The sequence below is a fragment of the Balaenoptera musculus genome, chromosome 2 (genome assembly GCF_009873245.2).
Source record: "Balaenoptera musculus isolate JJ_BM4_2016_0621 chromosome 2, mBalMus1.pri.v3, whole genome shotgun sequence".
Taxonomy (NCBI): domain Eukaryota; kingdom Metazoa; phylum Chordata; class Mammalia; order Artiodactyla; family Balaenopteridae; genus Balaenoptera; species Balaenoptera musculus.
In genome coordinates this window covers 42,202,741-42,491,098 of record NC_045786.1, presented here as the reverse complement: position 1 = coordinate 42,491,098, position 288,358 = coordinate 42,202,741, and the positions used below count along the sequence as shown (strand labels likewise).

General features: G+C 41.2%; 1 protein-coding gene and 1 non-coding gene across 6 annotated transcripts; both read right to left on the bottom strand.

Annotated features, from left to right (window-relative positions):
* Positions 1-54,905: 54,905 nt before the first annotated feature.
* On the bottom strand, positions 54,906-288,101 carry SV2B (synaptic vesicle glycoprotein 2B). Of its 5 annotated transcripts, XM_036844350.1 has the most exons (14): positions 288,011-288,101; positions 260,295-260,449; positions 132,491-133,310; positions 104,401-104,581; positions 103,911-104,062; positions 90,451-90,584; positions 88,927-89,016; positions 82,699-82,809; positions 81,798-81,886; positions 75,626-75,790; positions 68,135-68,268; positions 65,482-65,682; positions 61,248-61,407; positions 55,027-57,954 (listed from the first exon to the last, which is right to left on the bottom strand). In XM_036844350.1, exons 3-14 carry the CDS (start codon positions 132,939-132,941, stop codon positions 57,771-57,773), a joined length of 2,052 nt encoding a protein of 683 aa, XP_036700245.1. In that variant the 5' UTR covers positions 132,942-133,310; positions 260,295-260,449; positions 288,011-288,101; the 3' UTR covers positions 55,027-57,770. The 5 variants fall into 5 exon arrangements, with proteins under 5 accessions (XP_036700248.1, XP_036700245.1, XP_036700244.1 ...); XM_036844353.1 differs by lacking the exons at positions 260,295-260,449; positions 288,011-288,101 and adding an exon at positions 251,833-252,019 and having other exon boundaries at positions 54,906-57,954; XM_036844349.1 differs by lacking the exons at positions 260,295-260,449; positions 288,011-288,101 and adding an exon at positions 252,555-252,743.
* On the bottom strand, positions 121,873-121,945 carry TRNAW-CCA. Its single transcript has one exon. It is a non-coding gene; the product is annotated as a tRNA-Trp (tRNA).
* Positions 288,102-288,358: the final 257 nt, after the last annotated feature.

The following is a 288,358-nucleotide window of genomic DNA, read 5'->3' as shown; positions in this document are numbered from 1 at the left end:
GGCCACACGTTCACTGAAGTTCAAATACTTGGATCGTTGTGGTTTAAAATCATATTTGCTTTTATGTCTCTTGGCCTAGACATAACAATAATTGCTGTAATAATTACACCTGCTGGTAGTAGGTAGCAAGAGAGATGGAGAAGAGAAACAGGGCAGGGAGGAAGGCAGAGGCAGTCAGTGAATAAAAGTAGACTGAGAAAGCTGATCTCTCCTTAGGGACTGAACAAATACACCCCTGTCGTGCTTCGTTTGGAAGAAGGCAGTCTCCTGGTTGCTCCGTTCACCCTTCCTTGTCTCCTTATGCCTCCCTCACCCCCGTTCAAAATGAACTAAATAAAAGACCAGGTGGGAAGGGAGAAAGATAATGGCATTTGGTACCAAATCATCTGGGTGTGAGTCCCAACTTCTGCCATTGATTAGCTGTGCAATTATAAATGGAAATAGGTATCTCTTTTGACTTTGCTTCTTCTCACGTGTGAAACAAGGTTATGAGTATCGTCAATGAGATAAAGCAAGTGCTCAGTACATTTCTGTGAATACTTATTAACATTAAAGGACAAAAAGAAACAGGAATGAAGATTTTAACATAAGACCTAAAACTGTAAAACTCCTAGAAGAAAACATAGGAGGAAAGCTTTATGACATTGGGCTTGGCAATGACTTCTTGGATATGACACCAAAAGCACAAACAACAAAAGCAAAATTAGACAAATGGGACTACATTAAACTGAAAATCTTCTGTGCAGCAAAGGAATCAATCAACAAAGTGAAAAGCCAACCTATGGAATGGAAGAAAATATTTTCAATGCATATATCTGATAAAGAAATACTATCCAAAATATACCATATAAGGAACTCCAACAGCTCGGTAGTATAAAAACAAATAATCTGATTTAAATGTGGGGCAAAGAACTTGAATAGACATTTCTCCAGAAAAAGATTTGACTTTAAATTGTTCAACTAAATGCATCAGATTCACATCTTCCCTTTCACCCAGCTCTTCCATTACCACCCAACAAGCACATGCTTGTCTTTCTTCTGAGCCAAGTGATTCTACCCATTGACCTGACTGTAGTCACAAGCCCAACCAGCCTGGGATGGCTAGTGCAGAGGCATGTGAAAAAGTCTGAGTCAGGAACTCAGGGAGGCCCCCACCTGCCCACAGAATCACAGTGGCCTGTTGGAAGGATGGTCTGAGTAGGCATGCACTCCTCTCCTTGCTCATGCTCAAGTTTAACTATTTTTGAGTGTTTTAACTCCAAATAGGACCTGGAGAAGACTTCTATGAAACAGAAAGTTGCTTGGTGAAGTTTGCATTTACTACGTCTGGTGTGGGTGTATTTGCTAAGACCACTCAAGTAAATACGGCAATGGAATTTCAATAAACTACACAGGGGTGAGCAGACTATGGTCCATGGGTGAAATGATTCCCATTGCCAGTTTCTGGAAGGCCTGTGAACAAAGAATAGATTTTACATTTCAAATGGTTGAAAAAATGCAAAAGAATAGCATTTCGTGATACGTGAAAATTATATGAAACCATGTGAAAATTATATAAAAAGAAAATTTATCACCCGTAAGTAAAGTTTTATTGGAACACATCCATGTGCAATCATTTTCATATTGCCAATGGCTGCTTTCCTACTACAACAGCAGAGTTGAGTATCTGCAACAGAGACCATATGTCCAGCAAAGCCTAAAATATTTATGCTCTAGCCCTTTATAGAAAAAGTTTGACCCCTGAGCTATGGCACATTACTGCTTATAGGCTACAAATCCATTTATCACCACATTGCAGGTCACCACTAAACTCCCTTTCATTCCAGCATGACCGGTTTCATCAGCTATGAACTTATTGCCTTCATTCTTGCCCTTTTTAAAATATATATTTCATAACCTTCTTCATGCCATCTCCCTGTTCAAAAGCCATCTATATACTTTTACAATCAGGAGAAAGAATCTTCCACTATGCCAATTGTTCTCTATCATTTATAGAACAAATTCCAAAATAGTTGTGATGCACATATAAAGCCATTTAAATCTAACCTCGGTCTCCCCATCACTTCTGGAATAAGCATCCTGCTGCCAAGATTCCCTCTCTGCAGCAATGCCTTTCACCTTCATCTACCTAACAGCTCCCTTACTGCCGTCAAAGTCCAGCCCAAAGTACCACTCCCCTTTCTTCATATCCTCAATCAGAAAACTATATTTTATTCATCAATTGTTCCCCCAAAGCACACACTTTTTTTTTGAACTTTATTTTATTTTTTATACAGCAGGTTCTTATTAGTTATCTATTTTATACATATTAGTGTATACATGTCAATCCCAGTCTCCCAATTCATCCTACCACCACCTCCCCCCAGCTTATCCCCTTGGTGTCCATACGTGCATTCTCTACATCTGTGTCTCTATTTCTGCCGTGCAAGATGGTTCATCTGTACCATTTTTCTAGATTCCACATATATGAGCTAATATACAATATTTGTTTTTCTCTTTCTGACTTACTTCACTCTGTGTGACAGTCTCTAGGTCCATCCATGTCTCTACAAATGACCCAATTGCATTCCCTTTTATGGCTGAGTAATATTCCATTGCATATATGTACCACATCTTCTTTATCCATTCGTCTGTTGATAGGCATTTAGTTTGCCTTCATGACCTGGCTATTGTAAATAGACCTGCAATGAACACTGGGGTGCATGTGTCTTTTTGAATTATGGTTTTCCCTGGGTATATACCTAGGAGTGGGATTGCTGGGTCATATGGTAATTCTATTTTTAGTTTTTTAAGGAACCTCCATACTGTTCTCCATGGTGGCTATATCAATTTACATTCCCACCAACAGTGCAAGAGGGTTCCCTTTTCTCCACACCCTCTCCAGCATTTGTTGTTTGTAGATTTTCTGATGATGCCCATTCTAACTGGTGTGAGGTGATACCTCATTGTAGTTTTGATTTGCATTTCTCTCATATTGAGCAGCTTTTCATGTGCTTCTTGGCCATCTTTATGTCTTCTTTGGAGAAATGTCTATTTAGGTCTTCTGCCCATTTTTGGATTGGGTTGTTTGTTTTTTTAATATTGAGCTGCATGAGTTGTTTATATATGTTGGAGATTAATCCTTTGTCTGTTGATTCATTTAAAAATATTTTCTCCCATTCTGAGGGTTTTCTTTTCTTCTTGATTGTAGTTTCCTTTGCTTTGCAAAAGCCTTTAAGTTTCATTAGGTCCCATTTGTTTATTTTTGTTTTTATTTCCATTACTCTAGGAGGTGGATCAAAAAAGATCTTGCTGTGATTTATGTCAAAGAGTGTTCTTCCTATGTTTTCCTCTAAGAGTTTTATAGTGTCTCATCTTACATTTAGGTCTCTAATCCATTTTGAGTTTATTTTTGTCTATGGTGTTAGGGAGTGTTCTAATTTCATTCTTTTACATGTAGCTGTCCAGTTTTCCCAGCACCACTTATTGAAGAGGCTGTCTTTTCTCCATTGTATATCCTTGCTTCCTTTGTCATAGATTAGTGGACCATATGTGCGTGGGTCTATCTCTGGGCTTTCTATCCTGTTCCATTGATCTAAATTTCTGTTTTTGTGCCAGTACCATACTGTCTTGATTACTGTAGCTTTGTAGTATAGTCTGAAGTCAGGGAGTCTGATTCCTCCAGCTCTGTTTTTTCCCTCAAGACTGCTTTGGCTATTCGGGGTCTTTTGTGTCTCCATACAAATTTTAAGATCTTTTGTTCTATTTCTGTAAAAAATGTCACTGGTAATTTTATATGATTGCATTGAATCTGTAGATTTCTTTGGGTAGGATAGTCATTTTCACAATATTGATTCTTCCAATCCAAGAACATGGTATATGTCTCCATTTGTCTGTGTCATCTTTGATTTCTTTCATCAGTGTCTTATAGTATTCTGAGTACAGGTCTTTTACCTCCTTAGGTAGGTTTATTCGTAAGTATTTTATCCTTTTTGTTGCAATGGTGAATGGGATTGTTTCCTTAATTTCTCTTTCTGATCTTTCATTGTTAGTGTACAGGAATACAAGAGATTTCTGTGCTTTAATTTTGTATCCTGCAACTTCACCAAAATCATTCATTAGCTCTAGTAGTTTTCTGGTGGCATCTTTAGGATTCTCTATGTATAGTATCATGTCATCTGCAAACAGTGACGTTTTTACTTCTTCTTTTCCAATTTGTATTCCTTTTATTTCTTTTTCTTCTCTGATTGCTGTGGCTAGGACTTCCAAAGCTATGCTGAATAATAGTGGTGAGAGTGGACATCCTTGTCTCCTTCCTGATCTTAGAGGAAATGCTTTCAGTTTTTCACCATTGAGAATGATGTTTGCTGTAGGTTTGTCATATATGGCCTTTATTATGTTGCGGTAAGTTCCCTCTATGCCCACTTTCTGGAGAGTTTTTATCATAAGTTGGTGTTGAATATTGTCAAAAGTTTTTCTGCATCTATTGAGATGATCATATGGTTTTTTTCTTCAATTTGTTAATATGGTATATCACATTGATTGATTTGTGTATGTTGAAGAATCCTTGCATCCCTGGGATAAATCCCACTTGATCGTGGTGTATGAGCCTTTCAATGTGTTGTTCAATTTTGTCTGCTGGTATTTTTTTGAGAAGTTTTGCATCTATATTCATCAGTGATACTGGTCTGTAATTTTCTTTTTTTGTAGTATCTTTGTCTTGTTTTGGTATCAGGGTGATGGTGGCCTTGTAGAATGAGTTTGGGTGTGTTCCTTCCTCCACAATTTTCTGGAAGAGTTTGAGAAGGATGAGTGTTAGTTCTTCTCTACATATTTGATATAATTCACCTGTAAAACCATCTGGTCCTGGGCTTTTGTTTATTGGAAGATTTTTAATCACAGTTTCAATTGCAGTGCTTGCGATTTGTCGGTTCATATTTTCTATTTCTTCCTGGTTCAGTCTTGGAAGGTTGTGCATTTCTAAGAATTTGTCCATTTCTTCCAGGTTGTCCATTTTATTGGCATAGAGTTGCTTGTAGTAGTCTCTTAGGATGCTTTGTATTTCTGCACTGTCCGTTGTAACTTCTCCTTTTTCATTTCTAATTTTATTGATTTGAGTCCTCTCCCTCTTTTTCTTGATGAGTCTGGCTAAAGGTTTATCAATTTTGTTTGTCTTCTCAAAGAACCAGCTTTTAGTTTTATTGATCTTTGGTATTGTTTTCTTTGTTTTTATTTCATTTATTTCTGCTCTGATCTTTATGATTTCTTTTCTTCTATTAACTTTGGGTTTTGTTTGTTCTCCTTTCTCTAGTTCCTTTAGGTGTAAGGTTAGATTGTTTATTTGACATTTTTCTTGTTTTTTGAAATAGGATTGTATCGCTATAAACTTCTCTCTTGGAACTGCTTTTGCTGCATCCCATAGTTTTTGGATCATTGTGTTTTTGGTGTCATTTGTCTCTAGGTATTTTTTGATTTCCTCTTTGTTTTCTTCAGTGATCTCTTGGTTATTTAGTAAAATATTGTTTAGCCTCCATGTGTTTGTGTGTTTTACGGTTTTTTCCCTGTAATTTATTTCTAATCTCATAACGTTGTGGTCGAAAAAGATGCTTGATATGATTTCAGTTTTCTTAAATTTACTGAGGCTTGATTTGTGACCCAAGATGTGATCTATCCTGGAAAATGATCCATGTGCACTTGAGAAGAAAGAGTAATCTGCTGTTTTCAGATGCAATGTCCTAAAAATATCAGTTAAATCTATCTGGTCTATTGTGTAATATAAAGCTTTTGTTTCCTCATTAATTTTATGTCTGGATTATCTGTCCATTGGTGTAAATGAGGTGTTAAAGTCCCCCGCTATTATTATGTTACTGTTGATTTCCTCTTTTATAGCTGTTAGCAGTTGGCTTATGTATTGAGGTGCTCCTATGTTGGGTGCATATATATTTATAATTGTTCTATCTTCTTCTTGGATTGATCCCTTGATCATTATGTAGTGTGCTTCCTTATCTCCTGTAATATTCTTTATTTTAAAGTCTATTTTATCCAATACGAGTATTGCTTCTCCAGCTTTCTTTTGATTTCCATTTGCATGGAGTATCTTTTTCCATCCCCTCACTTTCAGTCTGTATGTGTCCCTAGGTCTGAAGTGGGTCTCTTGTAGACAGCATATATATGGGTCTTGTTTTTGTATCCATTCAGCGAGCCTGTGTCTTTTGGTTGGAGCATTTAATCCATTGACATTTAGGGTAATTATCAATATGTGTGTTCCTATTACCATTTTTGTAATTGTTTTGGGTTTGTTTCTGTAGGTCCTTTTTTTCTCCTGTGTTTCCCAGTAAGAGAAGTTTCTTTAGCATTTGTTGTAGAGGGCTGGTTTGGTGGTGCTGAATTCTCTTAACTTTTGCTTGTCTGTAAAGCTTTGGATTTCTCCATTGACTCTGAATGAGATCCTTGCCGGGTAGAGTAATCTTGGTTGTAGGTTCTTCCCTTTCATCACTTTAAATATGTCCTGCCACTGCCTTCTGGTTTGTAGAGTTTCTGCTGAGAAATCAGCTGTTAACTTTATGGAAGTTCCCCTGTGTGTTATTTGTCCTTTTTCCCTTGTCGCTTTTAATAATTTTTCTTTATCTTTAATATTTGTCAGTTTGATCACTATGTGTCTCAGCATGTTTCTCCTTGGGTTTATCCTGCCTGGGACTCTCTGTGCTTCCTGGACTTGGGTGGCAATTTCCTTTCCCATCTTTTCAAATATTTTCTCGGGTCCTTTCTCTCTCTCTTCTCCTTCTGGGACCCCTATAATGTGAATGTTGTTGCATTTAATGTTGTCCCAGAGGTCTCTTAGGCTGTCTTCGTTTCTTTTCATTCTTTTCTCTTTATTCTATTCTGTGGCAGTGAATTCCACCATTCTGTCTTCCAGGTCATTTATCCGTTTTTCTGCCTCAGTTATTCTGCTATTGATTTCTTCTAGTGTAGTTTTCATTTTAGTTATTGTATTGTTCATCTCTGTTTGTTTGTTCTTTACTTCTTCTAGGTGTTTGTACTTTAATTCTTCTAGGTCTTTGTTAATCATTTCTTGCATCTTCTTTGTCTTTGCCTCCATTCTTTTTCCGAGGTCCTGGATCAACTTCACTGTCATTATTCTGAATTCTTTTGCTGGAAGGTTGCCTATTTCCACTTAATTTAGTTGTTTTTCTGGGGTTTTATCTTGTTCCTTAATCTGGTTCATAGTCCTCTGCCTTTTCATTATGTCTAACTTTCTGTGAATGTGGTCTTCGTTCCACAGACTGCAGGATTGTAGTTCTTCTTGCTTCTGCTGTCTGCCCTCTGGTGGATGAGGCTGTCTAAGAGGCTTGTGCAAGTTTCCTGATGGGAGGGACTGGTGGTGGGTAGAGCTGGCTGTTGCTCTGGTGGGCAGAGCTCAGTAAAACTTTAATCCACTTCTCTGCTGATAGGTGGGGCTGGGTTCCCTCCCTGTTGATTGTTTGGCCTGAGGTGACCCAGCCCTGGAGGCTACAGGCTCTTTGCTGGGGCTAATGGTGGACTCCGGAAAGGCTCATGCCAAGGAGCACTTCCCAGACCTCTGCTGCCAGTGTCCCTGTCCCTGCAATGAGCCACAGCCACTCCCTGCCTCTGCAGGAGACCCTTCAACACCAACAGACAGGCCCAGTTTGGTCTCCTATGGGTTCACTGCTCTTTCCCCTTGGGTCCTGATGTGCACACTACTTTGTGTGTGCCCTCCAAGAGTGGAGTCTCTGTTTCCCCCAGTCCTGTCGAAGTCTTGTGATCAAATCCCACTAGCCTTCAAAGTCTGATTCTCTGGGAATTCCTCCTCCCATTGCCGGACCCCCGGGTTGGAAGACCGACGTGGGGCCCAGAACCCCCACACCAGTGGGTGGACTCCATGGTATAACTGCCCTCTAGCCCATGAGTCACCTACCCAGCAGTTATGGGGCTTGATTTTATTGTGATTGCACTCCTCCTAGCGTCTCATTGTGGCTTATCCTTTTCCTTTGTCTTTGTCTTCTCCTTTGTCTTTGTCTCCCCTGCCGAGTTCCAGTGTCTTCCTGTCGATGATTTTTCAGCAGTTAGTTGTGACTCCGGTGCTCTCACAGGAGGGAGTGAGCACTCATCCTTCTACTCCACCATCTTGAACCAATCTGATCAGCACATACCTTTTATAAACTTCTGTGGCGAAACATACCATAGTACCTTGAAATGACTTATGTGTGTCTGTCTGTCTGTATGTATGTATTTCTAGCCTGACCCACCATATCCAGCAACCAGTGAGCCACAAACCACATTTTCTTCATCTTTATGACTACAGCACTTGACATGAAGAAAGAACATATTATGTGTTTATAGAATTTAATAATAATAATAGTTATGATTCCTTTTATTGTCTTCTTTTATTTCAGTAGTTTAGAACATGATTCTTATAAATAAAAGTGGCCATAGACATAAGAGGTCTCTACAGGTTTATCCTAAATAGCTCTGTGACATGAGATAAGCCACTTAACTTTTCTGAGATGCAAATTTCTCACGTGATAGAAGATGAGGATGAGACCTAACTGGTTGACTTTATCTACCTCATGGGAGAGGATGATAATCAATCATAAAAATAACAGCCAGCATGAATTCACATTTATAAACACTGCTAGTTCAAAATATACTCTCATAAATGAGATATTTTATACTGGCAAAAAAAAAAAAAATGAAGCCCAAATAACATAATGTCAGTAAAAGCTCTTTATAAATTGTAAAGTACACATGTGAAATAATATGGATTTTAGTTTCTATGATAATAACCACCTGGCACAGCTCAAAAGATCACAACGTAGCCTGGCAGATAGAAGAGGCTGTTTGGAGGGCTCATCATACATTGCAGAGGAGCAGGTAATTTTATTTTGCATGGTAACAATATGTCTTCTGGCTTCCTCCACTTCAGCTTCCTCATGAGGAAATTAAAACACCTTACAAGTGTAAGGAAGTTCGATTTACAAGAAACTTGACATCCATTATCACTTTGCAAATCAGAAATCCATTCTTCAGAGCTGGAAGTGACTTGCCTTAGACCTTCCAGCAAATGAGAGGGAGTTGGAATTCAAACCAGGGTCCTCAGATAGTGAGTCTCTGATTTTTCTATCATACCAAGAGCCTAGAGCATTAGAACACTTGAGATCATCTATGCTAACAACTTTAGAGATTAAGAAACTGAGACTAAGAGATTACAAAAATTGTCTGTCTAAGATCATATAATTAAGGAGAAAGTTAGGAATCTAGCCAGGATTCTCCCCCCATCTCTGGTCCCTAAATAGTTATATTTTATCTTCTGTAGTAACCAGCCTCAATGATGACCTCCAATGATCCCTATCCCCTGGTAATCACACTCTTGTATCATCTCCTCCCAAACTGAAGAGGGCTGACTTATATAACCAGTAAGATATTGTGAAAATGATAATGTGTGACTTTTGAGACTTGGTCGTAAAAGACATCATGGCTTCTGTCTTACTCTCATGTATCATTTGCTCTGAAGGAAGCCAGCCATTATGTTGGAAGGATGCTCAAGGACTCTTTGGAGAGGTCCACATGACAAGGAACAGAAACAGCCAGCCTATGTGCATGAGTCTTTTTAGAAATGGATCCTACAGCCCCGTTCAAGCCTTTAAATGACTGCAGCCCCTGCCAATATCTTGACTATAGCCTCACGAAAGACCCAGAGTCAGAACCACCTGGCCCAATGGCTCCTGAATTCCTGTCATACAGAAACTGTGTGAATAATAAATGTTTATTACTATTTAAATCACTTAGCTTTAAGGCAATTTGTTATTCAGCAATAAATAACGAATATACTTCCCATTGTGAGCAGTAATTTCTCCAAGGTTTGTGCACATTCACTTTTCTCCTCCTGAATTCCAAGCTTCTCTTCCTAAAGTGTAGTCATAAATCCACTTTTTCAGTAGTTCCCTAAACTCACTTTCAGAGACATTAATCAAATGAGAAAAGTTACTTCAATAATCTGATTTCCCCATGGCCTTCACCCAGCTGCCCCAGAGGTTTTCCATCTGGTCCACAGCAATTTCCTCACCATATACTCATGTCTAAAGTCTGAGATAAGGTTGACTAGGCAGTGTGAATGTCACATACTCTATATCTCATTTGTCCTCTGAGGAACGCATAATAAGATCTGAGATGCATCTTGTTGAAAATTGGATGCTGAAATGATAGGATCATGGTACTTAAATATATTCTTGTTTATTTGGTCCAGATCCCATGTTTCTCTCTTCTTTAAATACTTCTACCATCCTCCTGTCCTTATGATTTATCATCCTTATTACTGAGAAACCAAAACCATAGAAACTGGTTGTTAACAATGCTCATCCTTTTAAAAAATGTATTTATAAGTCAGAGCCCCTTCTTTCTCCAAAGCAAATAAATTGTGAAACCTCTAGTCCCCCAGAGACTTGACTATTTATGCAACTCCCTTGAGAAAAGGAAATAAGAAGTGAAGATCCTGAACTCATCTCATCTCTGCCCTAGGAAACCTAAGATACTTGTCAAGATGAAGGGAACAAGATGCTGGCCTATCAAGGGATTGATTGTTCCTCATCCTAGCTGTATGGCCAGGAGCAAATGTCATCAAGTCCTTACAGTGGGGGTGAGAGTGAAGCAGAGCCAGCAACACCTTCCAGAAGTATTCAAAATTATAATGAGGAATAAATTAGTTAACTGCAAGTGCTTCCCAAACTTTCAAGAGTATACAAATTACCTAGGAATTTTGGTAAAATGCAGATTCTAATTCATAATGCTGGAGGGTGGCCTGAGATTCGACGTTTCAGCAAGCTTCCCGGAGATGCTGATGCTGGTGCTCCAAGGACCACCTTCTGAGTAATGAGGATATAAAAGAATTGTAGCTCTTAGCAATTATTATTGGTGTTGTTCATATGATCTCCAGAGCAAGAGTAGTAATGCTGGTAAGTGGCAGAGTTGAGATTTAAATCCAAGACTAACTCTCCCTCCCAACTCTTATGTTGCGTCTGAAAAGGAGCAAGATATGCTTAGAGCAGGGCTGGGTGACAGCTTCACAGAGTCATTATGCCAGTGGTCTACCATGCCAGCAGCTTTCCTCATGACAATTCGGCCCTAATATCTTAAAGGCTCCAGAAAGTAATTCCAGCAGAGGAGTGAGGAATTCATTAGAGCCTCCATCACATTATCACATGCTGAGGACTTCCCAGGTTGCCCAGAAAGCATCTCTCAGCAAAGTTAGATTCTATCAAAAATGAAAATTGAGGCTTAATTCAGCCTGGAGAGGAAACTGATTAACCAGAAGATGGGAGATTAATCCCCTGGGCCACATCTCAGGGGTGAGAAGAGGCTGACTGTTCTATGTGCATTAGAATCAATTAAGAACTGTCCACCCCAGGCATCACAGGGAGGAAACTCTCTCCCAGGACTGAATAAGTCCGGAGACAGAGGCACGGACCTTCACTCTTATGGCTTCTCAGGGGAGGGCTGGGCCTGAATAAGCAGACTTTTGTCTTTATAGGGGGTGAGACAAGGCTGCTGAGACAAGCCTGGCATTATCTTACACTTACAGCGCTTTTGAGGCAGGAGTGCTTGGCATTTTTATATTATTTTGTCTTAAATATGCCAGTAGTCGTGGGGAAAGGAAGCAGAAATAAACTCTGAGAAAGGAAGAAGTGGGCCATCCTCACATTCTAATACATTGGCGTCAGACCCTGGGAGTTGGCTACAGATGCATCAGCAACTAGTTGTGGAAGGTTAAGGACTAGTGACGTACTTGCAATCACAGCGAGTTTAAAATTTGACTAATAAGACTTATGACTAATAATAGCTACTCTTCTGTCTCAGGTGCTGCGTTAGCATGATAAATGCATCATCACAGTTAATCTTTCCTGTAGTGTTACGGAGGATGGATCTGTGACCCCTACTTTACCAAGAACTGGAGTGAAGTTGCTGGCCGGCTTCCAAAGGCAGAGGCGATGCTACAGACAAATTTGCCTTTTATAGCAGTTGAATATTTTGGCAGAGACAAGAGATTGAGCATGAATCAGAACACAAGATTTGTGAAAGCACACAAGGGAAAAGAGAATGGAAGGGTCTTGTCATTATTGACGAAGATATAAGCATGATCATCCAATCTTTCCTAGCTATACAAAGCATTCAGTAGAATATTTGTGAGTTTTATTTGTGGGCAGTGTGTTGGAGGTTCAGACTTGTTCTAGATGTGGCTATAGTTTCTTAAGAATGCTTCTCCCTCGCCTCCACTTACAGCCACATTCATTTAAAGAAGGCGGTGATGATCTGAATTAATTTTCACTAGGCTTGGCATCACAAAGCCTACATTTATTTTCACCCAGGTCACTGGTGTGCCCTGGAAACTGAGGAATAGCAACTAACCTTTCTGATCCTGTATCCTCATCTATAAAATGGGACTAACCCTACTTACTCTACAGGACAGTTGAGATGAGCTAACAAAATAATACTTGTGAAAATTACTTGAGCGTGCTGCACAAGTGTTAGGTGTGGAACATGTGGAGGGAGACCACTCTCCTTTCTTCCCCAGTGAAGTGCCCAGCCTCAAGCAGGTGTATTCCTATTTTCTAGTTCTCTCTCAAAGAGAATGGCAAAGGATGCATGAATCAGCAGAGCATACAGCACTGTCTTTTCTTTTCTCAGGGTCATTTTTCCTTTTTCTTCTCTTTCTACTGGCAACATGGCCTTTTGAAGATTGACAGTGACGCTGATTGGTTGGGTCACTTCTTTATGACCAAACAGAAGTTCTCTTTAGGAAACGGAAACATGCCTCCTTCCAACATCCACACTGAGAGAGGGAAGTCGGCATGAAGATAATCAAAAAAATCACAGGCAAACTGGCCAATCCAGTTATATCTGACCTTAGGTCATAGACCTACCCTCCAAAATCTCAGGAGCAAACACAGCACACATTCCTGAGCACATGCACACAAGCTATGCATCCTCAGTATGAAGGGAAACCCCCTGTCCCATCTCACACCCCATGTCAAAGCAGGGTCTCCACCAACTGTCAGTGTCAGCCAGGAGGACCAAAGCTGGAACAGAAGTCAGGGTGGGGCCATTAACTAATGGTCATGGAACCAAAACCTCATTGACAGAGCAAAAATAAGGTTAGGAATGGGCTGAAGTCTTCTCAATATAAGAGCAGAACTTCCTAAACTCTGTGATGCTCCCTCAGGGCTAAAGTGGTCTTGTCTCTGAGAGTATTCACTCAAGATCAGCATTCCTGGACATGTTCAGGCAAAATCTGCAGAGTCATTCCAATTTGGACGTTTCCAGAGAGGAAGGGAAGCTCCACTTCCTGAATAACTTCTCCAGTACTTTCCAACATTTGTATCATTCCCACAGAAGAAAACTTGGGAAGGAGGAACATGAAACTTGCTTCTACACCTGGTTTTTGTTCTCTTCTAAGTTTGTAATTATTTTCACTTCTTGCTTTTTCCTGAATTTTTTCTTTCTGTTCATTTCAATTCTCACACTTTGGGGGGTAAAATTGATTTGTGCTAATAATTTGAAAAAAGAAGTCCAATATTTTGAAAAACATTAGAGGCACAGAGTTTTGTTTTTTAATTTTTTTTAACATCTTTATTGGGGTATAATTGCTTTACAATGGTGTGTTAGTTTCTGCTGTATAACAAAGTGAATCAGCTATACATATACATATAACCCCATGTCCCCTCCCTCTTGCGTCTGCCTCTCGCCCTCCCTATTCCACCCCTCTAGGTGGTCACAAAGCACAGAGCTGATCTCCCTATGCTATGCGGCTGCTTCCCACTACCTATCTGTTTTACATTTGATAGTGTATATATGTCCCTGCCACTCTCTCACTTCATCCCAGCTTACACTTCCCCATCCCCATGTCCTCAAGTCCATTCTCTACGTTTGCATCTTTATTCCTGTCCTGCCCCTAGGTTCTTCAGAACCTTTTTTTTTTTTTTAGATTCCATATATATGTGTTAACATACAGTAATTGTTTTTCTCTTTCTGACTTACTTCACTCTGTATGACAGACTCTAGGTCCATCGACCTCACTACAAATAACTCAATTTCATTTCTCTTTATAGCTGAGTAATATTCCATTGTATATATGTGCCACATCTTCTTTATCCATTCATCTATCGATGGACACTTAGGTTGCTTCCATGTCCTGGCTATTGTAAATAGAGCTGCAATGAACATTGGGGTGCATGTGTCTTTTTGAATTATGGTTTTTTCTGGGTATATGCCCGGTAGTGGGATTGCTGGGTAGTATGGTAGTTCTATTTTTAGTTTTTTAAAGAACCTCCATACTGTTCTCCATAGTGGTTATATCAATTTACATTCCCACCAACAGTGCAAGAGTGTTCCCTTTTCTCCACATCCCCTCCAGCATTTATTGTTTGTACATATTTTATGATGGCCATTCTGACTGGTGTGAGGTGATACCTCATTGTAGTTCTGATTTGCATTTTAGAGGCACAGAGTTTTAAATCCTAAATTCTTATCCCAGGAGCTTCTTTGAAGAAAATGCCAAACCTCTTGTCTTCCTCTTCTGCCATTAATTTTGATTTGAAGTCATATATTAACCTATCATCCATTTCCTTGCCAAGGAATTATGAGGGTGTCTTGAATATATTAACCTTACATATCCTAGGATTCTGTCATGGATTGGACAGCCTTTAGCTCCACAACTTCTAAAAGCACGATATTCAAAGGGAAACTTGCAGCTTGACTATTCTCAAATTTTGTCAGAGATTTTAAAAAGCCCAGCTGCCCTATTTCGTCTACCACCATGTTGAAATACAAGGATCAACACTAGGGCTTAGAATATATGGAGATAATTAGGAATTCCCTGGGGAAAAAAAGGAAGTAAAGGATTAACCAAGGAGAGCTATTAAATAAAGGATTAATTCTTTCTTCTCAGTTATCACACATAGAGTCTTCCTCCCCACTCCAAGCTCCTCCCCAAACCATCCTCAATCAAAGCAGGAGCCTATCAGAGGGAGAAGAATGTCTCTTTTTTTTAATCCCTTAAATTAGAATTCTCTACCTGAAATTGTGAATGCTAGTTAATGATAAGCAAGGCCCTGGGGCCTTGAAAGGACCTATGAAGCAGAGTTTGAAATACAGAGCGACAGAATGGATTTGCCAGTTGCTTTGGTCATGCATCCAGCATAATTTTTAAACACAATAATATCTATCAACTGGTTAGCACCTTACATGTGTCTAATTTGGGATTCCCATAAACAGAGACTGAGTAAGGAGTTCAGAAGGTGATGTCTGAATACACAAGCGAGGGAATGGAGACAGTGAGGCAGAGAGCAGGAAAGGCCAGAATAGGGTGCATTTTCAAAGTTACTGTGCAAAGCAGCAGGGCTGTGCTCTGCAGGGAGCTCTGAGGAGTGTACAGAACACAGCACAACTGAGCACTGGGGCACTGACCCACTGCCTCCCCTTCTCCCTTGGATAGGGCTGCCCTAAGGGGTGTTAACTGCTCCCAGCCCCACTTCCTGTTGCTACTGTGCACTGGCTGAGCCAGCTCCAGATGCCTGTGGCAAAAAGTGGAAAGAGGCTCTGTGCATTGGAGGAGGGATGGAATCACCGCCAATGGAAGTGGGTGCACAACTGCCCAGCTGAGCCACAGCTGAAATCAGAGGTTGATGGCCAGGATGTGACAAGCAACACAAAAGGGTCAGCTACACATAGACACACATCATAACCCCTGTCTGCTCCTTCCACCTCATGACTTTTGTGCAACCTCTATGGAGAGCAATTTAGTCATATCTTTTCAAATAAAAAATATACATACCACTTGATCAAGAAGCTCAGATTCTAGGGATTTGCCCCATGAATATTCTTGTTCATGTGTGAAATGTCGTATGTACAATGATGTTTACTGAAGCATTATTTGTAATGGCAAACAATTAGGAGGAAAAATCTCAGTGTCAATCAATATGGAACCCAGCAAATAAATAATGATATATCCACAGAACAATGGAATTAGGGTGATAATTAACTATATTCAATAAGTTGCATGAAACTGTCACTAACAAATCAGAATGGACACTCAATAGACAAGAAGTGCAGCCAACTGGCATGTCCATAATGATGCATAGAATGTCAGTCATGAATGGCAAACCTTGTAGCAGTTAAAAAATGAAACTTCCCTATAATCACAGTTATACTTCTCCTTTAGATTGTCGTTCTGTTAAGAAACTCAAGCTGAAAGTTCAAGCATCGTGCCCTCAATTCCCTTGGCTAAATTCTTCTGCCTTCGATGCTTATTTGAAGGGTGAATGGAAGGGTATATTTAATATATTAGGCTTATTATGCAGTTATTAGTAGAGTTGGTTTTTCTCCTGTCCAAATCTCCATTTTATTCTAGATGTCTAAGTACTTGATTGAATTAAAAGCAGGACTCCTGTGTGTGAACAGCCAGACCTCGCAGAGTTAAACTAATTCCACAGCAGGATCACTTCATCAAGCAAACTGATAAATCACACTCAGTGGTGTTTTCCTTCTTCCTGATAGCTTTCTTCTCAACTTTAGTATGCAAACAAAATTGTATTAGCCTTAAGAAAAAGTGTCCAGAATCTGGAATCCTACTTGGTCTTCCCCATAGAAACCAAGATCCTGGAGAGGTATGTCCAGACCCATGTGAAACAAACATGCCCATCCAGCCTCCTGCATTCTCTATCTTTAAAGGCAGAGAAAACTCACCAACCCAAACCACACCATGCTTTTTAAATCTCAAAAGGGGCTCACCTAGGATCCCATGCTTAGAATCATGGCTTAAATTCAAAGTGAAAAAAAGCAATTCCTGGATTGGAGCTTCCTGGGGAGTTGGTTATCCCTATAGGGTTTCTCCTGAACCTACTCAAGCAGTCATCCCCTCCTCTGGCCTCAATATGTCTTCAGCCAAGTGTAGGATATAAACACAGTAGAATACACCCAAAGCAACCATCATAATTTAGACTGTCAAGGAAGCAAAAAGCAGTCCCTACCCAGAGTTCTGTCTGGCATTTTGCTTTCTTTGCCAGTAGGGAGATATCCCTGGGGATAAAAGGAAAACCTCCTATATCAGGGTTAATTCCAAGAGTGGTAAGGATTCAGCACAGTGTAGGAGTTAAGTCTCTGTTCATTAAAACCATCGTTCTTCGACTGGATGTTTTATGAAGGACTGTGAACAATCCCATAAAACAAAAGCACTAGCCCCTCTCTTTTCCGACCTTGGAGATTACAGTTTGGATCCACAGTAGCTTAAAACAAAGCACATGGTGAGAAGGCTAGTTCATCACAATGACAAGGACTGCAGTAAAATTTCAAGGAGTTGAGTGCCATTCAGCTCTGTTCACAGGCTGAATATGATGATAAAACTTGTTGATTCCCTAGTCTTCACTAGGGATTGTGGAGCCAAAGGGCCATGGGGAGTTCTGGGGCTTAAGGGGGAAGCAAAGGGGCTTGTGGGGAAGTGAGTGCTCACAGCAAACAGGACAGGTGTGTGTGCTGGCATCTCTTTGGAGCATCGGTTTCCAGACAGGCTTGTTCTATTTCCCTGTCTTGTCACTGAACCTTGCCCATAACTGAAACAGGGATGCTAAGTTCACTTCATGAACTCTGGAAAGTCCAAAGTGTAGAAACACAGGTTAGTAATTTCCTGTCTAGATTTTGTAGTTAATGGAAGGGGAAACATGAGACAAGGGTTTTTTTAATTTTCTTTTATAAATAAAATACTATTTAAATTAGTAGCATCAAATTTCTCTTCTATTAGGACCCTTATTTCCCATTTGTCGTTAAAAAAAAAAATTTCAGATAAATAAAACACCCCTATCCCCACTCATTTCATTCCCTTCCCTTTCCACATGCCCCATGACAATTACTCAAGTTTGGTATTTATTTTTCTCACATATGTCTCTATAATTGTATATGTATATACTACTGAACAATAACTAGTATTACTTTGCATGCTTTTTACTTTTAAAAAGTATATGTATTTCATTCTGCGTTTGGTTTACCCATATTGGTATGACTGCTCCAGTTTAATCTGGCACCATTTAATAATGCATTATATGAATCTACCACAATTATTTATCCCTTCTCCTGCTGGTGTGTAGTTAAGTTGTTTCCAACTTTTCACTATTACAATACTGCTACAATAAACATCAATGAACATCTTTGTACTTGTCTCTTTGGCACATGTGAAATGGTTGTGGCATGTTTTAAATAAAACCATACATCTTGGAGATTTTTTGTGCCTGTGCATGTTGTTATAACTCATCTTTTCAGTGCTTAAACAGCATCCTAGCAAATGAAATCACTAAAATATATTTAAATGTGGATTGCTGGACATTTAGATTGCCCCTCCCTTTACTTTGAGATATTAACAACAATGCTACATGTCTCTATGAGCTCATGTGACACTTTCTCTATTGTATGGACCTATAATTGCGATTGCTTGGTCAAGAAATGTGTGTGTGCTTTCAATTTTGCCACCTACTGCCAAATTGCTCTCCAAAATAGCTTTACTGATTTGCACAACCACCAGCAGTGCATGAGGATATCCACTGCTCTACTACCTCACCGTCTCTTAGTACCATCATTCCTACAGGTTTTTGCAAGTTGATGGATTTGAAGTGACATCTCAAAATGTTTATTTTCATTTATATGATTACTTGTAAAGTTGAGCATCTTCTCATGTATTTCATCATCTGCTGATTATGGGTCCATATCCTTTGTTCCCTTTTCTTCTGGGGTGACCATTATAAAAGTCTGTTTCCAATCATCCCTATAGTCTAATTACTTTAGGAGAGGATAGTCCATTGAAAACTTAATTGAGAAAAGTCTAAGTGAATAACAAATAAAATGCCTAACAAGTAAAATAATTCTAAAATCTAGTAAGTAAATGAAATTAATGCATATCTGCTTCTCAGAGCTTTGGAAACTCGACAAAGATGGCTGTTCTATAAGTGAGAGATATCTGCTCAGAAGCATGTAAGTCTCTGCTAGCAGTGGAAACCCAACACTGCTTCATGCCCCCTTTGCATGAATAGGGGAATAGGGAAGGAACTAACATTGTCAAATATTGACTCTGTACCCAGAGCTTAACAGATACCATCTCATTTAATCCTCACAAAAAAACTGTGAAAGAAGTATTATTTCCCCCCTTTGAGGATGAGGAAATAGAGACTCAGAGAGAATTAAATGTTTACCCTGAGGTCATGAAGCTTGTAATCAGCAGAGCCAGCATTCGAACCCAGGTTTGTCTGCCTCCAAACCACATGCACTTTCCACTGTACCAGAGATTCATAATCCTTATGGATACTGTAGTTTGAAGAGAAGGATGGCACTTGGAATGGTAGCCATCCTTCCAGAAATAATTATTTAGGGAGCTAAATAATGCCCAAATTTTTCTGAATCTAACCATCAGGGACCTTCAGAGGCACACTTTCCACACCACACTTTCCCTAAAAGGAAACAGTAGCCATCATATTATTGTTCAAATATTGTACCCTCTGTGGGGAATTGATATGCATTCTCTTCTGCTTCCCTTACACTACTTGTCCTCCTGCTAGGAAAGGAGTGGTTAGTTTTTCCGGAAGCAATATTACCTGCTTCCTCAGGGGGTTGATGACTTGACAAGGCATGCTAAGGAGGAGAGAAGAATCAGGTTTGAAAGAATATAAAACAAGTATTTTTTCAGTGAGCACTAGAATTTATCCTAAAAATTTTTTAATTAAACACATACCCAGGGGCTTCCCTGGTGGCGCAGTGGTTGAGAGTCTGCCTGTCAATGCAGGGGACACGGGTTCGAGCCCTGGTCTGGGAAGATCCCACATGCCACGGAGCAACTAGGCCCGTGAGCCACAATTGGTGAGCCTGCGCGTCTGGAGCCTGTGCTCCGCAACGAGAGAGGCCGCGATAGTGAGAGGCCCGCGCACCGCGATGAAGAGTGGCCCCCACTTGCCGCAACTAGAGAAAGCCCTCGCACAGAAACGAAGACCCAACACAGCCATAAATAAATAAATAAATAAATAAATAAATAAATAAATAAATAAATAAAAATTTAAAAAAAACCTCACATGGCAATAAAGTATATCAACATTAAAAAAAAAAAAAAAACATACCCATAGAATATATTACACATTTTTTAAACTAGTGGTTTATTTCCCAACTACAACTGTTGGGTGATTACAGAAGGAAGACAAATTGAGCCCTGACAGTATGCAATTATGGGAACCTTACAGGAATTTGTGAAGTCGTTTTCATAGCTCTTAAAATGTCTTGAACTCTGGCAGACTTCCCAGGAGTTTTAGGGCAAAGCATTTTTTAAACTCCCAGTGGGGAGATGGTCAAGGCCCTCTGCGTTGTACATCATCACCTGGATGTGATTTCAGCCAAAGCTCTGCTGGACAGTTCCCACTGCATCCTCCCACTTCCCACGAGCACTTTTCCACTTTCTGCCTTCAGATTCTTTTGAAGTCAGGGAAGCTTGTTCAGTCTTTGTACAGAGCCAGAAATCAAGAGAGTTAAGGCCTCTGGAGGCATTAACTCCAGAGGAGTTAATGGAGATTAACTCTCCCAATAGGAGATAAAATCAGTAAGTAAATGTCCCATCTCTGGCCCTACAAAATGAAATTCTAAAGCGTATTCTACATGCCATTTACCCATAGTGGTAGTCGATTCAATAATGAATGCACTCTTTCTTGGATTTCCTTCCTTCCCTCTCTCATTCTCCCTACTGTCCCCATCCCCCCTCCCCGGAGCACCTCCCAAATAAACTACTTACACTCAAGTCCTTTTCTCAGGTTCTGCTTTTGAGGGTACCTAAAACAAGACCCCCAAATTCTCACATATATCTATGTATCATTTTAGATATAACCTCCTCCTCTAAGAAGCCTTCCCTGATTTCTTCTAAGTATTAAAAAAAAAAGCATAGCTAAACTTCCCTTTTATCACACCATATTTTAATTAGCTATTTATTTTTCCATATCCCTCACTAGACAGTGAGCTTCTTGCAGATAGAGACTGTATACAATTGCATGTCTAATCCCTAGCACAATATCTGGCACATAGTAAGCACTCAGTAAATATCTGATGGATAAATAGAGACAATAATGTATAGGTACTGGGCAAAGTACTAGACAGTCATATACCAAGATTAACAATATTCAACATTCCCTTTGGTCAAGAGGATTCAGTGCACTGGAAGTGACAGATGTGTATACAGATAAATTGCAAAGCAACATGTTTTGCTCTCCAGTGGAGACATGAAATAAGCATTGTTTAAGCTCTACCTTGAAAGGCAGGGAAAGGCTCTCAGAAAGATATTTGAGCAAAGACTTGGAGAAACTTGGTGTGTCTTTATTAAATTAATAAAGACAATTAAAATAAAATGACTCACATGTGTTGAGCCTTTATTTGGTACCTGCTACTCATACAAAGGGCTTTTCTGGTAGTATCTCATTTAACCTCCAGAGATAGATATTGAACAGTTCCATTTCCCAATTAAAGAGACTGGGGTTTGTGAGGTTAAGAATTTGTCTCAATTTGCACAAATAGCAAAAGGTAAAGCCAGGATTCTGGTTTATTTAATGTCCAACATTTATTATAACAAAACTTGCTACTCTGGGGTTACAATTCACAATGGTGCTATAAAAGGATCCTGAATTCACCTCCTTCCATAAACACACTGAGTCTATAGCTTCATATGAAACAACTTTCTCTGGAGAAAAAAACAAACAAACAAACAAAAAAACTAAAAACTGACTGAGTAACTCCTACACCTCAGGTGAATGAGAGAAGACCCACATTGAAGCAGGTAGAAGAGGCTGGGACACAATCTTGTCATAAACCCCAACCCCAGTGCTTCTACCTACAGTTGGGAGGGAACCCAAAACCTGGAGCTTCTCCCTGAGCAGCAGAGTTTGAACCTCACATAGGGCACCACAAACATTTAAGACCTGCACCTTAGAGATGAGCCCCCAAAACGTCTAGCTTTGAAAACCAACAGGGCTTGCATCCATGAGACCCACATGGCTACAGTGATCCGAGAAACAGCTCTTAAAGGACTCAAATGCTCAGACTCACCCACCTCAGGGCCTATTGCAGAAGTGGTTGATACAGGGCACCCAAATTTCTGTGGGAGAGGCTCACTGGCTTGTCTTAGAGCTCTGCCTAGGGGGCAGGCATCTGATTGGACACACATTTGGGGGCATGCTCTTCAGACAGAAACTGACAGGTGCCATCTCTATGCTGTCTCTCTGCCTTGCTCCCGCTGGAGAGAATCATCTTCTATTTTTTAACTCGAAGACTTTTTTCTCTCTTGCTCTTTCTTTTTTTACCCGTAGCAAGCACCATTTATATTCCTGTCCTCCCTCCGCCTTGCTCCAGCCAGTGGATGCCATTTCTTTTTCATCTTTTAAATTCTAGACATCTTTTTTTTCTTTATTTCTTTCTTCCTTTCTTTTTCCTTTCTTCTGTCCCAGTGGGAGCCATTTCTACACTCTCCCTCTACCTCACACTCCCTCTGTCATTCTCCAGACTACAAGTATCTCTAGGAAAGGAGCTTTTACACACATCTGGTTCCCTGGTTTTACATCTGGTGACTGGGTTTTTGTGGCTGATGCCAGGGGACACTTTTACATCACCTGGCTCTGGTAGACAGTAGGGCTTATACTCATGGGCTCCACAAGACTGTAATCAATGGAGAAAGAGTTCTTAAATGGCTACCACCCCCAGGGCACAGCAAGAGGCAACAGACCTAGGAGTTTGGTCTTTCTATGAAAAAATCTTATTAGCTAATCATCATAGCTGCAGGCTGAGGGGCAGGCTTCTAATTAAACACACATCTAAAGGCTTACTGTAATCCCTTCCAGAGACTTTGGATGGTGGGCATTATCTTTACGCTCTCCCTCTGCCATGCTCCAGAGCACCAGAATCTCTCAAAGTGAGGTTTTACATGCATCTGGTGCCCCAGTTTTTACTCTTTTTTTGCCCCGGTCTTTGAGGCTGCTGCTCAGGGGATGCTCCTTGATCATATGGCTCTGGTGGCCAGGGGGACTTGTGTTCCTGGGTCCTACAGGACTGCAGCAATCAGAGAGATAGTTCTTGGCAGGCCATCACCTCCAGGGCACTGCACAGAGAGCAGACTGAAACACCCCCCGTCTTTCTGTGAAGGAAGACTATATGCTTGTCCTGGAGCTTCAGTCTAAGGGACAGCCTTCAGATTTGGCAGACATCTAGGGGCTAGAGACGTGCTCTCAAAGAACACAGGCTGGGAATGCCATCTTTGGGCTCTACCAGAATGTTGCTTATACAGTCATCTGGAGCCCCAACTTTTGCTACTGCTACCCAGGGGTTACCTCAAGATCACTTGGCTCTGGTGGGCAGTGGAGCTTATGCTTGTAGTTCCACAAGACTGTATATATTGCATACTTTGAAAGCTGCTACCTAAGGCTCTGGCTTCCAGGCAGCATGAATCTAGGTGTTGACTGAGCTCCTACCCTTTGGGACACTGCCAGGTCTTGGCACACCCTCAACTACTCTGAGCCATTAAAAATGAAATAAGCTGCTTAGATAATCACAAAGGTTTGAGAGACAACCAAGAGCTAGTGTGGAGTTGAATGATGTTTCATCTCCTACATGAGGCCACTCTTTCAAGAGTGGGAGAAGTGGCTGTCTTATCTGATGTATAGAAATCAATACAGAGAGTCAAGCAAAATGAAGGCATGAAGGATTATGTTCCAAAAGAAAAAGCAAGATAAAACCTCAGAAAAAAAACTTTAATGAAACAGAAATTAGTAATTTATCCGATAAAGAGTTCAAAATAATGGTCATAAAGATGCTCACTGAATTTGGTAGAAGAATGGTGAACACAGTGAATGGTGAACATCTTCAAAAGAGATGGAAAATATAAGAAAGTTTCAAATAGAAGTTACAGAGCTGAATAATACAATAATTGAACTGAAAACTAAACTAAAAGGATTCAAGAGCAGGTTAGAGGAAGCAGAAGAAAGGATCAGTGAACTTGAAGACAGAACAGTGGACCTCACCCAATAAAACTTGCTACTCTAGTGGGATAAAAGTCAAAAGATGGGTTATTCCCTATGTGCCAAGGACTTTCATGTGAATCCAGGCATGGGAAAAAACAAACAAACAAACAAAGCCTCAGGGGAAAGGGGCATGATGTCATTTTTGAAGAATGACAAACACTACCACATACCCCCACATAGCCTCAGGCACATGCTCACTCCACACCAAAGCTCACATTTATCCTTCTGCAGTTGAAGAGTTACAGGTTCTGCCTCCCTATCTAGTTAGAATGGTGTGTACCAGCCTCTTTCCTCTCCCTCCTTTGATTCAACTTTTCTTGAAAAAAAATATGTATATATATATACACACACACACACACACACACACACACACACACATATATATATATATATATATATATATATGATTCTACTTGGAATCACTTGTTATTTCTTCAAGCACTTCTCAATCGTTTTAAATCAATCCTCAGAACCTCCCAAAAGGTGCATCTGTGCACATTTCTCTCTCTCTCTCTCTTTCTCTCTCTCTCTCTCTCTCTCTGACACACACACACATGTGCCAAGGAAAGATCACCAACAATCACCTGAATTATATACATAAGGGTGATTTGGGGATATTACTCAGTAATTAGGAGATAATGCAAAATATTTTAAGGCTAAACTCTCAAGACTTCAAATTTCCTCTCAAAATGTGATCAACTCTGCTGTAGAAACAAATTATTTCAGCGCTTTCATTCTCAGTAGAGTCATAGTACTATTTTGGCAACTTCTTACAGGTGAAATATGCTTAACATGATCTATTATAGAAGTCATTTCATAAAGGTGGGAAAGAGAGAAAGAGAAGAAGAAAGAAAGAAAGAAAGAAAGAAAGAAAGAAAGAAAGAAAGAAAGAAAGAAAGAAAGAGAGGGGGAGCGAGGGAGGGAGGGAGGGAGGAAAGGAAGGAAGAAAAGAAAGAAAGAAGAAGAAAGAAAGAGAAAAGAGAGAAAGGAAGGAAGGAAGGAGGGAAAGAGAAAGGGAAGAAGGGAGAGAGGGACAGAAATGGAAAGAAGGAGGAAAGGGGGAAAGGGAAGGGGAAGGAGAGGAGAGGAAGCTACTATTCTTCTAATGGGGAGAAGTGTAGCTGCTGAATAAAGAAAAATAAATGGTCGGGAAATAAAATCCACTTTCCAGGTTTCTTTTCCATTAAAAGAAAACAGGAAGCTTCTTCCATTGCCTCTGTTCTGCAGTAAACCAGGCAGGAGGGGAAATTCTGGAGGAGAAAAAATATCTTTGCTCTTATTTGAAATGCAGCATGGATAGATGAAGAAATTGAGACCTTCTAATGGCTCAGAAATAGCATAACTGATTAAGCAAGGATCCTGGGATGAAATGAGTAACTCCACTTTATATTATTTAAAGGAACTGACTCAGAAGGAGGGAGAGAGACTAATCACAGAGTGATGGGCAGTTATCGGTACCATATCAAAGGTCTACTAATGGGATCTTGGAATGAGAATTGGGCTGTGAGTTGGTTTAGCTGAAGACCGTTAAGAACCTCTTCCAGTAAGACTCTAATCCCCACAGGATTGAAGAAAGTGACTGCACTGCATAAAACATGACCACAGTTTATGGCACACTTTCTTGCAAAGATCTCAAGCAGCCTCTGAGGAATTGACAAAGCTGTGATTCCACGTTAATTGATACAAAAGGCACTGCTTTCCAGATGACCTCACACCTAATTGAATAAGGCAGACACACTTACCACATGTGATCATGTTTACTGCATGCATTATCATCATTTAGCATTTATCACCCTTTACCAGTAGTCTGTAACAGTTAAGAGGGCTGATTCTAAGATCTGATAGACACAACCCCTATCACAAAATTAGCTCTGTGAGTTTAATCATCTTTAAAATAGTGACCAAAAACACCAATACCTTCCTCAAAAGGTTGTTGTGGGTGAGGGAGACTAATGTATGAAAAATATAGTATCTGGCATACAGTGAACATTTGTAAATATCATTATTATTTGCATTTTTTGAAAGCAGTGTGGGTGGGTTTATTAGCTAGACTCTGCTCCTTGGGCAAAATCAACTAATAATTTTCAAGCACCTATTTTGTACACAATACTTTCATATATGTTTTTTATTCCTCATAGCACTTCAGTGAGGTATGCATTATTATTCCTACTTAAAAGCTAAGAAAATCAATGCTCAGGTAAGATAAAATAATGTGTTCTTCATCACTTGACTATAAAAGTGTTTGATTTGAGCTCAGGTCTTCTGACTCCACAGCATGGACACTTATACTATATTATACATTACAGTGTTATGACTTTTTACATACATGAATTTTTATAGCCCATATCCATTCGTGTTTTGATAAGCCAGTTCTCCCAAAACCAAGCCCTGCTTTTATCACATTTGCCAATTTCTGTGGTGTAAATTCTCCCACTATGGCCAATGTCAACAACAAGCTTGGAAAAATCTTCTATACTTAACAATCTGCTCTTACTAGCCATTATAAGCCAGCTCTAGCCCAAAATTGACCTTATTCTTTTATATAAAACTCATAGAAACAGAGAGTTGGAAAAGCGGTTTACAGGGGCTGGGGGGAGGGGAGTAGACAGGAATAGGGAGAGGTTGGTAAAAGGGTACAAACTTTCAGTTATAAGACAAATAAGGTACAAACTTTCAGTTATAAGACAAATAAGGTCTGAGGAGTTAACATATAATATGGTAACTATAATTGTTAACACTGTGTTGTATAATTGAAATTTGCTAAGAGAGTAGGATTTAAATATTCCCACCAAAAAAAGGGGGGGGCGGTAAATATGTGAAGTGCTGAATGTGTTAATTAACTTGATGGAGGGAATCCTCTTGCAATGTATACATATATCAAATCATCACGATGTACACTTTAAATATCTTACAATTTTAATTGTCATCTATACTTCATAAGGACCTACCATATAGCACAGGGAACTCTACTCAATACTCTGTAATGACCTATGTAGGAGTCAAAAAAGAGTGGACATACATATCACTGATTCACTTTGCTGTACACCTGAAACTAACACAACATTGTAAATCAACTATACTCCAATAAAAATTTTTTAAAACTGTACCTCAATAAAGCTAAAAAAAGTGGGGTAATACTTAAATATTATTAAATTTATGTGTGTGTATATATCCATATCCAGTTAGCACTAAAATAAAACTTCAGACTAGTGGTTCTCATCCTTGACTCTACATTGTAGTCACCTGGCAAGCTTTTTCAAAGTCTTGATTGCCTAGGCTGTACCCTGGCCTAGTTCTATCAAAATCTCTGGAGATAGGACAAAGTGCCCACAACCGAGGGAAGTTAAAGCTTGATCCTATGCCTCTTTCTGCCTATTGCTGGCTGTATTCTTTGCTCTCAGGCTCCTGACTTTCTCAGACCTTGTGGGTGCAACCTTGGAGCCTACCTTGGAGAGGCAGAGTGTGTTAGAGGGGCCAAGCCCAGACCAGGGCAGAGCCAGACTGTAAATCAGAGCCAGCAAACAGCAGGGAACAAGGCAGTATAACACAAGCAATGACTCGGAAACAAGACTGGCAGCCGAGAGCAAAGGAGAAGTCCAATTCCAGACCAAGAAGAGGACCTAAGGAACTGAAGGGACACAGAAGCTAAGTAACAGACGATCAAATGGGAGTTGCCAAGGCTCAGGGTGGGAATCACACCAATTGGTTCTACCTTCTGCCCAGCGACTACTCACAGTGTACCTGTGGGCAGCTCATTTAAATTCTCTTTGCCTCAGTCTCCTCTCCTATGAATGGAAGCGATGGTATCTTCATATAACAGAAGCTAACTCTGCCTCAACCAGAAAAGACTTTAAATTTTACTTTATCCTATTTTTCGAGCTCAGGTACACAGATTTGATCACCCACTTAAATACATGGCACACTTTTATCATCAGTCCATCTGTGGGTCTCTTTTTAATTTGTTTTTCACTTTATTTCTTGTTCTAATCCCATTCTCTTACCCTCATAAACACCTTCCCTCCAGTATTTAGTATACATACTTCTAATCTACACCTATGTTTATTGTGTTCCCTTTCATCTATGGAAATTATAGCTTATGAGTGAACCCTTTAAATTTACATAAGTAGTATCTAATAGTTTACTTGGGCTGCCGTAACAAAATACCACAGATGCGGCGGCTTAAACAACAGACATTTCTCCCAGTTCTGGAGGCTAGAAGTCCAAGATCAAGGTATCAGCAGGGCTGGTTTTTTTGGAGGTCTCTCTCCTTGACCTACAAATAGCTGCCTCTCACTGTGTCCTCACATGGTCTTTCTTCTGTGTGAGTACATATCTGGTATCTAAATTTCCTCTTCATAAAAGGACAACAGTCAGATTATATTGGGGGCTAACCTAAAAACCTCATTTTAACTTACCTCTTTTAAGACCTTGTCTTTAAATATGGTTACGTTCTGAGATCCTGGAGGTTAGGGCTTCAACATATGAATTTGGGAGAACAAACAAATTCAGTTTGTTAACAGTCCATAACAATTATTGCTTTATTACAGTAGATTTTTGCAGTCCTGGCACCCAATGAGCCACACACCTCCTTGGAACCATGCTTTCATGTACCCTCTTGGTCACTGACTCCAGACTTGGCACATAACTTACTCTGGCTAATGAGACATTAGCCAACATGATCAAACAAAGGCTTGATAACTGTTTATGCATTAGGGCTTGCCCTTCTCTTGCTGCTGGCAAGTCCTCTGCTACCATGTGAGAAAGCCCAAGCCAGGCCGCAAGTTGTTGCTGACATGAGGCCCTCCCAGACATAAGGAGCCAACACCGGTGGCTAGATGAGCAGGTGAAGCCCTCGCAGACAACCTAGTAACAATTCTTCCAATCGCCAACCAACTGCAGGGGAATGAGTGAGCCCAGAAGAGACCAGCAAAACTGCCCTGCTCATCTCAACCCCAAATGTTGACTCACAGCTTCCTGAGCTAATAAATAGTGGTTATAAGCCAGTAAGTTTGAGATGGTTTATTAAGCATCAACAGATCTCATAGCAGCTGTGGATCTCATTCTATTTCTTACTTTTTTTCATTTAACATTATGTATTTGAGATGTTGCTATTTGTAGATCTGTTTCACTGCCTTCTGGCTGCTATGTGGCATTCTGTCATATGCACATGTCATATTTTACATATCCATTCTTCTAGGGAAGAACAGTTGAGCTGCCTCCAATTTTTTTTTTTTTTAATTTACTTATTTATTTATTTAATTTTGGCTGTGTTGGGTCTTCGTTTCTGTGTGAGGGCTTTCTCTAGTTGTGGTGAGCAGGGGCCACTCTTCATCGCGGTGCGCGGGCCTCTCACTATCGTGGCCTCTCTTGTTGGGAGCACAGGCTCCAGACGCGCAGGCTCAGCAGTTGTGGCTCATGGGCCTAGTTGCTCCGCGGCATGTGGGATCTTCCCAGACCAGGGCTCGAACCCATGTCCGCTGCATTGGCAGGCAGACTCTCAACCACTGCACCACCAGGGAAGCCCGCTGCCTCCAGTTTTTTACTCCACACACATTCTTGGAGACATCTCATTATCTGCCTGTGTGAGAGTTTCTGTGGACACACTACTCAGAAGTGAAATTTCTGTGTTGCAAGGCATATGAATACTTAATTGCACTAAATATTGTTGCATTGGTCTTCAGAATAGCTTTAGCAATTTACATTCCTTCCAGAAGTGAAGGAGGGTCAGCCAGGGGACTTTTATGTTTCATATTGGAGCAAGAATCATTCCCTGATGGCAGCTAGCTTTCAGCCTGCAAGAGAAAGTAAGTATAAGTCCTGAGCTGGCACAGAAAAGAATGGTCTAGAAACCAAAGCCCAGCTTCTGCCATAGGCAGATCTTAACACTCTTCATATAATTTATAAAGTCTGTAAACTATAGATTTTAGTTAATAATAATGTTTCAATATTTGTTTATTCATTGTAATGGATGTTACAATTAATGTATAGTTTAGGGATACATGTAAAATTGTAAAACTCTACAGACAAGCTAAAAATATATAGTGATTATTTAAAGGGAAAATTAGAAGTTGTGATCACAAGGGCCATGTAGGTATTTTCTGGGATGCCTATAATGCTGTTATTTCCTGACCTGAATAAGGGGTAAGTGTGCATTAAAAGAGATGTTTGGTTTAGTAATATTCATTAAACTTTATTACTACATATACATGTACATTTTATGTACGTTTATCACCATAAAAATATTTTTAAAGTGGAATGAAATACAATGCAATAACAAAGGAGATTTTCTCTGCCTGGTGAGATTATGGATATTTTTTCTTTTTCCTACATTTTAAAATATTTTCTAATTTTTTTTGCAATGCACATGAATGCTATTCATTATGTGAGAAGAGTAAACTCTACTTGTTAAAGAAGGAAAGAAAGGTAGACTGTTAAAGAGCATCTGGCCAGAAATAGCCTTTTTCTTTCCATTTACAGCTTTATGTTGTGCTAAAAGTTGACTAGAAATATACCAGTTAAGGTCATCTAATTGCATGCCAAATGGAAACGTAAGGTAGAGTATAATGCACAAAAAATCTAGAACTGCTATAATATAGTTTTCCATAAGTCATTCTAATGATTTAAAAGATCATTTTCATAATTCCCAGTTTGGAAACAGGCTCACAAATAACAAAAATACGATGACTTTGGAGAAAACACAATGACCCACAGAAAAGATGCCAAAAAATTTCTTACCGTTTCACAGCTTCCATTTAGAAGCAATTAAGCATCTGGCCTGGTGCTTTCATTTGTGATGTCAAATACCACAGGGGAAATTATATGTGAAATAGACAACAGCCTAAGCTTGATTTTGGCAGGCCTTTCAAGGGAGCCACTCACAAGATGTTTATCCTTAGATAAGTCCAACATATGATTGTATGTGAACTTATGCAAGTCATATAAGCCTCCCTGGACCTCAGTGTCCTCATCTGTAAAATGAAGGCTTGGAAGAAATGACCTCTAAGGACCTGCTAGTATTAAAATGTTATGACTGAGTCTATCCAACATGCAGGAGGACAGGTCTTATGATAAAATCAATGCTGAAGATAATAGCATTGAATATTCTATAACATTTTAATCTATAACAATACTTTTCAATCTATGTTCATTTTATCCTCAACAACTTCTCTTTTAAGTAGAAATAGATATATCATTACACCTATCTTGGAAATGAGAAAATTGAAACAAATATTGACATAATGCAATAGACAGCAAAAAATTTCAGTGTCTTCTGAAAATGTAGGATCTGGCATTATACAGCTGTGGACTCTTGAGCATTCTGGTTCTCAAGGTTTGGGGGTTTTGTTTCTTTTTTATTCTCATCTGTAAAATGAGAGGTTGAACCAGACTAGATGATATCTATGATTCTTTTATTTTATGACTACAACAAATTCACAGTCTAGTAAGTAGACAAGGTCCTGATTATGAAAATAGCCTTTCCCCAATCAATGGTCACCTTATATAGCTCAGAAAACTTCAATGTGTGTGGAAATGGCCTAGAAGTCACTTACTTGGATACTCTTCATGGCCCCTAACAACCAATGTAGTGCACACCAGTCTCTTCTCTGTCACTGAATTGAGTCAACAGAGACCCACGTTCTGATTCCAACTCATGATCGCTGAACCTCAGTTTTGTAATCTATAAACTTAAGGGCTTTAAAAACACCACATAGAGCATAGACGTCTCTCTTGACAGTATTGTTATGCCCTCCTAATGTTGTATAAGGCAATACAACCAGGCACGTGTCATTCTTGGTACAGTACACAGCTCAGGGTGAGCGCCAGAAAGTTTCCCACATTTACATTAACTAGATTTCACCCCTCCTCTCAGGCATTTGAATTTGTATCCCTGCCTTAATTAACTTTCAACAAATTGTGATTCTGGCAGTTTTTGATTCTGTGGCCTGGCCTTCATGACAGTGGGTCTCAAACTTCAAGGGGCATCAGAACCACATGTAGGGCTTGTTAAAACAGAGGGCTGGACGGCAACCCCAGAGTTTCTGATTCAACACACCTGGGATGGGGCCCTAGAATTTGTATTTCTAACAAGTTCCCAGGTGACGTTGATGCTGTTGGCCCAGGGACCACGTTTTGGGATGCTCATTGCTCTGAAAGAGATACAGCTCCAAGAGTAGGTGGACATAATAGTCAGCAAGTTTTTCATACTAAACGCTCCCTTTACTTTTCATCCATTGAAGAAGGCTGCCCTTCTTCCACATGACTGTGCTTCAAATATTTGGAGATGATTTTCTTGCCCAGCTCCACCCTCTTATGGTCGTTTTCAAGCAGGCCATCATAAAAAGTTGTCTGGTAAAATTTAAACTATTTTCTCTAGCTTGGTGGAGCAGTAGTGATTGACCATGTCAGCAATAGCAATGCTTTTAAAAAATAAAATAAACACAAAGTAGTGAGGCTGGTTCATGTTGTTCTTAAATTTCTTCAAATTCTAGGACATATGTTCAAAAAATAGTCAATATGCCACATTCTGCATTGCATTATTAGCTGTTAATTTGAATATATCTTTTTTCTCCAGTTTGATTATGTAGGTTGGATTCCAAGCTCCACCACTAATTATCTCTTGACCCTGGGCAAATTTTTTAAATTCCCTGTGCCTCAGTTTCCTCATAAGGTTGTTTTGAGGACCAGAATGAGTGTGCATGTGCACGCACGTGCACACACACACACACACACACACACACAAACATAGAACAGTGCCTGTGCAGAGTAAGCCATATATGTATTTCCTCTTATTGTAAGTTGCTTAAGGAAAAGGACAATGTAAATAGATATGTTTAAATAAATGGTTGTCTTATAAAGGAATTGATTTCTCTAAGTAACTAAATTCATTAATAATAGAGGCTAATAACTCATAGACTTAAAAATCTACAACTGCTCACTTCCTAGGAAAATGGATTGACTTAACTTAGCAGAACTAATGAATTCAGTGTTTGCTCATAAATACATTGACAAGTTGCTGATTTTCATGCTTATTTTTCATTTTGCCAACACCCTTGCCCTTCTTCTGATACCACCTACCACATCTGATCACTCCATCCACACGGCTACCAGGTAAGCCCTCACAGTCAGGCTTACCTCTCCCAAGGTAAGTCAACCAGAGTGATGGCATGGAAATCTTGAAACTAGAATGGAGAAAGAAAGTCAGTCCTTGAGTGGTTTACTATAGGATGGGAAGCTCAGGCTGGATTTATATTCTATTTTCCTATGACATAGACAGGAGAAATGAAGGAAACATTTGTACATAAAAAGGAGGAAGAAAGAAATTGGTACATAGAGAGAATTGTATGTAAAAGAAATAGAAAGTCAATGCTAAGAGCATCTGTGTTTCTGATCCCAGGTTTTCCTGAGAACTGATAACATTTGTATTCTCAGGTTCTGTGAGACACCCCAGTATCTTTAAAAGAAATCCCATTTCTGCTTGATTCAGCTGGTGTGATTTTCTTCCACTTGCACTTAAATGATCCTAAACAATAATATGTCCTCCCAAGGTGACCTCTGAAGGTCACCATTCAGTTAGATGTAATTGAGGCTACACCCAGAACTCTCCAGTAAACTTGGGTTTTTAAATGACAGTAAAAACTACAGGCATAAAAGAATTGCTCTACGAGGTAATACCCAGGATGCTCAGTTCTCAAAAACGAAAAAAAAAAAAAAGATTTAGTGAAATTGCAGGAGGTCAAAGTCTGAATCTTACATAAGGTCACAGTCAGTAGAAGAAGAATTCATGAAAAAAACAGGTTTAACCCAGGCATAACTAGGTTCATACTCCAGTTCAGCCCTGAGATTCTGGCTTCAGGATATAAAAAAAATAAAAATCTCAGCCTTCAATGAGTTCTGCAAATTCAAGGCCTAACTTATCACATGAAGGAGCCAGACTGTAATAGACAACCTTGATCTGAGAGAGAGAGAAAAAAACTCTAAGATTAAAAAAAAAAGAATATAAAAGATAAAGCTTCTTTTTGGATCTTCTTGAAAAGTCTTAAGCCACATTTCTACTCTCTCGACAAAGCAATCAGAAGACAAGCTTCCAGGGTTAAACAGTGATGGATGAGAAAGATCTGCTGGTCAGTCTTGGAGCTGCTCCCAAGAATGGCAGTGTGTCATCATTTTACAGGCCCAAGGTTGTGGTACTTTCCTCATTGTCTAGAATAGTGTTAGAAGCTGCCCTAACACGCACTTCCTAGAACTGACAAACTGTAATCTGGGTTTAATGGTTTCTTTCTTATCTCCAAAGAAAATTTACCAAAAATAATCAGGAAGGCTTACCATGCAAGTCATACTATAATTGATATTATGGCTGGAGCTAATATGGCTTTAGACTCCAATTTTCAAAGGGAAAAGAGGGCCACCCATCTGCTCTCACTGATATGTTCTATCTCACTGCCCCGGCTGATTGAAAACCTGAACCCCAGAAGAGGCTGAAGAGGAAAAATTTCAAGAAAACACAAGAGTGTGAAGCTTTTGCCTAATCAAGGCCTCCTAGGTTGGGAACTTGCTGTCAGTCCCGAGGCCTATAAATGAGTATTTAGGCAATATTAACCTTTCAGCTTCCATTATGATTAATATACTTTGTTCACTTACTCCCTCTTTGTTGGATCTCTGCCTTCACAAGTTGGACTTTAATTGATCCTTTTAATTGGCCTCTGTAGGATGTGAAAGTGCAAAATTTCCCACAGATTAAGAGAGAGAGTAGTCTGTCCCAGGAAAGCATTCTAACGGAGAGGGAAAGACAGGGATCATGACAGGGCTGTAGTTGGAGCTTTCCTTTAATTTTAAGACCCCCAGAAAATATACTGTCTTATATCAGTTAGTTTAAAAAAAAACATCATCACAGTGTGACCCTCTTGATATAACTGCTGAAGTGGTAGAATATCAGGTGGTTTGTAAACCCTAAGATGCATATCGTTAGGAGGTCATAGCTACTCTTTTCCTAAGAGTTCTCTTACTGACCTAATCAATTATGCCTTAAAAGTGATGCTCCTTCAGGGAAGAGACTGGGGAAGAAGTCTATGAAAACTTAACTCTTAACCCTGCTTCCTAAACTCAAGGCTGAAGCCACGGCTCTACCAGCAACCACTTATATGACCTTGAACAAGTCACCAAATCTCTCTAAGCTTTACTATCTCATTTAAAAACACAAAACAGAAAAACAAGAAAGAACCAATGCCTACCTGCAAGATGAGCTGCTACGTACTCATCCATTCATTCCTTCAACCAGCAATTGTAATTCAAGGTGATAACTGCAATAGATGGGTTTGTATAAAATCCTGGGGCACAAAGAAGAAGAAGCAATCGATTGCATCCAGAGGAGTTGGGACAGTGCTCAGGGAAGGCAAGTTGGAACTTGGAAGATTCATCATGTCAACCATGCCTAGGGATCCATGTGAGAAAAGGTGGGAAGACAAAAGAACTTTGCGGGTTGAGAAAATAAGTCCGGGGCTCCGTGAATGGATCCTCCCATGGCGGGGGAACTGTGGGAACAGAGGCTGGAAAGGGAGGCTGGGGCCAGATTATGCAGCCTTAAAATCAAATGGCAAACTGCATTGGGAAACACTTTCTAAATGGCAAAATGAACATCAACGTCTGCTATTATGATTACTTCTTTTCCTCTTTCCTTCCCTAATCTCCTTAAGTACTGCAGAGAATGCCAAATTCTCCCAACAGTGTTTCACAGAGAGAAGCTTTGAAACCTTCAGACTTGAGCTTGAAACTGGGCTCTGCATACATGCTGCAGTAAACCTCAATTTCCCCATCTTTAAGCTGGGGTTGATGACGCCTACTCTGCAAAAATGTTATGGACGGTAGAAATCATTTATATAAAATGCCTGGCACATTCTAATTGGTCAATAAATGGTAGCCATTAGCATATTTTTATTGGCAATAATGTATCTGAAGTACCAAGATCAATGCTTGGCACAGAGGAGGTGTTAATAAATCCCCTTCATTACTCTTGGAGGTGGGAAGGGCAGTTTCTTGATTAGCCTTATTTGAAACGGGGTCAGAATTCCACTTCCTCCAACAATTCTCATCTGAAAATTTCCACCCTCAATCATTCAATGGATCATGGAAAAACTTCTCCAAAGTGTGTTTTTCAGGCAAAGTAGTTCTATGGTCTGAATCTGTATTAGAAACACACACACACACACACACACACACACACACACACACATGCACAAACACAGCCTTTCCCAAACTTCTGTGACCACAGAACACGTGTCTCTGTAGAGCCGAACTCCGCTGGAGAAAAGACAGGTTAGAGATTGATAACATGCAGATATCTTAACCAAGAGGAGATAAAACCTGAACAACTTACAGTAGTAGTAGTGATAATATCCATAATTCAGTGTCTTCTATATGCTTAGAATGTTACATGCATTATCTCATTTAATTAACGTTCATTAAAGTCTTAATAGTAGCCACACTTATACAACACTATGTGCCAGGAACTCCAAGCATTTTAATAATTGTTCAATTCTTGAAATAACCCTATGAGGAAAGCATCATTAGTATCTCCATTTTACAGGTGAGAAAATTAATGTGCAGAGAGATTACATGATTTGCCCAAGGTGACAACTTCTGAGGAGTTGAACCAGGAATCAAACCCAGGCAATCTGGCTCCAGAGTCCATGCTCTTAACCACTGCATCATGTATCCATCAATTCAGGGATCCATTGCTGGACGTGTAAACTGAGGCACAGAAATAGAAGAGACACTTCTAGGGAAATCAGAAGATGCTCATGAGAACCATGATGGATGCTCAGATCATTCTCTGAAGTTCCTGGGCAAAGCTAAGAGGAGATGTAATTATTTCTGGAGAGTTGGTTATGATGCAGTAGAGAGTTTGGGACACACAAGGAGCCAGTCTCACCTCCACTGGACCCCGGGTAATTCACAAAAAAAGTGTTTATCAAACAACCCTCAACAAAAGAAGTCCCTTTTCCTGCCTGAACCAAACCCCTAGTTTGACTTGAATCTTCTGGAGTCTAGTCATGGTACTAGTCTCAGCAACATGGCTTGATGCATGGGTCCCAAAGAGACCAGTGGCTTGTGGCCCAAAACTTCCCTTCTTGGACAAAACCTGCTCAGGTAGCGGGGTCCACCTGCTTCTCCCTGCTGTGGTTTAGCCACATCCTCGTTAAATCAATTCTAGTTCCGCTTCACTTACCGCTTTTCAATTTAACAGATGAGCCGATATGGCTCCTCCGTTGAATTTACAAAGCCGCAGATTCAGTCCTATGTCTGGCTAAAATACTTAAGACCACACAATCAACTCGGTGGGACTGGAGCTGGGTACCCTGTGCCATTGTCATTGACAGCACCTGCAGATGGTTTTGTTTTCCTCCCCCAGGCACAGTCACACTAATAGAACATCGAGGACTTTATTACTTTTCCAGCACACTTGCTTGTCTTCTAAGGGAAGAGAGGATTTATGGGAGATCCGGGACCCCCCAGGCCCTGAGATCCACCCCACCATCACTCAGCAGGTGCCAGTGCTCTGAAACCAACAGGACAGCAGCCCAGGTGACTGATGCTCAGGCTGGAGGCTTCAAAACCTCTCCATGAAATAATTTACCTCCTATGGTTCAGTCAAATGATAAACTATCACACAGCCACACACAGACACACAAACACATACACACACAAAGATTACTAGAAAAACAATGTAGAAGTATGGTTATATGCTCTGGATCCAACTGTGCAGAAGTGTTTATGCAAGTGGTATGTAATAGGCTACATGAAAGCCATTCTTGTATTCAAGTGTTGGAAAAAGCATTTTTTTAAATTATTGCATACGCTTTTTTTATTTGATCAATTTGACCAACGCTGTGTAAGATTTTGAACATAAAAGAATCACATATTCCACAAGAGCTTTTGTAAAGCAAGGAAGTTAATAGCCATTGATTATGTACTGCCTGCCAAGGGATTACATACAATATTGCAATTAACCCTTGCGACAAAATTACAAAGTTGGGAGTATTATCTCCTTCTTTCAGATAGCACAAAGTAACTTGCTGGTAAATGACAATAACAGACAGAATTATGGTTCCAAATCTTTACTCCATCTCCAGCAATAGGATCATACATGCATATCCTTGGCCATGTAAACTTTCATCGCCCCTTGGACTCTGAGTTCAGCCTACGTGACTTGTTTGGGCTGATGACATCTTAGCCCACAGGATGCACACAGAGACTTTGAAAGCGCTTTTGCATTTGGACATGTTCTCTTCCACCTCTGCCATCACAAGCCAAGACTTCTGGTTCCAAGAAGACACAAGAAGCAGAGCTACCCCAACTGAAACAAGCCCAAATCAGTCTACCCCTTACCCACCCAACTCCCACACTGTCCCACAGACACACGAGCTAAATGAATCCTTATTTTTGTATGCTACTGAGATTTTGCGATTGGTTGTTACTTAGCATTATTGTGGCCATGGTTAAATGAATCTGTGACTAAGTCAGAATTCAAACTCAGACCTCTCACTCCAAATCCACAGTCTTTTTGGTGCCATATTACCACATAGTCTAAAACTTATAATAAAACCACACTTAATATATGGGAAATCGGGCTGAACCAAATGAGATTTAAACAAGTTCATCTTTGTCATCCTTTCTCTTTTCCCACTATGACCTCTCACACCTAATATCCCAATCGGGCTGGTGCACATCCTACAAATGACAATGAATTCTATCAAGCCTATTCCAATGCAAGTATTGCCCTGAAATTCTAAACCTGGGCTAGACTTGTTTGCAAAGAAATGTTACATAGTAATGTCTGCTATTAGGTAAACAGAATCATAGCAGAGAAACGGTTGAATTGAGAAATAGCTAAATAAATTGTGGTACATCCAAACGATGGATTATTATCCCTCTGTCTTATATATTAAAAAGCTAAATATGTATATGTGTATTTGCTCATTTTTGCATGAGCATAGATAAAAATATGGAAAGATACATACCAAACTGTTACATTGGTTACCTCAGGGTGGGTGGGGAGCACAGGTGTGAGTGAAAGATTATCAGCATTTAGTTTACACATCTTTATATTGCTTTGCTTGTTACAACAATCTTACATAACTTTCAAGCCATTATTTCTTTGAAAATATTTTCTCCTCTTTTCCCTCCTCTCCTGGTACTCCCATTATGCATATGATGCTGTGCCTGATGGTCTCCCACATTTCTTGGGGGGGGGGGATTTTTATTCATTCTTTTTTCTCTCTATTCTTCATCTTGCAGAGTATCTATTGATCTATCTTCAAGTTCATTAATTCTTTTTTCTGCTACTTCAAATCAACTCTTGAGCCCCTGTAGGAAAAATTTTTATTTCAGCTATGTATTTTTCAACTCCAGAATTGTCACTTGATACTGAGTTATAACTTCTATTTCTTTATTAATATTCTCTATTTGATGCCTTCCTTTACTTCTTAACTCATGGTTTCCTTTAGTTCTGGGATCATATTTATAATGGCTATTTTGACATTGGTTGCTGTTAAGGCTGACATCTGGTCACTCTCACAAGCAGTTTCTATTTGGTTTTTTTTTTTTTTCCGTGTGTATGGGTCATAGTTTCCTATTTCTTTATATCCCTCATAATTTTTTGTTGGCAATTAGACATTTCAGATTATATATTGTAGCAACTCTGGGTACTGGTATCCCCCTACAAGTCTTGTTTTCATTATTTGTTCGTGTGAAATAAATTCATATTTTATGGCAAGACAAGAAGAATTTAAACATAAAAATTTTTCTTTGCCCTTTGACCTCCTCTCTCCCTTCACTGTGCATTCTGTATCTGCATTATGCATCCACCAAACCTCCCTCATCAGCAGAAATACCTGCTCAGCCATAAAGAGTAACATTCTCCTAGCATCAACAAGACAACTCCTTAAAAGATAACATTCCGTCTTGATCTCTCAAGGGGCAGCTTAGATCTGGATTGTGTAAACTGTCAATACATGATTTAATGTACAGCCCTCTGTCTCAAAAACCTTATATAATTGTGCCTTTACTTCTAACGGTTCTCAGAGCTTTGGGAGATGCTCTTCCTGGGTTATAATTTTTCTGAGATGCTCTTTCTGGGTTATAATTCTCAAATTTGGCTCAAATAAAATTTTCCATTTCTTTCTTAGATTGACTGATGAAATTTTCATCGACTCTGCATATTTTAGTGACTGATTAGATTTTAGTGAAGTCCATCTCCCCCACAAACACAGTGTTAAGGCTTTGGTGTTGTTCTCAGGGAGGTGCAGTTTTGGGGATGCCCACAGCACCCTAAGATGACAATGGTGTTGGCAGGGCTCACTTATCTTTCCCTGACCTCACCCAGCTGTTAAACTCTACTAATTGCCTACTGATTGCTCTATTGTTTTCAACAATGCCCTGGGGCATAAATTGCTCTATGAACTAATCCAATCACACTGTGACTCCTCTGGAGGAACAGTTTCTGATATACATGTTTGATATTTGTTCTGACCGCAGGAAGGCTCCTACCAGCTATCTTATTCCCCAGTTCTCTCCTGCAAAGTAGCCTGCCTATAACCTAAACTTCATTAAAACCATGAATCTCCACCCAATTTCCTTTTACCACAACCTTCACTATTCTTTTTTTTTAATATAAACAAATAGAAATATAGATTTATTTTCTTATATGTTTACATAAAGAACATAAAGTTACTTGCCTTTCTTTTATTTATTTATTTATGGCTGTGTTGGGTCTTCGTTTCTGTGCGAGGGCTTTCTCTAGTTGCGGCAAGCAGGGGCCACTCTTCATCGCGGTGCGCGGGCCTCACTATCGCGGCCTCTCGTTGCGGAGCACAGGCTCCAGACGCGCAGGCTCAGTAATTGTGGCTCACGGGCCCAGTTGCTCCGCGGCATGTGGGATCTTCCCAGACCAGGGCTCGAACCCGTATCCCCTGCATTGGCAGGCAGATTCTCAACCACTGCGCCACCAGGGAAGCCCACCTTCACTATTCTTGAGAGTGTCCTTAGGTTTGAACTTCTCCACACTCCATTGCAATTGAAGTCAGTTCTTTGGGGAAGAGATTAGGAGCTATCTGTTTTACGGCTTACTTCTCTCCCAGGCGAAATCTTAGAGCCACCTCTCTTCAGCTGGAGGTGAGGAAAATAGCAGAGCAAAGCTTTATTCTGAGTGATAAGCTGCTCTATTTGCTGACCACCTGGTTGGAGGTTGAGAGGGAGCTATGCCCTAAAGTCCTCTCGGCTTGCCTCTCCTGGTATGGGACCACCACCTCACAAACCCTGGCAAGGGCAACAAAGCCCCAGTACTCACAGCATAGCACGCCAAAGCTAGGACATGGTCCCACAAGTGGGGAATGGCACTTAGCCTTAGCATCAGGTAGTTGGGAAGCAAGATGTGGAATATAGAAGACCTTCTCTTCCTGGGAAGAAAGCCCTCCAACTGGAAGCAGGGGGAAAGGAAGCCTGTGTTCCCGGCTGCAGCATCTGGAGTGGAGTCTCCATTTGGCTGAGCAGGAGTCATGAGAAAGGGAGTGGTCTTGGTTCAAATACTACGAACTCCCTTTTTAAATCAAATTTTCATAGATTTTCTTGTAATGCTGTTTTTTTTTTCGCTTATTGTTTGCTCATAGGACCATTTCCAGAGGTTTTACATGGTTGGGGTTTTTTAAGTAATTTTCACCAGTTTCACGGGTGAGTGCATCAGTGGAGCCCCTTGTGCTGTTGTGTCAAAAGTCTCTGTCCAATCGATGGACCTTAGATAACATTTGTAATTAATGAAGATGTAAAGTGAAAAGCAAAAGATCTGGAAGATGTTTTACTCCAAGCCTGACCATTTATTGACATAGAAACTGAGGCCCAAAGTCAGTGGTTCATCCTGCTCATCCTTCCTTTCATTATCTCTCCCCACAGCCGGGATGAGCTTGGGAGCCCAGGCAGACCCACAAGAGATGTGGCAGGTGCAGTCCTGGAGACAGATTAAAGGAGGATGATGGGAATCTTCATGATGTCCAGCTCATCCTCTCTAGTTCAACAAGGTGGCTCTCATGAAAGGGAGATTTGATTCACATGACACAGAGACCCCAACGAGTCCAGCCAGGTCACACATCACTGTACAGCCAATTCCCAGGTTTCCTTAGAATTATTACATTCAGTCTTTGCTCCTTTAATCTTATGTTACTAAGATAATTCTGCTTTGTTTGACAAAAATGCATCTGGATTACAGAATCTTAAAAGAGGATATGCCCAGATGGTAGCAGTATTTAAGGAAATATAGTTTTCCAATTTGAGAATTCGTAACCCCCTCTGATTTTATTTGTATGATTTTCCAAACCCCCCTTTTTTCCCATATACTGTTCAAGTTGCCAGGGGAGTTTTCTGGTGTAGTCATGGTAACCGTGAAGCCTCATTATGCTACCCACCCTCTACACACACGCACACACTTCACACACTTTGCCCATCAACCATAACTTGCTCAAACTCCAAAAATCATTTATAGCCCGAAAATGAGTTTAAAATAACAAATCCCAAAGTTGTATGAACCACCACATGTTGTGTTTTTGTCACTCTGTCTAATTACTATTCACACCATAGGTAAAAAATATAAATGGGATTCAGGAGCAGATTGCTTGCAGCTGAGGACTTCCTCCTTAATAGAGAGGAGAATGGGGGAGTTGTACATTCCCTGCTCTAAGAGGAAAGCTGAAATTGAAGATGACTTTAAGACATGCTCCTTCCTTATTGTTTTCACTTTCCTTGCAGTAATAATTATTCTTGGCTAATAATGTTGGTTTTTAAAGCAGGTAGTTAGTGCTTCCAACACTGTAATTGAATTTCCTGAAAGCAAAGGCCTGCATTCTACAATCCAGGACCCAATTATTTGACCAAGAATTGAATCTTAGTGACAAGAGGCAAGAATTCCCCTGCATTTGCTTTAGTCAGGCCACACTTGGTGGGATGTCCAGAGCTCAGGAGATCGGCTTCAGGAGAACACTTATGAATAGGTCTGTATTCAGGGGCAGGAGACCGAGTCAGTGAGCAAATCTGTCAACCATGACTTAAAATTAAGCCCTGGAGAAACAGAGTCTTTGGTCTAGAGAAATGTGTGGGATTTGAAATCCCGAAGTCTGTGTTTTAGGTAAAATCATCTCTAAAGAGCAGAGGAACTGCTCCTGAAAAAGGAATATCATTAACCGGAGAGATACAAGCCCCATGCATTTGCCACCTCTCCAAAGCAAAACATGGGGGAAGTGTCCTCACTATTTGTGCTGGGGCCCCCTCCTGCCCCTGCTCCCTATGGTGATGTGTTATGTGCAAGAAGCACAATCCAGGGCAGTGATTCCCATCTCCTTCTCACTCTCAGTCTGTTATTTCCCTAGCCCGGGTTACCCCACCGTAGAGACTGAGATAAAGGTGTATGTGAGAGTAGTTTATTTAGGAGGGTGATTCCAGGGAGCAAGACTGAAGGACAGGAAGAGTGAAAAGGAAATAAAGAAGGAAAACCAATGCAAAGATGCACTTGTGTTGTCTAACTGGTCCTTGCTCTTGAGACCCTTACTGGCATAGGGTCACCTGAGGAAACATGGAATGTGTCTCCAAGACATCTGGGTAAGAAGGGGGAAGACATTTACCCTGCTCTCCTTTCCCATTGGGTCCACAGGGTATGAACTCCCTCCACGTCAGAGCTGAGCATTTGTGGGTCCTGGGGAGTTCTTCGGGTGTGCCCTGCTGTGGAGTCAAAAAAAAACACCCTGAAGCAGCAAGTGAGGGCTGAGGAAAGCTTGTTAAAGCCTGTGTGGATTGACTGCGCAGCAGCCATGATGGAAATAGGAGGCCAGGCCAAGAGGATTCGAGGTGATGCCTCGAGGTATTCAACCCACCCTTCAGAAGGGTAACAGTCAGGGCGGAGGGCAGGTGGACGAGATCCCGGACTCCTCAGTCACTCACTGGGTGTGAAGTGGTAAAGACTTGACTGTCCATTTCTGACCCAGGGATGCAGTTTCCCATTTCCTTCTCGAGCATCTTCTCCAACAAGACAGAGAGAAGAATATACCATGCTTGATTTACATCCATCTGAAACTGCCTGTGTCCTCAGACAGGAATCCTGTCTCCCTCTGACCAATTGGAATGCACGGAGCTGACCCAAGCCTATAATCTATGATTCTGCTAAGGAAAAAAAAAGCGTTGCATGTTTCATCTATTCAGTACAAATAACTCTCCCTGAAGCCAAATGAACAGAGAGGATACCACCAAGTATAGTAGGGTACATTAAGTCTGGCCTGAAGGAACCATGCTTTTCCAGAACGGTCTCCACCTAAAGATGAATCTACAATTTGGCACCTTTTCAGTTTCCCCCGTTGGAGGACTCAGGATCTCTGAACACACTCTCCCTCTGTATTACTAGGACTTCTCATGATGACCTCTTTCTTGCTTCTGTAGGCACCACCTGCTGTCCCCTTGTGACCTGGCCCCGTTCCACATCCTGGCCTCCTCCTCACCTTCTGTGCTCCTCCGTTCCCATCATCTGATGCGTTCTCTCTCTCTCTCTCCTCTTCATCCTCTTTTATTCAGGCTAGGTTTCCCCAGAGAAGATCTTATATACAGTGTAAATTACATTTGAGAGCTCGATGCAAATGCAACAGCTATTTTCTTAAGCAAGATTATGTAAATTGTGGGTAGTCTATTAGTTTGCTTGCTGAAATTTAAAATTATGAAGTTGAAGTTCTTTAATATGACTCAGGCCAAAAAAAGTAAACACATAATGATCAAATCATGAAAACGTGACACTGAAGCAGTCTGTTGGTATCACAGACATAGCATCCTGACTCAAGGAAACCCTAACAAACACCAGAATTTTGGAAGAGACATAATTCTGCTGAACTTCACCCAGTCCTTTTACATCTCTTTTCCATGTAAGAATCCTGAAACTCCCTCAACCATTCTTTCTAGGGTGCATGGCCTACATCAAGCTTCTTGAAAACTGGGTCTCATTTACAGTAACCACCCATTTTTCTTAGGATTTTCTTCAGGCTTTTAATATAGGATTTCCAAACACATAAAGAGTTTCTCTTGGAAAACTATAATTCAAAAAGATACATGAACAGCACTACTTACAATAGTCAATACGTGGAAACAACCTAAATGTCCATTAACAGATGAATGGATAAAGAAGGTTTGGTATATATATATATATATACATATATATATATGTATATACATATATATACACATATATATATGTATATATGTATACATATATATATGTATATACATATATATACACATATATATATGTATATATGTATACATATATATATACATATATATATGTATATATATATATTCCAAATGGAAAAATGAAATATATATTCACATATAATAAAATATATGTGTGTATGTGTATATATATATATATATATATATACAATGGAATTTACTCAGCCATAAAAAAGAATGAAATAATGCCATTTGCAGCTACATGGATGGACCTAGAGATTATCATACTAAGCGAAGTAAGTCAGAAAGAGAAAGACAAATACCATATGATATCACTTATAGGTGGAATCTAAAATATGACACAAATGAACTTATTTACAAAACAGAGACAGACTCACAGACATAGAGAAAAGACTTGTGGTTGCCAAGTGGGGGGAGGGATGGATTGGGAATTTGGGGTTAGCAGATGCAAGCTATTATATACAGAATGGATAAACAAGGTCCTACTGTATAGCACAGGAAACTATATTCAATATCCTGTAATAAACCGTAATAGAAAAGAAAAAAAAAAGAATTTTTCCTGATTATTTCAAGAAACTCACAAGGGGTGCCACACATTTGCATATGTGTTTTCCTCGTGTTCTTCTGCCTGTTCTGGTTCCCCCATTTGATGTTTAGCGCCCCCCAACAAAGCCTTTCCCCAGTGTCGCCACCACCGAGGCTGCTGTGCACAGTCTGTCCTGCAGCCTCCTCTCCCGTGGGGCTCCCATGCAAGTCCAGGGAGATGACCAGTGACTGATCTCTGAGATGACATTGTCTTCCTGCCCTTCTTTCCCCTGGGCCCAGTGTACACATCTGATCTCTCCTCCTCTCCAGGCAAAAAGAATTCTGCAATGCATGCCAATGCAAGAAAGGTCCGTTTCATGAAACACACCAGGCCTCATACTCAGATACACTTCCGCATCCTTCACCCATCTGTCTTTTCTGGGGAACATTCTGGAAAAGCACAGTTCCTTCAGGCCAGACTTAATGTACCCTGATTTTCCTACTATACTTGCTGGTACCCTTTCTATCCATTTGGCTTCAGGGAGAGTTATTTGTACTGAATAGATGAAACATGCAACACATTTTTTTCCTTAGAACTGCAGATTCAAGTACAGTAAAGGCAAAGAGAGCGAGGCAACTAACATTTACAGACATCAGGTGAGAAAAAGGAGGCACAGAGAAGGCCCCCACTTGCCCATGCTTACCCATCTAATAAATGATAGAACCAGGATTTGCTTCCATCAATATCTCTTTCCCTCTCTGTCTCCTCTCTCTTCCCCTGATGACTTTCTTTCATAGTTTTCATAGACGTGACTGAATGAAGTTTCCTGTCACCACTTTGTGTGTATCTTAGTTGAGATCTGACTATAAAACTAGATTCCATTTTCTCTGTGGCTACTTCTTTTTTCTTTTTTCTTTAAGTTAGCCCTGAGCCCAGATTTCCCTCCATATTATGTTTACAGATCATCTGCCACTTTTTCCTTCAGCGGAAGCCACCAGTAAGGAATAAGCAAAGTCCATCCTGTCAAGTGTCTCCAAATGATGCGTATCTAATCTTGCAAGCATTCTCTTCCTTGCATCCTACCAAGATTCAGATGCAGAAGATTCTATTTCTGTGTTTTGCTTTGTGAGCCTTCCCTGGTGGACATTGTTCGCATTGTAGAATATTACAACTTGAAGGGACCTTACAGCTATTTGTCCACCTCTTCTATCTTAAAGATGAAGAAATTGGGGTTAAGCAACCAGCCCAAGACCTCCCAGCCCTTTCCTAGATCACGCAAGTTCGGAGTGGAGTCAAGAAACTCTGGGCTCCCAAATTGAGCTTCTCCTAGGATATCCAACTGCCTTTATAGGGATCAGACATGCTGAAAAGATTTGCTCCCATGAGCTCAGCTAGGACAGTGGCTACATGTGTTTAAATGTGGTTAATGTCAGGAGCGGCCTCCCATACTTGGAAGATTTCAATTTTTAAAGAGACACATTATAAATATACAAACACCACTCCTGCATTCTCATTTATAACACTTAATCTTCACAAATTCCCAGGCACCCCCAGAGGTTTCGCCTGTATGAAACTACCCAGCAACAGTAAATGGTGCAGGACTGCTTAAATAAGCATGGAGTAAATGTCAGTCGTCTGCTAGAATGATGCTAGGTGTTTCCACATGAACATTTAATAAATGTTTGCTCAATCTGAATCTAGACAATTGCCCCCAACGATTAAGCAAGTCCTATTTCAGGCCTGAGCATATTACAAATGATTGAAGAACACCCTGGGCCCTTGAGAAACTATTCTGGAATCATCTCCATATTCAGGTACATCCTGAAGAACAGAGGGAAATGTTCATTGTTTTGCAAAATCTGTCTCAGTCCACTTGACAGAGCAGAACCAAAGGCTAACCACCCTTGGAGTACAAACCTGTTTTACATCTTCAAGGTAGCTACTGCCCTCTAGTGTTCTGGGAGTACAGCAAAAAGTATACCTGGTAGAATCTAAGCCAACCTCACAAAGTTTTTCAGTTAATGATATGTCTCAGTCACCAGTCACCTTAGTAGGTCCTTAGAAAAGAAGGATGCTGCATTAGGATTGACCAGGTGTGGCTCCCAAGGTTTCTATTCAGCCAATTCACAGTGGTACTTCCATGCTTGTTAAAATACTGAAATGCTTCCGTACCACTAGGCAGAAAGCCAATATCCTAAACCCCCTAAGCACCCACACCGTCGCTCCAGAACCAGAACCTTCCCCTGCACTCCCCAGGGTTCTCCACCATCCAATAACTAAAGCTTTAATGCTTGGCCAAGCAAGTACCTCCAAGACCCTGATCCAGAGACACGGCTGCAGTGTTAGGTCAGCATTAGAATCAATCCAGTGATGAAACATTTTGAATGTGACACTTAATTGCTCCTCTTCATTCAACTAGCATGTTCATTCATCCATCCATTCATCATTTATCGACACCTACTATGTCCCAGACACCATGTTAATCACAATGCATGGGGGGAAAAGGAAGATTCTATTAGATTGCAGTCCTGTGGAATTCTCTGAACTTAAAAAAGATATCTAATTTGGTTAATATTGTCCTAGTGGCCTGGAAACCTCTGCAGCCAATTACTAATCTACATCCAGGCTTCTTTGGATGATTACACTATAGTATATGCCAGGTGATGAGGGGCCAGACTTCGGCTCCACCTCTTAATAGCTCTTTATCTTTCTAGATTTCAGGTTCCCCATCTCTAAAGGGAAGAAAACAACACTTAGATCACCAGATTATTGTAAGTATTAAGGGAGATAGTATTTAACACGGCTTGTGTCATAGAGTAAGCTTTCCATATGTGTTTGCTAATATTTGGATCACAAAATATTAACGGTTAAAAATTTATTAGCCAAATCAAATGTTTCTACTACTTTAATACACTAAAGAACAAAAAAGCTTAGGTCATCAGAGCAATTCTACTTTCCAGGGACAGTGAGATGGAAAAACACTTAAAGGGAAAGGGAAACTAGAGCATGAAAAATATGAAGAGAAAACAAAACTGACTTTGGTCATTTCACATTCACTGCATCGGTTTAATCATTCAGTAGGTGCATTCATTATATATGGTATTATTTACAGACTTATCCAGACAGCTCTCAGGGGACATACAGCAAAGCTTTATCCAGCCAGCTGTCAAGTCATTGTAAACCAGGCAATGAGTCCCTTTGCCCATCATCTGCAGAATTCCTTTTCATAGCTCATGGTATGTGGCTCTGTGTCCTCCTTGTGGCCATGGGACCAAGGACTGGTCAGTGTAATTCACAACCGTGAAACAAACTGACTTTTCGTCATCTCCACTTGCAGGTGCTTCCAAAGAAAGATGGCAGGCTTCTGAAGAAACAGCTCCTTCCTCCACAGGCTGTCTATCAGCACATTTTATCAATTGCAATAGTACTGCTTCCTATGTATGTATTAGTATAGCTTTATGCAATAGTACTGTTTTCCATGTATGTATTATTATCGCTTTATGCAATAGTGCTGCTTTCCATGTATGTATTAGTATAGCTTTATGCAATAGTGCTGCTTTCCATGTATGTATTAGTATAGCTTTATGCAATAGTGCTGCCTTCTATGTATGTATTAGTATAGCTTTATGCAATAGTGCTGCCTTCTATGTATGTATTAGTATAGCTTTATGCAATAGTGCTGCTTTCTATGTATGTATTAGTACAGCTTTATGCAATAGTGCTGCTTTCTATGTATGTATTAGTATAGCTTTATGCAATAGTGCTGCTTTCCATGTATGTATTAGTAGAGCTTTATGCAATAGTGCTGCTTTCCATGTATGTATTAGTAGAGCTTTATGCAATAGTGCTGCTTTCCATGTATGTATTAGTAGAGCTTTATGCAATAGTGCTGCTTTCCATGTATGTATTAGTAGAGCTTTATGCAATAGTGCTGCCTTCTATGTATGTATTAGTATAGCTTTATGCAATAGTGCTGCCTTCTATGTATGTATTAGTATAGCTTTATGCAATAGTGCTGCTTTCTATGTATGTATTAGTACAGCTTTATGCAATAGTGCTGCTTTCTATGTATGTATTAGTATAGCTTTATGCAATAGTGCTGCTTTCCATGTATGTATTAGTAGAGCTTTATGCAATAGTGCTGCTTTCCATGTATGTATTAGTAGAGCTTTATGCAATAGTGCTGCTTTCCATGTATGTATTAGTATAGCTTTATGCAATAGTGCTGCTTTCCATGTATGTATTAGTAGAGCTTTATGCAATAGTGCTGCTTTCCATGTATGTATTAGTAGAGCTTTATGCAATAGTGCTGCTTTCCATGTATGTATTAGTAGAGCTTTATGCAATAGTGCTGCTTTCCATGTATGTATTAGTAGAGCTTTATGCAATAGTACGGCTTTCCATGTATGTATTAGTATAGCTTTATGCAATAGTACTGCTTTCTATATATGTATTAGTATAGCTTTATGCAATAGTACTGCTTTCCATGTATGTATTAGTATAGCTTTATGCAATAGTGCTGCTTTCCATGTATGTATTAGTATAGCTTTATGCAATAGTGCTGCTTCTTATGTATGTATTAGTATAGCTTTATGCAATAGTACTGCTTTCTATGTATGTATTAGTATAGCTTTATGCAATAGTGCTGCTTTCTATGTATGTATTAGTATAGCTTTATGCAATAGTGCTGCTTTCCATGTATGTATTAGTATAGCTTTATGCAATAGTACTGCTTTCCATGTATGTATTAGTATAGCTTTATGCAATAGTGCTGCTTTCCATGTATGTATTAGTATAGCTTTATGCAATAGTGCTGCTTCCTATGTATGTATTAGTATAGCTTTATGCAATAGTATTGCTTCCTATGTATGTATTAGTATTGCTTTATGCAATAGTACTGCTTTCTACATATGCCTTTCTATAAATTCCTTCTATACCTACAAAGAATTCTTTACAAATCTTAGAGCACTTCACAGGCCCACAACAGAGACTTGGCAAGATTGTCTTTATTAACTTTGTTCCCAGACACCCACTCAGGAGCAAATGCCATAGTGGATATTACTACGCAGCTTCTCACATCTGAAAAGCTAGAAGTGCCCCAACCAATCAAAGGACTGAGATAGCCATGTCTGTAGCAGTGACTATAAAAAATGTTCAAAACTACTGGTCAGATATTCAAGGAAGACTGTGAGTATTCGCTCACATCTGGATACTTTTGACCTCCCCCTCCCAAAATGGCCCCTCATTAGCCCCCCTCCTACCAGAGGGAATAAAATCTCTTAATCCCCCAGCACTTCTTATTGGAGCCCAGAGGCTTAGTTTGGACTTTCTAAATTTAACCTACTACTTTGGAATTTTTTTTAAAAGATTCATAAGCATAAGTCAGTATGGAAAGATGGACCAAAAAACTTGAAGTTCTGTTCCTAACAACTCAACCTGCTTTATATACTTAACCTATCATGTCAAGAAAAGAGAACTAATAACAAAAGGTATACTCTCTTAGTCTGTTAGGGCTGGAGACCTCTAGGAGTCAGACAGACCAAAAAGTTGGGACCAAATGGAAATGCACAGATCAGCTGTTCTAACGTTTGCCCTATTCAAAATGCAGCAGAATTGACAAATCTGTGTTTAACTACATAATATTTCACACTTTTAAATTTCAAAATATCTTTTGGGTTTTATCACATAAAGTAAAAATAGCCTGAATCAAAACTGACTAATTCATGGTGTGTGTATCAAACAATAAAATCGTTTTACTATCTATATATTGTATTTTTTTATGTATATAATAAAACTTGAGCTACCTTTCAAAATCATCAATTTAAGTTACTAGATACGCATATGTCTATTCAGGACTACCAATAAAATGCTCTTCTCCTGCCTCACTTGTTACAGCCTAGGTTCTAACATACATCTCAGCAATGTACCACCTATATTCTGATAGCAAATCTTCAACCTATTATTTGAAATTTCAACTGTAAAATATGTAGAATACAGGTTTCTGAAATTATCCTTATTAAAAATCATTAGTACAAATACTAGCAAATTAGCTATTTGCAATCCACTCCAAACACTTGCTGAGTTTTCTTGACTCATCCAGACAAACTTCAAATTGGAAAGAAAAGCCGTTATTATAAAACACACTTTAAATAAGTAGAGTTTTGTCACTTCCAAAGATTTTTGAGGTTGAAAAAATTTGCTTTGTGATTCTTTGGGAGAAACACTTTTATAAATGAGTCATTTATAATTTTGTTCATCAATTGCTTACCAATTTTTTTCTGAGCTTTTTTAAAGTAATCCTTTGTGAGATAGTTCAAGGTCTAATTTTCCTGGAAAGCCATTTTTGTTGGCCTTTTGTTCCCACCCTATTGAAGTCACACGTGCTGATTTAGAGAAATTTGAATTACGGAGATTATATATTGTAGGTGAGACGTAAACAAGACAGTTGGTTTTGGGTAGTTTGCTCTCCTGGGCAACAGTCACTGGGATTAAACAGATCTCCCTACCTAGGGAAAGGACCAAATGTGGAGACCACATTAACTTGGGGTAGGGGACAGCTCCTGAAAGACCTTTGCTTTCTAGAGGAATATGTATTTATGGTCTCTGAAATTTGAACACATTTGAAGCCAGCAGGACCAGAAGTGAATGGACAGCTAAAGCATGTGTTGTCAGGTGACATGACAAGTACTCCTTATTCCTCAGCTCATGGCTTGAACCTTCTGGAGGGTGTAGTATGGTCCTGCTAAGCAGATCCCCTGTTCTTCCTGTAATTAGCAACAACTATATAGCAACTTTTATTTCTCCATTTACCTTTATGCATAGCTCTTGTCTCTGTTTCAGTTCATCATTAATCTTTTTGGAAATCAAAACTTTTGTCAGTGCTGTCACAAGAGCCATGCATATAAATCTCCCCACTATGCTTCTGCAAATTAAATAAAATGTGCTTTAAGCTTGCCTCAAATGCAAAGGCTCCGTGTGATTTATTTCCACACTGTTTTTAGGGCTGAGCCGAAGCATGACTCAGCTACCCACAAAAGCCCAAACTTTGAACAGGGGGACAATCACTTAGAGGTGGGGACCTTGTACAGCATGGGACACAAGTAGCCATTCTGTAAATACGTATTGAATGAGATCTAAGTGGAGGAATTTTTGTACTCCGCCTTTCTCTTTTCAAAGGAAAAAATCTTTTCACCCTTTTCAAAAGACATTTCCATGCCAAGTTCAAGTTGCCTGTCAGCAGATCAGATTCACACCTAGCCATATCTTCATTGACACTCTTTAGTTACTGATGCACTGCCCCTAGTTGATTGTCTCTGAACTTGAGGAAGATGGTGATTGTTTTTCATGGACTGCTCTTTTTTGTGAGTTTCTTTCTGACTGGGCAAGTTTGAAATTATCCAGGCAACAGAACTTCTCCAACAAGCCAAATTGGCAGATTGTTGGTGCTGCTCAAAATATGACCCAGGAACTGACACCATCACACCACCCGGGAGCTTGTTAAAAATGCAGATTCTCAGATCCCACCCCAGATGGGATGCGGCCCAGCAGTGTGGGTTTTAACACCCCCTCTCAGGTGATTCTGACCCACGCTAAGGTTTAAGAAGCATGGTCCACCTCTCTTTTCTCCCTTTCTCCATTAGCGCCAAGATCCTCAATTTGGAGGAAGGCTGGCAATGCTCCCAGGTAATCCCAGCCTCCGCAGCAACAAAGGGAGGTCGATGATATACATGTGGAAGCAACCAGAAGGGGCATCCAAGAGAGCAGTTTCAAGGGAGGCTGGCTAAGCTGGGAGTTGCAGCCTCTTTGCCTCTTGCCCTTCCTTCTGCTTCCTGCTGAACTGTGGATGTGAGGACTGGTGCTCCAACAGCCATCTCAGTCCATGAGGCAGCCTTGACCATGGAAACAGCACTAAAAACTGAGGAGCCAAAAGGCAGGATTCTATTCCCAATAATCAGATGACAAAGCAGCCACACTGGCCATGGCTTTCTTTCCTCCACATTCCCTTCATATGAGAGAGAAATAAACCTTAACTTACTATAAACGTATTCTAAACCTGCTTGTTTGAATTTTCAGTTATACGTCACCCAACCTAATCCTAACTAAATCCCAAATATTGAGAGAGTGTTACTCAGCTGCCCCCTAGAAAAGCCAAACGTGGAGGTAGAAATGCCTTTCCCAGGACTGCTGGGAGCCTTGTCCCACTAACAAATGTCCTGGTTGAATTCCTTGCCCCCATTCCTCTTCCATCTAAAACGTTCTTGCAAGTCGATTAAGTCAAAACTGATTAAGTTCTATAGAAAATGAGCAAGTGTGCCTTTTCCCTTACCTGGTTTATAAAGAGAAGAGATTGGCACATTCCTTGAGGAAAAGAGAAGGTGTACAGGGCAACACTTGACTGGTAAAGAAGAATCGTCTTACAAACAAAAGGTGTATTTTACCGATTGTAAGATCATTGCACTTTGGATTTGTTATTTTGGAGGGGGGTTTGTTTTTGCCAATTTAATATCCATCTTGCCCACTCGCTGTAAGCAGAACAAAGCAGGAGGCAGGAACTTTTTTCACCTCTGTATCCCCAGAACTGAGTGTGGAGACTGGAACACAATCGGGGCCCAGTAAGGATTTGTTGAATAAACAAATGAATGGCTGACTGAATGGATGCATACATACTAATCCTTCCGTGTTTATACTGGACCTTCAACTTACTCTATGTAAAACAATCATGTGCGCTTTCAATGAATGGTCACAGGTAAGTGTTGGTCACATTTTCCCTTTCCTCACAGACTATGGGAGACCTTGTAGTAACATATCAGTGACTGAGAGATTAGTCCAGAACTAGACAGACAGCATCATCGTAGGACTTGTAACCCACTCCAAGAACTACATGTCACCTTGGTCACATCATTTAACCTCCCAAGATCCCCCTATGCAAAATAAGGAAGTTGAAGGAAATGATTGTCAGCATTCCTCCCAGCTGATCCAATCAATCCAAGAATCCAGAAGAGACTGTAGCATCTGGAAATAATCTCTAGTCTCAGTTCTTTAAGGTTTGCTTACAATTATTTTTATTATTATCTTTAATGAACTAATACAAGGTGCCAGGGAACCCTGGGAATGGGGTTATTTATTACATGACCTCTGGGTTGTGTGCTATAAACGTCACAAATAGGCACACCCCTTTCACTATTTATTTCCAGTAAAACAAAAGATCAAAAAATCAGCATCAAGGGATGACACAATACAGCTGAGACCATTAAAAGTAACTACTCCCAAACTGGGCATCATAAAATACATCATGAACTGCAAACAGATTTAGTCAATGAGGGAGAGCCTCATCCCTTTAATTCTCCACGGATGCCATTGGGAGTTTCTCAGGGTAGAACATGAAATGAAAAAGAAGCGCCTGGCCAGGAATGCTGTACATTATCCCCCAATGACCTGCCACAGAGACTATTTTTAAAGAAGCATTTATCTCAGCAAGAGTGACAGCATTTAAGACGTGGCCAGGTCCCAGTGCCAGACAATCCTTCGTGGGAAAAAACTGCAAGCATGGCTGTACCTTTACAAAGGCCTGAATGATTGATGGGATGGGAATTGCCCTTGGTTGGTTAGGTTGTTGGTATAAAGGAGCCATAAAGATAATGCAGAAGTTAGAATTTAGGAATCAAATGGAGTTTACCCAAATCGTTGCAGCCATTCCAATGCTCAAAAATTAAACAGGTTTTAGATTTACAAGATCCATCATAACTAGAAATGCAGACCCTCACTGCCTTGTAAATTTCTTAAGCAGTAATGGCTCACAGAACTGTATTATCCCATTGAAGAATAATGTTATAAGGGATGTGGTAATCCCGGTTTACACAATTCTGTTTTATGAACCTAGCCAGTGTATTTCGTAGCACAAGCAAGTATATTACAGCTATATTACATTGGCTCTCTCATTACTGATGTAGCACTGATGTTAGGTAACTCCTGTAAAACACTGAGAGAAACACTAACACACAATGGTATATTTATATATTTGGGGGAATCAGGATGTCAGATCAGAGTTGATATGTCTTCCTTCCCTGCACAGAAAAAAAATGGCCGGTAAAGAGGTGGGGAACATGAGAAGCAGAGAAAACTTTTAACCGTAAAAATTGATCTCAAATCCAGGGTAGAAATGTGTTATAGAATATACTCTTTCCTCCTGTCTACCTTCTTCTACTCCAGAGAATAACCAAAAGATGGCCTGAAGTTATCACGGGACTTGGTGTTTCTCCAAAACAGAAAATACACTCAATGCAGCCATCATTTTCTTTAAATTTTTGAGGTTTCTGGTAGAGAAAGTGTGGCACTTTACAGAATTGAGAGCATCGCAAATCACTTCAAAGAACTAGTTCTTGGTGACTGGTGTTCACCTGGCCTCAGCAAGTTCACCTCTGGTGGCAGGGGTTTATAACTCACTGTCCCTTCCATGCAGGACAGTTCTGATGGGTGAAACATTGTTCTTTTTCTATGGAGTCAAGACTTCAGTCTATTACTGACCTTTGCCAAACAGTTTGTCCTGGGTTCCTCACCCCACCCCCACCCCTACCCCCATTCATGTTTCAAACTGGATCTCAGGAAAGTGTTGTCTTGGAACACTGAAGGTAAACACATGTGACATCCACTACACTCCCTAAATCCCGTGCCAATGACTGCTTCAAAAACCCTGAACCGAGACATATCAGGTAGATTTTTCATTGGACCTGACCATTATAACAAATACGGATTGTGTTTTACTGCTAAATTTACACTTTGAAGATCTGTGGCTACACTTCCCCATCCCACCCTCAATCCCCCATGTGGTCCACCGTGTTTTATTCTTGCCTACAAAGAGGGTGCCAGAGGTCACGGAAGACTTCCCGTGTTTCTTCTGGGTGAGAAGCAACGTCAAATGCCAGGATGGAAGATGGTGAGCTTGCGTTTCACCAGTGATCTGTGTAAGAGAGGAAAGTAACTCCTCCTCCCACACGAAGAAAAGCGCCTGGATGAAAGGAACTGTACAACGTGAGTTTGCTAAGTGCATCCTCTCGACAGCAAGTTAAACGGCTGTAAGAAGTTGTGCTTGCACTTCATTCCATCAGCCCCAATTTCCTGGAAACTCAAACACCAAGTCCTCTCAAAATACGGCTAAATGCTGGCAAATATTTGCAGATATCATTTCTGCAAATGAAACCCAAAGACAGTTATGTGCAAAGTTAGTTAACAGAATACCTGTCCCATTAAGTTTCTTTGACAAGATCAAAATAGGAATAAATATTATTCTTAAATTCACCACCTAATCATCATGGAAAACTTAGGACCCTTGGAGGGGGTAAAGTAGATTTCTACAGATATTGCTCAAATATTTGGTTTTCTATATCAGAGTATCTTCAACGCTATTGTGCCAATTTTCAAAGGGAAACTATGATAAGTAATACTTTAAATGCAAAAATATATGTATCCTGTACTTCAGTATTCATATGATGACTCAACTTCCCCGCCAAGTCAATTTGTCAGGTCCTTGGGCTCCGAGGAACTTTATGCAGGACATTGAGTGTTTCTCAAATTCATTTTGAAATGAATGAAAAAACTCCTTGCACCTCACTTGCGTGAATACCCCTTACTTAGTTTGGAGGGCATGATCCCTCCTCCCTCGCCTTGGGCTGGGGACACCATTAGCCAAGCACACAGTTCTGGGACTCTAAGGGAGGACAGCTCAGGACACCCTCAAATCAGTCACCTGAGTTACAAACATACAGACAGCTGAAATGGGTGCTAGACTAGGGGTCACAAATTCAACTTCTCCTCCTGTGCTATCCAGGTGTCCTCTGGACAGTGACGGACAGGAAGTGTAGGTGCAGTTAAGGTTCCTGGATGAGGTTCTTCCAACATTTCCTTTCCCCATAGGTTGTTCACATCAGGACCTGTTCTCGAGTCTCAGGCAGTCGAAGAGCAATCAGGCCACCCCCAACAAGAGAAGTAGCAGCCAGAAGGATGGGGACCACTTTGGTGATCCCAACAAAAGAAGCAAAGATGGTGTTTCCCAAGATGGCGCCAAATTTGCATAATCCATTGAGGATGCCAAAGGCTGTTGCCCTGTAAAAGAAGAAGAAAGTAAATCATTCTGGGAGATGCAAACTAGACCTCCTTAGACATGTAGGACTGGGTTCTTTCTTTCCCTTGTTAAAGAAGTATGGTGAAGGTGTGGGAGGGAATTTTTTTTCCTAAATATAAAAGTAACACATTCTTATTTTAGAAATTTGGAAATATAGAATAACATAAAGATGCAAGAATATATAACTTCACCACTGAAAGTAATCACCATTATTAACATTTTGGAGTATCTCCTTCCCCAACTTGAAAGAATGAAGAAGGATGAAGCAGAAAGTGTAAGTGTTCCCCATTAATAACACTTTGACCCTCTTGTGGCAGAGACTGTTAGTTCTCCCTAAATAGCATTTCTCCAAATGTAAGACTACATTTCCCAGATTCCCTTGTTTCTGAGTCTGGCCATGTGACTAAGTTTAGGCCAATGGGATGTAAGTACTCCCAGCAGCTCCTGAGAAACTCCCTTAAGAGATGTCAAGAGTGGTCCTTTTGCTCTCTTCTTTTATCCTTTTTCCTCCCATCCTGCTTCTTGGAATATAAATGGTCTCATCTTGGATCATGGCTGAGGTCATGAAAGAGGAAGAAGAAGATAAAAAGAGTCTTTACTGCCTATCTTCCTAAGTGTGCAGTTATTTGGGGTCTGTGTCACCCATGGCAGAACCTAATCTTAATTGTTATTAATCACACTTCCCAGTGATAACTACTGTTAACCATCAATCCTTTTCTGACTCTATCTACATACAGAGACAATATTCCCAGCACTAGTCCTCTTCAGATTAAGCAAAATATCTCTATTTCATACCACTAGTTTATGAAGAATATGGCTATATTTTTGTACTTTAAATTCTTTTTACATTTTTTCTATAACTATACTACACTATACCTTTATCCATTTTCACCAGCCCCAATCCCAATCCTTTTGTTTTCTGAATTTTCTTAGATATTTTCACATGTGTATTTTTCCAAATAAACTTTAGAGTAATCTTTTCAAGTTCCCAGAGTGTGGAAAAGTCTCATGGAGTTTTGAATGGACTCTTTAAAAACTAAAGAATACTTGACATTTTTGTAAGATTAAACCTTCTTAGAATTCAGTAAGAATATCTTGACATATAGTTGAGTCTTCTTTTATATCTCTCAGTAAAGCTTTATGGTTTTCTTCACATAGGTGTTTCATCTTTCTCATCAAATTGATTCCTATGTATTTTATGATTTCTTCTATTATTAAATGGATTTCAATTTTAATTTTTTGATGTATTTTAAAATCTATAAATTATTAAGTTAGTTTTATTATTGCCCACCTTACCAAATTATTTTATTGTTTCTGGTAGTCTCTTTGTTTAATTCTCTTAGGTTTTCTGTATTTAAAATCACATACCATTGAAATAATGATAACTTTTCCTCCTCTTATTTTTTGTAAAACTTAGAAGTTCTTTGATTCACAGAAGAGGCTCCAAATTCACTATTCTGTGCTTTTCCATAGCTACCTCTATCCCAATACCTCTGTCATCAATCTTGGGAATATCATTAAGATTTGATGCAGAATTGCATTTACCTGCCTTCCACACCACTTCACATTCCTTTCTGGCCAAAGAGCCACTTACCTGTTGTCCTGAAAATTCCCCCTCCAAGAGGAGAAATAACTGCTAAGCAATGGCCTTGACCCTATGCCTTTAAACCAGGCCTCTTCCCATAGGGCATGCACAAAATAAAAGGAAACCCTGGGCATCCCTGCCCCATTCTCCACAAATACCCTAGACCTTCATGCCTCATACCCACCTTTATTTCTGCCCCACCCTTTGTTTGTCTAGTTCTGCACCTTTTCACTTCATTTCCCATTGGCAGGCCTGTTCTCACCTCCCTTTGGATTGCACAATACATATGGTTTAGCCCTAGTTCTTATCTCCTGGACAAGGTTTGCCCTTATCCTTTGCATCTTGCCATCCACCCCACCCTATCCAGCCTTAGCCTTCCCACTCGCGGCCTATGCCAGCCCCCAGACAGGAGAAACTCAACAACCTAAAAGACATTTGATCCATGGAACACCAAGACCAGGATGTGGCCATCATCAAAAAATCTACAAACAATAAATGCTGGAGAGGGTGTGGAGAAAAGGGAACCCTCTTGCACTGTTGCTGGGAATGTAAATTGATACAGCCACTATGGAGAACAGTATGGAGGTTCCTTAAAAAAATAAAAATAGAACTACCATACGACCCAGCAATCCCACTACTGGGCATATACCCAGAGAAAACCATAATTTAAAAAGAGTCATTTACCACAATGTTCATTGCAGCTCTACTTACAATAGCCAGGACATGGAAGCAAACTAAGTGTCTATCGACAGATGAATGGATAAATAAGATGTGGCACATATATACAATGGAATATTCCTCAGCCATGAAAAGAAATGAAATTGAGTTATTTGTAGTGAGGTGGATGGACCTAGAGTCTGTCATACAGAGTGAAGTAAGTCAGAAAGAGAAAAACAAATACCGTATGCTAACACATATATATGGAATCTAAAAAAAAAATAGTTCTGATGCACCTAAGGGCAGGACAGGGGTAAAGACACAGATGTAGAGAAGGGACTTGAGGACACGGGGAGGGGGAATGGTAAGCTGGGATGAAGTGAGAGAGTGGCATGGACATATGTACACTGCAAAATGTAAAATAGCTAGTGGGAAGCAGTCGCATAGCACAGGGAGATCAGCTCGGTGCTTTGCGACCACCTAGAGGGGTGGGATAAGGAGGATGGAAGGGGGACGCAAGAGGGAGGGGATATGGGGATATACCTATGCATATAGCTGATTCACTTTGTTATACAGCAGAAACTAACACAACATTGTAAAGCAATTATACTCCAATAAAGATGTTAAAAAAAAAACAAAAAAACACCCTAAATGCAATGTGGTATATTGGGTTGGATCCTGAAACAGAAAAAAAAAGGACATTAGTGGAAGAACTGGTGAAAACCAAATAAAGTCAGAGTCTAATAATGTACCAATGTTAATCTCTTAGTTTTGACAAATGTACCATAGTTATGTAAGATGTTAACATTAGGGGAAGCTAGGTGAAGTGTATGCAGAAACATTCTGTACTATCTTTGGAACCTTTCTGTAAACTTAAAATTATTCCAAAATAAAATGTTTACTTAAAAAAATGGAAGAAAAAAAAAAGAAGAAGAAGACCAAGATGGCTGTGGTGGAGGATCTTGGGGCAGGTAGACTTCTGGCCAAAGAAGTCCAAGAAAGTCCCAGAGCGAAGCCCAGAGAGGAACTGACCTCTGGTTGGTGGGATACAGCTCCACCGTGATCACATCCAGAGCATTCCAGGCAGCAATGCTTGTCCCACAGAACAGGCACTGCCAGCCAATCATCGCCGACTCACTGTTGCCAAAAAATAGGAAGAAGCAGCAGACAGCCGAGATGAGCATGGAGCCACCTGCAGAGGGAGATCAGGGCAGAAAGAAACATGAAGCCCGTGGCAGACAACACCTGAAAAACCAGATTCATCTCTACACAAAGAGAGATGTGGACCCCGTATATTGCACCCCAGCCATGGGATTGGAGACTTCTATGTGGGTGACATCACCAGAATTAGCCTCCAGGAAGGATTTCAAAAACCTCACCCTGTGGTGCTGTCCAGTCCAGAATAACTGAGAACAAGGCAGAGGGTGTGGGTATTAGTAGAGAATTTATTATGCTCCAGACATTGTTCTAAGGTGCCTGAGATACATCAGTATCAAAAGACTCTACTCTCATGGAGCTCACGTTCCACTGAGAACACAGCTGCAAACGGGCAACAGAAGAACACCTGATCAAGGGCCATGCTGCTTATTTTCATGTGTGCCCATCTCCACCCCAGATATCTGAGCTGCCCTTCTCAGCTCTGCTCTGTGCCCCGGGAAGCTAACCCCCATGGACTGCATACCTAGGGGTTCCTTGTCAGTTGTGAGGAGAAAGGGCTTGGAATACTTCTTCCTAATTCCCATCCTGCTTTATAAGCCCTTTATTGGCAAATGCTGCTTCCCCCCAGGACGACAGTTCCTCCTGGACACCTCCTGCTCCTTGGTTCCAGCTCTCCCTGGGCTCGGTTACTGCTGTTTTCTCCCTTTGTCCCTGCAGCCCTGGAGGTAGAGCCTGCTGCCCACTTTTGCTAGTATCTGGGTGTCTCACCTGCCTCATTTGTTCCCATAACCCTGCCCACACCTCTAAAACCTGCCCCATCATACAGTCTCTTCCCTAGAACTCTCTGGGGTAAATTCCTTTTCCCACCAGGACCCTGGGTGATACAGCTAATGATAAGAGATCCCATTGAAAGAAGGTTATGTCAAATCCTACTGAAATCCAATACGTCCAGCCCAGAAGAGCTTGGGAAGCCTGGAGTGAGTGCAAGGCACAGATCAAGAGTATGTCTGGAAATGCGGTGGGACTAGTTAGCAGAAAGGAAGGAAGAAAGCAGGTCCCAAACAACCAGCTAGGAAACAGGGCAAGAGTCCCACCCAGGCATCAGAACCCTGGAGGAGGGAGGGCTTCAGGTTGCCAAGAAACCAGAAGGCTGGTCTGGCCTCACCCACAAGTGCCTCCCTGGGGGGCCTCTACCTGGAATCTCACCCTCAGACCTGGAGCTGCCGAGACTGGTGCCAAACCCTGGCATATGAAGACCTGGGGAATGGTAGCTGTCTGCTTTATTTCTATTGATTCTGAGAAGGGCTAGGGCTGTGACTGGGTAGCCTGGTAGCCTCTTTCCAACAGCAAGGAGAGAACTAGAATGGGAGGAGACTGGCATCTACTGGACCACAGGTGCCCCGAGAACTGTATCATCGACATGCACGCATCCCTCAAAGTGGCCAGCCATGGGGCTTGGCGTACAATGTTTGTTGAATACAAAATATTATCATCAAATAAATTCAGTGATAGGGAACTGACCCCTCAACTATGTTAGGTCTTCCCACTCTAGGTCCCTCTGGTGCCCAGTTCTTCCACTCTCATCATTAGTTCTTATTCCCCTTGTGATGGAGAAGCCTGAGGTCAAATCCCAGCTCCCCCTGTGTGACCTTGAGTGAGTCACTTAACCTCCCTGGGCTGTCTCACTTTCCCCATCACAGGGTTATGGTGAAGGTTAAATATGCTAATATTTACAAAACGCTTGGAAAAACACCTGACCTATAATAAGCACTTCCCAAGTGTTAGTTAAATGAAATTTCTAGTTTACATCTGTCTCTCCCAATAGATCATTTTTTCCTTCAGCACAAGGATGCTGTCTGTCTCAATTATTGCTGTATTCCCATTGCCAACCATACAGCCCGGCAGAGAATTGTGCTGCATAAATTAATGTTTATTGAATGAATAAATGAAGAGTGATCGGCTCATCAGGAAAACTTTCTTCTCTACTGTTAACAAGGCACAACTTCTGCCCAGGAAAGGGCACAGCAGTAGAGAAAGCAGGATAAACGATTCTCCAGCAGACGCGATAGGGGATTTGTCTAAGGGTCATGGGAGAGGCAGTTTCAAAACAGGTCACCCACATCCCATCGTGACATTTATTGAGCACCTAGTATTTACTGGGCCCTGAGAATATCGCAGTTGATGCACTGTGTGCCAGACCTTTTACTAAAGATACAAAGGGGGCACTGTCCGAGCTTTTAACAATCTGGCTCAGAAACAAAATACAGGCATTAATAAAAAAAGCAAGATATAAAGAATAATAAATATTAGTTCCAGATATCCAGTTTGGGGGGGATGGCTCTATTTAGCATTAGAGAAATCAATTTTTATCTGGGATACATTCATGATGACAAGAAGGGCTTCAATGGCAAAGAAGACGATGTCCACTCTCCCCCTGCCCTGCCTGCTCCCTGCGCCCAGCCCTCCCTCTGTCCCTGGTCTACGGGGGCCATCCATTCTTCTTCACAGATGCACCCACCCCACCCTTCATCGACCCTCACCTCCCAAGAACTTACTCAGCTACTCCAGGACCTGACCACAGAACTCACTGTTCAACCCTGGGACTTAAAAGACCAGAGACAGAAATTTACTTTCTGGTATGAAGATTGCTCTTTTCTCCTCCAAAATTGTTGTGTTTCTTTTCCCATAAAAACAGGCTTGTCAGAGCTGCTGTAAGTGATTTAGTTCAAGTGCCAAGTAAAAATGTTTGGGTTCGGTCACCTGCTTTTCTTCTCTACGTTGATTAGACAGGTTGGAGAGACTGCTCCAAACACACTATTTGTCTAGCTCATTACATATTAATATTTCCAAAGTAAAAAAAAAAAAAAGGCCAGTGACAGAATGGCAGAAGTGTCACACATCTACTCTCACGCTCTTTGTCTCACTGGAGCAAACGGAGGTATTATTTTAACCATCATGCTTCCAACTTATCTAGGAAAGAGGTCATCTTCGCTGGCTCAGGTCAGTCCCACAGCATTACTAAGTGGCAACTCAGTGGCAGGCACCGTGCTGGGCACAAGTGTCACAGAAGTTAACAAGCCACCGTCTTCCGTCATCAGGTTTCAGGTCTAACCAGGGCATTGCCGCTAACAGGGGACACAGCTCAATCTGCCATGCCTGAGAGGTGACCGTCCTCACCACAAGATTAAAAAGCAGAAATCACAGGCATGTCTTGGGCTCACCATTCTAAATATTCATGCTACTACTTATTGACAAAATGATTATGTGATTTATCTTGTTTCCTTTGAGCTTTGCTGCTAGGATCTTGGAATTAATTTTTACTGATCAGCTATATCCCTGGGGCAGAACTCATGGCATGTTTATTAGCATACTGTCTGCTTCCCCTTTCTTGGCCTTGACTCATATTCTAGTGGGTGTACATTTTCCCTGGCCCTGGGTGTATATATTTTGTTTCTTGTTCACTATGCCTGGCATGCGTTTCAGTAAAAAACTGCTGAATGAAGCAAGGCAGACATGAGAACCTGCAATGCACCAAGCGCTATGAGATGCTTTGGGTACATTATGCTCAATCTTCACAAACCCCTACCAGCTCATTATAGGTCTCCTTATCTATAAGATAAGTCCCAGAGACGTAAAGGAACGTGTCCCAAGTCAAACAGCCTTTAGGTGATAGGATTCCAACGTGAGCCTATCCAACTCCAAAGCCCAAAATGTTATCACTATTAAATAATAATAAGTAATAGGATTTATTTTAAATCATCAAATGAAACCAATGCTCATTTAAGAGCATTTTACAGAGTAGGTACAGTGGATGTATTTAATATCCTATTGAAATGCTAATAAAATAAGTAACTGTCACAGAATTGCTGAGTCAGGAAATGAAGATGGTCCCTGGCATGGACCAGACCTCCACGGGGCCCTGGGGTTTTGCAGATGTGCCTCCTCGGTTCTACATCAGCAGATTTCATCTTACCTGTGTGGTTTCCTGTGTGAGATTTCTTTAAGAAAAATTCCACTGCTTTCATACACTTTAAGCCACTGCCTTCATACACTTTAAGCCACTGCCTTAGCCCCTTAGAGCATGAATGCGGCATCCCTAACAACTCACCAATCATCTTGAGCCTTCCGACTCTATCCATGAGAAGGGCAGATATGATGTTCCCCGGCAAGACAGACAGACTGCCAAGGAAGCTGACGAGGTAAATCAAGAAGTCGTTGTCTTGCTCTAAGTCCATGTGGCAGCCCTCCTTCTGCTCCAGAAAGGTGACGTTGATAAAATGACAGTTGATGAACTTATGCTGGTAGAGGTCTGCAGAGAGAAGGAAACGTTTGGTTCACATGAAATGGAGGGAGGCTGGGGAGATTTGGGGCAGAAGCAGGGATAAAGTTATGTCCCTTCCTTGGGCAGGTGGCACCGCCCCCTGGCAATCAGACAGTCTCAATGTCCAGGTGACGCATGGCCAAGTATGGAGGAAGTGGGAAACCTTTAAAAATGTAACGACCTGTTCAAGTTCTTATAAGCAAGGGGAAATGAACATTCACTGAGGGACATGTTTCAGTACAGCATCTTTCAAGCCAGATAATAGTTCTGTTTGTATCAACAAGATGACATTGAAGGCCACCGTACCTGGGCTACTCCTCTGAGGCTACCCGGCTTATACGAGGGAAATGACCAGAGAATCGGGTCCAGATTGAGCCAATCACTCCAAAGCCCATGCAGAAACCTGAACATGCTTCAGAATAAAAACCATTTGCTCCTTGGTTGTGGAGGAGGGAAAGAGATGACTAAGTAGAGTACAGTGGATTTTTAGAGAAATGCAAATCAAAACTACAATGAGGTATCACCTCACACCAGTCAGAATGGCCATCATCAAAAAATCTACAAACAATAAATGCTGGAGAGGGTGTGGAGAAAAGGGAACCCTTTTGCACGGTTGGTGGGAATGTAAATTGATACAACCACTATGGAGAACAGTATGGAGGTTCCTTAAAAAACTAAAAATAGAATTACCATATGATCCAGCAATCCCACTACTGGGCATATACCCAGAGAAAACCATAATTCAAAAAGAGTCATGTACCACAATGTTCATTGCAGCTCTGTTTACAATAGCCAGGACATGGAAGCAACCTAAGTGTCCATCGACAGACGAATGGATAAAGAAGATGTGGCAGATATATACAATGGAATATTACTCAGTCATAAAAAGGAACGAAATTGGGTCATTTGTAGAGATGTGGATGGACCTAGAGTCTGTCATACAGAGTGAAGTAAGTCAGAAAGAGAAAAACAAATATCGTATGTTAACACATATATGTGGAATCTAAAAATTGGTGCAGATGAACTTATTTGTAGGGCAGGAATAGAGACGTAGATGTAGAGGACAGACATGTGGACACAGGGGGGAAGGGGAGGGTGGGACGAATTGGGAGATTGGGTTTGACATAAATACACTACCATGTGTAAAATGGATAGCTAGTGGGAACCTGCTGTATGGCACAGGGAGCTCAGCTCAGTGCTCTGTGATGACCTAGATGGGGGGAAAGGTAGGGAGGGAGGTCCAAGAGGGAGGGGATATAGGTATGCATATAGCTGATTCACTTCATTGTACAGTAGAAACTAACACAACATTGTAAAGCAATTTTACTCAAATAAAATAAAATAAAATAAAAAGTGTATGCAAGCAAAGAGGCATCAATGAAACTTGAAAGAAGAAAATAAAAGATATGCCAAAGAGTAAATGTATAGATCTCACTAATATTTTTTTAAAAGTTCAGGCTAAACATAAATTAGGAAGATAAATCCCATAATTGACTATTTAAAGACCAAGGGATATTTAGAGACCAAATATTGAATCTTTTGAGGCTGACATCATGCAGGAAAAAGATGTTCTTGCATAAACTGTGCCTTGGTGCCAATGCCAGGGAGAAAGCATTGATCTGGACATAATGCAAGTATCTCAGTGGAAAACTCACAGACTTCAGAGCTAAACAAATTAAGAGATGAATCAAAGTTCCTCCAACTTGCTAGCTGTGGCCTTGGACAAGTTGCTTAAGCCCCTGTTTCCTTAGTTGTAAGATGGGGATGATAGTGCATTTCCTACTTGAGGCAATATTGGTGAAGTCTCTGGTAAAACTCAATTAGTTTCCTTATAACCCAACTCCGCTTGGTATTAATTTATAATGAGAGCAGTAAAAATAATGAGGAGTGAGAGAGTGGTGGAATTTTGTGATATTTTTTAATCATGGAAATCTGAAATGGTGTAATTTTAAAATATTCTTATCATCTCACTTCACGCACGAAGCTTGAAAAGATGCAGTTTTCCCTTTTCATTTATTATTGTGAGAACATATGTCTTGAATTTGGTTTCAAATTATGCCAGGTCTTCAAGAATGCACTCCAGGTATAAAATGCAGCCCTCCTGGAATGCTGTTTTTTCCTTTTTTTTTTTTAAATCTGGGTCATACTTTGTTCCTACCAAAGATCCTTAGCATATAGCATCGGTCTCGTTGAGATCAGAACACTTGTCCAGTACTTTTGTTTCCATTTTACATGTGATCAAACTGAGACACAGATAAACTAAATGCCTTGGTAAAGGCTGTGCAACTTCTTTTGCACAAAGAAGCCCCAACGTGGGGCTGGAACCCATTTCTCCACATGAAGACTCAGCATGCATATTTGTGAATACTTTACTACTCCTAAAGCTTATGACTGAGCAGTTTGATTCTAGACAACAAGCCCACCCTGTTCGTGCCCTTACCTGTGTTATAAAAGATGGTCGATTCAATGGTGCAGTTTTTGAAATAGGTATCAGTCGATGTAACGTCTTCAAAATAGCACTCGTCAAATAAAGTGTCCTCAAAGAGTACATGTTTAAAGTACATCTTTGTGAACCTGTGGGAAAAAATTAGCCCCTGAATGATTCATCCAGCAAAAAAAAAAAAAAAGGGAGACTCAGATGGAAAACACAGAAAGGCAGAAAACAGGAGAACTGCAAACCCAAAGGTGCTGGAATGTTATTTTCAACCCAGACTAGTTCCCCATTTCTTCACTGTGTGTTTATAAATGGGGAGGGGCCTCAGGACAGTGGAAGCTGATGTCTAGTACAGGTACACAGACTGTGGTTCCCATATGCAGGTTCATGGACCTCCTATATCAGAATCACAGAAATGTGAAATAGCGTGAAATGAAAATGTTAATAACATCTCACTTTAGGAGTTTTAAAAACATGAATGTACCTCAGATGGTCTTAGAAGGTTTAAAGGCAGTAGATGTGTGGGGGCCTCAGAATGTTTGTTTTTAAAATTGAACCAAAAAATGTGGGGAAATGGGCACTTTCATCCACATTGCTGGTAGAACATAGTTGGTGCAGCCTCTTTGGAGAGCAGTTTTGCAAAATTTAAAATGTACAATCCCTTTGACCTAGGAATACCACCTCTAAAAATTCATTGTACACATACTTGCTTATGCATTCAAAGAGACACATTCACTGATCTTCATTGCAACATTGCTGTTAACAGCAATGGATTACTAGATAGATAGATAACAGATAGATAGATAGATAGATAGATAGATAGATAGATAGATAGATGATAGATAGATAGATACCATACAATGGAATACCACATAGCCATTATAATTTTTAGGTAGATCTATATGTCTTAATATGGAACCATCTTCAAGATATATTGTTAACTGAAAAAATTAAATACAATATGGTGTTTATTGCATGTGACCATTCACGTAAGAAAGGATATGGCACATATGCCTGTAAATGCATAGCATATACCTGGAGAGTGGCGCAAGACACTGGCAGATGTGGTTGGCCCTGAGGAGGTACAATGGGGGTTGGGCATGAGATAAACGTAATTTTTTCTTTATATCAAGTGTACATAATACTTTTTTACTTAAAAATAAAACAGTCAATAAGAGGTAAAACCCCTAGATGATTATGAGGTGCAGCCACATTTAGGAGCTGCTGCAAGACTCCAACTCCCACATAAACTTAAAAGAAAAGAACAATATTACATTTTAAAACATATACTGACATATATTAACATCATCCTCTATTGGTTATATTTACCAAGCTTGGTTAAACTTTTAAGCAAGAAACCTTCGGCTATGTCTTCATTTGTGAAGAATTACAACCCGTTCATTCATCTGTCTATTCCTTTATTTAGATATTCAGTCTTCAGCAAGTACTTACATAGCTTTAGGTGTTATGAGTACAGAGAGGAAAGACATGGTCCCTGCCCTCAAATCTAATGGGAAAAAAATAAGCAAACAGACGACTACAATTCAGTGGGAATCACAGTGACAAAGGTAGCACAGGGCGCTGAGGGTCATTGTTCCTCTTTACAGCCAACAGATCATTCAATCCATGACCACATGCAATGGGCAGTGACCCTTACCCTTTATGCTCTATTGTGTTCTGCTGAGAACCCTAACCTAGAGCCACCTCTCATTAGCTTCTGCAAAAAGACCTCCCACCCAATAAGAAAGCCTGGGCCAGTGCTTCTCAAAGAGAAGTCCCCAGACCCCTTGCATCAGAATAAAATGGGAGGTTATTGTGAAAGATACAGTTTTCTACATTCCATCCTGGACCTCTTGAGCTATGATCACCAGAGGAAGATGCCAGATTATTATACTTTAGAAAATGTGAGAGTCACTGATCTAGGAAGCCAAATTGTTTTCAACAATTTTTCTTAGGGTTAAATTTGCTGCAGACTCTTAAACAGCAGCCTCCAAAAGTTATCACTGGACTCTTCATACTTCCATGGAAAAACTAATCAGTAAGCCTTTGTTACCGGAAGATGGCTCTGATGTCAAAATTAATGTAATTTGTATGCTGAATGTATTTATTCAGGAAAGCTATTCCTGGAGACTGTCTCAGGTCTTTGCCCTTCTTAATATATCCTTCTCTTTAATACAGTAATAGGCTGGTGATGTGGCCTTCGGTGGTATTTTAATGTTCTACCAAAAGTGGGTGAGAAAGCAGAGCCATAAATCATAATAGGTCTGACACAGACAGACCTTAAAATATATCTCCGAGTAAGTTATAAAAAGCCAAAATTATAAAAGAAGAGATAAAAGGAGAAAGGGCCAAGGCATATTTTATGAGTCTTTTATATAAATCATCTCCTCCAATCTCTAATTTATATACTAATCTGGTCCAAGATTCTTCATTCAGGAGATTTCAAAGGCTGAAAGAAAAGTTAACAAAAGTATCTTGTGGAACTTTTCCTTTAAGGAAGCAGAAGCTATTGGTGAAAGAAATAAAAGAGTGGACTTAGGACATGGTCATCTTATATCTCCAAACGGTTTAAATATTATTTCATGGAGAAGCAGATTTATAAGATGGGAAATACTGGTGCTAATGTCAACCAAACAGACTCTCTAAGAACATATGTTCTTGTGCCTCAGAATATAAGATTGATACCAAAGTTGAATGAGAACAGTATAAGGGAAATATACACCAATCTCATGTAGATGCAAAAATCCTAAATAGAACATTAGTAGTTCTATGGGTTTTAGCAAATGTATGATGAGATGTATCCATCGTTATGGTCTCATGCAGACTATTTTCACTGCCTTAAAAATCCTCTATGCTCTGCTGATTTATCCATCTCTCTCCCCTAACCTCTGACAGCCACTGATCTTCATAGTTTTGCCTTTTCCAGAATGTAATAAATATAGTTGAAATTATACAGATGTAGCCTTTTTAGAGGGGCTTCTTTCACTTAGGAATGTGCTTTCACTTAGGTTCCTCAATGTCTTTTTATGACTTGATAGCTTACTTCTTTGGCACTGAATAATACTCCATGGTCTGTATGTACCATAGTTTATTTATCCATTCACCTACTCAAGGACATCTTGGATCATCACCGGATAATATGGTAGTTCTGGCAGAGGGTATATGGGAAATCTCTGTGTCTTCCTCTCAATTTTGCTGTGAGCCTAAACTGTTCTAAAAATAGTCTTAACAACATAATAAGTTGAAACCCAATTTCAAATATTTGTACAAGTTTTTTGTAAAAAATAAAAAATAAAGGACATGTATGTTGCCTCCAAGTTTTGGCAATTATGAATAAAACTGCCATAAACATCTAAACAAGCAACAAAAATATTAGTAAATCAAATTTGTCAGTGTATTGATTGTCATTTTAAAAAATTCACACTGAATGATTAAGATATATCCAAGGAATCAAGTATGGTTGAATACTGAAAAAAAATATTATTTTAATATATCATATTAATAGGTCCAAGGAGAAAACGATATGATTATCGTAATAGATGCAGAAAAACGTTTGACCGATTCAATACACTTTCATGATAAAAACTCTCAGCATACTTAAAACAAAAAAGAATTTCCTTAACTTTATAAAGGAGGCCAATCAAAAACATACAGCAAATGTCATACTTAAAAGGAAGACACCAAAAATGCCCCCACTGAAGTCAGGATACCCATTAGCAAGGCTTCTATCCATCACCAAACCGGACGTCATAATCAGCACAATATTGTACATCAGCTACACCTCAATTAAAAATATTTAAAACAAAAGAATTAAATAGCCTAAAAATAACAAAACTAGTTGAAACATTTATAGTATGAGAATTATACATTCACATCTATAACCTAGTATGATATTTACCTAAAATTTAAAGCACACAAAAGAATGCTGTGCAATGTTTACAGATACATAAATATATTGGAAAAGTATAAAAACACACATGAATGTAAAATACTAAATTTATGACCGTGGTGATCATCATTCCTCAGGAGGAAGAAGAATAGCATCAAGAAGGGCAATGGAGTGAGTGATGTTTAATCTATATTAAAATCTGAAGTCAATGTGGCATAGTTTATGACTTTACAAATCTAGGTGCTCTGAATAGGGTTGTTGGTGTTATTCTCTATTCTCCACATATTTGATATCGTTCATGATGGAATAAAAAGGAAAAGAAAGGAGACAAAACAACTGTTATGGGCAGGTGATAGGCTGGTATAACAATAACAAGGGGAAACTGTTAGAACTAATAAAAGAGCTCGGTTAGAGACAAAACAAACATCCCCAAATCAACAGGATTTCTATTGATCTGCAATAACCTGGGTAAATGTCTGATGGAGGAACAGCAATCCCATTTTCAGTAGCCAATTAGTTGTGAAATATTCAGGAAGAAGCTCTATAAGAACTATGCAGGACCTAGATTAAATTACAAAATTTTGCTGAGATATTTTATTAACTCTGAAGGCTGATGGACATTACACATCAATATTATGACTTTCAGATGTGGAATCAGAGGCTTAAACAGGTCGGTCAGAGGTGGCTCAGCTATTTACTAACCCATCAAGGCTTGGAACCCAAGTCACTCAAGCCTTGGCTACTTCCTCAGACCTGAAGCCAGAAGGTACATTTAACACATTTCCCCACCCTTGCCAGCTTCGCAGAGATTTACTGTCCTGAAACACACCCACTGCAGATGAAGAAAATTCCTACTGATGCCCCACTAAAAAATGCTTTTAACAGAGTGGGTAGCATTTGTGATGTGTGAAATCAACCTTCTCTCTTCTAGATAGGCATTTGCTTTCTTTCTCTCTGCTCTCCCTGCTAAAAGTAATCTTCCCCCATGTGTGATAGTCAATAAAGTAAATAATTTTATTTAAATTTTTAATCAGCAAAGTGTGGATAAAGTCAAAGGGGGAATACTGGTACGAATGGGGACAATGCCCCATCCAAGCTAAAGAACTTGAAGAATTTAACTCTCCAAAGAGGCTCAAGGTTTCCAAAGGTGGCATGTTTTCTAGTTTATGACCAGCAGATGGCAGCATAACTCAAGAAAAGAAACCAGGTTCAATTCCTTAAATTGGTTTCAAAGGTTCCTAATCTTTTTCCAAGGAGAAAAACACGGTTTTTATTCAAACAAATTGCTGGGGTAAAAATTATGAGCTTCAAGTGACAGTGGTATCCCCTGGTTAAAAAACTGAATGACATATATATGACAAGTTAAAATGAACTCACTGCAACTTCTGAAGGAATTTATACTTTAATAATCACACAAAAACATTTGTATGCATTTGAAACACAGAAACGTGGTAGAACATCTGTGTGTGCAGAATATTTACATCCACTCCCAGACAATCATTGGCCTGCTTATGCATTCGCAGACCCTTAACAATAACTCTATTGTTCCCTGGGGTCCTGGTTCCACAGATGAGACCACCGCCTTCCTCAAGCCTTAAGCTTTGGGAGGCTCGGATCTTTTAAAAGGACGGAGTGGAGCAGAAGTTCCCATTTTCTGGGTAGCTAAGTCTTAGAACTGCAAAACCTACTTTTAAAAATCATAACAGCTCTGGCATTGCAATTAACTTTTTAATCCAGAAAACACCATGTAAAACAGGGCCTTTGTGGGAATGGAGAGTTTCCCAGTGAGACGATATTTGTAGTTGTCAAGGGTATGGGATTGGAGTCCAAATGCATGAATTGGTGAGAGATATTTCTAATCTATTTACGTTAGCTGTGTGATTTGGGCAAGCAACTCAACCTCTCTAAGCTTGTTTCCCGACCTATAAAAGAGAAAGCACATTTCTTGCCTCCTGGAGTTTCTGTGAGGATTAAACGAGATAATCTCTGAAAGGCACTTAAGGAAGCACCTGGCACACAGAAGTGTCATTACCGTTGTTATTATTGCTAACACCACAATACAGTATCACTGAACATTGGCAACTTCATAGATGAGGTCTCTTTTAGTGAATTCGTCTCTGCAGGGAATAACATCATATCATGGGTGACATCTAGCCATCCATAATGTCCCTTAGTTTTCAACATTTCCGAAGCATTCTAATAAAGAAGGGCAACATTTCTTCCTTGGCAATGCCAACACAAGATCTCTGGGCTTATATTGAAGAGCCCTGATGGTGAGAAATCCTGGGGAGAATTGCCATCCACCAACCACTAGCCTTCGAGCTGCCATCCCTGGAGTGGCTACTCTCAGCAGATTCCAGGAACCGAAGTGTCCCCACTGAGAGCAGGTGCATACATGGGCACGTGAAGGTGGAGATGTTTGTGACTCAGCCTCGGCATTTTAAAACATCATCTGAAAATCTGAATTCATGTCCACGGATAGTCGATCCTAACTTTCCTGCCCCAAAGGCCTTATATTTGTAGAAATAACATTCCCCTTTTCGTGTCACACTTTCTTTCTCATCCTAAATAACAGTGAACATTTGCTAAGGTCTGGCCAGTAAGAACATATGGACTAGACCGCCCAAGCCAACTTCCTTGGACTTCACCCAGACATACACGTCTTTCTCACAGTCACGGGAATGGCCACTTAGACACACCAGGTGGGTGCGGGCTGGGGAAGTAGAACCGAGTCGGAGGAGAAAATTCATGGTGATAATTCTTGCACAGACACATTAACTTGGGGGCAGTTTATACCACTGACACTGGGCTGTGGTGTTTCTGGTGTATCATGCCCTCGCCTGACCCAGTGAACTTGCTAAGGATAATTCAAGAAAGGAAACAGCAGAGGTGAACATGCTCAGTTTAGTGGAACATGTGGCCTGGGGGAAACTGTCCTGCCCTGACCCATTTGGGGCCTTCAGAGGGCAACCTCAAAGAGGTGTTCTTAAAGCCCAACAGGCTGGACTATCCATCTCAGTGTCCCAGGAGTAGGAAGAGGAGGAGTCAAACAGATTGAGGGCAGGACTTTTCTAACAGTCCACTCATTTTTTCCCCAAAGCGCAACAACATTCTTGATGACAATGGGCCATGCCAATTAATGCTTGGAGGTAATATTAGGTGAAAGAATAACATAAGAGAGTGTTATATTGGCCTCTGGATTTGCTTCTGAAGAAGCATCCAGGATCAAAGAAAAAGCTCAACAGCCAGGCTGTGAGTTGGTACAGGACCTCAGTGGTGAGAGCTCTGGGACCTCTCTCCAGGCAGGCATCATTGAGGGGCTCTCTGTGCATCACCATTAAAGATGCGAGGTCTCAGGAGAGATGATTTGGTTGACCCTCCTTGGATGAATCAACCTTAGCCAGGATGACAGGGGACGGCACAGTACAGACAGAGCCACCAGGGGCACTGTCGAGTCTCTGGCAGCCATGGTAAGCTGTGATGCTCCACCAGCCTTGGAGGTCAAGCCTCACCATATTGAATTCTTATCTTCCCAATGGCTCTCTCCCCAAGACAGTCCCCACACACAGTCCCCTTGATCTGAGGAAAGCCCATGGTCTCCCACTTACTTGTCATTCACAAGTTTCCCATGTTGGTGAATCTGATTTTCCATTGTGAAGTTGATTGTGACACCATAGACGTGCTCATCATGAAATACCTTCATTTTGGACTTGTATGCTTCATCTTGAAAATACCGGATCATATCAGGGAACCAAACTGTAAGTCCATAATAACTGTAATACAGAAGACAGAATAGTTGAGCAGCAACGCCATCAGAGACTGCATTCATGACTTGATGTAAATCAAGCCCATTTTAAATGTATCAGTATGGTTCATTAGAAATATCTAATAATATAACTCATCATATTAATAGATCTAAGGGAAAAATATCATGACTATATCCATAGATGCCAAAAAGGTATTAGATAAAAAACGACATTCATTCCCAATAAAAACAACAATAGATTAGGAATTCATGGATGCTTCCTTAGCATGTAAAAATATATAAATCTCAGCTCAAAAGGCAGGATCTTTCTTAATGAGGAAACACTGCAGTAATTACCACTAACATAAGAAACAAGACCAGGATACACATTATCAGCACTACCATTTAACACTAAGTTGTAGGTCTTAGCTAACTCAGCTACTCATGAGAAAGAACATAGGAATATAAAGTTGCAAAGCAAGAGCTAAAACTATCTGGAGGGCAAAGAGCAGAAGCAAGAAGAACTACAATCCTACAACCTGTGGAACAAAAACCACATTCACAGAAAGATAGACAAGATGAAAAGGCAGAGGGCTATGTACCAAAAGAAGGAACAAGATAAAACCCCAGAAAAACAACTAAATGAAGTGGAGACAGGCAACCTTCCAGAAAAAGAATTCAGAATAATGATAGTGAAGATGATCCAGGACCTCGGAAAAATAATGGAGGCAAAGATCGAGAAGATGCAAGAAATGTTTAACAAAGACTTAGAAGAATTAAAGAACAAACAAACAGAGATGAACAATGTAATAACTGAAATGAAAAATACACTAGAAGGAATCAATAGCAGAATAACTGAAGCATAAGGACGGATAAGTGACCTGGAAGACAGAAGGGTGGAATTCACTGCTGTGGAAGAGAATAAAGAAAAAAGAATGAAAAGAAATGAAGAAGGCCTAAGAGACCTCTGGGACAACATGAAACACAACAGCATTCGCATTATAGGGGTCCCAGAAGGAGAAGAGAGAAAGAACGGACTCGAGAAAATATTTGAAGACATTATATTTGAAAACTTCCCTAACATGGAAAAAGAAATAGCCACCCAAGTCCAGGAAGTGCAGAGAGGCCCATACAGGATGAACCCAAGGAGAAACTAGCCGAGACAAATAGCAATCAAACTGGCAAAAATTAAAGACAAAGAAAAATTATTGAAAGCAGCAAGGGAAAACTGACAAATAACATACAACGGAACTCCTATAAGGTTAACAGCTGATTTCTCAGCACAAACTCTACAAGCCAGAAGGGAGTGGCATGATATACTTAAAATGATGAAATGGAAGAAGCTACAACCAAGATTACTCTACACAGCAAGGATCTCATTCAGATTCAATGGAGAAATCAAAAGCTTTACAGAGAAGCAAAAGCTAAGAGAATTCAGCACCACCAAACCAGCTCTACAACAAATGCTAAAGGAACTTCTCTAAGTGGGAAACAAAAGAGAAGAAAAGAACCTACAAAAACAAACCCAAAACAATTCAGAAAATGGTCATAGGAACATACATATTGATAATTACCTTAAATGTGAATGGATTAAATGCTCCAACCAAAAGACACAGGCTTGCTGAATGGATACAAAAACAAGACCCATTTATATGCTGTCTACAAGAGACCCACTTCAGACCTAGGGACACATACAGACTGAAAGTGAGGGGATGGAAAAAGATATTCCATGCAAATGGAAATCAAAAGAAAGCTGGAGTAGCAATACTCATATCAGATAAAATAGACTTTAAAATAAAGAATGTTACAAGAGATAAGGAAGGACACTACATAATGATCAAGCAATCAATCCAAGAAGAAGATATAACAATTATAAGTATATATGTACCGAACATAGGAGCACCTCAATACATAAGGCAACTGCTAACAGCTATAAATGAGGAAATCGACAGTAACACAATAATAGTGGGGGACTTTAACACCTCACTTACACCAATGGACAGATCATCCAAAATTAAAATAAATAAGGAAACAGAAGCTTTAAATGACATTCCATCCAAAAACAGCAGATTTATAGGACATTCCATCCAAAAACAGCAGATTACACGTTCTTCTCAAATGCACATGGAACATTCTCCAGGATAGATCACATCATAGATCACAAATCAAGCCTCAGTAAATTAAGAAAATTGAAATCATACCAAGCATCTTTTCTGACCACAACGCTATGAGATTAGAAATCAGTTACAGAGAAAAAAACGTAAAAAACACAAACACATGGAGGCTAAACAATACGTTGCTAAATAACCAAGAGATCACTGAAGAAATCAAACAGGAAATCAAAACATACATAGAGATAAATGACAATGAAAACACGACGATCCAAAACCTATGGGATGCGAGAAGGCAGACAGCAGAAGCAAGAAGAACTACAATCCTGTAGCCTGTGGAACAAAAACCACATTCAAAGAAAGATAGACAAGATGAAAAGGGAAGGAAGATACACAAGATGAAGAGAGAAGTTTATAGCTATACAAGCCTACCTCAAGAAACAAGAAAAATCTCAAATAAACAATCTAACCTTACACCTAAAGGAACTTGAGAAAGAAGAACAAACAAAACCCAAAATTAGCAGAAGGAAAGAAATCATAAAGATCAGAGCAGACATAAATGAAATAGAAACAAAGAAAACAATAGTAAAGATCAATAAAACTAAAAGCTTGTTCTTTGAGAAGGTAAACAAAATTGATAAACCATTAGCCAGACTCATCAAGAAAAAGAGGGAGAGGACTCAAATCAATAAAATTAGAAATGAAAAAGGAGAAGTTACAACAGATGCCGCAGAAATACAAAGCATCCTAAGAGACTACTACAAGCAACTCTATGCTAATAAAATGGGCAACCTGGAAGAAATGGACAAAATCTTAGAACAGTATAACCTTCCAAGACTGAAACAGGGAGAAATAGAAAATATGAGCAGACCAATCACAAGTAATGAAATTGAAACTGTGATTAAAAATCTTCCAACAAACAAAAGTCCGCGACCAGATGGCTTCACAGGGAATTCTATCAAACATTTAGACAAGAGCTAGCCCCCATCCTTCTCAAACTCTTCCAAAAAATTTCAGAGGAAGGAACACTCCCAAACTCATTCTATGAGGCCACCATCACCCTGATACCAAAACCAGACAAAGATACTACAAAAAAAGAAAATTGCAGGCCGATATCACTGATGAATAGAGATGCAAAAATCCTCAACAAAATACTAGCAAGCAGAATCCAAAAACACATTAAAAGGATCATACACCATGATCAAGTGGGATTTATCCCAGGGATGCAAGGATTCTTCAATATACGCAAATCAATCAATGTGATACACCATATTAACAAACTGAAGAATAAAAACCATAAGATCATTTCAGAAGATGCAGAAAAAGCTTTTGACAAAATTCAACACCGATTTATGATAAAAACTCTCCAGAAAGTGGGCATAGAGGGAACTTACCTCAACATAATAAACGTCATATATGACAAACCCACAGCAAACATCATTCTCAATGGTGAAAAACTGAAAGCATTTCCTCTAAGATCAGGAACAAGACAGGGATGTCCAGTCTCACCACTATTATTCAACATAGGTTTGGAAGTCCTAGCCATGGCAATCAGAGAAGAAAAAGAAATAAAAGGAATCCAAATTGGAAAAGAAGAAGTAAAACTGTCACTGTTTGCAGATGGCATGATACTATACATAGAGAATCCTAAAGAAGCCACCAGAAAGCTACTAGAGCTAATCAGTGAATTTGGTAAAGTTGCAGGATACAAAATTAATGCACAGAAATCTCTTGCATTCCTATACACTAATGATGAAAAATCTGAAAGAGAAATTAAGGAAACACTCCCATTTACCACTGCAACAAAAAGAATAAAATACCTAGGAATAAACCTACCTAAGGAGACAAAAGACCTGTATGCAGGAAACTATAAGACACTGATGAAAGAAATTAAAGATGATACCAACAGATGGAGAGATATACCATGTTCTTGGATTGGAAGAATCAATATTGTGGAAATGACTGTCCTAACCAAAGCAATCTACAGATTCAATGCAATCCCTATCAAATTACCAATGGCATTTTTTATGGAACTGGAACAAAAAATCTTAAAATTTGTATGGAGACACAAAAGACCCCAAATAGCCAAAGCAGTCATGAGGGAAAAAAACGGAGCTGGAGGCATCAGACTCCCTGACTTCAGACTATACTACAAAGCTACAGTAATCAAGACAATATGGTACTGGCACAAAAACAGAAACATAGATCAACGGAACAAGATAGAAAGCCCAGAGATAAACCCACGCACATTTGGTCCACTAATCTATGACAAAGGAGGCAAGGATATACAGTGGAGAAAAGACAGTCTCTTCAATAGTGGTGCTGGGAAAACTGGACAGCTACATGTAAAAGAATGAAATTAGAACACTCCCTAACACCATACACAAAAATAAACTCAAAATGGATTAGAGACCTAAATGTAAGACCGGACACTATAAAACTCTTAGAGGAAAACATAGGAGGAACACTCTTTGACATAAATCATAGCAAGATCTTTTTTGATCCATGTCCTAGAGTAATGGAAATAAAAACAAAAATAAACAAATGGGACCTAATGAAACTTCAAAGCTTTTGCACAGCAAAGGGAACCATAAACAAGACGAAAAGACAACCCTCAGAATGGGAGAAAATATTTGCAAATGAATCATTGGACTAAGGATTAATCTCCAAAATATATAAACAGCTCATGCAGCTCAATATTAAAAAAAACAAACAACCCAATCCAAAAATGGGAAGAAGACCTAGATAGACATTTCTCCAAAGAAGACATACAGATGACCAAGAAGCACATGAAAAGCTGCTCTACATCACTAATCATTAGAGAAATGCAAATCAAAACCACAATGATATATCACCCCACACCAGTCAGAATGGCCATCATCAAAAATTTTACAAACAATAAATGCTGGAGAGGGTGTAGAGAAAAGGGAACCCTCTTGCACTGTTGGTGGGAATGTAAATTGATACAGCCACTATGGAGAACAGTATGGAGCTTCCTTAATGAACTAGAAATAGAACTACCATACGACCCAGCAATCCCACTCCTGGGCATATATCCTGAGAAAACCATAATTCAAAAGGACCCATGTACCCCAATGTTCATTGCAGCACCATTTACAATAGCCAGGACATGGAAACAACCTAAATGTCCATCGACAGATGAATGGATAAAGAAGATGTGGCACATATATACAATGGAATATTACTCAGCCATAAAAAGAAATGAAATTTAGTTATTTGTAGTGAAGTGGATGGACCTAGAGTCTGTCCTACAGAGTGAAGTAAGTCAGAAAGAGAAAAACAAATAGCGTATGCTAACACATATATATGGAATCTAAAAAAAAAAAAATGGTTCTGAAGAACCTAGGGGCATGATAGGAATAAAGACACAGATGTAGAGAATGGACTTGAGGACACGGGGAGTGGGAAGGGTAAGATGGGACGAAGTGAGAGAGTGGCATTGACATATATACATTACTAAATGTAAAATACATAGCTAGTGAGAAGCAGCCGCATAATACAGGGAGATCACCTTGGTCCTTTATGACCACCTAGAGGGGTGGGATAGGGAGTGTGGGATGGAGACACAAGAGGGAGCGGATATCAGGATATATGTGTATGTATAGCTGATTCACTTTGTTATACATCAGCAACTAACACAACAATGTAAAGCAATTATACTCCAATAAAGATGTAAAAAAAAAATAATAAAAAAAATTTTTTAATAAAATAAAAATTAAAAAAAAAAAGGATCAGAAATTTCCTAGTTGTAGAAGCCACTAGAGTTGGTTGCCTGTTACTTAGAGCCAAAATCATCCAATCTGACACAGACTCTGTGAGTTAGAACCAACTGTAACCCTCAGTGTATAGATGAGGCACCTGAAGCACAAGGAAATTAATGAACTTAAGGAAGACAGAGCTTACCTTAAAGCCATGGTGAACCAGACCACGGCCAGAATCAGTGTGTTCATCCTGTAGGGCCCCATCACACAGTACAGAGCATTTTCCCAGACCTATAACACACAGAAGAGATGGGTTGTTAAAGGCAGAAACTTGTGACTTGGAAGAGCTCATTTTTAATATTTTCTATTTAATTGCCTAGGAACCCATGGAGAGAATGGGCAACCATTATCTTCCAGAGGCAGCAATTCTGCTCAAATAACAAGGAAAGCCTCTCCTCTTCTTACTGGCTGGCCTCAACTTCTAACAGTCCTGTAGCATCTGGGAACACAGCAATGCTCCATGCATGTGACAAAAAGCACACGGAGTGGAGACGTCAAGTCAGTGAATAGCCTTGAGTAGTGAGTTCTGCTCCCCACCAGTGGGAATGGGTGATATTCCAAACATTGAACCACCCTACACCAAGAAGGTCATCCAGGCTCAGGAGACTCTGGCCATTGACTGCCTCAGTGTTCAATAGTTGATTCACCTCATAGGAGCTTTGCCCTTCATGAAGACTTTCTCAGAAATCACCAACAAATCTCAAAGGGGTCATTTCTTTAACCCACTCCTTTCTTCCTGTGGGCTATTTAATGAGAAGGTGTTAGAGAGAAAGGTGTTTACTCAGACTAGACATTGCACCTATATTCAAAATCTCTGCCTTGGGAAGGAAGAACAAAGAAAAGAAACAAAGGTTTATAGTTTGTGGCTCAAAGGCTCACAGGTAAGCATGGGCTAGGACCCGAAAGTCCCTATCCAAGGTTGCTTCCTGCCCACCACACTGTCTTGGGTTGATGGGGGTGTTCAAGATCTCTATTCTTCATCCCCTGACATTACAGATTTCCATAGAGCCTCCCTCTCAACAACCCCAGGTCCCCAGTTGTACCTGCTTGAAAGTGGTCTTGAATCTGACTAGCCAGCGCTGGTACCAAGTCCCTGTTGAACTTTGGATCTCAATGAATTCATCCATTTGCTTGGGAGTTTTAATGTTGGAAACCTGTAAAGCAAAGATGGGCTAGAGAATCTTAACCCCACTTTGACTTTTCAGTTCTTAGTTTAATGTAACTGATTTTATTAACTTACTTAGGGCTAGAGGAGCTTTTGGTGACCCTACAGGTCAGTAATTCTTAACCAAAATTGTACATAGTATCTCTTTAGGGATCTTTCTCAGGTGGCTATGTCCCACTGCAGACAAAATGAGTCAGAGTTTTTTCACTCAATTATGGCTTTGGGAAATACGCTGAATTCCTGTTTATATCTGATTTGCCCATAGTAGAATTGACTTCACCTTAAAATTCACAAGTCTATCCTTAATGGATACTAACATCACAGAAGTCTAGAACCCATATAGGCAACAGTGTGTGTGTGTGTTTGTGTGTGTGTGTTAGGAAAGGGGGTTTGCTATGTAAAACATTTTTAAAACACAGCAGAATATAAGACATTTTTAAAACACAGCAGAATAAAAGACATTATGTCCTCCTTCTGCACAGCAAAGGAAATCATCAACAAAATGAAAAGGCAACTTACTGAATGGGAGAAAATACTTGCAAATCATATATCTGATAAGAGACTAATATCCAAAATATAAAAAGAACTCATGCGACTCAATAGCAAAAAAAAAAAAAAAAAAAGATCCAATTAAAAAATGGACAGAGGATCTGAATAGACAGTTTTCCAAAGAAGACATACAGATGGCCAACAGGTACATGAAAAAAATGCTCAACATCACTAATCATCAGGGAAATGCAAATCAAAGCTACAATGAGATATCACCTCATACCTGCTAGAATGGTTATTATCAAAAAGACAAGAAATAACAAGTGTTGACAAGGATGTGGGGAAAAGGAAATTCTTCTGCATTGTTGGTGGGGATGTAAATTGGTGCAGCTACTATGGGAAGTAGTATAGAGGTTCTATAATTAAATTAAAAATAGAACTACCATATGATCCAGCAATTCCACTTCTGGGTATTTATCTGAAGGAAATGAAAACACTAACTCGAAAAGATATCTGCATTCCCATGTTCACTGCAGTATTATTTATAAAAGTGAAGATATGGAAACAACCTAAGTGGCCATCAACAGGTGAATGGATAATGATGTGATATACACCCACCCACGCAAACACACACACAATGGAATACTACCCAGCCACAAAAAATTAAAAAAAAAAATCTTGCCATTTGCGCCAACATGGATGGACGTCAAGGGCATTATGTAAGTGAAATAAGTCAGACAGAGAAAGACAAATACTCTATGATCCCACTTGTATATGGAATCAAACAAACAAACAAAACAAAACAGAAACAGAAAACCAAGCTCATAGATACAGAGAACAGACTGGTGGTTCCCACAGGGGAGAGGGTGTGGGGGGTGGATAAAATAGAAGAAAGGCGTCAAAGGTACAAATTTTCAGTTATAAAATAAGTCACGGGGATGTAACGTAGAGCATGGTGACTACAGTTAATAATACAGTATTCATTACTTGAAAGTTGTTAACAAAGTAAATCTTAAAAGTCTTCATCACAAGAAAAAAAATTTTTGTAAATGTGTGGTGACAGATGGTAACGAGACTTATTGTGGTGATCATTTTGCAATGTATACAAATAAATGAATCATTATGTGGTGCACCTGAAACTAATATAATGTTATCTGTCAATTATACCTTAATTTTTAAAAAGAGAGAGAAACTATGTCCTCCTTGCTACCCCTGGTTTTTCTGGAGGAAATCAAAGAGATAGGGAATGGGAATAAGGCTGTATATCTCAGGGCTCCCCCCAGGGCCCCGGAAAGCATTAATTTGTCCGATGTCAGCAGGTAGCCCCAAGGAGCAATCCTGACTCATTAAGACAGCGATTTTCAGTTTAATCAATGTTTAAGACAACCATTGCATTCTATAACTAACCATCATGCTAAGGAGATTCCTAACCACACAAACTCTTAGCCAAGTTATCAAGGTCCGTGCATGCAGACCAATTCAGAGGAAAATAGAAGAGTGTACTCAAAAAATTCAAAACCAGTTTCTATCACCTCCTCCAACAAACCTTTCTTTCTAGGGAGAAAAGGCTTTAGTCGTAAGTGTCTCCATCTCTTTCTTCAGCCAAGGGACTGAGAATGTGAGGAGACAAAGAAAGAGAGAGATGAGGCTGGATATCCACAGGGGAAAATACAGTCCCTGAATTAGGGACAATTGCTTCTTTAATCCCCAAGCACTGAGCCTAGGATGGCTTGGCTTTGTTTTTCTAAACCCTGAAAACAGTGGTTCTTAAACTCTTGGGAGGGCCGGATACCCCTTTGAGAACCTCGTAAAAGCATAGGTGCTCTTCCTAAAACTCACAGGTATATAAGCATGACAGAGCCTCCTGGGCTGGTCCTGCCATTCCTGGTTATGTGGCCTTTGCAAATGCTCTTCTGCCCGGGCCCAGACTGGGACACAGGAGAGGGAACGCAGCAGGCCCTCCAGTGGGACTCTTGGCTGGAACTGGTCTTTGTCTTATTAGGTACCCCAGGGAGACCAAGAACCCAGCTGCAGCCGAAAGAGGCCGAGGAGAAGGTTGACCTCAAGTCAGGAAGCACATTAAGAATCACACTAAATGGGACTTCCCAGCAGTCCAGTGGTTAAGACTTTGTGCTTGCACCGCAGGGGGTGCGGGTTCAATCCCTGGTCAGGGAACTAAGATCCCACATGCCTGAGGTGTGGAGGGGGGAAGGGGAAGGGGGAAGGGGGAAGGGGGAAGGGGAGGGGGGAAGGGGAGGGGGGGAAGGGGAGGGGAAGGGGAGGAGGGAAGGGGAGGGGAAGGGGAGGAGGGAAGGGGAGGGGAAGGGGAGGGGAGGGGAGGGGAGGGGGAGGGGAGGGGGGGGGGGGGGAGGGGGAGGGGAGGGAGGGGGAGGGGAAGGGGAGGGGAGGGGGAGGGGAGGGGGAGGGGAAGGGAGGGGAGGGGAGGGGAGGGGAGGGGAGGGGAGGGGGAGGGGGAGGGGGAGGGGGAGGGGAGGGGGAGGGGAGGGAAGGGGAGGGGAAGGGAGAAGGGGAGGGGAAGGGGAGGGGAGAAGGGAAGGGGAGGGGAGAAGGAAATGCAAATTTTGTCTTTGCTTTGCTCCTGGGGAAAAATAACACCCTATTCCCTAGGGATCTGGGAGTGGGTGTGTTGACAACTTGCAAGCATAATTACTCTAATTTACAGTTAACTAGGATACTTGGCTTTGCTTCAGTCTAAAGTAGAATACAGTCTGTGTGGTCTGTGTTCACCCCAGCCTTGCAGAGCATGAGTTCTCAGGGGAATACTTCAACCCACCCCCTTTCCAAAGGTGTCTCAATGGACACCTGCCAGGGGGCTGTTCAGAAGCTTGTGAGGTAGCGAATGGGGCTGCTGAAAGCCAGGGCTCTGTCGGGGAGCCAGGGCTCTGTCGGGGAGGGGAAAGTATTCCTCTACCCTCTTAGGCTCCCTGGCTGGGTCTGGAAGTTAAACTGGCAAAGAGAGATTAACAGGAGTAAAGCATCCACATTTTACTGAATTTTTACATGTCCGTGGGAGCCTTCACAAGAGAATGAAGCCCCGAAGAAGTGACCAGCCCAGGAAGTTTTTATACCTTGTAGGAACAGTACATTTGTGAAGAACTGACAAGACAAAGGGATTTGGGCTAGAGTGAATAAATGGTGAAGAAGTAATTAGGACGATAAGGGTTAGTTTAACAAGGTTTGTTGATACAGCCTTCTTGGCCCTAAGTTCCCCATCTCTGCTGAGAACAACCATCTTCTTTCCTCCTGGTGCAGGGAGAGCACCTTCCATCTGGGAGATTTATGGTCTGTTTCAGGGAAGAAGGGGGAGCAGGGGGAGGTCAGAGTGACATTTCTACTTCTGCTGTTTTCTCAAACTCCTTCAGCTTAACGATATTCAATCTGCCGAGGTGCCATATTTTGGGGTATCATGTCCTGAACCCCATCACCTCCAAGGTGGATGTGAGGAGGGCCACATCCAGGGTTCACCATGAACACTAAGAGCCTGGCCTACCCTAAGCTCTTCCTCCAGGCCCCTGAGCGTGTTTACTGTGAGTACCGTCTACAGAGGGGAGCGCACAGGATCATAGCAGACGACCCCATTCAGCAGGGCTGAGTATCACTCCTGACTCCGGCCACTGCCCAGCTGTCTGAGGTCAGGAACACTTTCCAGCTGTTTTTCTTTTCTTTTTTTTTTTCCTGGCCCATCCAGTCATCCTCTTCTACAAAATTACTATGATCGTCAAGTCAGTATGGAAATACTGAGCCCGTGACCTTTTTAATTCCCTTTTCCTGAGAAAGGGTGAAATCTACTAACAGCAGAGGTTATACCCAAAGACTCAGTAACATCTCCTAGGAATAAGCAGGAGCTTGGAGAGAAGGCTATAGAATGGGTGGGGGTGGGAGGCAGGACTGAACCAAGCATACCCAGACCCCAGGGGACAGGGCGCTCCTGCTAACATCTGGGGTCCAGACCTGCAGTCCAGCTGCAGCATTAAAATCCATCACAGGGAGCGGCGGGGATGGGAGGTTGGGAGAACCATCAATTCCCTTACCATCTTTCATTTGGAGTAGTTCTGCTAATTGTGCTTCTTCTTCCTTTTTTTTTTAAGTGTGGGAAATTTTTAATAAGAAAGTTAATTGAGGAAGGATTAAGAAAATGAACTAGCTAAAAGTTATATTTTCAATTACATTTCGTTTATCCAACCGGGAAGTCTATAAATATTGTTAATGGTGCTTCTTAATAAATGTTTGTGATAAAAGGACTGGTCCCATATTTTAGATAATTTTAGGAGCGTTGGAATTGGGGAAATATGCCACTGGACAACTTTCTATAAAATCTGTTATTTGAGTTTATTTATTAAAAAATATAACATAAAATATTTGGATAATAGTTAACATCTATGAGGTATTTACTCTAAGCCAGGCACAGTTTAGGTGCTTGATTTTAATCCTTACCATAACTGTATTTATAAACATTGTTATCCTTCTTTTCCCAATGAAGAAAATAAGGCACAGACAGTACCTTGCCTAAGGCCACACAGCTAGAACATGTTAAAACCAGGATTTGGACCCAGACTGGTCTGGCTTCAGGTTGTAGATTCTTAGCTTCTATGGGGTCCTGCCTGAGAATCAGGGGTTTCAAGTAACAGGTTAACAAGAAGAAGTGTTTTACTCCAGACTCAAATTATGGAAGCCAAAGAAGCAAAAGCAGTGAGTTGGAGTAGGTGGGAGTTAACTCAGGAAGGCTTCCTTGAAGAAATGGATTTGGAGTTGGTCTAAAAGGGGGTCATGCAGACAGGTACACAGGGACCCTGCCGTGGGTATTCCTCGTGGTTGGCCACAGCTTGGTGGGAAGAGCACAGTTCATGGTAACTAACAGGACCTCCTCATGGAAACTGCCATTCGCTAGTTTTTCACTTTTTAAACTAGTGAGAAGGGAAATCCAGGCTAACAGCCAATGCTGGTAAGGATGCTGAGAAACAGGTATCCTATCACTGGTGGTATCACAGATCATTGCAACTCTACTGAAATGTAATTTGCAATGCATCTCAAGAGCTATAAAAATACTCATGCTGTTTGAGCCACTCATTTTATTTCTAGGAGTCTACTCTTAGAAAACAAACCCAGAACACGAAAGGAAAGGAACTATGTGTAGGAAAAGGTTCATTGCAGCAATATTTGCAGGGACAAGGTAATAAAACAGGGCATATGAATCTCTAACATTGGGGACATGTTTACAAAAACTGTGTTAATGTTTCTAACATTAATGTCCATTAAGAGGATGACTGTGGATACTATGAGACACATATAGAATGCCCATAAGTACTCCTAAATAATCTATATGCATTGATATATGTAAATCTATGTACATATGGTTATCCCCATATGAATACAGCTAGTTTTTCCCTTTGCCATTTTTGAACAATTAACAGTACCAAGAAGGTATCCATCAAAATGCAAAGAATAATTATGATGCAGTAATAGGAATGTCAGGGGCTTTATTCCCCTTTTGACAAATTTTCTGAGATGTGCTTATATAATAAAATTATTTTTTAGCAAACCAAAGCAGTGAAGAGGAGAGGCCCCCTCCTGTTGGCATAAGTGACCATGCACTTACCGTGAACACCTTCTCTGGGGCCCCCTTAGCCCTCATGTTGGTGTCGTGGACGTGCTTGAGAATCATCCAGGCTTCGTCGTGTTTGCCCATCTGGTAAAACCAAGGAAAGAGACATGAACAATCTTTTGCTGATTAGGGGTGGAAAACCCTACAAGCCCAACAGGTGCTGATACCCAAGTCTGAGGCGATTGGCCATGGATGTGTTACTACCTAGGGCTTGTGAAAGACTAGGACAAGTTTCTGTCACAGCCCATCTTGGAAGGATAATATGGTTGTACCTTCAAGGTGTAAATGCTGGGTATTATTATCATTATAGGCTATGAGTAACTATTCATAGTTTAAGGTTGAATAGACTGCAGGGTGGGAGCCATGTTCCTCCCTGGCAGGACAAAGCAAAGACACAACATGTGATGGGTTGAACTGTGTCCCCGACCCTAAAAATATGTTGAAGTTCTAGCTGCCAGTACCTCAGAATGTGACCTTATTTGGAAGTAGGGTTGCTGCAGATGTAATTAATTAAGATGAGGTCATACTGGGGCAGGGTGCACCCCTAATCCAACATGACTGGTGTCTTTATAAGAAGAAGCCCATGTGAAGACCCAGAGACACACAGAAAGAACACCGTGTGGTGACAAAGGCAGAGACTGGAGTGAAACAGCTGCAAGCCAAGGAATGCCAAAAAATGCAAGCAACCCAACAGAAGTTGAAAGAGGCAAGTAAAGATTGCCCTAAGGGCTTCCAAGGGAGTGTGGCCCTGCCAACACCTTGGTTGGGGACTTTTAGCCCACAGACCTGTGAGACAATAAATTTCTGTTACTATGAGCCCCTTGGTTTGTGTGCCTTTGTTAGAGCAGCCCTAGGAAACTCATACACAATGAAGGGTAACTTTTGAGATAAGCATGTATAAAAAACTCTTTGCTGCATCTGGAACCTGATCAATGGGATGAAAGAAGAAATTCAACAAGGAGGGTCAGTCTGCAGAAAGCTAGAAGGAGGCTTATAAGTAGACTCTGAGAATTGGGCTCCTATTGCCCCTCCACCAGCCCTGCCTGTCTGACCACCGCAAGCACGAGAGCCTCACCACCACCACCACCAAGCTGGAAAACTCACAGGACTCCGGGAGCAGCTTTCTGGAGGAGAGAGGTCCTGCAAAGCCAAGAGTCTTGAAGGGCTTGGGAGCAGTGACAGATTTACAGCCCAGCTCACAGCCGCAACATGGAAAAACTGCATGCAGCTTTGAAGAGCCTCATAATCAGGACCTCTGGGGAGAGTGGGTGCCAGAAGCATCCTCAGCAGAGCCCCCTCCAGCTCCACCCAGCCTCGGCGAGCAGTGCTGCCGCTCTGTGCTCAGTGAGCTCCCGAGTCCCTACGGCTCTGGCAGTCCTTGGATCCCAGGCGTGCAAACATCACGATGGATTTAATGATGGGCCAGGTCAGCCAACATGGGACCAAGGGGCTGGAGCAGCAAGGCTAGCTCCTGTCGCTGTCCCATTGCCCTCACAGGGGCTGGGGGCGCTGACTCACCTCTAGCAGAAACCTCGGGCTCTCTGGCATGAACTTCAGGGCCACCATGGACACGGTGCAGGGCAGAGCGCAGACGATGACAAACACTCTCCAGCTGTGGAAGTGGTAGTTGGTGCCCATGCTGAAGCCCCAGCCTGTGAAGAAGCAGTCAGAGGACCTCTGACACACGGTCTTAGAGTGACCTTCAAGCACTGGCCTTCAAACCCTGGGGCACAAGAGCCCCACCTGGGGAGCAGGTTAACATGCAGACTCCCCGGCTGTGCCCCCCAAAGCCTCTGATTCTGAAAGGCGCTGGGAATCTGCATCTTGTCAACCCCGTAGGCAGGCCTGGCCTGACACTTATGGGGCCTTGGGTAGGAGTACAAATGGAGGCACCATCCCATATTTCTATATATTCATTAAAATTTCAGTTAAACTGTTAGATAACAGATGTTCCATCCTCCTGCTTAACGATTAAGGAGCTGGAAGGCCAAGCCCTGACCTGCCCAAGACCCACCTTTACAGGACCCCTTTCTGTCCCCCCACCAGCCCCTCCTGTAGAATGAGGGGCCTCATGCTAACAGGTGTGGTCACACCACACACACCACCGTGGTGAGAGTGGGTGTCCTTGTCATGATCCCTTGAGTTTAGTGGGGAGTCCTAGGTCCTGAGTACCCAGAGCATGATCTGGATGGAGTGAGGTTGTGGCCTTAGGGATGCACATTGCCTCGTGGGAAGGGGTACAGCTGGAGGAAAGCCAGAGCAGGGCCTTATGTGACCCAGGGTTTTGATGGGGGATTAGTCTTACCTAAGTCAAAGGGCAATACCAGCTCTAGGTGATTCCAATGCACAGGGTTCAGGACCACACTTTGAAAAAACACTGTCAGTGATAATACTAATTATTTTTAAAGAAACTGAGCTTCTACATTCAAATGAATTCTACCATCATTGAAATGGAGAGGTGAATAGCTCCTACTCAGCTTTCAGTATTCAAAACATTTCTAAAGTTCATTTTCAGAAATTGCCTTCAGGATCTACAAAACATTCCTTCAAATATCTTCGTAAGTAGCAAATTTCCCTCTTTCAAGGAACGATAACACAGTGAAAAGTGCCTGGACTTTTGCAGTCACGTAGATCAGAGTTCAAATCCTGGCTTTCTCACATCGTTATTGTTATGTTGGTGGGTTTTCACAGCTATAGAAGGCAGGTAATGGTACTTCCACAGATTTGCTGTGTGTGAAAGCTCCCGGCAACCAAAAATAATTCACCTGCTTTGAGGGTAGATTTGATTTGTTTAGAAATAGTTACATGACAGTTAGTGCCAAAGATGTTGTGTAAAATAGATGAATATCAGCAAAGATCAGCAAAAGGATTGTTTTCTTTTAAAGCCAAGGTTATGAAATAGACTGGTTCTCTCATGCCACTCAAAACAATCTCTGAAGACAATTCCAACAGCATTTCTTAAAAAGACCAAACTTTATAAATAAATATATTGATTTCTAAAGTTCAAACGGTGAACATTACTTGGCTGTAAAATCTCTGTTCCATTTACTTAAAAATATACTATATGGCCAACTCCGGAGGTGGGCAGTTTATGTCTTGAATTCTCTCTTACCATCGCGGTTCAATTTGTTCTACTTGCATGGGACTCCTAACCAATATCTGCTGTTTCTGCAGATATTTCTTACTCTATTTGCACAATGGAATGACTGGCTGAAGGTAATCCCAGGTGAAAAAACATGGGGCTGTGGCCGCTTTTACACAATGGCCACAGAACATAATACAAATAATACATCCAACATTCTCAATCAGAATCAAATCTCTTTTTTGCACAGCCTGGCCTGTTCTCCTTCCATCTCACTGCAGTTTGTTCGTTTTATTTTTTATATATAAATTTATTTATTTATTTATTTTTGGCTGCTTTGGGGTCTTCGTTGCTGCGTGCGGGCTTTCTCTAGTTGCGGCGAGCGGGGGGTGCTCTTCGTTGCAGTGCACGGGTTTCTCATTGCGGTGGCTTCTCTTGTTGCGGAGAAGGGGCCCTAGGCGCATGGGCTTCAGTAGTTGCAGCATGTGGGCTCAGTAGTTGTGATGCACGGGTTTAGTTGTTCCGAGACATGTGGGATCTTCCTGGACCAGGGCTCGAACCCGTGTCCCCTGCGTTGGCAGGCGGATTCTTAACCACTGCTCCACCAGGGAAGTCCCTGTTTGTTCATTTTAATTTTAATTAAGAAGTCTTTCAGGGCTTCCCTGGTGGCGCAGCGGTTGAGAATCTGCCTGCCAATGCAGGGGACATGGGTTCGAGCCCTGGTCTGGGAAGATCCCACATGCCGCAGAGCAACTAGGCCTGTGAGCCACAATTACTGAGCCTGCGCGTCTGGAGCCTGTGCTCCGCAACAAGAGAGGCCACGACGGTGAGAGGCCCGCGCACCGCGATGAAGAGTGGCCCCCGCTTGCCGCAACTAGAGAAAGCCCTTGCACAGAAACGAAGACCCAACACAGCCAAAAATAAATATAAATAAATAAAAATAAAAAAAAAAAAAAAAAGAAGTCTTTCCTCTCTCGGGAGTGACAACAGAAAGAAGAAGGCAAATCCATAGTAAGATTTCCACATCCTCAGCTCATGTCCAAAAACCACTCTGGCGTAATCAGAAATAAAGCTGACCAAAACTACATAGCAGTCAAACTCAGGTGGGTAACAAGAGAAGAAGGGCAGAAGCAGGTATGTTTAGAAAGTATTCTGCCTCAGAGAGATTTTTTTTTCTTAATGACAATATATGCAAATTATCCAAAATCCATTATTCCCTCATGCCTCTCCGGTTTTTATGGTGATTTTAGTAATCTGTACTTACCACATTCATTAGGCACATCTTTGGGGCCTTAAGTCAATTAAAATTAAACAGTGAACTGCAAATATATAGGACTACTATTAATTTGGAGACAGGGATTGTTCTGGTCACTGATTTAGCTTGCCTTACTTTTCTCCATCAGGATTTCTCAAACAGCTGGTGCTGCTGACTATAGTGGGAATTAATCTCCCATAATATATCCATTTTGGGGGGCTATGCCCATGAGTTCCCAGAAAAATATTCTGAGGTTTGTAATTTTCTTTCTCAATGGCTCAGTCACCCAAATTCCTGGAGCCAAGACCTCCCATCACTTCATTCCTACAAAAGCAGTTAAATAGTTTGCACAAGCTACGTACAAACATCAAGTCTCCTTTCCGGATCACCCTTGCATTTGTCCCTGCTGAGTGGAGGGGGTTTTAGAGGATTAACGTCTTAGGTCTGTTGGGAAATATCATCAAATGTCTCTGTAGGGCTTCCCTGGTGGCGCAGTGGTTGAGAATCTGCCTGCCAATGCAGGGGACACGGGTTCGAGCCCTGGTCTGGGAGGATCCCACATGCTGCGGAGCAACTGGGCCCGTGAGCCACAACTGCTTAGCCTGCGCATCTGGAGCCTGTGCTCCACAACAAGAGAGGCTGCGACAGTGAGAGGCCCGGGCACCGTGATGAAGAGTGGCCCCCGCTCGCTGCAAATAGAGAAAGCCCTCGCACAGAAACGAAGACCAAGCACAGCCCAATAAATAAATAAATAAATAAGTAAAAATTTAAAAAAAAAAAAAGCCTCTGTTCACTGTGGACAGAACACCTGGTCCTGGTAAAATGAGGTTTAAAATAAATAATCACTCCTGTTACACTGTGATTCTGGTCCACCATATTTCTAGGATGGGTTTCCCTCAAGTTAATGCCTGTTTCAATTAAGCCTAATCATCCACGAGGCTGGTATTTTTAAATGGAATGTAAAAGCCACAGGTTTCTTACAGGCATACACATAGGAAAATATCCTATCCATTTGGAGTAAGATACTTAACCACAAGCCCTGCTATCAGCCAGGAGCTATGTGGTCCCTCTGCCATGGGCATCCCACTTAGTCTTGGTCAGTGTGTCCCCAGCCTGAATTCTTTTATTGCTTTTTTAGAAACCAGACACCCAGACATTGTGTGTTTGTGTGTGCAAAGTGAAGTGAAAAAATGATGCAGTTTGTAGTGACTACTGTGGGTTGCTCCCCTCACAACATCCTTCCCATCCTTCCTCTCCACTGGGTTGCAGACTTGTGGTTTGGGTGGGACTGACCCCATCCCCAGTGTCAGGGATGGAGAAGAAAGTATATGAAATGTCCAGGACCTGGCATCCTCTGGGGTTTAGTGATTGGCTGAGGTGAGCACATGACTTAAGTTGATCCAATCAGAGGGAAGCCAAGGACCTTTGCTCATTGGTTGGTTGTGAGGGCAGTTCCCTTGTGGAACAAGCAGTCTGCAAATAGGGCTAGAATTGCTAATGCAGCTTGGAGGGAAACTAGCCCAAATACTAGAGTCATCTCCAAAATTTTCTCAACATTATTTGCCTCCCAAGAACTGCTGGATGTTAGGGCTGGCGCAGATCGGATCTCTTGAGTCTATTCTCTTTGCTTCCTTCTCTCCATTTTATAGATGAAGGAACCAAGGCTGGACAAGCTAGAGTGACCTGTCCCAAATTACATAGAACCACTATTTTGACTCAGCTTTTATGCAGGGTCTATTTGTTCCCCACCCCCAACAAAATTTTCTAACTCAATTTATATGTAGAAATAGTTTCTATAACACATTTGGATCAATTAACAAGGGAAATGATGTTATAGCAAGAATTGTGGGGACAAAAGCAATTCCTTGGACCCATATAACCAACAGCCTGGATAATTAAAGTATGCATTTTGGGGAAGGGTAGAATGCAGAGCCTGATATCAGGAGTAATACAATTTTGTATCTAAAATTATGTAGAATTACCTATGGTAACAGAATTATCTGGAAAACCCTTCAATTCTTTATTTCATTATTCCTGTTCGTATTTCTTCTCTGTGTCTGATACAAAAATCCAGTGGGATATGGCAAAGGTAACTTGATCGTCCCAAACCCATTTCCTCTACCTTCTGGGCACACAGCTAGGTCACATTTCCCAGTGTCCTTTGCTGTAGTGTGTGGTCATATTACAGATTTGGGGCCAATGGGATGTGAGCAAAGAAGGTGTGATCCAATTCCTAGCCTGCCCTTCAAAAGCACCCACATACACCTGTCCATGTTCTTTCACTGAACCAACATGTAGGTTACCTGTTGAAGAGGGTAGATCACATGCTGGAGGGAACCTGAGCCCTGGGATTACTGATGGAGCAGAGCTGCCTGCAGATCAGAAACACCAGCCGGGCTTTGCAGGAGGGGAAAACTTCTTTGGTATTAAACCACTAAGATTTCAGGGTTTATCAGGTACTCAGGGTAACACACCCAGCATCCCCTTAACTAATACAATAGGGATTGTCTACACCAAAGCTTCTTCTTAAAAAGATAATACAGAAGCCTCCATTAGCCCAGAACACACATCAGAGAGGGTCAGATTTAAAACAAGCATACCAGGAGAAAAAGGAACCCTCCTACACTGTTGGTGGGGATGTAAATTGGTAAAGTCACTATGGAGAACATTATGGAGGTTCCTTAAAGAACTAAAAATAGAGTTGCCATATGATCCAGCAATCCCACCTGTGGGCATATATCTGGACAAAACTCTAATTCAAAATGATGCATGCACCCCTATATTCATAGCAGCACTATTTACAACAGCCAAGACATGGAAGCAGCTTAAACGTCCATGGACAGATGAATGGATGAAGAAGATGTGGTACATATATAAGATGGAATATTACTCAGCCATTAAAAAGAATGAAATAATGCCATTTGCAGCAACATGGATGGACCCAGAGATTATCATACTAAGTGAAGTAAGACAGACAGAGAAAGACAATTATCATATGATATCACTTATACGTGGAATCTAAACAATGATACAAATTAACTTCCAAAACAGAAATAAACCCACAGACATAGAAAACAAATTTATGGTTACCAAAGGGGAAAGAGGGAGGAGGGATAAATTAGAAGTTTGAGATTAAAATATACACACTACTGTATATAAAATAGATAACCAATAAGGACCTACTGTATAGCACAGGAACTATATTCAATATTGGGTTGGCCAAAAAGTTCGTTTGGGGTTTTCTGTAAAATGTATGGAAAAACCCAAACGAACTTTTTGGCCACCCAATGTTTTGTAATAACCTATAAGGGAAAAGAATCTGAAAAGAAGAGTTGAGCTGCACAGTGGAAGATGGCAGTGTGGGAAGACATGGAGTTCGCATCTTCCCACAACTAGGGTGCCTGCCAGACACTGGTGGGGGACCTCAGTGCCTAAGGAGACAGGAGGAACCCCTGAGTGACTGGGTAGGATGTGGGGGGAGTGAGGGGGGAGGAGAAGTGGAGACCAGACAGGACCTGTGCCCCTGAGGGGTGGCTGGGAGGGTGTAGGGGTTCCCATGCCTGGAGGGACCCTTGGGGGCTTGGAGGATCGGGGGGAGCATGCCTAGCATTTCCCCTGCCCAGTCGGGCCCTGGGAAGCCTGCAGGGCTCCCACATTCGTTACTCCACCCTCCAAGGCCCCCTCCAGGCCGCATTGGTCCTAGGGGCATAGGAGGGAGGTGGGGGGGGTGCAAAAGAGGAGAGGCAGACGGAGGGGGAACTCTCCAGGACTGGAGGACCAGGGGAGGCATGGCAGCTGTTTCCCTCAAGCCCTGGGATGCCTGCTGGGCTCCCAGGCCTGGTCCTCCATTCTCTGAGGCCCCCTCTGGCTGCAGGGGTCCTAGGGGCATAGGAGGGAAGGAGGGGGGGGGAGAAGAAGAGAGGCCAATGGGGTGGGGCCCTCAAGGATGGGGGGAATGCGCCTAGCGTTTCCCCCACCCACTCGGGCCCAGTGAGCCTGCTGGGGTCCTGGACCTGGTCCTCTGACCTCCAAGGCCAGAGGCACTCCTGGGCCCCTCTTGTTGCGTTGAGCCTAAGCCCCACCCCCAACCCCCCAGGGCCTTTTCCAGTCCTAAGCATAGGCTGCACCCACCACCTAAACCCCGCCCCTGCCTAAGCCCCGCCCCCCACAGCCAAGGCCTTTTCTGGCTCTTTTTTTTCCTCCTCTTTTTACTATTTAGGTTCTGTTTTACCTTCCAGTTGTTGCTTCATCTATATATATATTTTTTTTTCTTTCTAACATATGTTAGTTTTCTAATCTTATTTTATTTTTTACTCTTTGTTATTGTTCTGCTCATTTTTTTCTTTTTTCTTTTTCCTTCTTTCTTATTTTTTTCTTTTTATTTTGCCTCCCACATGGCTTGCAGGATCTTGGTTCACAAGCTGGGGGTTGGGCCAGAGCTCCTGTGGTGGGAGCTCTGAGCCTGAACCACTAGACTAACAGAGAACCTCAGACCCCAGGGAATATTCATTGGAGTGAGGTCTCCATGAGGTCCGCATCTCTGTACCAAAACCCAGCTCTACCCAACAGCCTACAAACTCCAGTGCTGGAAGCCTCAGATCAAATAACCAGAAAGACAGGAACACAATCCCACGTATCAAAAAACAAAAAAAAAAAATGAAACGACAAAAAAAATATGTCACAGATAAAGGAGCAAGTCTTGTAGGATAAAAAACTACAAGACTAAATAAATAAAGAAGAAATAGGAAACCTACCTGAAAAAAGGATTCAGAGTAATGATAGTAAAGATGATCCAGAATTTCAGAAATAGAATGAAGGCACAGATTGAGAAAATACAAGAAATGTTTAACAAAGATCTAGAAGAACTAAAGAACAAACAAACAGAGATGAACAACACAATACTGAAACGAAAAATACACTAGAAGGACTCAATAACAGAATAACTGAGGCAGAAGAACGAATAAGTGAGCTGGAAGACAGAATGGTGGAATTCACTGCCACAAAACAGAATAAAGAAAAAAGAATGAAAAGAAATGAAGACAGTTTAAGAGACCTCTGGGACAACACTAAAAGTACCAACATTCCAATTATAGGGCTCCCAGAAGAAGAAGAGAAAAAGAAAGGGTCTGAGAAAATATTTGAAGAGATTATAGTGGAAAACTTCCTTAACATGGGAAAGGAAATAGTCACCCAAGTCCAGGAAGTGCATAGAGTCCCATATAGGATAAATCCTAGGAGAAACACACCAAGACACATATTAATCAAACTAACAAAAATTAAATTCAAAGAAAAAATATTAAAAGCAGCAAGGGAAAAGCAAAAAATAACAAATAAAGGAATTCCCATAAGGTTATCAACTGATTTTTCAACAGAAACTCTGCAGGCCAGAAAGGAGTGGCAGGATATACTTAAAGTGATGAAAGAGAAAAACCTACAACCAAGATTACTCTACCCAGCAAGGATCTCATTCAGATTCAATGGAGAAATCAAAAGCTTTTCAGACAAGCAAAAGCTAAGAGAATTCAGCACCACCAAACCAGTTTTACAACAAAGGCTAAAGGAACCTCTCTAGGTGGGAAACACAAGAGAAGAAAAAGATCCACAAAAACAAACCTAAAACAATTAAGAAAATGGTCATAGGAACATACATATCGATAACAACCTTGAATGTAAATGGATTAAATGCTCCAAACAAAAGACACAGGCTGGCTGACTGGATACAAAAACAAGACCCGTATATATGCTGTCTACAAGAGACCCACTTCAGACCTAGGGACACATACACTAAAAGTGAGGGGATGGAAAAAGATATTCCATGCAAATGGAAATCAAAAGAAAGCTGGAATAGCAATACTGGTATCAAATAAGACAGACTTTAAAATAAAGAGTGCTACAAGAGATAAGGAGGACACTACATAATGATCAAGGGATCACTCCCAGAAGATATAACAATTATAAATATTTATGCACCCAACTTAGGAGCACCTCAATACATAAAACAAATGCTAACAACCATAAAAGGGGAAATTGACAGTAACACAATAATAGTAAGTGACTTTAACACCCCACTTACACCAATGGATAGATCATCCAAACAGAAAATAAATAAGGAAACACAAGCTTTAAATGACACAATAGACCAGATAGATTTAATTGATATTTATAGGACATTCCACCCATAAGTGGCAGAATACACTTTCTTCTCAAGTGCACATGGAACCTGTTCCAGGATAGATCACATCTTGGGTCACAAATCAAGCCTTAGAAAATTTAAGAAAATTGAAATCATATCAAGCATCTTTTCTGACCACAACGCTATGAGACTGGAAATCAATTACAGGAAAAAAACTGTAAAAAACACAAATACATGGAGACTAAACAGTGCACTACTAAATAACCAAGAGATCACTGAAAAAATCAAAGAAGAAATTTAAAAATACATGGAAACAAGTAACGATGAAAACATGACAACCCAAAACCTATGGGATGCCGCAAAAGCAGTTCTAAGAGGGAAGTATATAGCAATTCAATCTCACCTCAAGAAATAAGAAAAACTCAACAATCTAACCTTACACCTAAAGCAACTAGAGAAAGATGAAAAAAGGCAACCCAAAGTCAGTAGAAGGAAAGAAATCATAAAGATCAGAGCAGAAATGAATTAAATAGAAATGAAGAAAACAATAGCAAAGATCAATAAAACTAAAAGTTCATTCTTTGAGAAGATAAACAAAATTGATAAACCTTTAGTCAGACTCATCAAGAAAAAAAGGGAGAGGGTGCAAATCAATAAAATTAGAAATGAAAAAGGAGAAATCACAACTGACACCGCAGAAATACAAAGGATTATAAGAGACTCCTACAAACAACTATATGCCAATAAAACGGACAACCACAAAGAAATGGACAAATTCTTGGAAAGGTAAAATTTCCCAAGACTGAACCAGGAAGAATTAGAAAATATAAACAGACCTGTAACAAGTAATGAAATTGAAACTGTAATTTAAAATCTTCCAACAAATAAAAGTCCAGGACCAGATGGCTTCACAGGTGAATTCTATCAAACATTTAGAGAAGAGCTATCACCTATCTTTCTCAAACTCTTCCAAAAAATTGCAGAGGGAGGAACACTCCCAAATTCATCCTACGAAACCACCATCACCCTGATACCAAAACTAGACAAAAATATCACAGACCAATATCACTGATGAATATAGATGCAAAAATCTGAGCAAAATACTAGCAAACAGAATCCTACAACACATTAAAAGGATCATACACCATGATCAAGTGGGATTTATCCCAGGAATGCAAGAATTCTTCAATATACACAAATCAATCAATGTGATACACCATATTAACAAATAAGGAATAAAAACCATATGATCATCACAATAGATACAGTAAAAGCTTTTGACAAAATCCAACACCAATTTATGATGAAAACTCTCCAGGAAATGGGCATAGATGGAGCCTACCTCAACATAATAAAGGCCATATATGACAAACCCACAGCAAACATCATACTCAATGGTGAAAAACTGAAACCATTTCCACTAAGATTAGGAACAAGACAAAGATGTCCACTCTCGCCACTCTTATTCAACATAGTTTTGGAAGGCCTAGTCGCAGCAATCAGAGAAGAATAAGAAATAAAAAGAATACAAATTGGAATAAGTAAAACTGTCACTGTTTGCAGATGACATGATACTATACACAGAAAATCCTAAAGATGCTACTAGAAAACTACCAGAACTAATCAGTGAATTTGGTAAGGTTGCAGATACAAAATTAATGCACAAAAATCTCTGGCATTCCTATACACTAACAATGAAAAATCAGAGAAATTAAGGAAACAATCCCAATTACCATGGCAAAAAAAGAATAAAATACCTGGGAATAAACCTACCTAAGAAGGAAAAAGACTTATACTCAGAAAACTATAAAACACTGATGAAAGAAATCAAAGATAACATAAACAAATGGAGAAATATACCATGTTCTTGGATTGGAAGAATCAATATTGTGAAAATGACTATACTACCCAAAGCAATCTATAGATTCAATGCAATCCCTATCAAACTACCAATGGCATCCTTCACAGAATTAGAACAAAAAACTTTACAATTTGTATGGAAACACAAAAGACCCTGAATAGCCAAAGCAATCCTGAGAAAGAAAAATGGAGGTGGAGGAATCAGGCTCCCCAACTTCAAATTATACTACAAAGCTGCAGTAATCAAGACAGTATGATACTGGGCCAAAAACAGAAATATAGATCAATGGTGCAGGATAGAAATCCCAGAGATAAACCCACTCACCTATGGTCACCTAATCTATGACACAGAAGGCAAGAACATACAATGGAGAAAAGACAGCCTCTTCAATAAGTGGTGCTGGGAAAACTGGACAGCTACATGTAAAAGGATGAAATTAGAACACTCCCTAACACCATACAGAAAAATAAACTCAAAATGGATTAAAGACCTAAATGTAAGGCCAGACACTATAGAACTCTTAGAGGAAAACATAGGAAGAACACTCTTTGACATAAACCACAGCAAGATCTTTTTTGACCCAACTCCTAGAGTAATGAAAATAAAAAAAATAAATAAACAAATGGACCTAATTAAACTTAAAAGCTTTTGCACAGCAAAGGAAACCATAAACAAGAGGAAAAGATAACCCTCAGAATGTGAGAAAATATTTGCAAATGAAGCAATGGACAAATGTTTAACCTCCAAAATATACAAACAGCTCATGCAGCTCAATATCAAAAAAACAAACAACCCAATTGAAAAATGGGCAGAAGACCTAAATAGACATTTCACCAAAGAAGACATACAGATGGCCAAGAGACACATGAAAAGATGCTCAACATCACTAATTATTAGGGAAATGCAATTCAAAACTACAATGAAGTATCACCTTACACTGGTCAGAATGGCCATCATCAAAAAATCTACAAACAGTAAACGCTGGAGAGGGTGTGGAGAAAAGGGAACCCTCTTGCACTGCTGGTAGGAATGTAAGTTGATAGAGCCACTATGGAGAACAGTATGGAGGTTCCTTAAAAAACTAAAAATAGAACTACCATATGACCCAGCAATCCCACTACTGGGCATATACCCTGAGAAAACCATAATTCAAAAAGAGTCATGTACCACGATGTTCATTGCAGCACTATTTACAATAGCCAGGACATGGAAACAACCTAAATGTCCAACGATAGATGAATGGATAAAGAAGATGTGGTACATATATACAATGGAATATTACTCAGCCATAAAAAAGGAAAGAGATTGGATCATTTGTAGAGATGTGAATGGACCTAGAGTCTGTCATACAGAGTGAAATAAGCCAGAAAGAGAAAAACAAATATCGTATATTAACGCATATATGTGAAATCTAGAAAAATGGTACCGATGAAATTATTTGCAGGGTAGGAATTGAGACGTAGATGTAGAGAACAGACATGTGGACACAGGGGGGAAGAGGAAGGTGGGACAAATTGGGAGATTAGGTTTGACATAAATACACTACCATGTGTAAAATAGATAGCTAGTGGGAACCTGCTGTATAGCACGGGGAGCTCAGGTCGGTGCTCTGTGATGACCTAGATGGGTGGGATAGGGAGAGTGGGAGGGAGGTCCAAGAGGGAGGGGATATAGGTATACATATAGCTAATTCACTTCGTTGTACAGCAGAAACTAACACAACATTGTAAAGCAATTTTACTCCAATAAATAAATAAATAAGAATAACTGGATCTCTTTGCAGTACATCTGAAACTAACACAACATTGTAAGTCAACTATACTTCAATAAACACACACCAAGGAAGGGAATGGGTAGAGAATTGTTGGTCAGTTTCAGGGGCAGTTTCTGTTCCTCCCTATGGTCTGCAGGATTCTGGATGATGCCAAAGCCTACACCCATAATCAGTGGTTCACCAAACATAATTTTGAAGGGTAATGATGATATTACCCAGGATACTCAAAAGGCATAATCAAATTCAAAACTGCTGCCTTCTCCCTACTTTAGTCTTAATAAAATCCAATAGCGAAAGTTAATGTTGCCAAGTCTCTGCCTAGAAAATCCAGTTTTTGCAATTATCCAAGATAATAAAATTGTCTCAGCTGAAACCAAGACCTTGTCTGTTAGGGCTGCTCCACGTTTGCAGCCGGCACTAAAATGGAACGTATACGAGAGCACCACACTGAGGGGGAGGGGGCATGATGATCCAAGGTCAGGCCAAGGCCAAGTCATCAATTTGGCCAAGTCACCAACTTCTTGGCTTCTGTTACAACATCTATAAAATGGGGTTATTGAGCCTAACTTGCTGTGAGGAGGAGGGGTGGAGGAGATGAAGGTTGAAGTCCTTTCAAAGAAAAGGAAGGAAAGAAGAAAGGAAAGGAGAGAAGGAGGGAGGAAGTGAGGGAGTGTAGACTGTATTATTTCCAGAAAGACATGTGTACTGAAATTAGCCATGTGTCTCCAGTGTTGGAATTTCTTTAGAAAGATCAAGGTCGTACACAGGAACTGTGAGTGAGTGTGGGAATAAGGCTGAGGACAGGGAATGCTGTTCAGATGCAGGTGTCATAGTAACAAGGGCCCCTGGGTTCTTTTAAGCCAGTGCACTCACCATAGTGTGGAATGATGCTCCAGGCCATGGCAGACGCATAGATGCCCCCAGTCATCCAGAAGATGCCTAACCAACTGAGATGCTCTCCTCGTTTCTCCCGGGACAAGAATTCAGAAAAATAGGCAAAAACAATGGGCAGAGCGCCCCCAATACTGCAGAGAGAAAATGCCAGAAAGTAAGAACCAAGTCAGACACTAAAAATGGTCATAGCAGGAATCCAATTGCCTTGTCCCACCCTTAGGCTCAGTGGTGAAATAACCCAGTGAATTCGAAAGACCGGCCAAGGCAGTGTTGGATGATTTTGACCTTATGACTGACTTTACAACCTAACCCCTTTCTAAGGTTCAACTTTAACACAGTATCTTGGAAGTCAAACAAAAACTCAGTTCAAAGTTTTCTGGAGGTACCACTCAGAGTCAGGGTATCAGGACGGATGGACCACTGGTCTTGGGGTGGGCGGGTGTCCAGCTGAAGCTCTGTAATTACGCACCCTATGCCTGAGATGAGTCTGCAGAAGAGGAAGGCTCCATATCCCTGTACGAAGGAAGAGAGGGAGGCGAAGGAGGCGTTGATGGCCAGGGACATGCTGAGGACTCGCTTCCTCCCCAGCTTATCAGCCAGGCCCCCCAGGATGAAGGCTCCTCCCATCATTCCTAGGTAGACTATCAGCCCTGTGAGGAGGAGAAAGAGAGAGGAGAGGGTGGAGAGAGAATACAAGAGATTAGAGACCATGCAACATTTTAGAAAATCTGATGCCCATTTTAATGCATCCTAGAAATTCTGTGTCACAGACATAAAAGGTGGAATGTGACAGATGTTGGTGGCCAATTAGAAAAGTTGGACGAATGTGACTTCTTAGGAATGCTATTCAAAAAATAATAGTCTCACCAGGTTTACACATAGGTACATATACTAAAATAGATCAACCATAGCTGAGTTTGATGTATCTTTTTTCAGATGCATAATCTGCAGATGAGGGAAATTCTGTCATTTTATTTTTAAGCAAAACAAGTGTTGGTGCTACGAAAGTCCTTACCTGTGGGGTTACGTTTAGAGAAGTTTTCCAGGGAAAATTGTGGCCAAGCAGGTATGGGGAACAATGGGAAGGAAAAACATGGTGCAAGTGAAAACAGCAATTACCAACAAGACAGCTTATTTTATTAAACACCCAAGAAGGACCTTTTCCAAGCCACAACCAACATTCAGATTTCTTAGGGGAATATGGAAGAGAGTAGCAATGAGCTATCCTTTCTTCAACACATGTAACTACTATGTGTCTTGTAATAGAATCAGTTAATTTATGATATCATTTAAATACATTGTTGTAGACACATTTATGGAATTCCAATGAAGCCAGTAAGCATCCTCATAGAGTTGGCAAATCTCCAGAAGCACATGGATAATTCTTTCCTATTGAATATTGAGTACTTACTAATTATCAACGACTGTGCTAGTACATCATTTACCAAACTCAAGAAGGAAATTTTGGAGAATGTCTTTCATGCAGTGGAAATACTGAATACAAATTAGGTAAGTGTTCTTTTGCTCAGCCTTGACTGTAAATCAAACGAAGAACATCATTTGTCTTTCACAGAAAGGAAGTTTCTCCTGACCTGCGGATGCTTTATTTATGCAGATATGTGCTGGGAAGGGCCCACGTAAAGCAAAGAGCTTCATTAGCTGGTTAATCAACTGGAAGATAGGTCCCCAAAAGGAGCAATTCAACTATGCTCTGCTTTATCTTCCCAGTGGCAGATTTCCTTCTTTTATTATTTTTATTCCATGAGATGAAAAGAAATGATAACTTTGGTGCTGTCAATGGTTTTCACTAACTAGGATTCCCTTCCCTCATGTGAGTTGTAACTTTTCACCTCTACACCGCTCAAAGTCATGAAATATGTTATTTCCTCTTTCTTTTCCGTATATGTCACTTCATTAAATACGCCTGAGTCTATAAGCATTCATTAAATGCCTGTTATTAGGAAAGTGCTATTTTTGTTAATGGGGATACAGCAGGGTACAAACACATGAAAATCCCTGCCTTCATGGCGCTTACATTCTAGTTGGGGAAAAGAGATTATAAATGAGTAAAATATACAGTAAGTGGGTTGCTGATAAGTGTTATAGAGAAAAATAACACAGAGGCACAGAAAAGGAGAGTAAGGATGGGAGGTGACAGTTCTAAATAAGATGGTTCAGGAAGCCCTCAGGGAAACGGGACATTTGGGCAAAGATCTGCAGAGAGTCAAACATGGGGATGTCTAGGGGAAATTGCTGGACCTGTGCTCCTGGACCCAAGGTTTCTCTCCATTACAATTTTACCAGTTTCTCAGCCCATAGCTCAGAAAATGTAGTGAGCAATTTCCCACTGTATTAGGTCACTGACACTTGTGTTTGAGAAAATGAGTCAAGACTTGCAAACCCAACTCAGGCCTGGGTCATGCTGTACTGTAATAATGTCTGGGTTAGTCTTCCTGCTAGACTGCGAGTTTATCTGCCTGGTCCAGCCCTGACAGGTCAAGGGCTTTCAGCATCTGGTTCCCAGCAGACTTAATCTTGCCCGGTTCTTAGCCATCGGGTGTTAAGTGGGATTGCCTTACTCACTGATGATGGTGTCTTAAAACCATCTTCTCTTGCCATGACCTATCTCCAGCAAGAATGAATTCAGTCAGGTGCTTGGGTGAGCCTCAGGCTGTAGCTTCCCTATTATTCTCACCGAGTGGTACTAGTCTGCAAGACTGGCTTTGTGTTTGGTCCCCATGCTAGTTTCCTACCTGCACCTGATGCCCCAACCAATTGGAAAGGTCCCAAACCCTGTGTGTATCTGCCCAGGCTTTCCCCAGGAAAGAACTGAGTTCTACTTCCTCAGACTTAGACAACCCACCTAACACCTTGACCACGGCCAAGAGCCCCACATCTGAGATGCCCTGCCCTTCCTCCCCACTCCCAGTTAAACCCCTGGGAGGTCACCACCAGTCCAGTTCACACTGGAGTTTCACACAATTCCTTATACTTGGTAATTCAGACTTCTAGACCAGAGCAGAGAGGGAACTTTTTTCCCCAGTTAGGTCTGTTAGGCTTCCAACTTTTTCTGGCTCAGTTTAGTGCCACTCCCTGCCAAGAATTTCCAACATCCCATTCAGCCAACAGAAAACTTGTGTTTCTCTCATGATACTTGGTCAGTAAACATTTGGAATAAAAAAAAACAACAGATATTGAAAGGGAAGAAGGAAGAAGGGGGGAAAGGGAGGGAGGAGGGAAGTCCCACCCAAATTGCAGCCCCATGAGCAAAATAGATGCTATGGTTGCTTTAAGCCACTGAGTTATACAGCAATAAATAATGGGACAGTAAGTGCCGAACAAACTTAAGGAGCCTAATACATCATATAATAGCAGCAAAACGGCAAACATGGGGTGAGCACTAGCCGCTAGACAGGCTCTGTGATAAGCATTTCACAGGCACTGTTGATCCCCTTTCATGTTTGCAACAATCTAGTGTGGGAGATACTGTTGTTATCCTTATTTTGTACAGGAGGAAACTGGTCCACAGAGAGATAAAGTAGCTCCCCAGTGTCAACAACTGATGGAAATATCAAGATTTGGGACCAGTACTTCTGACCTCAGAGTCCCTGCTTCAACTACTATATTTCACTGCTCTTTATGGATAAGCATTGGTCAGACTTCGTAGCTCTGCATCAGTTCATTCTTTCTTCATTGGCTCATCCCCAGGATGGCTTGCTCAGTGGGGCAAGGTTCTTTCCATTCAAGGAGATAAACCACAAAGTCTGTGATTATCTCCTGGTGAGAAACCGTGCTCCAATAAAGGTATATGTCAGGTATTTTAAACATGGGAAGGCTTCCAAGAGAAAGACATTGAGCTGTTGTCGAAGGACACATAGAAATCAGTCAGGTCTCCATCTTGGTGATGGGGGTGTATCGCAGGCAGCAGCAGACAGCACGTGCAAAGACAGGGAGGCTGAAAGAACAGCTGATGTGTTTGGGCAACTACCTGCAAGTAGTTCAGTGTGAGTAGAACACAGAACTCATGGGACACCTGGTGAGGGATTGGGGCTGGAGGTTAGGACAGAGGCCAGATCATAAATGGCTCAGAGGGTGTGTGTGCATGTATCTATGTGTGTGTGTGTGAGAGAGAGAGAGAGGGAGCACATGCGTGCACGTGTATGAGTACGTGAACATGTGGTGTTTGCATGCCTATATGTGGGCCTACAAATTGAGGGGAAGGGAAGATAAGAATCAGAGGAATGGTCAGGACATTTGCTAGGAACCAATCTGTACACCCCATACCCTGGTCCCACCCCAGAGAAGAACACTAGCGTCCAATAAAAGTTCTATTTTTTTCTTACTTCAATAAAGCTATTTTCAGCACTTCTTGAATTCCACTATGTACACAAATCATGGAGGTATCTTTTTAAAATCAGATTCTGATTCTCCAGTTTGGTAGGTCTGAGTTGGGGCCTGGGAGTCTGCATTTCTAACAAGACTCGTGCTGCTGGTCCACAGACCATACTCTGAGTGGCAAGAGGCCAGAGCACACCCACCTTCAGGACAAGACAGGGAGGGGAAGTGGTAAGAATCCTGACTTTGGAACCCAAAGATCTCATTCACTGGTTGTGTAATTTGGGAGAAAATCCTCTCACCCTGTAAGGGCCTGACCTTCACATCTGTAAACTGATTATTGAGATAGTTAATCTCCAAGCTGCCTTCCCATTTGTTTGTTTCTAAAAAGTATAAATCATGAAGGATGAAATTCTGCGGATTTCTCAGGAAGAAGACTGTCAGACTGAAAAAACAAACCCAGACACAGATGCTTGATTAAACTTTGGTGATTGATAGTCACACAAGACATGTTTATGGATCAGATGTGGCCCTAAGTGACTTCTGGGCCACCAGTTTGCAATCTCAGCAGTGAACATTGTGCCGGTTATTGAGCTGTTATCTCTCAGCTCCAAAGCCATCCTTCTAGCCCCTACTTTGTCCACCAACTAATACAAGTACTTTGCAGGCTGCTCCCAGCTAGGCCCTGCCAGTAGGGGGCACTAGAGGGAGGCTTCAAGGAGGGGACCTCTGCTTTTTGCTCCTATAAGTTTCACCTGCGCAACACTTTTTCTCTGTAGCTGCAGCAATCCCGCCTCCCCTCCCCTCCCCTTCCAGAGCAGCACCAGCCAGCCAGGGCCCTCTCTCCAGAGATCTGAGCTAGGTCCATGGGGCCCCCTTTCCCTGAGCTTCTAAGTTATCATAATTCCAACTTATTCCCCCAGTCCTAAGGGTGGCAGTTGCTCCTTGCCTTCACTACCTCAGTATACTTTTTACAAACATTTCACTTACCCAGTTAATAATTTTTTACATTAAGTTCTCTCTGTTTCAATAATTGCCATGATTTCTGTCTCCTGACTACACCCTGACTGATGCAGACACATAAGCAAATTGATGAATCTTAGAGATTAGACGTTGAGTTCCATCCCTTAGCTGTACTGGATGAGGAGACTGAATACCAGAGAAGGTCAGGAACTCTCTCGGAAGCTCTCTGCTGGCCCGGGATCTGCTGGCACTACACTCTGGTCTCCTAGCTCCAGGCCGGGTGCTTTTGCTACCAAACCTCACTGCCCAAGGCAAAGGAAGAACAAGAAGGGCTTCTCAAAATGCTGTCATAGGGGATCAGAATATGCGGCCTCCAAATGTGCCGCGCTGATATAAGGATTATTTTGAGCTGAAGACAGTTGAGAAAGAGCAGACTCCAAAATAAAGCTCTGCCCTCCCTCACATTTGCCTAAAAGCAGGCTTAGACTCTAAATCACCAGAGACTCTTATCAACATAGAGGCGGCACAAAGAGGAATCTACATAACAAACCTCACTAAAGCAACTCTATATTAGTTTGCCCCACAGATTGATTTACCGTCCCACAGATTGCCACTCCAGGAAGCCTAAAACCCTATTTGTTTTTCTTGTCACTTCTCTACAAATGTACTGTTCTTTGTGAAGATGCTATCTAAGCCCAGATTCTAACCATCCCTAGAGTTACTCACAAGTATATGCACTGTGCATGGCAATAAAGTCTGTTTGTTTTTCTCTTGTTAATCTGTCTTTTGTCAGTTTAATTCTCAGGGTCCCCAGCCACCAAACCTAGGAGGATAGAGGGAAAAAGTTTTTCCTCCCCTGTACTGTTTTGGGACACCATGAAAAGGAAGAATGGAGGAAAGATGAGCCTATCCAAGGAGAAGAGAAATAGACAATTAACAATGCCTCTGAAATGGCTGTGCTATTAAACTCATTTAAAATCTGTCTTTCACAGCAGAAATTAAGACAATAAATTTGGAAAATTAGAGTGCACTGGAGTTATCAAAAATTACTTTAGCATGAAGCTGATAAGGGACTAGTTAGAAAGCTAGGAAGTCTACCCTCCTTCAATGCTATTCAACAAACTCAGTGGCATCTTGAGGCAATGTCTCCCCTAATAACACTGAGGTTTTTGAGGTAATTAAAAATCATGATTTAGAGTCTAAGCCTGCTTTTAGGCAAATGTGGCGTAGGGCAGAAAGCTTTTTTTTTTTTTTTTAAGTCTGCTCTTTCTCAACTGTCTTCAGCTCAAAATAATCCTTATATCAAAGTGGCACATTTGGAAGCCACATATTCTGACCCCCTACGACAGCATTTTGAAAAGCTCTTCTTGTTCTATCTAGTTCCTCTTTTGCCTTGGACAGTGAAGTTTGGTAGCAAAAGCACTCTGCTACTTGCAGAGCAGGGGGCATGGAGGTGAAAGGAGGGGGATGTGGTGGGGTGAGAAGGGCTTTCAACTGGTGGTAACACCGCAAATAAAATGGAAAAGAGGGAGGAACCCACACTGATAGGTGCCCATAAAAGGAAGAGCCCAGCCTTGAGACACAAGACTTGAGCTGGTCATGGTCATAGCTCTGGCTCCATTGGTTCCCAGCAGCATGACCACGGGCTCCCCACTCAGCTTCCCTGATCATTGCTCCTTCTTTGTAAAATTCAGATACTAGTGATCATCTTGCAGAGTTGTTAGGATTATGTAGGACATTGGGTTGAAAGTACGTAGCAGGATGCCTGGCTCGAAAGTAAATACATAACTGATCAAAGTTGCCGCTGTTGTTATGAGCAATGCAGCATAGAGTGGGCTGGTACCTGAGAAAGCCACAGGATTGGAAAAATGACAATAAGTTGGTGGTATTTTAAAATCAAATCAACCATATATTAGAAATTGAGAAAAGAGGATCAAGACGAGCATAAGAAACTTATTTATAGGAGTATTCCCTTTAAATGTACCGCCCTCTATCCTTACCTGAAAAGGAAGCCAACTTCCAACAAAAAGCTTTTTTGGACTAAAATTTTTTCAAGTTTCTTCTAACAAGAATTTTGGGGGGGGGGGCACTTTTTTCCCCTAACTCTTCTGTTTCTTAAGTTCCCAGATTAAATGTCATCTCCTGAGAGAGGCACCCCTGATGTCCCAAACTAGGACTCAACAAACTTTTTCTGTAAAGGGCCAGAGAATAAATATTTTACTTGCAAATAATTTACTCTGCAGAAGTCTTGTGGTCTCTATGACATATTCTTCTTCCTTTTTCCTTTATAATCCTTTAAAAATGTAAAAACAAAAATACAGTAAGTCCCCTCCATACAAACAAGTTCCATTCCAAAAGCGTGTTTGTAAGTCCAATTTGTTCATAAGTCCAACAAAGTTAGCCTAGGTACCCAACTAACACAATCAGCTATAAAGTACTGTACTGTGATAGGTTTATAGTAATACTTTTCACACAAATAATTCATAAAAAACAAACACAAAAAATAAAGAAAACATTTTTAATCTTATAGTACAGTACCTTGAAAAGTACAGTAGTACAGTAAAACAGTTGGCATCCAGGGGCTGGCATCACGTGTACAGGCAAGAAGAGTTACTGACTGGAGGAGGGGGAGGAGGTGGGAGATGGTACAGCTGAAGGATCGTCAGCAATAGGAGACGGAGGGCAAGCTGCAACTTCACACACGTTCGAACTTGAACGTTTGTATGTAGGGGACTTACTGTAGGCCACAGACCTGTAGGCCATAGTTTGCTGACTCCTGTGCTGTTCCAAATGAAATTCTGTCATCTCTGCTGGTCTTTTGGCACCATACTACCATTCCTTCATATAACATATGTCTATTTGCTGTTATGTATTTATTGGCTCAACGTTTGTCTGATGCCTTTGACTGCCATGTCCCAGAGGAGGGGGAGGAGGGGACCTGTCAGTTCTGTCCGAGTGGAGTTCCCACTGTGTCTCTAGCACCCAGCGCAGAGAATGACACCTTGTAAGCACTCCATTAATATTTTTTCAAGAAATAAACAAAATTATATTAAAATAATTCACACCCACTGTAGAAAACTCTGAAAAATACATTAAAAATGTATAAAAGGTAAAGTCAAAACTATCATACCACCACTCAAAGACAGCTGTTATTAGTGTACTTTATTTGTACACATACAATTACATGGTGGAGACCATTCTGTCTTGGAAGTTCCATAACCTATTTTTTCCACTTGATAAATAACTCAGCAAAGAACATCTTTGTGCATATGTCCTTGTCTGCATTGCTAGTTATTTGCTCAGAATTGATTCCTAGAAATGAAATCATGAGGTCAAAGGGTTTCTTGAGATCCAGCGCTGAATTTCCTTCCAGAGAGCTGGTATGTAACACAAACCTCATGCCATCTCTAGAGATGCTCTTCACACAGACAGAATATACCCACAGCACCAGGGGCAGCACGTTGAGGAGATAAACAATCAGAATGTGCTGGCTTATATGTGATGGGAAAGAAGAGGCTCCTGCAGGATAATCTTCTTTATTTAGCAATTAACCAAGGATAAAGAAACCATTTCTCACATTTTTTTCACTTGAATACATAGAAATTAAATGCATTAATATCCTAGGAAACTTCTGAGCTCCCTTTTTCTGCAGCCACTCCAGTATTTATTTGACTGCATGCATATGCCTTGCAAGAATAAAAATCAACATCTCCAGATGGAACCATTTCTATTCCACTTCTTTATTATTCATCCAAATACACTTTCTTGAAGGGTAATGTTCTCTAGGACTAGGGTCTGGGAGTCACAGATCTATAAAGTTTACCACTTTATCACGTGGTAAACGTGATAAAGGTTGAACACATAAGTGAACCCCTGGGAGAAGTCTCACTTTGGTACTAAGTCATGGAAGAACATCAGGGTATTTATCTGCATACCCCTATGAAATCAGATGCCTTGGGTAATTTGGCCAAGTGCTTTGTTTATATAACATCTGGATGCTTGGAAACTTCTGGGATAAGTAAATACTTTCTTTTGGGTCTGAAGCGTTTAGCACAGAAAAGGTTTGGTTTTAACAGTTTGTCTAGTGGAAACCAACCTGGCAATCACTGTATTGGACTCTTCTAGTACTTTATGTGTCCGATAAACTCAAGTGAATGAATCTTTGGAAGTAGGTTAACTTTCCCAGTCTACTGAAAGTTGGAACTCTCCAAAAGGTCACATAAGATATTTGGAAACAAGTGTGGAGAGGAGAAAAGAAGGGACAAAGGAATTAGCATCTTTTAAGACCCTACCATGTGCTAGATACTATGCTAGGTGATATATAGAATAATTTCAATTTGTCATTCCAACCCTGTGAGGGAAGTATTAATGTTTTCATTTAACAGATGAGGTTAGGAGCTTTCCTCTCTGATCACAATTATTGAAATATCTGAGTAAATTGTTCTAATCTCTGATAGAAGAAATCCAGGTTTACAGTTGGGTGATTCATCAATGCCCCAAATTATGGAGTAGCCCATGAGAAAAGGTGCACTAATACTATGCAAGGACACCAGGGTTGGCGGTATTTGTTACTCTGCCTGAGGATGCAATACATTCACTCATGCTTGGTCCTTCAGCTCAAGAGAAGCCACAACGCTATGGAAGAACAGAATCATTCCTCCTGGAAGGTCTAGGTTCGGCATGTGGCCAATAAATCCAGAGGTAGGGGTCTGCAGATGAATTGGGGAATCTGAGAGACAGAGCCACTTGCTTCAGCAACATAGTGTAAGGATAGGGTCTTAAACCAGGAAGAGGTTCTTTCTCCAGCCATACTTAAAGAAAATTAAAAACCCTGCAAGGCAGCCCAGAGACTTTATCATCCCAGGTGATGCATAACCAAGCTCAAGCCACAAGGCAATATTCTGAGCCAAGCAATGAGCCTGTAAGGATACCCAGACCCCAGATCTCTAGCCATGTCTTTGGTGAGTAGAAGATAGGCCTACAGTCATTGTGGAAGCAACTGTAACAGAAAACTTTCAGGACACTAGTGAGGTTTCTGCCCCAGGCTAGCCCTGCGGCAAAGGGGTATCTGGCATGTCCCTTAATCTTCTCTCAGGCTGATAAGAAGAGGCACTAAGAAATATTCCTTGAGGATGTTGTGAGAACCCTGAAATTGCCTTATCCACATACCACCACACTAGAGCCATCTTAGAAAAGCAGAGATTTCCCTTTGGTACCTCTCAGTGCAGGTAAGAAGAGGTGTCACCTGGGCTAAAACCAGTAGAGGTGTGACATCTCAGATATGACCATTACCCAGCGAGCCTTGGCAATCCCTCAACCATTCCACTAAAGCCCAAGTTGAAGTTGCCATTGTGGTCATTTCTAGATGGTGGAACCTTGTATCTGATGACATCTAGGACCAGTCCAGGAGAATCACGGTAGTGCTAATTAATTGCAGAGTATGGCTCAGAGTTAATAGCTGAGACAGGAGTAGTTGACATCAAATCAAGAATGGAAACCAAAATCTTTACAAGGAAATTTGCTCAGCCCCATTCTCTACGTACCACCGAGTGTGGGAAAGGGGCATAGAGATTAAATAAGTCCAGCCCAGTCCTCCGCTTTCAAAAACACTCACAATATAACAGAAATAAATAGGTGGAAACAAGTGAAGTGGTAGAGCAGGGCAGGGGCCAGAGAAAAGCCACAGCAAGAACTCTGGCAAGGGCTTCCCTGGTGGCGCAGTGGTTGAGAATCTGCCTGCTAATGCACGGGACACGGGTTCGAGCCCTGCTCAGGGAAGATCCCACATGCCGTGGAGCAACTGGGCCCGTGAGCCACAACTACTGAGCCTGCGCGTCTGGAGCCTGTGCTCCGCAACAAGAGAGGCCGCGATAGTGAGCGGCCCGCGCACCGCAATGAAGAGTGGCCCCCGCTCCCCACAACTAGAGAAAGCCCTCACACAGAAACGAAGACCCAACACAGCTAAAAATAAATAAATAAATAAATAAATTTATAAAAAAAAAAAAAAAAAAAAAAAAAACTCTGGCAAGCTGATGACTAGAAAGAGGGTGGGGGCCAAGCTTGGCTATCTTAGAATAAGCAGATGGTTCGGGGTGGTAAAGGAATGGTTGGATGGGGACAGCAGGACTGAGCATCACACAGGGATCAGAAGGTGATGAGGCTGGTTATTGGCAGAGGTCAAACTCACGACCTTACAAAACTTGGATGCCTTTTGGTACAATGACTCTGAACAGGCTACCTTGTCTTCAAAGAACATTATCTTCTATATTAGCATAGAGTTGATTTACAGCCGGACTGGAAAAGATCTGTCTTTCTCTCTGGGACACCTAGACATCTGGCTCTGACTCATGGCCAAGATAAGGGCAATGAGATTTGTGATGTGCTGTTTAAAGTCTGAAACTCCCCTGGTGATACCTAGAGCCAATTTGTTTACTCATGGTTTTCAGTGTCATAACTGGTTAGTCAACCTGGCTCTACCACACAATCAGAGGGACAAGAAAACCCCTCTGGGAACTTCTGCCTTGAGGTCTCCTAAAGTGAAGATTTCTTGCACAGATCTTGGTGGTTTTATCTGGAGACAAGCCCATATGAGAATAAGAAGGACCTTGGGGACTGTGCCTGGATGTCTTTTGAATGTCCAGTTCTTGCCTACACTCTCTTTCTCTCTTTCTCCCTTTAAATAAGAGCCTATGTGACTATACTCAGAGGCGTCTTGTGAGTCCTCTCAAAAATCCAAACTGATGAAATCGTTTCACCTCTTAGCCCAAGGATTTCAAAATCAGATGCCAAGCAGTAAATGCAAATGAGTGAAGTTGAGCAGGCATATTTAATGGGGAATGGTAGGAATGGTAGGAATGGGGGAATACGGGCCCATCTAAAGGGAGCAGCCATACTTAACTTCAGCCAGTTGTTGTGTTATCGAATATACACTCTATTCCTAGAGTTTCAAAAAGAGCTGGAAATCTGATTTCTAAATAAAATTCCTTGCTTTTTAAAACACTCTACTAACCAAACAATTATTTTCATCCATTGTTTGCAAACCCTATGTGACAGAGATCGGCACAGGTTTTAATATTAGTATGTTAGGAAAGTGAGTATTCACACTTTTGTTGAAATAAAATGTATCTCGTGGGTCAGATCTCTTAATTTTTTTATTCCTATGACAATTACTCTTAATTTTCTCTTTACCTTTGTATCAGGTATTGAGTACCCCCTGGATAGTGATGTTCTATGCTCTTTCCCGTCTGTCTTCACGTTGCTTGTTCCTCCATCTGGCATGCTCTTTGTTCAGATCTTTGCATGGCTGGCTCCTTCCAAAGCTTCCATGACCACCCATCCACACCATCCACAGTGGTCTCTCCCTCTGACAGGTTGAATCACAAAGGCCAGTTAGAAGGCCATTATATCCCAAGTGAGTGACATTGACAGCTTGGAGTGGAGTGATCAGTGGCAGTGGAAATGGTAATATGTGGCTGGATTCTGGTTGTATTTTAAAGGTAGAGTCAAGAGAATAGATGGTATATAAAGCAGAGATTGCATCAGCTCTCCAAAGAAGTGAGTGGCAATAGAGAGGAGCTTCCTTGGCTGAGTACTGAAATGTTCCAATGTTCAAGGGTCAGGAAGATGAAGAGAAACCAGCAATGGAGAATGAGAAGGAGTGGCCAGTGGAACAGCAGGGAAACTGGAGGCAGGAGTAGCCTAGACATCCAATAAAGAAAGTGTTTCAAGGAGGCGGGAGGGCTGAACTCTTACAGTTGCTGCTGACAGGTCAGGAATGTGGAGGACTGAGATTGGACCACTCCATTGACCAAGTGGGGGTCGCTAGTGTTCTAGACAAGAACAGTTTTCTGAAGTGTTGGGGACTAAATTCTGCTCAAAGTCGAGCAAAAATGGGAAGTGAGGACTTGGATTTAGTGAGTTTTACTGAAAACAGAAGAGATGTGTGTGAAGTCAGGATTAGAGAAACTGTATCATGTTTGTGTGCTGATGGGAATGACTCGAGATAGACAGAAAAATAGATGAGGGAGAGGAAGGTGAGAATTATGAAAATGGTACCCTGGGGAAGTGAGAGTGGATGGGAATCTAGCCTGAGAGTAGACAGGTGAGCCTCACAGCTCCTCCACAGCAACAGGAATAAGATGTAAGCCCAGGGGCAGTTAGGAAGGTAAGTGTGGAGGTAGGCACCGTGGGAGTTCTTTTCTGGTTGCTTCTGTTTTCTCAGTGAAAGAGGAACTGAGTTCATTATGTTGAGGGTAAAGATGGGGAGGAGGCGCTGGGAACTGGAAAACAGAGGATGAGCCATGAAATTGTCATCAAGGAGAGTGGGAAAGTGAATAATTCAGGGAAATGAAGGACGATGGCTGGCAGCACAAGGACGCCCTTGAGGTTATTGACAGTAAATTTAAAGTGAGACCAGTGGACGACATTGTGTGTATCTCACCAGCCATGTTCAGCTACAGGGTACAGGGACAGACTGATGAAGAGTGAGGTGTAACCAGAGCTGAGGGACACAATAAAAAAGAGAGGCACAAGGAAGTTGATCGCGGTTATGATTCTGGCTCATAGAATTTAAGTTCAGTGAAGAATGGGATGAGGACAAGAGCGTGGTGAGAGACAGACCAAAAGGCTGTAGATCTCATGAGGTTGAACAATTGTGGGAGCTGGAGGACTGGATAGAGTGAGCTAGAAAGACAGAAGAAGGGATACTTGACATTGGGATTGTGGAGGGGTTGGAGTAATCAATAACAATAAGACCTAGGGTAAGACCAGGACAGTAGGTGATTAGGAGGGGGGATATCATTGCAGAAGACTTTAAGGAAAGAAACTAGGATATTGGAAAGTGCTTACTGAAATCACCAAGAATTATAATGGATATAGTGACAGTAAACCTGGCACTAAATTCCTCAAGGAATGAGGGGGCATGACACAGGGGGCCAGTAGATGACTGCCACAAGGATGCATGTTAAGTGACACCCTCTGAGGACAGGAGATGCAAATGAGGAATGTTTTAAGCAGGAGGAAGGGAGAATGGTCTGGAAATGTCATGGGGGAGCCAGGAGGAGCAATGGTACAGGGGTGTGGAATATGAAAAAGGAAACAGCCACCCACTAAGACTGCAGGGCTAAGTAACATCCTCAGAGGAGAATACGTTTCAGTTGTAGCAAAAAGGCAAATGACATTAAAGGAGGAGGTGGGAGATGAGATAGGGAAAAAAAGGATGCACAGTGCCATAGGGGGATGAAAGTCTGGGTGATAATGAACATCTTGGGAGACGTGGACCTCTCATGGTGACCAACACATACAGTGATAAAGGGTGTAATCATGCTCCCGAAGGTCTCAAAACCAATTTTGGTAGCACGGTTGGTAGTGTTAGGGGGAAAAGAAGTATTGAAGGACCTACCTAGAGCACACTGAGTTCTGGATCACCCCCTGCTGCTGCCAATGGAAGAATGGAGTTTAGGAAGGTGGGGGGGGTGGAATCATCTCATTTATTGTCTGTTTCCCCCTAAAATGTTAGTTCCATGAGGGAGGCACTTGTATGTCATTCATCAGTGAGCCACTCAATAAATAATTGATTCCTTAAAGAGTTATTCAATAAGATAAAGGAAAAATATACAAAGCAAGATCATATTTATTGGGTCCTTATTGGGCACTTTGATGAGCCCTTGATGTACACTATCTTATTACCCCTCACAATAGTTCTGTGAGGTAGGTACTAATAATATCTTAATCTTATAGATAATGAAACCAAAGTTCAGGGAGGCTAAGTGACTTGTCTAAGATGGTAGAGGTAGTTAGTGATAGAGTCAAAATATTAAGTCAAACTGTCCACCTTTAATGTGTTTACACATATGGTAGACTCTGTTGGTCACATTCCCAACAGAACTTTTTCCCTCTTCTTCCTTGTTAAAGGAAGTGTGGTTTTGTTAGGTATTAAAATGTGTTCAGAGAAATTCACACACACACACATCCGTAGGGGATGAATCATAGTTAATTTAAGATAGTCCTCTGAATCCAACTCTTAATTCAGGGAGAGCAATAAGACATACAGGGATGTCTGTCAAAGGTTACTAGACAATGTTTTTGTGCAATAAAAGAGAGAACATTGCAGAAGAGGCACTTTCTTGCCACCATCGCTCTCACTTCCTGCTTGGAAAGCCATCATGGGAGGATGTAGAGCATAGAGCTATGATGGTCAGCTTATGACCATGAGGGAAAGGCCAGGAGAATGTCCTTGCCTAATGTCCTGACATCAGTAAGCCATTGACCCAACCCTGGAACCGCCTACTTTAAGAATTTTGATAAGTAAAGAATAAACATCTTCATGATTCAAAGTCATTGTTACCGGCAGTTGAGTATATCCTAGACACATACCGCCTCCTAAAAAAGAAAGCATACAGATGAAAGATCATCTGACTGATTTATATAGTCATTCCTTAAGAGCAAAAGGCAAAACAACTCTGTGTAGAGGAAAGACCTCTGTGCCAGGTGTCGGGGGCCTAGGTCCTGCTCTCAGAGCTTGTGACCTTGAAGAACTCGCTTCCTCCTTGGGGCTCAGTTTCCTCCAGTTAGAAATGAAAGGCATGTTAGGAGTTCTCCTTTATCCCTTCCACTTCTAATATTAGATGATTCCATAATGTTGTAAGTAATGGCTTATGCCTTATAATCTGTTGTTACATCTCCTTCGAAGGATAAGACTTTCCTTTCGAGGACCCAAGGAGAGGTGAGGCAGAAAGGCCAAGGAAAGGATGCGACTTCTTTAGGCTATTTGCTGCACATCCCCAGTGGAGACTGATATATGCCTCTGAGTCAGCAAAATCTCCGGTGCTGAAACAGATTATGCTCACTCTGCACATTTGAGCAGCCTGGGCCCGTCCGAATGGAGAAAAGGATGTTCACATTCAGTCTGTTCAGTGGACCCCAGGGGGCATGTCAAAGGCTATTACGTTTCCAAGACCATCTATCTGACTCTCCCTCCCCTCCTCCCTTCCCTGCTAATATCTGAGACTTCTCTGGAGACGAAATCAATCCTTTCCAAAGAAAAAACCAACTCATCTGGGCTTGTGCTGCATAAGAGTTATAAATACAGAGAGATTTTACACCTGCTGGCCTGCAAAGGGCCATGATAGCTGTATAGTCATGAACTCCACATTGGACAAGAGTGTTCCATTGTCTGATGTGGTCCCTGGCAGAAGGAGGGTGGGGAAGTCCTTTGTGCCTCTGCTGCTCTGGTCTAAAAAGGCGATGGAGCATTCCTTGGGACCCTTTTCACAGGCGGATGGCAGTGTTGCCCTTCAGCAATATGACAGCCTATTCTGGGCTCACAATCTATGCGTCAGGTCACTGCAAGTCCCTGGTGAAATCGGCACCTGGGCTTTCTGGTCCAGCTGTCTGGAACGTGGGCTACATCATGCTCTCACCTACAGAGATAAGCTGTAACTGACTCTAGCACTCTGATGGAGGCCCAGTGCCTACTTGGCAACTGTATCTTATTAGAGTCACGCATTTTGCGTAAAGGTTGCTCAAGGTTACGTATGTAACGGGCACCTAGAGACATCTTCCATAGATGGGACGGCAAGGTAAAGGAGAAGCAGTAGACTTTGCAGGCAGACATAACTGGTTTCAACTCCTAGAGCCATCACTAACTAGTTTTGACAAGTTACATTAACCTCTTAGAGACTAAGATTTTTCATCTGTAAAACTGAAAATAATGCTTCTCTTGCAGGTTGTTATAAGGATCAGAAATGTCATATATAAAATGCTTAGTATAAAAGAGTTTATCAAACTGTAATTTTTGGTGGTGGTAGTAATATAATTATTATAATTTGCTTTTAATTTAAAAGAAAGGTAACAGAGGTTGTACCAGTCCTGGGAAATAACGGACCCTTAAGCATTAGTTCTTTGCTTTTTATGAAGAAATCCGTACATGAGAAAATAAACCTTCCAACCTCATTACTGTAAAGTAACCCACAGTGAACACGAGTGGCAGTGAGTGACAATGCAGGACAAGAAAACTACCTTAGGAACCATATGCATCATTTAAGGTCTTCGAGCAGCACTTCTTTCATCCTGTAAACTTGGGATTACCACTCTGACCACCTCACAGTTTCATTTAAAGATCAAATGTGAGTATCTATGAAAATCACTGATAATCTCTTGGATATCAAAATCCATTGATAATCTTGTTTGCAAATGTAAACAAGATTTTTGGGTACAAAAATCTTGGGTACAACCCCTTTTCTTTACACTGGTCAAGGTGTATGCAAATATACCATCCATCACCACAAACTCAAGAGGAAGCCATCTGGGGAGAATTCCTAGGTAGCACAATAAAAAAAACCCTGAAAACTCAGTAGCTCCTAATGAGCCTGAGTCTCTGTGTAAACTACCTAGTTTTCTAGCCTGGCTGCACAACAGAATCACCAGACAGCTGTGAAAAAATGCCTATGCCATACCCCACTCATAGAGTCTCTGACAGCATTATTCTACAGCAAGGCCTGTTTTTGCTTTGTTTTGTTTTTTAAGTAATATTTATTTATTTGGCTGAGCTGGGTCTTAGTTGAGGCACGTGGGATCTTCGTTGCCTCGTGCAGGATCTTCACTGCAGCATGCGGGATCTTTAGTTGCAGCATTCGGGCTCTAGTTCCCTGACCAGGGATCGAACCTGGGTCCCCTGCATTGGGAGCATGGAGTCTTAACCACTGGACCATCAGGGAAGTCCCAGGGCCTGTTTTTTTTTAACAGCTCCTCAGGTGACTCAGATGGGCAGATAGAGGGGAGAATCCCTCACCTGGAGCAGTGGTTCTCAACTGGAGGTGATCTTGTCCCTCCAGGGGATATTTTGCAATATCTGGAGACATGCCCAACCCTGCAACTTCCCCTCCATTCCCAGTAAATATAACAGTTTACTTAAGGATTTCTCCCATTCATTCCTGCTGTATTTTCCATGGTCTGAAGATTATATTTTCAAATATGTGGATTAACAGCCCTATGAGCTTTTTCTAATTCACTCTAAAGATTTCCATGGTGGGGACAAATATAGGGGGATCCATATAAATAAGTAACTAGCACATTTTTATTCCCCAAATTAATAAATCATTAGTTACCAAACATCTTTTATTTAGGTCTCAAGGAGTGTGCATACAACTGTGGAGAAAAAAAAAAAAAAAAAACACAAAACCTTCAAGTCTTTGAAGGTCTCATGGCCAAAGACATTCTGCAAGCAGTGTAGACAGAATGTACTGAGACATCTTTGCTACAATGAAAGTTCAAACAAGTTAGAAGCTGAACATCATCAGGTTGTTGGATCAGAAGATCCAACAGATGGATCAGATGGAGAGCAGAATGAGTATTAACTGAGGACATACTGTGTGCAGACCCTGAGCTGGACAGTTAGAAGGGTGATCTCATTCAATTCTCCCAACAGCTCTGAGAGCTAAGTACTCCTACTCCCCTCCCCTCCCCCTCCCCTTCTCCCTTTCCTCTCCCCTCCCCCTCCCCCTCCCCCTCCTCCTCCTCCCCCTCTTTTTCCAGACAATGCTATTTACTCCATGTATAACTAAAACCTACACACATAGAGCTCCAAATAGCTTAGATTCAATCTTGATGAAAATCAGAGTAGAAATCCAGGATTCATAAGTTTGAACAAGTGGTTAATAGTTAGTTTTTGACACAAACGCTTTCAGACTGAGGTAGGCTCTATCCTTTGATGTAGGACTAAGTTGAAAGGCACAAAAAAACAAAACAGCTGTAGACAAGTGGGAAAAGTGCCTCACTCAAAGCTAAATCCGTACTTAACATGTAGCCCACATCATAAAACTGAGGGTTTTGTTTCAAGAAGGTCTCCTTGCAAGATTTTTCTTAACCCCGATGGTTAATTGTGAAATAACTTTTAATCTTGAAATTACGATGCTGGTTTTTTGGTTGGTTGGTTAGTTGGTGGTGGGTTGGTTGGTTGTATAGCAAATTGTTTTTCTTCCTTTATGTTTGTTACAGAAAATTGAATTTACTCATCAGCTTTGTCATAGTCAACCCTCTGACTATGAATTCACTGATCTTATTACAGTAAACATAACCAGCTGTGTAAAAATGTCAATCTCTTGAAGTTAGGAAGGGTTGTCTTCTTTGCATAAGTCATCGGTTTTCTTTCTTGCATATATCAAATAAGAAAAAAATGGTGCTTATAGCAGAAATATTTTGAAGCTTTATATAAAAAAATCTCAATTTTTCAAAACACTCCAACAGCTTCTACTGTTTCCTCTATGTACTAGTCCAGGAATTGCATATTTCTCCCTTGGACTACTCCAGTAAACTTCTGTCAGATCTCCCACCTTAGTCTCTCTCCCTGACAATCCATTCTTCATCAATGTGGGGATTTTGCCAGTTGCTAAATATGTCTACTCCAGTTAAGCACTCCAGAACTGGGGAAATAACCACAGGGTGGATTTGGGGACCTACCGGGCCCTCTGTGAGATGGGCCTGAGCCAAAACTCCATTGATCACCCGACCTCCATTAGTCCCTAATCTGACTGATAGAACACAGTGATGTTTTAAATCTCCTGGAATTAGTGCCAGCCCAGATCCAGTGTCTGGTAATCCTCAAAAGGTCTGATTATTTCCTTTTCCCCAATGCGCAGTCACGCTGGTAAAAAGCCAAAGGTCCCTTGGGGAAGACTGGAAGAAAGATGAACCAGTATAAATTTTTGACAGCAGCCTGGGATCCTTCCTCAAGGGGGCCCAGCCTTCCCTTCACTCATGGATTTTGGGTCTATAAACTGGCTCAAATCCGGGAATCAATTGAGGGGCAGTGACTGTTTTTATGAGACAGGTTAGACTTTTGTTCACTTGACCTGGAATTTTTCTGCTCATACAGATCAAATAAAAATTTAGTAGGCTTCCTATGTATTTCACTTCTGGGAATTCTGCAGTCTCTTAGAATCAGGTACTGCTTTGACTCTGCTGTCCGTTACAGTAATCACTCCCACCTTGACTTTGCTGGTTAAGTACTGTCACTTGGCCCCTGCCACCCAGGGTCCAGTTACTCTGCATTTAGGTTTCTCACTTCAGTGACTGAAGTCCCCACTGCGAGGTCTGGCTTACATTTAAGAGTGATCACAGAGCTCTTCAAGGATGCTGGGGGTCCCCTCACAAATTTATTTCTCATAGTCATGGTGAAAGGTGTGTCCTGTGGACCCTCCCAAGGTGGGTGAGTAGGTTTTAAATGACAAATTCACTCTAACATTCCAATCTCCCTAAGACTTTGAAACTCTTCCTCTACATTAAACCAAGGCAGATCTGGCATTCAAGTTCATTTACCATGGGCCAACTTTTGGTCCATGTTTTAGCCAACCAACCAACCAAACTGGTAGAGCCCTTTCTAACTGCCTGAGCTTCAACATTAAATGCAGAAATCTCTGTTTATCAGGTCCATATCAATTAATGTGGCCCAATCCAAATTTATGTTCCTTCCACCATTACCCCACACCCCTAATATCCATTCTCACACATATTCCCTGAACTTCTGTGTAAATTAGAAAAACCAAGTAGTTCTTTTGCAGTGTAGCAGAACTCCTCATGGGTCACATTTTGACCCTCACTTTTAGGGACCTGCAGGGACTTGAGTTTAGTTATAAGTCCAGAAGAAAAGAGGGGTGGGGGTCCTGAGGAGAATCAACAATGTCTTGCAAGGCAGGTGCCTCAAGGGGAGGCCATTACAGCTTCCTCATCAACGCAGGGTTAATCTCCTTAAGACGAGTGGAGGGGCTGCTTCAATTGGCAAAGAAGACTGATCAAAATTTAGGAGTTCAATGTCCCCAGCTGCATCAGGGTCTTCCCACACATCCCCATGCCAACTTCCAGGATCCTATTTCTTCCCTATCAATGCCTTTACTTTAACAGTAGACATGCTGTGAGGCTGGGAATTCAACCTGCACTGTAATTCAGACACTCAGAGGATGAGATTCTGGGTTTGGTTGTCAGCAATCTCAGGAGATAAAGGTGTCCTTCAGGGCAGACATAGAAGATTTTGGGTCATTTATGCAGTGCTTGTGCTGGGAATTCGTGCTCCTAATGACATTAGGAGCAACCAGCCAATCTCATACTCATTACTTTGACAGCAGTTAGTTTGACAAAAATGCTCACCTAGATCCTTGCCTCTTGTACGTATTTGAATAGGAGTATCCAATGATGATATTTTGTGTATCCCTATTGCCACATCATGCTGTGAACAGGAAGTGCTCTCTTTACTAGGGGAAATAGAATCAATAGTGTCTTTAAATCTAACCAGATTAGAGAGCTGATTCCAGAAGCTCCAGGACCAATTCAGTAAACTCATCCTTAAGATTCTGTTCCTCTAGAACCACTCCCAGTACCAAAATCATGGGAGTAAAGTCATCATCCTAAACCACCTTGTCACTCCCTTCCTCAAAGCCATTTAATAGCTCTCCATTTAATAGCTCTTGCATTGCCTGTGGAATCAAGTCCACACTCCTAAATATGGCAATCAGTGTAGACTCTATTAAGGGAGGCCTTGGCTTTCATTCTATTCCAAAGAATCCCATGATCTAAAAAATATAAATAAGGACAACTGATATAATCAAACACAAAAAGATTATATGAAAATTCCTAGTGGTGGATTTCACCATCATGAGTATTTGTTTCCATGATGCTAAGTAAGTATTTATTGAGCATGTATTTTGTGCCAGGCTCTGGGGTACAGGTGGCGCCTCCTTTCAGGAACTGACACTCTGAATTCAGGGCTAAAGAAAAAGTGGCTCATAAATCAAGTGCTCTGCCCTGATGTTCACTTCGAACTTGCATATAAAACAATTAAAGGATAATCTTTCATGACAGCAGAGTAATACATCCATCTCCGAGCTGCTATGGAAATTCAACACGCAATTTATTCTAATGAATCCACTCCATCTGACATTGCTCCATGTCCTCCCTTAGCTCATAATGACACCAAGCCCCAGGGGTCCCCTGTTACTTTCTAAATCACTATCTGAAGCGTAGGACTCCCTGAGCCTTCCCACTGCAGATAGCAAGAAAAACTAATAGCCAATAAAATACCCACCGAGCAACTAGACCCTTCCAGGAAATCAAAATTCTGAAGGCAAAAGTGGAACTCTTACCTAAAAATGAGGCTCTCTTTCTTTTGATCAGCATGAAGGTAGGAATCACCCACAGTTGCAGCCTAAGGGGTATTTTTACAATTACAAGAAAACTTTGGTGGCAATTTACCAAATGCAGGCAGAGAAGGATGCTGTTGGTTTGTTCCATGTGTCATCAATACTAAGTGGTATCCTAGCTATAAGGAAACAATGTTTAGAGATGCCAACAATTTGATGTCATTTGAAAAAGCAAATGTCATGCCAGACAGTCCGAAACTTCCTATCTTTAAGTCATTTTAAATGATTTTTTTCTACATATAACTAGAAAATACATAAATAATATTGATACCTGAAGGGGATTAAAAAGAAATATATTGATAGATTCATTCATCAACCACCTAAAATCATGGAAGACTTTGAGAGAAAGAATTCAGATCAGCACAAGGTCACACAACCACTAAACAGCAGAGCAGGTACAAAAACAAGCCACTTAACTCTACAACCTGCCAACCTCAAGTTCCATCCCTTACACTGTCTCTGTTTTCTTCATATTTGAATAAAAGGGATAATACTGAATATTGCATTGCATAATTGCATAGTGCTGTTTGGTATTTTATATTTCTTGTATGAACTCTATTTTCACCATTAGAATAAAACACACTGAGTGCTGGGACCTGCCTGTCTTGCATTGCCATAGAGGGAATACAGGCATGAGGAAATGTCCAGCAATTCTTTTAAAAATAAGAATAAAGAGTCTAATTAACAAATGAATGCATTCTTCTTGTCTTAAAGGGGACCAACCACTTTATAAGAAGCAGGGCTGACCCTTCAATGCTAACAACATTTTCACAGGACTTTCTCTTCCCCAACTGAGACAGTTCTAGACAAGTGACTCACTAAAACACAACCCTTCAAGGAAGCAAACTTTCATCTTCCTAAAACCTCAGCAAAGTGGCACAGCGGCACCCAGATATTTTTGTTACCTGGCCTGGGGATGCTTCTTTTATTTTCTGAATGGTTCATCCATTTCCAGGAAGAAATTAACACAATAGTCTATAATTTGAGGCCCGAATTTGGGGGTAGGAAGAGTTCTCCTTCTGAATTCTTTCCCTGGAACATCAACTAGGAGTCAAGTCCAGAGGCATATCACTTTCAGTTTCCTTTTGTTTTTTTCGTTTTTTTTTTTTTTTTCTGAGCTGCAGGTCTTGAGGGATCTCAGTTCCCCCACAAGGGATTGAACCCAGGCCATGGCAGTGAAAGCACCGAGTCCTAACCACTAGACCACCAAGGAACTCCCCCAGTTTCTTTTTAAAATAAAAGAGAGTTAAGAGAATGAGAAGACAGGTCACAGACTGGTAGAAAATATTTGCAAAAGACACATCCGATAAAGGACTGTTATGCAAAACCTACAAAGAACTCTTAAAACTCAACAATAAGAAAACAAAAAACCTTATTTAAAAATGGGTCAAAGACCTTAATAAACACTTTACCAAAGAAGGTACACAGATGGCAAATAAGTATATGGAAAGATGTTCCACATCATATGTCATCAGAGTAATGCAAATTAAAACAACGGGATATCACTTCACACCTATCAGAATGACCAAATCCAGAACGCTGAAGACACCAAATACTGGCGAGGATGTGGAGCAACAGGAGCTCTCATACACTGCTGGTGGGAATGCAAAATGGTGCAGCCACTTTAGGAGACTTTGGCAGTTTCTTACAAAACCAAACCTTTTCTTACCATGCAATCCAGCAATCACACTCCTTGATACTTTCCCAAAGGAATTGAAAACTATGTCCATACAAAAACCTACACGTGGACATTTATTAGCAGTTTTATTCATAATTGTCAAAACTTGGAAGCAACCAAGATGTCCTTCAGTAGGTGACTGGACAAATAATCTGTGGTACATCCAGACAATGGAATATTATTCAACACTAAAAAGACATGAGCTATTAATCCATGAAAAGACATGGAGGAAACTTAAATGCATATAACTAAGCAAAAGAAGGCAATTTGAAAAGGCTACATACTATATGAGTCCAATTATATGAAATTCTGGAAAAGACAAAACCTTATGGAGACAGTAAAAAAAAAAAATCAGTTGTTTCCAGGGGTTGGGGAAGGGGGGAGAGATGAATAGGCAGAGCACAAAGAATTTTAGGGCAGTGAAAATTCTCTGTATGATACTGTAATGATGGATATATGTCATTACACATTTGTCTGGCCCATTGAATGTGTAACACCAAGATTGAACCCTAAAGTAAAAATAAACTATGGACTTCGGGTGATTATGATGTGTCAATGTAGGTTCATCAACTGTAACAATGTACATCTGCTAGAGGATGTTGATAATAGGAGGAGATGATGTGTGTGGGGAAGGGGCATAAAGAAAATCTCTGTACCTTCCTCTCAATTTGTCTGTGAACCTAAAACTGCTCAAAAAAATATTGGCTTAAAAAAAAAAAACAGCTAGGAAGGGGAAAGAAAGAACTGGGTTAGCACTTAAACAGAAAAGGCCTTTTCACCAGCCAAGGTAGGGAAGCTTGACCTTAAAAGCCTATTATAAATAACTTTGGGTTAAAGAAATATGCAATGTCACCTGAGAAAATCTAGTCCTGAATTTGGGTGAGTCATCATTATCAAGCAATCAACTTAGTAATAATAACAACCTCAACAATAATAACTAAAATGAGCACCTATTATGGGCAGGCATTTTTTCAGGCAAGTTAAATGCATTAAATCCATTTAGTCCTCAAAAACCCTATGAGGTAAGATACCATTAGTATCTCCATTTTGCAGAGAAGGAAACCAAGGCACAGAGAAGCTAAGTAATTCCTAAAGTCACCCTCCTAAGAATTGGCAGAGCAAGGGCTCATACCCAGGCCACCTGGCTGCAGGGTCCAGGCTGCTCCGTTGTCTCACTGCAACTATAATTCACTGTAAATGCTGAAGGGAGACTGTCATAATACAAAGTAACAAGAACAAACAGTAGTTTAGGGGCATGGAGCGCTGATTGCTTTACCAGCTTTATCTCATTGAATCTTCACAACAGATGTATCATTACCCTATTCCATATACTGGAAAACTGATAATTAAAGAAGTGATGACTTGCCCAAGGTCACTGGAAGATAAATGATATAGCCAGTTGCCAAACCCTAGTGGCCAGACACCAGTGTCCACACCACTATTCCCCACCTCATGCTATGTCTCTGTTGGAAGCAATCCATGGTGCTCAAGTAATCTATGGGACGCTTGATGACTGGAAAGAAGTCTGCCCCATGGCATGACCTCCTTCCTAAAGACCATGTGTGAAAGAAAGGCGGTATGGTATAGCAGAATGAACACAGACCCTGAAATCAGAAAGATCTGGGTTGAGATCCCAGCTCCAGCAATTACTATGTGACATTAAATACAGCTCTCTGAGCCTGTTTCCTGATGTGTACAAACGGGATAAAAATCCTATAAGCACCATGGTGACTGTGAAGCTGACATGAGACAGCACATGGAAAAGCCGGCTTCACGAGACCCTCCAATCACCCACCTCCCTGGATCCATAAAGGGGGCCCCACAAGTGCATCGGGAGTCCATCTCTGCTCAGGGGTCTGCCTGCCCCTCTTGGGCTGAGTCATAGCATCTTCATGATAAACACTGAAAGTAAAATTGCACAAACGTGGGCTCTCCAGATTGGGACTATGTTCCCTCAACTCCTAGCATTTGCCCTGGGAGCCAGCAGGAGCTGTAACCGTGCTGTTAATGAGGTTGCTGGGCACCAGGGTGGCAGAGAGAACAAGAGGGTGTGAAAGCGTTACTGACATACCAATTTGGACTAATAGGGATCCAAGGTTTCAGTTGAGAATATCACAAAACAAAATAATGGTCTTAGATCAACTGGGGATGGTTTGGTTTGATCAGGAGGTTGGGGTATGTTTTGTTTTGGGTTTTGCCCTTTTTAAAAAATCTATTGAAACTTAGAGAAACACAGCAGAATTTTGTTGATAAAAAAATAATAAAAATAATTTTTAAAAAATAAAATTTTGTTGGTGTTTAAAAACTCTGGGTGACGTCTTGCTTGTTGAGTCATCTCTTTTGTTTGCATATACTTGGTCTCTTCTGGTTTCCTGATGGCCATATCTGACAGAGTTCTCATCATTTTAAATGTCCCTTTAATTAAGCAGGAATGGATAAAACCATTTGTGTGTGTGTGTGTGTTTGTGAGTAGTATATTTCACTTATCATAATTCAAGTTTCATCCATGTTTTAGCATGTGTCAGAATTTACTTCTTTAAGGCTGATTTTTTTGGGGGGCGTTTATATTCATTAGGGATATTGGCCCGTATTTTTCTTTTTTCTTTCTTTTAAAATTTTATTGAAGTATAGTTGATTTGCAGTGTTGTGTTAATTTCTTCTGTACAGCAAAGTGACTCAGTTATACATATATTCTTTTCATATTCTTTTCCATTACGGTTTGTCACAGGATATTGAATATTGTTCCCTGTGCTATACAGTAGGATCTTGTTGTTTATCCATCCTATATATAATAGTTTGCCTCTGCTAATCCCAAACTCCCATTGCTTCCCTCCCCTACTCCCCTTCCTTGGCAACCACAAGTCTGTTCTCTATATCTGTGAGTCTGTAAAACCATTTTTAAGAGCCTCCAGGGACAATTCTTTATGCAGATGTTTTCTTTATTTTATATCCCAATCTTATTTATTGTGGCTCTAAATCAGGGGCCAACAAACTATAGCCCATAAGCTAAATTCAGCCTACTGCCTTTTCTTGTAAATAAAGTTTTATTGGAACACAGTTGTGCCCATTAGTTTACAAATTGTCTATGGCTGCTTTTGTGCTAGAGGCAGAGTTGAGTAGTGGTGACAGAGGCCATCTGGAGCTTTAGAGAAAATGTTTGTCAATCCCTGCTCTAAAGCAGGCATTGGGACCAGAATGGCGCAAAGTGTTTCATAGCAGGTATCTCTACCATAATCAAATAATTCTCTATGTTCGTTAATGCCTGTTTGTCCTACTTTATGTAAGTTCTTTGAGAGTCAACGACTACATCTACCTTGTTCAATATTTTCTCCCCAGGGCCTGAGCACAAAGACTAAAACATGGTACACAAGTAAGAAATATCTTTTGAGTGAAGGAACTAAGTTGCTAGATGGATTTTGAGTTCTTGTGGGTCATAACTACGTCTCTGTCTTGAGTAAGAACCTGACTCACAGTAAGTTCTCTGTAACTGTATATTTGCTAAACAATCAATTGCATGGACTCTGAATTTAGAGAATGAATATGTTTTGCAGGACATTTAATGACCAAGACTATTTTGTCTATATTTTGATGAATCTTTTCTATGCCACACTGTTTATGCACATCCTCTCTCTAACTTCACAGAATCCTCTGTGCCGCAAGCCCTGATATCTGATGTTTGGCTCTGGTGGTGCTAGTCTCATCAATGATTTGCAAAGCTGGTCCTCCATCCCATGGAATCCATCTGTGCTTCACAGCGTGATCCCCAACAGCCTGAAGGGGCTCTGTGGGTGGCTCAGCCCAGTATTCATTGCCAAGGCACACGGGCATTCAGCCCACTGACACTTATATACAAGAGAAACCAGGAGCGGATGCTATCAGGTTCTGGAAAGACATAGAGAGAAGGACTGAGTGGAAGAGACCTCTGGCTTGCCACACACAAAATGAATTTGTCATTTGGATATGGAAGATGGTTTAACACGAAAAAGAGAGAAATCAGACTCTCAAGGAGGCAACAAGACTTGGAAAAAAGAACATAACCTTTAAAAATTGTGAATCACTATGTTGTATACCCGTAACATACAATATTGTACATCAACTATACTTCAATTTTTTAAAAAAAAGACTTGGAAAGAAGAACTAAGAGCTTGGGACTCAGACAGATCTGGGTAGGCACCCAAGCTCCAATACTTACTAGCTTTGGAAATCTGTGCCTATTCATTTCTCTGAGATAAAAATACCTTAATGACAAAATGGATGTAAAACGATAGTGTTGCGAGGACACTATGATAGATTTAAGAGACCTAACAGTGACAGGTGCTATACAAATTTTACTGCTCTTTCCCCTTCAGATTTTAATGCCACAAAGAGAATGATCTTTGAAAATGTCTACTTACCAAGCATTCCTTTCTTGGAACTAGACAGACACATGTCCTTCTCTGCACTGGGCAGGGCAAAACTCACCACAAACACTTCCACCCCATCAGCCATCAGGGCCAAACCCAAAACAAAAAAGAGGATCCACTGGAAGCGTCCGTGGCCACACTCATCAATGATGGTCTCGTACTGGTGGGCCAGCTGCTCTTCCTCTTCCATCCTCTCAGCCATCAGGTCTGCCTGGCCCCGAAGACCATCCACCCTGGAGGGCGCCATCTTGGTCTGCTTGGCCTTGGTGTCATCTGGGTGAGGGATGCCCTGGTACTCGCCCTCATAGATCTCATCCTCCTCATCATGGCCTTCTGTAACGTCACTCTGTGCATCTTCTTCTGGATTGGACTCATTACCACGATAATAGCCATCACTCTGGGCATAGCCCTCATAGTTGTCATGATATTTGTAGTCATCCATTCCTTGGTTCTGGGACTGCCTGCTTGCCTCTCGAGCTATATCCCTTGCACTGTGAAAGAGGTTTGGGCTGTTTCAATAACCATCATCCATTCTATGTACAGAGGTTTAAATGCAGACTTCTTGGGTGAATGTGACACCTGTAATCTTCCCCTTGGTCTCAAAGACAACCTAAGTATCCATTTGCATTCAATGTCTATTGGAAGTCTTTGGAAAGTTTCAAAGTCTGGTCTGGTCTCCTGCAGCAATCCAAAGGTATTGTGTTGGAGACGTTGATTAGAAATGGGTCCAGCTGTTCTCCTTGACAAGGAGCCTGCAGGACTTGGCAACTTGCTGACTGGCCTGGTTTGTTCTGCTACTGAAGGTTATACCCTGGAGTACAGAGAAAGGAAAGAGAAGAATGTTATGAAATGTGGAAATCCTGACAAAATACTCTCAAAATTAAACAAATATATTTGTTAGTGCCAGTGCTTCATGTGTAATGTGGAGGAAATCTTGGTTAGACATCAGATTCATACCAAATGAATGAGCCTTAAACCAGTGAAAAAGAGCAGTGGTCAGAGAGGCCCTTGGAAGCATTGATTAACCCATGAAAGGGGTCAAGTCTTATACAAGAATGAAATATAAAGCGAGCAAGAGATTTTCAATACAAGACTATTTTGTGTTATGGGTTTTCTGTTAGAATAGATCAAGTTTTTGGCAACAGGGCAGGTTTATTACAGCTCAGCTTCTGTTATGAGGAGGCCAGCTTTTCTAACTTTGGCATGAAGTGGCTGTTCAATTTTACATCTAGAAATGTATGGCAAAGAGATATCCAACCCCATTTTTCCCAGGGCTCAGCTTACTTTTGAAACTCAGCATTGTGGTTCCAGGGCCACTCTGACCTTGTACTTGTCTTAAATAGGCAAGAATAGTTGCTAAAGACCCAGAGCCAGAGAGCTTGTGCCTGAAATTTGATTCTGCCACATAATGGCCATGTGATCATGCACATATTTTTCTAAGCCTCAATTTTCTCATCTGTAAGATGGAGATAACAATAGTACTTAACCCATAAGGCTGTGCATAAAGCACTTAGAACAGTGCCTGACCTGCTTGGTAAACACTATTTAAGCATTGATGTTATTTTGCTCTTTTTTTTCTAGCTCCAGTTCTGGAAACCAAGACCCAGTATTGTCAGAGCCAAGACCCTACCTTATATCCCAATTCCAATCAGTGGGTCCATCTGTTGATTTCCATGCCCAACAGACCCTGTCCTAATTACATCCCTAGAATCCCAGTTCTCACAAGGTCTGGAGTCACCATTTAACAATGTCTCCTGGGTACCAGAAACTGTGTTAAATGTGTCACATCCCTTATCCCTAATTCCTACAACAATCAGAAAAAGAAGGAAAATGTGTTTGCATCCTTATCTTACAGATAAAGAAACTGTGCCTCAGGTGGGGTTAGATCAAGGTCACAGAACCAGGACTCAACCAGGTCCACTGATCCCCAAAGTCAGTTCTTTCCATGGCTGTCGTGCTTCCCAAATGCTGTTCCAAGGGCCTGTCACACTGGATCCCCCGGGGAGTTTAGAAAACGGATTCTAGAATGCATGCAGAGGGATTGGTTCAAGCTCAGAAATCTGAGTTTTCACACGGTTCCCCAAGTGGCTCTGAGGCCCAGCTTCTCACTGAGCAGCCCCCCGGGTGGAGGCCAGACCCCTCCCAGACACCTTAACTCACTTCAACTCTCCCCACTGCCAGACCCTCGGACTAAGATGGATGTTCAGATCTCTTCATCAGGGCTGCCAGAAATCCACTCCCCAGCTCAACCCACCTGCTGTCAAGTACATACTCGTTCCCTCAACCTTTCCAGGCCTCCCTGTCACACCCGAAACCCACATTGTCCTTTCACCAAGCTCAGCCGACGCCTCCCCACAGCGGACTGGACACGCTTGCCCTCGCCGTGCCCACAGGGTATCCCTGGACCCCCTGCCCTACACCTGTCTGCCTGGCTCTCCTCGCCCTCAGTCCTGGACAGACTCCAGCTCTGGAACTCATTTGACTCCGAAAACACAAGGGATATCTACTGGAGGATTCCAGACACTAGTGGTTCTCAAACGCAGGGTGGGCCAGAGCCACTCAGGGCATGAGGGGCTCATTAGAAATGCAAATCCCAGCACCCCTTCCCCAAAGACTCTCAACCTGCAGAGCTGGGATGGGACCTGGAAATCTGCAACTTCCGCAAACGTCATAAGGAATCCAGAGGACTACGCTTTGAGAAACAGTGAGGTAAAAAATCAGCAAGAAATATTTACTGAGAACTGATTCTCACTTCATCCTTTCAGATTTTTCACCATCCCCAGTAAATAAATTTGTATTAGGCCATGCTGGCCTGAACCATGTCAAATTAATATTCTAAATCTGTTTTTATTATATGCATTTTGTACCACAGGAGGAATATAAACCACATGTAAACAGCATGAGAGCTTTGCAGAGTGCTATAAAAAATGGAGAAAGAACGCGCCAACTGCCTGAGATCTGGTGTGTTATTTCCATCCTGGGGGTTCTGCAAAAATGTCATGAACTAAAAATGATAGATTTGCAATTCCAAAAGCACATGTGGGAAATACCACTCGGGGCAAAGGTCCTGGGACTTGCTTTGTGGAAAGAAGCAGATCTTTGTCAAAACAAATTCCACTCATCTGATCCAGTTAAATGAACTGCTGTGAATGTCAGGTGTCGTGGTGTCGGGAAGACTCACTGTCAAGTGCTGTGGAGTTTTTTTCTTTTTCATTGAGAAATACAAACTCACTTTTTCAGCAAAGTATTTTCTAGAGAGAACAGCTATTAATCTGTTATGGGTTGAATTGGGACCCCTCCCCCCTAAAAAAAAGGTATATTGAAACCCTAACTTCCAGTACCTCATAATGTGACCTTATTTGCAACTACGTCTTTATAAGGGTAATCAAGTTAAGATGAGGTCATTAGGGTGGGCTCTAATCCAATATGACTGGTGACTTATAAAAAGGGGAAATTTGGATGCAGAGACAGACACACATAGAGAAAAGATGATGTGGAGACACAGGGAGGGTACCATTGACAAGACAAGGGATGTCTGAGGCCACCAGAAGCAAGGAGAGGGGCCTGGAACAGATTCTCCTTCACAGCCCTCGGAAGGAATCAACTCTCATCAGGTTCAATCAAAACCAACACCTTGCCTTTGGATTTCTAGCCTTCACAACTGTGAAACGATACATTTCTTTCTTTAAGCCACCCAGTTTGTACTCCTTTGTTATGGCAGCACCAGGAAACTCATATATTCAAAAACATCAGCAAGTCTAATGATTATCAGCTAAACCGCAATAATAAAACAACCAGAAGAGCAGCTGTTAACTGCGGACTAATATGAGCATGTTACAAGCATTACCTCATTTATCCTCACAGCCAATAGTGAAGCAACGTTATTCTCTCCATTTCACAGATGAAGAAACTGAGGGCTAAGAGGGTTAAAGAATGTGCCCAGTGTAACACAGAGAATCAATTTCAGGGCTTGGATTTGAAGCCAGCTTCAAAGAGAATGTTAGGGCTGATGTACAGTGGAAGAAACTTAGGAGCCCAAGGAGACTAGTCAGGGTCACACAAGGAGCTGCCTGCAGAGCTAGGACTGACATTGGGCTTCTGACTCCCAGGTTCAAGTTTGCCCATCCTCAACAAACATTCCCCAGGATCTTTGGTGTTTAAGGCATCGTGTTAGTTATGACATGACTTGATCCCCATTCTCAAGAGGTCTACCCCTCATGAGAGAGTCAAACAACACAAAGCATCATGCAGTCATAAAAATTAAATGTTAATATTAACTCTCACTAATATTATCTTTCATTTATTGAGTACTTGCCTTGTGGCTTTGAGCCAAGTACAATGCTAAGTTTATCGTGTGCTCTACATATTCCAACTGGAACAAGAACCCTATGAGGCAGGGGCTGTTTTTATACTCAGTTTACAATAAACAAGACTGAGGCTGAAGAGGTTGGACAGATGACCAGGGTCACAGGTGGTAGGTTCTCCGAGGAGGTTCAGGGAAGGGAAGGATCGCTATGAGCTGAGTTCTGCTGAAATAGCATCTTAGAGGTCGGGGGATTTCCAAGGGCAGGAAAGGGCTCAGAGAAGCAAACAACAGAGAGGAGGGCACTACAGGCTGGAGAACAGGGAGAAGCAAAGGCACAGAGGTAGGAATGGCTTCACTTGTTTTGGCAGCAATGAAGCATCTGACCACAGCAGAGGATCCAAGAAGGGGCGATTATGGGAGATAGACTGGGGAGGGAAATAGCAATCGGTCTGAATGCCCTGCTCAGGGACTGAGAATTTTCCTTTGAGCAAGGGAAGCCCTGAAGTTGTTGTTGAAGTGGGTAAAGTAGCGTGTCATGCACAGCAGGGATCTGGAAAGATCTTCCTGGTGGGAATGCATGTCCTGGTTTTTAAGTGAAAACCTAGAGACAACGAAACCAGGTAGAAGTTTTCGTGTGTGTGTGTGTGTGTGGGCGTGCGTGTGTGAATAATCCAGAGGTGAGGTTAGGCCTGGACAAAGGTGGTTGCCTCGGGACAGGAAGAGAAGGACGAACACAAGGGGCCTTACAGGGGAGAACAAGTGATGTATTTCCTGTCGGGGGAGAGGAAGCAGCGAGGGTAACTGGGACGATGATGACTCTAGGGAGGCAAATCCTGGGCTGGAAATCTTTCCAGCATCCTACAATTGCTGTGTAACTTAGACAGGGACTTCCCTGGTGGTCCAGTGGGTGAGACTCCGCGCTCCCAATGCAGGGGGGCCAGGTTCGATTCCAGGTTGGGGAACTAGATCCCGAATACATGCCGCAACCCAGAAGTCTGCATGCTGCAACTGAAGATATTGCATGCCGCAACGAAGATGCCTCATGCTGCAACTGAGACCCGGTGCAGCCAAAATAAATAAATTAAAAAAAGAAAGAGAGACAAGTCTTTCTTCAGGCTGATCTGCCTTTTTGGAGGGTGGTAGGCTATATAGCAGAGTGGTTCAAGAACACAACCCCTAGTGTTAAGGCCCCAGGTTCAAATCCTGACTCTGCCACTTCCTGCTACCTGTGCGCAAGCTACTGGCGACTCTGTGCCTCAGTTTCTTCACCTGTAAAATGGTTGTAATACTAGTACCTATGCTGAGGATTTGGGAAGATAATCCATGAAGAGTGCTTAGCACAGTGCCTGGCACGGATGTGATCAATATAAATTTGATTTTTTATTATGATTGTTGTTGTTGTTATGATTATTATCTGAGGATTGATAAGGAAAATGTAGCCAGGATCTCAGCTTGAGCCTTGCCTAACTCCACTTGAGACCTGGGGCCCATCTGGACTGGGCTGGGGAAAAAAACACAGAGAAAAACAAACTGACATTTAGTTATTCATGAAAACCACTGCTTCTCCAAAATGACCCAGCACAAATCTCTTAAGCATCCTCTAACTCTTACATTCTGTTAACCTCTGCGTCTATGCTATCTGATTCAAAATCATCGCGTGGTAAACACTTGTTCATGATTAAATAACACATAGAACAAAGCTAAAAATAATGTTATAAACAAATGATGTAATGCTTCTCAAAATGTGTTCTGCAGAACATTAGGCCTTTTAATATGCTCATTTAAGGGGAAAAAAAGAATTTCAAGAGCAAATAAGTTTAGGAAATGTTGCATACTCTATTCACCATTTTCTTTCAGAGATTCATAATGCACATGGCTATGTTAAAAGCTGTGAGAAGACCTGAATAAAAACCTATTTCACATCACAATGAGCTACCACCACACACCCATCAGAATAGTTACAATCAATAGACAGACGATAGCAAGTGCTAACTAGGATATTATGAACTAGAACCCTCATACATTGTTGGTAGGAATAAGAAATGGTTCAGCCACTTTGGAAAACAGTTCGGCACTTTCTTAAAATGTTAAACATACACTTACCAAACAATTCCAACCTAAGAGAAATAAAAACATATGCCCACACAAAGACTAATACGTGAATATAAATAACAACATAATTTACAATAGCCCCAAACTGAGAACAATACAAATGTCCATCAACTAATGAATGGATGAACAAAAGGTGGTATATCCATGCAATGGAAGAATAACCAGCAAGAAAAAGGAACAAACTACCGGTGCATACTACAACATGGAGGAACCTCAGAACCATTACACCAAGTAAAAGAAGGCAAATACAAAGGGCCATGTAGCGTATGACTCCATTATATGAAAATCTCCAGAACAGACAAATCCATAGAGACAGAAAGCAGATAAGTGGTTGCCTGGGGCCAGGGTGGGAGCGGGGAGTGACTGTAAGTAAATTTGAGGAAAGTTGAGCCAGAGAAGTGTTGTGAGTGTTCTAAAACTGGATTATAGTGATGGTTGTTGCACAACTCTATAAATTTACTAAAAATCATCTACTCTAATGAGTGGATTTTATGCCATGTATATTTTAATAATAAATTATTATTTTAAATAATTTTATAATTTCTATTATATAATAAAGCTGCTGTTCTTCCCCTCTTTCTTCCCCCCAAAATCTATTTAACTGGTGGAAACCAGTGTTACCCGTGATTATGGACCCCTTTTTCCTTGGAACCCGTAATAACATTAGGCTCTTCTAAATAGTGAAGTACTGATTTAGAGCCTAAGCTTTATTCACCCTAGGATTTTGTCATGTCTTGAAAGCCCATTTGGCAAGCATCACAGAGTCTATTTGCATGCAGGACCCATTAGAAGTGAGAATTAGGGAAAACAGCCTGGTCGTAGCCCAATGGGCCACAGGTGGAGGGAAAGATAATTCTGAGATTTTCCACCAGATTCAATCAAATCTTGGTGGTATATCAAGAGCCTAGAATGTGGCAAGTTGGGTGCAAACAATAATGGAAGATGGTCCCCTTAGCAAAGATGCCAGTAGACTCAGACCCACCCCTAGAAAGCTGAGCACACTCATTGGCCTCCTTGGCAAGAGTCAGTAGCAGCTGTGCCTTCAGCTGCAGTTGGCCTTGATGAGACATTCACCCCAAAGAGTCAGGGCAGAAGAACATGGCAGATAACCTACACTTAGAAAGACTAGTGCACCAACACAGGAGATGGCCCTGGGTACTCCTGAAGCTATTTGGCAGGAATTAAGGGGGAACTGAGGCATAGAGGGGCAAAGCCTGAGAAAATCGTATTTAGAACCTTAGTGTAATTCTATTTCACATGAACAAGAGATAGGAAGGTCAGCACACTCAGATAGGCACTGATGAGATAGCCAATGTGTCAGCTAGCTTTGCAGACACCTCTTACTTCAGTTCCCGTCCTAATTGTGCAGGTCATGCCAATAATGAGTCCAAAGAGAGGACAAGAGGGCTCAGTACAACATATTGTCAGTTGTTTAAGAGAAAGACCGCTGGACCACTAGATAGAGGATGTGAACTATAGCCCTATGCCTGCCATCGAGTCAGGGTGGGACCCTGGATGCAGCCCTCAGTTCCATGCGTCTAAATGACAGGCTGTACTGGATGACTTCTTAAGGTCCTTTCCAGCTCTCTGATTCAATATTTTCTTCTATATCTGTGGCAATGCTTTGAACCATCTAAGTAATATATAAAACATTATTATTATTATTATTGTTGCTTTAATATCTGGGATAGTGTCCATTTTAAGCTAAGAGCAACAATTTCCAAACGGATTAACCATTTTCTGGCAATGCGATGACTCTTTATTCTGAAACATTTAGAATTACTCCAAGAGGTCCCATGGCATTCTGCACATATCTCTATAATCACATTAAACTGTAACCGTTTATGTGTCTCTCTGCCAGGAGATTGTGAGCAATTCTAGGATAGGTAAAACATGGGATTTTACTAATTTTTTAATCTCTAGAACCAAATACAGAGTCTTTAAACATAGAAGGTCCTTGAAAATGCTTGCTCAATAAAGGAGGTTAATAGTTATTCAGTGCCTGCTTGAAAGCAAGTCAAAATGGCACCTGGGCCAGAGTGCCTCTGCCCTGGCTGTAAATAGACCAATTGGTTTCCCTTTATTTACCAAAAAAAAAGTCGGATCAGCTGACATCCTGAAGACGCCACTTTTTACAAGGAGTCATTCACTCTTTTACTTCCCTATTGGCCTTTCATTGACACCGAGGTCCCGGCTTGGTGCAATGGCCCTAAGGACTACTTGAGTTATTTGTTATCAACTTTCAGACTGTAAAATATGTTTTAACCACCTGCTATGCTTCCTGAAATACACTGCTTGATGTTTCTGGGCTAGGTTACATCTACCGTGAGCCGAAAATAACAAGGCTTAATCTGGCTAGTATCGGAAGATGTGTTCTCTGAGGCTTCCAACCTCAGATGTCCCACTTAAAACAGTGTGGGCTCATTAGTGTGACATTAAAAGTACTTCTCTCTTCTTAGCTGAATCACCTAGCTGTTCCATTGTGTTAAAACAGAAAGCCAGTTTCCAAGGTGTATTGGTTATTAAACAAGAACCAAACTACATTATCTTTTTGTTGGAGGAAAAAACAAATACTTTAAAGGAATGCCAGCCTTAATTTGACTGTTCAGAATGGTTCTTTATTTTAAAATACAAAAGCAAAATAACAATTTATGGAGAAGTACGTCAATCAAAGCATCATTTAGAACATCAAGCCCAGAAAACAACCCATATGTTAAGTAATAGGGGCTAGGTAAATGCAGCTTATACATACTTATATAGTTAAATATTATGGGTTTTGAAGGACTTATCAAGAAAAAAAATGATCACACTCTAATAGTAGGTGAAAATATAGGTAAATCATATATTTACATCATTATACCAATAGTTTCTGTAATATTATATATTGTAAATATGTACTTATTTATACTACACAAATGTATATGGTGGGGTGATCTGTTAAGGTGTTAATGTTGACCTAGTAATCCCTGAAATGCTAACTCTCTCCCTCTCTGCTCCTCTGTGTTCTAAAGCCAGGTCAGGGTTTTTCACAGTGTGGTCCTCAAATCACCTACAGGGGATCACTCGGTACCAATTAAACACAGATTCTTGGACCCCATTCCAAACCTTCTGACACAGAAGGGGGTAAGAAATCTGTTTCATTAGCAAGCTCTCCAGGTAATTCTTGTGATCACTCAAAGTCAAGAGCCTCTGGTTGATGGTCTTCTTACCCCAAGAAGCAGTTAATTTCTTTTTTTTTAAACATCTTTATTGGAGTATAACTGCTTTACAATGGTGTGTTAGTTTCTGCTTTAAAACAAAGTGAATCAGCTATACATATACATATATCCCCATATCTCCTCTCTCTTGCATCTCCCTCCCACCCTCCCTATCCCACCCCTCTAGGTGGTCACAAATCACCGAGCTGATCTCCCTGTGCTATGCGGCTGCTTCCCACCAGCTATCTATTTTACATTTGGTAGTGTATATAGGTCCATGCCACTCTCTCACTTCGTCCCAGCTTACCCTTCCCCCTCCCCGCGTCCTCAAGTCCATTCTCTACGTCTGCCTCTTTATTCCTGTCCTTCCCCTGGGTTCTTCAGAACCCTTTTTTTTTTTTTTTTTAAGATTCCATATATATGTGTTAGCATGAGACCCTTGTTGCTGCTCCTGGGACTGCAGGGTTAATAGCATCCATGGGCACCCACAGCCTGTACTTCATCCAGAGTGCTGCCTGCAGGAGGGACAGGGCTCTGTCTTCTCTCAGGGAACTCACACCCCCCTTCTCTAGCTTGAAAAAAAAAAAGAAAAAAAGCAGTTAATTCCTTCATGATTCAAGGGCAAATCCAAAGAAGCCCTCAACCAAGTCTTCAGACAATTAAACCCTTCCAGGAGCTAAGCTAGAAGGGAAGGGGAAGAGGAGCTGGTGCTTTGACTTGTAGGGGAGGTACCCAAGCCCCGAGAGAGGGGGACTCGTAGGTGGCAGAAAGCCTCTTCCCATAGGCAGCACTGAGTAGCAGAAAGAACCGGAACCACTGTGGCTACAGCCATGGACCAAGAGCCAAGCATCCCCGCCATTTGGGGGACCACTTAAGTGGTCCAATGGAGTGGGGAAGGGAGCCCTAAAAAAAGACTGATAATTGCCATCTTATCAACCCTACTGTAATTTGATTATGAAAAACATTTTTAATGGTATTTCTTGCTTAGCAGTGATACTGTAAAGCAAATTCTTGCCCCCTGCGTATATCTGCAGATTCCAGCTCTGCTCCCTACAAGCTCTGAGAATCTGAGCAAGCTGTTCAACCTTCAAGCTTCGGTTTCCTCATGTGTGAAATGAAGAGAATATGGGTTCCTATTCATTGGGCTGTTATGAGAATTAAATGAGTTAATATGTTCAAAAAGCTCAGTACAGTGCCTATCGCCAAGGAAGAGCTCAATAAAAATAGCTATTATTATATAAATGAATAACACACAGGATATGCATTTCTACATACACACTAACCTCTGTAGCAATGCCTAACAGAGCCAGAAGGACAATAAGAGCCTTTGCCTCATCCCACAAGCAGCAAATCTGCAGCCTTTGAGGTATGGTTCTCTAGATTTTTAGCATCCCAATCTGCTGGAGCCCCGCCCTGAATCTCTACCCCTGGGCCAGTGTCCTGACCACCTCTCCCCATCACTCTGTATCAGCTCCTCTCTCTGGAGACCCCGACCCTGACAAACATCCCTGTAATCACCAGATATTTTGCTCCTGTTGGGGTTCAGGGTGGGCCCCCCAAAATACACCACAATGGCATATTGATTACTTTGAATTACAGTTACTTAAGAAACAGCCAATGCTGGGGGGTCACTCTGACCCTCCTTTCTATCCCTCTGAAAACAGGAAATAAATCTCTCATGTAAAAGGTACACTCCCTATATCTGGAGGTAAAAGAATACCCTTATTGCCAGAGACAGGGAATTCAGGCTGAGAAGCCTACGTAAACAAACCTTGTCACTTCTTTAATTTACTACCCCAAGCCCAAACTATAGATTCTTCACTAATTGAGCACCCAAAACCTAAGTCTTTTTGTCCTGTAAATTCCTCACAAATGCATTGTTTCCTTGTCTAAAAAGTATAAAGGCCGTCTGCTTTGGCCACTTCTTAGGTCTCATTTCTACCAGACCCCCTTATGCACAAATTAAAATGTTTCTTTTTTTCCTGTTCATCTGTCGTGTGTCACTTTTATTATTAGTCCAGCCACAAGGACTCAAGAGGGATTGAGGGGGAAATTTCCCCTTCCCCGACACTCCCAAATGACTGATGCCCAAGGCCAATTTCCCAGAATGGGTGATGCTACATTTCTTGGCATCTGACATGATTTCAAGAGATGTTCGAGCATCGCATTAAATAACATTGAATCACATAAAGAAAAAGTGCATTTTTAATGTTCTTTCAATCCCTTTTGATTGTCAAAGGAAAAGTCTCCTTTGGGGGGCCAGCACAGCCCTACCTCCTACTTGCTAACTTGCTAACTGCCCTTTTTAAGGAAGTGAAAGCAAGCCTTATATTCAGAGCTTTTAGCAAGGCACGGTATCTGGCTAAACATCAACAACATAACATTGTATTGTTTTCACTGTGTTTGTTTTTATAGTTACCCTATATTTACAAGAGTGGTATAGTTTCCTTCCTAAATAAATGTATTCCTTTAATAAGAGTGAGTTGATTGTTCTTTAAAAATTAAGTAAGAGTATGATCTTTGCCAGGGATATGGTAAAAATCTTGAGGATCATGCATGAGTGATGCAAGCTTGACAAATACCACCCAGACAGAAAACACTGCCTTCAAGGTAGAATGAAAGCAACATTTTCTTATCTGAGTACTTCAGATTTATCATCTCATTTCAACTTCACCACACTATGAGATAGTTATGAAACGGAGCAGGACCCTATAGTCATTCCCCTCTGTCCTCCACCTGCCTTTTGCCTGTGGAAAAACTTTAGCCAAAGAATAAGTATAATCAGAGAAGTGAGAAAATGCAGAAACAAAGGAAAACAGTAGAAGGAGACCAAATAATAGTTTAGTCATGAAGCAAACTCAAGGACCTTTAGTTCCTCCTCAAGGGCTATAGATACTATTCTGAGCCATATCCTGTGAGCTGTCTTGTAGATACTGAAACTCCCACCAGGTGGAAGAAGTTAGCTACATGATGACCAGACTGTAGCCATGACATAAGCTGCCACAATTCCGAGAACTGGCCTCAAAGAAATGCAACAAACCATTCCTGGAACTGAAGACTAACTGTACTTAAAACAATCAGGATGATGCTGGTCAGACCACTGATGACCAATTTGCCAGCGTCACACAGCTAGTAAGTTTGAGAGTCAGGATTCAAACTCTCCATCTTTACTAAGCTTCCTCCCCCACACCCTTATTGCCTCTCCTGCTGCCAGATGGGTACCTCTCAGAAACCAATGCTAGCTTGAAGAAAAATTAAATGTTGACTACCACTGAGAGGGCCTACCTGCCAGATAACAGAGACCCTCCAAACCAGGCCCTGGGATCCTCTATTCCTCCACAGTCCCACTTTACCTTACAATCAAATACACCCAACAAAGACTGTATACTGTAAGCAACAACTGAAAACATCCCTGTATGTTCACTTGGGAACAGATGTGCCCTAAGTAAATTCACAGACTGACAAAATTACACAGCAAATTTGGGTAACATAGGGGCAGAAAAATGTTCTCTTCTCCCTTAGGTTCTTTGGCTGGCCTAATAGTTAAATTGCCATAGTACAAGTGAACAGGAGAAAAACAGATTTAACTTTATACATACAGGAGTCTCAAAAAAATACGAGACTCAAAGAGATGACTAACACAGGCGGCTTTTATACCTTTTAGACAAAGAAACAACAAATTTATGAAGAATTGCCAAGACAAAGGGGATTGGACTTTGGGTAGTAAATTAGTAAAGAAGTAACAAGCTTCCTTTATACAGCCTTCTTGGCTCTAAATTCCCTATCTCTTGTGACAAGGATGCTCTCTGCCCTCCTGTTACAGGGTAGGTACCTTTCATGTGGGAGATTTATTTCCTGCTTTCAGGGGAACAAAGGAAGATCATAGTGTTCTTCTTGTACCGGCTGTTTCTTAAGTAACTTTAATTCAAAATAATCAATATGCCAAAGTGGCATCTTTTGGCTTGGCACATTCTGCTTCCTCTCAGTAACGTCAGATTTTCTAATGATGGGATCTCCATGGAGGCCAGTGAGTCCAGAGGAAGTTAAGGGGGACTTTGGGAGGATAGCTGGAGATATATGTGGAAAGGAAGGTAGAGCCAGATTAGGAAGGACCTTGAGTGACAACAGAGGGTGTTGAACTCATTGACACCTCGAAGTCTCAGGAGTGAAGAAGCACAGGTGCATTTTAGACTAACCTGGAGGAAAGGAAAGGAATGGGGTCAAGCTTTTTGCTTTTTGGAAAATTCTTGTTTTGTTTTTTTCTGAGAAGCAATATTTCCTCTGGAATGAAAATAAGAGCTATTAAAATGGAGCCCTCTGTGCTGCTCACATCTACCTGGAAACTCATAGAACACAGCACAGGCTTATCTAAGGGAACATTTAAAGATCGGTCCCACTGCTGGTGGACTTCCATCTCCCAGAGCAAGATGAGATATTAGAACCTGCTGGGCATTTCAAATACACTTTACTTTCCTTCTCAAAATAGATTTGATTCAAAAATAGTTCTACTGGTTGAAAGCGCAGCTTAAAGATGAGAAGCAAATCGTTTAGAGCGCTATACCAATAACAGAATTGAATATAAGCTTGAAGACTGCAGTGACCATCATCAAGAAAGCCAAGCACCCAGGACCCCCTTCTTGTGTGGTTTACAGATTTTGCCCGCTGAGCCTATTAGATTTTACGTCTTGACACTATGCCAAAGAAATAAGGTCAGGAGACAAGCCTTCATCCAACTGACACTGCCTCAGAGCAACCCTCACCTGAATCACCCCAACACGGTCAGCACACTTCCTCACAGCCTAACATCTCCTAGTGGTTTCTTCAAACCACTGTCCTCAAATTTGGCCTTGAAGGACCCTCGCTAAACAATGTCCACTCCACCTCCCCAGCTGTATTTTCTCCTTTTCTGATAACTCCTCCTAGGAGACTAGCCTTACTGAATTGTCATCATTATATTCACTCATGTATTCCATAAATACTTCGGGGGAGGCATACCAACTGCACAGCAGGTCCTGTATCAGGTGCTGGGGACACCAAGGGGAATATAACAAGCTCCTGCCCTCATGTTCCTTATAGTCTAGTTCATAGACATTTTACTAAACCTAAGAACAACAGATTTCTGTAAGGAGAGGGTCCTTTCTTCACACGTAAGATAGTCTCCATCTTCTGGTGCCTTACAATCTTTAGAAGTAGATCCCCAAAAATAAAAATACAGAACTGGCATTAAACTTAAATGGTTTGATACTCCACTGGGGGAGGGGGCATTGGTTGAAAATTTGGGTCTCTTCCTAAAAGACTAAAACCTGTAGATACAGATACATGAGGAAAATGAAGAGTGGCATGGACAGATTAACACAGTTGATATCCAGGAGGATCCAAGACCTCCCCATCGTGCCCCAAAGGCAAGTCTGAGGACCATTGGCAGGGCTGAAGGAATTCTTCTTCATGTCTTTATTTACCTCTTCTCTCATCTTAGCCCTCGTCCATTTTTTTTCTTAAAACGAGCCTGCTCTTCTACCATATGATCCTGCAATCCCACTTCTGGGCATATATCCAGAGAAAAACATGGTCTGAAAGGATACATGCACCCCAATGTTCATTGCAGCACTGTTTACAATAGCCAGGACATGGAAGCAACCTAACTGTCCATTGACAGATGAATGGATAAAGAAGAAGTGGCACATATACACAATAGGATATTACTCAGTCATTAAAAAGAATGAAATAATGCCATTTGCAGCAATATGGATGGACCTAGAGATTGACCTACTGAGTGAAGTAAGTCAGACAGAGAAAGAGAAATATTGTATGTTATGCTTATATGCGGAATCTAAAAAGAAATGATACAAATGAACTTATTTACAAAACAGAAACAGACTCACAGACTTAGAGAAAGAACTTATGGTTACTTATGGTTACGGGAAGGGGGGGAAGGATGTGGGGAGGGGATAGTTAGGGAGTTTGGGACTGACATGTACACACTGCTGTATTTAAAATGGATAACCAACCAGGACCTACTGTACAGCACAGGGAACTCTGCTCAACATTCTATAACAAACTAAATGGGAAAAGAATTTGAAAAAGATTAGATACAGGTATATGTATAACTGAATCACTTTGCTGGGCACCTGAAACTAACACAATATTGTTAATCAACTATGCTCCAATATAAAATAACAAGTTAAAAAAATCCAAAAAACTAGCCTGTTCTTTGCCACATTCCAGCCTTGCAATAACCCAGCCATGGAAGCGTCCCTCCTCTAGGGTTGCCTGCAGGTAGCAGCTTCTGCAGCTCAGGACTATGGACTTACCACACGCTGCTCAGCTAGGGGTCCCTGATTTCTGCTGCCCAGTTATGGCTCCACCCTGCATCCCATCAGCCTGCCTCTCTCCTGGCCCCTGGAAACCTTCCCCACATTTCTCACTTTGAAGAAACTATAAGTAGAGGCCTCCCAGCTTATCTTGCTCTTACCAGTCCCCTGTAGTTCCCTGAAATAATATATATTTTTTAATTTACCCCAGTACATTCTAATTCTTGTCTTCACCTCCTAATTATCCTGGAATGACTCAGTCTCCGGGTGTGATTGGCCCTATGGTTCTCCTCTGCCCCCCACTCCAATGTATGACATCTCTGTAATTAGTCTCCTCCTCCTCCCCATCCTCGCCTCTAATTCAGCTTTGGCAAAGTATAAACTTTGTAATTAGAAAGAGCTCAAACGTTGCCAGGAATGCAAACACATTTAGTGCTAGAGCCTAGAGTTTTGTACAGTTCTGGGCTCCACTCCAAATCCTAGAGTAACAGCGGAAGAAAAGGGGATAGGAAGGGACCCTTTAATGAGCTTGTAGTACATGTCAGGAGCTTTCTCACACACAAGCTCATTTAATCCTTTCAAAGACCTCAGAGGTGGGTTTAGGTAACAGGAGATCAGAGAGGCCAAGAGAATTGCCCAAGGTCACAAACCTGGAGACAGGCAGAGTCAGACTCACACCCAGGTCTATCCCTGGCAGCCTCTGCTGTGGTCTTTGGGCTTCTCCACAGTATTACTGAATGTCACAGATTATCTCAGTCTGATACCTGACAAGCCTGGCTACTTGCGTGATGAAATTCCTTGACATGCCTCTTTCCACCATTTGGCTTTCCTGTTGAAATTACTCCTACCTATTTGGTAAGGAGAGATTTCAAATGATGTCAACATCTTAAAGAACTCTGCTTAAGCCATTCAAAGCAGTATTGCCACACTCATGCACTCTTGCAGCTGACTGCCTAGATTGTCAGCACCTTGAGGGCAGGATCCACCTTGTATTTGTCTCCCAGGTGGTAGGTTGCAGGACTTTGCACTAAAGGCACTTAATAAATACTTTATTACAAAAGAAAAAGAAAGAGAAGATTGGACTCTGGCCCAACTGAAGTCTAGGGCAGTGGAAACCCAAATAACCTGTCGCAGCATCCTTTCCTCTGTCCTTGGATACCAAAATGAACTCTGAGAGAGCTATGTCCTGGAGTCCTGAGCAGGACACAGGAAGGGAGGAGGTGGGTAGGAGGGAACCAAACTAGGTAACAGGAAGCTTATTTTTTTAAAAGATGTATCTTCCTTGTCCTCCTGTTTCTAAATTGCCTTATTACTTAGAGGGTTATCATATACCCTTTACAGGGAAAAGATGAATTTTAAGAAGACCTGGCAGGGATATTTTCAGCTATTGGAATCATCCTAGAAACAGATGGCGCGTCACTGCAACATGCTGTGTGAAGGACAATTCCTGCTCAGGTGTCATCCGGGATCCACCCCCAGAGCTGCCGGCTGCCCCACTGGGAGCCTTGAAACCAAAGACACCATGTCTTTCTGTGTTCCGTGAGTATGGGACTGTCCTTAGCAAAATGATCTTTGGAAACTTTCACCTCTGAAATCAGCTAACCCAGTGTTGTTTTCTTTTCAGAAGGAAAAAAAAAAAAACTTTCCTCTTCTTCATAAACCACACAGTCATGATTTGCCCTAGAGATCTAAGGAAAAAAAGAGGTAATTTGCAAGCTGTTGTGCCTATAAATAGAAGTGTAGGTACAAAGGTTTTTGCAAAATGGGAGGGGTCTCTGCTGGGGTATTGGAAACCAGCTGTTCAGACACCAGTCAGTTTGTACTACATCAGAAATGTTGCCATTGCTTCCTGTGAGCTCAGGGACCCTGGCTTGACTGGTGATACCAATCAGGCCAAACAGACTTGATGGACATGCCCCGAAAAAATTAGCTCTCTGTTTGCATGAACGGGATGAATCGCTTCCCTGGTGAGCACCTCACAGTACACACAGGCCATTTTCAGGGACAGGGACAAAAAAGATTCCTTACAGAAGCAATACTTTGCTTTAGACACAGGGTGCTTTCCACAGAGGAATTCTTCAGTCCCACCTTTTAAAATATTCAGCAGAAAAATGTTCTAAAGAAAACTGCTTGTGGTGCAATTTCACAACTTTTATAGAGTTTGCCTCTTGGCCTCCACCAAATGCTCCCTTCTCACTGCCTCAGGGCTCTCTGGAAGATGCACACACCCAGGGCTGGATCAGAGTCTTCTTCCCTGTTCGGGGTGACGTAGTTAAGTAAGAGATCCTAACATCAGAACACTAGCCTTTCAAACTTCTAAATGTATCAGAAGACCCATTTTCCCTCCTCTGGACACCCCCGACTTTAAACCCACTCTCTGTATAATACAAGCAAGTCAAGAGGAAAGATAACATTTATATCCTTATGAGCCCATCGGCTGGCAAACCAGAAGATGGGGTGGGAATGGGCCCCCTCACTCCCACCCCCACTAACCTCAAAATGATTGTGTGATTATTCGCTTTCAAGCAGGCCTTGCCCACAACACCCCCAGACGGACAGCTCTCCTCAAGTCCCAAGCAAACTGGAAGTGTTCCATCTGATTCTAATTCACAGAAATTCCTGAGGGGGTTTCTGACTTTTACTGAACTGAAATTCAAAGTTAACAACCATAGTGAGGCCTTCGGAGAGCAGCCCTATGTGGATCAGTGCACCATCCATATACGAAAACAGTCTACAGGGCTTCCCTGGTGGCGCAGTGGTTAAGAATCCGCCTGCCAAGGCAGGGGACACGGGTTCGAGCCCTGGTCTGGGAAGATCCCACATGCTGCGGAGTGGCTAAGCCCGTGCGCCACAACTACTGAGCCTGCGCTCTAGAGCCCATGAGCCACAACTACTGAGCCTGCGTGCTGCAACTACTAAAGCCCACGCGCCTAGAGCCGGTGCTCCACAACAAGAGAAGCCACCGCAATAAGAAGCCCGCGCACCGCAACGAAGAGTAGCCCCCGCTCGCCGCGAAAGCCTGCACGCAGCAACGAAGACCCAACACAGGCAAAAATAAATAAATAAATAAATACATTTTTTTTAAAAAGAAAAAAAAGAAAACAGTCTACATATGGCTCTATGCATGGGGAACCTTCTGCAAGGGCGAACTTCCTTAACAAAATATTAACAGTAGTTACCTCTGGGAAAGGGGAATCGTGTGCACTGTACCCAGACAACGAAGCTTTCTAGAAGAAGAGGAGGAAAGGGCGCAGTAGCAATAAGGGACTTGTGAGCTTCTTTCTGAAGCATAGTGAGTTGGCAATATTTTAGCACATGCTTCTTCCAGAAAACGAAAACTGGGGTCCATACTTCAGCCTTAGGCCAACTTGGGTTTGAATCCAAGTTCAGATCTCCTGCAAGTTTATTTAACCCCTCTCAACCTCAGTGTTTCCTACCTAATAGGGCGGTAGTGAGAAATAGAAGAAAGTAAGTGGATAGATAAATAAGCACAGCAGATGTGTGTAAACCTCCATAACTATGATTGATCTATTATCGTAACTCTCAACACATCACAAATGTGAGTTAATTTTTCTTCGAAACAAATAACCCTACTCAAAACTAAAAAAAGTTAGAAATTTAAAAGAAATGAAGGCAGAACCTTCATGCGCTGTCCAGTAGAACTTTCTGGGCTGCCCACAACATAGCCACCAGCCACCCATGGCTATTGAAAACAGGAAATGTGGTAAGTGTGACAGAGGAACTGAATTAAATTTGGCTGGTGTTGGACAGCGCAGATCTAGAGGTACCCCGCTTTCACCAAGAGGGTAATGAGTTCCCAGACAGTGAGGGCTGGGCAGACATTCTGGGTTTGTTGGAAGAGACCTCACACTAGACTCCAGCTCTCCAGACCCAAGCCCTGCTTCTACTGCATCTCAACTCTTCTCAAAGAAAATGAAGACATCTGGACTGTTTTCACTGAACGGTGTGTGAAACCCAAGTTGCACCATAACAGGATCGCCACATTTAGGATACTTTAAAATGAAAAAGTTAATAGTGTTTTTGAATAAAGATAGAAAGGCATTTCATCACAAAGGCTTAAGTCTTTCACTTTTACAGAGTTATTTGCATTTCAATGGAACACTCTCCATGCTTCTTAAAAATGCTTCAATACAGAATGGAATTGTAACAGTAGGATTCCAGGCGGTGGGGGAATTTCCTTTAAGTGGAACTGTGCACTTGCCTGGTGACCTAGACTACTCAGAAGGCTAGCCTTATTTTGTTCTTTTTTTTTTTTTTTTTTAATTTATTTCCTTGTTTTTCCGCCACATATATTTTTAATATAATTTTTAAGGGTTACACTCCACTTACAATTATTACAAAAGATTGGCTATATTCCTTGTATTGTACAATAAATACATCCTTGTAGCCTATCTTATACCCAATAGTTTAAACCTTCCACTCCTCTACCCTTATAATGCACATCCCCCCAAACTGGTAACCACTAGTTTGTTGTCTGTATCTGTGAGTCTGCTTCTTTTCTGTTATATTCACTAGTTTGTTGTATTTTTTAGATTCCACATATATGTGATACCATATGATATGTCTTTCTCTGTCTGACATTTGAGCATAATGCCCTCCAAGTCCATCCAAGTTGCTACAGATGGCTAAATTTTGTTCTTTTTTATGGCTGAGTAGGTTTCCATTGTATGTATATATACCACATCTTCTTTATCATTTCATCTGTTGATGGGCACTTAGGTTGCTTCCATATCTTGGCTATAGTAAATTCTGCCGCTATGAACATTGAGATGCATGTATCTTTTCGAATTTACTATTGTTGTTTTTTTCAGCTATAAACCCAGGAGTGGAATTGCTGGTGCATGTGGTAGTTCTATTTTTAGTTTTTTGGGAAACAGTATGGAGGTTTCTCCAAAAACTAAAAATAGCCCTATTTTGTTCTGAATCACCTGGATCACAGGAAATAGGGTAGAACCTGCTGACACCTCAACCATGAGCTAAGCAAACTGGGCAGCTGGGTAAAGGTTCCCCACCACCACCACCAAATCCATAGAGAGAAAAGCTTATAGACCAAATCCAATCCTGAATCTTTACAAGCAAGCCAAGATTCTCAAAGAATGGTATGTGAACTGTTCTCAATGGGCACTAGAGTCGCTAGAGGTGCTTAGAAGGAACCGATTGCTGGGTTAAGGCAGTGCAGTAAGAAGGTGTGATTCCCGGCATTTACTGAAGTTTACTGTAGGGGTGCTGGCATGCTCCACCCAAGCCTCCACTCACAGCTGGTCTGCAGCCCTCATTTCCCCGCTTCTCCCTAGAGACTGGCCTCACCCAAGGCCATGCCCTTTTCCCAGAGACACCTGAAGCCAATGACCAAGTGACAAGGGCGTACAAAGGCTAGGCCCACCTGCCGCAGTGCAGGCCAACTCTATGGGTCTTTCCAGCTCCTGCACTCCCTGGAGAGATGAGACTGCAGCCCACCTTCTCCCTCTGGCCAATCCTGCTTCTTTTACTCCTTCAGGTGCTCCTCCCAAGAGCACTAATTCTGTACCAATCTCCCTCCACTTCCCAGGAAACCCCCCTGCAGTAGATCCTGTGTGCCAAACACTGTCCTCAGGACTAACATGTACTTACTCTCAGAAGGAAGCCCTACTATTATCCTCTTCTTAAAGATGAAGAAACTGAAGTTAAACAGAGATAAGTAATGTTTCCAAGACACCCAGGTAGCCTTGGGAGATCTTGTGAAGATTAAGAAATGATGCACGTAAACATGCTTATAATAGTGACTAGCATGGAGTGAGTATTCACTTCATTCATTACTGTCTTTCATTCATTCTATAAGTATTTATTGAGCATCTACTATATGCCAAGTGCTCTTCTCGGCACTACAGATACACCATTGAGCAAAAGAGTCCAAGTCTCTGCCCTCATAGAGCTAGCATTCTAGTGGGAGGGGCAAGAAATATACAAATAAACAAGTAAATGTAAATGTCATGTGAGTGCTGTTAAAAAAGAAAGAAGCTGGGCTTCCCTGGTGGCGCAGCAGTTGAGAATCTGCCTGCCAATGCAGGGGACACGGATTCGAGCCCTGGTCTGGGAAGAGCCCACATGCCGTGGAGCAACTAGGCCCGTGAGCCACAACTACTGAGCCTGCGCATCTGGAGCCTGTGCTCCACAACAAGAGAGGTCGCGATAGTGAGAGGCCCGCGCACTGCGATGAAGAGTGGCCCCCGCTTGCCGCAACTAGAGAAAGCCCTCGCACAGAAACAAAGACCTAACACAGCCAAAAATAAATAAATAAATAAATAAAAATGGTACTGGAAATTAACTGGCATTAAAAAAAGAAAGAAAGAAAGAAAGAAGCCCAAAATGGAGTCACTTATGCTAGACCCCACCAAGAGTTAATACCTAACCTAATTACAGTTTCAACCTTCCCCAGGAACGTGCCCCTTAACCAGCCAACCTGGAATTTCCTGGTCAGCACTAGGAAATCCTCTGATAGACTCCCTCCACCCCTCTTAGGAGGGCAACCTTGCCTAAAACAATGAATTCTTTGCTAATTTCTATCCCCCCACCCCGCCACACCCTCCCTCTCTACATTTATAAACCTCTCCTTTTCTGCATCTCAGTGGAGCTCCTTTCTATTGCTCGATGAGATGTTGCCCAATTCAGTGCTGCGGGCCTTTTGGAGCTGGTGATTGGAACCTAAATATTTACTTCAGCTGCACGGATTCCAATGCAAGTCGAGAGCGATGCAGCATGCCATGCTCCTGCTGTACTAAAGACCCCACAGAAGGTGTCATCAACGCTCAGTGTGGCTATGATGCTAGGCAGAAAACAGAAGTCGATCAGCAGCTTGTAATCTACACGAAAGGCTGTGCAGCCCAGTTTGAGACGTGGTTGCAAGACAACTTGATCATCATGGCTGGTACTTTCATAGGTATTGCACTGCTACAGATTTGGGGGATGTGCCTGGCCTGGAATCTGGTGAGTGATATTGAAGCTGTCAGGGCTAGCTGGTACAGCCCCTGCAACAGCTGCTTCAAGACACTGGACAGACGCAGCCTTCCTGACCCTCCAGTGTGCCCAACTGCTATCCATGCTGCAAGGACCCTAATCACAGAAGCATCCTGCAATGCCACCTGATGGAGCTGCCAAGAACTTAGTTTGGGGGCGGGGGGTGTAAAACTGGGAAATGCTGCTCACTGACAGAATTTTTAAAAAAATAACCAGAATAGAAAAACAATTGAATTGTTTTTAATAAAGCCAATTAGGTCTTCACATTTACTCAGTTGAATTTTTGTTATTAAACAGTGCCACGTATAAAAACCAAGGCAGGTTAAAAGGAACAGGAGACTACAGCAGTGAAAATGGGCTATTTTAGGTAGAGAAATAGGGAAGAACTCATTGATAAGTTGACATTTGAGTAAAGAATAGAAAGAAGTAAAGGAGTGAGCTGTGTAAATACAGTCAGCCCTCCCATATCCGGAGGGTCCACGTCCATGGATGCAGAACCCACAGATATAGGAGGGCTGGCTATACTACACCATTTTATAGTATAAGGGACTTGAGCATCCTCGGATTTTCGTATCCACGGAGGGTCCTGGAACCAATTCCCTGCAGATTTTGAGGAACAACTGTAGTTGCAGAAAGTATTTCAAATAAAGAGGGCAAGTGCAAAGTCAGGAACAGTGAAAGATACTGAGCAGAGGTGTGACATGATCTGACAGATTTTAAAAGGATCGCCCTGGCTGCTGCTGTGTTGAGAATAGACTTGGGATGGGCAGACAAGGAAGGGAGCAGGGAAGCCACAGAGGAAGGGGTCTCTTGCCATAATCCAGAGCAGCAGCAGTACTTTAGGCTGAGATGATTATGATGGAAATGGTAGAAACTGTCAGACCTGGCTCCGTGCTGGAGGTAGAGCCATCTGGATTTGCAGATGGATCAGAGGTGGGGTGTGACAGCAAGAGAGGAGTCAGATGACTCCAAGATTTGGGGCCTGAGCAGTTGGAAGGATGGAGTAGCCATGAACTGAGGTGGAAAAAAAAAAAAAAAACCTGCAGGAGTTGCTGCTTTGGCTGAAGATGGGGCAGGATCAGGAGATGTGGATTGATGCAAGTTAGCTATGATTAGGCAGAAGCCTTTAGGGAGAGACAATATGGAATGCTGGTGATGGAATTCAGGGCAGGCTGCCCCAAAATATGGCAGTTTGGCATATTGATTGTTTTGAATTAATGTTATTTAAGAAACAGCTGGCGCAAAAAAGAGCACTCTGACCCTCCTTTGACCCCTTAAAGCAGGAAATAAACCTCCCACGTGAAAGGTACCCTCCCTGTACCAGAAGGAAGAGAGAAATCCTTATCACCAGAGATAGGGAATTCAAGGCCAAGAAGGCTGTGTAAACAAACCTTGCTACTTCTTCACTAATTTACTACCCTACCCCAAACCCTTTTGTCCTGTCAATTCTTCACAAATTTATTGTTTCTTTGTCTAAAAAGGTATAAAAGCTGCCTGTTTTGGCCACCTCTTTGAGTCTCTCTCTCTCTTTTTTTTTTTTTTTAAGGTTTCTGGTACATACGAAATTAAATGTATTTTTCTCCTGTTAATCCGTTTTATGTCTATTTAATTATTAGACCAGCCATAGAACCTGGAAGAAAAGAAAGGAAATGTCTTCCTTCCCAACACTGGTTATGAACTCATATTCTAGAGCCAGACTACCCAGAGTTGAGTCTTAGCTCTACTACTATTAGCTGTGTGACTTTGGGTATTTAACTGCACCTCTCTGAGCTTCATTAGTCTCATCTGTAATATAGGGAGAATATCTGTATTTACCTCATATGGCTGCTATGAGACTTAAATGAGTAAAGATACGTACAAGTGCTAAGGACTAATAAACACCATATTAGTGTTTAAAAGTAAAAACTAGGCCTTCAATCAATGTCAAACTTGAGAATTATATAATATGCAGTGGAGAAAAAAGTTGTCCTCTACCCTCTTAGGGTCCCTGACTGGGTCTGAAAATTAAAATGACAAAGACATTAACAGAGGACAAGCAAGCACATTTATTTAATATAAGTTTTAGGTAACACAGGAGCCCTTGTAAGGAAATGAAAACCCAAAGAAAGACTTAGACCTACATATACCTATACTGGATTTGATGAAGAGTGTGTGGTCATGGAGGAATATGATGGGTTAAGGAGTATGAGATGAGTGCAGTAAACTGGGGGCAACTCAGCAAGGCCTGCTTGTTGGGATTGTTCTCGGGGTCCCTTTGCCTTAAGAGATAAGGATGTTCCTTTTTCCTCTGGGTATAGGGAGGACATCTCTCACATGAGAGTTTTTCATCACCCATTTCAGGGGTGAAGAGCAAGGCAGGAGATGGTCAGAGTCACCTCCCTGCTTCTGCCATTTTACTCAGACTCCTTCAGCTTAAAATATTCAACATGTCAAGGTGCCATATTTGGGGGGAGCATGTCCTGAACCCCATCAGGTACATGTTGGTACCCAGGAGGAGTGATTCACTGTATCTGAAGACTTGCTCCCCTGAGGAGGTGAAGCCTGGGCTTGACTTTGAAAAATGCATAGGAAGGTAGCCAGGGAGACAGAGGGTGGAAGGAGTAGGAGCGTTCAAGACAGAAGGGCCAGCAGGTCCATTTCCCTGAAAATATAGCCGCTATGCAGTAAAAGCTAAATGTGAAATGGTTATCTTATGCCACCTGTGTTAATCCTTCTCCCTGACACTGTATAATCCACAATATGTCTAAAGAGAATGGGAATGGCTTTCAGTTTATTTATGCAAAATAAATAAACTCTAGTACAGTCCCTCTGACCTTCTCGTGCACCTGTCTTTGCTGAGTGGTGGGCTGGCACCACCAGTCACGTGAAAGCCTGTGTTGACATATTAGAGCTTCCAACAGCTACCCATTGGCCCCTGTCGACACCCATAAAGTTTCCTTCCTTAACCCCCAGGCAAATGTGTTCAAAAAGTAATCAACAGGGGCTGGCATTTGCCTTTCTTCTAATTATATGTGAACAGATTTCAAGGCCATATGGCTCAGTAAATATCCCGAAACTCTCTGTCTCTTACCATTCCTATCAATCCTGCTGGAGAAATAGCATTTCTAAGGTCAAAAGCGTGATTTGGGCAGAGCAGTTCTGTCTGGATCTCAGTGAAATGGGCCACAAAGACCAGACACGGAAGTAAGGCATCTGATTCCCTCAGCAGAAACCTTCCCTCTTGGTAAATGATCAAATATCAGAACATAAGCAACAGGAGAGAGGCTTGAACTTGTGTGGGATCAAGGCACTTCCTGGATTTTTTAATACACCTTAGATACATAAATATGGAAAATCTTAACGAGTGATGGCAGATAGTTAAGAAGAAAGCCAGACTCTGAGCTATCAGAGCTTGCCTCTTTGGATAGGCCACCCATCTGAAGCCCCTTGGCCTGCAGACATAGCCCCAGCTAGTACCCAGTCAGAGAGAACCAAACTTAGCCATCCAGCTGCTACACCGTCCTGACAGCAATGGGTTCTGAAGGGTAGCAGAATATATCACTTTGGCATACTAATTATTTTGAGCTGAAGACAACTGAGAAGAAGCAGATATAAGAAAAGCTCTCTGCCCTCCCCTGAAAGCAAGACGTAAATGTGTAAAGGTGACCCCTTCTCCTCTCTACCAGGAAGGACAAATTCTAGACCCTTATGAGCACAGAGGCAGGATCAGGGGACCCTACATAACAAGTATTCCTAACCAGCCCTTATCTTCCATTAGTCTCCCCCATATATTTGCCTTTCCAGGATTTGCTACCCTTGAAACTGAAAGCCCTTTTCCTTTGTCTTGTCACTTCTCTAAAAACTTATTGTTCTTTTGTTGAACTGCTATAGAAGCCCAAGTTCTAACCACCCCTTGGAGTTTCTCATCTCTGAGGGTTCCCATGTATATGTGCTCTGCACATGTCACTAAACTTCAGTTTGTTTCTCTTGTTAATCTGTCTTTTGTCAGTCTAACTGACAGGGCCCCAGCCAATGAACCTAAAATGGGTAGAGGAAAAAAAGTTTTCCTCCTTTGCTGTTTAAAGCTGCTTCCTCATCAGCAAGTGGGCTCGAAATTAATAGCCTTTAGCCCAGAGTAACCTGCCAAACCCTCATCCCCACGGTGAATGTCTAGAAACTTCGACTGGGCCTCTGTTCCATTACCTGGCTTACCTATCACCCCACCTGGGCACTGAAACCTGGGTGCCTTGGTGGTTCCTCTCATCTCTTATTGCTCGTGGTCCTGATTCAACACTGACAGGTTTGGAAACAAACAAGCACCACCACGGCCTGCAACTGGGATTCTCAAAGCATTTACTCTGCTCCAAGAACCTGAGGGCCTAACATCTCCCCAGAGGCACTAGGGTTCAGGACAGCAGTATTCAACAAATAGAGCCCAGACCCACTCACTCCCACTCCAGGTGGGGAGATCTCAGGGAGATAGAAGCATATGCTTTGCTTGTCAAAGTCATCACTACCACCAAGATGCTGGTCCCTTGAGCACACCAGCCTAGAGCAACGTTATCAACCTTTTTCACTATGCTCCCTCTCCTTCAGCAAATCTCACAGCCATTCATTTCCTAATCCTCACTCATTCTTCCCCCTAGGGAGTGATGGCTCAGTTAAGAGTCAAATTATTTTCTGAAAATTCTTCCCCTGAGATTTGTTGAGTTTAGCTCTCTGTAGTTTACCTGGCCAAAAAAAAGTTCTATATTAAATATAGAAAATATATTTTATAATACCAAATATGCTGTTTCAAACTGTAAATACACATGCAAAACCACAGGAGATTCTGCCGGTCCTAGAGAACCATCTCCACGTCATCAGAATCACTGTGGTTTATGTTCCCTCCACCAGATCAGGCCACATGCACACCGCAAGACTAGTCTGGGTCAAACCAAGGTTGGCCACATAGCTTTAAAAATTATAATTAAGATCTCCAGCTACCCTTCTTGGGCAATACGACCACAGCCAAGTGATCGCTTTCCCCCATGACATCCCCACTTACCCCTTAAATTGTCCTCATCTCCTGTGGTCTAGGCCCCGTTACCAATAACATAAGCCCTTCTACTCATTAAGGTAACATAGTCTGCATTTCACGTAAAGAAAATATATTTTTTAGATTTCTGATACAAACATAATACTCCATTTTAACAAATGTGCTCACCTCCTCTAACAGACCTCCAAACACACACCTACGCACACACATGCATTGTGGATGAAAACCCAAAGCTGTCAACTGGGAAGAAAAAGCAACTAGAATATTCGCTCAATGCCAAAAGTAATGTCTTTGTTTGAGTAGGCCTGGGCGCCTTGATTAAAGCATTGCTTTTTAAAATTTAATCGTGTTATAAAATTTCTCTTCAAATACAGAAATACGAAGAGAAAATGATACAACGTAATGAAGAATCATGAACTCACAGCCCAGATTTATCTGATCTTAACATCGACCTTGTGGACTTTTTGCTTTCAAAACAAAGGAAGGTCTATGGATGAACTTGAAGGTGCCCCCCTGCACTCCGCAGACCTTTCCCATGTTGCCTCTCTCTCTCTTCCTCCCAGAGATTCACCAGTTTTTATATCTTCCCACATATTAATGTATATGTCCAATATGTTTTGTGTGTTTTTAAACTTTATATAAGTGATATCCTCTGGTAAATATCCTTGCTTCCATCTAAGACCAGCATCTGTGGGCTGAAGGCTGCCACAGCTGACGGGCTGAGCAGAAGAAGGGCAAAGTCCCACAGCCCTGGGGTTGGGTATCAACCTCCCTCTGCAGTAGGGCCCTTTGTCACAGCCTGGCATGTGATTAGTGCCATGTAAACAACGGTCATCCTTCTTATCGTCTGCCTGGCCCTGTGCTTGGCTAGAATCTCAGTCCTCTCCTCCTCTGTCTGCCCTGTAGACTCACCCCACAGGGACACTTTTACTCACTAACAGTGCCGAATGGCACAGCACTCACGTCAGTGCAATTTCATTCAGCAGGCAAAACACTTCCCTTGATCTACAAATAGAGGATAATTCATAACTTTGCTGATTGTCCTTCCTCTCTGTCTCTGGTGTTCATCCACGGCATAGTTGCCAAATACGTATTTCCCCACAGTGTCTCCCCTTTGCCTGCAGAATCAAATCCAAATTCCCCAACATAGCATCAAGGGCCTTACAGTCAACCTCAGGTTTTCGTCTCATTTTTTTTTTTAATTTATTTATTTTATTTATTTATTTATTTTTGGCTGTGTTGGGTCTTCGTTTCTGTGCGAGGGCTTTCTCTAGTTGCAGGGGCCACTCTTCATCGCTGTGCGTGGGCCTCTCACTATCGCGGCCTCTCTTGTTGCAGAGCACAGGCTCCAGACGCGCAGGCTCAGTAGTTGTGGCTCACGGGCCTAGTAGCTCCGCGGCACGTGGGATCTTCCCAGACCAGGGCTCGAACCCGTGTCCCCTGCATTGGCAGGCAGACTCTCAACCACTGCGCCACCAGGGAAGCCCTCTTCGTCTCATCTTTAGCCACATCCCACATCCCAATTTTTTTTTTTAATTGTCACGCTGGTTGCTTGTTAAAATTCTATAAAATTCATTTTTCATTTTCCTACTCTATTTTTATAATCTTTTTTTTTTTTTTTTTTTTTTTTGGCTGCATTTGTCTTTGTTGCTGCGCACGGGCTTCTCACTCTGGTGACTTCTCTTGTGGCGGAGCACGGGCTCTAGGCGTGCAGGCTTCAGTAGTTGTGGCTCACAGGCTCCAGAGCGCAGGCTCAGTAGTTGTGGCACACAGGCTTAGTTGCTCTGTGGCATGTGGGATCTTCCCGGACCAGGGATCGAACCCATGTCCCCTGCATTGGCAGGCGGATTCTTAACCACTGCGCCACCAGGGAAGCCCTATAATCTTTTTTTAATTGAAGTATAGTTAATTTACAATGTTGTGTTAGTTTCAGGTACACAGCAAAGTGATTCATAGATAGATAGATAATATACATATTCTTTTTCAGATTCTTTTCCATTATAGGTTATTACAAGATATTGACTATAGTTCCCTGTGCTATACAGTAAGTCTTTTTGTTTATTTTATATATAGTAGTGTGTATATGTTAATCCCAAACTCCTAATTTATCCCTCCCCTCTCCCGCAACTGCTATCCCCTTTGGTGACCACAAGTTTATTTTCTACATCTGTGAGTCTATTTCTGTTTTGTAAATAAGTTCATTTGTATCATTTTTTTAGATTTCCACATATAAATGATATCATATGATATCTGTCTTTCTCTGTCTGATTTACTTCACTTAATATGATAATCTCTACGTCCATCCATGTTATAGCATCTTATTTTAATTCTTTGTACACAGTGTTCGTCTCCTAGACTGTGAGCACCTCAGCACAGGGACCCTACTTTATGCTTCATTTTATACTCATGCCTTGCCCGGGACATAGAGTGAATAAATGTTTCACAAACACATCAAATGTAATTTTTTTCCATGACTAATTTCTAGCAAGAAGAAGAGAATTTTAGTATCTTAGCCTGTGTGTGAACTATTGATTTATTTTTGAAGAAAAGACTCTTTCAGCAGCAGATCTTTAATAAATTATTATGAACACAAAGTCTAAAGCACTTAAGCAGTTTCCCTTGTATGGATATTTTTCCTGCCTGCAGATTTTTTTAAAAAGATAGACACATTTTGTTCTAGTTGTAATAGAATAGAATTGCAGAACCCCAGCCCTCCCCTAGACCCTTTGATCCCCAGGCCCTCCAATCCTGATGCCAACAGAAAAGGTATCTATATAATAACATCAACATCCTTAATACAACCACGGCAACAACAGCAAGCAAACTTCATCCAGGACTTACGTGTCAGGCACTGTGCTATACCTTATCTGTACTTCAGCATTTAACCTGCCCACCACCCTATAAGGTGTGATGGATCATTTTCTGTGTCAACCTGACTGGACCACAGGGTGCCCACATTAAACATATTTCTGGGTGTGTCTGTGAGGGTTTTTCCAGAAGAGATGAGTATCTGAATCAGTGGACTCAGTAGAGCTGCCCTCCTCAGTGTGGGTGGGCACCATCCAATCCAATGCACTGAGGGCCTGGATGGAACAAAAAGTGGAGGAAGAGAGGAATCATTCCATTCCTGCCTGCCTGCTTGAGCTGGAACATCAGTCTTCTCCTGCCCTTGGACTAGGATTTACTAGGATTTACTAGGAGCCATTGGCTCTCCTGGTTCTCAGGCCTTCAGGCTCAGACTAGAATTATACCAACTTTTCTGGGTCTCCAGCTTGCAGACAGATGGCAGATCATGGGACTTCTCAGCCTCCACAATTCTGTGAGCCAATTCCTCATAATAAATCTTCTCTCTCCATCAATCATTTGATCAATCGATAGATGATAGATAGACAGATAGATAGGTAGGTAGATAAAGGTGAGATAGACAGATATAGATAAATAGATATAGGTGAAATAGATAGATAGATATAGATGATAGATATAGTATCCACCTGTTTGTGTATATAGACAGAGTATATATATACATATGTAACATATATATACTATATATGTGTTAGGGTTCTCAAAAAAACAGAACAATGCGTGTGTGTGTGTGTGTGTATATATATATATATATATATATATATATATATATATACTGTGCCTCCCTCCACTCCACAGGGCCCTACATACCCAAAGAACATATATATTCTACCCAAAGGCATTATCCCTACTTTATCAAAACAGGAAATTAAGCTCATGTGGCCCAGAGACATGGGTGGGCTGGCCCAAGGTCATGCCTTTGCAAGGTAGAATTGAGGCAGACTGACTTGTGCATCACCTTATCCATCACCCCTCGAGTCACTGAGCCAGAGCTCCCTGCTTCCCAATCCTACCATTTCTGCTTCACTGAAACACCGTCTTCTCTCTCGAGCTCCCCTAGTACAAGACAGTAATCAAAACTGCCCCTGACTGAGCCCAGCTGACTTTGCCTAAATTCAATCTCTCCTGCGCTGGCCATCCACTGCAGCATCCCAGTGTCTTGGCCAAGATCCTATAAGAAAGAACACCCTCTGATTCATCTATACCCTGATGATTAGCTGGCACACACCAACACAGGTTTGCAATTCCCACATTTACACTGTAAAAGTAGGGGAAAACTTTGTGGGTCCTTATGATTATAATTTAGGTTTGATAAACCTAAACATGCTGGAATATAGAGGAAAACAAAATCTTTTTCTGGCCTGCTGTCTCTGAGACAATAAGCACATTCAGAGCATTTAAATCTACTCCCTTGATCTCTTCTGTGGTCATTTTACGAGCACTTCACTTGAGAATTATTCCTCAAGTTAATATAAATGGAACGATATGAAAGCTGAGTGCTTCCTAGAACGAGGAGCATTGAGAAGATGAAAGCTGCTTTCATTCTGTGTTGGCAAAACGTCCTTGCACTTTTCTCACATATTTGGAGGTCTTCAAAGGCCCTAAGATTTTTAAAATGCATAGGGTGGGTCTACTCTTAGATCTGCCTCTTGCTTAGACCTGGCAAGTGAAGCCACCATCTGCTCTGCTCCAGGAAAGAGAAGGAAATACAGACAGTCTGGGTCTTCCTAAGGGGGTTCTCTGACTCTGATGTTGTGGGGTTTTTTTTCATCTCCAATTTGGAAAATGTCAGGGCAAAGCAAAGTGAACCCTGCTTCCTTGGAAATGAGATGCTAACCACATACCTCAAGGTCAACAGGTACATTTTTCAACAAAAGTTTGTTGAGGTACTACTATGTGGTGGGGTACCAGGCAGGCATGGCGAATACTTCCTGTACAGATGCCCCTCCCACAATACTTGCAGGGGCTCCTTTCCATCCTTCTCAGGCTCACTTCTCCAGACTACCCCCATCACTTCCAAGAGCTGAACAGGGCACGATATTGAGCAATCACAGATGCCTAAGAAACAGATGTCTCACTGAGTAAAAGAGACCACTATGTATTAACAAGACAGAAAATGAATTAGTGACCCGATTTGTTTCTCTTTCTCTGCACTTTAAATAAGAAAAATGGGGGGCGGAATAGTGTAAGATATGAGAGCAGCCACGAGCCTGGAAATGACAGCCCAGGCCAGCTCACTGCCTCGGGAGCAGCACCCGCCCTGCCCAGCCTCGGAGTCTGCCAGCAGATACCTAGAAAATAGCACAGCTTGGTTTCAAGGTAGGAATCACACACCAGCCCCTAAGGCCCACCTTATTAAAAGCAGCTGCTGAAAGCCATTAATCTGTCCACAGCAAGAAAAACTTTCTGTGATTTTTAAAAATGGAAAAAAAAAATCTCAGTGAATTCCCTGACCTTGTGAAACAGGAGGAAATGTTACCTACTCTCCCATTTTCTTCCCATCCTTTCTGAAAGGGAAGAATTTTGTCAAAGATTTTAAAGCCATAGTAGAGGCAACTCAGTGACCATTTTACTTAAAGTTCAGAGTAACCAAAGGTCACTTCCAAGGTGGACCTGAGTCTTCACAACAGACACTCAAGAAGTCATATTTGGGACTTCCCTAGTGGTACAGTGCTTAAGAATCCACCTGCCAATGCAGGGGACATGGGCTCAGTCCCTGGCCCGGGAAGATCCCAGATGCTGCAGAGCAATGAAACCCGTGCACCGTAACTACTGAGCCTGAGCTCTAGAGCCCGCATGCCACAACTACTGAAGCCCACGCGCTTAGAGCCTGTGCTCTGCAGCAAGAGAAGCCACCGCAATGAGAAGCCCGCACACCACAATGAAGAGTAACCCTCGCTCGCCACAACTAGAGAAAGCCTGCACACAGCAATGAAGACCCAGTGCAGCCAAAAATTAAAATTAATTAATTAATTATTTTTTTTTAAAGTCATATTGACAAAGAGACAAAGAAACTAAGACAGCTTAGAATCTTATGTCAGCCAAATTTTCAATTAAATGCAAAAGTAAAAAAAGATACTGTGAGTCATTCAAGGCCTCAGAAGTTTATTACACAAAGACTCACTTTGAAAATACATTTTAAGAGGAATAGTGCTGCAAAAAGAGAAAATAAATTCTAGAAGGACACTGTTAGATACAGGAAAGAAAAGTGAGTAAATATACTAACAAATTTTATTTTCTAAATAAATTATGACTCAAGATATATATATATATTGACCAGAGTGAGGTGATACCAGAGTGAGGTGAGACCATGATAATGTATTTGCTTTGTTTGTAAAGATAACTGTAGTTTTAATGATCTAGAGGTAACGACCAGAAAACTAAAACTGTAACTTGAAAATCTGTAAAGGGACTTCCCTGGTGGTGCAGCAATTAAGAATTCGCCTGCCAATGCAGGGGACATGGGTTCGAGCCCTGGTCTGGGATGATCCCACATGCCGCGGAGCAACTAAGCCCATGTGCCACAACTACTGAGCCTGCGCTCTAGGGCCCAGGAGCCACAACTACTGAAGCCCACGTGCCTAGAGCCTGTGCTCTGCAACAAGAGAAGCCACCATAATGAGAAGCCTGCGCACCACAATGAAGAGGAGACCCCGCTCACCGCAACTAGAGAAAGCCTGCACACAGCAACGAAGACCCAACGCAGCCAAAAAAACAAATAAATAAAATAAATAAATAAATCAAAAAAAAAGAAAATCTGTAAAATAGAATTCAACATATGTATTAGAAAGTAGGAAGGGAGGAAAAAAATACAAAAGCTATGCAAAACTAAAAACAGAAAACAAGATAAAGCAACAAATACTAATATAATAATAACTACAATTAAAGTAAAAAGTTAAACAAAGCAATTAAAATATTATCAGGTTGTATTTTGAAAAATATCCAGCAAAATGTTGCCTATAAGAGATTTATTTAAAATAAAAGTGCAGGGAGAGATCATGTAAAAGAAGTATTTTGCACCACTTGTTAACAATGGCAAGAGAAATTTTATTTGAGGTATTGCAGTAGAGCCGAGACTCCAGTGTAGAGCTGAGCTCAACTCCAAATGCAGCAAAGACAGCTGAAGCTTGATAGCCAGAGAGTAGAGAGAGGGAGTCAGTTAATGGAAAATCACTAAGAAGAACTTAGCAAGATAAGAGGGGTGGGGGGATTTTTGCTAAACTGGTTTAACAGGATTCTTGCTAAAGGCAGGTCAAGGACTTGGATATCAAGGACGGAGGATGAGGAACTTGATCAGATATGAAGGATGGGGGGATTCTCCCTAAACTCACCTAGAAGGATTCTTTGCTGAAACTGGACTCAGCAGGCCAAGGTCAAGGTCTAGTCAAGAAGAGGATTAAGAGGAGCCTGACAAAAATTTGGTCAAAGAGGGAGTCTGTCAGTTGAAAATAAAGTAATGGAAAAATAAGAACCCAAAGAAATTCAGAGTAACAATCTTAATATCAGACTAAATAGAACGTAAGGTAAAAAAGTATCATAAGGAAAAAGACTATGATATATACTGGTAGAAGCAACACTAGATCAAGAAACTATAACTATCATGAACATAATGCTCTAAATAATACAGTATCAAAATACATGAAGCATAGTTGATAAAACCATAGGAAGAAGTAGACAGATCAACGATTGTAGCTAGAGATTTTAATACTTCCTTTTCAGAAAAAGATAAAGCAGACAAAAAGAAAAATCATGTTGTAGAAGAACTACATATGTGTATAGGTTTGTTGACACTTATGAAACATTTGCAGAAATTTATAATGTACCAGGCCACAATAGAAGTTTCATACAGATTAGTTTCTGGCCATAAAGCAGTAAAACTAGAAATCAATAGCACATGTCTGAAAACTAAGAAATACTCTGCCTTTAGGAGAAAGAAGAAATAACAATGGAAAGTTGAAGATACTTAGAACCAGTGAAAAAGAAAGCACTAGAGGTATGTATTTCTGACTATAAATAAACATTGATTGCTAAAAACCTTCAGCAAACATCATACTTATTGAGAAAATTTTACATGCATTCACTTTAATGTCAAGAACAGGAAAAAAAATGCACACTTTTACCACAACTGTACAACATAGTACTGGAGGCCCCCACCAATGCAACTAGGCAAGAAAAAGAAATAAGGAAAAAATAGAAAACATTGGAAATGAAGAGGCATAACAATTATTATTGATGAATGATATGATCACTCATGTAGATTATTCATATAGATGTAATAATCCAAGATTTATGGATAAAAGATCAACATACTATAATAAATAGCATTTCCCTTTATTAGCAATAACTAACAAGAAAATAAAATATGAAATAAGATAACCTACACAATAGCAATAAAAATCTAAAAAAGTATCAATGAATTATTCTAAAAATGAGTGTTCAAGGCCTGTATGGAGAAAATCTAAAACTTTGTCAAAGAAAGCTTTTAAAAGACCTGACTATATGGAGAGATTTACTATATTCCTGTAATGAGATTACAACATTATATATAAATGGGGAATTTTCTTAGAATTAGATTGTGTTGGTAAGTTAATTTGGAGAAAATTAACTTCTTTATAAAGTCAGAAGCATTGAAATACATATAAACATATATGTATATATATATGCAAGAAACAGAACAAAACTATGGTGTAATGTCATTCATGTACAGAATATGTATAAATAAAACAATATATTTTAAGAATATATGTAAATGGGCTGATTAAGCATGTTGGAGTGAATGCCTATGGGAGGAGGTAAATAGGGATGGAGCTAGAAAAAAAATGGCAATGACTAAATGAACACAAAACACAGGGCATCTTTCTAAGGACCAATTACGACAGTGTGCCAGGAAATAAATATGGCCCAAAAAAAGGAATAGAGGTGAAAAAAAGACATTTTCAGAAAAAAACAAAAAAACTAAGGTAGGAAAGAGAATGCAGATAAGCCAGGGCTTAGTATTAGAAGCTATCAGATCATGAGAACAATAAGAAAGACAACCTCGAATATGCGATGGGTCATAGAAGTAAGAGCTTTCAAACTAACTTTTTTTCAAAAAGTCTTTAGTAACTTTCACTATTCAAACCACACATCCATGTTCAAAGGAAAAGGCACTCATTCGGCTTCCAAATTCTCTGGATTCAAGAGGCTAAAGCACATAATAAGCTGATAGACTTCTTCCTGGGACCCCTCTTGGCCTCTGTAGAAGGCAGATTGTAGAACTCTAATTAATTGGTCTCTGATTGATCTCTCTGTAATTATTCCTTTTTAAATAAGGTGAGTAGAGGAAAACATACTGATAAAATAAAATAATTAAATGAAAGCTAATATATAGTCTTAATAAAATATGTTAAGCTTTCAGTCCCAAATGTCTTAGTAATTTGTATTTGAATATTTTATGCGTATAAGATAGCTTCATTATTATTGCTTATTTAGGCATTGAAGCTTTAAATTAAATCCAAATACAGTAAATCAAAGTGAGTTTAACTTTCAAATATGTGGTTCAGTTCTTCTCAAAAGCTCTAAGCACCAACACACCAGTCTTAAAAGAAATATAGTCAGTGTTTTGCAAAATGAAAATCCACAAATCACAAGTGCTGCTTCCTAGTAAATAAATATAGAAGATTATTGTTAGTTATCATTTACACTCAGTAAAAATTATACAAATCCACTTACCTTTGCAATAAGGAGAAATTTTCATTTGTTGCCACAATAAAAAGCATAGATAAAATCAAATGATTTCAGGATTAACACTATTTTTCTAGGTATCAAACCAGTATTTGTTGACAGATGTTATCCTACAAGCCTCATGAAGCTTTACTTTAATTACTGTGAGGTATTTTTAAATATTGGATTATATATTAGAATGAGGTGCCTTCTAGAAAACAAACCCATAAGCTGGAGCAGTTTTTCAGCACATTGGACAGTGACTTTTACCTGCGGTTTTCCTATGCTGGTGACCAAGCTGGTTGGAATGCTCCACTCTGCTGTCAAGTGAAAAATTATTGATTAAATGTGAGACACTGAAATTCATCTCTTACTGAGAAACATTTAAGAGCATTATAGAATTCATTTTAGCCATGCAATAAATCTACTAAGAAATGAGAAAGAAGAATCCACTTGCAAATATGGAGAAATATTTCCTCGAGCAGTCACATCAGATAAACTATTCACCTTCAACAATATGCCACAAAATGTAATGCTGGTAGATTTGTTTTAATGCAGTGTTCATGCATCCAGGGAAGGATGCCTGGGAAGTATTCATTCTTGTCAGTTTTTGTTAAAAACATGTCTTGTGCATGACTCAGGTCTTCTCTTGCACTCATTATAGGAATAGAGCGTGTTCAAACAGTCCTCTCTTTCTAATGCAAAAAACAGTGTAATTTTAAAAGACAAAGCTCCCCCAAATAAATTTCTTTTGTGTATTTGATTGATGTTTCATGCTTTCAAGTTAATTGCCTAAGAAAGACTTGAATCCTCTCTTATTTTTTAAAGTTTATTAAGCATTTAGTATCTTTTCACATTTCTACAGGTTTTTCGATAACTCCACTGATAGGTGTGATTACCTCCTCTTAAAAATTAGAAAACCAAGCCTCAGAGAGGTCAAGTGACTTGCTAAAGAACGCACAGCAAGTAAAGTGTGGAGCTCGGCTTTGAAACTAGCTTTGACCTATTCCATGTATAATTATGCTTTTCTTATTTGTCATAATGCTGCTCCACTATAATGTTTTACAAACAAAGTTTGCTCTGTGGCTTAGCTCACTTATAGACAAACATAAAGAAATAAATTTAAACTCTATCATTAGTTCTATTTACGTAAAAGAAAACACGTTTATGACAGTAATCTGCCAAGTAGGTCTCCTAAGGATCTGTAGTTACTGGCTTTGGGTGTAAAAGAAATCAGTCTCAGCCTTCTTCATTATACGTCTCACTAATAAGCAGATTGGCCAGGGTCTATTTTTTAGGAGAAAGTAAATGCGTAATTTCATGCCAACACCCACACCCTTTTTCAAAGAAGAAAAAATACCATGGTGTAATACAGTAATCTCTTATAAAGAATCTTCCTGTTTATAATGATAAAGAGAGAAGAGAGAAGGAGCATGCTGTCCAAAGACAGCCTCAGACAGGTAGCAGCCCATCTCAGGAAGGGTCTAGTCCTACCCATTGGGGTGTCAGGATACACTGAGGATAAAGCACTGGTCAACCTCATAGAGTGGTGAAGTGGTTATGAGTGTGTGATTTAGAGCCAGGCCACAGCAACATGACCTTGGGCAAGTTACTCTACCCCCAAGCTTTAAGTTTCTTCATCTGGAAAAAGGAGATAATGAGCTCTACCTTGCAGAGTATTCTAAGAGTTCAATGAGTCCCTGAGTGCAGGGTAAGAACTGAACAAATGCTAGCCATTATCATAATCCTAATCATCATATCACTTTTCCAGTTCAGCAATTTGACCTTCTTAAGTGCTCAGTATTATTTGCTTCAGGAAACCTCAAAGGACACCGACCTGGGGGCGTGAAGGGCAGAAACATCTATGTTCCATTCCACCTATTCCCATATGCTTTGCTGGGGAAAATCATAATATCCTCTCAAATAGCTATGAGCTTTAGACCAACAAGACCAAGACACTTATCATCAATGTACTGGAGACAGTTGCATACCTTATAGGTTAAGCAGTGCCCACTGACTGTTTAAATAGAAGGAAGGAAAATATCATCCATATCGTGGATGCGAAAGAACTTTGCAAAAGAACTACTTGCAAAAATTCAAAATTGCAAACAGACACACACACACAGACAAACACATACACACAAATGTGCTGCACAGCTTTGTAAATTAGAAAACAAAATAAATTTGATTTTGAAGAGGTTAATTTTTTTCTCAAATGTCTTTTAGTTGATATTCAACTGGATGGATAGAACATCTGTTTCAGAAGAAAGTTCCAGTGACAGGATAAAATGATTTCCAATATAATACCTCTTTAAAAATGAAAGACACCTTTATAAATATTTACATTTTTAAGCATTTTTATTGGAATATAGTTGTTTATACATATTTATCTTAACTGAAGTAGATTCATTAACAATTTTATTATGCTTACATTAATCAACCAAGTATATATGCAGATTCTCTTGTGTACATTTATGCCAAATAGTCTGAGAAATCTTAAAATACTATGAAAACGTTTTGACTTTAAGCAATCATTTGAGGAGATGAAGGGCAGTTGCTTCTAACTGCTTGAATTCTGAATAAAGTGGTGAAGATCAGATACATAAGTTGGATCCCAATGATAAAATGAAGCATATGACTTTGAAGTAACAGATAAGTCTTGAGTAGTCACTTTCAAGCTCACAAAGAAAGAAACAGCTGACTAGCAATGGAAAAAAACAAGGTAAAGAAGAATGAAATTGGGGAACAGAAAGTGCTGGGTGATGAATCAGAAGGCAGTATAGGTTCCAATAGCAGGATCTTTGGGAAGACGCCAAGAGAAAGGGACATTTTAGAGAGAATTAACCAAAGTCAAACTTTTCCCCCAAGAAATAACTGGTATCTAACCATCAATTCTCACAACATCTAACACCCACTTGTGATGCCCAAGTGAGTATTAATAGGTAGCATTTATTGAAAAGTTACTATGTGCTAAGCATTGTAGTAAGCATTTTACAAGCATTCTCTAATCCTAGGAGGTGGGAACCAATATCATCCCCATTTCTCAGATGAGAAAACTAAAGCTCTGAGAAATTAAGTGACTTGCCTAAGGACATGCAGCAAGTCAATGATGGTGCCCAGGTATGAACCAGGAAATATAACTCAGCGTCCATGCTCTTAACTTCAAAATTACACTTCTGTATACACAATGGAATACATTTCTTGAAAGTTAAAAAAAAAAATTCATACAACTCAATGAATGAATGAAAAAGAAAGAATTTCATGTGCAGCCCCTCTTCCTTCAGTAATAAAATCTCATTACATGATGATTGATTCAAATTCTCACCAAGCCATACCTTGCTTAGAATAGAACTGACATCACAGGAGAGTCCCAGAGCCTTGGGGATAAGAATTTCATAGAATCAGGAACTTTCTTAAGCTAGGTAGCGTTTTCTCCTTTTCCTCTTTATACACACAAAAGAACACTACTTCTTTTTTTTTTTTTTTGCTCTAGCAGCATTTTTATTTACAAACAGCAATTTCCATTGACTTTATACCATAAAAAAGCCATTTACAAGCAAGAAACAAGAATTCAGAACAAAATTAAGCAAGGAACACTACCTTTTACTACCCTAAAGTTTTTAAAAATTATTTTATTTCAGCTCATTGTCTTTAAATAATGACACCCCATTAACCCATTAGATAACAATGAACAAATGGAATAATCAGTTTGATGACCATCATGAGGTTGTCACTTCCCTGAGTAAAGGACTTGTCACATGTCACTTCTTTCATGTGGGAGTCATGGTTGAACCTGTATTGGGTTATTTGTAAAGTAACGTAATAAACTTCATAGCATCTGGTCTCTTAGAAGGAGAAAGATTTTAGTTCAAACTAGACTGTAGGTCTCTGCAATCTATATCTAGACATGACAGATGATAGACAGATAGATAGATAGATAGATAGATAGATAGATAGATAGACAGACAGACATGTGTATGTATATTTACACCATAAGTATTTTTAAGAGCTTAAGTCTAAAGACAGAGAGAAAATGGACCCTTGGAATTGTGCACTTTCATTTTTCATTTTGAAATATCTGCATATCTCAAATGTAAGATTGTCTAGAACCACATTATCACTGGCCTTCCAATAAAAAAATGCATTCAAATGAAAAACATACTGACACTGCAAAATAAGTTTAACTGGGAGAAACAAGCCTTGTACAAAACAGAAGAGGAATGTTTTTCCTATGAATAATTTAAAGCAAGGATCAGTTCAAGCAAGGAGAGCTTTCCTTTTAAAAACCTCTCAAGACCTGGTGTGTGACCACTGCCACAGTGATGGAGCGCCTGCAGTGAATGGAGTGCCTTGCTTTGTGGCTGGCACATAGCAAGTGCTCAATTAATATTTGTTGAATGCATGCATACATGAATAACTGAATAAAAGGTGTCTCAAAAAGCTCAAAAGCTAGAAGCTCCTATTTCAAGAGTCTGAAATAAGATCATAAACCTGAGTATAAATCCAAGGATGATGATAGCACTGATGATACTCTTCAGGCCAAGATCATGAACTTGACTCCCCTGGAGGCCAGTCAGTTTTGGTTATTCTGAGCCGCCACACTGTGCCCTACGCCCAGTCAGCCATGTCTCCAACGTATGTCACTGATCACAAGGGCATCTAAGATGGGTCAGCACTGAGTCATAGCTGGATAAACAATTCCAAGGGTCTGTTCTCATGGCAGAGGTCATGAGGATCTCTTTGGGTCCTTCATTTCATGGGCTTCATCCAAAGTTTCTTTCCCTACCACCTTTAAAAATGCCATTTGTGAAGGGGAAAAAAATCCATAATTCTGCTGGATATTAGTTAACCACAAACCAACCTCAAAAACAAACTGTTATGGAGAATTATCATTCATATGTATGTCCAGGGGCTCTAAGAGGTGCATGATCATTTCATAGGTACTCATTTAACAGTCTCTATGGAGCACCTATGTGCCAGGCACTGTGACAAGGCTGAAGAGACTGCAGACCCTGTCCTCGAGGAGTACATACTCTAGGGAAGAGATAGACGTTGCAAATATATAATCCTATAAAAGCAAAGGAGAGGCATCATTTGGATCATCTAATATGAGGACTTTACCTAGTCAGAGGAGGTGGCCTTTGGGTAAGCTTTGGGTAAGGCTGAAAATTAGCTAACAAATAGCTATGATCGCCATGTACTCCTGACCATACAAATTGGGATTCAATTACTTAGATAAATTGGGGAAAGTCAGCCTTCATTTGAATTACCCAGACACTGAGATTTTATTTTCTATTCTGAACTATTGAAATATCAAGTGAAAAAATCAAGGCAATTGACCAAACCATTATCCAGAAAACATTTTTTCCTTAATTTTACAGACTCTTCATGAAAAGTAGTTCAACAGCAACTGTACGAACAGCTCTCGGGTTCTCCACCTCAGCTGGTGCCCTTACATCCAGTTTTAAGATCCAGCTTAAGATGTATGACTTGTTATAGGTCAAAACTCTGAGGCAAATGTCTTCAAAACTCTTTGCACAACATGGTGGATGCCATCATAGGTTATTTCCTCGCTGGTAGGATGTCAGCTAGCCTTCCCCATAGACGAAGCTCCACTGCTGAATTGGTTTCATTGTACTTCACAGCCATTTTGCTATGTAATTGTGCGGGCATTCACCAAGACAACAAAGGAAATGAAAACTCCAGTCCCAAAGCTGTGTGGATGTCAGTGAGCAAACAGATCCAAGAAGTAAACAAGCCAGATTCACATTCACTTGTGATTAACCGGAAAACAGAGGGGGAGGAAACTGACTATTTGCCAAGAACAGGATGGAACACAAATTGAATTTTCCTCCTGGCCTTTGAAAATGTTGACATTTCATCTGCTCATTATTTCTACGTGTCTTAATGTTCGCAACTTGCTTCACACCCTAAATAACTGCCTGGGGCCAAAAAAATAACTGCAATAGCATCAGGACTTTTTTAATCACTGGTCTTGTTAAGAAGTTACTGTAACCACCTTCATCTTTTATGAAGTGTCTAGAACACCTACCATTCAGAACACTGTGAACTCATAATGCATGAGAGAAATTTGAAGAATATATGTCTCATTTATCTCTGTAGCCCCAGTACCTAGCCCAGACCAGTCACAAAGTCCCATTAACTAGAGGCTCCCTAAAACCCTTGAGCAGGAAAGCGACTTGCCAAAGTTCCTATCATGAGGAGGAAAGGTAATTCAGTGAGTGGAAATTCATGGTCTCTGGAGTCAGACAGATGGGATTTTGAATCGACCTCTGTTTCCTAGTCACATGACCCTGGACAAATGGCTTAAATCGTCTACACCTTAGATTCCTCATCTATCAAGTGGAGATAAGTATCCCCAACATCACAGGGATAAGGTACGAAACAAACCAAATCATGCACATAAAACATAGGCACTTACTAGGAAATAAGGAAATGTGTTCTCTTTCCTTTATTAAACCATTCAACAGATCAGCTTGTGGCATGTCAATGATGTGGAATTTTTATTTTACTTTTACTAGTGGGAGCAAGGTGAGATGAGGGAGTAGGTCCTGTTACTTTTGATATGACAAATAATATTGGGAAGTTACTCTTTTCCAGACTTGCTTCATTCATGCCAGAACAGCACGCTATATATTCATGTCTGAAACGTGTTCCCCTATGGTGACAGAGCTACAGGGCTGATAGAGAGGATGCCACACTCCCATGGTCTCAGAGGCCCTATCCCATCATTATTCTCACCTTCTCTGATGCAATGAACACAGAGAACTTCATGGCCATCCACCTCCTCTTGGCATCTCTTCTACGAATTACAGATGGGAAAGTTCTCCCCCACCTCCAGATGGAGACAGCTAGGTCTGAACCCACCCTCACTCTGCTCCGCATCTACAACTCAAGCTGAATCCTACACTGGGGACGTCAGTCAGCTCAAAAGTCTCAATGCTGAGAGACTGGCCCATCCAGTGGCCTGAACCACCTTTTAATGAGCTACATAGGAGTGTCACAAATTTGGAGAACAATCTTTGAAAAAGCTCTTCTTCCGTTATCACTACAGTAAGCTTCCTTTTGCCCCCCGAATTAAAATCCTCTCCATGGGCTGCTCCCTAAGGTATAAACTACCTGAGCTGGCCAGCACCTTTAGGCAAAGTGGATCCCATCTAACGAAGAATATTATTTAATGAGAAGATAAAGGAAAGAACGATGCAATAGTGCAGGGGGCTTAAACTATTGAGAGAATGTGATCTTTGGCTTTAAATTAAGTCATTTTCACCCTAAATTAAGTGATAGCACAGCATTCAACATTCAATTTCCTGCTAGGAATGGAAATAAAATGTATAGAGTACCTACTACACACCATCGGACAGTTTACCTAACTATCGCATGCAGAGCCATCACACTAAGAACTAAAGTAACTTGCCTAAAGCCACAAAGATAGTCAGTGAAGCTGAGATTCAAAGCCAGGTTTCTCACCTCTCAAGTCAAACTTTCTCAACCACAGAATCTTCTACTGTTCAGGCTTTAGTCCAAATGTACCCACTTCACAGAGGCCCACTCCCCACCACACCAACCAAAGAGTCCCTCCTTTCCTCCAAAAATAACTACTCCCGAGCATATTACCTTCTTTGTTCCTTTCATAGCAGTTATTGCAATGTGGCCTCATCTTGGTATTGATTTGTTCACTTGTTGATTATCTAAACTTCACTAGAAAAAAATGCCCCTTCAAGGAGGGCTCTTACTCATCTCAGTATACTTGGTGGACGATAATGATAACAGCAAGATTTATATAACCTTTATTATGAGCCACATACTGTAATTAGTACTTTACATTTATTAATTCACTTAATCCTTTGAGGTGGAAACTAGTATTGTCCTCTTTAGCTTACAGATAGGAAACCAAGGTACAGAGAAGTTAAGTAACTTGCCCAAAGTCACACAGTTAGTAAAGACCAAGCTGGCCACCTGGACAGACTGTCTCCAGAGTCCAAACTCTTAACTCCTCTGCTCTCTTGCTTCTATTTGTTACAGGGATGATGGGAGACTTCTTAAGAAGGCACAAAAGAGACGCTTTGGGGAGCTTATTTACATCACTTGCCAGTATCCAGGCCCTTCTACCTGCCTATGCCTTCCCTCCTTTCCCTCTGTTGTGAAGATCCCATGTGCCAGAAGAAGTAAAAGAAAAGACTCACTGCAGACAAAAACACTCTGTAAGGGCAGGAAATAGGCTTGCTCAGTGTGACCCAGGGAGGCTGAGCTGCGTCATCTCCACTTTTGTGGCTCTTGTGCACAGCCGCACAGAGCCTGGCACAAAGGGGATCTGGAAAGGAAGGGAGAGAGGGAAATCCCCTCACTGGGAAGGGCTGAGAAGAGCTTTCCTAGAAGAAAGAACAGTACATGCAAATGATGGAGCTCCTGACTACTTTTGTTGTATTGAGGTGTAGTTTACATATGATACAAATGCACCACTTTTAATGATGTGATGTTAATATAGCGCTTGATGAGTTTTGACATTTTAACCACCACTGAAAGCATGATAATCAATATTTCTATCACCTCCCCCCAAAGTTTCCTCACCGCTGAAGATTTTCAAGCAAAAGAGTGACACAACCAGATTGGTGTTTCAGAAAGACGATCCTACATCAGGCATGGAGAGGGGGGTAGATCAAAGAGGCAATGGTATCTTAAAAACTCAGTCATTTGGTAGTGTATATATGTCCATGCCAATATTACACATCAACTATACCTCAACAAACTAAAGAAAAAAGAAAGAAAGAAAAATAAAAATAATTATGTTCACAGAGAAAAAAAAAGAAAAAACCCAGTCATCTCAGTTTCTGACCCATGGAGCAGGATAGATTCACTGACAGACAACCACTTTAAAACACTCACTGGAACAGTGTTAATTCACAAACTTGGTTAAAATGCCAAAAGGAAAGAGAGCACAAAACGACAAACCTGGTCTGTGTGGGTTAAGCATAGAGTTTTTCCTAAAAGCAAGATTGCTGGGACTTCCCAGGTGGCGCAGTGGTTAAGAATCCACCTGACAATGCAGGGGACACGGGTTCGAGCCCTGGTCCAGGAAGACCCCACATGCCGCGGAGCAGCTAAGCCCGTGTGCCACAACTACTGAGCCTGCGCTCTACAGCCCTCGAGACACAACTATGGAGCCCACGTGCCACAACTACTGAAGCCCATGCACGTAGAGCCCGTGCTCCACAACAAGAGAAGCCACTGCAATGAGAAGCCCGCGCACCGCAACGAGTAGCCCCCCGCTCGCCGCAACTAGAGAAAGCCTGCATGCAGCAAAAATAAATAAAATTAAAAAAAAAAAAAAGAATAAAACTTTCCTTTAAAAAAAAAAAAAGATTGCTGCCCAATCAATAAAGCTGCAGCAATCCATACGCATCACGAGGAGATGTGATGGCCATGTAAGCTGAGTCTGGGTGTTTTATGGCTTTGGGCACAGCCTCAGAGTCCCATTCCAACCAACTGCCCTGAGAAAATTAGCTGCCAGCTTGACACACAACCCAAACCAGCAGACCAGGAGAGGGTAGCATTTGACAGAAACTTCAGTCTGGTGCAGAGAGTGACTGCAGAGACAGGAAGGCAGCCTGGCACCAAAGTTCAAGACCATATATGGCACCAGCCTGGTATTCCCACCAGCTCAAAACTCTAAACACCCAAACTCTCTGTGCTCAGAAATGATGATAGGAAGTTCATCCCGTGAACTGCTTATTATATGCTTTCCTTAAAAATTTAATTATCTTAACTTATTAGGTGAGGTCTATACTTATCTCCATTTTAGAAAGGATGAAACTGAGGCACAGAAAGTTCAAGCCGCTTGTCCAATGTCACACAGCAGAGCCAGGATTTAAAGCCAGGAAACTCAGCTCCAGAGACCCAGAGACTGATCCCCATACTTCCTGCCTTTCCATAGCATAATGGTTTAAGAGCACAAGTTTCAGAGTTGGACTCAGATCCAAATTCTGGATCTGCTACCAATCAGCTGCATGACCTTGAATCTCTCTCCATCACAGTTTTCTCATCTGCAAAAAAGGCAGAGTTGTTGAGGATTTAAATGTGGAAAGCTGCTGGCACAGAATGAGTCCACAATGAAGAGTAGATGTGATAGTATTATCTCAGGAGCTCACAAACCAAATTCCAGGATGTATATTACTAAAGCTTCACTGTCAACTAACCACCTAAAAAAACCTGAACACTAATGAATCATGCTGGTTTTAATTAAAGCCTTATTATTGCATTAAATCAGGAAAACTTCCCCAGAAGCATGTATTCATTTGACAAATGTCAAATACTTACTTGGTACCAAGTGCTGTTCTGGTTTCTGAAAACACACTGGTGAATGTAAGAGAAAAATCCTTGACCTCACAGGCAGGGACAGTTACATTTTTTAACATAATTTAAATTATTGCCTACCAGGTATTGAACCCGGACCCCAGCAGTGAAAGTGCTGAGTCTTAACCAGTGGACCATCAGGGAATTCCCTGTTCCTTTTAATTTTAAAAAACTCTAACAAACCAACATGTTTACCTCTCATAAGGCTATACAGGCAATCTAAAAAAAAAAAAAAAAAAAAAAGTCAAGCATCTTTATCTTTGTCTAGAATTATACCAACCTTGTCTACAGACACTGCAATCCCATGAGAAATCTACTTAATTAATTAAGGGTTGGGGTTTTTTTGGTGGTAAAACCCTGAAACCATGGACCTAGTAGACAAATTAAATTACAATTATTTCTTTAAATTAATCTTTGATTTTTAAAAAAAACCTGGGCTAAAACAAATCACTGGCTGGACTCTAGGATCCCTTTAATAATATGAAAGGGACTGATTCTCCTCAGTCTTTTTTAAACATTTCTCTTAGAGCTTTATTTACACTCCTAATGGTCTCAGTGAAAACAATGAGCATGTTAAGCAAGAGGAAAATTCCATGTTGGGATGTGACCTGCAGATGAATGAATGTCTGAAGGCTTCTTTCTCAAAACTCAGCTCAAACGTGACCTCCACAGAGAACCTCCCTGACCATCCAAATTAAAGCAGCCCCACACCCCCAGGTTCTATCCATTACCCTCTTTTATTTCTCCCTATCATTTATCACCCCCTGAAATGATCTCATTTGTTTATCAGTGACTTGTTTTCTGCCTCTCACACATTAGAAGGCAAGCTCCGTGGGGCTGGGATCCCATCTGCCTTTCCTCACTGTATCCCCAGCAGACAGTATGCTGCCTGGTGCACATATTTGTTGAGAGAAGAGATGAAGAGCAAAACAGTTGTGTTCCTTTGAAAGGGTCTCTCCCTTCATCTGCAGTGAGGAAAGAGAAGCATGTACAAATTCCTAAGTTCTCCTCAAGTAGCCTATAAAGCAATGTTGGGGTGGGGGGTGGTGTGCATCCATTCATTCACTGAGCAGATATTTACTGAGAAACTACTATACACCAGGAACCAGGCTAAGTGCTGGGTAAGAGAGTGAAATAGACATGGTCCAGGTTCTTAAAGAAGCCATTATTGAACAAGCCCAAGCCTGGAACATCTGCAAAGTATACACTGATGGGGCTACTTCAAACATACATAATGTATGTAAAGTCCTTAGCATGGGTCCTGGAAAATAGTAAGCACTCAAGGACTGATGAGAAAGAAGAGGATAAACATCATGATGACGATGACTACTACTTCATATGCAGAAAGAAAAAGGAACTTCCTACAGACATCAAATGACCAAAAAATATTTACTGGGATCAATTAAAAAGTATTAATAATCTGCCCCTGGACGAACAAGGAGAATTCAGTATACGTTCTTTCTGCAGATAAGAAGACTCACCATGTCCAAGACTAGTGACATATTTCACTTTCTTATCTAAAGCCACAGCCACATCATCATTTATGTTATTAATAATCTACCTAGGGAATTGGTTCAAGATGGCGGAGTAGAAGGACGTGCTCTCACTCCCTCTTGCAAGAACACCAGAATCACAACTAACTGCTGGACAATCATTGACAGGAAGACACTGGAACTCACCAAAAAAGATACCCTACATCCAAAGACAAAGGAGAAGCCACAATGAGACGGTAGGAAGGGCACAATCACAATAAAATCAAATCCCATAACTGCTGGGTGGCTGACTCACAAACTGGAGAACACTTATACCACAGAAGTCCATCCACTGGAGTGAAGGTTCTGAGCCCCACGTTAGGCTTCCCAACCTGGGGGTCCGGCAACAGGAGAAGAAATTCCTAGAGAATCAGACTTTGAAGGCTAGCAGGATTTGATTGCAGGACTTCAACAGGACTGGGGGAACAGACACTCCACTCTTGGAGGGCACACACAAAGTAGTATGCGCATCAGGACCCAGGGGAAGGAGCAGTGACCATATAGGAGACTGAACCAGACCTACCTGCTAGTGTCAGAGGGTCTCTGCAGGGGGGGGGGGATGGATGTGGCTCACCGTGGGGACAAGGACACTGGCAGCAGAAATTCTGGGAAGTACTCCTTTGCGTGAGCAACCCCAGAGTCCGCCATTAGCCCCACCAAAGAGCCCAGGTAGGCTCCAGTGTTGGGTTGCCTCAGGCCAAGCAACCAACAGGGAGGGAACCCAGCCCCACCCAACAGCAGGCAAGTAGATTAAAGTTTTACTGAGCTCTGCCCACCAGAGCAACAGCCAGCTCTACCTACCACCAGTACCTGCCATCAGGAAACTTGCTCAAGCCTCTTATAGATAGCCTCATCCACCAGAGGGCAGACAGCAGAAGCAGGAAGAACTACAATCCTGCAGCCTGTGGAACAAAAACCACATTCACAGAAAGATAAACAAGATGAAAAAGCAGAGAGCTATGTACCAGATGAAGGAACAAGATAAAACCCCAGAAAAATAACCAAATGAAGTGGAGATAGGCAACCTTCCAGAAAAAGAATTCAGAATAATGATAGTGAAGATGATCCAGGACCTCAGAAAAATAAAGGAGGCAAAGATCGAGAAGATGCGAGAAATGTTTAACAAACACGTAGAAGAATTAAAGAACAAACAAACATAGATGAACAATACAATAACTGAAATGAAAAATACACTAGAAGGAATAAATAGCCCAGTAACTGAGGCAGAAGAACGGATAAGTGACCTGGAAGACAGAATGGTGGAATTCACTGTTGTGGAACAGAATAAAGAAAAAAGAATGAAAAGAAATGAAGACAGCCGAAGAGATCTCTGGGAAAATATTAAATGTAACAACATTCGCATTATAGGGGTCCCAGAAGGAGAAGAGAGAGAAAAAGTACCCGAGACAATATTTGAAGAGATTATACTCAAAAACTTCCCTAACATGGGAAAGGAAATAGCCACCCAAGTCCAGGAAGTGCAGAGAGTCCCATACAGGATAAACCCAAGGAGGAACACGCCGAGGCACATAGTAATCAAATTGGCAAAAATTAAAGACGAAGAAAAATTATTGAAAGCAGCAAGGGAAAAATGACAAATAACATGAAAGGGAACTCCCATAAGGTTAACAGCTGATTTCTCAGCAGAAACTCTACAAGCCAGAAGGGAGTGGCATGACATATTTAAAGTGATGAAAGGGAAGAACCTACACCCAAGAGTACTCTACCCAGCTAGGATCTCATTCAGATTCGATGGAGAATTCAAAAGCTTTACAGAGAAGCAAAACCTAAGAGAATTCAGCATCACCAAACCAGCTCTACAAAAAACGCTAAAGGAATTTCACTAAGTGGGAAACAAAAGAAGAAAAGGACCTACAAAAACAAACCAAAAACAATTAAGAAAATGGTCATAGGAACATACATATTGATAATTACCTTAAACATGAATGGATTAAGTGCTCCAACCAAAAGACACAGGCTCACTGAATGGATACAAAAACAAGACCCATATATATGCTGTCTACAAGAGACCCACTTCAGACCTAGGGACACAATACAGACTGAAAGTGAGGGGATAGAAAAAGATATTCCATGCAAATGGAAATCAAAACAAAGCTGGAGTAGCAATATTCATATCAGATAAAATAGACTTTAAAATAAACAATGTTACAAGAGACAAGGAAAGACACTACGTGATGAACAAGGGATCAATCCAAGAAGAAGATATAACAATTATAAATATATATGCATCCAACATACAAGCACCTCAATACATAAGGCAACTGCTAACAGTTCTAAAAGAGGAAATCGACAGTAACACAATAATAGTGGGGGACATTAACACCTCACTTACACCAGTCGACAGATTATCAAACAGAAAATTACTAAGGAAACACAAGCTTTAAGTGACACAATAGAACAGAGAGATTTAATTGATATTTATAGGACATTCCATCCAAAAACAGCAGATTACACTTTCTTCTCAAGTGCGCTCGGAACATTCTCCAGGATAGATCACATCTTGGGTCACAAATCAAGCCTCAGTAAATTTAAGAAAATTGAAATCATATCAAGCATCTTTTCTGACCACAACGCTCTGAGACTAGGAATCAATTACAGGGAAAAAACATAAAAAACACAAACACATGGAGGCTAAACAATACGTTACTAAATAACCAAGAGATCACTGAAGAAATCAAAGAGGAAATCAAAAAATACCTAGATACAAATGACAATGAAAACACGATGATCCAAAACCTATGGGATGCAGCAAAAGCAGTTCTAAGAGGGAAGTTTATAGCAATACAAGCCTACCTCAAGAAACAAGAAAAATCTCAAATAAACAATCTAACCTTACACCTAAAGGAACTAGAGAAAGAAGAACCAACAAAACCCAAAGTTAGTAGAAGGAAAGAAATCATAAAGATCAGAGAAGAAATAAATGAAATAGAAAGAAAGAAAACAGTAGCAAAGATCAATAAAACTAAAAGCTGGTTCTTTGAGAAGATAAACAAAATTGATAAACCATTAGCAAAATTGATAAACCATTAGACCATCAAGAAAAAGAGGGAGAGGACTCAAATCAGTAAAATTAGAAATGAAAAAGGAGAAGTTACAACACACGCCGCAGAAATACAAAGCATCCTAAGAGACTACTACAAGCAGCTCTATGCCAATAAAATGGACAACCTGGAAGAAATGGACAAATTCTTAGAAAGGTATAACCTTCCAAGACTGAACCAGGAAGAAATAGAAAATATGAACAGACAAATCACAAGTAATGAAATTGAAACTGTGATTAAAAATCTTCCAACAAACAAAAGTCCAGGACCAGATGGTTTCACAGGTGAATTCTATCAAACATTTAGAGAAGAGCTAACATCCATCCTTCTCAAACTCTTCCAAAAAATTGCAGAGGAAGGAACACTCCCAAACTCATTTTATGAGGCCACCATCACCCTGATATCAAAACCAGACAAAGATACTAAAAAAAAAGAAAATTACAGACCAACATCACTGATGAATATAGATGCAAAAAATCCTCAACAAAATACTAACAAACAGAATCCAAAAACACATTAAAAGGATCATACACCAGGATCAAGTGGGATTTATCCCAGGCATGCAAGGAGTCTTCAATATACGTAAATCAATCCATGTGATACACCATGTTAACAAATTGAAGAATAAAAACCATATGATCATCTCAATAGATGCAGAAAAAGCTTTTGACAAAATTCAACACCCATTTATGATAAAAACTCTCCAGAAAGTAGGCATAGAGGGAACCTACTTCAACATGATAAAGGCCATATATGACAAACCAACAGCAAACATCATTCTCAATGGTGAAAAACTGAAAGCATTTCCTCTAAGATCAGGAACAAGACAAGGATGCCACTCTCACCACTATTATTCACTATTTTGGAAGTCCTAGCCACAGCAATCAGAGAAGAAAAAGAAATAAAAGGAATCCAAATTGGAAAAGAAGAAGTAAAACTGTCATTGTTTGCAGATGACATGATACTATACATAGAGAATCCTAAAGAGGCCACCAGAAAACTACTAGAGCTATTCAATGAATTTGGTAAAGTAGCAGGATACAAAATTAATGCACAGAAATCTCTTGCATTCCTAAGCACTAATGATGAAGAATCTGAAAGAGAAATTAAGGAAACACTCCCATTTACCATTGCAACAAAAAGAATATAATACCTAGGATAAACCTACCTAGGGAGACAAAAGACGTGTATGCAGAAAACTATAAGACACTGATGAAAGAAATTAAAGATGATACCAACAGATGGAGAGATATACCATGTTCTTGGACTGGAAGAATCAACCTTGTGAAAATGACTATACTACCCAAAGCAATCTACAGATTCAATGCAGTCCCTATCAAATTACCAATGGCATTTTTTAAAGAACTAGAAGAAATCTTAAAATTTGTATGGAGACACAAAAGACTCCAAATAGCCAAAGTAGTCTTGAGGGAAAAAAAATGGAGCTTGAGGAATCAGACTTCCTGACTTCAGACTATACTACAAAGCTACAGTAATCAAGACAATATGGTACTGGCACAAAAACAGAGATATAGATCAATGGAACAGGATAGAAAGCACAGAGATAAACCCACACACCTATGGTCAACGAATCTATGACAAAGGAGGCAAGGATATACAATGGAGAAATGACAGTCTTTTCAATAAGTGGTGCTGGGAAAACTGGACAGCTACATGTAAAAGAATGAATTTAGAACACTCCCTAGCACCATACCCAAAAATAAACTCAAAATGGATTAGAGACCTAAATGTAAGACCAGACACTATAAAACTCTTAGAGGAAAACATAGGAAGAACACTCTGACATAAATCACAGCAAGATCTTTTTTGATCCACCTCCTAGAGTAATGGAAATAAAAACAAAAATACACGAATGTGACCTAATGAAACTTAAAAGCTTCTGCAAAGCAAGGGAAACTACAAACAAGACAAAAAGACAACCCTCAGAATGGGAGAAAGTATTTGCAAATGAATCAACAGACAGAGGATTAAGCTCCAAAATATATAAACAGCTCATACAGCTCAATATCAAAGAAACAAGCAACCCAATCCAAAAATGGGCAGAAAACCTAAATAGACATTTCTCCAAATAAGACATACAGATGGCCAAGAAGCACATGAAAAGCTGCTCAACATCACTAATTATTAGAGAAATGCAAGTCAAAACTACAATGAGGTATCACCTCACACCAGTCAGAATGGGCATCAACAGAAAATCTACAAACAACAAATGCTGGAGAGGGTGTGGAGAAAAGGGAACCCTCTTGCACTGTTGGTGGGAATGTAAATTGATACAGCCACTATGGAGAACAGTACAGAGGTTCCTTAAAAAACTAAAAATAGAATTACCATATGATTCAGCAATCCCACTACTGGGCATATACCCAGAGAAAACCATAATTCAAAAAGACACATGCACCCCAATGTTCCTTGCAGCACTATTTACAATAACCAGGTGGTGGAAGCAACCTAAATGCCCATCGACAGATGAATGGATAAAGAAGATGTGGCACATATATACAATGGAATATTACTCAGCCATAAAAAGGAATGAAATTGGATCATTTGTAGAGACGTGGGTGGATCTAGAGACTGTCATACAGAATGAAGTAAGTCAGGAAGAGAAAAACAAATATCAGATATTAACACATATATATGGAATCTAAAAAAATGGTAGAGATGAACTGGTTTGCAGGGCAGAAATTGAGACACAGATGTAGAGAACAAGCGTATGCACACCAAGGGGGGAAAGCAGCGGTGGGGGGGGTGCTGTGGTGAATTGGGAGATTGGGAATTGGGATTGACATGTATACACTAATATGTATAAAATGGATAACTAATAAGAACCTGCTGTATAAAAAAATAAACTAAAATTCAAAAAAAAAAAGAAATAGCTAATCAAAAGAAAAAACAACTCAGTAAAAATTAAGTCTTAAACCCAAAATATATTTATTTAAATAACTATTCTTATAGTCAAAGGAAACCATGACAGACAGCAAAAGAAATATAATTTTTAACAATAATGTTTTATATTAAAACATATTTTATGTTTTAGATTGAAAAGGCATGTGTACCACTAGTAATATAATATAGCTCCTTAGATGTCTAGTACAGAGTTTTTAAAGCTGTGGGTTGCAGTGTATTAGTGGATCAGAACCAAAAATATTTTTGCAGATTAAATTGAACACAATAAAAAAATCAAACACAAAATAACAAAAAAATAATCTACCTGGGACGTCCAGTTCTGGGGAAGATGGAATGAGTATGCTCTGCTCTCTCTCTCTCTCCTCCCCTTTACTGATAAAATCTCTGGACAAACTAGATAAAGCAACTAGATGAGGATTCTAAAAAGTAAGTAATAGCAGGCTTGCTGGGAAGGAAAATGAAAACTCAAAGAACCAATATAGCAGTGAATTTCCTGGTTTAATTTTTTGAGCCTGAATTCTCCAGCTTAGACTTAGATTTAGGGGTCCTAAATCCCAGAGCTGTATGGCAGGCACAAACGGGAAAAAAGTCTCCAAAAGAAACTTTATTTTTCTGGCCAGAAGACTGGAAAGAGGGGGCGGCTGTGAGACAGAGGCTGTGAGGGCATCCGCATTTCTTTTCCTCCTTTCTTCTCTGCTGGTCCTCAGCAAACCTCCACCGTGAGCCTGCACTTCTACAGCAGGTGTAGCACTGTCGCCACACAGGCACCAAAAACTGAGAGGAAATCCTGCTCTTTGGCCAGAGGAATGGGCTTATTTTTTTTTTAATTGAATTATAGTTGGTTTACCACATTGTGTTAGATTCTGGTGTACAGCAAAGTGATTCAGATAGATATAGATACATATAAGAATATACATATATTCTTTTTTCAGATTCTTTTCCACTATAGGTTATTACAAGATATTAAATGTAGTTCCATGTGCTATACTGTAGGTCCTTTTTGATTATCTTTTTTATATATAGTAGTGTGTATCTGTTAATCCCAAGCCCCTAATTTATTCCTCCCCCACTTTCCCCTTTGGTAACCATAAGTTTGTTTTCTTTGTCTGTGAGTCTGTTTCTGTTTTGTAAGTAAGTGCATTTGTATCATTTTTTAGATTCCACATATAAGTGATATACGGTATTTGTCTTTCTCTTTCTGACTTACTTCACTTAATATGACAATCTCTAGGTCCATTCATGTTGCTGCAAATGGCATTATTTCATTCTTTTTAATGGCTGAGTAGTATTCCATTGTATATGTGTACCACATCTTCTTTATCCATTTCTCTGTTGATGGGCATTTAGGTTGCTTCCATGCCTCAACTATTGTAAATAGTGCTGCTATGACACAGGGTTGCATGTATCTTTTGAATTAGAGTTTTCTCTGTATATATGCCCAGGAGGGAGTGAGATTGCTGGATCATACAGTAGTTCTATTTTTAGTTTTTAGGAAACTCCATACTGTCCTCCATAGTGGCTGCATCAATATACAGGGGATGGGCCTCTTTGATGTGAAGCGTGTGGGAGGAATCCTGTTATTTTTCTGTCTCTCTTCTTTCTGACTGATTTACCCCAAGGTGCAACCATTCACATAAAGTGTGGAACTGTGAAGGGAGACTAAGTCTCAGATTTTTAAACAGAGAGCAAAAAAAAGGAGACCTGGAAGCCAGAGAGTATGGGGGCAATCAAAAACTGGAAAGGGCTGGAAAAAGCTATCCTCTAAATCTAAGTATGAAATCCTAGGCTCACTCTCAAGCTGCTCATATGTAGAATCAACCAAAGCAGCATAGCAAAAGCTCTAAGAACTGAACTGTGGTATAGACCATCTCCCAGATCCCAGACTGGTACCTGAGTAGGCAGGCCCAAATAGTGATACAGTGGCTTTGAAAACTAAATTGATGTTGGAACCAGAGCCTACAGAACACAGGACTTGCAGTCTGAACCTTACAGAATTGATTAGCTGCTTTAGAAAAACAAACCCCCTCCCCCCCCCAAAAAAAAAACCCACAACATTCTCCAGAGGGTTTTAACAAAACCCGAAGTCTCATAACACAATATTCAATATGTACAGGATGCAATCTGTGGTAGGCTCAATAATGTCCCTCCCAAAAGACACCCATGTCTTAACCCCCAGAACCTATGAATATGAAGTAAAAGGGATGGTAAATCCCTTACACGGTAAAAGGGATTTCACAAATGTGATGAAGTTAAGGATATTGAGATGGGAGATTATCCTGGATTCTCTGGGTGTGCTCAATGTACTCACAAGAGGTTTTATATAAGAAGAGCAGGAAGATTGGGTTCAAACAAGAAGTAGATGTTATGATAAAACCAGAGGTTGAAGTGATATATTTTGAAGATGGAGAAAGAGGCCACAAGCCAAGGAATATAGGAACTTCCAGAAGATGGAAAAGACAAGAAAAGACATTCTCCCTTAAAGCCTCCAGGAGTAATGCAGCCCTGCCAACACCTTAATTTTAGACTTCTGACCTCCATGACTATAAAAGAATATGTCTATGCTGTCTTAAACCAATAAATTTGTGGTAATCTGTTACATCAGCAATAGGAAATGGATATAGCATTTCAAATTACTCAACAAAAAACTGAGAAAATCTCATTAATTCTCAAAGAAAAGATAACAGATGCCAAACCTGAGTAATTCAGATGTTGAGATTATTAGACAAAGATTTTAAAACATCTACTGTAACTATGTTCCATGAAGTAAAGGCAAACACTCTTTAAGTGAATGAGAAGAGAGATATTTTCAGCAAAACAACAGAAACTACAAAAAAGAACCAAGTAAAAATTTTAGAACTGAAAAACACAATACTCTAAAACTGAAATTTAAAATTCCCTTGATGGGTTCAACAAAAGAATAATGACTCAAGAAAGAGTCAGTGAACTAGAAGATAGATTAATCGATATTATCTAATCTGAACAATAGAAGAGAAAAACTGAAAAAAAATTAACAGGTTTCAGGGAGCTGTGGAACAATATCAAAAGTCCTAAATATCTGTATCATTTTTGTCCCAAAAGGAGAAGAGAATGAAACTGATGCAGAAAAAATAAATTTGAACAAGTAATGGCTGAATACTTCCCCAATTTATAGGATATAAATTTACAGATTCAAGAAATTCAGTGGACCTCAAATAGGATAAGCTCAAAGAAAACACTATAATCAAACTGCTGAAAACCAAGCAGGGAGAGAAAAAGAGAGAGAGAGAAAGGAAGGAAAGAAGGGAGGGAGGAAGGAAAAAGGGAAGAAAGGAAGGGAGGAAGGAAGGAAGGAAGGAAGAAAAGAAGGAAAGGAGGAAGGAAGGGAGGGAGGAAAGAAAAAAAGTTTTTTTTTTTTAATTACACATTATATAAAGGACATAACAGTGGTTCTCATCTGGGGTGGTTTTCTCTCCCAGAGGACATTTGGCAGTGTCTGGAGACATTTTTATTTGTCACACTGAGAGTGGAATGCTACTGGCATCTAGTAAGCCACAGATGCTGCTAAAGATCCTACAGTACACAGGACAGCCCCAAAACAAAGAATCATTCAGCCCAAAATGTCAACAGTGCTGAAGTCCAGAACCCTGATATAAGGGAACAACAATTCAAATTACAGCAGAGTTCTCATTAGAAAGCATGGCGGTCAGGAGACAGTGGAACAACATTGTTAAAGTGCTAGAAAAGTTGTCCACCTACAATTCCATATCCAATGAAAATATCCTTCAAGGATAAAGGCAAAATAAAGACATTTCAGATGAAGAAAAACAATTTGCTGGCAGCAGATTTGATCTAAAATAAACACTAGAGGAAGCTTATTAGGTGGAAGGGAAATAATATCAGAAAGAAATTGGAAATGGTAAATATAATAGACTATTTATCTCCTCTTAAATTCTTTAAAATATGTATGACTGTTGAAAACAAAAAATTATAACATTGTCTGATGTTATTTCAATGTTCAGTCTTTTGATCTCTGAGTAGCTTTTTTCTAAGATGGTCCCCAATATTCTCAGGCCCTAGTGTATACACACCTTCTCCCAGTTATTCAATCAAATAAATCTATGCATTATTACTATGAAGGACTTTTGAAAATCAGTTCACCTTAAGATAGAGAGATTACCCAGGTGCACCTGACCTAATCACATGAACTCTTTAAATCTGGCTCTAACGTTCAGAGACAGAAGAAGTCAGAGATTCAGATCATGAGAAGGATTTGACGATGTTCTTCTGACTTAAAGATGGAAGGGGACATGTGACAATGCAAGTGGCCTCTAGGAGCTGAGAGCAATCTCTAGTTGGCAAATAGCAAGGAAATGGGGGCCTCAGTCCTAAAACCACAAAGAACTGAATCTTCCAAAACTAAGGAGGAGGCTGGAAGCTGTTTTTTCACCAGAGCTTCCAGATTAGAACTGATTCCAGTCAATACCTCAATTTCAGCCTGGTGATAACCTGAGGACAGAACCCAGCCATGCCAGACTTCCAACCTACAGAACCATATGCTAATGAGCAGGTGTTATTTTAAGCTCCTAAATTTGTGGTAATTTGCTATACAGCAATAGAAAACTAATACAATATATATATATAATATACAGATTTCCAAGTCAATTCAGATAAATATTTCTACTTCTTTTTAAGGCTGTATGATATTATATTGTTTTGTTATTATTTTGAGGTAGCAAAACATATTCAAAAGTAGCCCTATTTACAGAAATTCACCTGGTTCCTAATTCTTGTTATTTTCAAATAACCCAACAAACATACTAATGCATTTGTCTTGACATATCTGCGCTATTTTTTTCTGGAAGGCAGATTGCAGGAAGAGGGATTATTTTACCAAGGGCATGCACATTTTTTATTTTAAGAGCTATTATCCAGTTAATCTCTAAATGTGTTAAATTGATTTAAACTCCCCAAAACAGACTTCATTTCCTCACACCCTCACAAATAATACTAAGTATTACCAAATGTTAGAAATTTTGTCAATCAGTAAGTTTTATTTTCATTTCCATGGCTACCTAAGCAAATTTTACTGTCTATTTGTACTGTCATTTGTGAATATCATTTGCTAATTTGAGATTAGATTGTTTGCCTCTTTTAATTTTTATGAGGTTTGTATAAAGAAAAATTCACTTGTCTTTTACAAATGATGCAAACACTTAATCCAAGTCTATTATTTGCATTTTTTACATTTTAAATGTGTCTTTCACCATGAATTTTGTTAATTTTATGCTACTAAATGTATATTTTTCTTAACAGCTTTTCTATGGCTTGCTTAAGAAAGTATTTCCCATCACAAATTTATAAACAGTATTTTCTGATATGTTACTCCAATGTTTTATTATTTTATACTTTTTCTTTTTTTACTCTTAACACTGTTAATAGCTTTACTGATTGATAATTTACATACCAAAAAAATCACTCATTCCAATTCTACGGTTTGATGAATTGTATAGTAAATGTATGGAGTTGTACAACCATCCAGTTTTAGGACACATCTATCACCCCCAGAATTTTCTTCATGCCTGTTTTCAGTCAATCCCTGCTCCTATTCCAGCCCCCAGGAAGCCACATCTCTATAGTTTTTGCCTTTTCTAAAAATTTCATATAAATGGAATCATACAAGGTATAGTATTTTGTGTTTGGCATCTTTCATTTAGCGTAATGTTTTTGAGGCTAATCCAGGTTGTTGAGGGTAGCAGTAGCCAATCCTTTTTACTGCTGCATAGTATTCCACTGTATGAATAAGCCACTTTTTGTTTACCCGATCACCAGTTAATGACCATGTAGATTGTTTCCAGTTTGGGGCTACTCTTAGACAATTATTCCATATGAAATTAATTCTGATTATAAGATTTGAGGTAGGGATCTATTTTTTTCCAAAATGGGTGACAGTCCTTCCACCGCTATTTAATGAATAATATTAACCCCAGTGATTTGAATTGCTATATTTATCACACATTAATTTTCCATTGATCCTTGGATCTATTTCTGGACTCCCCCTTCCAGTCCCCTGATTGTTTTGATCATAGCAGCTTTATGTTACATTGTAATGTATAGTATGGTAGGTACCCTCTAGTTATTTTTCTTCTTTTTCGAAGTCTTCTTAGCCATTTTCACACATTTAGTAGTTGATGTGAAATTTCAAATACATTTTTCAGTTCTCCACCTCTCCAAAAAAAGATGATATTATGATTCTTACCAGAATTGCATTAAATGTTTATACTGGTTTCAGAAGAATTTTTATCTTTATGATGTCACTCTTCCGTTCAAGAATATGGTATATCCTTTTATTTATTCCTTTGATAAAATTTATATTCTTCTGTAAAAATGTAGAGTTTTCTTCATATTGCTATTACATTTCTTAATTAATTTATCATTAGGTATTTTATAGTTTGTCATTAATTTTTATTCCATTTTACTTTCAAAATCATTTTAATAGTGGAAAAAGGAAATTTTATTTTTGCATATTCATTTTATTTCCAGCTAAATTCTCTTAATAGTTATAACAGCTTTTTATTCAAGCTCTTAGATTTTATAGGTATTCAAGCTCTTAGATTTTATAGGTATAAAGTGATCTCAAAGCATATAATGGTAATTTCCTCCTTCTCTTTCAATATTTAAGTAACCTATTTTTATTGTTGTATTCTATCAATTAAAACCTTCAAGTTTTTTGAATGATAGCAGTAACAACAAATATCTTGGCCTTATTCAAAACTTGAATAAGTATGTCTTATGCTACTTGGTATAATGCTTGCTGTTGATTTTTAATAAATTTCTTTGTCCTCTTTATGAAGTTTTCTTCTATTCTTACTTCACTTAATGTTTTGTGAGAAATTGATCCTAGTGGAGTTAAGAAAGCACCTCATCTACTGAAAGTGCACATAGATGCATCCACAGGGCACGAGGTAGGTGAGGCCCAGGTGGTAGAGGACACTGGCTGCCAGGCTAATGAACTTGTTCTTCATCCTTCAAGCAGAGTGGATGAGGGCATGGACTCTCGATTCAGATCCCAGGTTCAAATCCCAGCTCTGCCACATATCAGCTACCTGACCTGGTACAAGTTAATTAAGCCCTTCAGGTCTCAGTTCCCTCCTCTCTAAAATGGGGCTGACTATAGTATGTACGCCACAGTGTTGTTGTGAGGAATACATGAGCTAGCATATTCAAAATGCTCAGAACTCTGCCCAGCATATTGTCAGCAACGAAAAGTATTTGTTTTATTATTATTTTTGATCAAGAGAGAGTCATGAAGAAAGCTGTTTTCAGATTGTTACTCTGGCCAAAATTATCCTGGAGCCAGGGAGAGATGAGGGAAGTGTTAACATCTCTTGTGGGAGATGGGAAGGGAGAGAAGAGAAGAAAAAAGGGAGCAGGATGTCTGGGTCTCCCAAGGGTGAGAACACCTCTTCAGATTTCATGCCTCTTTCTTGATACTTTATGGAGACAAGCTAACACAGAAATCATTTATTCTCTGTGTATGCAGTGATGGTACAACCAATTCCTCCAGAATAGGGATGGAAATGGGGGAAAGGAGAAAATCCTCCCTGAATCGTATTCTCATTTCCAAGCTCAACTTCCCCGCCCCTAACCCACCCTCATGACATCAGTGTTCAATACACACAGGGCCTTAACCACGCCCTGACTATGGCCTGACTGACCTACAGCTGGGGCCAAGTTCAGTGACAGAGAGCCCCGGGCATCAAACAATGGGTTTGCACCTGCACCTGTTCACCTGAGGTTTTTGTTTCCAGATAAAGCATCTCTCCCAGTGCTTTATGTAAACACAAAAATCACAATTAGCAGCCCACATAAAGGAGGTAGAGTCTCCATGTGACTCATAAAGCAGGGCAGTGGGGGTTATATATGACAACAATGGGATTAAAGGACATTACACCTGGAGATTTTCCAGGCAGTGTTAGAGGCAGGTAATACTGAGCTTCTTGGGAATTTTGGTTGTCACTCTGGCTTAATGATGAGTCTCCATCTCTCTGACTTTGCCTTTGATTAGAGATTTCCAAGTAGGAATGAGTACATGTCCCTGTATGTTTAAGCCAGGCCAATGGCCCTTAAGGGTGACAGTGCAGAGCCATCAGCACCAGTATGTCCTGTACATCTTCCCATCACTAACCCGGCTCCCATTCTACTTCATTTTCTCCCATCACCTTGCCCTCAGCCTCAGCTACTGGTCCCCACTCTGCTCCAGACATTTTGTTTAGGGCTTTGGCTTGATTTTTCTGAGCTTTGATTCTTCTGATGCTTAGACACTCCTGCCCACCTCCAACTCCAGGGCTCATTTAGCTTCTGGTGTCTTGTGTAGTGTCCCCTGCCATAGCTGCATCCCTGGGGATTATAATCCCAGCAGACCCCACGCTGGCCCCTAAGAAGGATCACTAGGAATAGGAAGGCTATGCCCAAGTGTCCAAGTCTCTCATCAGATTTTCCCAGGTGCACACATTCAACACATGACCTCACACAAGAGAACCCATCTCCAAGAAGTCCCCAGTAATCACACGGCCTCTCATTCCATTCCAGGGAAGGATGGCGATTTGTACCCTTTCCCTGAAATTTGTCAGAAACAATGCAAGCTTACTGGGGCCTCTCCTTTCCCTTGGGCATTGCAGCCAAGTTCCCCTGAGACATTTTCACCAAGCCCCAGCCTGGAGTTACCTGGAGGTCCCTATGACATGAACATAAAACATTCCTCCATTCCTGTTTTCCACCTGACCTCCTTGCTTCTCTACAATCAAACCCCTGAGTTTGAAATCCATGTCTACGTGGGTACAGCAGAATAACAGTATCTGGGCCCATCATTCCTTGGAAAGAGGGAAGGCAGTATTTAGAGTTAAGGTAATGTGGGTCTTTGGAGTGGCCACATGGGTTTAAGGAACTGCTTAAAATATACGAGATTGATGATGGTTTTAATGGTTTAGAACAATGACCACCATGCAATATCAAAAAATCTGTGATCCAATCCTTCCAGTTTTGTACAATGGCTCAGATTATTTTAAGGCACCTCTTTAGATTAAGTGAAACTCAACTGATGAGTCTTTTTTTTTTTTCTTTTCATAAAGGCTGTTGTGAGGGAGAGCAGGAACCTATTCCTGGAACAGGTGGGGAAGGGAGCAATCAGTCCCCAGCCCTCACCATCAGGTCTCAGGTCGAACACTCAATCATTAGACAGACCTCAGGCCCCATGCCATGACCCAGGGCCCAGGCAGAAAGCCCTCTCCTGCATCCAGGGTCCAGAGGAGGCCAGGGAGCCAAAGGACACACAAAGAATGCTGACCACACTCCCAGATCCAGAAGAACAGTGACCACAATTAGCTTCTTCTGCGCTTCAAGCAACAAATGTCTTTAAAGCCATGTGCTGATGACCAGGCAGAAAGGATGGCCAAGCTGGGACATAAGTGATGTGTTAGTATCATGGCCTCCTGCACTTAGCACTCACTGGGAGTGACTTCTGCTCTGGGGCCTGGGACCTGGGGCACCAGTGGTCTGCTCTTGACCCTCCAGGAAGGGATTCTGTTTTTCACATCTCTTCCTCCTTCCCTGTATGTTGCCCCTCCTATCATGCCCCTCCGTGTCCCTTATTTTGCTCCAGGGCTTTTACCTTCTACTTTCAGTGGCTCTTCTTGAAAGGTGGAAACTGAGGGAGGGTGGGAAGAATCAGAGTCCTGGAGAAGGGGCATGAAGCAGTACTTTGGGATATTCAGGCACATTGAGGACAGGTAACTCATGAATAACAGGGAATCAGCAATAGCCACAGAATGCTGGGCCCTCACTCCACTCGATCACCCCCATTCTACTGATGGTGCATGTTCTTGGATCAGAGGTATGTAAGTTTCCTAGGGCTGCCATAACAAATAACCACAAACTGGGGGGCTTTAACAACAAAATTTTATTTTCTCACAGTTCTGGAGGCTGGAAGTCCAAAATGAAGATGTCAGAAGGCCATGCTCCCAGCCAGGGCTCTAGGAAGAGTCCTTCCTTGCCTCTTCCAGCTTCTGGTGGTAGCTAGTGTTTCTTGGCATACCTTGGCTTGCAGCTGCATCCCTCTAGTGTCTGCCTCTGTCATCACATGGCCATCTTCCCTCTGTGTGTGTGTCTGTGTTCAAATTTCCCTCTTTTTATAAGGACAGTCATTGGATTAAGGCCACTCTAATCCAGTATGACTTCATCTTAATTGATTATATCTACAAAGACCCTATTTCCAAATAAGGTCCCATGCACAGGTACTGGGGCTTAAGATTTGAACATGTCTTTTTAGAGGACACACTTTAACCCACAACAGGAGAGTACAGACAGACACTAAGACTACTAACCTGAGCCCAGTGGGCCCTGGCCTCTGTCAGTCCTGTGCCCTTGTCTGCTCTTCGCAGCACAGTTGGCCTCTCTAATACTCAACTTCAGCTGCTTAATCTCAGATCTCCAGAACCCTGCATCTTGAGCCTTCCTGGACAACCACATTTCTGTGCTACCATGCCTACTGCCTCGCGCTATACCCAGCATGCAGTCGGCGTACAAAAAAATGATGATTGCATGACACCCAACTGATCTTGTTCCAGAGATAAAACCAGGGGCCCTAGACATAATTGTCTCAGGGTTGCTGAGGATTAGAGAAGCTAGGTCTCCCTTAATTTGGACAGCCACCCACACAAAGAAAGATGGAGGGTGAGATCAGACACACTTCAGCACTGCTTGCCTACATTTTGGGGGGTCTCTCTCTTGCTCCCACCATGTTCCTGGCAGATGTTCTATTTTAAGACCTACCCAAGGTTCTTACCTATTTTGCTTTGACCTTTGTCTCCAGACCTACTCGTACAACCTTGACCCAATAGGAATTGTCCCTCAGCACTCAGCTTGCCCTTCTCCCTTGGCCAATTTGGATGGACTTCCCTTGTGACCTAAATCTGACCTCTAGGACCTACCCAAGCACCGGCTATTTGGCAGATACATGACACAAGCTTGTCTCAGCATCCTAGCTCACATCTATGTAAAACTTTGTATCTACCAGACATGGAGCCATTGGTTTTCCATGGATCAGCTCATTAAATTCTCAGAGCAATCATAAGAGGTAATAACAATTATTATCCCCATTGGACAGATGAGGAAACAGCCTTGGAGAGGTTAGACACCTGTCCCGAGGTCCCACACCTAGGAAACGGTGGCACTTGATTCCATCCTGGGCCTGGGACTGTGTAGCCAGTGGTCTCAGAGCACAAAGCCAGTTTCCCAGAGTGTGGGTCACAAAGTCCTGTTGGTACCACAGATGATTTGTGGTGGTACACGAACACAGCCCTAATATTGAATTCTGGAGTGAGATTCCTCTGTTAACTCTCATCTTTCTGATCATATCACGGAGAAAGTCTCGGTTTGGTGCTGAATGGGATGTGATTTAACACCTTTCTGACATGTGTTATTATCCTCTCTACCACCACCCTGTTCTTTAAAGGCAAGGCAAGCCTCGAGCTCAAGCAATTTGACAGGAAATCGTCTAGAAAAAAAAAATGATACTAGTCATCCTCTTATTTCTCTTTTACTTTGAATTTATGCAAGTGACACTGTTTCTCCTTTTATGGTAGTGATTAAAGCCTTCGTTTCATGATACATTTATTTAAGTACAAGATGTGAATCTACTTCTTAAAAATTAAGTCAGTAAGCGTACATCTGATATACCCAACATGGAAAACCCAGGAAGGTGGGGCACAGGAGACTCCAGAGTGGGGCAGGGTCCTGTGTTCTGTCACCTCCCAAGACGGGGGATCCCAGCTGTCATATCAGCTGAGCTGGCAGCTCCCACCTAGCTGCTCTTCAAATACTGTTAATGGTTTGTGCTCATTTAGAATAGCTACAAGTTTTCACAGATTTTGGAAACATTGACAAGCACTGACCCACTAACCATCACATTTTCCTCCAAAGAAGCCCAGAGTTTTGAGAAAGTAAAAATTAGCTCAGACAGAGAAAGTAAAAATCTGCTCCCTGCCATTCATCGGGCTGGGATAACAGATAAAGATAAAGCCAGCTGCAAAGTAATAGGAAACAATATTTCTCGCAAGGACACTCCAACATTATAACCTTCTCTGAATAACTTCTGCTCTCTTACATCCTGAAAAGCCTTGATCTCTAAAAGCAGAGACTACCAGAACCGTTACTAAGGGAAATATTATCTGTAAGAATGAAACATTCACTCTTGCCTGGTGGAGGATCTTAGCCACTTTGACACAAAGAGCCAGCCTCGATTTCCAGCCCAGATGCAGAGCTTCCAGAGAAAGGGGTTCTAAAGGCAACATTCATATTTATCATAACTTTGTCATTTCCAAGGGAACAGGAGCCTGGGGCCAATTTACAGTCCAGACCTGACATTGACACCCTTATACACAGCTCTTTTTTGCTTTGAACCTTTATTTCCACTTCACTTAAACTTTACCCTTCCTGAAAATCCTATAACAATTCTATCTTTTCCCATGTTTGCTGAGATGCCCCCCCTCTGAAGTGTGGCCTCCCCCACTGCAATGGGCTGATATATCTTTTTCAGGCCACAGATGGTGGTCTTAGGCTGATTGGGTTAAGAGAGTTTATATTTAACTTTTGTTATTCCAGGCTTTTCTGGTTATTGTTTACCTTTTCAAAGAAACACGCAAATCACAATCCACCCCCAGGGTATCAAAACAAAATTATAAAAACTGCAACTTAACTCTTCTAAAGAAACCACCTAGTTATTCTACTCGACTTTTCTGAGTAACCATTACTGTGATGGTTGTCTTTTGTTTTTTTTTTTTTATTTATTTATTTAATTTATTTATTTTTGGCTGTGTTAGATCTTCGTTTCTGTGCAAGGGCTTTCTCCAGTTGTGGCAAGTGGGGGCCACTCTTCATCGCGGTGCGCGGGCCTCTCACTATCGCGGCCTCTCTTGTCGCCGAGCACAGGCCCCAGATGCGCAGGCTCAGTAGTTGTGGCTCACGGGCCCAGTTGCTCCGCGGCATGTGGGATCTTCCCAGACCAGGGCTCGAACCCGTGTCCCCTGAACCGGCAGGCGCATTCTCAACCACTGCGCCACCAGGGAAGCCCCTGGTTGTCTTTTTTGATGGCTGTTGTTTTGTTTTGTTTCAGTTAGGAGCTGGCCTTGATCAATGTTGCAAAAAAACACACAGGCTTATTTCCAACAACATGGATGGACATAGATATTATCATACTAAGTGAAGTAAGTCAGAGAAAGACAAATATCATATGATGTCACTTACATGTGGAATCTAAAAAAAAAAAAAAATTATGCAAATGAACTTCTTTACAAAACAGAAAGACTCACAGACATGGAAAACAAACTTATGGTTACCAAAGAGGAAAGCAGGAGGGAGAGGGATAAATTAGGAATTTGGGAGTAACATATACACACAACTATATATAAAATAGATAAATCAACAAGGACCTAATGTATAGCACAGGGAACTATACTCAATATTTTGTAATAACATATATGGGAAAAGAATCTGAAAAAGAATATATATATATATATATAACTGAATCACTTTGCTGTATACCGGAAACACAACATTGTAAATCAACTGTACCTCAATTAAAAATTAATTAATTAATTTAAACACACACACACACACACACACACACACACACACACACTCAGGCTTGAATTTCCACAAGCCTGCTTAGCTGTCCTTGTTCCCTGTTAGCCCAGAGCAAAGTTCCATGCCCATCATGAGGCAGGCCCACTGCCTGTTACACAAACCCTCTGGACTGGGGATCATCTGGATGGAAAGAAACCCACATCCCCTCCCAGCTGCATGTATCAGGGAGCTTTCTTTAAGCAGAATCACATGGTTGTCTTGGGCAAGGGGAAGAGAGTCTAGCCCGGGGAGGGATAGAGGTGCAGGGTCCAAATTCCTTCCCTCTGTTCTCTTGTGTCTGCTTCCCAGCAAGCTCCACTTACTTTCTGCTCATTCCCAGCTTCTCTGCTCCCCCATATCTGAGGTGTAGACTTGACTTGGCAGTACAGTTGGCCACCCCATGACTACTTCAGACTCTCACAGCCTTAGAACTAGATTCCCAGGACAGAAAACATGATGAAATTATTTACCTCCAACCCTGTGCTCATGACAGCAGACACAAACACAGACCCCTGGTCCTCCCTTCAGCAGGGGCTGTGGGTCAAGAGTAATTCCAAAGGCGAAGACGTTATGGATCCATTTATGTATTAACTCAGATATTGCAGCTACCTGAGGGCTTTATAGGGATATGTCAAGGGCATGGGATACCCAGTGTCAGCTGACTTGGTTGCCTCAGGAATATGATGCCAGATCATACTAACAGAGGGTGGGGGGGATGGGAGGCGAAGGGACAGGGGACAAGGAACAGGGGAAAAAGGAAAGGAGAGACAAGAGAAGAGAGGTCAGAGGGTCAGTGAAACCTATTCCCCCAACAGAAAAACAACTTTCCACCACAAGCCTGGTTGTGAGTCAGCACAAGAAGAAGTGTAGAAGCATATAATTATACCGTTATTAATTCATACTGTGCATTTGAAAGGTCATTTTCCTGGAGAGAACAGCCGGGTATCATGGAAAGGGCACCAGATTTATCGTCAGGTGGCCCTGGACTCCACTCTGTGTGACTTTTCCAGCTGTGTCACTAGGGCAAATTCCTCCCCCTTCCTGAGTCTCAGTTTTCTCTCTTGAGGACAGTAGGTAGCACCACCTTGCCCAAGGTTGAATTTGAATGTTACCTAAGATAATGTGATTTGCCCTCCCTTTGGTCTCCAAACTGATCCAAGATGGAGAGACTCTCAGTGGTCCAGGTTGTCACATCAACAGTTCAATCACTTGAGATTCTGTTTGCAGAATCATCCTTCTTTCTTTGGTAGGTTGTTCCCAGAGGAAAATGTCAAAAGAGCACAAGTTTCTCTTCTGAGATAGAGCCCTAGAGGTTAAAATATCTGGGACTTAGAATCAACCTCCAGCTTTAAATATGTTAAAGATAAGAAAGCATCCAAGTGCTTTACCACACCCTCTGTGGCAGACTTTGTTGGTTGATGTAGCTGATGTTGTCCGAGCCCACCCATATCCCCTCATCTTATCAGAGTTCCTGCCAGACTCCCCATGCCAGCACTTATTTCCAATGCCCGAGCCTGTTTGCCAGTTCGCAGGCTGGACAGAAGTGTCAGGGACTTAAACTCCCCCAGCAGCCCTCAACCAGCGCTTCCTGGAAGTGTGATAACTCCCAAGGGTACGTGTTACTCTGGCTCCCAGAGATGCTCCAACAGGACTAGGCCCCAGCTGTCCACAGTGGTAGCCAGCTTGACAACGCCCCCTTTCATGGTGTGATGGTTAACTTCAGGTGTGAGCTTGACTGGGCCACGGGGTGCCCAGATGTTGGGTTAAACTTTATTTCTGGGTGTGTCTGTGAAGGTGTTTCTGGATGAGATTAACATTGCCTGGGTAGCCTGAGTAAGGCAGATGGCCCTCCCCAGTGTGAGTGGGCTTCATTCAATCCGCTGAACATCTGAATAGAATGAAAGGCTGAGTAAGAAGGAATTCTTTCTCTCTACCTGTCCTTGAGTTGTAATCAGTCTTCTCCTGCCTTGGGACTCAGACTCAGACTCAGACCGGAACTTACACCATCGGCTCTCCTGGGTCTCCAGCTTGCTGACTGCAGAGCTTGGATGTCTTGGCTTTTCATAGTCTTTCATAGTCTGTGTGAGCCAATTCCTTATAGTGTGTGTGTGTGTGTGTATGGATATAGATGTGTATAGATGTCTGATTGGTTCTTCTTCTCTGGAGAACTCTTACTAACACACATGGCTATTCTCTTTGCCTACCTTCCCCACCACTCTACCAGAGTTTACTTCACCACCCAAACACAATACTAACATTCAAATCCTTGTGTCAGAATCTGCTTCGGAGGGAACTCAGACTAAGATTAACCCGACAGTATCCCTGACCCCCTTCTCTCTGGCTGTCTCCCTGCATTGAGGCTAGAAACCCAGCACTTACTTTCTCAGCTTCCTGTACAATTAGAGACAGCCGTGTGACCCAATCCTGGTCAATAAGACCTACAAGTTAGTCTACTGGGGGAAATGGAACTCTAAAATGCTGTTTTATTTATATTTCTCATTAGAATGGGAAAATCTGGAAAGAAAACTTTTGTCTCTTCCATTCTTCTTCCTGCCTTAAATGCTGAGAGGATACCTGGAGTTTCATTACTATCTTAACAACCACAATGAATTAAGAGCCCCTAAAGTCCTATAACATTTGCCGTCTTTAATAAGACCGGTCCCTAAATCTAATTATTTCTTCCTAGGTCGTATGCATATAACATTTTAAGACATTAACTCTCCTTTGCCGCATTCAAGCACGTAGTCAGTTTTGCACATTGGCACTTGGGAGAGGCTTATGGCAGAGTAGGAAATAAATCTCCTGAAAGTGTTCTGGCTTATGTGTTCCAAAGACTGAAAGCCTTTGGGAAAGAAGAATTCTGGGCATGGATTGAGTGTCTTAAAGAGCAGAAAGGGAGAGTTGATCTCACGCAAGCTAAAAAGAGACTCCCCTGGGGGGGGGGGGAAGAACAAAAACAGAGATTGGAGAGAGGTTGCCAAGAGCAGAGGTGACCTATGCCCTGCTGCCTGTCATGCTCTGCTTGTCTACAGCGCTGTCACTGGCTGATGACAAGACCCAAGAAAGGAGCGATGGCATGGCACGTCTGGGCAGGCTGGGCCACTGGCATCTCTGTAAAGTTCTGCAGCCACCTCACATCTCAGAGAGCTACAGAAGGGGACTCCCAGACCAGAAGGACCATGCAGGAAGGGATAGTGCAATTCTCAGGGTAGCCTTTGTAGACTGGCAAGACCTATACTCTGCCAGTGAGGTTGAGGAGGTCTGAGTGATGGGTTCAAACTCCTTTAGGGGCAGACATGTTAAGAGGTTAGGGTTGTAAAGTTTGTACACACTCTAGCACTAGCCACTGCACTGTTGTGAAGGTTACTAATCCAAGAAGACAAATCCATCTTTCATTCTTTCAATAAACATGAGTTCCTACTGTTACTAGGCATTGGAGACAAGAATCAAATAGCACACAGTCTCTGCTTCCAGGTAGCTTACAGTCTGACAGGATAAACGCTCGCAGCCAACTTGTAGACTCATGAATTGAGTTACACATTTGAGAAGCTTCCCAAATATTACCTGAATTAATTCTGACAAAAAGAGTGTTTTGTGCCCCATTTATAGATGAGCAAACAAGACTTACCAAAGCTCACACAGTCGCTATGGTGTGGCGTTAAGACTTAGACCCAGGTCTGACTGATTTCAGTAGACAGGTCCCTTCCACTTTTCTCATCATCTTCAAACGCTCACAGGGAGCTCTAGAGGAGTCTGGGGACCACTCTTTCTACCCTTGACCTTGACAGACTTTATCAAGTAGAATTAGTTATGTCTTGCTATTTAATGTGAATGTTTCCCAAAGCCAATTGCTCCATCTGCTAAAGTGCTAGGTGATTTCCATGAAAACCAGTTCTATTCATCACACCTTAAGGGAAAACAGCAACCTCCTGTATGCACACATTAATTAACAGAGCAGAAATAGGCTCGAGTTAATTATAGAGGCTTCCTACTTAAAAAATGAGGAACAGGCTGACTGCCAAAGAAGGCTCGGCATCACAGAACAAAGCTAGGAAAGTGGAAGAAGGCATTACTTCTTTACACTGTCTTTGCCCGAGAGATACTCCTGTTGAGAAACAAAAGTTTAGTGGCCAGTGCCTCGAAGGTGACCACAAACTCTGAAAGTCTCTCTCAGCTTTGTTCATGTTACATATCCCTTTAAGGAAAGACCCTCTGTCACTAGAAAAGCTGTGTGCATCAATTATTAAGAAGGGTTTATATCAAGCAGGAAGGAAAAATTACATGTCATTTGATTTGATTTGACTTGATTTGATTTTTTTATTACTTATTTATTTGATTTGATCAAAAAAATTTTTTTTTTCATTACTTATTACCAGCATCCACCTATTTGGGGAAGAATGAGCCAAAGCTTTTTTTAAAAATCCATGACAAGAACTAGAGAGATATTGGGCAATATATTTTCCAAGGCCCAGAAAATATATATTTACCACTGAATCTCCTGAGAAGTTTTCTTTTTCTGCTTCAAATATGCCAAGGAAAAGTGTACTTAAGCATGCTAATACATTTCCCAAGCCACCCTTGTCCTGTGTTTACCCTTCCATCTTTTTAAATAAATGTGGTATCAACTAAGCATCTCATCTTGATCCCTCTAGCTAGTTCCTGCAGATGTATAAACATTATCCAGCTTCTTCAAAGTAAACTCCGTGTGGTCTGCTGGCATCATGAAAAAGTATCACTAGAATAAATAACATTTTCCGTTACAAAGAGAAGGTGCAACCCAGATATTTTAAAGGTAGCTCAGTATTCTATCTTCTCCAATGATGAAATAGATATCACATTTGACCAGTTGTTACTGCCCACATGAATAGAACATTGTGATTTAAAGAATACAAGACAGGGAAGACCATGACTCCCCCACCCCCAACAAAAGACAGAATTTATAGAATCTTGTGATAGAGGGGATTTTAACAGCAACCTGTTCCAACAGTCCCCAAACCTGGGTGTGCATTAGAATCAGCTGATGAGTCTATTTTGAAATGCCACTGAGCCATCCCAGACATACTAAATCATCTCTAATAAGATGCAAGCATCTGGGTGTTGGACATTCCTTCTCCAAATGACTCTGATGGGCGGCTCTATTTGGGAACTTCTCATCCAACCCAGAATCCTCACAACAACAACCCAACCAAGTGGTCCTACAGTCTTTGCTTAAATGCCTCCTCCCATGAGAGCAAGCCAATCAGTCTCCTGGATGGCACTAATGTTGGGAAGTCAGCCCCCCTGGAATACCCCACCGCTGGCCCTGCTCTAACATGTAAGTCAGAGAGGTCTCATCTGCACTTATGAAAGGGCAGATTTTTGTTGCTTTCACCTGAGAAACCATATAAAAAAGATTTACACCAAGATCCAAACTGCAGACTATAAAAAATAAGGATATATCCTAAAATTTATTATTATCAAAAATGATTTTGTACTGAATTAGGTTAGCATAAGAGCTGGACTAAATACCATTTCAGAACGAACCTTAAGCTCTCTATGATAGAAGCATAAGTGATTCAGAATACAATGCAAAGAATGCAGATCTTTCCATCGTACCTAGGTTGGATCCTGGACCTTCCATTTACAGTTTGAGTGGCCTTGGGCATATTATTTAACCTCTCTGAACTTTGGTTTTCTTGGAAAATTGGGATAAAACCAATATGATAGGGTTGTCATTGGATTACACAAAATGCTGGCATTCAGTATATGTTGGTCCTTCCTTCCCCTTCCTTTTGTGTTGCTTCTCTGCTCAATTTGTTGTGAGCTCTTTTATATCTCTTGGATCCAGCCTTTCTTTTCATTACCAACACCACCACCACCATCCACATTATTGTGCCTATATTTGTTCAGCATCTCATTGCTTAAATATTTAGCTTTGGATGGGGATAAGAAATAAATTATCATCTTAAAAACATGTTCCATAATTCCCTCCAGGGAGTAATTCTCTTTGTTCAGGAAAATATCTTGCAAGGCCACATGGGACAGCAGAAACCCTGAGAGCTTGGGTTAGCCACAGGAAAAAGTAGCAAAAGAGGTAGCTAAATTGTTCTGCATTTGATATAAACTGGAAGACCTAAGCATAAAAGAGAGGGGAGGGGAGAGAACAGTGAGATTGGGGGCAAGCAACAAGGAAGAGGGATCTTATAAAAGAGATGCTTAATGTTTGAGTTTAAGTTGTTACCCTGCTGTGATATAAACTCACGTCCATTTCTCCAAACTTAGGTAAAATTTGCTGCACATACAAAGAGGTTTTGTGGCAACCAGGGAAAGGAGCTGCACAAGACAGAGTAAAGGACAAGAATCAGCAGAGGAAAGAAGTCAGAGTTGATCTTGGCATGAAAGCCCCCAAGAACTACAAGAAATCTTGAATTTTTCTCCATGTTGATCGGAGTATGAGCTAACCACATCCAGCTCTGAAGAGTCAGAGTGCCTCCAGCTAACACAAAGCCTACATTAAGATGTCTACAAAATTCACCTGCATCTTTTCCATCTCAGCTCCCTTTATGCCATTCCTTTGCTTGGAAGCTCTGAGGGAGCCTTGCACTGATGTTGGGGGGACTCTATGTTCTTTATTACCAATTTCTGTCAGAAAGTGTCCATCTTTTAAACACACACTCTTTATGCTCAACATCACTAATTATTACAGAAATGCAAATCAAAACTACAATGAGGTACCACCTCACACTAGTCAGAATGGCCATCATTAAAAAATCTACAAATAACAAATGCTGGAGAGGGTGTAGAGGAAAAGGAATCCTCCTACACCATTGGTGGGAATGTAAATTGGTGCAGTCACTTTGGAAAACAGTATAGTGGCTCCTTAAAAAATTAAAAATAGAGCTACCATATGATCCAGCAATCCCATTCCTGGCCATATATCTGGAGAAAACTATAATTCTAAAAGATACATGCACCCCTATGTTTATAGCAGCACTATTTACAATAGCCAAGACATGGAAGCAACCTAAATGTCCACATACAGATGAATGGATAAAGATGTGGTGGGACCAATGAAACGTAAAAGCTTTTGCACAGCAAAGGAAACCATAAACAAGACGAGAAGACAACACTCAAAATGGGAGAAAATATTTGCAAACGAAGCAAATGACAAAGGATTAATCTCCAAAATATACAAGCAGCTCATGCAGTTCAGTATCAAAAAAACAAACAACACAATCCAAAAATGGGCAGAAAACCTAAACAGACATTTCTCCAGAGAAGATATACAGATTGCCAACAAACACATGAAAGGATGCTCAACATCACTAATCATTAGAGAAATGCAAATCAAAACCACAATGAGGTATCACCTCATACCGGTCAGAATGGCCATCGTCAAAAAATCTACAAACAATAAATGCTGGAGAGGGTGTGGAGAAAAGGGAACCCTCTTGCACTATTGGTGGGAATGTAAATTGATAGAGCCACTATGGAGAACAGTATGGAGGTTCCTTAAAAAACTAAAAATAGAACTACCATATGACCCAGCAATCTCACTACTGGGCATATACCCTGAGAAAACCATAATTCAAAAAGAGACATGTAACACAATGTTCATTGCAGCACTATTTACAATAGCCAGGACATGGAAGCAACCTAAGTGTCCGTCGACAGATGAATGGATAAAGAAGATGTGGCTCATATATACAATGGAATATTCCACAGCCATAAAAAGAAATGAAATTGAGTTATTTGTAGTGAGGTGGATGGACCTAGAGTCTGTCATACAGAGTGAAGTAAGTCAGAAAGAGAAAAATAAATACCGTATGCTAACACATATATATGGAATCTAAAAAAAAAAATGGTTCTGATGCACCTAGGGGCAGGACAGGAATAAAGACACAGACATAGAGAATGGACTTGAGGACACGGGGAGGGGGAAGGGTAAGCTGGGACGAAGTGACAGAGTGGCATGGACGTATATACACTACCAAATGTAAAATAGATAGCTAGTGGGAAGCAGCTGCATAGCACAGGGAGATCAGCTCAGTGCTTTGTGATCACCTAGTGGGGTGGGATAGGGAGGGTGGGAGGGAGATGCAAGAGGGAGAGGATATGGGGATATATGTATATGTATAGCTGATTCACTTTGTTATAAAGCAGAAATTAACACAACATTGTCAAGCAATTATATTCCTATAAAGATGTTAAAAAAAAAAGAGAGATGTGGTACATATATACAATGGAATATTACTCAGCTATACAAAAGGATGAAATAATGCTAGTTGCAGCAACATGGATGGACCCAGAGATTATCATACTAAGTGAAGTAAGTCGGAAAGAGAAAGACAAATACCACATGATATCACTTACATGTGGCATCTAAAAGATGACACAAATGAACTTATTTACAAAACAGAAGCAGACTCACAGACATAGAAAACAAACTTATGGTTACCAAAGGGGAAAGGCAGAGGGGGAGTGATAAATTAGGAGTTTGGGATTAGCAGATACAAATTGCTATACATAAAATAGATAGACAACAAGGTCCTACTGTATAGCACAGGGAATTATATTCAATATCCTATAATAAACCATAATGGAAAAGAATATAAGAAAGAATATATATATATTTATATATAACTGAAGCACTTTGCCGTATACCAGAAGCAACAACATTGTAAATCAAGTATACTTCAATTTTAAAGATAATAATAAAATAAACATACACCCCTTCAGGTATAGCATTCACCTCTCTTAATGAAGCTTTCTGTAATCTCCTGTAACAACAACAACAGCAAAAAAAATGTTGCCAAAATGTGACCTCTGTCCAAAGAAAAAAGCTGTTTGGCCACTTTATAGGCTTGAACCTCCAAGGAGGAAAAGGTTTTTTATATAATTTATAAATAAGTACATACATAAAATAAATAAAATATATATATTCTATTTATTAAGTATCTACTATGTGCCAGGTTATAGACTCAATATTTTACTTATATCCTCTCATTTAATCTTCACAAGAGTCCTCCCAAGTAGATATTATTCTTACCATTGTTCAGACAAGCAAAGTGAGGCTCATAGGAATTTGGTAATTTGCCCAAAGAGTCAGGTGGTGAGTGGCAGAGCCAGCCTTACCTTGCCTGTGCTCCCATCCAGGCCACCTTGATGGGCTGACCCCTCACTTGATTAGGACTAGGTTTGAATAGCAAGCTGCAAAGATGCTCCTGAAGACCTCAAGTCTTCCTGAAGAAGACTGTGTCCCTACTCTGCAACAGACTCTAAATGACACCAGCAAAAGATCTGGAAAAATGTCAGGTCTTTGCTACAACGGCTCTAACTTGGAATTAGCAGTTCCAAACTCAAGCTGTGCACTAGAATCCCCTAAGAATCCTCCCGAAATTGGAGGTTCTCCATGCAGATCTGCTAAAGCAAACTCTTTGGGGAATGGGGTACAAAAAAGATTGTATTTTAAAGTTCCCAAATAATGTAGCCAATTCCAGAAGTGGGGTGAAGAAACACTGATTCTATGCCCCTCTTAGGTACAAGAACTACCACTTTAGTGTTGTAGGACTCCTAGTTCCAACAATAATAGGTCTATTTTTAAGGGAAGTTGGAGGAAGTGAGGGAAATCTTAGCATTAACATGTGTCCATCTAAGGCTGGATGGATTTCTGTTTGCTGCCTGCGGCCGTAAGACTCTATCTCTCCATATGAGATAGTTTATAAACTCCCAGCAAGGCTGTAATTAATGGGGGGCGCATCCTATTATGCTTAATACAGAGGTGATAAACAGCCACTGAGGCATGCCAGAAACTGGTTCAGGACAAGTGCAAGCATGCCTTTGAGAGAAGAGAGTATTGTAAGCCACAGAAATATCTGGTACCCAAACCCAGTCTGGTTAGTACACGAAGCCCAGTGGAGAGAAACAAACATCAGCCATGTTCTGCAATTTTTGTTGGAAGAGAACAGAGAACAGACAGGAAGAGCTGCTGCTCAGATCCCAGGTTAAGTGAGACCAGACCTAAATGACCTAAATGAGCCAAAGCTGTTTGAGAACTTGGAGGAAGATTCCAGGAGTTGGCACACAGGAGAGGCATGCACCTAATTAAATCCTCCTTTGAGAAGGTGATATTTTTGTCCTAATCCTCTGGGAGAATCACTAGACCTTTGAGATAGAAAATGTTTACATAAAATGCTAAAAGGCATTTTTATTAGTTTAAAATCCTTCTTAATGGATAATCGCTGAATGACTTTCATTAGACTTTCTTTACAGAATTACCTGGTGCCATTAAAATGTTTATTACGGGGAAAAAATGTAACTTTTTTCCTATCTGCTATTTCTTTTAAGAAAAATATCATTGGTATTGTGATGTTCATGGAATTTTGTTAATAGCTGATAACACCGGTTAAAAAATGTTTACCTAGGCCAGTGGTTCTCAAATTTGGGGCATTAGAAACACCTAGAGGACTTGTTCCAAAACAGCTTGCTGGGCCCCACCCCTGAGTTTCTGATTTATTAGGGCTAGGGTAGAGCCCACAAATTCACAGTTCTAACAAATTGCCAGCATGCTACTGGCCTGAGGACCACACTTTGAGAACCACTGACCCGGAGCATGAGATCAACTTCCAAATGATCTGGGGTGAGATGCAGCCTCTCACTCCCACCAAACTCCAGGAACAGAAGAGGCTGGATCGTCCTTCCTCCCCTGTTTGCCAGGGGGGGACCATTGGTTTCTCCAGGACAATCCTGGTTTATCTCTTTTGCATTAATTTAATTATTTTAGCACTCCCTTTCATCACCAAAAGTGTCCCAGTTTAGAGGATAATTTTTATATTCACCCTAATACTTGTTCATATTTGCTTGATCTTAATCTGTAAAATCCCACATACCTAACTGGAGGATGCTCTCCTCTGGAGAGAATTTGCTTTTGCTTTCTCTGAGAACCAGGGACACTATAGACCAGGAATCACTTTAGCTGAGTTTGCAGCTTAAAAGGAAGTCCTAGTATCAACTCCAGGCTTACTCTCCTTATTGCAGTGTTGATAGTGGTGTTTGCATTCAGGGGACCCTGCCTTTCCTTTTGGGTACTATGTGTACATCCTTCATGGCCCCCAGTTCCCAGCTCAGATTGCAGCTCAAGGGCGAAATTTTTCTTGCTGCCGCTGTTATTTAAACTTGGAGAGAGGGTTCTTGGAAATTTCCCTTACTTCTTTTCACTTCTCACATTTTATTGTGAAAATTTTCAAACGCATTCAAAAGTAGAGAGAATAATATAATGAACTCCCATGTACCCACCGACCAGTTTCAACAATTATCAACTCATTCCAATCGTGTTTCATCTATACCACCCAATTCTCTACCCACTTTCCCTCCTCACATGTACACTGGATTGTTTTGAATTAAATTACATACATCATATGATTTCTTTTATACAGATATCAGTAGTGTCTCTAAAATAATAGGACTCTTTTTTAAATAATCAGTATTCTGTTATCACACCTAAAAAAATTAACAACTTTGTAATATTATTGTTTCATAATTTTTTTAATTTATTTGTTCAAATCATGATTCAAATAAGCTCCATATCTTGTAATTGGTTGTTATCACTTTAATAATTTACATGTTCCCCAGACTATCTGGTTTTTATTCATTGTATCTTATTTGGTGGTGAAAACAGATAGTTTGTTCTACAGATTTTTCTTTGGAGTATGTTTTGCTGTTTGTATTCCTATGGTGTCATTTAACATGTTCTTCTGTCCCCTGTGTCTCCCATAAGTTCACAGGTAAGTCTAGAGCTGTGCAGTCCAATGCAGTAGCCCTTAGCCACATGCGGCTACTTAAATTTAAAATAATTAAAATTCAATAAATTTTAAAAATTCATTTCCTTAGTCACATGTCTCCTTTCAAGTTCTCAATACCCACATGTGGCCAGTGGCTACTACGTTGGACTGCACAGATATAAAACATTTCTGTCATCAGAGAAAGTTCTATTGGACATTGCTGCTCTTGTTCATAATCAGATTAGTTTTTTTCAAAGCTACTTCATAGGCAATGGTATGGTATTTCTATCAAGAAGCACATAAAATCTTGTCTTTTTTTCATCATGTTAGTAGCCAATGGTGATCATTGCCTAGACCCAGAAATTTGGGATGACAAAATTCCAGTTTTATCACTCTTTTTACTTATTACCTGGAATAACTCTATAAAAAGAAGCTTCTTCCCCTCATCTACTCTTTGACTGTCCTGAGCTAGTTTGTATAGGAAAGACAAGGTAACTATCTAATCCTTTCCCCTTATTTACAAGTTCTCAAAATAATAAGTTGGCTCCCTAACATTTTCTATAAGTGGCCAATGAGGCGTTTTATTCTGAGAACCATTATGAACCTATGGGTCTAAACATATTTGATATGTTTGACTCAATTGGTGTTCTTAACTACAGTTAATAGCCTTGTGTAAATATTTTTTCATATTTTTGCTGCTGTATTTTTGGAATTAAATCTTAGAAGTAAGACTCCTGAGTCTAACGGTAAATGCACGTGTAATTTCCTGGCATAAGGCTACTCACTAGTTATTTGCTGTCTCTTCACCCACAGTAAATCCAATTATAAGTTTAAAATAAGTAATAGTTTTGTGGTAAATGCTTTAATGCCACTCTCCAATCTCACATTGAGAATCACACAATTTTTTTTAACACCTTTATTGGAGTATAATTGCGTTACAACGGTGTGTTAGTTTCTGCTTTATAACAAAGTGAATCAGCTATACATATACATATATCCCCATATCTCTTCCCTCTTGCATCTGCCTCCCTTCCACCCTCCCTATCTCACCCCTCTAGGTGGTCACAAAGCACTGAGCTGATCTCCCTGTGCCATGCAGCTGCTTCCCACTAGCTATCTGTTTTGCATTTGGTAGTGTATATATGTCCGTGCCACTCTCTCACTTTTTCCCAGCTTACCCTTCCCCCTCCCCGTGTCCTCAAGTCCATTCTCTAGTAGGTCTGCACCTAGAGTCTGGCATACAGAGTGAAGTAAGTCAGAAAGAGAAAAACAAATACCGTATGCTAACTCATATATATGGAATCTAAAAAAAAAAAAATGGTCATGAAGAACCTAAGGGCAGGACGGGAATAAAGAGAATCACACAATTTTCAAAATGATTGAGGTGGCTGGATTCTGATACAAGGGTGGCTTAAACACTCATTAGTAATTGGGGTGATTAGTCATTGGAGCCTGGAGGGATGTCCCACCATCATATTCAAGTTTTCAATAAAACGATTTAAAATTTTTACAGAGCCAGAAAAAAAAAAACAACTTTAAATGGGATACAGAAGTTATCTGACCCAAACCTCTCATCTCATACCTGGGGAAACCAAGGCTCAGCAACGGCCTGATTTTCCCAAGTCGTCCCTACAACTGGTTTCTGAGTTGGGACTTCCATTCCCTGAAAATCAGAGGCACTTTTGGTTTCCCAACAGACTCTCTTCTGCACAGGATTCAATCTTTCCTTTAAGAGCAGCTATTTATTCCTAGTCAGGTGAAGTGGCCCATGACCAAGACAAAAGGAATGAGTAGCCCCCGCAGAGCCATCTTTCTTCTCTTTTCCAGCCAAACCTGCCACTCTCAGTTTCATCACCGCCAGCCCTGGATCCCTGTGAACCAGCCTCCCGATGCCCCTCAGCACGGCAGAAGAGCCAGCCAGCCCTGGTTGTCACCGCCCCTACCTCCCCCCCGGGAAAGAGGAAGCCATCCCTGCTCCTAGAGAGACAGACGTGATGACAACTAAAGAGGAGGCATTTGCCTACCAGTGCCTAGAGCTCCTTCCTCCCAGATTGTGAAAGGAATGGTTGGTCTTACTTAGCTGTCAGGTCAGGGCTCAGCAAATCTAGCCAGTGATGAAATGAAAGATGTAAGGAGGTTGCTGGCAGCTGCCCCCAAGATCCCTTAATCCACTGCACATTTCTCTGCCTGGGACAAAGCATCCAAGGGGGCTGGACCCTCCCACTGGTGCTCTGCTGGCCTGGGATCAACACACGGAGATAAAAGTTTTCTCTCCAAAAATACACCAAAGGTCCCTAGAGAGTAAAGCCCCATAACCTGAAACCTTGTATTCTGGAGTTGTCAGATGCATGAACCCTGAATCACAGCTCCCAACAACCCGCTGTAATCAGCCCACTCTCTTCCTACTTACTGAGATTCACACCTAAGTCCCAACGTCCACCTACGGCTGCCTGAATGCCATCCTGCTGAATTATCTCCAGAGAACACAGGTCACTCTTTGGTGTAGCGGAGACCAGTGACTTAACCTGGATTCCCAGATCCCTCAGAGTCTGTGAAGGTAGTGATATTTACAAAGTTTTCAAAACAGTATAGTTTAGGGACTTCCTGGTGGCACAGTGGTTAAGAATCCACCTGTCAATGTAGGGGACACGGTTTCGAGCCCTGGTCTGGGAAGAGCCCACATGCTGTGGAGCAACGAAGCCCGTGCGCCACAACTACTGAGGCTGCACTCTAGAGCCTGCGAGCCACAACTACTGAGCCCATGTGCCACAATTACTGAAGCCCGCACGCCTAGAGCCCATGCTCCGCAACAAAAGAAGCCACCGCGATGAGAAGCCCGCGCACCGCAACAGAGTAGCCCCTGCTCGCCGCAACTAGAGAAAGCCCACACGCAGCAACAAAGACCCAACACAGCCAAAAAAAAAAAAAATTATAGTTTATATTTCTCTTCATATCTAAAAACAAAAAATTAAGCGTAAAAAAAAATCGAGCATGTGTGTTGGGGAAGGGGAGTTGAACACCTAAAATATTGGCCATGGGAGAAAGCAGGGGGTTCTCTCACCTGCCTGCAAGGCAGAGGCTCAGAGCACTTCCTTCTGGGCATCTGTTTCATTGTGGATACAGAGAGGGGTTTTAGGAGCAAGCAGACCTGGGTTATAATCCAGCCTTCGTCATGAACACTGGCCACGTGAACTTTAATAAAATAATCACTGCAGACCCATTTTTCATCTCTAAAGTTGGGAACATCCCACCCACTTCACAGAGCAGAGGTGAGAATCAAATGAGATAAAGTAGATGAAGCACAAAAGAGAGCCCCAGGCACAGAGTACGAGCTGGTTTCCTTCTACCATGACCTTCTCCCTTTATGAATGAAGAGGCATTGTGGCATAGAAAGACATAGTCAGAAATTCTCTTCACAATCAACAGGCACATGGCCATAGGTCATTCAACCTCTCTGAGCCTGAGTTTTCTTATCCAAGAAAGAAAGTTTTTCTTGCAGGGTTGCTGTGAGGATTAGGGATCATGTACCTTGAAGCATGTGCTCAACAGAAGGTAGCTCTTACTGGTTTTCATGGTTTTTCCCCCCATCCCACCACGTGATTTCAGCTGAGAAGCACCATATTCCATGCGTGGGAGAATCTGAGACGGCATGGGAAGGGTAAAAGACGAGCATGCTATGTGCCGTGCATTCTCAAGGGGGTGGTGATGTCACCCCCAAGGGGGTGAAAATCACTTCATGGAGGAAGTAAAAATTGGTTCTGCAAGGGAGTGGAGGGATCTTAGATATCAAAGTGGTTTGTGGCTTCTCAAAGGGCCATGGTACATCAACAGATATATGGTGTATCTGCAGTATTAAAATTTCACGATGGGCAGCAAGGGGTTGGTAATTAGGGGGGATAAGTGTCAAAAATCTCCTTAGGAGGTAATAATGAAAAAAGGGGGGGTTGAGAAACTCCACTGTATAGAGATGAGAAGCATCTGAGAAGAAAAGAAAATGGCTGAGTGAAAAGGCAATACTCTACCTGTGGATTAGAAGGAAGGCTGGGGGTGGGGGAAGTGGTGAAAATAGGCCAAGTTCAATGCCACCTGCCGTAAACCTATAAAAGATTTTTTGGTACGGAGAGGTTTTTGTTGCCACTATTGTCTTTATTGGGTTTGTTTGTGTTTTTTTAAGAAAAAAAAAGAAGAGCCAATATATATTGAACACTTCTGTGCTAGGAATTGTGCCTGGCGATATATATCACTCCAACATGATCGTGAAAAGTAGATTTCAGTTCAACCGATGAGAAAACTGAGGTTGTTTGAAGATAAGCAAAACACTTAATGGCAAAGTCCCTGTTATTTCTAGAGTGGCCATCCTTTCAAATTGCTCTGGACAGTGCCTAATTACCCCTGGTGTCAGCAGGGTCACTATTAAAGAGCACCCCTTTTCACTCTCATAAGTGTCTGGGTTTGGATAATAAATTAAACAACCACCCTACGTTAGTGTCGCTCTGTCCAGTCCTCCAGGGATTTCCACAGGGAGGGTCTAGAATCAGAACAACCCTGGATGGCCTCTTGCAGGAGCATCTTCATGAGAGGAGGCAAAGGAGTTCCCGGAGGAGAGGAGGAGGAACGATGAAAAGAAAGTGGCAGAGAGGCATGAGAAGAGTCCCACGTTGAGAAACTGCAACATGCCTGACTTCTGGAACCTTCCTGAATAACACCTTGATGCGCACGTGGACCTTTTGGAGCTCAGAGAAATGCAAAAGTGCAGATGTGATTGTAGCAGAAGGGTGAGGCCGCAGTTGCAGCTTCTGGGGGATCGCACACCTGGCAGGCTTAGGACACCCACGAGGAGGCGGACGAGGGGAACCCCAAGAAGCCCCAGCCAGGGCCTCGTCACCATGGAGCCACGCCCTTCCCCGGGGTCCCTGCAGCCTGGGACCGGATACCGACAGGGTTTGGAGTCTTGGCTCCAGATGGCAGGCAGCCTGCAAGCACTCGCTTCCGGGCGGCGGATGAAAGCCCTGCCGCCGGCGCCCCCCCCATCCCTCCTGGGCATCATCTTCAGACCCTCGCAGGGCCCAGCAAATTGACGTCTGCAGGTTCAAGCAGGAAGTCGAAGCTGCGGGAGACTTTCTATTTGTGCCTGTGTCTGAATAATTTAACACTCCCTCCAAAATAGACTGTCATTAGAATTTGTCAATTCCTGTGCAGACAGCCTCAAAAAAAAGAGAGAGAGGGAAAGGAAGAAAAAGTCCCCACATATGTTGCCTCAGAGTAGTGGAACAAGGGGCTGGAGGTTCCGTGTTGTTCTTTTTTTCTAGAGTCAAAGCCCCTTGCTCACAGGTACATCTGAGCCCACAGGAAATGCTGTCCTTCCGTGTCTCCTTGGCCCTAAACCCAAGTCTATTACCAGATGGAGGAGAAAAGCCAAGTTTCTACAGATTCACAGGCGTCCGTTTCCACCTCCACCACTTATTTTGTGTGGGGCTATATTCAGGTCACTTTTATGACCCTCAGTTTCTCCATCTGCAAAGTGTGAATAATTACATGGCCTCCCCCTTAGGGCTTTTATAGCATTAAATGAGCTAATGGGGGTAACGTGCCTCTTTCAAGGTCTGGCGCACAACACATGCCCGAGAGTCCTTAGTCTGCTGTTCTTTATTAGGCACTGACCTTAAGGGAAACGGTGCTAGTTCCCACGAGGTCCCACAGACAGGCACAACTGCCAGCCCTGCATAATCCCACTTTCTTCCCATTGCTTAGCCTGCCAATGCTCATGGGAAAACAAACAAACAGATCAAAACAAAACCTATATGTGTATATACAGATATACCTGTACATATATATACATACGGAATACACACATATGTACACACATGTGTACACACGTACACACACGTACACACATATGTACACACATGTACACACACACACATGTACACACATATGTGTACACACACCCACACACCCACGTGCTCATCAGCTCAGCCTCCAGTCCGGATGCTCAAATCAACTGAGGCCCAGTCCTGTTTGTCAGGGTTTCTCGAGCCCCTGGTTAGTGCCTAGTTATCCCCAATGAGGGCTGTTGCAAACCTTTTCTGTAAATCCCACCCCGCTTCCAAAACCTTCCCTCTTACTTCCTGACCCCACCGCATTCACTGAGTACTGACTGTAGCCTTCTCTCAGAATGTCTCCATCCGCCTCCCCTCCCCATTTCTCCGCGTCCACAGCCTCACTGCTCATCTCAAAGGCTAATCTCCCCACTGTGCTCAGCCCCACCCCCTCCCACTGGCTCCCAGACTTGGCTCCATCCACCTCCTCCTCCCTTTGCATCTTCGAGGTCTTTCTCCTCACACTTCGTTTTTATCCTGTAAAAATGCTCAAGTTTCGCACATTCTAAAACACACTCGTCTCTACTCTCTTTCCCACTAACACAGTCTACATTTTCTCCTTCCTTCCACCACCACCATCTTGAGGAATGTCTGCATTCACTGGCCTGTGTCCCCTCGCATACTCGTGTCTTCATTCCTGGGACTGCACCTCTGTTCTCACCACTGTGCTGGCAGCTTGTCCTCCAGACTCACTCATTCTGTCCTAATTACCATTCAGGTGCCTCTTCTGGGTCCCCATCCTCCTGGACCTCCTCCTTGGTCAGACCTCTCCTACTTTGGGGTCCATGACACCAGCTCTCTCCTGGCTCTCTCCTTCCTCCCTGAAGGCTGCTTCGCTCTCTCATTTCCTCCGTTTCTCTCTCTCTCTCATTCCGTGTTTCTTATCCTCCACCTCCTTTTTAAATGGGAATGTTCCCCAAGGTTCTCTGCACAGCACTTTTCTGCTTCTACTCTATCTCCCTGGAAGACTGTAGCCACTTCTCCCACATCACATTTCGGCCCTAGTCAAGGACATAATTTGACCCTGACCTTGCCCCTGAATTTGCAATCAGCTCGTGAGCCTGACCACCCAGACGTCCACCAGCCTCTGAGATGCCTAACACAGAATTCAGGATTCCTCAGACACATCTCCCACCCTCCCTCCCAGTTGCCCTAATCTAGGGACCCCAGCGCTGACTGCTACCTCTTTTCTCAGCCCCACTTCCCGTAAGCCCTAGCCCTGCAGTCTCAGCAGTAGCCCTAGCCCTGCAGTCTCAGCAGTCTGCCATCTCCAGTCCCTCCTTTCCCCTCCCCCATCACCGCCCAGGTTCAAGCACTGACATCCCCCACGTGGCCTCCGGCCCGCAGTCCCTCATCTCCCCAAGCCCCCCCCCCCATCATGGAGCCTCTCCTTGAGCGGCTGTTGATATGCACTCCCTTTGCTGAGCCCTCCAAGTCCCAGGCACTGAGCTGAGCATTCTCCCCATGTCATCCCAATGCACTCTCCCAAGATCCCTGTGTGGGTACCATTCCTGCCTCCACTGTACAGATGATGAAGCAGAGGCTGAGGGGCGCACAATTAACTAACAGTCTAACCAGGGAAGGGACCTAAAACCACACAGTCTTACAGCCTCCAACCACAGACCAGATCAGACCAAAAGGATCCCCTCCAAAGAAGCCTTGGGTAGCTCCCTAGTGCCTCCCAATTACCCCACCTCCATGGTCCCCAAAGCCCCCTCAGCAGCCGTGTAGCCATCACACTGGATGCTCCACGGGGTACTCCATTTGGTTTCTGTCTACCTCACGGCCACATCTGTGCCCTCAGACCACATTCCAGTTCTGGGCTTTTCCTAAACTTTGGCTTCACCATCTCACTTGGTTCAGCCACAGTGCTCCCTCCTCCCCGCCGTGACAACTCCTGCAGACAATTGATTTCTCCTTCTTTGGCACAGCCAGCACTTTACTTATACCTTTGCCACAGCCTTCATTTCCACTGACCTTATGTGATGGTCATGTGCATGCTCATTTTCCAGTGGTCTGGAGGGCAGATACCCTCAACGTACTCATTTCTGTACATGGCACATACCTGACCCAGGGCATGTTAAATATTTGTCGAAATGACTTGACTCCAAGGATCTCACATATACACTGTCACCATGATTATTTTACCCGTTTGTAAAGCAGCAGGACGAGAAACTTGCACAAGGCAACATCGGGATCTCATACTCAATGAAGTGGAAGATGGGGGGTGGGTTCCAGACGCTGGCTCGCTACCTGGTCCACTCACTTGTTCTGGGTCCGTGCAGAAAACTCACTGCTTGCAAGCTGCCGAGTTAATTTTCAAGGAAAGAACAGAACAGCTTTTGCATTCTGACACCTCCTCCTGCTCTCCCATCCCACCTTCTCGAGAACCGGCCTCTGAGGATGACTCACTGGTGGGCGAGGGTGAAAACAGCTCCCAGGAGAAGCTCTGCTAGACACAGAGCAGGCTGGTGACAACATTTGTCCCCAGAGGGTGGAGATGCAGTTTCTCCACAGTCTCAGGTTTGATTTGAGCCCTTGGGGTAAACCTAAGAAAGATAAGAGCATTCGCAAGTGCATTCACCTCCTTCCATCTGTGGAACATGCTCGAATACCTGGGGGATGTTTTTCTGTGCAGAGAGCACCAAATGTCATTCATTCTTCACTCCCTCCACTCAAGTCTCCTCACAGCCCATAAAATGCAAGTCACTTTAATGCCTCTAATGAGAAAAAGAAAAAGAAAGCTCAAAGAAGTACTCCTGAATCTGCTTGGCTTGGCAGAGTTAACATAGAAATCCTGGACTGTATAGCACAGGGAACTATAGTCAATATCCTGGGATAAACCATGATGGAAAAGAATATAAAAAAAGAAGGTATATATATATATATATATATATATGTGTGTGTATAACTGAGTCATTTTGTTGTACAGCAGAAATTAACACAACATTGTAAATCAACTATACTTCAGTCAATCAATCAATAAAAAGAAATCCTGGTGACGCCCTGGGACTGTTTCTGCACCCCAATATGCAGGGATTAAAACCTGAACTCTGCCTACAAAGGTATCATGCAGAGCCTGGCAGGACTGTTAGAGCAAATGTCTCGCTCTTCCTTCCCCTCAACCCACCCCACCTCCCCACTGGCATCTCGGCTCCCGACACACAAACACCCTTCTGGGCTGTCCCTGGGTCTATTCTGTACCTGTTATACCTCTGGAGTATTTCTTTTCTTTCTTGTTCAAAAGGTTATTTGCTCCACAGAAAGAGCTTTTCTTTTCCAAAATCAGAACAGCGTGGACAATCTGCTTTCTAAACACCTACTGAGCCTTTCTGCCAGAGGATGCTGCTGGACAGTGCCACCAGCATGACAGTTTGGAGCACAGAATGCCTTCCTGGCAGCCTCAAACAGAGGGTGCAGCCAAATGAGCTTGCTCTGGATCCGCCACACAAAGGGCACAGCTGATCTCTTTCCAGCCTGGCCTCTGCCCATTAATTAGAACATCCCAGAAATGCTTAAATTCACCTCCCATTCTCCCCACCCCATCTCGTCCACACTCTTCTTTTTTCTCTAATGATAAAGCTAAGCACCCAGGGGAAGGAAGGGTAGAGAACATCTCACGAGCATCTGCCATGTGCTCAGCTCAGAGCTGGAAGCCTGACATTCATTCAGTCCTTACAAGGACCCTCCAAGGTGGTTACAGTTATTGTTTCATCATAGAGAAGGAGGAACTGAGGCAGGTTCAGAGAGGTTAAGCAACTTGCCCAACATCACACAGCTAGGGTTTGACAAAGTTTAGCAGTTGAGTCCAAGTCTTTTGATTCCAAAGCCCATGCTGTGTGGCCTACAGGACAAAGGACCAGACTGAACTGCTCCACTGTAAACTCCTTGAGAACAAGAACCACACTTTAAATATCTCTATATTCCCCACAACACCCACCAAAGAAAAGGCACTCAGTGTGTGATGAAAGAATACAAGCATGAACAATATAACAAAAGAAGAGATTTTCCTTCTTCCTCCTTGAGGTGGTCTGTACCCTGATTTGTTAAGTTTTACAATAAAACCAAATGCAGAGAGACCCCAGAAACCAAGGAATGTTAGCTTTTAAAACAGACAGAGCAATCCCTGGCACACCACATGAAGAGCTACACCCATATGCTTTAATTTCTACCTTTCCACCACCTGGTTAGGAAACTATATTCCTTCTTTTGGTTCTCCATTTATTTATCTTAATGGAAATGAGTCTTGGTGTCCCTGTCTCTTACGTGGATTGGAAAGAAAGCATGGTGCAGTGAGAAGGACCAGGCTGCTGGCCAGAATAGGTTCCAATCCCAGAAAACTACTCAGCCTCTGCGATCTTCAGTTTCCTGAACTTTCACATGGGGTATTACACCATCCTCCTTGCCTCACCAGGTAGGTAGGACCAACTTCAAAAATTAAGAGTGTAGGGCTTCCCTGGTGGCGCAGTGGTTGAGAGTCTGCCTGCTAATGCAGGGAACACGGGTTCGAGCCCTGGTCTGGGAAGATCCCACATGCCGTGGAGCAACTAGGCCCGTGAGCCACAGCTACTGAGCCTGCGCGTCTGGAGCCTGTGCTCCCAAGAGAGGCCGCGATAGCGAGAGGCCCGCGCACCGCGATGAAGAGTGGCCCCCGCTTGCCGCAACTAGAGAAAGCCCTCGCACAGAAACGAAGACCCAACACAGCCAAAAATAAATTAATTAATTCATTCATTTTTTTAAAAAAAACTATAAAGTGAACTGTCACTCTACCTAAAATCTCCCTCAGTGATGTCCTACTACCCTATTAAATGATGTGGCCCCTAACAACATCTCCAAACTCATCTCATCCAACTATGCCCAAAGTTCCCAACACACGACACACTGGCCTCCTTAAAAAAAAAAAAAAAATTAAGAGTGTACAGCCAGTGTTGAGGCTGGGTGTCACTGAATTGGACAACTGACTGTCATCCAAGAGTTTTCCCAAAAGGGTGTTCTTATCTCAGTAAGGATAACTGTAGGAAGCAGAAGAATGGCCTCCCAAACATGTCCATGTCCTAATCCCTGGAACCTGGGGATATGCTACTTGACATGGCAAAAGGAGCTTGCAGGTGTGATTAAGTAAAGGATCTTGACATGGGGAGGCTATACTGGGTTAACTGAGTCAACCCATTGTAATCACAAGGGTCCTCATAGAAAAGAAGAACACAGAGAGAAATCTGAAAATGGGAAGCTGATGGATTTGAAGATGGAGAAAAGGCCACAAGCCTGGGAATGCAGCTGGTCTCTAGAAACAGGAAAAGACAAAGGATCAGGTTCTCTCCTTGAGCCTCCAGAAGGAACACAGCCCTGCCAGCACCTTGACTTTAGCCCAGGGAGACCCATTTCAAACTCCTACCTCCAGAACTGTAAGATAATACATTGTGTTATTTTCAGCCACTAACTATGTGGCAATTTGTTACAGCAGCAACAGGAAACAAACATAATATCCCAGCCCCAGGTCTGGCTGACACCCTAAATCAGGTTTCATCAGTCCTGCAACACAAGTCTCTCTCCCATTCCCCAAGGATTCCAGAGAGCAAACAGAGTGCTTGACTTATCTGCACGGAGAAATCTACCTGTAAGTCCTCATCTTGGCACGGCCAGCACCTCCTATCCCACATTAGGCAGACCAGCATGGGAGGCCCGTCTGTATTTGGGAGGATGTTGAGAAGCACAGAATTGGAGCAAGCAGAGGTAGCTGAGTTACCCTGCTCCCGGTCTCCAGCTCAAAGCCTGCTGCACGCGTGCCCACAGTAGGTACAGCCTTGCCAATCAGTGGGTCTGTTGGCTAGAACGTCCCCTTTCCTGGGCAGTATTTGGAAGGCACTGCCAACATTGCCTTCTGAGAAGCTCCCTTTTCTGGGCCTACTTCGCTGACCAACACCTCTTAAGAGTGTTAGATGTGTTCTTTCTTTCGAATTGTGACTATTAAATAAGTAATGCATTTGAAGCACTTAGAACACAGCAAGCGCTCAACAAATTTCAATTATTATCACTATTCTTATCGTTATTGTTAATAGATTCAATCCAGTTAAGTTCAAGGACAGTGGGGTTGGGGGTCTTTTCTCTCTTCAATGTGACTTCATTTTCTCACTCTGCTCTTTATCCCCTGGTGTTTAAATTTTCAAGTTCTCAAGGGAAGCCTCACCCTTTGTGCTGACTGCACAGGGGTAATTATACAAAGATCAGTTGGGATCGCTGTTGGATGATCTGTAAGATCCTTTTCAATAAATGAGAAAATGTATGTGAAGCTGCGAGTACAGTGCCTGGCACAGAATGGAAACTCAACAGTGATTGTATTCTCACTTATTAATTCTGTGTTGTAGGTTGAATTGTGTTGCCTCAGAATTCATATGTTGAACCTCCAGTGCCTCAGAATGTTGGCTGTTATTTGGAGACGGGGCCTTTAAAGAGGTGATTACGTTAAAATGAGGCCCTCAGGGTGGACCCTGACCCAATCTGACCAGTGTCCTTATAAGAAGAGGAGATTAGGACATACAGAGAGACACCAGAGATACAGAGGAAAACCGTGTGGGGAGGCATCAACAGGGCAGCCGTCTGCAAACCAAGGAGAGAGCCCTCAGAGGAAATGAAACTGCTGGCACCTTGATCTAGACTTCCAGCCTCCAGAACTGGGAGAAAATTTGCTGTTGTTTATGCCGCCCAGTCCGTGTTATTTTGTTATAGCAGCTCTGGCAAACTGATACACTCCCCTTTTAAGAACAAATAACTTCCATATCTCTGGACAGCAGGAAGCTGTAGTATGACTTAAAAGAAGTCCGTGATCCCTATATGAGCCTGGAAATCTCTGTTTTGTGAGGCAAGGATGCATATTTTCCCAGCAGGACTTGGCTGCCGTGCCTGGCACTCAGGAGAGGGCTTCTCACTTCCTGAGGAAGGAGATGTCATTAGTTGCCCAGACACCCCCCCCCCCAGCCCCCGCAAGAGCCCTGCACGGAGAGGAGAGTCATGCTTCGTAATCTTGCAGAGGAAACACCGCTGGCACCTCGGATACAGAAAACTGTAAAATTGCAAATGACAGATCCATGACTCCCCTGAGGGAATAAATAGTGAGAACAGATGGGCCCCAAGGCTGGGAGATTTCATTTAAATCTTAATAACATTTTGATAGTTTAATGGATGTGGTGAGAAAAGAATAGCAAACCAGTACCAAACACAGTTTGCCCACCCTGATGTTAACCCAGGAAGATCTCCTCATGAGGAGAGGCATAACAGGGCTACAGGGACAAACTATTTCCTGTGGGGTTTAAAGCATCCTCTCTGAACTGGCAAAGCTTGTGATGGGGGTGATATCCAGAGCAACACAATGCACCCCATTTTCCCTATGCACCTCTTCAGGGCACCTCCCTGAGCAACAGTCCTCCGCATGGTCCTGGGTGACTTCCAGGTAAAGGAGTAACCTCGGAACAGGCAGGGGACACAGACCACGTGTGCTCAGAGCTCAGGAGGGTCTCGCCTGGAGATGGCTTGTCTAGCGAATCCAGCCTGTTCCCAATTCATCTCTCCCTGCTCATCTCTGGAGACTGCCAGTGAAGACATGCCCAATATAGAGAAAAGAACACTGGACGAGGAGTCCGAAGGCCTGGGTCACAACTCTACCACACACCAACCATGAGACATTGGATGAATGACTCAGCTTCTCTGTAAAGTGAGAATAATACTTCCTACCTTGCAGGAATTTTTGATAAAGTGCAAATGAGGTCTAGTCTTTGGAAACGGTAGGCAAATAACTGGCACTCAACACATGCAAATCCCCCCATTTGTGTCTCACAAATAGCACAATGTGCACAGACGCCCATGAGTGGTTACTGCATGGGTCTTGGCTTTCTAGGTTACTCCTGGATAAACAAATGCGGGCTCTATGGTTTGATGGCCCACCCACACCATCTCTTCCTCAGGCTCTTATTTAAATAGATGTCTTGGAAAGTACAGGACTGAGAACAGACGAAAGGCTGGGGAAGATGAGCCCAGACACAAAGTGTCTTAACTGGGACGTCCAGTTCTGTTAAATCACTCAGAGAGACAAAACAAGCAACTGGAAGCAGCAGAAAGGGAGCCAGAACTGGGGGTGCCAGCTCTGCAGCAAGTGTGCCAGCAGAGAGCAAGCAGGGGACTGGTGCCCAAATGGCTCACAAGGCATAAGGATGGAGCAGAACCAACCCATCAGAAGAAAGCTGAGCAGTTAAAGATGATTCAGATGGGGAAATCAACCTCAGGCACCCCTGCTTTCTCAACTGAGTCCTCAGGGAGGATGTCTGGGGACCTCACGTGTGAGCATCATGACTTTAGCCCTGATAGAGGGGAGGGAGGGCATCTTTGATGAACACCTACTCTGAATCAGGCTCTGTGCTCATCTTACCTGCATCCACAACACGACTGGTCTTATATCTATGAAATATATTTATAGTACCTGACATAATGGGGGTTTAAGCAAATGGGGCTGTTTAGCACATATTGGGAATACAGTCTTTTGTAGTCAGACTCCTGGACAAGCGTTACTTTTAAAGATATTAATATAAATAGATGCTTTCTTGAGGTGGGTGGAGAAGGAGAGGGAGGGGCGGAGAGGAACAAATCCCCTGATTGTGATGAGGCCCGGGGTGTTTCAAGAGAGCTGATGTTCTGATCTCATCTGTTTTCATTTTTAAGCCAACTCTCTTCCCTTCTAGCTAGTGGGTGATCTGTCTGGCTTGCCCAGCTGTTGAGTCCACCTTCAGAAAGAAAGTTTTAGAAATTAAAAGGTAAAAATTATGAGAGAATACAAGAGATGTGAAAGACAAAGAAATGAGCGACTTCCCTGGCGGTCCAGTGATTAGGACTCCACGCTTTCACTGCCGAGGGCGCAGGTTCAATCCCTGGTCGAGGAACTAAGATCCCATAAGCCTCGCAGCACGGCCAAAAAAAAAGAAACGAGATTCCACCCAAGAATTAGGGGTGACTCTAGAAGGAAAATAAAAATGACAGAAACAGAAATAATAATTGAAGGTTTACTCTGTCACTGGGTCGCAACCCTCGCCTGCACATCAGGATCACTGGGCAGTTTCTTTAAAAAATTCAATTTCCCAGCCCCATCCCTAGAGTCTGGCTTAAGTAATCTCAGGAGAGTTAGGAAATTGGTTGGTTTTTGTTTTTTGGTTTTTGTTTTTTTAAATAGACTCCTCAGCTGATTCTGATATACAGCCAGGATTGAGAACCATAGCACTGGATAAAAATTTACCCAACATGAAGAAAATCTTGACTCTTCAAACCAATAGTGTTTACTAAATTCCAAGCAAAGTTAGCCCCACCCTGACACTTTTTTAATTTCAAAGAGGAAATGTTAAAATAAGTTATTAACCTAAAAACAAATATTAGTTGTTAGACTATTTCCCTGCCACTTTAAACTATAGGAGATAATTTGTAGGAATCTTAAGGGAGGTTATATATTGTAGAGGTTAACAGTTCAGCCTCCAGAATCAGAAAAGTCTTGACTAGGTTTCTCTGCCTTTACTACCTGAATCATCTTGGGTAAGTTGGGAAGGTTAAATGAGATACTGCATTTAAAGTAAACAAAGCCTAGCACATAACCCTCAGTAAGAGTTAGTTTTTATTACTTTATTTTTCTATTATTTTATTATTATTTTCATAGTTTCATTGTTTTAAAATGCAAAGCTTTATAGAGAGACTGAAAATAAACGTTGAATAAAGAAATATACCATGTTCTGTAATGCCAATTCTCACCAAATTAATTTGTAATGTAACTACATAAATACAAATGTAATTTGTAATGGAATTAAACTGTAATTCCTATCCAAACTCCAAATGGATTTTTTTAACTTGGTGTGATGAGAAAAACAATGTTTCTTTTTTCGAGTTGCTGCCCAGGCATTTTATGGTATGATAACCTTGCTCACACCCAGAGTCTGGACATTTAGAAAAGGATTGAGTTTAAGATTCCCTCCATAAGTTCCTGCTTTGCTTTTTCCAAGGTACCTTTTAAAATAACCACTTAGAGTTAAGCCCATGAAAAATTAGTGACCTCCATCCCAACCACTTTATAAGCAATAGGTGCTTACTACATTGTTCTCTGTTTCCTGCTGGATCAGGACCTGGGACAGAGGACTGCCCTTCTCCCCACCCCCACTGTGCCCCCTCGGTCCTTTGTGCAGGTGTATTGAAACTGTGTCTTCAATCAAAATGAACCCCTAAGTTCCCCTTCCCAAAAGTGGGAGCTCAGATGCTGAGGGAGTCACCTGCCGACCCTGGGTGTGTGGCTGGTGCCCCCTCATTCAGCAGGTCATAATTGGCATATTCTTAACTCAATACACCAGCTCTGGCTTCTCAACACATCTGGCAACATGATTCAGTAACTCATCTGGAAGAATAAATGGGTGAAAATATCCAAGGAACATTTTAAAAGTAAGAATGAAGAGGGATTTGTACCTCCAGACATTAAAACAGAATATAAAACTATAATAATTACATTAGTTTGAGGCAGAGAGATCAAATAGAACAAAATATACAGGTGGCTTTTCAACTCACTGGGGAAAGAGGGAGTACTCATTAAGTGGTACTGAAGGAACTGATTAACAACAGTTAAAACAGACTAAAATAGAGATAGATCCCTACCTCACACCATATGTCATAATAAAGTGAAAATGATTAATAGATCACATGTAAAATTAAAATAATAAAAACAGTCAAAATTTACAGATGAATACTTTTCTGATTTTCGGGTAAGGAAGGACTTCTTAAGCACGAAAAGAAATTTTAACTGAAAATATTGGCAATATATGAAAATTAGGTTGCTACTTGGTAAGAAGACCATATAAGTGCAAAATTAAAGGCAAATAGATTGGGGAAATGATTACAGTAATTATGAGAGTCACTGATTTAATAACCTCCATATACACAGAGCTTTTACTGACAAATATGGAAAACACTAACACTCAATTTTAAATGGACAAAGGACATGGAAAGACAACGCTTAGAAGAGGAAATACAATTAGTCAATAAGCAAAAGTGCTCAATCACATTAGCAATCAAATACACGAAAAGTAAAATATTTTCTCAACTAACAGATTGACAATGTTTGATTTTTTTAATAATAATACTGCAAGCAAGGATACATTGAGGGGCATTCATACATTGCTAGCTGTAAGGTAAATTAGCACAGACTTTCTGGAAGGTAACTTGGCAGCATGAATAAAGACCTTTATCATTTAAAAGTTTTATCATTTTCCAAATCTTATTCAATAACAAGTACTACTTTTCAAATCAGAAAAAAAATTAGTAAGCATAAGGAAACCAACCACCTGATGACAAACTTGAATAATCACTAATTTCACCAATAGATTTGGGTAATTTCAAATTTCCTTGCTAACACAAGTTTTGGAATAAGTCACATTATGTGTATTACTGTATATGTTTATAACAACCAGAGCCAGAAGTGGGATTTGTCATTTGCTAAACTCAGGCAGCTCACCAAGCAGCCCAGACTTAAACATGAGAACAAATGAATTGCTCACCATAGCTTTGTACTCACATCTCAAATGACTGACTACCTTAGGTACATCTTACCTTCTTTCCACATCCACTTAAGCCATTGAATCTCTCCCTGAGATTAACAAAAGATCTATGATGACAAAGATAGCTCTTACCATTGGGAAACTCTTGCTCCCCTAGAAATGCCAACCCTTTGCTCCTTGCAAAGATATGCTCCGTACCAGCATTTTATTTTGGACCCCACCTTATACTAAAAAATGGAGCATCTTGGCTGAGCATCCCGCAGAGGATTCCATCTGCTGCTGGCCAGACAGAAGCTGGGGATTAGGAGTAAACACTGGGAGCCCCAAGCGGATCAGCCAGTGTGCCCCTGCCCCTCCCCTAAGCTTTATGCTTCCTCCCGTGGAGCCTTCTGTACCTTCCAAAGCCCTCAATGAATGGGCTAGAAAAAGATTCTTTTCTTCCCTTGGTACTTTACTGCCATGCATGTTTCCCTGCTAGCATGGGTTACTCCATTAAGCCTCCTGCCTGCCAAAATTTCTAGACTCAAAGTAGGCACCAGGCTCTATGTCTTCATTGCCTCAAACTCCAGAGGACATGTCAAGCCCTCCAAGTCCAATCCACTCCATCAGTACCACAGGGGAGTGGAATGTCTGCTGGTACAAAATGCCCCATGTCCCCTCCTTGCAAGCATCCCCAGTCTCCACAAGGGAGTCTCTCAAGGTCCCTTCACTTGACTTCATGGGGAGCAAAAAGTCTTTCACCTCAAGCAAGTACTTCCTACAGGCCAAGATTCCAAAGATTATGCCTTCCTTTCCATCTCTATAATTACATAGACCTGGGGGCTTAGAGTTGAGGGTTCCACGGCCAGTTTTGATACCTCTTGGAAAGTCATGAGGGACCCCAGTTATTTGTGGCTCAGTTTAAAAGGCAGAGTACCTAAGACTTCTTATTTTCAGATTTGCACTCTAAATGCCTATTCTGGGACAATAGAATATTCCCAGTAAACATCCTGTTACATAGTTAACTTGTTTTGATACCTCAATTAGTCCCAGTTCTCCTCCCCCACATAATATAATTATAATCCACATTCTTAGCCATGTAATGTTGCAGTGTTTTCCACTGTGAGAGGCATGTACTTCCCCACCTCACTGATGTAGGGTTTGGCCATGTGGTTTGCTTTGGCCAATGAAATGTTAGCAACAGGATATGCACAGAGGCTTTCAATGTGCTTTTAGAGTTTGGCATCTCTCATGTCCTCCTATCACTTGCCATGAGAAGGACATGTCCCTAGCAGCTGCCAGTAGCATATAAGTAGCTGGATGAGAGACACATGGAGGAGACCTGCCCCTGAGCTGCAATGTGAAGGAGAGCCCCTCCAGCTGACTGGCAAACTCACGAGTGAGATAAATAATGTTTGTTGTGTGAGCCACTGAGATATTTGGAGATATTTGTTACGCAGCTTTATTATTCTCACACAGTAATAGCTGACTAATATTCTTGCTATCTGCCCAACATTATGCTAAGCACTGTAGTACCTCATTTAATTTCTTTCTTTTCACAACTGTATGAGATAGAGCACTATTAATATTATCTTTATTCTATAGACAAGGAAACTGAGGCACAGAGCATTTAAGCACAATTAGTAAGTGAAGGAGATAAGCTTCAAATCCAGTCATATGAGCACCATGGAACATAAAACAGAAAGAGAGAAAGGTGTAGCTCTGTGCTCTCCAAGGTCTGTACTCTGGGGCTGACCTTGGACTCAGAGCCACAAGGCCCTCAACACAAGATTGACCAGATCCCAAGAGCTGAGGCAACTTTTCTAGCTTTGTCAGTGCATACAGAGAGAATGAGATGGGCTTCCCTTCCAGAACGCATGACCTGTCCCTGAACTTTGAGGAGGGGAAGTCCCACGGGGAATTCTAAGCAAGGAACAGTCCTGCCTTTGTGAAGAGCAGCCATCCAATGTCCTGCACGGGACTGCACAGCACATCTCATTCTCTGCTTGTTTTTTGATTCTCTCTAAGCAGATATCTCCGGCTCTTTTCTTTTAAAAATGATTACACAATTGCCAGCTGCTGGGATTATACAAATAACCTGATAATAGCAAAGCAATATGCTGTCCAGTGTTCAAACACTGCCACACAACAACAAAGCAGCCTGGGGTGCCACTTCTCATTCACAGCCTGCAAACAGAAGCAGCACAAGTGAAAGCCACCCACTCTCTCTGTTTCAGGGGAACAGAGTAGCAGGATGTTTGGTCCCAAGATGGATTTTTTTTCTCTTCAACTTCCAAGATGTTCTGCGCACAGGGAGAATGCAAAGTCACGTCCTTTGGCAGAATAACTCGTCAATATAATTCAATGATGCACTCCCTTCTTTAACCAAAGTTAGTACCCCTGATGGGCAGCAACAGGGCTTACAGGTCTTCAAGTTACAGACAAGTCAGTGATGCAGAGGACAAGGATCACATCTTCCTTGCCTACCACTAACCCCAATGCCTAGCACGGTGGGCAGTCAATCAATATTTGTTGAATAGATAGATGTAAAAGGGATTTCAGGGGTGGAGGGGAATCCATCTTTGAATTTTGCATATTTTAATTCTTAAAAAGCAAGAATAGGGCAAGCAAGGACAGGGTTAAGAAAATCAGAACCCCTTAGAAAAGAAGGAATGTTGAAGGCACAGCCAGACTTTAGTCTTTGACACTCACCGACAAAGCTAATACTTTATCATCTTTATTTCAGCAAAAGTCAGCTCAGTGTTTGTGGCAGACACCTGGGGTTCCCTGCCCAGCAACCACGTCCCCTTCTTTTGGTAACAAGTCCTCAATTTCCCTTTGAAGAACTCCCCATTCCTCACTCCATGTGGAACTCATCGGGTGGCCTCCAGGACAGGGAGGTGACCCCAGCTGGGCCAGGCAGATTTCCTTCATCCTTGAATGGGAATCTTGATCTGGGCACCCAAACCCAGAAAATGGTGGGGAACTCAGCCCCTTGGGAGGGTTTCCAAATAGCCCATCTATTTGCAAGGGAGCAGGCTGGACTTTCCACAAACAGACTGCAGATTTCCCCAGAACACAACATGGAATTTACATCACTACTCCAGCACTGCATTCCATCATTTTGCTCTTTCAGCTAAGCTCCTTCTTCTGAATCCTCATTAAACACTAGCAAAGAGCAGAGGAGAGAACTCCAAGCTGGAAATAGGGGCTCTGATCATAAATATGCCATGGGAAATAATAAGTTACCTCCCCTGTTGGGGCCTCAGTCTCTCCCTCCATAGTATTAAGGGGCTGGGATTAAATAAACACAAAGGAGCCTTGTGGGCTGGGTCAATAAAAATTGACCCTTGGAAGCCCTGGTTCTTGGCAACACAAAATTCACATTGTCAGGGACAGTGAGGCTTGGAGTTTAAAGCAGTTAATCCCCTGGCTGGATGACTCGGACAAAGAGGATTAACCCTCAGATGAGAGAGTCATCATCCAAATATAGAGCAATCCCAAACACACACATTAGAAAGGGGAAGCACCCCCGCCTTCTCTTGCAAATTCCTGTTCTCTAGCCCTGTTGGTGAGCTGTTCGATTATCCCTCCAGCATCCCAAGGCCAAGGTGTTAGACCCTCTCCATGTTCCTCCACCACACTTCTCAGTTCTCCAATCCAGGGTTACAGCATTTCTCCTTTGAAATACACAGGTTTGTTAAAGGTACTCCAAGTTTGTTAAATAACTAACCACTGAGCACACAGTGTGCCAGGGACTCTTAAAAGCCAGAGCTACTTAGGAGCTCCTCCTACGAAGGAGCTTAGCTGAAAGAGCAAAGCCAGGTAGACAAGATGATACAGTCCCAGCTCTCAGGGAGTTTTTCAGTCCAGAGGGAAAACACCTATTGAGTGCCACATACCCTGCGAAGCACTAGACAACCATCATCTCCTCAATAACCCCTGAAAATAGATCTTACTATGACCATTTTACAGATGAGGAAACTGAGGCTCTGAGAAGTTAAACTACTTGCCCAAGGTTATACAACCTATAAGTATCAGGCAGAGCTGCTTGGTTTTAAAATGCAATGGGACATAGAATGTGGAACACCAAGAGTGAACCCTAAGGTAAACTACAGACTTTGGGTGATTATGACGTGTCAATGTAGGTTTATCAATGGTAACAAATGTACCACTCTGGTGGGGATACTGGTAATGAAGGAAGCTACGCATGTTTTAGGGGCTGAGGGATGGGAAATCTCTGTATCTTCCTCTCAATTTTGCTGTCAACCTAAAACTGCTCTAAAAATAAAATCTGTTTTAAAATGATAGCATCATTTGTAAATGAAAACAATCCTATTTACAATTGCATCAAAAAGAGTAAGTACCCAGGAATAAATTTAACCAAGGAGGTGAAAGACTTGTATACTGAAAACCACAAGACATTAATGAAAGAAACTGAAGAAAACATAAATATATGGAAAGATATGCTGTGCTCATGGATTAGAAAAATCAATATTAAAATGTCTATACTACCCAAACCAATCTGCAGCTTCAATGCAATTCTTATCAAAATTCCAATGGCATTTTTCAAAGAAATAGAACAAATAATCCTAAAATTTGTATGGAACCACAAAAAAAACAACAACAGCAACTCGAATAGCCAAAGTAATCTTGAGAGAGAAGAACAAAGCTGGAGGCACCACCTCCGTGATTTCAAACTGTACTACAAATCTACAGTAACCAAAACAGTATGGTATTGTCATAAAAACAGACACATAGATCAATGGAACAGAATAGAGAGCCCCAAAATAAACCCACGCATATATGGCCAATTAATTTACAACAAAGGAGCTGAGAATATACGGTGCAGAAAGGATGGTCTCTTCAATAAATGATGGTGGGAAAACTGGACAGCCACATGCAAAAGAATGAAACTCTGACACTATCTTACACCAGACACAAAAATTAACTCAAAATGGATTAAAGATTTGAATGTAAGACCTGAAACCATAAAATTCCTAGAAGAAAATATAGGGGATGAGATCCTTGACATAGGTCTTGGCAATGATTTTTTTGTCTGACACCAAAAACAAAGGCAACAAAAGCAAAAATAAAGTGGGACTACATCAAAATAAAAAGCTTCTGTACAGCATGGGAAACTATCAACAAAATGAAAAGGCAATCTACCAAATGGGAGAAAATATTTGCCAATCATATATCTGACAAGGGACTAATATCCAAAATATACAAAGAACTCATACAACTCATTATCAAAAAAACCAAACAATCTAATTTTTAAATGGGCAGAAGATCTGAATACACATTTTTCCAAAGAAGACATACAGATGACCAATAGGCACATGCAAAGATTCCCAATGTTACTACTTATCAGGGAAATGCAAGCCCAAACCACAATGAGATATCACCTCATACCTGTTAGAATGGCTATTATCAAAAAGACAAGAAATAAGTGTTGGTGAGGATGTGGAGAAAAGGGAACCCTTGTGCACTGTTGGTGGGAATGTAAATTGGTGCAGCCACTATGGAAAACATGCTGGAGGTTCCTCAAAAAATTAAAAATAGTACTACCATATGATCCAGCAGTTCTACTTCTAGGTATTTATTTGAAGAAAATGAAAACACTAACTCAAAAAGATATATGCACCCCCATGTTCATCGCAGCATTATTTACAATAGTCAAGATATGAAACAACCTAAGTGTCCATCAAGAGATGAATGGATAAAGGAGATGTGGTACACATATACAATGGAATATTATTCAACCATAAAAAAGAATGAAATCTTGCCATTTGCAACAAAATGGATGGACCTTGAGAGCATTATGCTAAGTGAAATAAGTCAGACAAAGAAAGGAAAATACTGTATGCTCTCTCTTACATGTGGAGTCTAATAAATAAATGGCCAGTGAAAGTCTGGCCACGCCCCACACCAAGCCCTTTGGGTATCTACACTACAGCATCAGGGGCCAAAAGACCAAATTCACCTGTTAGTTACTTCGAAGTTTCAGTGGATGGTCAAATCCACAAACTAGGATACACATAACCAACTTACCTGGAGAAGTCAGCCTCATCAGAGGCATATATGCTATGTTATGTGGTGGTCAGGCACATGCCACCAAAGGTAGAACTTATGTCCTGGAAGATTTCCTCACTTGCCCAGCACTGTTCTCAGCACATGAGATGCTAGATCATACTGCATAATACAAAGAGATCCAACACTCTTAATTATTTATGTAATTTATGTGGCAAGAACTTCCCAGGTTTTCAGGATAAAAAATTATTATTTTTTAATGATATGGGATGCTACAGGATATCCCCATCGTTTTGTAGAATTCAGAAACAATGTGGGAAGAAAGGGAAAATTTTGAACTTCAGTCTTTTCAGAGTGCATATGCTCCTGGAATAGTCATCAGAGGAAACACTGGCTGTTTAATCCCCTACACTTTTCTGCATCAAAGAAGCTCCTAGTTGTTTATCCATTCTATATATAAAAGCTTACATCTGCTAACCCCCATCTCCCACTCCACTCCTTCCCCAAACCCCTCCCCTTTGGCAACCACCAGTCTGTTCTCCATGTCCGTGATTCTGTTTGTTTCATAGATAGGTTCATTTGTGTCATATTTTAGATTCCATTTATGTGGCATCATATGGTATTTGTCTTTCTCTTTCTGACCTACTTCACTTAGTATGATAATCTCTAGTTGCATCCATGTTGCTGCAAATGGCATTATTTCATTATTTTTTATGGCTGAGTAGTATTCCATTGTATATATATATACCACATCTTCTTTATCCATTCATCTGTCAATGGACATTTAGGTTGTTTCCACGTCTTGGCTATTGTGAATACTGCTGCTATGAACATAGTGGTGCATGTATCTTTTTGAATCATAGTTTTGTCTGGATATATGCCCAGGAGTGGGATTGCTGGATCATGTGGTAATTCTAACTATCTAGAATTATTGGACTCTTTAAATATTGTGCAGTATAACTATTTTAACTATTAAAAATAAATTTAAATATTAAGATAAATGTTAACAAATAGGAATACAATACTTTTTAAATATTTATTTATTTATTTGGTTGTACCAGGTCTTAGTTGTGGCAGGTGGGCTCCTTAGCTGTGGCATGCAAACTCTTAGTTGTGTCATGCAAACTCTTAGTTGTGGCACGTATGTGGGATCTAGTTCCCTGAAACAGGGATCCAACCAGGGTCCCCTGCATTGGGAGTGCGGAGTCTTAACCACTGCGCCACCAGGGAAGTCCCAATACATTTCAAAAAAAGAAAAGAAGCTCCTAGGAAACAGGCAACCCAACAGTCAGCCCAGAGGTACCTTTTTAATATTTATGTTATCGAGAAACACTCTTCTTGATCCTCCACAATGTGTTCCCATAAGCTTATGAGAAATTGCTAATTAAAATTTCATGCTCTGTATTGATGAAGGTGGACTAACCACTGTATCAAACTCTAAAATGTCAGTAGTTTAACATAGAGCTTGCTTCTCACACATGAGACAGCGCCAAACAGGGCCAGCCAGCAGATGGGGAAAGAGCCTGGAGGAGGCACATGGAGGTTCACCAGCCAGGCCTGGAAGTGATACCCATCATACCCATTCTCATCACATCAGCAGATCTGTCACAGGGCCATATCTACTTGCAAAAGAGGCTGGGAGATGGAGTCTGAGTGCCTATGAAGAGTAGGAAGCAGGTTTGATAAAGAGCTTGCCAGCGTCTGCCACTGGCTGCAAAACCACATACAGTTGTTACACAGTATCTGCAGGGGATTGGTTCCAGGACCCCCATGGATACCAAAATCCAAGGATGCTAATATAAAATGTGTAGTATTTGCATATAACTTACACACATCCTCCTGTATACTTGATATTGTCTCTAGATTACTTTTAATACCTAATACTAAGTAAATGCTATGCAAATAGTTGTAAACTTGATGTAAGTGCTGTGTAAATAGTTATCGGTGTGCAACAAACTCAAGTTTTGCTTTTTGGAACTTTCTGGAATTTTTTTTCCAAGTGTTTTCGATCCATGGTCGAATCCATGTACGCAGTACCAGCAGATCCAAAGAGCCGACAGTACTTAATATGGTTATTTCTAAATAAAGAACATAATTCAAAATGCTTACATAGATGGTGAGATTATAGGTGGATTCTCCTTTTCTTTTCTCAATTTTCAGGATTATCTGCAATGTGGTTATAATATATCCAAATGGTGGTGAGACTAGGAAAGGGAGGAAATCCCCTAATTAGTAACTTCTGAAACAGTTATGGATGGACCCACGTTATCCAGGCAACTGCCTGAGAAGTAGTGGCAACACTGCTTCCCTGGTCCCCTTGCAGCTCTCCTCTACTCCAAATACGGAAAACAGAACTTTCTGCTCTGTTTGTTCTGGGCAGCTATGGTCTAGGACTTCTTTATATTTACTAAATATTTTCCACACTCTCTTGGGTCTTTGTGTACCTTAAAGCATCTCCGAGACATCAATCAGAATTTCCACAGGTGTTGTTTATCTAACTGGATGGATGTCTGTGATGGAAGCTATATCAGACTTCTGATCCACTCAATTCACACACGGCCAAGCCTTGTAGAGGAAGCACAAGACAGTAATTATCTCACCACTCAAAGGACCCTTTCAAGGAACCAAGACAACAATCAGCTCTTCTGAGTATGTTAGTGGTTCCTGAGTTTTTTTCCTCCTTGGCACACGTGATGATAACCTTTAAACACCCAAGAGGAACTAACACAACATGGTAAACCAACTATACTCCAATAAAAATAAAAATTAAAAAAAAAGAGGTTCCAGTGGGTGTCCATGCCACTTCCCACCATTCCCCTCTCCCCCCTTTACCCCCCGGCCAACACCACCTCATCAGACTGCCTGTTGTTCCCAAATCAATCGAGGACTTTCAGGTCTAGGTGCCTCTCAAACTGTTTCCTCTATTAGGAATACCCTTCTCCTCCCCAGCACCCACCTGGAAAACTCCTACCCATCCTTCAAGGCTCAGTTAAGCAATGTCCCTTCATGCTATCCAATAGTTTTTTTGGCTCTCAGTCTTCTCTCCTCATGCAGCAATAACCACTGCTTATAATCTGTGCTCCCACAAACATGCACTCAGTATATATCTCCGTGACATCATCTTCTCACCTTATAGTCTAATTATTAATGAATGAGCTCCCCAACAGCAGAGCCCAAACACTGCAGCCCTTATAGGTCCTGGCAATGGAGGAAACTTGGTCCCCACCCAAGTCATGGTCCTACTTCCCTAATGAACCAGAGGTGTAGGGCCAAGAATATGTGACCATATGAGTTCTCAAGCTAGGAAAAAATGATATGAAGATGTTGTGGTCTGTTCCCTACTTTTATTGTGCAGACAAATTACCTGGGGATCTTGTTAAAATGCAGGTTCTGATTCAGCAGGTCTGGGGTGGAGCCTGAAATTCTACGTTTCTAACAAGTTCCAAAGTGATGCTGGTGTTACTGGTCCAGGGCCCGTACTTTGAGTGGCAAGGGCCTGAGGTTTGTTTGCATGGGCACATGATACACCTGGGGCAGCAACAGAGGGAAACCTCAGAGACTCCTGCTTCCAGGGGATGGAAGGTTTTGGAGACAGAAAACAGATACCCTTCCAATAAGAGAAAAGCTTAAGAGACAAGGCCCAGAATGTAGCAGTGGCTCAATAAATACTTGGAAAAGAGTCTAGAATAAATGAAGCCAGACTGTGCAGAGGGACGTAAGCAGATTTCTCTCAACTCATCCTTGGGGAAGACAGGAAACTGGTCTCAAAGTTATACAAGAAACTGAGTTATAAGCCATGGAGTACTGAGTTAGGAGGCATTACCATCAAGGACATTTTTACAGTTAAAATATCTCCAGCTTCAGGTAAGTACTGGCCCTGAGGATACAGGTAGGTCAGGTGGACACGTGAATGTAGGAAAACAGCTCAGAGGCAGGGAATCCAGTTGGATCCAGTTCCTGGCTTAAGCCCCTTAGGTAGTAGCCAGATATTTGCAAACTCCCTCTAGGAGACTGTGGGTCATAGCAGCAGGAATGGGAGTGGATGGAGTCAAGGTCATGGGTTGAGGCCCGGGGCTGTGCCTAACCAGCCTTCATGGACTTGGTGAGGAGGGAACACAGGGCACAGGGCAAAGAACATGTTCTAGAGATTAAGCAGCCCTGCATTTGAATCCACTCTGCCCCTTAGTAAGTGCTAACCTTTGGGCAAGTTATTTAACTTCTCTGAGCCTCAGTTTACTCGATGATAAAATGGAGACAATAAACCCCCATTTCATAGGCATTGGGAGAATTAAATGAAATCATATATGCATCATAATCATCATTATTGCCACATGATCAGACTACAAGCTCCTAGAGGAACCACATATAATGCATATATGTGTCCTCAGTACAAAGCTAAGTTTGCTGTAAAATTAAACTTCTCTGGGCTTCCCTGGTGGCGCAGTGGTTGGGAATCTGCCTGCCAATGCAGGGGACACGGGTTCGAGCCCTGGTCTGGGAAGATCCCACATGCCGCGGAGCAACTAGGCCCGTGAGCCACAACTATTGAGTCTGCGCGTCTGGAGCCTGTGCTCCGCAACAAGAGAGGCCGCGATAATGAGAGGCCCACACACTGCGATGAAGAATGGCCCCCACTTGCCACAACTAGAGAAAGCCCTCGCACAGAAACGAAGACCCAACACAGCCATAAATAAAAATAAATAAATAAATAAATAAACCCAAAGTTTAAAAAAAAAAAAAAGAAAAATATTAAAAAAAAAAAAAACTTCTCTGCTGTCTCTATTTCTTTATCTGTAAAATGGGAATAAAACAGATTTACAAGCTGCCTATTTGAGGGTTGTTGTGAGGATACTGTTGTTGGAATTCCACAAATGCTGAGCAAATGCTGGTGGTGATCCTTATAACCCCAGGGTGACTTTTCCCTCTGATTCCCAGATGGGCAAGCCCTAAGCATTCCCTCGTGTCCCCAAGGTGAGAGCAGAGGGGGCAGACCAGAGACCTGAGCAGGCTACAGGGGATCTGGAGGTGACAGGCTCAATCTGGAGCAGCAGCTGCTGTAAATGGACCTCAGCCAGTCATTGGATTGAGGATGTGGCATTTAATACTATCCGCCATCAGTGAGCTCTCACTAGGAGACAGGTACTGTTCTAGGCCCTTAATGCAAGTTAACTCATATCTCCTTCCCCATAACTCTACAGAGTAAGTAAGACTATCATCATTCTGATTTTACTGACTGGGAACCTGAGGTACAGATTGTGAAATGACTTGCCCAAGGTCTCACATGAGTAAGAAGCAAGGCCAGGCCAGGAACCCAGGCAGACTGACACTGGAGTTCTTTGCTCTCTACCTTCTCAAAGAAGCTCAAGAATCCAGGAATGACTAGAAGGTCGAGCCAGCCAGAAGGGACCTTACTTGTCTAGAGGAAATGGGCTAAAAATCCCAGGATATCAACCTGGCAGTGACACAGATGAACCTGAGAAACTTGCTGGGAATAACCTGGCCTGTGAGAGCTCTACCTGGTGCCCCCAGATCCCGCACACTGGGCCACTGTGGAAACAGGAGGCCACCAACCCCGTGATGTGAGGACAGGGGCCCAGCACAGCTTCTCTGCCAGAGGTGGGCTGGCACCACCAAAAGAAGACAAAGCTGCCCATCACGGGGAGTGAGAGGAGAGCTCGGCCCAGCATCCCGCCCTGTTTCCATACTGCTCCTACACTTTCTCATCAACCTCTTCATCGCCTCAGGTGGGCTTATCTTCCACCACCTTAATTTTGAAGCTACCACTTTTACATTGCTTTCCCAGAGCTTCCCTTTCCTTAAAGCTTAATTTTTATGCTTCGCTTTAAAAAAAACTCAAAGTGGCTGCATTTAACCCACGGACATTTAAGCAACCACAGGTGGGTTGCATTCATCACTCATCCTAGGGACAGGAGTGGAACCGAGCCCCTTCAGCCCTCCAGGGCCAAGGTCAGGAGCTCCTGACATGGCCGTGACCTCTTTAGTCCTATCCCCAGGGCCCAGGACTCTTCCCGGAGCAGGGCACCCCCCACAAGGCCATTTCCGCTCCCTCAGAGCCGACCACGTGCCAGCTGGGCTCCATTCCAGCACCATCTGCTTCACCCCAGATCAGGAGAGAGGCCACGGTCAGATTCTGCACACGGCAGCAGAGCAGGGCCCGAAGGCAAACCATGAGCCGCTCTCACTGGGCCTGGGCTTTGGTCACTGGCAGGCGAAACCTCAGAGAAGTTTTCAGAGGAAGTTGTTGCGGAGCCCAATCAGGCTCTCACCTGCCTGGGAAAACTAACTGTGCTGTTTCAGAGGGCTTCTAAGCATAACAATGAAGGGGGCCCAGGCCTCATTTCCTGTTCTCTCTCTTTTTTAAATTTTTTTAATTGAGGTATAGTTGATGTCCAATATTATATAAGTTTCAGGAGCACAACATAGTAATTCACAATTTTTAAAGCTTATACTCCATTTGCAGTTATTATAAAGTATTGGCTATATTCCCTGTGCAGTACAATATATCCTTGTAGCTTATTTATTTTATGCCTAGTAATTTGTACCTTTTAATCCCCTACCCTTATCTTGCCCCTTCCCCTTTCCCTCTCCCCACTGGTAGCCATGAGTTTGTTCTCTATATCTGTGAGTCTGTTTCTTTTTTGTTATATTCACTGGTTTATTTTTTAGATTCCACATATAAGTGACGTCATACAATATTTGTCTTTTTCTGTCTGACTTATTTCATTAAGCATAATACCCTCCAAGTCCATCCACGTTGTTACAAATGGCAAAATTTCATTCCTTTTCGTGGCTAATATTCCATTGTATATATGTGCCACATCTTCTTTATCCACTCGTCTGTCGATGGACACTTAGGTTGCTTCCATACCTTGGCAATCGTAAACAATGCTGCTGTGACCATGGTCTCTCTTGATCTCTACCCTCAGACAAACTTATATTGCTGCAGGCCTGACTTGGGCTCTGGTCCTTTCCCTAGACTGTAGGGAAAGGACCTACAGGTCCTGACTGTAGGACCTTAAACAAGTCATTTCCTTTTCTAGACTCAACTCCCTCCTTTGCTTAGTACGGAGTTTAGATTCCTGCTGTCCCTTCAGCTCTGAAACACTAAGATCCTATAGTTCAAGTAAATCCTTCCATTGTCCTGAACTTGTTCTGGGCCCAGAAAGGAACCTGCCTATGAAATACTTATTAAAACAAACCTGAACACTTGGGGGTATTGATGGATGGACATGTCTTCGTTGGCAGGTTTCTGTCCTGGGGAGCCATGAAAACAGACTTGAAAACTCACACCTCCCCCTGCTTACGTGAGTTTGAGACGCCAGAGTGCCTGCCAACACGTGTATCATCTGGGGTTGACGTATGAAGCAGTTAACGGTCCCCAGCTCCCAGCTTGAACAGCCAACTGCTACACCCAGGCATCTGTAATGCAAGAAGGCCCCAGAAGTCTGGCAAAATTACCTTCTCTTGCATCTATGCAGAACTGGAAGAGAAAGAAATGAGGTTGTTCAACCACTTGTCCAAGGGTACTTTTGTCTGTGATTTCTTTGCTCTGGGCCTCAGGTTTCCCATCTGTAAAGTGGAAATGGGAGAGAGGACATGGCCTACATGTTCTAGCTCCTGAAAGCAGTTCAGAACTCTATTTCTGGGGGATTACAGAGTCACCAGTTAGGGGACAATTTTCAATTGCCTTCTGGGGAAAAAGAAAAGTCAATGCTACTCTCTCCCCTGCTGCCCAAGACAGAAGCAAGCTCTAAAGACTGAAGGAAACAGGAAGTGAGTGGAACAGGAGCTTCCATAGAAACAGGAAAATTCAATAGGACCACAGGCTTCTGTGTGGGCAGCTGCAAGAGGGAATACATGGAGTGGGTGTTCATTGCCAGGGTAGGAGACACTGCTGGGTGAGCTATAATCAACGGTCAAGACAGCAAGGGAGCTTTGGCCTTTGCTCCTGATGCATCTGAGACCCCCAAGGGAAAATTAACTCTATGTTCCTTGATCTAGAGGAGGGCAGAATGGCAGCGAAGGCAGGGAGGTGGGGGAAAGAGAAACCATTAGCTGCTGAGTACTTACTAGATGCCGAAGACTCATCACTGTCACTCACGTTCCCACTTCTTGCCCAGGCCAAGAAGAAGAATAGAGAGAGCCTCAGCTAACCGAGCAACCACAATAGCATTTACTCACTCATGTATCTAATAAATATTTATCGTGTGCCTACTATGCACCTGGAGCATGGAGAACAGCAGATTTTCCAGTAGAGAACATCATGGAGCAGATATTATGGGAGTGAAGCCCAGAGGCATCTGACAGCAGAGTTTCTGCACCTACATAATCCAAGTGACTCAAAAATTTTGATCATGGAATTCCAACAAAGTAAGGGACAGTGCAGAGCTGAGCTGGGGGGGCGGGGGGCGGGGTGGCCTATTGCCGAGAATAGAAGGTTCGTTTCCCTCTGAGGTACCTTGGAAATCTCTAGCTCATAAGGCTGATTATTGTCCACTTGTCTCATTTGGAACATCATGGGCCCCATGCAAATAATCTTCTCAGTAGCACTAGCAACTTTAAATGACAGGTTCTCAATTCTCTCTACACTTAGAATTTTCAAGTCTTTCATCAGGTGTAGTGATCCTTTAATCAATTTTTAGACCAACATATTTCCAAGTCCAGGAGCATGAAGGAAACTGCAGAGCACTTGGGTTTTATTACCACCACCATCATCTCCATCATCATCACCACCACCACCATCATCATCAACATCATCATCATCACCATCATCATCCCCATCCCCATCACCATCATCACCATCATCATCCCCATCACCATCATCACCATCATCATCCCCATCCCCATCACCATCATCACCATCCCCATCCCCATCACCATCATCACCATCATCATCCCCATCCCCATCACCATCATCCCCATCCCCATCACCATCATCACCATCCCCATCCCCATCACCATCATCACCATCATCATCCCCATCCCCATCCCCATCATCACCATCATCATCCCCATCACTATCATCATCACCATCATCATTTTACAACTGAGGAAACAGGGGCTCAGAGAAGTTAAATAACTTGCTAAAGTTTACACAGCTAGAACGTAATGAGGCTTGAGTTCAAACCAAGTTTTTTTGTTCCCAAATCCCACTGCTCCATCCAATCTCCAACATGGTCAATCCTGGTATCCACATATACAAATGGAGGCCAATTTGATACCTCTTTCTCATATTTCCTTCTGGGCTTCAATTCTTTTTTTCCCACTGTTGCCCCTTTCTCTCTCTCTTTCTTCCTCTCTCTCTCTCTCTGTCTCACATACACACACAGGAAACCACTTGCCATTGCGATACTTACTTTTTCTTTCTTTCACTCCCCACCCCCTCCAATATCACTGCAAAGAAAATTCACACTCACACGTATTCAGTCACACCACAGGGAGGAAATGGTCAGTACCTGGAGTCTGAGATTGAAGTCATTCCAGCCTCCCCTTTTCCTGTAAGGCTATTGCCAATTTCTCTCCTTTTATAAACAGGAACACATTATGCAAGATGCTGTAGATGTGGGATTTCTCCAGCAAGCTGGTGACACTCTTTCACTTGGCATAAAATCGGTTTAAATAAATGTCTCCCTTTTTCAAGATTCTTTCCTGCTCCTGCTTAATCTTAAATTAAGAGCAGTACAATAATAACCCAAGAACATCACACCCCTGAATTTCAGCCACCTCTCCCAGAGGATCTTGTCTCCTTTTTTGAAAGTATGAGCTATTTTTTGGTTTCCACTTGTTTCTCTTTCTTGTCACCACACATTGTTTTCTATAAGATATAAGCAATTGGAGCCTTCACATTTAAAGCCTATTTTTAGTCCGTGTGATCCACAATAAGGCTCTCATGAGACCTTGGAAAGAAAAGGAATAACTTCAGGGAGTTACACTTCAAGATCCACTGAAGCAAAGATCTGCAGTCACCTCCAGTAATTAAATGACTCTATTCACTCATTCAGTAAATACTCACTGAGTGCATACTATGTGCCAGGCAATATTCAGGGCACTGGTGATACAGCAGTGACTTAGCTCACTGAAGGGACAAACTAAAAACATGCTAATGATATTCAAGTTTATATCTCCTTCTAGGACCTCTTCCTTCAACTCTAGACCCATATATGTAACTATCTAATTAACATCTCCCATTGGATGTCCAATTGAACCCCGTAACTGTCCCTTCTCCATCTCAGTAAAGGGCCGCTCTTTCTAGCTGTTCAGGTCAAAATATGTGGAGTCATCCTTGACTCCCTTCTTTCTCTCATACCCTAAATCTAACCCATCATCAGCAAGATATATCCAGAATTTGATGACTTCTCACCATCACCACTCTCCACCGTGGTCCAAACCACCATCATCTCTTGCCTGGATCATTGCAGTAGCCTCCTGACTGATCTCCCTGTTTTCACCCTTAATCTCTAAAGTCTATTCTAAAGTCTAAAGCTCAGGTAATCATTGTAAAACATAAATCAGATAATGTCAATGAGTGCTCAAAATTCTCCAGTGGCTTCCCATCTCGCTCAGAGCAAAAGCCAAAGTCCACACAAGACCCTAGACAACCTTGTATTACCCAGCTCTCCGCCATTTCTCTGATCTCATCTTCTCCATCCCCCTCTTCTCTCAGTTCCTTCTACATGAATCCCCTTGCTGTTCCCAGAACACGCCAGTACACTGTTCCCTTGGGGCCTTTGCACTTGTTGTTTTCCCTGCCTACAAGGGTCTTTCCCCAAATATCCATCTGGCTCACTCTTTCACTTCCTTCATGTCAGCCTGACCACACCCACCCCCTCCTCCACCCCACTCCCCACCCCCATTCAACCAGGCACTCCCCATCCTCCTCTCCTCACTTGATATTCTCTCATCACATAATATTACACATTTACTTATTTACATATTATCTCCCCAACTAGAATAAATCCTTCATGAGGATGAACCTTGCTACCCTGACTGCTGTATCCCCTGCTTACAACATGCCTGGCATGTAAGGAACACTCAAGAAATGTTTGGTGAATGAATGACTATCTAAAGATACCTATGTCTGAAGTTGGTCAGCCATGGAAACAGAGAAGAACACAGAAAAAAAAAAGAAAAAAAAGAAAAAGCACAAGTTGCAGGCATTGCCCGTTCAAGCAGAGTTCAGGAGAAAAGGAGCCTTAGCCAAGGGGACTTTAACTTTAAGGTTCCTATGGTAGATTGATTGCACAGATATACCAATTCCTCCCCCGTTCCCTGTATCCATGCTCTCTGCCATGTGACTACTTGGCTCCTCCCATCAAGAAGTGTACTCTATTCCCTACGCCTTCACTCTGGGCTAGCCTTGTGACTTACTTTTGTCAGTAGACAAGGCTGAAATGACAGTGTGCCAGTTATAAGCTTAGGCCTCAAGAGGTCATGCAAGTTTCCACTCTCCCTTGGATTCCTGCGATACCATGCGATCATGCCGGGCTAGCCTGTTGGAGGATGAGATACCACCTGGAGCAGAGCCAAGTCATCCCAGCTAAGGCCATCCTAAAGCAGCCAGCTCTTAGCCACTCCAACAGCGGACAAAAATCACATGAGCAAACCCAGCTGGGATCAATCAAGCACACCCTGGATCTGCAGAACTGCCTGGACAAGTCATAGACATGTGAGAAAATGAGAAGTGGTTGCTGTCTTAAGCCACAAGTTGTGGGGAGGTTTGTTCTGTAGTCCCATTGGCAAGGTCATCCCTAACGTGTGTGATCAGCCCCTAGGGGAGGCATCTCAGCTGCTCTGCTCTGAGTACGTGTTCATCAGAAAAGCTTCTCCTTATGATTTAGTTCTCACTAAGGGGGGTCTGCAGGAAGAAAACACACCACCATGCCACACAGTGTCCCAGCCATTACAAATCAATAGACTGGCATGGGGGTGAGCAAGGTCACTGTGATGTAACCCAGAGGGACAGATCAGCTTTCTGAGGCAGCAAGACCTTGGATGGGGAAAATTCACAGAGGTGAATGTCACCTTCTGGGCTGACTTGGGGGACACCCAGCCAGCCACCCAACCAGGAGCTAGCCTCATCACAGCCTGTTTCACAGGAGCTTTGACCAGGTTCTCAGGCATCCAGCCCCATTTCTGTCCACGGAATACACTGCAGGAGCCCTGCAGCACCAAGGACAGCAGTGGGGTGGAGCTCTCAAATCCTAAAACCACGCTCTTTTTTTTTTTTGTATTGGGTCTAGTTGATTTACAATGTTGTGTTAGTTTCAAGTGTACCGCAAAGTGATTTTGTTATATATATACACACACACACACATATTATTTTTCAGATTCTTTTCCATTATAGGTTATTACAAGATACTGAGCACAGTTCCCTGCGCTATACAGTAGGTCCTTGTTTTTTACCTATTTTATATATAGTAGTGTGTGTACATGTATCCCAAGCTCCTAATTTATATCTCCTCCTTCCCCCCATGCTATCTCCTTTGGTAACATTAGTTTGCCAAAACCATGCTCTTTAGAGGAACAAAGTCTCAGAGGGGCAGAGCAGCAAACTGTGGTCTTCATATTCAGCCTACAAGATGGCAGCCTCAAATAAATGCATCATATGATATTATGTAAATGCATCCCGTGGTACACCAATGGTCGGTATATTTCCAGTTGATTCTAACACCTTTCCACAGCCATAGAAACTACTGTCATTCTCAAAGAATAAAGAATAAAAACTAGCAAGGACAATACCTGCAGACTATTCACTAAAGGTGACCCTTTCTTTCATTGTGGGGGAAAGGAAACGAACATAATACTAAGGTTCAAAAGAAGCACTAAAATAGTCCTTGATTTGGAAAGGACTGGAAGGATAGCTGAACACTGTTTTGCACAGAGCTTCTCAACACCTTGCAAAGATTTATGCCTCTGTTGGCTGCATTTGCTTAGGCTGAGTGACCACAGGAACCTATGTCTCCCAACCAGCCTTCTTCTAAACATAGAGTGTAGGATTTCACCAATTCCTTCCGCAAGAGCTCAGGATATTAATCTTAGTGACAAATAGAAATCATAAGAGGCAATACCCAAGTGACCTTGCCGTGTTACCCCACTGACCTCAAATCCTACTTCTGTTCCCCTCACTCACTCAACTGCAGCCTCCCTGGACTCCTTTCTGGTTTTCTTATAAACATACCTCTCTCCTGCTTCAGGGTTTTTGCAGGTGCTGTTACTCTGCCCAGAATGTTCTTCCTCAGACATCTGCCTGGCTCACTCCTCACTTCCCCAGGGGTCTGGTCAAATGTCACTTAGCAGCAAAGCTTTCCCTGATCAAACTGCATTAAAAAATAACTATCCTCACCCCGCCCTCTGGCAAGATTCCCCCTTCCTCTTACTCTGCTTTACTTCTCTCCACTATAATGCATCACTATCTAGTTACTTATTTATTTGTCCATTATCTTACACACATACTCACACACACACACACACACACACACACACACACACGGTAAGCTCTTTGAGGGGCTTTATTTAGTTCAATTCTGTATTCTCCCCACATAGAGCAGTACCTGACACGTCGTAGGTACTCAGTGAATGAACTGCCATTTCTTAAGCACCTACTTTGTGCCGAGCAATTTATATGATGATCATTTCCCAATAAACACATATTTTTAAGCATCTATGATGTAATTATATTATAAGAACTCCACTGTTATCTCCATTTTACAGATCAGGAACCCAAAGCTCAAAGCAAGGCTAAATAACCTGCCCAAGACACTCACCTAGGTCTGTTTGAGCATGAGAGCCCACGCTCCTTGCAGTGTGCCAACCTGCTTTTTAAATACCTTAGTGATGGTTTAGGTTACAAAACGTATGTGATACGCATCTCTGGTAACATGCATAACACAAGAGCTCGTCATCCTACCATTTTTCATCACCCACTATAGCTTTTGTTCAGGAAAAAACATCCATCAGATTGGATTTTTATTTCCCAGAGCACATTGGTTGAAACAGCTTTAGCTTTCCTTTATTCCACCTATTTAGAGACAAGCAAGGTCAGAGCTTTCCTTTTGAACTGAGCTGGGACAAGCACAGACAGCTCAGGGACCCAAGGGAGATGAAGGTAGTTCATCTGCTCTGAGAATCCCTCAGAATTGTCCAGAATCCCTGCTTTTGTGTACTGCTCCCAAATCTTCCTGGTCCTAGAATTTAGGAAAATGGTCCATTAAAAAAACAAAAAGGCTGATCTTCTGTATTGGGCACACTCTTCCCTTGGTGTCATCCTATGTCTGTGTCTTCTGGAATCGATCTGGTCACGTACTGCAAATGCCAGCCCTGTTGTGACTTGTAGAGCTCTGACCATCCAGTAGCCTTGATGCTGATGAGGTGGGAGAGCGATGGGGGTCACTCACAGACCAAGGGACCAAGACAGGGACCCCATCCCTGCTGAAATCCATGTAATGCCTCAACTAGGAGAGCTTCCTTTTAAAAATAATCACTGCCACAATTAATTCCTCCCTCCTCTCTGCTCCCACCACTCTTTTCACACCTGCATTACTGAACTGATCACAGCTCATTGTTACAGGTGTTTCTTCTTCACCAGGTGTGAGCTTCTGGGGAAGTGGACTTTGTTTTCATCACCTCTGCACCCCGAAGGATTAATCCAGCCTCTGACACATACTATGTGCTCGACTAGTATTTGCTGACTAAAGAAAGATGCAGAATGAGCCTGTACTACGTCTGCTGCACCCACTGGAACAAGCAGGGTAAGTCACCTCTTCTAGAAAGGGCAAGAGGCAGAAGCAGAAGAGACCAGGGTAGACCAGAAGGACCGCTGAGCTGGCTACAAGGCCCAATTCTCCCCCATAGGTACATACCTCTCATCCTTCACCTGCCACTCTCCGAAGCTTAAAGCCGCCCACATTTGCCTCTGAACAAGCTTTTTAAAAAATGAGCAGGCACCCCCTCCCCACCCCAGTACCCCACCCTACCCCACCCTACCGGGCTGCTCTTTTCAGAGCCCCAGACATCGACGTTAAGTTACCTTTAAAAGGAGCTAGTTTGCATCTGTGGTTTCTGGTTAAAGGATTCTGTTTCAGCAGCCCGGCTGAACCCTGGACAGCAGAGATATCTAACACCCGTCTGCGGAGGAAACGGCAGGGCCTCGCTCCTCCCTGGCTAAACGCATTTGCTCACCCGTCCCTGCAGAACAAATCATGTTCTTTTCCTTGCGCTAAAATCCCTCTATAAACAAATCCTCTCTGTGTCCCTAAGAAACGGCTCCCACACCCGCGGAGGGCGCCCTGCACATACAGAAATACACGCAAACCCCAACCCAGAGCCACCAGGTGTAAGCCTGGTTTTGATGTCCTTTAAGAACAAACCAACAACAACAAAAATCCATCTAAGAATTGAAACTAAAAGCGGTGACTAGAAAGCTTATGGACAGGGAGATATAAACGTCCGTAGCCTAAGTTGCAAAACTATGCATGGCGCTAACAGTTCAAACACGCTTTAAAAACAGCCCTTGGGGATGCCACCTTCAAAGAGGCGCGCAGCCCCGGGCAGCGGGCAAGTCCTTGCTTTTCTGCGCTGGCTTTCCAAGTCTCTCCCCTGTCTTTTGTGCCATTTACTATAAACAACATTCGGAGGTAGCAGCGTGTACGTTTTCAGCCCTGGCAGGAGAGCCTGGGAGCCCCAGGAGCGCGTGGGGTCCGCGCCGCGGCCGGGTCTGCACGCGCCGGAACGAGCAGCACAGCCCCCTACCTGGGTGGGAAATCCGCGGGCGGCCGCCTCCGGGTGCGGGCGGAGCAGCGTCCGCCCTGGTGGCCCCGCCGGCAGCTCCGGCGAACGCTGCACTGGGGCGATCCCCGCGGAGGCAGGAGTCCACGGGTGTCACACCTGCATCACGGCGCCCGCGCCGCCGCCGCAGCCGCCGCCGCCCGCCCTGGCGCAGCGCGCAGCGCGCCGCCGCCGCCACACTGAGCACCAAGGGCGGGAGGCTCCTGCGTCCTCTATTCAGTGGGATCAGATCCTAACCCGCTTTCTACCCGGCCTGAGCATTAAGGCATTCGCGGCGGGCAGCACTTCGCTTCTAAATCTCCTTCTGATTGGAGACGGAGTGTTCGGGATAGCTGGGTGGGAAGGGGACCCAGCAGGACCCCAGGCTCCCTGGATTTGCAGAGCAATAGATGTTAAACTTCTTATTCCTCGAGTTTCGAGTTTCATCCCCCACTGATTATTGTCATCTCCTTCGCGCTCTCCACCTCGCCTGGGGCAAGGGGGCGCTGTGTACTTCACACCCCCTTTCACCAGCCCCAAACTAGGACACGTCAGAGGACACGACTCAAATTCCTGGGAAGGGGAATCCTCTGATAGACCCATCCCCAAAGTACCTTAGCTAATGGATGTCATTAAATCGCTCTGTCCTGTGACCTCATCGGGGAACTGAGAAGAACCTACCTGACCAGTGGGAGAAAGGAGGAAGTCTTGGGGGGCTTGATGCATTAAACCAAGCCCTTCACCTACATATGTCTCCCTCCTAACAGACCCCACTCTCACTCTACCCACAAAAGAGTTCAGCAAATTCAACTGCCAAGGCTCACCCTGCAATGAAAGGCTCTTTTCAGGAGCAAGGCTCCTTCTAGGAGACAGTGAGAAGCAGGGAAATGGCACTGGAAATTCAGAGTGAAATCAAACAACACACTGCCTGAGGTGCCTGGCCTCTTCTAGGGCCTGGAACTACATCGCTTTCCTAATAGTGGAGGCAAGGGCTAAAAACCTCTTCCCTTTTCCACATCCAGCACAACCCGCCATCACAAGGTCTTTGGTACCATCTCCTCAACACCTCTGCCATCAGCGCACTGCCTGGAGGGCCTCTGTCTCGTCCCTATTTCAGGCCCCCATCATCTCTCACCTGGACCTCCTCCAAGGCTTCAACTGCTCAGCCTCCTAGACTCAGTCCTTAAAATGTAAACATGACCTTGATTCTTTCTTACCTAAAACCATGCACTGGCCATGTCCTTAGAAAAGCTGAGACTCTAACACATCTCCCTTAGTCACCAAAGATCAGGCCCCTGCAGAACCCTACAGCCTCCCCGCCACCATCTCCATCTTTTCCCCCCGTACTCCAGCCATAACAAACTCTTAATTTCTTGCACGTGCCTCACTCTCTCTCCTCCAGGCCTTTGCATGTTCTTTTCTGTCTACCCAGCATATCCTCTTCCTCTAATCTTCTTATCCCTGCCTAATGCCTAATGGTCCTCAGTTGAGCCATCTCTTCCTTGAGGAAGTCCACCCTCATCCCTGGAATAAGGGAGTTCTCCCTGCTCTGTGTGCATGGGGCCACCACTGCTTCCTCTACCACAGCACCCAACACCTGTTACTAAAGTTGACTTCCTAGTGTCTGTCTCCCTCACTAGAACATAAGCTGTGGAAATGCATGGTCTCTTGTTTGCTGCATGTGCAAAGGCATATAGTGTCTCTCAATGTATATTAGTGCAGCCACTATCCAGATTAAGATATAGAACAGTTTGGCATCCGGAGGTTTCTTTATGACCCTTACCAGGCAATAACTACTCATCTTCCATATGTAACCACTATTCTCGCCTCTTCCAGCATCAGTTATTAGTGCCTCTTCTTGAACTACATATGAATGGAATCAACAGTTTGATATTATTTCAGATTTTGAAGGTATATAATATATCTACCTATTTTATATATATATAATATATATGAATAAAGACAAATTTTACTTTTCATTTTCCAATGCTTATATCTTTTATTTAAACTTTTTCTTGCCTTATGGCTCTGGCTAGGACTTCTCATACAATGCTAAATTAAAGTGTCAATACCTAGTCTTATTCTTAGATTCAGGGAAAAAGTCTTCATACTATTAAGTATGATGTTAATTACAAAAGTGATGATAATGAAGAGCCTTGTTTTATTCCTAATTTCAGAGGGAAAGCATTTTTACCACTAAGTATGATGTTAGCCATTGGTGTTTATTTTTATAACACTTATCAGATTAAAGAATTCTGAGAAGGAATATCAGGGAATAATAGATTCCCTTCTTCTTTTAGATTGCTGAAAATTGTATAATAAATATGTTAAATTTTTTCAAAAGTTTTTTGCATCTATTGAGATGACCATATAGTTTTACTCTTTTATCCAACTTGGGTAATTACGTTCACTGACTTTTGAATGTTAAATCAACCTTATATTCCTCAAATAAACCCTACAGGGAAATGATGTCATATCTTTTTTATGTATCACTGTATTTGATTTGATATTTTGTTTAATATTTTATATTTAAAATATTCTATGTTCATGAGCGACATTAACTTATAATTTTGCTTTCTTGTAATGTCCCTGTCAAGTTTTTATATCAAGGTTATGCTGACCTCATAAAATGAACTGGAAAGTTTTTCTCATTTCTATTATCTGGAAGAGTTTGTATAGATTGGTATTCTTTCTTTTTTAAAAGTTTGAAAAAATTCATCATTGAAACCATTAGAGCCTAAATTTTTTATTGTGAGGTTTGTCATTACAAAGCTCACTTAGGGACTTCCCTGGTGGTCCAGTGGCTAAGAATCTGCCTTCCAATGCAGGGGATACGGGTTTGATCCCTGGTTGGGGACCTAAGGTCCCACACACCACGGGGCAGCTAAGCCCGTGCGCCATAACTACTGAGCCCACGCGCCACAACTACTGAGCCCACGCGCCATGACTAGTGAGCCCCCATGCCGCAACTACAGAGCCCACGTGCTCTGGAGCCCACACACCACAACTAGAGAGGAGCCTGCATGCCACAACGAAGAGCTTGCACGCCACAACGAAAGATCCCGCATGCTGCAACTAAGACCCCACACAGCCAAATAAATAAATATATTTTTTTAAGTTCAATTATTTTATTAGCTATATGACTATCCAGATTTTCTATTTCTTCTTATATCAGCTTTGCTAAACCATTACTTTTTCAAGGATTTTATTTTTACTTTTCATTTAAGCTTTCAAATTTTTTAGCTGCAGTGATGCCCTATTTTCATTCCTGATTTTGATAATTTGCATTTTTTTCTTTCTATTACTCCTTGCCTGGGATTTATCAATTTTATTATAGTTACCAATAAAAAAACAAATTTTGTGAATTTTGCTCTGTTATGTTTCTAAAGACTAAATTCTGCTTTTTTCATTTCCCTGCTCCTTCTTTCATTTGATTTAATTTGCTGTCTTTTTCTTCTTGAAATGGAAACAGATTATTGGTTTTTAATAGCCTATAAATTTCCTTCTAAACACTGATTTGGTTATGTCTAACAAGTTTTATATGTTCCATATACATTTCTGTTCAGTTCAAACTATTATACAATGTAGACTGTGATTTCTTTGACCCATGGGATTATTGAAGTGTAATTTCCAAACATTTAGGAGTTTCTGTTTTCAGCTTGTCCAATCTTTTCATTGCTTCTTTATCTTGTTCTCTACCTTCTTTTTCATTAATCAATGTTTTAATTAAATTATATATATATATATTCACTTTAGCTTTCCCTTTTAGTATTTTTATTTTGCTTTGATACTCTATTTATATAGTGCAACTCTAATTGCATTCTACCTTATCATTTATCACTTCCCAAACAATGCAAAAATCTTACAAAAGTTTACAAAAGTTTAACTCCATTTTATATACACACATGCACACACACACACATACAGTGACCAAACTTTAAGTGTAAGGATTAGTAAACATACCTAAATCTTCTTTTTGAATAGTTAGGTCAGTAGCTTTGTCCAAGCAAGTTTTCTGAGCTATTCATCTCCCATGCAGAAACAGAAAGAGAGCCAATGGTCTCTCTCTCCATATGTATTTCAAATAAACTCCTCTCAGATTACATGAGTGAATTTCATTTTATCACCTGACCCTTAGATGTCAGCATGACACCACATTTGAAAACTTGCTATAAAATAGGGTTGACTAGCCTTAGCTAGTTCCTTACCATCCTTATCATGAGAAGACAGATGTGGACTGAACTGAGTTCTTAAATATATATATATAAAATGTATACTTATATTTAATACATATTAATTATATATGCACTATTATTTAAATATATATATACACTAAACCCGACAAGACATTGTTATTATTGTTCTTTTAAAAAGTCAATATTTTTCTATATATTTAACCAGTTCTTCATTCCTTCTTGGAGTTCTGTGTATCTATTTGGAGGTTCCTTTACTTCAGTCTGAACAATTCTTTTTAGTATTTCTTGTAGTGAACATCTACCAGAGACTAATTCTTTCAGCTTTTCTACAACTTAAAATGTCTTAATTTGACCTTTATTTTGGAAGATTATTTTTCACTATGTATAGCATTCATAGATGGAAGTCTTTTTTTCTTTCATTACTTTGAAGAAGTCAATCTATTGTCTTCTTGCTACCATATGTTCATTTGAAAACTGCTGATAGTCTTGTTATCACCTCTCTGAAAGCAGTCTTTTTGCCTTTCACTGCTTTTAATATTTTCTTTCTATATTTTCTTTCAGAAGTTTAATTATGATGTTCTTATATATAGTTTTATTTTTTTTCTGATTCTGAGCATCTTGAATTTGTGGGTTAATATCTTTTATCAGTTTTAGAAAATTCTCAGACTATCTTTTCAAATGTTATTTCTGCCCTATTTTCTCTCTCCTGTGCTCTTAGATTGAGAAAGCACACGTTACACATAATTAAATGGTTTTGATATTATCCCACATGTCTTTTATATTCCATTTTTTCTATTCCCTTTTTACCTTCTTTGTACTTTAGCTTGAGAATTTTCTATTGACCTTTCTTTGGGTTCACTAATCTTGTTTTCTGCTGTGATCAATTTGCTGTTAAACCCATCCAATGAGTTTTTAAGTATAGATATTACATTTTTCAAATGGCTACTTGATTATTTGGCATAAGCTTTGTTGAATTTTTCTTTTTATCCATTCTGCCCATCATTTTCTCTATTTTCTTTAACATATATATAAGAAAATCTATTAACTACAACATATGGATAATTTATTTTATTGTCTTTTCTGTTGATTATTAGCAAACATTTTCTTGTCTTTTTGCATGTATCCTGTTTTTTTCTTGTATGCCAGATACTGTGTAAAGGAACCATTGAAAACTGAAGTTACTCTTGTTTTCCTCCAGAGATGGTTCACCTTGCCCTCTGTTATACAGATAAGATGAGGGGTTGATCACCTCAATCCACTCAGGAATAAGCTTCCAAGGAACTGGATGTTAGCTCTACTTAGACTAATTTCACCTCTGTGTTCACATGTCTCAAAGATGAAAGCTGCCATGTGTTTATTGTAGGACATAGCCTCCAGGGAGAATTTTTCTCATCAGCACTATGAGACTGCAAAATATTTCACTCTGCCTTTCCAATCTAGCACCTAGCTTCTTATACCCCGCAACTCAGCATTCAGCAAAGATCCCATCAGGCAAACTGTCTGTACATTTGGGTGTTTTCTAGATTTTAAACTGGCATACAATCCATATGGTGGTCTAAGGCTCTGCCGTTTTCTCTTCCCCTAGTATAGCCCCTCTGCCTGATCCTCAGCCCATGCCTGGACTCAGCAAATCCATAAGGAAGAAAAGATAAAATCAGCTCACCCACCTAGGAAGAGCTCTTCCTTCTTTGGAATGTTACTTCATTTAGTCCTTTTTGCTTTCACTATTCTCAGATATCGTTTAAAATATGATTTCTATAATTTATTCTTTTTTTCTAGTTGATGTGCAAGATTAATGGCATGCCACCACCTATTAAATACTACTGGAAAGCAGAAATTGATTTGCTAACTGTTTAATCCTCACAACACTTTTATGAGGTAAGTACATTTTTCAGACAAGTGGTGTAACTTGCCAAAGATCACTTAATAGTAAGTAATGAAGACAGGAGATGAACCTAAGCTATCTCATCCTAAAACCAGGGGTGACAATAACCATGATGATATATTGCCTCCAATGGATGGGAATATTCTTTTTCAATAAAGAATGCTAATTCTTTATTAGCATTAGGTAATTAGGTAAAAAAATGCTAATTCTGACTTCTAACTGAAAATCTGAAGGGAAGATCATTTTTGAAACTTCCTTTTGAGATTCATTTTGAGTCAGATATGCAAGTTATTTAAATTCAAGGCACATCTCTCAACAAAATTTTTCTGTAGAAACTAAATGACCCTTTCCTACCCCTCAAGCCCCAAGAGACAAACCTCACTTAATCAAAAGTGGTTTTGGTCATATTTTCTTCAGGAAACATGAGGGGTAACTGTCAAGTTTTCTGTGTCCTCCTCCCACAGAATTCTATTGTTAATTATGACAATTCACTTCAGGAATACAAATGCATTGAGGGGAACACTTTCACTTTATATTTTCATTTTTGGAATGTAAGTGCAGTGGACTCCTAAACTGCTTGCCTAGAACAGCAAAGGTTAAGGTAATTAGAGTAGAAATGGGAAAATCCATAATCAATTTGTGTTTTAAAAGGGTCGAAGAATACCAAAATGAGAGCTGAGAGAGCATCAGGCAGCTGGTGGTTTGTGGCTGCAAAGGGTGAGTCACAACTGAAGCTATAATATGGAAACCAGCACATTCTGAAAAGCACTGGTGTTCACCCTTTTCTTTGTCACTTAATGTTTTTTTATTTTATTTTTATTTTATATTGGAGTATAGTTGATTTACAATGTTGTGTTAGTTTCAGGTGTACAGCAAAGAGATTCCATTATACATATATATGTATCTATTCTTTTTCAAGTTCTTTTCGCATTTAAGTTATTACAGAATATTGAGCAGAGTTCCCTGTGCTATACAGTAGGTCCTTGTTGGTTATCTATTTTAAATATAGCAGTGTGTATATGTCAATCCCAACCTCCCAATCTATCCCTCCCCCCTCCTTCCCCCCGGTAACCATAAGTTCATTCTCTAAGTCTGTGAGTCTGTTTCTGTTACATATATACAATGGACTGTTACCCAGCCATTAAAAAGAATGAAATAATACCATTTGCAGCAACATGGATGGACCTGGAGATGATCATACTAAGTGAAGTAAGTCAGACAAAGACAAATATCATAAGATATAAATGCAGAATCTAAAAAAAATGATAAAAATGTATTTATTTACAATACTGATGTTTACTCTTAGTGGGTCTTTGCCTAAGAATAATGTGATAATGATAAAGTCTCTTCTAGCTACAGCTTTATCAGTAGAAATAATTAAGATGCAAAAGAATCAGAATCTCTTCAACTCGCTCTACTGACAGGGAGGAACTTCGGACTTGACCATGGCAAAAGTCAATATATGAACTTACTGAGAAAGACTTGATAGTTGGTTTTTAGAAAGGAAAGTGTCACCTGATACTGCAGAAAAACCAAACAATTCAATAAAGAAAACAATTGTCTGCCTGAAAGCAGAATTTTAAAACTAAATCTAAAAAAGGAATCCACAAAATCCCATCACAGGATTTTAAATATTTCCATTACCTTCTGGTGCTTCCCAATTAACCAAAGAAGGCAGTGATTTCCATGCATTGGCCGTGTCCGCCAGACTTGCTGGTTCATTTCCTGGATTTTATCACTCTGTAAATTTTGATGGTTCAATTATACTACCATCAAACGATGTTAAAATGCCATCCTTCCTGTATTAAAAAAAAAAAATTTAACACTACCTGCCAGTATAACAATCAATTTAACAGCTGCTTTTATCATGTGCTTACCATTTGAAAGGCATTCTATGTATATTTTTGCTAATTTTCCCCAAAACACTGCAATTTATGCACTTTATTTTCATTTTCCAGATTAAAAAAAACGAACAAACAAGCTTAGAGTGGTCAGGTAATATGTCTAAGGCCACACAACCAGTCAGCAATAGGGTTAAGAGTCAAATCATGGTAAAATTCCAAAGCTTGGGTTCTTTCCATAAAATCACTCTTCTCCTATTGGAATAGTCTTGGTTCCAAACTAGCTGTCCTGTCTTATCCCTCCTCATGCCCATTGCCACACCTTCCATTCTACCCAAATTGGCCTGTTCCCTCAAATATTTTGTATTTATTTTCTCTTCTGTATCTTTACACACACAATTCCTCATACTAATATTGTTTCTAATCCTCAACCCTATAAAAAGCTAATTTATCCTTCAAGTGCCTGCTGAGATTCCACTTCTTCCAATAAACCTGCCCAGACCACCTTACTTCCTCCCCCAGCTCTCCATAGCAACCTCTCCCTTCCAGATATGTATATGACATATGTTCTATTTGTTCATTCATTCATTCAGCAGATCTTTATTCACTTCAATCAAGCACTGGAAACACAGAGATGACTGGAAGTGAAATCCAATAACAAATAGATAAATATAAAGTGTTTGAAGAATGTATATACACACATTTATATGTTCAACAATATTAACAATAGCTGATATTATTGAGTGCCTATTACGTGCCAGGCACTATTCTAGGCCACTTAGGTGTTCTAACTTATTTAATCTTCACAACTCTTCAAAGTAAGTACCTTTTTATTTATGAGAATAGTGACACACAGAGAGGTTAAACAAGTTTCCCAAGGAAGATGAGGATCACCTACAATATTCACTACACCCTTCTTCTCCTGGTCCCTTTGATGAACTTCTCACCTTCCTTGGAAACATTTGGAAAAGATGTGAACCCCATAAGTGGCCCATGAATGACCTAAGTAAACCCAGTCAGTAATTCCAGTAAATAATTCCAGTGCCCTGGCCCATGATCCATCCAGAAACTCAAGCCTAACAGCATTTCTTTGCAACAGAAATTGGCTCAAGGAGGTCCATAAGATCACACTAAAGAAAAAATTACTTTTTCTCTTCTGGACATGAATGAGGAATCATCAGATAGCCCTGTTTGCTATCAGCAGCCATTTTACAACCATGAAGAGGACCAGCATGAACACAAAGTTTACTGTCTTAACCTAGGTTTCCCTCACTTAAGCCAGTGTTTCACTTTCCACCTGCTCTTCATCCCAATTCTCCATCATAGAAGGTTTTAGTAGTCATAATGGTACTGCATGCCAAGGCCTAGCACCATCCTACTTTCTACCAACAATGGGGTCCTCATTGCCATCTGACCAGTGAATGATGCAGTCATAGAATCCATCCTGAGTGACTCGTTTCCAGGGCCCTTTATGGTGCCAGCTGTCATAGCCTAGGTTTTCCCCTGAAAGCAGAGCCTGAAGCAAGGGTTTATACGTAGGTAGTTTATTTTGGTAAATGAGCCCAGGGAACAAGAGTAGGGAGACTCTGAAGAATGAAATAGAAAAGTAAATTCAAGGGCACAGTATCAAACTAGTCACTGTTGTTGGCAACTGGACATTGGTCCTGCTGGGAAGCTCTGAGGAATTGTATAGAATTTGACTGAGAAATGTCACCCAAGCATTGGAGGACTGAAACGCTTATCTGCCAGTTTCCATCTCCTGTTGGTCAAAGGTTGGAGCATTGAAGGTTAATTTCACACTTGCTCATTTGCATATGCAAAAGTGTCCAGCTGGTCCTCCAGTTGGTTTAGCTGCCTCACAGAGGCTTCACAAAAGAAGTGATGATTCTGTGACTGGATCATTCACTGGTCCTCTAGTTGGACAAGCTGGTTCCCAGAAGAGTCCCATATCTGGTATCAGAAAAGTAGAAAGTAAAAAATACACTGTGCAGTTGAGGCAAGGTGCTGATACACTTGGGCAGAACTGACTCCTGCACCCATGGCTAGAATAAAGGTGGACTCAGAGGATATGAGGTGGGGCACAGGAGGTGTCCACACATAGTACCAGTTGTCAGAGAGAGACATGAAAAGCACCTGCAAGCTCAAGGCCATCAACCAGCTGCTAGAATCTGGCTACCTCTGTATTTCCAGTAATGGGAACACATTAACTTCCTTATTTTTTAAGCAACTTCTTTCTTCTTAATCCCCCCTTTATTAAAAGGAAACTACTAGAAAAAAATATATATATATATATATTTATGAATTGTGACATGCCAGGTAGTGGTAGGAAAGCAGCCAGACATATAGAATTTGTTTTCCTTGAGTATAGGATTTGTTCACGTCATTGGTTGTGAAGCCTTATTGGTACCACATTGGCCATGTTCAAAATGTACATAAGCTACTCATTTATGTGAAATAAAGCAAGCTGTCTTTTCTGTAACATGAAGCCTAAATCATGCCAACTTTTACAGAGGGGATTCTCTACCGAAAAAAAACCAGTATTTACAAAAGAAGTACGAAGTTTGTTAATGAGCTCAGTTTTTCATTCAACAAATTTAGGGTGCCTCTCATGTACCTGTCATCATTGTTGTCTTCCCTGGGGATACAGCAGGGAAACAGACAAAATTCCCCACCATCAAGGAGTACTGTCTAGTAGGGGAAACAGACAGTAAACTCAGGGGAGGAGGAAAGGTAAGACCAGACCAACATATATTTTTAAAGGATCATCTGGTTTCTGTAAGGGACTGGGGTGGAAGCAAGGAGACCATTTAAATGTTGATGTAGCACTTTGGGCTGGAATGATGGTGGCCCATCATTGGTGAGGGTGGAGGTGATGAGAGGTGTTCATTCCTATCGCCTTTATTGTGCAAAGCAGTACAGTCTTTGAAGAAGGAAATACCTGAGGGAGAAAATGGATTCTAGAAGGAAATGGAGAAGGGAGTAAAATATAAAAGGTCACTGGGTAGGTGTTAGGGAGGACATTTGATTCAGCTGGAAGGACAGTTGCAAAGTGTGAAAGAGCCATAGATTGAAAGAAATGTGGGTGATGAATTGAATCTACTTTGATGTTAATCAATAGGCATATGATTGATAACATTGGAATATTCTAATTACTTTTCATTTCTGGGTTATGTTTCTTTAAATACAACATCAGGCAAAGTCTGGACTCTGTGGGACCTAATATACATAGAGTTACACAGACTTACACAGAATGAAATTTGTCCTTTTTAACACATTTTGAAAGTGATTTTTAAATATTTTTACTCTTATGATTTTTACTCATAAATCTTTCCCTCTGAGATATATTAAGTTCCAACTCCTGCAAAGAAAATTAGATAGAAGACAGTTTAGCTATGAATCAAACTAGAATCATGATCAAAGAGAGTCTCAGTAGATAGAATGTAGTATAGAAATTAAGTTAGCTAAGTTTGGACCTCTCATATTAATCATTTCATAATTCATATTTTCAAATATTTACAGCTCATTGAGCAAGCCTATTTTCTTTCCCTGTGGAAAGATGCTTGGTGCTTAAGGGGCCCTGTGATTTAGTAAGGATAATTATGTGAAGTAAAGTACAAATGACAAGTGACTATTTTTGTGATTTTCTTTGCCTCCTTTCCGAACTCAGTAGAATGGTGAAGTAGGGGGGAAACTGGATGACTGTTTGAGCAGGGAGCAAGGGTTGATCTCTTTATTTAAAAATATTATGGGCAACAAATTAGTCCTTTAAACTGCAAGTGTATTCAGAGTGTAAGCTCCATCACACCTCTGTGTGATGATAGTAATACCTCAGTTACCTAAAACAGTGGGCAATGGGGCACTGACAGAGAATAGAGGGGAAGTCCTAAAAACTTGGAAACAGGGAACTGGGGTTTGGTCCCATCTTTGCTATCATCTAGCTGTGTGGCTTTAAGAAAGTCACGTGGCTTCAACAAATGATGTTGGGAAAACCGGATATCTACATGCAAAAAAATGAAGTGCAACCCTTACCTTACACCGTATACAAAAATTAACTCAAAATGGAGCAAAGACCTAAATATAAGAGTGAACCCTATAAAACTATTATAAGAAAACAGAGGGGAAAAGTTTCATGATATTGGATTTGGCGTTTATTTCCTGGATATGTCACAAAAAGAACAAAGCAACGAAAGCAAAAAAAAAACAAAAAAGATTAACTGGACTACATCAAATTAAAAGCTTCTGTGCATCAAAGGACACAATCAACAGAGTGGAAAGGCAACCCAGAGAATGGGAGAAAATATTTGCAAGTGATCTATTTCCTAAAGGGTTAGTATCAAGAATACATAAAGAACCCTTACAACTCAACAACAACAACCACAAAAGCAACCCAACTGAAAAACGGACAAAGGACTTGAACTGGTATTTCTCCAAAGAAAACATAAAAATGTCAGAAAGCACATGAAAAGGTGCTCAACATCACTAATCACTAGAGAAGTGCAAATCAAAACCACAATAAGATACCACATCACACCCATTAGGATGGCTATTATTTTAAAAATGAAACAAAATACCAAGCATTGGCAAGGATGTAGAGAAGCTGGAACTGCTGTGCACTATTGGTGAAAATGTAAAACGGTGCTGCTGCTATGAAAAACGGTAAGATTGTTCTCTAAAAAATTAAAAATAGAATTACCATTTGATCCAGAAATTCCATTTATGAGTATATGCCTAAAAACTCAGAAACAGGGACTTAGATGTTTTTAAACACATGTTTACAGCAACATTATTCACAATAGCCAAGAGCAGGAAGCAACCCAAGCGTTCATCGACAGATGAACGGATAAGCAAAAGGTGGTATATACATACAATGGAATATTATCCAGCCTTAAAAAGAAGGGAATTCTGATACATGCTGCAACATGGATGAACTTGGAGGATATTATGTTAAGTGGAATAAGCCAGTCGCTAAAGGACAAATACTGTATAATTCCAGTTATATAAAGTACCAAGAGTAGTCAAGTTCATAGAGACAGAAAGTGGAATGGTGGTTGCCAGGGGCTGGCAGGAGGGGAATGGGAGTTGTTCCTTAATGGGTACCGAGTTTCAGTTTTGCAAGATAAAAAGAGCTCTGGAGATGGATGGTGGTGATCGTTGCACAACAATGTGAATTACCTAATGCTGTTAAACTGTATACTTAAAAGTGGTTCAGATGAAAAATTTGTTATATGTATTTTATCACAATTTTTTTTTAATTTAAGATAATGAATAGAAAATGCTTTCACAGTGTAGGATATACAGAAAGTGCTCCAAAAATAACAAACTTTATACTTGTTATTTTATTAAATTTCCTGAATTGAGGCCCAAGATGGTCCCATTATGTCAAGTTCCTTTCTGGGGAAAAGAAAGCATATGGTGAAATTAAGTCATCAGAATTTTTAGAAGTGCCTGACACATCATTTGGTCTCATTCCCTGGGGAAAAAAAAAAGTTACAATGCCTTGCCAACTCTTAGAATTCTTATTTCTAACATGAAGTGTTTGGACAATTCATTAAATCATCTGTAAGTTCCTTCGTCTCTCATAGTTCTCTGTTCTAAGTCAATACTTTGTAAACTGTGCTCTGTAGTTCTAGTCTTCCAGGCAAAGGACACGCTAAATCACTTGAGTTCTGGATGCTTCGGTACACCCACACGCACACACACACATACACACACACCCTTGTTTCAAGCAGAGATGCTTGCTTTTTCTATATTGAGGTTATGTTCAATATTTACTTTTCTACAACATTTTTCTAATTCAAAAAAAAAATGAAAGCTCTGTTTCTAAGGAAGCCAGGTAAGTCAATTTTTCAGATAAATGAAGTTTACCTTCTTCAAGTACAAAACGTTCATTTTAAATTCTACGTTTCATGAGAATCCTATAAAAACTGACCCTTGTCCCATACCTTCTAAAAGAGGATTCCTGGACCATAGTCTGATTGGTAAAGCTTGGCTTCACCAGGGACTGACATGCAGTGAACTATGCTTTACATGGAATAATAACTATGAGTTTCTATTCTCTTTTCAGGAAAACACAAGACTTTGAGACCAAAATGAAAATAATAACTCCTACTAACCCAGTTCTTAACTCTTCGTCTGTCAGTGCCCCGTCAACCTTCATGGTACTGCCATCCAGTACCATGCCTGATTCCATGCCTCCAGCTCTGCCCAGCTGTTACCTCTGTTAAGACTCCCTTCATCTGGCTGAACTCTTATCATCGTTAAAAACTCAGCTCATGTGTTCCCAACTTAAGGAAGCCACCCAAGCTGGGTGCAGTGCTTGTCCTTTCATCCCCAAATATCCTGTCCATCTGGATACCACGTATACACATGTATACCCAGGCACTTACCATTTTTATTATCATTCGCTGTTTTTCAGTCTTCTCCTTAGCTAGGTATATGCCCCTCAAGCCAAACTCTATGTTCTCTTCATGTCTGTATCCTCAATGCAGATGACAGGGCCAGAGTATTCAATATGTACTATTTAACTGAACTAAAATAATTTTATGTCATCTTAAAATTTCATGGATAATTGACCCTTTTTTCATAGCCAACTTTCCTTGATGTCACAGATGAGTTTTCTACCATGCCTCATCTTTTAGTTACACCTAGATAATTGAATGTTAACTCCTGTTAACGAGATTATTAAATGACATAGAAAAATACAAATAGGAATGAAGTAGGAAATCTAAATACAAAGCTGTACAAACTTCAGTAAAATTCTGTGAAAGCAGTAGTATATATTGTATATGTATGCAGAAACGATATGCACACACAATATGTATCTATATGCATATATATGGAAGTGCATCAAGATTGTTAACAATGTTCACATCTTGTAAGGATGTCTACAGACACTTTAAAAATACATTTCTGAAACTTTCAGTTTCCGGTCCAGCATATAAGGAGTTTGGAAGTCACCACTCCATTCTAACAGGTGAAAAGCTGAACAAACTGAAAAATTAACAACTCTTCTTAGATTCATAAAAGAAGTGAGGTCACAGGACAAATTGCTGCTCCCAGCATTGGAGAGACGTGCAGATACAGAGAATCACAATTTACTGAAGCAGAAACGCTTGAGTAGAAACCTTCACAGGAACCAGTGCTGGGACTGGAAAACCTGAACTATAATTGATGAATTGCTGGAGGCTCAGTGTGGACCCGTCTGTGAGATAAAAACTCCAGGGGGACCCAGCCTTAGGCAGTCCCCACATTGTTATGAGTTTTGCCTCCAGAGGCTTGACCAGGTTCTCACAGTGAAGATCGGAGAAAAATCCACTCATGCTTCCTGTAGGGGGAGGGGGAAAGTGGCTGTTTTTAAAAACGCCAGAGCATTCTATTCTTCTTAACAAGGCCTGCCCTCAAGAGAAACTACTTTGCCAGAGCTGAACCTATTGGGTTTTTGTCAGAGCCTAACTAGCCCAGGGGAAGGGAAACACCCAACTCTAGTTCCCTCCAGTCCCTCCTAAGCCCCCCACCCCCACTTAAGGGGGCTGGGACTGAGAGGCACTTGCAAAGTTCACAGCCAAGGAGCACAGCCTCACAGAAAGCCTGAGACCTAATCACAGGACCACAGAACACCTCCCCTACCCCTACACCTCACCACCACATCACCAAAGGTCTCTTTACTGGCATTTCTTCTACCCAGTATATCATGTCCAGCTTTCAACAAAAAATTACAAGGCATACTAAAAGGCAAAAAGCAGTTTGAAGAGACAGAGCAAGCATCAGAACCACACTCATACATTGCAGGGATGTTGAAATTAGCAGATCTTGAATTTAAAACAGTTATGATTAACATGATAAGGGCTCTAATGGAAAAAAGTAGACAACGTGCAAGACAAATGGATCATGTAAGCAGAGAGATGGAAATTCTAAGAAAGAATCAAAAAGAAATGCTAGAAATCAAGAACACTGTAATAAAAATAAAGAATGCCTTTGATAGGCTCACTAGTAGACTGGACAGGGCTGAGGAAGGAATCTCTGAGAGTGATGATAGAGACTTCCAAAACTGAAAGGCAAAGAGAAAAAAGACAAAAAACGGAACAGAAGATCCAAGAACTGTGGGACAACTACAAAAGGTATAATATCCAGGTAATGGGAATACCAAGAAGAGAAGCGAGAAAGGAACAGAAGAAATATTCAAAGCAATGATTGTAATAGGGGTGGGGCAGGCGCATTTGGCCCTTAGCGCAGGCCGTTTGGGATTGGCTGTTAGCGGTCCTGCTCCCACCAATGGGCGACATTGCGGTGGGCCCCTCCCCTGTATAAAAGGAGCCCGAATTCTGACTGGGGGAAGATGGTTCTTTGAGACAGTCGTCTACCATCTTCTCGGCCTGCTGGCTTTCTGAATAAAGTCATCATTCCTTGCTCCAACTCATCCCCCAATATATTGGCCTGTCGGGCAGCGAGCAGAGCGAACCTGGACTTGGTACCATAATGACTGAGAATTTCTCTAAATTAATGACAGCTACCAAATAGCAGATACAGGAAGCTTACAGAACAGACAGGATAACGGCGGGGTAGGAGGGGTTATTAGGCATATAATATTCCAACTGAACAAAATCAAAGATAAAAATCTTAAAAGGAGCCAGAGGGAAAAAATGCCTTCCCTCTAGAAGAGCAAAGATAAAAATTACATCCACCTTTTCCTCAGAAACCATGATGCAAGCAAGAAGAGCATTTTTTTTCTCTCAACACTTCAAATGTTGAAGTGTTGAGAGAAAAAAATGAATGCCAACCTAGGATTCTGTATTCTAAGAAGTTATCCTTCAAAAGTGAAGAATACCTTTTTCTTTTTCTTTTTTTGGCCACACCGCACGGCTCGTGGGACCTTAGTTCCCCGACCAAGGTTCCCCGACCAAGGATCAAACTCGGGTCCTCAACAGTGAGAGCTCGTTGTCCTAACCACTGGACCACCAGGGAATTACCAAAAATACTTTCTAAGGCAAACAAAAAATTGAGAGAATGTGTTGCCAGCAGTCTTGCTTTGAAATGTTAAAAGAAGTTTTTTCAGAGAGAAGGTGTTGGTTCAAAACCAACAACCTGGAGCTTCCCCGGGTGAAATCTGAAAGGGGGCCCCAGACACAGAGGGCGAGGAGAGACGGAAGGAAGAGGCAGACACTCCAGCCTGGTAGGTGGTAGGTTTAACAAGCACGAGAACTTGGTACCAAGGCTGTGGCCCCAGAACCGTACCCCGGCCCCTCCCTCCAGGTAAACTGGCAGAAAACCACAACTAACCATATCCTCTAGCTGTGTTCAGAGCGCAGGAACAAGAGTGCATCCACAGGAAAACTGCGGCCAGCTGGTTCAGCTTCACAAGCAGGACAAAGCCGCCCTGCAGCTCATTACCATCTCATTATAATACTAGGATCTCAGCCATCCGCATCAGAATGGTTCGACCCCGCTTCCCACCCAAATGCCAACACCCATACAAGGGCAGAAAGGAGGTGGCAGCCCAGTTCCAGGAAGAATCCCGCCTATTCCCGGAAAACCAATGCAGATGCCTCCCCCGCATTAACCTTGCCCTTAAGATCTTGCCTGAATCATCCCCTTGGGCGAGAAGTTGATTTGAGAACTAAGTTCCTGATTCTCCATCCTCTGGCCATTGAATAAAGGTTGCCTTGCTTCCATCTCAGCTTTGGTTTCGGTTTTGGCTGCACGAACTTGAATGGAAAAAGAATCTTCCCCTCTGAGGCCAGCTAGGGCTCAAGTAGGGGTCCACGCGACCTAACTCGGTAACAAAGTTATCTTGAGGCTTGTCTGAGGCTTGTCTTGGGCACCGCAAGAGAAGTCCATCTCCACACCTGCCAGAATCTTAAAGTTTATATAGAAGCCTGAACAGGGTTCGGTCACACATATTGTCCCGATGGTCTCAGCAACAGATCACTCTCAAAGCTACATCCTTGAAAATGGCTCCCACTGTGGGAACCGTGGGCAGAGCATACATGCCAAGGATAGGGGTGGGGTGAAGAGCCTCCCATTTCCCTGGTCTTGTTCACACATCATCCAGTGGTCACATCTTCTGGATGACCTCCTCCAACAGAAGGAAATCGATATGGGTCAGAAATTCAGATCCGCATAAAGAAAGGAAGAACGTTAGAGAAGTAATACATGCAGGTAAATAAAAACTTTTGCTTTTCTTATTCTTAACTGATTTCACAGATAATAGTTTGTTACAAATAACAATAGCAACAATGTACTTGATTATGTATGTTTATTATGCATACAATATAAGCATATGCAATTGTATATATAAGCATATACACTTCCATGTGCTTCTGTATGAGTGAGATAAATGACAGCAGTAATATAAGATACAAGCAAGGGACAGGAGGAAGGAATTAGGAATATTTTGTTTTTATAAGGTACTTGCACTACCTGCGAAGCAGTATAGTGTTATTTGAAAGTAGACTTGCATTATCTGTAAATGTACATTGCAAATTCTATCCAGGGCAACCATTAAAAAAAAAAAAATGAAGAAATATAATTGATATGCTAAGAAAGGAGAGAAAATGGAATCATATAAAATGCTCAATTAAAACCACAAATAACAGAAAAAGAGTGGAAGACAAAAATAAGAATAAAGAACAAGGGCAAGGGATAGAAGATAGAAACAAATACGGTAGATATTAATCCAACTATATCAATAATCACTTTAAATGTCAATGGTGTAAACACACCAATTAAAAGATAGACTTTGACAGAGTGGATCAAAAAACAAGACTTAAGGGAATTCTCTGGCGGTTCAGTGGTTAAGACTCCGCGCTTCCACTGCCAGGGGCCAGGTTCCATCCCTGGTCAGGGAGCTAAGATCCCGCAAGCCACGTAGTGCGGCCAAAATAAAAAAGATTTAACTATATGTTGTCTACAAGAAACCCACTTTAAATAAAAAGACACATGTAAATTAAGATTAAGGGATGAGTAGACAAAGCACAGAGGATTTTTAAGGCAGTGAAACTAATCTGCGTGATAGGTGTACGGTAGACACATGTCTTTATACATTTGTCCAAACCCATAGAATATACAACACCAAGAGTAAACCCTAAGGTAAAGTAGACTTTGGGTTTTAGTGACGTGTCAGTGTAAATTATTGACTGTAACAAATGTACCACTCTGTTGGGGGATGTTGATAATAGGGGAGGCTCTGCATGTTGAAGGGGCAGAGGATATATGGAAACGCTGTGAACTTTCCACCCCACTGTGCAGTGGAAATGGGAAAAACTTTTTATTGAATAATTTTAATATCTTTCTGCACTCTCCAAATTTACTGTAATGAGTGTGTGTAAACAAAGATAAAATATGTTAAAATTCTACCACCTCCCTTTTCCTAACATTTGTATGTGGAAAAATCAGTGACCCATCGGGCTTCTCCAAGTCTTGAGTTGTTTGATGAGTAACACGATCCTCTTCTTTGGCACTGATTGAACTTGTTCTGCAATAAAAACATTGAGAAAAGGGACTATGACCCTCCCAGGTTGGCATCTTCCTCTGGTCTGTGCTCCTAGGCCTCCCACCCTGTAACCAAAAGGATAATGATAAGTGTGACTTCGGGGCACTCTTATGCATGATGAAAATCTTATTGATTTGGAAGGTGATGTTCTCCAAGAGTTTGCCACAGAGTCAGTAACAAATCATTAATATTTCCTGGCTTTTCTGTTCATGTGTGAGGACAACTCCAACTGGTCTTCCTGAGTCATCAGGGAGAGGGCAAAGGCTGCTGGGGACTGCAGCATCTCCTCGGAAACTGCTGAGCTCAAAGCGGGACCTCACTCCACATATACAGGTCATCATAGACTCTGAGACATGGGTCAGACACCAAGATGTATATTTAGCCAGGAAGCATGTTTCCATGGCAATCTTAAACTCCTGTGTCTGCCTTTCTTCCTCCATCCGGTGTATTAAGTCCACATTCAGCCCCTGTGGGCTTTGCCCATCTGCTATGCAGCTGAGGCCTCAGCTGCTTTATGGGCTGCTGATAATCTTGGAAAGCTAGGGCAAAACCCAGACAATAATGTTCACAGCACTTATTTTGTGATTGCTTGATGTTCTTTTAAGAGTCTGTTTTCAATTCAGAGACATTCAGAGAGATTTCACAAGGCAGGTCATTGTAACATTATTTGCAACAGCAAAACACTGGAAATCATCTTAATGTCCAACAAGAGGGGACTTGCCTAGATAGCTATTTCTTCAGCTAAGTACCAGATGAGGAAGTCAACTTGCATATAAAGTCCATGCTGTATGCAAAATAAGCACTAGAATCACATGCATTTAGCTGCATTTGCTTAAATTGAATGCATTTATAACATAATCATACTGTACTCATAAAACTAAAAAAAAGGCTATATTAAAAACTTATTATCCAAAAAAAGGTATTGAAGGAAACAGAATAACTTCACTATCCAACAAAAAAAAAAACCTTATTACTCAGGGGGCTTATGTAATCCCTTTTTAATTCCTCTCCTCAAAATTTTCCTGCCATTTTCCAACTATGATAATAATTAAATATAAATTAAATAAATCACTATCCTGGTCTGCAGAATGTGCATAACCAGACAGAGTAAATGTTCACTGAATAATACTTTCCAGTCAGACTGGATTGTCAGGGACTGATGGAATTGGCCAGCCTGGCTAGAATGGGACTGGTCACGTGATGAATGCAGAGTACATGGAAATATTGTCAGACCACAGAATTCTAGAGAGGGACAACACAATGCAGAGAGGACCTGATCCAAACCCCCATTTAACAGGTGCAGAAGCTGAGGGTCAGAGAAGCCATACCCTAACCCAATTCACAAGCTAGCCCAGAGGGGTGAGGACAAGAATCCAGGTCTCCTAATTGTCCATTCTAAGTACATTCTGATGCTTTCTTTTTTCAGAGAGTAGGAAACTGAGAAACAGAGAAGGTGGATGATTTGAAAGTGCAGCATTGAGAAACATACACAGAGCATACAAGCAAACCTAGCACACAGTGGAACTCAATAAACATTTGTTGAATGCAGTTCATGATACGTTAATGACCTATTATTTCAGATTTCAATTTTTTTAAACTTCAACTTTTTTTTTTTTTTTGGCCACCCTGCGCAGCATATGGGATGTGGGATCTTAGTTCCCCAACCAGGGATCAAACCTGCAACCCCTGCATTGGAAGCGCAGTCTTAACCACTGGACCACCAGAGAAGTCCCCAGATTTCAATTCTTTGAGCCAATATAATATGTGCTTATTGTAAAATAAATAAATAAATACTAAAGTATACAAAGATAAAAATTAAAACTCAATCCCCTCTATCCCAAATCTAGAGGTAACCACTTAACCATTATTGACAGTTTGAAGAATATCCTTCCAGATATTTTCATATATATATAATTTTTAAACAAATGTTGATTCATAATGTTTTTTTAATATTTATTTATTTATTTTGGCTGTGCTGGATCTTAGTTGCAGCATGCGGGATCTTCGTTGCAGCGTTAGTACTTTTTCTTAGTTGGAGCATGCGGACTTCTTCTTAGTTGCAGCATGCAGACTTCTTCTTAGTTGTGGCATGCATGAGGGATCTAGTTCCCTGACCAGGGATTGAACCCGGGGCCCCTGCAATGGGAGCGTGGAGTCTTACACACTGGACTACCAGGGAAGTCCCTGATTCATAATGTATTCACCTCTACATCATTTTTTAATTTACTGGTATATGAAAGACATTTTTCTGCATCTGTACACATGGACTGCTTTATTTGTTATAATGTCTGAATAATATTTGTCCATCTCTCTCACACTACTACACTCCCTTGACCAAATTAAAAAATTTGTCTCCCTTGAGAATTTGTCTCCCTTGACCAAATTAAAAAATTTCTCTCCCTTGAGAAAATTAAAAAGAGAATTGTGGGAGTTGACATTTTATAAACGGTGCTGGGAAATTTGGACAGTCATCTGGAAAAATACAAAATTAGATCCATTCTTCACACCTTATGCTAGAATAAATTCCAAATGGGTCAGAGGTTTAAATATAAAGTATGAAAACATGCAGAAGAAAACGTGTGTGAACATATCTAATTTGAGACTGGGGAAATCTTCCCTAACCATGACACAGAATCCAGAAGCAGTAAGGCAAGAATGGATCAATTTGACTACATTATTTTTCTTAATGGTCACACAAAAGAAAAAAAAAAGGGAAAGGGAAAGGGAAACTATAGATTTAAAAAGACACTTAAGGGGATTAAACAAGATGGCGAGGGCTTCCCTGGTGGCGCAGTGGTTGAGAATCTGCCTGCCAATGCAGGGGACACGGGTTCGAGCCCTGGTCTGGGAAGATCCCACATGCCGTGGAGCAACTGGGCCCGTGAGCCACAATTACTGAGCCTGCGCGACTGGAGCCTGTGCTCTGCAACAAGAGAGGCTGTGATAATGAGAGGCCCGCGCACCGCGATGAAGAGTGGCCCCCACTTGCTGCAACTAGAGAGAGCCCTCGTGCAGAAACGAAGACCCAACACAGCCATAAATAAATAAATAAAACCTTAAAAAAAAAAAAAAAAAGATGGCGGAGTAGAAGGACGTGCTCTCACTCCCTCTTGCAAGAGCACCAGAATCACAACTGGCTGCTGGACAATCATCGACAGGAAGACACTGGACTTCACCAAGGAGGATACCCCACGTCCAAGGACAGAGGAGAAGCCACAGTGAGATGGTAGGAGGGGTGCAATCAGAGTAAAATCAAATCCCATAACTGATGGGTGGGTGACTCACAGACTGGCAAACACTTATACCACAGAAGTCCACCCACTGGAGTGAAGGTTCTGAGCCCCACGTCAGGCTTCCCAACCTGGGGGTCTGGCAACGGGAGGAGGAATTCATAGAGAATCAGCCTTTGAAGCCTAGTGGGAATTGATTGCAGGACTTTGACAGGACTGGGGGAAACAGAGACCCCACTCTTGGAGGGCACACATGGAATAGTGTGCTCATCGGGACCCGGGGGAAGGAGCAGTGACCCTGGGGGAGACTGAACCAGACCTATCTGCTAGTGTTGGAGGGTCTCCTGCAGAGGCAGGGGCTGGCTCTGTTTCACCGTGGGGACAAGGACACTGGCAGCGGAGGTTCTGGGAAGTACTCCTTGGCATGAGCCCTCCCAGAGTCTGCCATCAGCCCCACCAAAGAGCCCAGGTAGGCTCCAGTGTTGGGTTGCCTCAGGCAAAACAACCAACAGGGAGGGAACCCAGCCCCACCCATCAACAGTCAAGTGGATTAAAGTTTTACGGAGCTCTGACCGCCACAGCAACAGTCAGCTCTACCCACCACCAGCGCCTCCCATCAAGCCTCTTAGATAGCCTCAACCACCAGAGGGCAGACAACAGAAACAAGAAAAACTACAATCCTGCAGCCTGTGGAACAAAAAGCACATTAACAGAAAGATAGACAAGATGAAAAGGCAGAGGGCTATATACCAGATGAAGGAACAAGAAAAAACCCCAGAAAAACAACTAAATGAAGTGGAGATAGGCAACCTTCCAGAAAAAGAATTCAGAATAATGATAGTGAAGATGATCCAGGACCTCGGAATAAGAATGGAGGCAAAGATTGAGAAGATGCAAGAAATGATGAACAAAGACCTAGAAGAATTAAAGAACAAACAAACAGAGATGACCAGTACAATACCTGAAATGAAAACTACACTAGAAGGAATCAGTAGCAGAATAACTGAGGCAGAAGAATGCATAAGTGACCTGAAGAACAAAATGGTGGAATTCACTGCTGTGGAACAGAATAAAGAAAAAAGAATGAAAAGAAATGAAGACAGCCTAAGAGACCTCTGGGACAACATTAAACGCAACAACATTCGCATTATAGGGGTCCCAGAAGGAGAAGAGAGAGAGAAAGGACCAGAGAAAATATTTGAAGAGATTAGAGTCAAAAACTTCCCTAACATGGGAAAGGAAATAGCCACCCAAGTCCAGGAAGCGCAGAGAGTCCCATACAGGATAAACCCAAGGAGAAACACACCGAGACACATAGTAATCAAAGTGGCAAAAATTAAAGACAAAGAAAAATTATTGAAAGCTACAAGGGAAAAACAACAAATAACATACAAGGGAACTCCCATAAGGTTAAGAGCTGATTTCTCAGCAGAAACTCTACAAGCCACAAGGGAGTGGCATGATATACTTAAAGTGATGAAAGGGAAGAACCTACAATCAAGATTATTCTACCCCGCAAGGATCTCATTCAGATTCGATGGAGAAATCAAAAGCTTTACAGACAAGCAAAAGCTAAGAGAATTCAGCACCACCAAACCAGCTCTACAACAAATGCTAAAGGAACTTCTCTAAGTGGGAAACAAAACAGAAGAAAAGGACCTACAAAAACAAACTCAAAACAATTAAGAAAATGGTCATAGGAACATACATATCGATAATTACCTTAAACGTGAATGGATTAAATGCTCCAACCAAAAGACACAGGCTTGCTGAATGGATACAAAAGCAAGACCCATATATTTGCTGTCTACAAGAGACCCACTTTAGACCTAGGGACACATACAGACTGAAAGTGAGGGGATGGAAAAAGATATTCCATGCAAATGGAAATCAAAAGAAAGCTGGAGTAGCTATACTCATATCAGATAAAATAGACTTTAAAATAAAGAATGTTACAAGAGACAAGGAAGGACACTACATAATGATCAAGGGATCAATCCAAGAAGAAGATATAACAATTATAAATATATATGCACCCAGCATAGGAGCACCTCAATACATAAGGCAACTGCTAACAGCTATAAAAGAGGAAATTGACAGTAACACAATAATAGTGGGGGACATTAACACCTCACTTACACCAGTCAACAGATTACCAAACAGAAAATTACTAAGGAAACACAAGCTTTAAGTGACACAATAGACCAGAGAGATTTAATTGATATTTATAGGACATTCCATCCAAAAACAGCAGATTACACGTTCTTCTCAAGTGCGCTCGGAACATTCTCCAGGATAGATCACATCTTGGGTCACAAATCAAGCCTCAGTAAATTTAAGAAAATTGAAATCATATCAAGCATCTTTTCTGACCACAACGCTATGAGATTAGAAATGAATTACAAGGAAAAAAACGTAAAAAACACAAACACATGGAGGCTAAACAATACGTTACTAAATAACCAAGAGATCACTGAAGAAATCAAAGAGGAAATCAAAAAATACCTAGAGACAAATGACAATGAAAACACGATGACCCAAAACCTATGGGATGCAGCAAAAGCAGTTCTAAGAGGGAAGTTTACAGCTATACAAGCCTACCTGAAGAAACAAGAAAAATCTCAAGTAAACAATCTAACCTTACACCTAAAGAAACTAGAGAAAGAAGAACAAACAAAACCCAAAGTTAGCAGAAGGAAAGAAATCATAAAGATCAGAGCAGAAATAAATGAAATAGAAACAAAGAAAACAATAGCAAAGATCAATAAAACTAAAAGCTGGTTCTTTGAGAAGATAAACAAAATTGATAAACCATTAGCCAGACTCATCAAGAAAAAGAGGGAGAGGACTCAAATCAATAAAATCAGAAATGAAAAAGGAGAAGTTACAACAGACACCGCAGAAATACAAAGCATCCTAAGAGACTACTATAAGCAACTTTATGCCAATAAAATGGACAACCTGGAAGAAATGGACAAATTCTTAGAAAGGTATAACCTTCCAAGACTGAACCAGGAAGAAACAGAAAATATGAACAGACCAATCACAAGTAATGAAATTGAAACTGTGATTAAAACTCTTCCAACAAACAAAAGTCCAGGACCAGATGGCTTCACAGGTGAATTCTATCAAACATTTAGAGAAGAGCTAACACCTATCCTTCTCAAACTCTTCCAAAAAATTGCAGAGGAAGGAACACTCCCAAACTCATTCTATGAGGCCACCATCACCCTGATACCAAAACCAGACAAAGACACTACAAAAAAAGAAAATTACAGACCAATATCACTGATGAATATAGATGCAAAAATCCTCAACAAAATACTAGTAAACAGAATCCAACAACACATTAAAAGGATCATACACCACGATCAAGTGGGATTTATCCCAGGGATGCAAGGATTCTTCAATATACGCAAATCAATCCATGTGATACACCATATTAACAAATTGAAGAAGAAAAACCATATGATCATCTCAACAGATGCAGAAAAAGCTTTTGACAAAATTCAACACCCATTTATGATAAAAACTCTCCAGAAAGTGGGCATAGAGGGAACCTACCTCAACATAATAAAGGCCATATATGACAAACCCACAGCAAACATCATTCTCAACGGTGAAAAACTGAAAGCATTTCCTCTAAGATCAGGAACGAGACAAGGATGTCCACTCCCACAACTATTATTCAACATAGTTCTGGAAGTCCTAGCCACGGCAATCAGAGAAGAAAAAGAAATAAAAGGAATACAAATTGGAAAAGAAGAAGTAAAACTGTCACTGTTTGCAGATGACATAATACTTTACATAGAGAATCCTAAAATTGCCACCAGAAAACTGCTAGAGCTAATTAATGAATATGGTAAAGTTGCAGGATACAAAATTAATGCACAGAAATCTCTTGCATTCCTATACACTAATGATGAAAAATCTGAAAGAGAAATTATGGAAACACTCCCATTTACCATTGCAACAAGAAGAATAAAATACCTAGGAAAAAATCTACCTAGGGAGACAAAAGACCTGTATGCAGAAAACTATAAGACACTGATGAAGAAATTAAAGATGATACCAACAGATGGAGAGATATACCATGTTCTTGGATTGGAAGAATCAACATTGTGAAAATGACTATACTACCCAAAGCAATCTACAGATTCAATGCAATCCCTATCAAATTACCAATGGCATTTTTTACGGAGCTAGAACAAATCATCTTAAAATTTGTATGGAGACACAAAAGACCCCGAATAGCCAAAGCAGTCTTGCGGGAAAAAAATGGAGCTGGAGGAATCAGACTCCCTGACTTCAGATTATACTACAAAGCTACAGTAATCAAGACAATATGGTACTGGCACAAAAACAGGAGCATAGATCAATGGAACAAGATAGAAAGCCCAGAGATTAACCCACGCACCTATGGTCAACTAATCTATGACAAAGGAGGCAAAGATATACAATGGAGAAAAGACAGTCTCTTCAATAAGTGGTTCTGGGAAAACTGGACAGCTACATGTAAAAGAATAAAATTAGAACACTCCCTAACACGATACACAACAATAAACTCAAAATGGATTAGAGACCTAAATGTAAGACCAGACACTATAAAACTCTTAGAGGAAAACATAGGAAGAACACTCTTTGACATAAATCACAGCAAGATCTTTTTGATCCACCTCCTAGAGTAATGGAAATAAAAACAAAAATAAACAAATGGGACCTAATGAAACTTCAAAGCTTTTGCACAGCAAAGGAAACCATAAACAAGACGAAAAGACAACCCTCAGAATGGGAGAAAATATTTGCAAACAAATCAACGGACAAAGGATTAATCTCCAAAATATATAAACAGCTCATGCAGCTCAATATTAAAGAAACGAACACCCCAATCCAAAAATGGGCAGAAGACCTAAATAGACATTTCTCCAAAGAAGACATACAGACGGCCACGAAGCACATGAAAAGATGCTCAACATCACTAATTATTAGAGAAATGCAAATCAAAACTACAATGAGGTATCACCTCACACCAGTTAGAATGGGCATCATCAGAAAATCTACAAACAACAAATGCTGGAGAGGGTGTGGAGAAAAGGGAACCCTCTTGCACTGTTGGTGGGAATGTAAATTGATACAGCCACTCTGGAGAACAATATGGAGGTTCCTTAAAAAACTAAAAATAGAATTACCATATGACCCAGCAATCCCACTACTGGGCATATACCCAGAGAAAACCGTAATTCAAAAAGACACATGCACCCGAATGTTCATTGCAGCACTATTTACAATAGCCTGGTCATGGAAGCAACCTAAATGCCCATCAACAGATGAATGGATAAGGAAGTTGTGGTACATATATACAGTAGAATATTACTCAGCCATAAAAAGGAACGAAATTGAGTCATTTGTTGAGACGTGGATGGACCTAGAGACTGTCATACAGAGTGAAGTAAGTCAGAAAGAGAAAAACAAATATTGTGTATTAACGCATGTATGTGGAACCTAGAAAAATGGTATAGATGAACCGGTTTGCAGGACAGAAGTTGAACCACAGATGTATAGAACAAACGTATGGACACTAAGGGAGGAAAACCATGGTGGGGTGGGGATGGTGGTGTGCTGAATTGGGCGATTGGGATTGACATGTATACACTGATGTGTATGAAATTGATGACTAATAAGAACCTGCAGTATAAAAAAACAAACAAACAAAACAACTAATACTAAACTTTCATTGGGTTATTTGTATGGAAATATGTTAATATAAATGTTTCAGACATTACATGAAATTTCTAAAAATCTTATATGTTCTGGTATAATGTTATAAGTCATAATCCTAGTTATTACTTTAAAATGTATATCTCAGAAATAACTAATTTTCTTGTCAACTGCATTATTATGAACTTTCATCAAATCTTTAACCGTGGTCATTTTTAAGTCTTTTGTCATTTACAGACAGTTCTGGGTGTACTCTGATGCTTTTGCAAATATGTTCCTATAAAAGGGTTTCATCTTCAAGAAATTCATGGAAAAGACTCTGACAAGTACAGGTTTCTGGTAACTGACTGTACTGCTGAACTGAATGAATAAGCGTTTTCAGAACGCTAATGAAAAACTGATGATCTCATAAAAGTGCTAACAAAAGATCAAGATAAAAAAAATTAATTACATGGGACTGAGTGAACTGATGAGGATGAGTATAATTTTTGTGACTTTCTGTTTGAATTAAAATTTTTTTTAAAAAAATCCCACAAGGACTCAGAGGCAAAGAATATACAAATCAATTTTCACTGCAAAGTAAAGGAGCTGTTACAGTGGAGGATTACTGGACTGAATGTCAATATTATGACATAGTATGAGTGTGTTTCATGTTTTGTAATTGCAATCATTTTTGCTTTTGTTGTGGTCATCCATGTACAATGCTTGGTGTCAGTCTATTTATCTCTTGTAAAAATAAAATACAGTGTGTGTGTGAAAAAAAAAGACACTTAAGAGATAAATCAATCAATATAATATATGGATTGTTTGCATACTATTTCCAACAAACCAAGTATAAACACACACATGCACATGCACACTCATGCAGAAGCATGCAGAAGAATACATGAGCTCATGTGCATGCACACATGTTTATAAGACGGGGAAATTTGGAACGCTGATTAAAGATTAGAAAGTAAGTAACTTTTATGTAATTTAATGATATTGTAGGTTATATTTTTTAAAGAGCACATATCTTTTAAAGATACTCTGATAATATTTATAGATGAAACAATATGTCTGGCATTTGCTTCAAAATAATCCAGGGAGTAGGGTGGGAAGAAGTGGTTGGCAATATATATCAAATAGGAATGGCCATGGATTTAATCATTACTGAATTTGTGTAGTGAGTAAATGGTGGCTCACCAGAATATACTCTTCTTTTTTGTATTGTTTAAAATTCTTCACACTAACCATTAAAGGTTAAAATTTTTAAAGACTACTGATACAGTGATATAGTCAAGAAAACTCTCTCTTGGCTTTAGTCCTGACACTTGGCAAATACAAATTTCTTTGTATAATTAGAAATCATACATTGCCTCATTATTCTGGTAATTTATGCATATAAATTACCAGTTAGATTTCAAGTCCTTGGTATCAGGAATAGCATGTTTTGTTCATCGTTTTGCTCCAGTGCCTAGCTAGGAGTAGGACTAGATGGGGAAGTGTTTCTCAAATTTTTCCCTGTGCAGAGAGCTTAATGCTCACTCAGCACAAATGTGGACCACTGGTTTTAGGTAAAGCAAATAAAATCGGTATTAACTTTTATTAAAACTAAAATATTACTAAAATTAAGAGTATTAACACTGTATCAATGACAAGAATAATTGATAGAGAATAGTATTGGTAGACAAAAATAAATGATAAAAAATTGATTAATAAATACTACAATATTATATTATAAATGATAAATTTGATATGCTAAAAACATAAAAATAAATTTTTTATTTTTATGTTTCTTTATTGAAGTATAGTTGATTTACCATGTTGTGGTAGTTTCTGCTACACAGCAAAGTGATTCAGTTATACATATATACATATTCTTTTTCATATTCTTTTCCATTATGGTTTATCACAGGATACTGAATATGGTTCCCTGAGCTATATAGTAGGACCTTATTGTCTATCCATTCTATATATAATAGTTTACATCTGCTAACCCCAAACTCCCACTTTATTCCCCCACCATCCTCCCCCTTGGCAACCACAAGTCTATTCTCGATGTCTGTGAATCTGTTTCTGTTTCATAGGTAGGTTCATTTGTGTCATATTTTAGATTCCACATATAAGTGATATCATATGGTATTTGTCTTTCTCTTTCTGACTTACTTCACTTAGTATGATAATCTCTAGCTCCATCCATGTTGCTGCAAATGGCATTATTTCATTCTTTTTTATGGCTGAGTAGTATTCCATTGTATATATGTACCAAATCTTCTTTATCCATTCATCTGTCAATAGACATTTAGCTTGTTTCCATGTCTTGGCTATTGTAAATACTGCTGCTATGAACATAGGGGTGCATGTATCTTTTTTAATTATAGTTTTGTCCAGTATATACCCAGGAGTGGGATTGCTGGATCATATAGCAACTCTAAAAAATAAAATATTTTAAATTAACATGAATAGAAACGTTTCATCAGCTATAGAAATGACACCCTTTGCAATCTTTCACCAACGTCCCTCCATCTGGCTCAGTGTCCTATAGTTTGGGCCACAGGTCAGATTATACATCTTGTCTTTCCTCCTCATATGGTTTACCTTCCTCTGTATTTTTACTAAACACAGAGTTATCGAGCACAGAGTTCAGGTGGTCAGGAATGGCAGTAAATATTGGACACCTCTTTTATATAAGTTTGGAAAATCAAATAGAAAATGAGGTGGTTTCCCCTTTGGGTGGTAATGGATATTTATGGCCTTAATGGAAATTATGGTTTCACAGGTGTATGCTTATCTTCAAACTCACTGATTTGTATACCTTAAATATATACAGCTTTTTATGTGTCAACCATAGCTTCATAAAGTGGTTTTAAAAAATTAAAAATTAAATTAAATTTTTATCAGAACATGAAGTGGTTTCTCACTAAATCCTACTTTCACCGCCCTGTTGAACACTATGTTGACCAGCAATCACAATCGAACGCCAAAGGGTAAATATTTCTGCTTGGGAGATGACTTTTTCATTCCTTTATTGACCATAGCTCTAGAAAGTATTGTTTCATGGTCTGCTGCAGTGCCCAAATGTGGATATGGATATATATATGTGTGTGTGTGTGTGTGTGTGTGTGTGTGTGTATCTCCAACATTATATTGGAGATATATGTGTTTCTTCATGTGTTTCTCCAACAAGAGAAGAAAACCATTAACTATTGGTAAACAAACTCCCAGCAATCAAACTCTTCACACCACAGTTCAGCTTAAGAAATCCTGCTATCTCGTCCTGAGTGTTCATCATAGAAATATTTTGCCTATAATGTGAGAGTTTAGACCCCTAGTTTACACTATTCAAGATACTGAGATTTATGAATTTAGGTGTAAATGGCATTATGAAAAAAAATTATTTTAATTTCATTCCCCGTTTCAAAGACAAAAATGTACCATTCCCACATTCCAGGACAGTGCCTTCCCTGGAGGTGAGCAGTGTCGCCCTAACTACATGTTTCTCCTGTCAGCATGAAAAGATGTGCACACAGAGACCCCAATTTGTTCTTATGCACACTCTTCAATACTTCCTTCAATGCCAAATGAAGATTAAGGGTTAAAGTACAACTATTCTTTGTGAGAAAGCATTTTGTGGTTCGACACACAGAGCCACCTCTTTGATTCATGTGACAAAGCTCTTTCTCATTGTAAATTAGCTGGTGCTCCCTCAATATTTTTCCCAATAACCCTACTTAAGTCTACATTATACCCACAAAGTGTTATTGATTAAATTTAAAAAAATCTTTCTTCTTGCAACATGAAATTTCAGTGATAAACAAAATAAAAAGTTATCGGGCTTCCCTGGTGGCGCAGTGGTTGAGAATCTGCCTGCTAATGCAGGGGACACGGGTTCGAGCCCTGGTCTGGGAGGATCCCACATGCCGCGGAGCAACTGGGCCCGTGAGCCACAACTGCTGAGCCTGCGCGTCTGGAGCCTGTGCTCCGCAACAAGAGAGGCCGCGATAGTGAGAGGCCCGCGCACCGCAATGAAGAGTGGCCCCCGCTTGCCACAACTAGAGAAAGCCCTCGCACAGAAAAGAAGACCCAACACGGCCAAAAATAAATAAATAAATAAATAAATAATTTTTTAAAAAAACCAAAAAACTACACCATAAAAGCACCAGACATATTTATTCTAAACTACCCACTGTTTCATAATAAAATATATATATATATTATATATGCACACATATTATATTTGTTATATGTATTATATTATATTATATTTATTACATTATTTATATTGTATTACACTCAGTGCTAACTATGGAAAATGAAAAATTCTATGCATATAATTCTATGCATATTTCTGATAAAACACTAAGCCAAAATGAAAATGTTTGATTGGCTTCTGTGCCTCCTTTCCTTCAGCAATATGAATCACTTTATTCTGCCCTGATTTCTAGATTTACCATTTCCCTTCTCTTTCTTAATATAGTGAACCAAGTTGACTGGATTTATGCCCTGGTAGGAGGCTGACACAGTCAGTGGCTCAGTGCACAAGTTCTAGATCTAGATCTAGACCCCCTAAGGTGGCATCCCATTTCCACCACTGTTTAGCTGTGTGACTTTGTGTTTGTGCCTTAATTTCCTAATCCATAAAATAGAGATGAGAATAGTACCTACCTCACAGTGTTGTTGAGTTAATACATATAGAACAGCATTTAGACAAGTGCTCCTATAAATGTTGACAATTCTTTTTCAAAATAGCAGTGACCTCCAGTTGTCCTACCTCCTTGAAACTGTGCCGTAACAACCTTGATAATGAAGAGGGCCATGTTAATAATAACCTTGTGCTCAGTGCCTGTGATGTGTGAGCACTATCCAAGAGGCTTTGGATACAATGCCTCATTTAACTGTTATAATAAATTCTCTGCTGTATTCATTTGCACACAAAATCTGAAAATAAGGAAACTAAGATTTAGAGAATTTAAGAAAGTTACCCAAGATTACACAAGTAGTAAATTACGGAGCCAAGATTTGGAATGGATTCTTTCCAACTGTAGAGCCTGTGTTTTTCCCCCTTGGATAGAGCTTGGGGTGTCCTCCAACTGTTTGCTTAAATGTTTACAAACAAACAATCCTATGGTATATTCCACAGATAGGTAATCCCACCTAGCATGAATTTCTCTATTCAATTTTCTGAGCACACCTCATGTCCCATAGTTTCAGATTTGCAGATAGAGGGCCTACCTTACTGCAGCCTTCTTGCATTCGGTTAGAGAGCACAGGAAGAGAGAGAGAGAGAACATCAAAATGAGCCTTCAGAACCAAATTTATTTCATTGAAAGAGGTCCATTTTCCTAGAAGAGAGTAGAACTGCCTGTGCCTGAGGCCCCTGGGTTGTAAGCAAGCTAAAAATGTCAAAGATTTAAAAAAAGAAAGCCTTGGCAAAAGCCTCATCAATCAAGCAATGAGGACTTCCCAGTAAGTTCCGTGACCCTGAGAATCAGATTGAGAATTATTCATCAAAGAAGCCACTGTCAGTTCCTCACATTTAATATTCAGATTCACAGTTTTCTTGTGCATGCCATAGTTTAATGATCAGGGACGAAAAGTGACCTGAAGAACCCAGCATGTATTTTCTGTTGACTTTTCACAGACGCTAACCTGTCCTCAAGGTCTCCACAAAGCCATCCACCCAGAGGGGAGCTTGGTCTTCACAGAATCTGCACTACCTCAGAGCCCTGCTGACTAGTCAAAAAACTTAGGGAAATGCTATTGAGTGAAAGAACCGTGGAGGGGCAGGTGCAGAGCGGGCACAGCTGTGTTCCCTGATGAGTCCCCAGGGTCTAAAATGGTCAGCTAGGGGACTTCCCTGGTGGCCCAGTGGTTAAGACTCCGCGCTTCTGCTACAAGGGGCGTGGGTTCTACCCCTGGTCGGGGAACTAAGATCCCACATGCCACGCAGCACGGCCAAAAATTTAAAAAATAATAAAATAAAATAAAATGATCGGCCAGGTATCATGTCTCTGTTTTGAAAAAATATTAGGGGACCCAACAAATTTAATTTAATTTAATTTAAAATTTGATGACCAGAGCCTTTAAAAAGCATTTCCCCGTAGAGTCTCCATTTGGTCCCACAAACTTGAAGGCAGATACTGTTTTCCCCATGTTCTAAATGAAGTGACTGAGGCTCTGTCCAGGGTGATGAAGCAGTGAAGGAGGCAGCTGGGGTCTGAGCCCAGCTGAATGTCTCTGAAATCCCTCCTGCTACTGCCCTGGGCTCAAGTACATCCAATGCCCATCCTGAGCTCCAGCTATATGCCAGGCAATGTTCTGGGTGCTCAGAGAAATGGAGACAGGACATAGTCCCTGAGAGATGGGACAAATAAACAGGCATGTCAAATCTTCCACAGGGGTTGCCAGCAGGGCACTCCACCATGGGGCGAGGCAGTGACACCAAAGCTGGGGCCTGAGAGATGACTAGAAATTGGTCAGACAAAGGGAGTGTTCCATGAAGGCTTTGAGCCCAAAACCTCAACCTGAGCAGTCTCCAATCTGACAGCCAAATAATGTTCCCCTCCTATTTAGGGCTCCTGGGATTCATCTACTTCGCATTTTCACACTGTTGGGCAAATATTTTTTAAAGAACCATTTTTTCTAGGAAAAAAAAATATATGTATATATAATACACACATAGTATGTGGTATATATGTATATGTGTGTGAATGTGTATTTACATAAATATTCATATACATGTGTCTATAGACATGTAGAAATAGAGATATAGATCTAGATACAGATAAACTACATACAGAAGGACAAAAAAGCCATTAAATTCATTGAGTACTATTTTTCCATGTGGAACATTAGCTAGTTTTTTCAGTTATTCAATTATTTAAGAAACACTTAAAAAGTATTCAGTGAGCATCTATATATGTCAAGCATTGTGCTAGGCAGTGAGGATACAGCAACAAATAAGATCCTGTTCTCATGGTGCTTACATTCTACTGGGGGAAGCAGATACAAGTAAACCTAAATAAGCAAGATACTTACAAATTACAATAAGTACTAGAAGGTAAATAAAGGGATGAGAAAGAGGAAAACATCGGGGGCCACCTTAGGTAGAATGTCAGAGTAGACTTCTCTGAGGAGGTGATGTTGGAACTGAGACCTCGCAATTTCAAGAGCACTCCAGGTGGATGGGACCAAAAGGATAAGGGTCTAAAGGCAGAAAAGAGCTCGATGTGTTAATGCTCTGGTCTTCAACCTTGGCTGCCCCTTTGATTACCCTGGAGAGCTTTCTAAAAATACAGATGCCCAGGCTTCACTCAAGTGCTAGGTATTTTTTAAGTGCTCCAGCTGATTTTAAAGTGCAATTAGATTGAGTATCACTGTGGTAAAAGATCAGAAAGGAAGCCAGTGTGACGGATGCACAGTGAATAAGGGGAATTGAGGTTGGATAAA

Bases quoted from the DNA above. Each gene is read 5' to 3' on its own strand.
- SV2B (XM_036844350.1), bottom strand. From the start codon at position 132,941: ATGGATGACTACAAATATCATGACAACTATGAGGGCTATGCCCAGAGT. The intron at 75,791-81,797 runs GTAAGCTCTGTC...TCTGTATTACAG, and splicing joins TGGTTCACCATGGCTTTAAG to TTATTATGGACTTACAGTTT. The intron at 61,408-65,481 runs GTGAGTTGTTAG...CTCCCTCTGCAG, and splicing joins CGGAAGGCTCAAGATGATTG to GTGGCTCCATGCTCATCTCG.